This window comes from Lygodium microphyllum, chromosome 25, assembly GCF_053477565.2.
Source record: "Lygodium microphyllum isolate KBCC chromosome 25, Lygodium_microphyllum_v1.1.10, whole genome shotgun sequence".
NCBI classification, from domain to species: domain Eukaryota; kingdom Viridiplantae; phylum Streptophyta; class Polypodiopsida; order Schizaeales; family Lygodiaceae; genus Lygodium; species Lygodium microphyllum.
The window spans coordinates 64,849,220-65,137,577 of NC_141159.1; the positions used below are offsets into that span (position 1 = coordinate 64,849,220).

At 40.7% G+C, this 288,358-nt stretch overlaps 2 protein-coding genes across 6 annotated transcripts; one reads left to right on the forward strand and one right to left on the reverse strand.

Annotated features, from left to right (window-relative positions):
- The first annotated feature begins 27,657 nt into the window (after positions 1-27,657).
- On the forward strand, positions 27,658-148,104 carry LOC148014313 (5'-3' exonuclease family protein). Of its 3 annotated transcripts, none has more exons than XR_015688581.1 (14): positions 27,658-28,109; positions 28,398-28,563; positions 28,657-28,736; positions 44,983-45,021; positions 49,306-49,324; positions 50,286-50,413; positions 50,487-50,555; positions 87,795-87,880; positions 88,807-88,916; positions 98,344-98,394; positions 98,628-98,686; positions 108,084-108,179; positions 108,433-108,477; positions 147,280-147,354. XR_015688581.1 is itself a non-coding variant. In XM_087666215.1 (14 exons), the coding sequence occupies exons 1-14, from the start codon at positions 27,831-27,833 to the stop codon at positions 147,496-147,498; spliced, it is 1,254 nt and encodes a 417-aa protein (XP_087522341.1). In that variant the 5' UTR covers positions 27,658-27,830; the 3' UTR covers positions 147,499-148,104. The 3 variants fall into 3 exon arrangements, 2 of the variants coding, with proteins under 2 accessions (XP_087522341.1, XP_087522340.1); XM_087666215.1 differs by lacking the exon at positions 108,084-108,179 and adding an exon at positions 147,468-148,104 and having other exon boundaries at positions 147,263-147,354; XM_087666214.1 differs by lacking the exon at positions 108,084-108,179 and adding an exon at positions 147,468-148,102 and having other exon boundaries at positions 27,659-28,109.
- A 41,196-nt stretch (positions 148,105-189,300) lies between these two features.
- Positions 189,301-248,946, reverse strand: ORC2 (origin recognition complex second largest subunit 2). 3 transcript variants are annotated; one of them, XR_015688714.1, is made up of 8 exons: positions 248,785-248,946; positions 248,436-248,594; positions 248,210-248,316; positions 247,768-247,900; positions 247,086-247,359; positions 224,406-224,633; positions 189,612-189,965; positions 189,306-189,570 (listed from the first exon to the last, which is right to left on the reverse strand). XR_015688714.1 is itself a non-coding variant. In XM_087667158.1 (7 exons), exons 1-7 carry the CDS (start codon positions 248,926-248,928, stop codon positions 189,766-189,768), a joined length of 1,161 nt encoding a protein of 386 aa, XP_087523284.1. In that variant the 5' UTR covers positions 248,929-248,946; the 3' UTR covers positions 189,301-189,765. The 3 variants fall into 3 exon arrangements, 2 of the variants coding, with proteins under 2 accessions (XP_087523284.1, XP_087523283.1); XM_087667158.1 differs by having other exon boundaries at positions 189,301-189,881; XM_087667157.1 differs by having other exon boundaries at positions 189,305-189,965.
- Between the last annotated feature and the right edge of the window lie 39,412 nt (positions 248,947-288,358).

Consider the following 288,358-nt stretch of genomic DNA (forward strand, 5'->3'; position numbering starts at 1 on the left):
GGGAAAACTCAAGTTTGATGGAGTAGGCCTTTTTGGGATCACCGTTGATGTTATAATAATGCTTTATATCTTGTTGAGTTGCAAGGATGTCATTGAGTGCTCGCATTACTAGGTTTTGGCTTTATGGCCATGACATGCAGATCGGGTTTATTCTTGCAAGTTAAGGGCTAAGCCATGTGCACATGCAATTTGTGTGGACAAAGTGGACCATCCCTATCCATGCCCACTTGACCTATGAACATAGCTAATGCATGTGGGTCTATTGATTGAAATAGAAGGAGGAAGCCTTCATTTGAGGAGAGAGAATATCAAGAAAAAGGAGTGAAGGAGAAGAGAGGCAAATGTGAAAATTGCATTCATGTCAACTTCAGAGAGTTAACAAAGTACACCATTTTTAGAGAGTGCTTTAAGTTTTGAAATGCTTGAAGTATAAGTTAAGTTGAAGTTCCATAGGTATCATATTTGAAGTTTATGGACTCACGTAGATCGAATTGACTAACATGTGTCCTAGCTCTTATACCCTTTTGTTTAGAGAAGGGCAGTCTTTAAGGTTGCCATTCTTTGGGAAACACACATTTCTTTCAATATGTTTAAAGAGCTAGATTGCAATGAAAGCACCTTCCTTAAAATATAATTTTAATATAAATTTTAAATTTTAAATATACATATTTAAAAACATACTTCAAAACTAATACTGTCTATTAAACCAAAAGGACAATACACTCCAAAGTTTTGGAAAAATTTCATGCCAATAAGACATTCTTTATTATGAAGAAAAGAAAAGCTCTTGTGATCATCACATGTTGTCAAAAAGAAAAGTCCTCTAACTATCACATGTTGTCAAAATCAGTAAGAAAAAGTCATTTTAAAATGTTGTCATCAAATTGGAGTTGTGATGCTCTTTCAAATCACCCCACACAAGATCCATGGCATTCCAATCCATTGCACAATGATTCTTCTCACCATTCTACAATACGAACATCAACATATCCAATGTCTCTAAATGTAGGTGCTTTCTTTCAAGAGACTTGATTCTTTTTGTTTAAGAAAATCCTCTCTCACAATCCACTATACTTGCTACAATCACACTAGACATGCATGCCCAAGCTTCTTCAACTTGTAGTCTCTTTCAACAGTGCTTGGTATGGAAAGAGAAGATAAAGCAAAGATAGTCGATGCTTGGTATGCAATGAGGAGATCAACTAAAGACTCTCGATGGCACCTTTGGGAATAAACTACAAAAGTTCATTCACAATCATTGGGTAAGGAGTGTAGATTTATCCTTGCTCTTCCCCATGTCATCAGTAGCACAAAAGTAGGGATTCTTGCATGCATAATAATCTTGTCATGGCTTTGATATTTCCTATTTCAAAACCTCCCTTAAGCCACAAATTGGATGGGTCCAAGGTCACCACATAAAAATCTAGTGAATTTAACCATATCTTCCTTTTTAATAATTGTATCATTATTGGACATAATAATTCCTATCTTATCGTTCTCATTTTGATCTTAGAACCAAAAATGCATTCCATTACTTTCATCTTAATTAGTTTTTTCCTATTTCCTCCTACATACTTGCATGGGTAAGGGATGGAGAACCTTATATCCATATGCTTATTATCCATGTTTGCAATATGGTAGATCCCTCCTCCTCCTAGAGTCAGGTTTCGATATTCCAAAGGCAGTAGTTTTGATTTCGGGATTGAGGGCCATTCATTGTGAAAAGATTGATAACGTCAAGTACGCATGGCCTTTAGCGATGCTGTAGCTCAAGGGAGGACCCCTTCGATGTGTTTCCAGGGGAACAGTGATGGAACTGCATTAAATGCACAAAGATTAGACAACCAGAATCACCAACACACTTTATATATGAGATTATGAAACCAATTTACTCGGTTGAGATGGAGAACAACGATATTTTGTGCATGGGGAAGGTAATAGTTTGAAATTTCTTGGATGAAAGCCTGATGGAGCTATTCATGCTCCCTAGCTAGAATATCAATGTCAACTTGAGCATACACCCAAGCAAGTAATGATATCATACATCAATTTTCTTAAGGTACTTAGTTTTTTAGCAATTCTCCTTTCGTGCCACTATTTCTACCATCTCCTCAAGAGATCTCATGCTTAGTTTAGGTTTCCAGCTTGTTATAGGGTGCAGTTTTTGAGAACAACACATCTTGATAATTGATGTGTTAGTTGCACTCTATGACTTAGAGTTCATGTCCCTTTCTATTCAAGCACTAGGGGCTTGTTCCTTGATTTAGTTTATAAGTTTCCCAAAGTTGTAACTATTTGGACTCCCACTCTAAGCTTGGAAGTGGTAGCTATAGGTTCAATGGATTTTATGGCATTAGCAATCTCACAAGGATGACTACTTGGTCGAGTCGCATTGGATGGATTAGAGATAGAAATATGCATAACAATCTTGAACATGGATAAGAGCAATCTTGGATTCTTGCTATTAGATTTATCATATCTCAATTTCTGTTCTTTTAGGATTTGGCTTCTTTCTTGGACCAATTGCACAAGATTGATGACATTGCTTTTTAGTTTTTGTTTTAGCAATGTAGGATCTATAGACATTTTTTGATGTTTAGATGAACTTAGAATTGTTGTTTGATGTTTCTTCTCTACATTGGATACTTTTGTCATTCTCCCATTGGAATCTAATCTTTTGAATTGTTATTGTTTACTTTCATCCTTTCAAGGCAATGGTAGCGGTTTCTTGATCATCATCAATTCCTCATATGTAATTATACGATTGCATTAGGATGTCGCAATTTGATAGGGGTTAGTTCTGGTATCATCTTTTGATAGACAAGCACTATTTTTTTAACAATTGCTTTGTTTTATTTTGACAATTTTGACTATTGACTTAACTTGTCAATAGTGCCAGTTTACATTTAGGTCTAGCTCTATCATTTCTCATTTTTATGGAGCTTTTGCCATGGTCATAGAAGGTGTCTTTGTGTATGGTTTAGGTAACCAACTCCATTGATTAACAACATTGTATTCTTGAGTGCATGATAAAGCCTTGGGAAGCTATTATACCTTTGAGAGCTAGCTATGTGTTGATGCATGTAGTGAAAAGCTCTTGGTCTCTTGAATGTCTTAGATGGGGTCATTTGGTGTCTAATCTTGAAATGCTTGGGAGCCATCATGTGACATATCAACCCTTAGTTGAGCTAGGTGAGAGGACATTTGGTAGTCACTTTGATGCCTTTCTTGAGCAGCATCATCTGGGCTCCTTAGGACTCATGGACTCGACCCACTAGGATCAACTTGAGGGACCTACGACCTATCAGTCTCTATTAGCAACCTAGAATCAAACTAGGAAGGATCACTTTGCAATCGGTCAATCAATTAATCAAGATTGAGAGTAGACTACCACCACGCTTGGTTCAAAGAGAGTGAGAGATGAAGGAGAGTAGTTGGTATTTAGCCCTATTCCTATGACTTTCCATTGGAAAAGCACTTGACTTATCAGGTCCACTCATTCATAGGATAGTGTCTTCATGATGCTATCCACTTGCTTTTCACCCATGCACCAAGTATTTTAGTTTTTAAATTAAAGTCCTAACATGTTGTAACAACACATAAAAATAGTTTCTCATTTATCTTGTTACAGATATTTGTTGAATGCCTTTATCCACAACACAAAAACATATGAAAAAATCTTTTCAAAATAGATGCTGAAGGCAAATTTTAATTGAATATTTTAGCTAATCTTGAGTTTGAGATTTATCTCCTACCATTAGATATTCTGGCCACCTCCTGGGTCCTTCTTCACCCTTACCCCTTTCTAGATGTTGGTTCTTTTCGGTACACCATGCCTATGGAGGATTTTCTCTCTCATTGTAGGCAAGCAAGGTTTAACATTAACATGAATAGAGCCTCCATCTAGCCCCACATGTAGGAGGGAATCTTTCCCATAAAGTTTGACATCATCGTCTAAGTGGTGATCTTACTCAAGATGATAATGTCTGATAGAGTGATATGCCAGATCTTGGTAGGACAAGGGGGAAGTAAAATACCAGTCCTACTTTCCTTCAATTCCTCTTTGCTACATCACATCCATAAATTCTTCAATTATATCCATGATTAGCCATACCAAAACCACTTTAGAGCATCCACTTGCATCGTTCAACATTTTTAATTTGATACCATTTCATGATGCGTATCTTAGATAACTACATACCCAATCAAGCATAATGTACAATTCAAGTAAACATTATATCTCTTAAACACCATTACATGACAATTGCTATCTACATAATAACATGCCTAACAGGTGCAATGTTTAATTCAAGAGAGATGTTGGATTTTTTTGTCTCAACCTACCTTGGCGATATTATTGCATGATCCCTGTCTTCACTAACAATGCTTCCGCATACTCGCAGGGTATGGTTCACGAAATCACTGTATCTTCCTATTGCAACTATCATATTGATACTACCTCTTAACCCCTATCCTTGCGTAGGATTCCATCAAGTAAGTGCTACATGCGAAATAAGAACTCTACCCATTATTTGAAGGGTTCTTCATTGCTAGTAACTAATAAGTTCATCAAAATTTCCTAACATACCCAATTGGAAACTCTTTCCCTAATTTTTGTCCTATTGTTGATTAGTAGGCTATAACATAGAGGGTTATTTAGCAACAATCATTTATTTGTAGAAATATACAGGTGTAACTCTATAAACTTTCGTTGATATCTTATAGGAGCCTTATTGTAATTACTTAGAAGAGACCTTACTTCTATCTATCGGTTATTGTTTCCTAATGTTTCACTTATTTTACCATTCCTATAACATTTTAATCCCCTATCCTACCACATCCATGTTATCATGAGATACTATCCAAGGAAACCTCATATTATATGCATGCTTCCACCTCAACCAATCCTATCATTTTGGATTTAAAATGCATCTCTAACAAAATGGTATTTCTTATGAATGGAAATAATGTCATATAATCTAGCTTTATACCCTACACACCATCCTAGTCCCCTTTTAACTCATCCTTCAATTAATCTCAATTTTACAACAATGGTTCCATAAATTTTTTAAAGGAGATTCTAAATGAAATCAAACAGGAGAAAACATGTATCTCATGGATGATATGCATGCATTTGAGTTCATTGATGCATCCAAGGATGGTCCCATGTTGATTTTGCATCCCTGCGGCATCATAATAGCATGGGAATGAAAGCTAGAAAGAAGGGAAGGGATAGGAAGTCAACTCCATGTGCTAGATGATCACATATGTGCCTTGCTTGCATCATCATTTTGGCCTCTATGACCTTTGTTGTCCTAATATATATATATATATATATATATATATATATATATATATATATATATATATATATATATATATATATATATATATATATATATATATATTCTTTCTCTTCTCTCTTCTCTTCCATGTGTGTGTGCGTTTTTTTCGACTTACCCCCCAAGTTGGTGAGTAGAAGAAGGCAGGGGTTTAAGTATATTTATACTTTTAAAAATTTATCAAGGGGAAGGGGTGTTGTTTGCACCATGCATGGTAGGGGCTAGGGGGATGTGTGTTGGCTTTGTTGAGATGGAGGGGGATGATAAGTCAGAGAAGAAGGAGAGGGATGGATCTCACACATAGGGGAAGAGGATGGAAGATGGGCCAATGTGATTAAGGGCCCCCCATTAATGCCACATGATGAAAAATATTGGTGGAGGAGAGACAAGGCAGTGTTGATGTGGGGGGATTGATGATCAGGGGGGGGGGGGGGGGGGGCATCTAAAGAAACTAAAAGATAACCTACTAACTTATTCTTACTAACCCTTTTTTCCCATATGTATATCTCGAGACATTCACTTGTGCACTTAACAAAAGGGTCAATGAACATTGGGTATTCAAGTGTTTGTGCATGTACTTGAGGATCAACAAACATTGGGTGTCCCCATCGATATATTAGACACCATGTTGTTTACATGAGAGATTTGTTTTAAGTCGTTCCCTTTTCTCCTTTTGAGCTTTGAGTAACTCTTCAAGCACTTTCTTGCTTGCCTCATGGGGGTCGTGGTTGATCTCAATGTAATTTTCTTGCCTTTCCCTTTATATGAATTTCATGAATTAGCTGTTAATTATTGTGCCCAAAGTGCTCCAATTAGAGGTCAATGCATTGTGTAAAATATGCATGGATTATTGTGCCCCAAATGCTTCAATTAGAGATTCCTTTGTTGGAGATAGGAGGTTGTGGGCTGATTAAAGGCTTTTATAGGCTTGCCCTTGTCAACACATGTTTTGCATGCCACATGGCTACTAATTGTGGGAGGTTCTTGCTTTGTTTGGAGTCATGGAATCAAGAGAAGCATCATGTACTACTTGTTGAGCTCTAGATCAATTGAATCATAGGCTAGTCAATTTGTTGTTGGGTGTAGGCTAGTTAATTTAAGCCAATTGTGGCTTACGAAACAATTGAATCATATGTTAGTTGATTTATTGTTGGGCATAGGCTGGTTAATTTAAACCAACTGTGGTGTGTAACATCTTAGTGTTGAATTCCTTCATGATAGTTGTGGTTGAGCATATTCATTGAGTCATGTGTTAGATGTGTCAGCTTACTTGTAGATTGGCTTGTGAGCTAGATTCATGTCATTATAGGAAAGCTTCATGGCATCATAGATAGGCTTGGTAGCAAAAAGTATCATTATTTAATGCATACCTTGGTGGTCCAATAATAGTAGCCTATTTTAAAGTAGCCCCAATCATCCTAACAATAGTATAGGTTGTTTTAAAGCATCTCCAATCGTTTTCATAGCAATAGTATGTTGTTTATACCAATAATAGGCTATTTTAAAGCAGCCCCAATCATTCTAACAACAATAGTAGACTATTTGGGACCTTTCAAGCCATCATGAATGCTCCTAGATTAGCCATAAGCTATTAGGTAGCACTCCTACTAATTATTTCATCAATCATGCCTTGTTTCTAGCAATTTCTAGCAATTGTGGGTTATCCTAATGAAAGGTGAAGGAGGAGTGGAAGCAAGAGGAAAGCAAGAGATATGGAGGTTCAAGCAAAGAAGAGAGACCATTGTGTAAAGAATAAAGTGACAGTGATGGGTAGTTGCCATCTACAGTGTACAAATGTGTGAGAAGTAAGTACAAGTAATGTAGATGGCTAGGCACATGTGACCTTTAACCCCCAACAACCTCCCACTTAAAGGTGAATATGGTTAAGCGTGAAGAAAATAAGAAAAAAGTGACAAAGCACAAATTGTACATGAAAGTACGATCTAGACCTCCTTGACGCTTCCTTGTTTTTAGTGAAGATAGTAATCCCATGGTATGCAGGCATTGCCAACCTGTTGGTCACACAACAATATGCCCCTTGGTATCTCTAGTAGAGAGAAGAAAAAGCTTATGTTGGAATTAGCCCCCTACACTTTGCTATGTGTACTTTGTATAAGAGAGGCAAAGTTGAAGTGCTACGGAGATGTGTTGCAGTAGATGAGATTGGGATAGTGCTAAGAGCATGCCATGATGAGCCTTGTGGAAAACGCTTTGTAAGAGAAGCGACAGCCAAAAAAACCTTACTCGCAAGTTATTGGTGGCCCACACTACATAAAGATGCCTATGACTACTACAAACACTGTGATCCATCCTTCCCTTGAAACTGTTCAAGAAGTAGGGTATCAATTTTGTGGGAGCTATCGATCCTCCAACTAGAAGAAAGTAGAACTGGTACATCTTGGTATGTATAGACTACATGACAAGCGTTCCCCTCGCCGAGCTTGCTCCTTGGATAAGTGGGAGTTCACCGTCATGCATGGGAGAGGTGGGAAGGCTCGTGGTAAAGGCAATATTGAGATTGACATTGAGGAAAACGCAATTGTGCAATGGCCAATACAATAGATGGTAACGAGTCCCTCTCTTGATTTTTGTTACGATTGCTTTATCTCCCCCTCTTATCCTATTTTGGATCATTGTTTGCAAGAAAAAGAGTGACAATTGGACGAGTCTCCCAAGGACTTTGAATTGCCTCCACAACCTACATTAGGATAGGCTATTGTCACCAGCAGCATGCAATTGCAAGGGGAGTCGCCCTCCAAGGATGAGGGGGAGAGAAACACAAACGCGACCATTGAGGTACAGGTAGCCATTGCACTTGCATGTAGGGAAGGAGTGATGTCAGGATAAGGTGGGCATGCTTTGATGACGTAGATGAGGAAGGGCAAGAGAAAGCTCATAGTATCGGAGAGTGATACTGACGAGAAGAGCAACGACCATCAAAGCATTGAGTCCTTTAGTGCATGCCATTAATATGTGTACTCAAACTACATTGGTCTCCAACGTAACAATGTTTTTGTCAATGTGGAATTGTCTCATGCTTTGGAGTGGGGCTCCAAGATGGGGAGTGTATTGAACAAGGAGACACTATACACATTGGCATCCTCAAAGCTAAATGAGGCAGATCATTGCATAAGGATATTGAAGGCCATGGAGAGCTGATAGAAAAATTTGAACGTTGATGGGCATGCACGAATGTAGGTTATTCTTGTTCATCTATATTATGTGCATTGTGAGTCTAACGAATTGGTATTAAATGACATAACTTTGATTCAAGTAGATGGAAATGCACAGTTTTGAAGTTGGGTAAGACTAGAGACCTTGTAGCCATGTTGCAATATGGAAGAAGAAGATTGCTCTTGAGTTGGGAGGACTATTATAACATTCGAGTAGAACACGATTTGTTCTTCCAATACATATAGGTGATAAAGAGAAAATATAGAAAGCAAATGTTTCACACTATCTTCCATGATTTCAAGCCAGATAAAGATATAAAGTCATAGAAGTCAATGAATTTGGTAGCATGGAGGCCTCTATATAGGTAGTTCACAATATCCTTCTTTTATAGCATGTTTGCGGTGTTAGCTTGCAAGCCCATTCCATAAATGTAATGGTGACTTTGCAAGTCAGGTTCATGTACGAGCAAAAGAGGAGGGCTATACAAACTTTGTGCCAAGAGAATGTGAGGACTGGGCCAAACCTGCAGGATGATCAGTGCATGTATGAGGATTACTAGATAGAGCAAGAGTGGGATGAGGAGGTATATCGAAGATGCCCTATTTTCATCAACTATCCAGAATGTGGATACCCTCCAATGAGAAATGTTTGTACCAAAAATGCTCAAGGAACAAACAAACACAAGAGACACAATGAGTTGTATTCTTAAGAGTATATTGCACTTTGTTGTCTTCTAATAAGGAGACTATGATGTGTGAAGCCAAAGCTCTCAAATGAGATGATGGGAACAACATGGCCCTATTTCTATATGTGAATATTATCGCTTACTTTGGTGGTCCTTTAGAGCTTGTCAGTTGCGATAGCAGCACTCACTTTCTAAACAAGATTATGGAAGAGCTAACAAAGCTTGATAAGATATGCCATCGCAAGTCCACACCCTACTACCCCAAAGCCAACAGCCAAGTTGAAGTTACCAATCATATACTTTGCTCAATTTTGACAAGGACAATTGCTGCACATCACCGTGATTGGGACAATCAAATTACAGAGGCCCTTTGGGCATACAAATCTTTCCATAAGGCTACTATAGGGAAAGATACCTTTCTAGCTGATGTATGGCACAAAAGCCATCTTCCTTGTCAAGTTAGAACTCTCTCTTTGCAAGTAGCTATCATCAAGCAGTTGGGAGATAATGAGTCCCTATAGCAGTGCCTTTTACAATTGGAATGTTTGGGTGAAATACGACGAATGGCTTTACAATGTATGGAAGCCACATAGGCTCGACGAAAGGCTTACCATGACAGCTTCATCAAGCACTAAGAATTTAAGGAAGGTGACCTAGTCCTCGCCTATGATTCACACTTTGGCAAGTTTCCAAGAAAACTCCAGCAACGTTAGATGGGCCTTATAAGATACTTGCTATCAACCCTAATGGCTCTGTCCATGTGCAAACTATCCATGTGTAAGTCATTGATGTTTGATGTCTCTGATGATCACTTCTTGATCAACGGTTACCACCTGAAAAAGTATTGCCCTCCTTGAGGATCTTGATAATCACAACCAACATTCTCTCTCCCTCTGAGGCATCGCTCCTCCCTACTTCTTATGCTTCTATTAATATCCATTATTCTCATCCTGATAGGGTGGCACCATTCTGTTAGCCCCTCACTTCCACCTCTTGCCTTTTTGTTTGTTATCCTCCTATTCCATACAATTGACATGGTGAGGTTGGTCCTGATCTATGGTGTTTTGCCATTTACCTGCAAAAAAGAAAAAAAATACCAAAAAAGAGAAAAATCGATCGAGAGAAAATGACTTTGGTCCTTGTCATGTAGATCTACTCTTAGAGAAAAGGTGGAAACACCCCCAAGAGTAGGATACAAGAAAAAAAAAGAAAAAATATAAAAAATTATTGTGGGAGAAAAGAAAGAAATTCCCTGTCTAACATGCCTCATTCTAAAAAAAGGTGACAAACACCCTTAGATGGAAAGCTGGCTGTGGAAAAGGTGGCAACACCATGTAGTCTAGAACAACTGACTTCTTAATGGAAATCCCCAAGATGCAGTTTTGAAGCCATCTCCCTTGGTGCCCTATGTTCTGCTCTTCTATCATTGCATTTGATCCCTACAACAAATGATTTCTTCTACATGCAAATCTAGTTTCTAATCCATTGGCTACCTCCCTAGATATGCCTCTTCATCAATTAGCATTATTTGACATTATCAACATGGTGAAGTTGCTCTTCATCAACAAATGCTTAGTGATGTGAGCTTTCATCCTAATCGGATGGGGATGTGAGTATGGATTGCCCTCCTATATTCATCAACAAAGCATGAGACAAATGGGGGATTGCATGTGATTGATTTTTCCTTCAACCAACTCTAAGAGGTGAGGATTGAGGGATGTTTTGACTAGGTACGTTTTTGTTTCCCTATGTGCACATGGGATGGACCTCTACCATCACCATAGGACACATCACTCTATTTTGTGCACTGCATTGCAAGGCTCCTTGGCCTACCTTCTCAGCCTATATTAGATGGGTTGTTGTTAGAATGTAATGGTACACCATCAATTATACACGTTGGCATACTTTGCATCATTTCCCTTGTTAATTTCTCAATCGGGTATGAGATATGAGTTTTCCTTTCTTCCCCTTTGAGTGATGTGAGCCCTGGGGAGAGCGACTAATCTATCGCTCTCACATGAGTGCCTGTTGAGTTGAGTATTATATTCTTCATCAACGATACTTATTAGTTATTCATCAACAATGCTATCTCCCTAGGTGCTATTGCATGGCCTTGCCATGCTAGGACATGTGTTGTGGCAAGCCATGGTACCTCTTGCGAATGACCTCGACTCCCAACGCGTTGACGATGGTCCACATCAACCATTTAACTGGCCAAGTATTTCTAACCATTTCGCTCTGATTTCAAGTTCATTTGTATTCTAACACTAAATCACAAGGTCATGCTACCACGTAGAAAGAATAAACTACAAAACGAGCAAATCCTATATCACATGCGCATGTTGTCTCTCGTTGCTCATTTTTTCTTCTCTCTTTCTATTTATTTTTTCCTCTCTCTCTCTCCCTCCTTCCCTCCTTCGTCCTTTTTCTTTTCTTTTCTCGTTTCTCTCTCTCTCTCTCTCCTCCCCTTCTCTCTATCTCTCTGTCTCTCTGTGTCTCTTCTCTCTCCCCCCTTTTTTCTTTTCTTCCCTGTCTCTTCTTCTCTCTCATTCTTATTTTTCTCCTCTTCCTCTTCCTCTCCCTCTCCCTCCCCCTCTCTCCCCATCTCCCTTACTTCCTCATTGATATTTTCTTTTCTCGTTTTGTTCTCTCTCTCTCTCTCTCATTATTGCACCCCCTAACTACTAATGCCTTGCGCTTAGGAATGCCTCTCGCCCATTGTTGCTCTAACTGCCACCACCACTCCCGCTATTGTTGCTACTATAATAGTAGTTGCTATCACTATTGCTCAAGTTGCTATTCTACTGGCTTTGAGAACAACACACACACACACACACACACACACACACACACACAGTCCTAGTATTTCTCTTGTTGCAATCCTTCCCTCTCCCTCTCTACACAGATATATATCATCTGTGTGTGTGTGTGTGTGTGTGTGTGTGTGTGTGCGTGTGTGTGTGTGTTCTATTGGGTTTGATTTTTTCTCAATTTCAAAACAATTAAGAATATTTTTTAGTGCTTACCACAAGAATATTTTTTAATACTTAAGATGAGGTATCCTAACACAAGAGAGAGAGAGAGAGAGAGAGAGAGAGAGAGAGAGAGAGAGAGAGAGAGAGAGAGAGAGAGAGAGAGAGAGAGAGAGAGAGAGAGAGAGAGATGAGTGTGTGTGTGTGTGTGTGTGTGTGTGTGTGTGTGTGTGTGTGTGTGTGTGTTATAGGTAGGTAAAAAAAGAAGGGACTATTTTTTACAGGTATAAAGAGAGATAGATAGAGAGGGTGGGAGAGAATGAAAAAGTGGTATTGAAGAGGCCAAGAAGGAAAAACTGCAACACTATTATGTCCCTTGTTTGCATGATGCATTTACATATTTACTTTGGTAATGGTGTGAATAAGCATATCACTTTCTAGTAGCAAGAAATGTCATTACTTACCACATGCAAATAACTCCTCTTACCCTATCAAGGAAGTTGGAAAGATCGTTCTTGTTATTGCTAATAATTGTTTATTCTCACTTTCATACTTGTGATATGTGCCACAAATCAAGGATAGCTTATTGTCATATTTTGCACTCAAGGAGATTAGCTTAATGATGAAGTTTGTAGATAACATGTGTTCTATTCATGATGTTGCATATTCAATTCTATACATGTAAGTCATGTCTCATGCAAAGCTTTGACATCCATACTTTGGTCATCTAAATTTCAACAATTTTAATGTGCCTACATAAACATGATATGGCATTTGAGTTGCAAACCTTAGAGTGTCTACAAACCATATATGTGAAGGATGCATATTAGGGAAAATGCTATGAGCAACATTCTTAAAGAATGGTTGAATGAGATCTAATTACAAATTGCAACTTCCTATGATGACATCATCATTTGAAATTATCTTTATTTTATAGATTTTGTTCTTATTGATTATTACAAATATACATATTGTATCATTGATGCAAAGTTGGATGTTTTTGTGAATTTTTGACATGATGTTGGTATGGCTAAAAATGTACCAGGATGTAAGACAAGATACCTTTATTTTAATAGAGGGAAAGTCTGTGTTGAAGGGTTTTATTTCATTTTTGGTTGAACATGGATAAACCACTCATGTACAATGTTATAGATACCTTAATAAAAGGATGTAGTTGACATGAAAAACATGTCTCTCATGGATATGGCATGATGTATAATCAAGAGTTACGCCTTAGCACATGCATTTAGGGCTGAGGCCTTATGAGTCTTTGTAAGGCAAGAATCCCTCTCTATAGCTTAATGCTCAGCTGCATGGTTTTCAATTGTATGCTTTATACTCCTATACCTTGGTAACAACATGGCGAGTTGATCATAAGAATAAAAACAATGCATCTTTATTAAGTAAAATGTTGAAAGTAAAAGTTTCAGACTTTATTAGTCATAAACTAAAACAATTCTAATTAGTAAAGATGGTTTTTTTGTGGACAGTTCATTAAAACCATTGCATCCATATACCAAATGAACAAATGTAAGATCATAAGACATGACACTTTGTTGCATTTGTTTAATTGTGAACACCCATATGTAGAGACTCATGATGATCATTTGGAGGCAAATACTCAGCCTACATAGGCTCAAAATCAGCCCACAAATTAGCCTATTGATGATATCATGTGCATGATGAGGAGAGAGTAGCTATTAAAGAGTTAAGAAATTTACCAAAATGACAAGTGCAAAATTTATATGATATCAAATTTGGCAACTCTTTTGTTTAATTGCACTCATTCAAGCTTTCAACACGCATCTTACACTTGCGATTATTACACAATTGCTCGTTTTAGTATTCATGATGATGATGATGATGAACATGTCTACTCGTATGAAGTATTTGTGCATTGACAAGTTTTGATGCATGGAATATCCATTAGTTGAACACAATGATTGCATTTTGGAATGGTGATCCATACGAGAAGATGTATGTATTGTATTCTCATGGTTGTATTCAAAGATGGAAGGAAAAGCAACGTGTCTTAGTTAAAGAAAGCATTTAGGGCTTGAAGCAACTCATCATGCTTAGGATGAGAATATACATGCACACTTTGACAACATGTGGTTTTGCCCAAAGTCCAATTGAGAGCACCCTTTATGTGAGGATACATGCATGCTTGATGGTAGGTGGTTTTCTCCAACCAAGAGCGCCTCTATATGAGCATACATGAACACTCGATGGCAAGCGGTTTTGCCAATGTCCATTTGAGAGTACCTCTATGCGAAGAGGTATATTGATGTATCCTTTGTAAACATATTGTGCATTGATGACATTCTCATTAACTTGTACATTATCTTGTACATTACCATTATCTTGTACACTGATGACATCTTGCTTATTAGGCCAAACTAGAGATGGTCCCGTGCATATGGAGATATGTACATTGTTGTTGTAACTATACTACCAGATATGATTTTTCAAGTTTACTCAAATGCCCACCTCTAAATTGTCCATCTATGATCCAATTACCCAATATTGTAAGACTCTTAACATGAGAAGATGGCATGATGGGCATTGGACATTGGTAGGATCCTTGTTTGGACACTAGAAGGGGGTCTTATCTTCTAGACCAAATAGATGTGAGATGACCAATTGGATTTAACCTTTGGGTCAAGTGGGAAAGAGTTGATGAAGGTAGTAGAGTACGCACTTGAGGAACTTTAGCACCAAATGGCAAGTTTTTATGTCCATTTATCCATGGAGTCCAAGGCACTTCAATTGTGTTTGTGGGGGGGGGGGGCACGCTCAAGGGAGGCTAATGGTTTGTCCCCTTGATCTTCATGCCATTTTCCTAAATTACCATGTGTCAAAATATGTTGGTGGTGGTTAGTGGGTTGATCAAAACTATATTGGTAGAATTTATGGTGAACATCCAACCCACATCAAAACTATGTTGGTAGAAATTACAATGAATAACCTACCTGCATCTATGATTACGCTATTTATACACGTGCAATGCTACCCTCTAGTTGATAATGGCTATTGAGTGCATACATACTTTATAATCATTTTCTTCCCTCTTAACATTTGCCTAGATTGCTCATAAGAGTGTACAACTAAACATCTTTTAATCAATTGTTGTATCATAGATGATAGTGATTGGGCAAGTGTATCAAGGACAGCCCATTAAAGGATATTAGGCGTAGTGTTAAAGATGAGTACACGGTCTAAATGTGAAGAAAGAAGAGTACAACGTGATTAGGCCACAATGTACACATGTAAGTGTGACACGGGGAAGGGAAAGGAAGAGGAATGGGCCTTGGACACTCGGCCTTTGGGCCTTTGAGAGTGGTGTTCCCATCCCCTTCACAAATAAACGAGTAGAGGATAAGAGAGAGCCTAAGTTGCCTATACTGCCTACATATGCTACATCTAAAGCAACACAAAACCAACCTACCACCCACACTCCACTTTGATTTTCCCCACTTGAAATGTTAAAAGTACACATCGAACAGCTTGATTGAAGTCGGTAAGAGATTCAACCTAGATTTGCTTCTTTTGCACCAATATTGCAATTTTGGGTCTTCTAGTAATTGAAGTTGGTGCCATCCAAGTTATCTATATTAAACATGGCACTATCCTAAGTACAAGATACAATAATAATTGTAAAGCAAAAAGTAAACAAGGTAGCATAATAACAGGTAAAACAGGCCCAAAATTAGCCCAAAACCAATTGCAAGAGGCTAGATATAATGCAAGAGATAGTTGTCCACAAAAAATGAATGCCATAGAGTGCTTGTAACAAGTGCTTGCTCTCAAATGGTTGCTCTAAACTAAAATTCTAGTGTTATTGGCAACACAATTGCAATAAATGAGTGTATAACTGTGAGAAAAATACCAAAATACGAAACCCCACTTTCAAGAATATTCTCATAACAACCGGGATATGTAATGCAACTAACAATGCAAGATAGGCCACCAAGGTACCAAATGCTAGAGACCCAAAAATATCAAAGATGTAGATGCAATCTTAAACAAATGAGTAGCATGTATATAAGCTAACTATAGATAGGAGATCTCCCAAAAGCAACATAGATTCTCCAATTTGCCACTAACTCACCACATATGAATAGTGAAGCTCAATGTGAGGTGTTCACTAGTCTCAATCCACGGCACACCTTTGAGGAGTCCATCAGTAGGTTTTCCCATAAATGATGTCGCCCGGTGCTCCCTTGGAACGTCACGGGGTTTGTCACTTAGGCATTGGATGGGTCTCCTAGCAGCTAGCTAGCGTTAGTAATTTCGAGTCCCACTTTTTGGAGGATTACTCAATCTGAAGCGGACTTGCCATTGCACTTGGTTCAAAGAGAATGGGAGACGGAGGGGAGTGCGGTACGTCAACCCTCCTGCCCATAAGGCAAAATCCCATTTCAGCCCCCTAAAACAATGCAAGTTGGTTCTACCTAATGACTAGTTGGTCAATTTACCGTCTTCCTATTTCTATTTCCGATTTAGAAAAGCTCCCAGCTAACCGAGACTACCCTACCATTGGACGGACCTGTCGGAGGTTACGCCCACCCGCTTTCCTCTGATGATGGGTCATCTTTAGTTTTTTAATTACCTACAACACATTTATTGGAACATATACAGCCAGCTTCCTTAATTAGTTCATAAAGTCACAGGTTTCTTCACATAATTTATCTCACTAACATGCATACAATTCGAACAGTAAAACAAACTTCTTTATTATATTAGAAGTTTATTACAGTTTCCATCATTCCATCCTAGCGGAAGATACACAAAATTCCATAAGGATATTCTGTCCACCAAGATTTCACCCTCATAACTTGTATTTAGGGTTCCAGGATCCCATCCTGGGTCACGAAGGGGCTCGTCAGATTCTTGGAACAATGCAGGATTTACAACCAAAGCCCCCTCTAGCACCTACAATTCCTACTGTCCGAGACTATTCCTACTGACAAACCTTTCGCCTACGGAGCCGGTCCAAGCCTCTTGTAGCGATAATCATGACCCCCTTGGAGTAGGGTCTCGCCGCTAGCTTGGGGTAAGCCTAGCGCGATCCTTCCTTTTATTCTGTTTGACAATAATTTCAATCAAAAATCTAGATTCTAGCAAACACAAATAGTCCTTTCAAATGTGTATCAAATGATGCAATGACAATTATCCCAACATGTAATTCACAGCTTCACATAGCCAAGGTAGACCTTATCCTAAGGTAACCTTACATTCTAATGAGGAATCTCCTCCCCATAAAGAAGTGTTGAGTACACCTCTTATAACATGTTAAGCAAGGCATGAATTTTCCATTTGGGTTCACTTATCCAACATAAGCAAAATCCCTTAAGGAAATATATTGTTTCAATAACTCAACGAGATGACCTATAGGATTCCTAAATAGACAATCAGTTTCTATAACCATCACTAATCAACTCTTAACCTTGTCGCATTTGACCATAACTATATCCAATGCACATAAAGACATATGTACAATAACCTTTGGCAATTAATTCTATCATGATTCCATGACTTAGAATCTCAATTATTCTAGCTACAAATCATAGTGACTAATGGTTTTATGCTTGTACTAATATATTTTCTAGATAGGTTATCAATTTGTGTAAGTGAAGAATATGGAATCTAATATCTTATTTAATTATCTTATATAGCAAAATAATAATCTAGTAATGAATAACCTGGTTTGGCAGCATGACGACATTAGGAACTTCGTCTTTACTCGCGCTCGCATTAGCCACACTCGATGTTCCATTGGTAGTGGCAACTCCCACAATCTCGGGCACTCCCATATCATTGGCAATACCCGTTGCTTGACCGATTGGGTTGGTCCCTATGGTTTTTCCACTTCGTCACTTTGGAGCCATCGTCCACGAGTGGTTCGAGAGATAGGGAAGGTGGAATAGATTTGAGATGAGAGAGCGTAAGAGAATCTGGCTTAGTTAAAGATCGAGATAAGGGATTTGAGCTAACTCTCTTCCCCCCCCTCTCTCTCTCTCTCTCTCTCTCTCTCTCTCTCTCTCTCTCTCTCTCTAGCTTCTTCTCGCGGCCTCTTGAAGGAGTATCCTTCTTTCTCTCTTCTTCTCTCTCGCAGCCTCTCGGGGTCTTCGTATGTCTCCCTAAGTGCCCCCCATGCCTCTTATTTATAGTGAATTGGAGAAGAAGGGTTGTGATGGCTGAGAGGAGGAGCTCTTTGTGGAGGGGGATCTTGGAAAGATCAGTGATCTGATGCTCAGATCATAAATTTGATGGTTCCATTGGCTTCGAAAGGGGGGTAAAACATCAAGACATTTGGTTAGAAAGCTCTTAGTTCACTCCTTCTTCTTTTCTCTGTTCGAAGTGCTGTCTATTGCCTGTAGACTGCGATCGCAGCGCGTGCGATTTTGCTAATCACTTTTCTTTATTTTTCTTTTTATAAAATCTTCAAACTAACTAACACATCACTTGTTTTTTTCTTTTAAATGACTTCTAGTTCTAGAAATCTCCATATCTCTCTCTTTTTTTTCTTGAAAGGATAATATCTAAAATATCTAAATTATTTTAGTCTTGTCCAAAAGTCTAATATTCTTAGACCATCCTTACTGCGCACATTAACATTAGTGATTAATATAGCTTATATCGCTTGTTCACGTTATAGCTTCCATGAAGGGTGGCTACGGTCCTTGTTAATTCATAAGAAATATCGAGTTACGACTCTCGGTTTTATTTATTTATTTATTTATTTATAGTTAGTTATTAATGTTAGTTAAAAAATTTTAAGTTAGTAACCTTACTAACTTATTAATTAACTAACTAACTTTTGAACTAACCAACTAACTTTTATTGCCTGGGAATATTACATCCTTCTCCCCTTAGAAAAATCGAGATGTCCTTGTCTCGAGAGAAACTGTGGGTACTATTGATGAAGAGCATGCTCATCTATCCATGAAGCATCTTCTTCAGGATAATCCTTCCATTGGACAAGGTATTCTCTAAGGGTTCTACTCCTCAATTTTCTCTCCCTCTTACATCAATTACTCTGTCAGGTTGTAGCTCAAGGACTCCTTAGCTAGGTATTATAACTTGTTCATTATCAAGGATATGGTTAGGTTTAGCTACATATGCTTTCAATAAGCTAACATGAAATACATTGTGGATTTTTATATTCTCAAGGAGTTGTATCTTGTAAGCGCTTGGTCCTAAGCACTTGAGAATCTTATAGGGTCCACAATATCTTGGACTTAGCTTCTTAAATTCTCCTAAAGACAGATAACTCTTCTTTGGATGGACACAGATGAAGACCATGTCTCCCTCTTTGAAGATTCGTTCTTGCCTTTTTAGATCAGTATACGCCTTTTGTCGATCCTTGGCAGCTTGAATATCCTGTCTGATGATCTTGATTTGATCATCCATTTCTTCTAACATTTTTCTCGAGGCTTCTACCCTTAGAGTAGGATCGGAAAAATTAAGTGGCATACGGCAATCTTGACCATATAGTGCTTGAAATGGAATCATCTAAATACTTCGATGATATGAGGCATTATAGGCAAATTCCACTAAGGATAGATACTGAATCCACCTTTTAGGTTCCTTGCTGCAATATGCACGCAAAATATCCTCAATTACTTGATTAACTCGTTCTGTTTGCCCATCAGTTTGTGGATGATAAGCAGTACTGAAACAAAGTTGGGTTCCAATGGCTTCAAATAAACTCTTCCAAAAGTATAATGTGAAAAGAGAATCACAATCACTGATTATCCTTTTAGCACGTGCAGTATCTAGCAAAATCTCTTTTATAAAAATTCTAGCAATATCTAAAGCTTTGTAATTGGTTTTTGTTGGGAGAAGATGAGCGATCTTTGTTAGCATGTCTACTATCACCATTATTGAGTTATATCCTCCTTATACAGAAGGTAACCCAACTACAAAGTCCATGCTAATAAATTCCCATTTCATCTGGGGAATGTCAAGTGGCTGGAGCTTTCTTGGTAACTTGACACGTTCAGATTTTACCCTTTGGCAATTTAGACATTCAGTGACATACTTAAGTACATCACACTTAAGTTTTTGCCAGTAATAACTTTTCCTGACAGCATTAAGAGTTTTTGCATACCCTGGGTGTCCTGAAAAAGGAGAATCATGTGCTTCCCAAAGTATCCTTCTCTTGAGAGTTTGACTTGAAGGAATGCATAGTCTCATTCTGAAATAAACAAGTCCTTCGTCTTCATCTATAGAGAATTCCTGATACTTAATCTTGAGTTTGGGATCTTGTTCCTTATTCTGAACTTTCCAAAATAATTGTTGATAGTCTGGGTCCTTATTTGCCTCATCCTTGGTCAACTCGATGATAGGATTAGTTGGCATTGATACCATTGTAGCCAGAGTTTCTAACCTAGATGGTTCTTCAGTGATAAGAGCATTAAGGAAGGCTTTACGGCTAAGGGCATCTGCTACTACATTTTCTTTACCGGGTCTGAACTTAATCTCAAAGTCATATTCCTGTAGAACCTTGATCCAACGTCGTTGCCTCATATTAAGATCAGGCTAAGTAAAAATCCACTTAAGACTTTTATGATCTGTGACTAAGAAAAACTTATTTCCAAGCAAGTAATGTCTCCATAATTTGAGAGCATGAATCACAGCTAATAACTCCAGGTCGTGAATAGAATATTTCTGCTCATGGGTTTTCAATTTTCTTGAAGAGTAAGCCACAGGATGTCCTTCTTGCATTAGTATACATCCCAATGCAAGAGAGCTGGCATCTGTGACAACTTCAAATTCCTTGCTTAAGTCAGGTAGCCTTAAGATAGGAGCAGTTACCAAACTATGCTTTAGTTGCTCAAAGCCAGACTGTTTGATTGGCGTCCAATTAATGGCAACTTGCTTCTTAAGTAAAATTGTAAGAGGTGCTGCAATTTGAGCATAGTTTCTGATGAATACCCTATATCATCCTGCTAGACCTAGAAAACTTCTCACTTCCTTGATAGTGGTTGGGGGTGGCCAATCTTGAACATCCTTGACCTTGGCACGATCTACTGATATACCCTCAACAGACACTATGAATCCCAAGTATTCAATCTTCCTTTTGAAGAACACGCACTTCTTCTTCTTGGCATACAACTTGTGTGTTCTCATTGTCTCTAGGACAATGCGAAGATGTGGTTCATGATCTTCTTCCTCCTTAGAATAAGTTAGGACATCATCAAAGAATACAAGAACAAAATCATCAAGATGAGGTCTAAAAATGTCCTGCATTAACCTGTTGAAGGTAGTTGGAGCATTGGTCAACCCAAATGACATCACAATGAATTCGAAATGACCGTATCTTGTGTTGAAGGCGGTCTTTGGAATATCTTCATTCTTGACTCTAATCTGATAATATCCTGACTAAAGATCAATCTTAGAAAAGATATTTGCTCCTTGTAGACGATCAAGAAGCTCATCTATCCTTGGGATTGGGTACTTATTCTTTATTGTTACCTGGTTTAGCCCTTGCTAGTCAATAGAAAGACGGAGAGTTCCATCTTTCTTCTTTTGGAATAATACTGGGGCTCCCCATGGTGAACTACTTGGCCAGATATACCCTTGTTCTAACAGTTGCTTAAGTTGCTCTTTTAGTTTGATGGCTTCATGAATAGACATTTTGTAAGGTCTCTTTGCCACTGGAACGGCTTTTGGAACAAGTTTGATCTCATGATCAACTTCTCTTTCCGGAGGTAACTCAGTTAGCTCACAATCTCTCCTGAAATGTCCTGTCTCATTACAGTGGAAGCACCTAAGACCATCCCTGTTTCCCTAGGTAGGAACAAAATTTCCAACTGCGTTGGATTTTGCCTTTTTCTGTTGTCCTTGGAAAAATTGTCCTTGGGTTCTTTTTGCTTGATCTTTGAATCCTCCTTTGTTCTGGTTATTGTAGCTCCAGAACTTATTGTTGTTAGGCTTTGATTGTACTTCCCACACAGTAGGAGCAGCTCGAATCAAAGCATCCTGGAGGTTTATGGGGCGCATTGATTCCAAACGAGTGTTCAGAGGATAATTTAGCCCATTGCAAATTTTGGACACTTGTTGAACAGTATCCATGGGGAGTGCATATTTAAGAAGAGAAACAAACTTGGAGTAGTATGCTTCCAAGGTCAGTCCCATTTGCTTCAAATTGAAGAACTCATTCATCTTTTGGGTGCGATAAGCTGGAGGTAAATACCTTTCAGCAAATCCCAAGTAATGGTATTTTCAGGGACACCTTGATCTCGGCACCACTGTTTCCACCAAAGTCGAGCTTCGCCAATTAATTTTAGCTTAGCTATCATGGCTTGGTTGACTGGGATAGTTCCAGCAGCAGTAAAATAATCTTCCATAGATTCGATCCAAATCTCTGCATCAGCTTCCACATTTTTGCCTTTCTCGTCAAACTTTGGAGGTTTGACTTGCTTCAAAAGATTCATTTTCTCTTGAGCTTCATTGGGAATTATTGTGGGTGCGAGATTCTTGCAAATTTTCAGCAATTCGTAAGTTAATTTTTACAAATCTATATAGCATCAATAATAGAGTTCAGTACTCAAATTATCTCTCGCTTAGTTTATTGAAACAACTTTCAAATAAACTCTCTTCCCATGCTAAAGTTAAATTGCAATTTCAGAGGTTTCAAGAAAAAAAAATAAGGTTGCATTATTTCTCTGATTGATAAAGTATCAATCAATCTTTTATGACAACAGATGTACAAGGTAATCAGATGGAAGGAAATACATTATTTAGATGGCTCGCAGGCTCATCTTATTTTCTCTCAGGAAAAGATTCCCTACTATAATCTAAGTATAACACTTTGATACATCCTTTATGAAGTAACTTGGATTCCGAGAGTAAATAATCTATATTTTTTAGGGAGTTCAGGAAATCCGTCTTTTTTGTAGTTGTGATGGCTAGAGCGACCTATGACTTTTATTCTGTCAACCGGAAGGATCTTCGTAACATGAGGCCAGTGTAAACTCAACCCTGTTTACTTTGATATTCTTGCCTCTAGTATACAGGGTTGAGTTTACACTGGCCTCATGAAATAGATAGATCTTGACAACTTTAAGATCTTCCATCCATTTTACCCTTTTTAGATTATTTTGAAGATAAGCTAGATGGCTTGCATCGATATAGTAATATCCTCCACTAATCATCCACCATCTTTCACGATATAGAGGCGAGGGGTTGCACAACTGATCTAGTACCCGCATCATCTAAATTCTCCAGGCAAAAATGGATGAATGCATAACTGACATAAACATTACTTGAAAGATCAAGAATCGCTTTCAAGATTCGTTACTCTGCCATAATTCAAAAATATACATTAATAAAGAGAAGAAAACATGTCCTAGGCTATGCTTAGAAAAAATATTTTTCTTAAGCTTACATTGTAATCTATACTAACGTGCGCTCTGATACCAACTGTGAGGTGTCTGCTAGTCTCAATCCATGGCACACTTTTTAGTAGTCTATCAATAGGTTTTCCCGTAAATGATGCCACCCGGTGCTCCCTTGGAACGTCACTGGGTTTGTCACTTAGGCCCTACTGAGTCTACTTCGCAACGGGAGAGTTCCGGCCGAACTCGCTAGGATCGACCTGAAGATTTGGGTTCCTAAAATCGGATGGGTCTCCTAACAGCCAGCTAGCGTTAGTAATTTCGAGTCCCACTTTTTAGAGGATTACTCGATCTGAAGCGGACTTGCCATTGCACTTGGTTCAAAGAGAATGGGAGATGGAGGGGAGTGCGGTATGTCAACCCTCCTGCCCATAAGGCAAAATCCCATTCCGGCCCCCTAAAAGAATACAAGTTGGTTCTACCTAATGACTAGTTGGCCGTCTTCCTATTTCTATTTCCGATTTAGAAAAGCTCCCAGCTAACCGGGACCACCCTACCATTGGATGGACCCGTCGGGGATTACACCCACCCGCTTTCCTCTGATGATGGGTCATCTTTAGTTTTTTAATTACCTACAACATATTTATTGGCACATATACATCCAGCTTCCTTAATTAGTCCATTAAGTCACAGGTTCTTTCACATAATTTATCTCACCAACATGCATACAATTCAAATAGTAAAGCAAACTTCTTTATTATATTGGAAGTTTATTATAGTTTCCATCATTCCGTCCCAACGAAAAATACACAAATTCCATAAGGATATTTTGTCCACCAAGATTCCACCCTCATAACTAGTATTTAGGGTTCCAGGATCCTGTCCTGGTTCACGAAGGGGCTTGTCAGATTCTTGGAACAATGCAGGATTTACAGCCAGAGCCCCCTCTGGCACCTATAATTCCTACTGTCCGAGACTATCCCTATTGACAGACCTTTCACCTACTACGGAGCTAGTCTAAGCCTCTCGTAGCGATAATCATGGCCCCCTTGGAGTAGAGTCTCGCCGCTAGCTTGGGGGTAGCCTAGCGCGATCCTTCCTTTTATTCTGTTTGACAATAATTTCAATCAAAAATCTAGATTCTAGCAAACACAAATAGTCCTTTCAAATGTGTATCAAATGACGCAATGACAATCATCCCAACATGTAATTCACAGCTTCACATAGCCAAGGTAGACCTTATCCTAAGGTAACCTTACATTCTAATGAGGAATCTCCTCCCCATAAAGAAGTGTTGAGTATATCTCTTATAACATGTTAAGCAAGGCATGAATTTTCCATTTGGGTTCACTTATCCAACATAAGCAAAATCCCTTAAGGAAATATATTGTGTCAATAACTCAACGAGATGACCTATAGGATTCCTAAATAGACAATCAGTTTCTATAACCATCACTAATCAACTCTTAACCTTGTCGCATTTGACCATAACTATATCGAATGCGCATAAAGACATATGTACAATAACCTTTGGCAATTAATTCTATCATGATTCCATGACTTGGAATCTCAATTATTCTAGCTACAAATCATAGTGACTAATGGTTTTATGCTTGTACTAATATATTTTCTAGATAGGTTATCAATTTGTGTAAGTGAAGAATATGGAATCTAATATCTTATTTAATTATCTTATATAGCAAAATAATAATCTAGTAATGAATAACCTGGTTTGGCAGCATGACGACATTAGGAACTTCGTCTTTACTCGCGCTCGCATTAGCCACACTCAATGTTCCATTGGTAGTGGCAACTCCCGCAATCTCGGGCACTCCCATATCATTGGCAATACCCATCGCTTGACCGATTGGGTTGGTCCCTATGGTTTTTCCACTTCGTCGCTTTGGAGCCATCGTCCACGAGTGGTTCGAGAGATAGGGAAGGTGGAATAGATTTGAGATGAGAGAGCGTAAGAGAATCTAGCTTAGTTAAAGATCGAGATAAGGGATTTGAGCTAACTCTCTTCCCCTCTCTCTCTCTCTCTCTCTCTCTCTCTCTCTCTCTCTCTCTCTCTCTAGCTTCTTCTGTCGCAGCCTCTTGAAGGAGTATCCTTCTTTCTCTCTTCTTCTCTCTCGCAGCCTCTCGGGGTCTTCGTATGTCTCCCTAAGTGCCCCCCATGCCTCTTATTTATAGTGAATTGGAGAAGAAGGGTTGTGGTAGCTGAGAGGAGGAGCTCTTTGTGGAGGGGGGTCTTGGAAAGATCAGTGATCTGATGCTCAGATCATAAATTTGATGGTTCCATTGGCTTCGAAAGGGGGGTAAAACATCAAGACACTTGATTAGAAATCTCTCAGTTCACTCCTTCTTCTTTTCTCTGTTCGAAGTGCTGTCTACTGCCTGTAGACTGCGATCGCGGCGTGCGCGATTTTGCCAGTCACTTTTCTTTATTTTTTATTTTTATAAAATCTTCAAACTAACTAACACATCACTTGTTTTTTTCTTTTAAATGACATTTAGTTTTAGAAATCTCCATATCTCTCCTTTTTTAAAATAAAAAGGATAATATCTAAAATATCTAAATTATTTTAGTATTGTCCAAAAGTCTAATATTCTTAGACCATCCTTACTGCACACATTAACATTAGTGATTAATATAGCTCATATCTCTTGTTCACGTTATAGCTTCCATGAAGGGTGGCTACGGTTCTTGTTAATTCATAAAAAATATCGAGTTACGACTCTCGATTTTATTTATTTATTTATTTTCAGTTAGTTATTAATGTTAGTTAATTTTTTCCTTTAGTTAGTAACCTTACTAACTTATTAATTGACTAACTAACTTTTAAACTAACCAACTAACTTTTATTGCCTGGGAATATTACACTCAAGTACATAACCAACAATGCATCCAAGCTTACAAACTTGTCTAATAGGAGAAAGTATAGAGTGTACAAACCAAACCTATATTAGCATGGCCACAATCATGAGTATTTGCATGAATAATGTAGACCATAATTGGTTGAGCATATATACATATGCAAGTAAGAGTCTCCCCATCGACTTAGGAGTCCAAGCAATGCAATAAATTATCAAAATGCTCCCATGGAAGCAAACCAAAATGTCTAAGAGCAAGGCAAAGCTCAATACATGTGCCTCATAGCATCGGGGTGCCCAATGACATAATGCAATACATATGAGAATATGTATCCACAATAAGTTTCCAAGCACGTTAATGGAAAACCAATGAAGCAAATAGCCATGGTAAGTATGCAACCATTATAAATCAAATCCAAAGCCTAGAGCTCAACATAAATATATTTGGGCATAATAACCAATACCAAGCATCAATACATCAATGTAGCATCCTTAAAGCATCTGTATGCATTTAATACGTAAGCCTTTACAATGAAAGCTTGTTGCCCATAGGGTGTTGGAATAGAGAAACCCTCAAGAACTAAGCTAAACAAGCTCTAATTGATCCTAAAACCTTTCCCAAGCATCAACACATCGTTAGAGCAAAGCAAACTTGCCCCATGAGCATTAATAGAGCATAAAGCAAGCAAATACTTGCCGTCCAAACAATGAACAATAGACCTATCATGAACCATAGAGTTGATCCAAAACCTTGCAAATAGTGCTCTAGATGAGGTGGAGAAGCCGAGAAGAACACTCAAATGCTGAGCAACTATGAAGAACCATTGGGGAGCAATGGTTGATGAATGCAAGGTAGAAGCAACCCCAAAAAATGTGTTGCAAATTGTGGAGATGAGCCTTTTTTTTTTTGTGGGGGGGTTCCTTACTGTGGTTGGCCTTCAGGGTCATTTGGCAATGGGAAAGGTACTCCAAATCTCAAGAAACAAGCCAAGAAGGAAGGGGAGTGGTTGTGTATCTCAAATAGACTAAAGTGCGATTGCCATGGACCCTCAGTTGAAGCTCTCTTTCTAAGCTAAAGTAAATGTTGATGAAGCTCCTCGAATGCTCGGTCTATAGTCTCCCCTCTAGACAAGTGCATTATTTTTTTCACTATGTAGTTAAACTATGTCAATTACCGTGTGTAACTCATGTGCAAAGGGTACGAATTGCTAATTGCATTACCACCGAAATTGCTAAGCAAACTACGATGGCTCATAAAGAAGTTCTAGTGCAACCATAGTTAGTTGGTCATGTGCGTGGGCTTGAACTGGCCTACGATGAAGTTCTTCTACGGCAGCCTTCCGCCATAGTTGGTCATGTGCGCGGGCTCTCAGTGTGTCACTGGGGCTGCCGGCAACTGACGTGCTTCGTCGCAGGCGCATGGACATCTCCTGCGATGGCCGGCTGGATGACTCTCTGCCGCTACTGCCCGAGGCAATACTGTCGTCTTCCTGCTCATCCTCTTCCAACTCCACTTCCTCTTCCTCTTCGGCCTCCTCCTGGCTATAATCATCATCATCATCGAGCGGGCCAACGCGCAGCAAGAATCGCTGTAGCGCTGCTTCCTCGTCACAAGGCCGCCTTATCGACGGTTGCTTCTCCAAATTGCTCCCCGCTTCCCCCGTCCAATCTTATACGTCTCGCGGACACGATCGCTCCTAGTGCTCGCTTTGAGGTAAGGCCGTCTAATGCCGCAAAGAATCAGCAAAAAGATTGCCACCTTCTTAGTGATCAGAGGAAAAATTTCCCTCCATGTTAGTGATAATCTGATTTCCGTTTTCTACATAAGCACCTAGCTTCATTATACCAGTACGATCCTCTGAAGTTATGCAAGTATCCGTATTTTCCAGTAGTTGGATGCTTGCCAGAAGAATGCCTCGAGATGCAAATAGTCCTATCTGCCCCCCCTTTTCCCTCTTTTTTTGACGGTTTACTTATCACGCTCGCCTTTCTGTCCTGCCAGAAAAAGCTCCCTGCTGCCCTGCCGGACGATGAGCCCCTTATTCAACCATCGATCCTAGGCACTGCTCAGCTGTCTGCAGGTAACGACTCACCTAGCGAGAACCAGGATCGGCTCATCCTCATTGATGGGAAGGCTGTCGTCTACAGAGCATACTACAAACTCATGAGTACGGTTCCGATGCATATCCCGTGTCCATACTTGTGCTTGTTTTATTTGATTGCCAGAACTTATGATGTGATATATTTCTTCTAATTTGTAGCCAAAATGCAGTACGGAACACTGCCGGACACAACTGGGGAAGGAGATTGGGTTCTTACAGTTTTTACAGCACTCTCAACGGTTTGTTCTTTGAGTTTTGCTTCTGTAGAAAAATGCAAGTTTTAGAATCCTACTTGTCAACGGGAATTCATCTCTGTAGAAGTATTTCAATCCATGGAGCCTACTTTTGTCAAAAGCAATTTATTTCTGGAGGAGCATTGCAATCCATGCTAGTGAAAGCTTGCTTATTCACGCACAATTTGATGCATACTCTTTAAGCAATTGCCTTGCAGTATGTCTTTTCTGGCCAACTAGCTTGCAAGCTAAGTATTATTAGCTGTACAGTGAAAGTCCTCCATAGAATGCAATGCTTACAAGCTCCGAAGGCGAATTTGTATTTTGTTTGAGGATATTGCCACTCTCATGTGAAAGATGCTTCCATTCCCCTTATGTCCTATCGTTCTCACGTCTTGCTTGATCCACCACTGCTCAACTTACCACCGTTTCTCTGCCCAAGAGCCCAACTGCCACCAATCTTTCACTCTCCTTGATGATGACGGTGGTGATGATGTCGCGTCAGTAACCATCGTGAAGGTTATAATGTCAAACTTCTTGGACCATTCTGTATCACTTTTTTAATGAGCTTTGTGTATTTGACCAATTGCCAATATTTAGACAGACAGCTTCAGCCTCTTGTATACAAGCACTACGCCTTGACTTTAATCGAAGGCAGTGACCAGTCTAATAACTGGCCAACCTTTAGGAACTGCCCAAGGCCAATCCAGGTGTCCTTATGCAGGATCTTTTCAACACCAAGTGTGCATTGACTTGTACATCCAAAGACATAGGTAATGAGCCTCTCTTGGTGTGAGAGTACACAAGGGTTTGCAAACAAAACACAATGTGTATAAACAACCACAAGTGTAACAACCAAACTCCAAAAATGAAAAATGGATGAATGGAATGAAGCTCAATGAACAAATTGAGCATATAGAGATAGTAAGGGATGGAAAGTGTTGAAAGCCTATGTGTCCCTTTTATAGAACTGGTGATGAAAGTGATGGCTTAAGAGATAGTAAGGGATGGAAAGTGTTGAAAGCCTATGTGTCCCTTTTATAGAACTTTTTGAGTCAATTGTCCCACCAAAATTGTTAATTGTGGTCTTTTAAATAGATTGCCTAGAATTTCAGTTTGAGGCTGCGCAAGAGCTGAAGAAGTTAGCCAATCATTGTAGTTTAGCTTTACGGTAAGATCTTAGGAAGCTTAATACTAAGTGTAATAAGAGTTTTTGAAGAGATCAATGGTGAGTTGTGTTCGGTGCTCTTATTGAAAACTTGGGTTGGATAGTTGTAAATTGAAACTCTACGATAGATCTTTGAATATGTGTTTGTAAAGAAATGCCCTAACACAGAAAACCCAAATACAATTGTATGACAAAGCACAAACTGATAACAAAATATAGTTAGGGTTAGGGTAACTTAGAGACAATGAAAACAACGAATAATCTGGAATGAATAAATCTGAATAGCACTATGCTCAGCAGTAAACACACTATCCAGTGAACGAATACTATACCTTGAACTCTCATGTCTCAAGGATCGAGGCAAGGTAATGAACTAGAGAGTGTGTCGTACTCGGACAGATCTCAAAACATAGCAAGGTAGCCTCTAAAGATGTTTGGCAACAATAAATGCAATGATGTTGATGCCGGAGCAATGTTAGACAATAAACGCACCAATGTTGATGTTTTGTTTTTCAAAAGATTTAGCATTAAGCGATGGTTTTCAAAAAGTTTTTTGTCAATGGAGTAACAGTGCCCCAAGGGGAGATAGGGATGGTTAGCCTTGACCTTTACAAAAACAAACCTATCCCAACCACTGCTAGATGTCGATGACAAAGGAAATAGGCTAAGTGTGGGAAGTATCTATGGTGGGTATATGGAGAGGCAAGAAAGCAAGCTGGACAAGCTAAGCAAGCAAGAGAGATCGCCTCAGAGACTTTTACGTGCAATGGTATGAATATGGTGGATCCAGAGGTCTTTTTCAATCATGGCCACCCCGAGGATACGGAATATGATACAAAAGTACAATATACATAATATCTGAAACAAAAGTTGTAATCTACACCCTATCACCATCAAGAGAAGGAGGTTGCTCCATCTCAAACTTGAGGGGAAAGCTAGAGGGAAACACTCTCTCACCGTCAATTGGAAGAAGTAGGGGAGGGTGTACTTAACTTGATCTTGGATAGTAAATACTAAAGCACCTATTGATTGACCGCCTTGGTCAATATGTTTGCAAAATTATTTCATGGAGACACAAACTATAGGGGAATAGTACCTAGCTCAACTTGCTCTCTAGTGAAATGGAAATGTATGCCAGCATGTCGTGTTTGAGGTGTGATGATCAACTTCCTAGCTAGTGCAATTGCACTTTGGTTGTCGGAGTAGATGATAGTTGGCTTAGTACATGGGAATTAAAGTGTTGCCAACAAGCTCCTTAGTTAGATGGCCTCGGTGGTGTCATCAAAGAGAGCCCTATACTTGGTCTCCGCTATGGATATTGCCACTGTCTCCTACTTATGGTTGGCCCAAGAAATGGGAGACATATCCCAAGTAGAGATCTAATTGGCAATGAATATTTGAGCTTTTAAATGACTCTATTTGATTGGAGATCTAATTAGCAATGAATATTTGAGCTTTTAAATGACTCTATTTTACCATAGCATATGCTTAGCTTGAACTTGTACATGGTAGCAAGATCTAGGGGACCTTGAACCTATAGCTTGATATTTTGAAGTCGTAACAAGCCCTACATTATTCATATATAGCAGTAATATTGATGAGATTTATGAATTTGTTTAGGATAAACATTGGCAGTATTTGGCTATCCACAGACATTTCCTCCAAGATTTTATATTTTATTTAGGATAGGAAAATTTAAACATTTTCATTCCTTGAACGCTTACAAATTTTTATCTTCCATTCATGTGATATGTTTAGGGATGCCATGAGAATGCCGGGTGTCAAGATCTCTTGTCCAATTAGAATCAGTGTAACCTTGCAGACATAAGCCAGAACCATACATCAGTCCATAAGAACAGGTACATCTCAAATATTTCAAAACACAAAGACATGCAATCCAATGTGACATTCTAGGTGTTGTGAAATACTGACTAAGCAAACTAATTGAGTATGCTAAATTCGGCCTAGTATGAATCAATTGAAGAAGTTTCCCTACAATAGATCTATAGGTGTGCTTGTTGAACGGTTGACCTAGGGTCCTTCAATAAGTGGATAGTTGGATTGAGAGGCTTGGCCATAGGCCTCATCATATCCTGGCAATATTGATCTACTAGTTGAAGAGCGTACTTTTGTTGTGACACAAAAATACATCCCCTAGATTGAATTGCCTCAATCCCTAAAAACAACAAATTGAGGTGTGCCATCTTAAATGTAGCACAAAGCTTGGCCTTAATTTCCACTATGGCAACATAAATTGAATGAGTGATGAGTGAATCGTCTATGTATAACAAGAGATAGTAGACCCCCTTTGAAGTAATATAGATATATAAATTTGGGTCGTAAAGGGTAAAATAGTATCCATGAGTTTGAAGGAACTCATCTATCCTTTGGAACCAAGACCGTAGCACTTGCTTCAGCCCATAAAGAGTTTTCCATAAGTGAAAGACCTCATCTTTCTAGTTAGCACAAGAAAAGCAGGGTGGTTGCTCCACATAGTTTTCCTTCTCTAGATAACCATTCAGAGAGGCACTTTTGACGTCCATTTGATAGAACAATCAACTGTGGTGAGCGGCTAGTGCAACCAACAGATGGGATGATGTCAATTTTGTAGTAGGAGTAAAGGTCTCTTCATAACCAATGCCTTGCTTCTGTCGGGTAGATCTTCTAGGGCCCTCAGGAGTGGAATTTGATGTCGTTGATGTCGATTGTATCAGCTCCTGAAAATAGAGAAGAGGCATAACGGATCTTTGTGTTCGTCAACAATTCTCACAGTAGTATACATAACCATCTTGTCAAAAATACCTCTTATGTGAGCTTGGATGAAGCCCTTTCTATGATGTGAGGAAGCCAATTCCTTTCACGCCTTGAACGTTGCATTGGTCGGAGGATTTGAGTTGGTGTTTGAGCAAGAGAATGACTTATTGGAGGAGTCCACATCCCGCCTTTTCTTCTTTTTTTTCCTCTGTGAGGTTGCTAATTCCTGATAGTCCTTCCACAAGTGGCCCTTCTTACCACAGCGATAACATTGGGCCTTCGACTTCTTCTTTTTGTTACCCCTCTGAAGGTGTAAAGGCCTCATTGGAATCTCCACAATGAGAGGGAAGCCTCTCCTGTAAACGCAAAGAGGCCTCATGCTCAAGGAGCTTCGAGGATTACGTGTACAGCTCATAGGTATAGATGATGTCTGTGCCTGCAAAGCATTGGCCACTCCCTCTTACTCTGGGGGGGAGCTTGTAGAGTACCGTTCCCACGAGATGTGCCTTTGGATTCACAGGGTGGTTTCGTATGTTTAGTATGACACGATTGGTATGTGAACTAGTGCAATACAGAACGCACACAAAAACTTTAATAATAAAAACTTCAATTAAAAAATACATGTAAAATTTTGTGTGTATATATATGTATGTGTGCGTATGTGCATCTTAAAGATAGATCAATCATTGCAAAGTTTCATAAATTAGAGATTAGAGTTTAGAAAACAATTGCAAGTCCATATAGGTCCAAAGAGTCGAAACTAGAGTCATGTATTGAGTGCTCCAAAAAGATACATCAATGGCAAATGCTCACGAAAGGAATCAAAATGTATAATGACAAATGGACTAAGTACAAAATGTCTAGACTCTAGATTCATGAGGACTCCTCATCATCAGACTTAGACACTTTGGAAGGTGGAGAGCAGCCCTCACTAGAAGAGGCCTTAGATGGCTCACCAAAGTTGCCATCACTTACAACATTCCCATCATCATCATACTTGGGCTCCCTAATTGGAGCGTCACCTATAACAACTATACATGCAGTAGAGGAACTCCCAGAGCCTTGTCTCACATAGGTCTTGATGGCTAGTGTAGGGTTGGTCCTAGTGTTCGCAACTTGAGCAACAACTCGATGGCCCCTATGTGTGCATGAGACTCGATGGTCGATCTCCTCCAACTCCATGTAGAGATCCCTAAAGACGATCTCATGCTCCTCATTTTGCTCCTTGTTGACACTCTTCAAGGTAACACCACTTAACTTAATCTCATCAACATTTACCTAATTAAAATAAAATGATAATTTGCATATTTAGAATCTAACTCATTATTTAGATTAAGTGATAAGTGAAATACAACTTGTTACTTTTAACTTATTTATCTAGCCGAACAATCCTACAGTAGGCAAAAAATTCAAATTGTTTCAAAATACAAATTCAATGATCACACAACAATTCAGCTTTAGGTGATAACTTACAATGGGTACTTACAACTTACTTGTGCAAGCACTCTAAGGGCAATCTTTTGGATAGTGGATACTTGATATCCAAAAGATTCCCACCAAAAAAGAGGCTTGATCAAAGAGACCCTCTTCCGGCATAGAGATATGGCAAAAGCAGTTTCTCTTTGGTTACTATAATTGATGATTTCTTGTAAGAATTCTATGTGCTAGTCTTTATCCAATGTCTTTGGGAGGTAGGCATCTTTGTTGGCTGTCAATTCTTGATCCATGAGAAGGGATGGAGCTTTATAAGTAGGATGCAAGAGAGTAACCAATCCGTGGATGGGTCTTCTCATCCACTTCCATCTTTTCTCTACTAAGTAAAGGATGCCATCACACCTCGGCGTGTGGCATCCATTTTGTCAACACTACTTAAACAAAAGAACATTTACTTTAGTCATTTGAATTTAAAATTTGAAACTCTTTACTTTATACTTAATTAACTTATGCAAAAACAAGTGTAGTTACCTTGGGTCCTTCGCATCAAGTACCTTGCATGCTTCGATCTTCTCAATGGCCTTCCTCATGAAGTGCATGAGAAGCCCCAAGGTGGCACCCTCCATGTCCTTCATGCATGGAACCCTATATAAGGGGGTAATAGCAATGACTAGCGTACATCATTCCAAGGTCAAGAGAGGTTAGGGACCACTCCAAGTTGCAAATGGCTTAGCCAATTTAATTATGGATGGGCACATTTAATTTTGGGTAGGGTCAAAAGGGCTGAAATTAATTTTCAGGATTGTTTAATTCTGAAAATTAATTAAATGGCTAGATAATGCTGAAAAATGGGTTTAGAAGGCTGCCACTCAGCAAAATTGCCCATGCAAACTGGGAAACGTTTTTGGGGGTTGGATCTCAGCCATTCAATCAATTTACAACCTGGGGGAGAGAGAGAAAGAGGGAGTTGTTGGTTCATTTTCTAATTAAAGAATAGCAATTTGCTGCAAAAGACAGCCATCTAGGGGCCTTAGCAAGCGGGAGATAGTAGGGAGATACCTTCCAAGGGCTGGCAATAGCATTGCTAGGCAGTTGAGCATTTTGGAGGTGCTTGGCAGTAGTAGGTGACTACATTAAATGTAGGCTGGAGCAGGTAGCAAGCCGATTTTAGGGTTTTCTCGTGAAGAAAATCAGTTTTCTCTCTCATTGTGGCTTTCTCTCACCTTCTCCAACCCATTCTTAGGAGATCTTAGCATTTCTCAACCATTTTGAGCAGATCTCAGCAAAATTTGGTGGATAGTACAGGGATCTCTATTGTAGACCCTAAATTTGTGGAGAAATTAGGGTTTAGCAGCCACCTCGGGACCCTTCCAACAAGATAAGGTATTGTACACTGAAATTAGTACGTGCAATTTGTTGTATTGTTAGGGATTTCAAATGCCCAACCATCCATTGTAAATTTAGGGTAGCATTTGGCCAGTTGGGGTCTAGTTAGAGCAAGTCCTAGGTGAAAATCAAGGGGCGAATTGCTCAATTTATTTGTTGAATGTTGGATCAACAAGGTGTGAAGATATGCTAGGGTTTGCACTGAGAAAACACAGCATGTACCAAGATTGAAACATAAAGACTCAAACAGAGACAAACAAAACTTAAACCCTAAACGCAAAACGCAAAACGCAAAAACTCAAAACTTAAATAGTAAGACAAACACAGAGAAAAGAAACTTTGAAGTGAATGAATGTTGTAAATGAATGTAAGAGTATATAGAATGCCCAAGGACAGAGCAATGCAGTGTCGGAGAGTGACACCCATCAGAGATGAATCCCAAGTGCAGTAACCGCTAGAGTTAGAGCGTGGAAGTCCAGGAAAAATGAAGGGCAGCAGGCTGGTCACTAGAACACAACAGTGGGAGGCTGGAATTTAGTAAACATAGCAGCGTACCACTAGAGGAAGACTGAAAACTAATCACACGAGGTAGAATTGTTAGGCAACAATAGGAGAGGTTTGTTGATGTAGAGGGCTTGTTGGATAGCAAAAACGTAGGTATTGCAGGAGCCATCAGGTGGTAGAGATGGCAGCACCCGTCGCCCGGCACCAGATGCTAAAAACGTAGGTTGATCAAGTGGTATGATGACATAGTAGATGGAGACCTCCAAACAACAGGGCGATGGCTGAAAGTAGGTTGTCTAGGGCTGGATAGAGATGGGTTGTAGTTAGTGATGGTTGGACAACAGATGGTAGGTGATTGATGGTTGAAATTTGCACAATAGAGTGAGAAACCTGCACAAAAGGATGTGGTTGAATGGTGGGTAGCTTGTCTATTTATAGATGTTGAAGGGTGTCCCAAAAATTAGGGTTTTAGGGGACTGTTGAAACTCCCTTGAATCGCACATCAAATTTGCATTTTTCATCAATTAAGCTTGTTTTGGGACTGTTTAAAAATGCTAATCAGCTATAGAGTGTGTTTTAGCTCAACACACCCTCTTAGGCCCAAACTTGAGCTTAAAAGAGAAGGCCAACAATGTTTATCCCAAGGCGTCTCACCCCAAAGCAGCTAGGGCATCAGACAAAGAGTACACGTTGGTTGCCCAGTGGCCTACCAAGACTACAGAGGGGATGGTTATCTTACCAAGGGAGTCCAAGTAGTCACCCTAGAGAGGATAGGGCATCGGACAAAGGGTGCTCGTCGGTTGCCCAATGACCTACCAAGCCCTACAATGGTAGATAGAACCACATTGAACTTATGTTTTGTTTTGTTTTTTTTTGGAACGTTAATTTTGGGGGTGGCGACCGATTAAGTAATAGTGACTTAGAAGACAGGAGTAGGGATGGTACACCCAACACATCAGAAAACAGTACAAGGTTACCCAACTACTCGAGGATGTCGATGACGAGGGAACGGTAATAAAGTATCATATGAAAAAGGATGGTGGTGTAATCCGCTAGTGGAAACAACTTAGGATCTGTCTTGCGGTGCTCTGGACAATGGGATGCATGGTATGCTACATGTTGAAGAATGCTCATGTAGTAGGTGACACTTGGATAGTGTTCCTCATGTGGAAATTGTTCACTTGTTCAAGTGTCCTAGTGCAATGATGATGAAGTCATGCAATGCATAGGGGAAGGTGCAACAAGGGGGGGGGGGGAAAGGCCAATGTTGAAGACAAGTGCCGAAACGTATAGAATACCAAGAAGGGTAGGAACCCCCTCTTAACCTGGATGTTGATGCCGAAGAAGGAAGAGGAGTCTTAGGATATCAGACTTCATGTGGTGCTGAGAACCATATGGATGAAGATGATGATGGCTGTGATTAGGGTGAGCTAATCAATGGTATGAGGCTTGGTACCAATGAGGAGGTCCCAAAGTCTGTAAGATTCAAGCACTTGCTGCATGAAATTCGACCAAGTGGTGAAATTCGACCCGTTAAAATGAGTCTTATCCGTGAAAGCTTTCTTTGGCTGTTGCAACATGAGTGGTAGTGCGAGGAGATGGAGGTGTATAATGGGGGTAGGGTGAATAGGGGAGATAGGGTGGGGGAGTAGAGTACACTTGGGAAGGAATCCTAGAGTACCCACCATGCATACGAGAAGTGTGCATAGCGGATCCAAATGTGGGCAGGGCAGATTGGGTGTAGGCATGGTAACTGTATATGGAGTCCATAATGGAGGGATAGAGACAGGGGAGCAAAGGATGGAAATTTCTGCGTAGGAGTGACCCAAGGGATGTGGGATGACAGTCCATAAGCAAAGGATAAATATTCCTATGTCTGAAAGGTTGTGTGGGGGGTTGGTAAGTGTTCGCGGGTAGTGAGGGGAATTTCCATCACAATTATCCCAGAGTGGAAGGATGTGGCAAAGTGGGGATATGTGGAAGGTATATGTTAAAGGGTGGCATTCCCCCTAATGATGCACCAAGAGGTGGAGTGATTGGAGGGTAGATAGATGGTCGCGTGGGGGTTGGTGAGTGTTTGCGAGTAGTGAGGGGGATTCCCATCACAACCGTCCTAGAGTGGAAGGATGTGGTAAAGTGGGGGTATGTGGAAGGTATATGTTAAAGGGTGGCATTCCCCCTAATGATGCACCAAGAGGTGGAGTGATTGGAGGGTAGGTAGATGGTGCAATGGAGAAAGAGAAAATGTTTGGAGTGGAGATGGAAGATCCAGCCCTAGTGTGATTTGAGTGGAAGTGGAATGTAATCCAAGATTTTGGAATGAGAATGTGAGTAGATTAGAATATGGAGAAGATAGTGGTGGAATGGGAGTGAGTCGAGAAGTGTGGTTTACGTGCTTAAGTGAAACAGATGCTAGGGATATATTGATGAAGGGTGTTTGTTTCAAGAGCTTCCTCTAGTAAAGTTAACATATCGGAAACCATCCAAATCTTGCACACCAAAAGGAGAATTAGAAGAGGGTTTTGGCTCATATGACTCAAAAGGGCTATATGAACTTGACCCAAGGCTTGGCTATGATGAAGGAGATGGATTGCCAAATGTGTTGAATGTTGTGGTCCCTCCAAGATCAACTGGTCTCACCAATCGGTCCAAATGGAATAGTAGCACTCGTTGGAGGAGTGTAAACCGAACTATACGTGATGCGCAAGTACTCCTCAAACTCTTCATGTGTAAGATGACCAAAATGAGAAGAAGAAGATGGTAATGGTGAAGGTGTGTCTACCTCTTCCTTGAGACCATAATGCCTTTTCAGAGCCTCCAATGATGGAGAAACCTGATAGGGTATCATAGGATCCGAAGAAGAAGGTGGTCGAGACATTATGAGTTAGAATTGAGTAGCGTGTGAGTTCTCACAAAGACTAGCCTCCACAATCATCATAAGATACTCTTTAGAAGAGCAATGGCTTTGATACCATGTGAAGATATGCTAGGGTCTACATTGAGTAAACATAGCATGTACAACCAAGGTTGAAACACAAAGACTTAGATAGAGACAAGCAAAACTCAAACCCTAAATGCCTTGGACAGACATAAGCAAAACTCAAACCCTAAATGCAAAACGCAAAATACAAAACTCAAAAACCCAAAACTCAAAGACAAAGACAAACACAAAGAGAAGAAACTTGAAGTGAAGAATGCTATAAATGAATGTAAGAGTGTACAGAATGCCCAAGGGCAGAGCAGCACAGTATTGGAGAGTGACATCCATAGGAGACGGATCCCAAGTGTAGTAACCACCAGTCAAAGTGTAGAAGTTGAGAAAAAATGAAGGGCAGTAGGCCAGTCACCTCTCTTGAATTGCACAACAAATTTGTGTTTTTCATTAACTAAGCATGTTTTGGAGCTATTGAAAAATACTAATAAGCTATAAAACATGTTTTAGCTTAATACAAGGGGCTTTTGGATCAGCCAAGGAGAGCATGGAATCTTGGCTTGTAATATATCGATTGGCAATTGAAGTTAAAGAAATACCGAAAGGGATGTCAGTTTGGGGGTCGATAGGGTGTCTATTGTTCAAGATTATTAAGGTAAATTGTGCATTTCTGGTTACATGAATTTTATGCTTGTTGTGATTAGTGCTTTATTAGGTTATTTACCACCCTATCCGAGGAGGAAGGCTGGTTTTAGGCTTCTCTTGTAGCCATGCCTTGAACTCCTCTAAGACCATGGCTTGCAGAATTTTGTTTTGCACGTCATGTAGTTGTTCTAAAAGCAACCACATGGTGGCAAAAGGGGTCTTGGAGGGCTTCTTTAACTCTACATCACTATAGGGGCGGTAGATAGCCAAGACCTTTACCTTCTTGGTGATGAAATCTACTATGAGACAAGCATCCCCAACAATCTTCCTCACCCATTCCAATGATCCTATGTCTTACATGAGGAGATCAATGCAATGTGTAGCACATGGAGTCCATACAATGGACGGGAACTCCACTTCAAACAAGTGGCCCATTCTTCGACAATTGAAAGCATCGTTGATGACCACTTGCACTATGTTGGTCACATCAACCTACCTGGAATAAGTAAAAGAGAGGATAGATTTGAGTTATGATGGAATCATGGATCACAGAGATAAGGATTTATGAATCATGATGGAGAATGAAGAGAGAGAGGTTTATGAAGAGGTAAAATGAACTATCATTTATGAATATTGAAACATAAAACGAGTAATGAATTATTGAGTCATAAACGAAAAAAAGATTACCTCAATGATAGCTTGGTGAATATGTGAGTATATGAATAGTTCTTTGTTCTCTTTGCTCTGCATCCACGGTCTGCAAGAAAAATGTACCAAGAGGTGAAGAAACAAGGATGTTGATGATGCCTCGTTTCGTGTGATCGCTCCATCCATCAAAAAGTATGGTGTAACCATACTCTGCCCATTTGGCATGCAAGGGCTTGAGAGATTATTGAGTCTCTTTTTCTCTCTCTCCTCATCGAGCTTCTTGGTTTGCATGTCATTATAGGTGATACCATGCCACCCTTCGTATGGACCAAGTGTAACAATGGCTTTAACCATTCTCTTCCACCTATCCACTCGAAACAAGTGGAATGGGAGATTGTAGTCAATGATACTGTGTGCAATCTCTATATCTGCATTCCTTTGCTTCTCTTTGAGGAAAGACAAGGCACTAGAAACACCATGGGTGGCTTCTTGTAGTGAGGCTTGCCTACATGGCCTTTTTCTGAGGCCTTTTGAGGCACATGGGCTAGGAGAAGGTGTAGGAGGAGGTGTTTCGGAAGCATCCACTTCCATGTTGGGGGGAACCACCTCCTCTCAAGCTTTTGCCATGCTTGATGACACATGGCCACTTTGATAGGAGAGGGGAGAGTACTTCATGATCTCATTTGCTACGGATTGAGGGATGGAAGGACATGGGCCGCATGGACCATCCACCCTAGTCAAGTGGACGATGAACCTCATCATGCTACTAGTCATCGTCTTTCCACAAAACTTGCAAGTCCAACGGTACCAATTTGCATTACTTGATGCCTTCGTAAGATTAATGGTGTAGAGACCAAAAGCTTCATGAGCATTGTGGATAGGGAGAGGGAGATGGATGAGATGAAGAGAGAGGAAGAGAGGGAAAGAGATAGGGAGAGGAGAGGAAGAGGAGGTGACGGAAAGGGATGGGGAAAGGGAGAGCAAGAGGAAGAGGGATAGGGATAGAAGAGGGGGAGAAGCGGAGGAGAGGGAGAGGGAGAGGAGAGGAAGAGAAGGTGAGGGAAAGGGAGAGTAGGAGGAAGAGGGATAGGGATAGGAGAGGGAGAGAAGACTCAAGAGGAGGAGAAGGTATTGGAGGTGCTTCAAGGTTGAGCTCAAGAGGGGAAGATTGAAGGAGGCGGCTGATTTTTGGGTGAAGAGGTGAGAAGGGGGGACTGCCCTTTATAGTGAGTTGAGGTGAGGGAGAGGAGAGGAGAAGTTAGAACTTTAGCCAATGTTCATGTGCAACAGCCACAAAAAATGGGCAGAAAATCGAATTTGCATGCTGTTTGGACTTTGCAATGGTCGGATCAGTTGGGCGCTGCAAGAACACACGTATCACTACACGGAACATTCGTACGATATGGCACTGTACAGAACGTTCTGTGTACGCATGGAATGCAACATGGAGCTGGTTTTGTACCCATGTAACATGGGGCAAAAATAACTAAATGGTGTCCTTCGGCTCAAACTTCATCTACTGAAGTTGTCCATAAAGGGTCATTGCATGTATGGTGGAAGATGCCTCGTACAACATGTGAAGCTTCGACCATATCTTTGGGGATGTCTTGTTGGAGGTAACCGCCAATAGAACTTATTTAGAAATACATCGAAGTAGTGCAAAATACGCATGTGCATTGTTTGAATCCCATGTAAGCACAACTTCCTCATGGTTGTCCTCATCAAAATCTTTAGGAAGGGGAAAAGGATGTTGAGGCCGAGGAATAGATCCACAGACAATGTACCAAATCTGCTTTTGCACAAACTAGGCTTTCATCATAGCACTCCATGTAAGAAAGTCAGGTTCATGTAACTTATCATCTGTAGAAGTGCACGGAGGAGCCGTCTGGAGAGGATAAGAAGAGAAGATAGAGAATAGAAGGTAGACAGAGAGAGAAAACAACCAAACCAACGGCAAAGACGTTACAAAATGAGAGTTCACATGCAATGTAACAAAAAATCTTATTAGAATTGGAGGGTAATTGCTACAAAATGAAGAAAAACCAGTCAAAAACAGCAAAAATGGCATGTGCAAACAGTCACCTAGCCACGGTTAGGGTAGTAAATGAAAAATGCAGGCTGGTTGAGCATATAATGCAGCAAACTAACGATTGCAGGTTGGAATCCAAGCATAGGCTGAAAACACAGGTTGCTGGTCTGAAAATGCGCAGCAGCTGAGTTCACACAGGCTGAAAACCACCAGTAGTAGATTGCCTAATCAGGGGAAGAAAGACCTGTAATTCAGCAAAAAAATCATAGTAGGAACCTAGATTGTGCAATTTGATACCATGTTAGAAGTGGTGGAGTAATGGAAGCAAAGGTAAGTGCTGAAATAGCAAAAAAATCATAGTAGGAACCTAGATTGTGCAATTTGATACCATGTTAGAAGTGGTGGAGTAATGGAAGCAAAGGTAAGTGCTGAAATAAATTGTTGAACACAAGACAAAAGAGAAAGAAAACAGAAGAACATTGCAAAAGAAGAGAACTCAAAGATGTGCTCGGGAAATGGAATCCATATACCATTGCAAAAGAAGAGAACTCAAAGATGTGCTCGGGAAATGGAATCCATATACCAAACATGAGAATAATGTGTACAACAGTGAGTTTCTGGCTCCTAGGCACAGGCACTGGCACTGGCTCCCTCTCTCCACAAAACCAATAGGTGATGATGTGACTGAATGAGGAGGGAGCCGGGTATATAAAGAAGAAAATAATACCAAAATAGAGGTAGGTCAGCCAACATAAGATGCCCCAAAAGCATCGTAATAACCATCATCAAATGCCTAAATAACATAACCATGCGTGTTGGCATAGGTAAGACTCACATATGAGCTGTTTGAACTGCTAACAAAGCTCTGCTATGCTTAGCATAGAGGGTGCTATGTTCATGATGGTGAGGTTCCTATGCTTTCTGACTCCATTCTAAGAGGGGGAGTGTGAAGAAAACTGCTAGGGTTTGCACTGAGGACGCACAGAGTGTACGACCACTACAGAAACATAAAGAGATAGACATAGACACAGAGAGCAAAATTCAAACCCTAAACGCAAAACTCAAAACTCAAACCCTAAACGCAAAACTCAAAACTCAAACACAGAAACTCAAACACAAACTGAAGAAGGGAGAGAGAACACAACTCTGAAGTGAATGAATGCTGTAAATGAATGTAAGAGTGTATTGTGTGCTCAAGGCTAGAGCAATGTCGGAGAGTGATGTCCACCGGAGATGGATCCCGAGTTTGTGACTACTAGTCGGAGTGTGAAGAGAGAGGAAACTGCAAAATGCTGACACCAGGGGTTGCTAGAGATAGAGGCAACAACTGCAGAGGGGCAAGATGACACCAAGCAGCTCCAGAAGGATGCAAACGCAGGCTGTAGGATGTCGCTTGATATTGGAGATGTTGGCGATGGCAGCTGGAGGCCAAACGCAGCCTGGGATATGGCGCCAGACAGTAGGCGACAGTTAGAAGAAGGCGCCAGGCAGTAGGCGACAGCTAGAAGAAGGCGCTAGGGCATTGTGAGGCTCGAGGGAGAGGTGGCAGCAGTCGCGAAGATTGGACAGCCACGTGGAGGTAGATTGATGGTTGAAATCTGCATTGGAGAGTGTGAAACTTGCATAGACGGAATGATGCTGAATGGGGGCAACCTATCTATTTATAGATGTAGAAGGGTGTCCCAAAAATTAGGGTTTTTGGGAGACCACTGAAACTCTCTCGGACCGCTCCCCTTTTTAGGGTTTTTCATCAATTAAGTGAGTTTTGGGGCTGTTTAAGAATGCTAATCAGCTGAAAAGCGTGTTTTAGCTCAACAGGGAGCTGGTAGAGGTAAGTTGGTGATAGATGCCATGCTCTTGTAGAAGCTCAGAAAGATCGTGGTAGGTAAACTCGCCATAGCTATTACTCACATATCCTACACGACGACCAATTTGGTCATGAAGTAAGATAGTGACATATAAATAGAACATCAATAACATAAAAATGCCATTCTTAAGAACAGAAATTCAGTATGTTTTATCTCAACTCAACAAGAAGAATAGAATAATTTACTTCTCTTCCTTTATCCTAAAAGATTCGAATACATCCTAATTGAAATCAATAATATCCTTCCTCTTGCCTATATCACCAAGTAGAAATCAATGCACATTGTACTCTTGTGGATCAACACCTTCAAGTAGGTCAAAGAGCTCATCTTCTAACGATCCTAGCTGCTTTGCTTCTTTTTCTTCTAGTTTCTTCCTCTTGCCCCGCCATTTCTCTGCTTGTTCTTTTGTAGCTACATTTTGATAGCAAAGCAACCCTGAGTTGAATCTTTCTAGGTGTTATTATAAACTTGTGGTGATTTTGCTATAGAATCTCATATTTCTATGGGGGTGCCAAAGGATACTATTGGTAACATCAGAAATGTGTCTAATTCAATGTGATAACCTTGGCTTCTTAATTTGGTGAGACTTTGGTGGTGGTTTTCTTATGTCTTCACTTTTAAGTTAATGAAAGAAGCAGTTGTCAAAGCAGGTGTGATTATCACGGCATGAGACTAATAGCCAAGAAAGTTAAACCTGATGAGAGCTTTTTCTGAGAACTAGTCTTAAGCATGTCCAACTGAATACATTCATTTTGGTTAATGTTTCCCAAGTTTCCCTGTTCTGTGTGATATAGCTAATTGCTTTAAATTTGCTGGCTAAGTTATTTTTGGCTTTTGATGTTTGCTTTGTTGGAATTTGACACAATCTGTATTGCTAATTGCAGATATTGAAAATCTTTGAGCTGACACCTTCGCACATAGTGGTAAATATGATTCACCCATCTCTGTGTAATATTTGTAGTCTTTACAAGGTTGCATGCTTGCACTGCTAGAATCAATTGTTTTCAAGGTCACAAGCTTGGCTTATGTATTCAATATTCGCTTTCCTAGCTATGTTTGCGTATAAGCTCATATTCATGACTTGTTTTTCTGCTGCAAAATGAAGAGCAAAGTGTATGCTATTCTCGACAGCTTTGAATTCATTTGCGAAGGTAATGGAAGTCAATTTGGTCAAATTAAAGTTCCTTTGAGTAACAAAGGAAAGGTGGAATGGGTTAACATGACCGGGTCAGATAATAAATGCAGATAAACTTCTTCATATACGGGGTTACCCCATTTGCTATCACTGATATGCTGCAATCATTTTAGATGGTTCCTCCTTTTGTTTCAGATCTTTAGTTGTTGGGTTGGAAGTTGTATCACTGGCTACCTACTTAGTCATCTTTTTCTTTAGTGAATATATTTCTGCTAAAAGTGCATATTCTCTTATTTTTCTATAGGCATGGATAGAGGAGCATGGTAATGAACTATGGCATTTGCATAAGCCTCTGACATGGTGGAAGCAACGGCTTTAGGTGATTTTTAAAAGTAAGCTTCCTCTCTAGCAAAGGGTTTTCCTATGGTGGTGTTTGGTTGGAGCACTCCATGTGTCTTTCCTTTTACATGGAAGGTGTATTGCTTCATCTATTTTTCCTATGGGGGCGTTTGGTTGGAGCACTCTATGTGTCTTCCATTGCTTCGTTGATTTTTCCTGTTTGTTCTCATCCACCTAAGACGGTGGTAGAGCATGTCGTACTGGTCGAGATTTCCTTATTCGCCTCTCTAGCTTTCTTCATTCCAAATTTCCAGCTATTGCATTTGGATGGTGTTTTGGATATTTGGATGCTATGCAGTACATGTTGGGTATGCTCAATTCTTCTCTTGGTGCTGATATTGGGCTTTTTGGACTGTTTATCATGCCTGCAACACTCAGCTCTTTAATTGGCATTCCATTGATTTGTATGCCCTTTCTGGTCTTTGATGTTCTGGTCTCTTTGGGTTGCCCTGGCCCTTGGAGATGTTCTATAGGTTTGCTTTGAAGCATAGTCACAAGTGATGCAAAACAGGACGGGGAGGAACTCCTGTTACTTGTGACTACATGGTCACATGGAATGGGACATGGGATGCAAAGAAGCTCCTACGATCCCTGCAATCCTCAAGCCCAAAATCGACTCATTTGTGACTGGTTCAAAGTGTTTTTCCTTGTTTTTTGGCCTTTGATCTTAGTTGCTCTGCATCAGGGCAACCAAGGATTAACATTTAGATCAATGAAATAATGCATTCCACAAAACCCTCCTCCCCCCACCTCCACCCAACCAAAAAGAAAAAAGAGAGAGACCACATTTCTCATCAGCTGCTCTCATAGGGAGACGGTCAGGATGGGGGGGCAGCTCTGAGGGATGGGACAGGGATGGTCAGGATGGGGGGCAGCTGTGAGGGATGGGACAGGGGGCGTTATCCTGTTTTGGGACACATCCCCCCAACATATAAGGCATTTGATACTATGCCATATGCTAGACTCATGAGGAGGCTACATGTGCATGTGTTCCTCTCCTTGCAGATAGTTAGGACTGGTTTTCTCCCCCCTTTCTTGTGGTGGATATGGCAGATTACACAATTGATCAAACTGATGCAACTCTACCTTTCACATGTCAGACTGCTGCTGCATCTCCAGCTGCACACCTGCTCAGAGCCTTCAGTAGTAAAGAGAGACGGCAAGAAGGTACTGTCGATGATTGCAGAAGAAAGCTAGAAGCAGAGTTCTCATGGTCTATAATTGTCTTTACTTTTGCTTGATTTCATGAAGACTATTTGTGTTGCTTCAGAGCAAGAAGTTTCCACTGTCAAACTGTGTTGGCATCAAGAAGTAAGAATGAACTCATATTGAAAAGTTTGAAGGAAGCTCCTGGCTAGCCATTGGGGCCATGTGTGATGCCTATGATGTGGCGGTTGGTCGCTTTAGCTTCTGATGTTCATATGGCTTCTATGAAGCAATAAAAAAGCTACTTGACAGTTAATAAATATTTAGTGATTCTATTTGTTGATCTATACTACAATGAGGCTTTGCGATGAAGACTACAACAAGTCCTTTTTTGATGATAGATTTACCTTGCATAATGGGAAGGTGCTGATACATCTGCAGTGAGGATTTCTATGTTATTGACAACTGCTTGGTTCTTCTTGCCAAGTAATCAGTAGCCATACTGAAAGTTATTTCTAGGAAACTGCTACTTGCCTAACCCATTGCTTAGGTGTGCAATTGTCATCGACAGAATCCACTTGGCCCGTGCATCCACATCTTGTGTAGGGGCTTATTATTTCCCTTAGACTCTATCATCTATGTAGTTCTCTTTCAATGTCTACCCATTGTCATCTTGTTTCTATTTTGGTGAAATAATGCTTTTCTCCTTGCATTGTGACAATTCTAGAGCGTGGTGCAATTGTCCTTCGCATCATGTTCTCATTTCTTTTTTGGTGAAATAATACTTTTCTGCTTGTATTCTGACAATTCTAGAGTGTGATGCAATAGTTCCATGTAGGGGTATTAAATAGGTTAGAATGTGTCTTCACATGATACAACAGATTGGATGCTTCAAAAGTTGAAAACTAAGATTGGAATAAACAACTGTGTATGGTCTTCGTGTGTGAGGTTATACAGCCTTTACCACTGCTCAGATATAGTTTTACTTGGCCTTATTCACATCTTCTGGAATGTGATTAGGTCATAACCTCCTCAATGCCTTAGCCTATAATAGTTTTATAGAGAATCACTCAATAGGTTAGAGTGTGTCTTCTTATGATGCAATGGATTGGATGCTTCAAAGGTTGAAAACTAAGATGGAAATAGAAAATTGCTACATGGCCTTTATATGTGAGGCTATACTGTCTTTACTACTGCTCGGATGTAGTTTTACTTAACCTTTTTCACATATCCTGGAATTTGACTAGCTCATAACCTCCTCAATGCCTTAGCCTATAATAATTTTATAGAGGATCAATGATAACAGAAAGAACTTTATTTTGAGATGTGAACGAGACCTTTCTCCAAAATTGCATGGAAGAGATATGATAGGAGCAAGTTGTGACCTGTATGGTTTTCAAGCAGAACCATATGGTAAACAGTGATTTGGACGTGTTAAGACATATTGTTTGGTAAAGTAGAAGGTAAAATCCGTGGCTGTTATTCTCAGAAGTCTGCAATATCCCTATTGCAAAAGAAGTTACCCTCTTAACTGATGGATGGGTGATTGTCCCTAATTGCAGACGGTTTGAGTCAGGGATGCCTTTGGACCCTTAAATCAAACTTTATAAAGAAATAAGTAATTGCAGATTTTAAATGCTCATCATACCTCAGCCATTGATCAAATATAAAGCCAATAAGCTTTGCAATTATCACAGGGAGAAAGATGGTAGAAACTGGAAATGCAGGTTGCTGATTGGAAGAAAGAAATTTTCCCTAGGTATATCTCTTACGAGACAGTATGGACCTAATAGCAGTGGTTTGAAATAATGCTTCCTCCAGATCCAAAGATAACAGATGCTTAAATTGGACTTCACAAAACAATAAGTGATTGCAGATTCTATATACTCATCATACTTCAGTCAAGGACCAAAGTATAAAGCAAATTAGCTTTGGAATATCTCTCAGGGAGAAAGATGGTTGCCAATTGGAATGCCAAACTTTTCTAGGTGTATCCCTTACTCCCTGCTGGAGAGGGATTAGCTAAAAAAAGATTTCCCGTTTCATGCCCTTGTTGAACTTCCTATAATAACACTGTATGCCATTTACTAATGGGGGGTTCAATTTCTACAAACTCCAGGTTTTCTAGAACTTGTTTCAGTAAGAGCTTTTGGAATTCGGAAGATACGACAGAAACTTGGCTGAGCATGTCTGTTGACAGAAACGGACATGTCATTGAGATTCTGTACTCTGGTCTTAAATGGCATGAAGTGTCTTGATCTTGAAACCACAGAAAATTTGTTTGCCAGTCAATGGTAAAGAACTCAGAAATTTGTGGCAATTCGATGGAGTTTTATAGAGATGCACATGTTTTCATGCAGTCCAGGTTCCCCTATTTTTAATGCAAGAACTACTGTTGTGTAACCTTCTAGTTCTGTAACACCTATCTTGTTCTAGTGTTTCATTTCTCTGGAGTGCAGTCTGTTTGTAGTCCTTCTTGAGGGATGGGACGTTTGATATTCTTGATGCTTTTCTTATGGTTTTCCAGGTCGTCTTTGATCATGAAGGTCAGTTCAAGGCTTCCTTGTGCGTTTAATGCACTTTGCAACAAGATTCCCACCTGACTGCAAGGTGTCTTTGACCAATTCATTTTACTTCTCTGGAATATGTAATTATATGTCTGCATTGTGTGCATGTATGCCTGTGTATAACTATGGCTGGATTGATTTGTTTTTGCACTGTTTTCAAAGAGTTGTTCTGACAAATGGGTCTTTTTCCTTTACATCAAAGGGTTGGAACAGTGGTTTTACATACAATATATCTGCATGCATGCATGTGGTCAATATGGTACATGTAGTGTACAGTGCCCTGTGTTTTGCAATTGGTGAAACAAACACGTATTTAGGTCAATTGTCAACATTATCAATCGAAAATCAGAAAGTGTTCCGCTGAGCACGATCTATATCCTTGTCGCTTCTTGTAGGAATCTTGTATGATTGTCTTTAGCTGGATCAGTTGAGACCAAAGCAGGTTCCCTCTTACATCTGCAAATTGATGAATAAACAAAATTGTTTTCAAAATAAAAAAGTGGGGTTTGTGCGATGGACCAATTATAAAGCAGCTTGAAGCATCTAGTATTGCCAATCATATTCCCATTTGCTTCCCTCTTCGATGATGTTATCTTATTGTACAAATTAATAGAATCTCTATCAGCTGGTTGTCTTGTTTGTCTGAATAAGTAAAGCATACAGTAGGGCTTATTCCGTGAATGATCAGATAGTCTGGTCAAGCATTTGTGGGAGCTTAATTTGAATTGCAAATTACTTTGTACAATCTTTTTACAGTTTCCTTGTTCATGAGTTCAACTAGGTTGTGAGTGTATAAGACATGCATTACTTTTCTAGTTTCCCTGTTTGGGCTAGGCATCATTTCTCCAATGACATTTGAAGTTGTATGATTTTTCCTGTTACATCAATTGAGTTTGATGAGACTGAGAACACATTATCCGTTTCTGCATCATATGGGCAGGGTTAACATTTCGTCATACGTTGTTTTCCAATTACAAGATGAATCGCAGTCCTACACCTGATACAGTTGTTCAATCTATCAAATATGTTAAGCCAGCCCTGATTGCCCTGGGAATCAAAACTATTGAGGTACAAAAGCTGCAATTGAACTTCTATTCTGTTAGTGTCCAGTTTCTGCAAAACAATTCTATTACTTGAACAGGTTCCTGGTGTTGAAGCTGATGATGTAATAGGGACAATAGCATTGAATGCTGTCAGCACTGGAACTAAGGTATGCTCAATCCATTAATGGGCTGCCCATTAAAAGGATAGCTTTTAACTAAATCTGCACAACACATAGATGCAGAATCAGACACAGTTCGATGAAGCTTCTATCAAACTAGCATAACTAATGTCTAGGCTATCTCTACATTGATGTTTATGTCTTTTCTAAAGTTATGAATACTTGACAGGACCCTCGCAGAAATTAAATGGCACACCAAACTAAAGAAGAGATGCAAAAAGATTTGGATGCACAACTCGGAGATAAATTAATTGGGAAATTAAGAATTGATTGCATGCAAGGAGAAACTTGAGCATCTTGAAAAACAAGACAAAGAACAAAATGCAGCTATAAACCTGAATTGCACAATGAAATCTTGGAACTAAAGACACATGCTGAAAATGAAATAAAAATCTTTGCTGAAGTAACCAAAAGGACATTACTGGAGGTAGAAGAGAATGCTAACTGGATCGATGTAGTGAAAAAAAAGGAATTTACCAACAAGCAATATAGAAGTAGTGAATGCTGTTAGCCTGCCTTATTTAGTCATGTCAGTCTGTCATTTCGTGGTTGTGAGTTCCTGTCAGAGTCTGACAGAGACATTGGAGCTCTGACAGTTTAGTGTGCATTTCCTCTATTTTAGGCACGTTTTTTGTGCATTTCCTCTGTCTGTCAGTTGGATTCCACCCCCTGACATTGCCTACCTGCTCCACAACTTCTTGGGATATATTGTTGTTATTTTCCCATTTTTTATGTGCAGTCGGACTGCATTTATTGTAGTCATATCCTATTTTAGCAGATCGGCCAGATTTAGAGGCCTTTTTAGCAGTCGGCCAGTTTTAGAGGTCTTTGGATATTTATAGCTACAACCGACACTTGGCTGATCACTTCTTCTTGCAGATTTCAGCACACTTTGGCTCCCAGACACTCTCTGACTTGGTGTTGCCATCATTTCAGTCTGATTTGGTGCCCTTGCCGATGCCTTGGGCTGCGTGCAGGGACTGATGAGTCCACATCATTGTATTCAGTATTCATCTTCATTCAGTGTAGTATTTCTTCCTTCATTTTCTGCTTTCTCTCTTTGTGTTCGTGTTCCTTCTTCCATTGTGCACTCTCACATGGTATCATTGCCTTAGTGAGCACAAATTGAGATCTATTGATGAGGAGCAACCCAGCCATCAAATGCAGCAATCCAGCCTTGAGTTTGCTGCAAACGCAGCCATTTGTGAGGCGGCGGCAGTATTTGGTCGGTCTACATTTGCGTTTACAGCTTGGCAACCCTTGGTGGCAGCATTTATTGCTCAGCGATAGCCTTCTTCAGCCATAGTCGTCATCACCTATAGGTGGTGGCATCCTTTGTGGCTGAAGGCGACAATATTTCCTTTGTGCAGGCGGCATATCTACACCTTTTGCAGCTGATTGCCTTCTGACATTCGCATTGTTTCCATCAAAATGTAGCATTTTTAGATGATTGTAGATTTGGAAGATATCTTACTAGTTTACAGGCTCTGATGACTCAGAGAAGGAGCTTTTGTCTCAACATTCTTCTGTCATTAGAGGAGGGGCTTTTTGTCTCACCATTCTTTTGGGGAGAGATGTGATTATCGGAAGTTTCAATAGGTGGAGTCTCCTAGAACCCATCCTCCTTTTGCTTATCTTTCATAGCAGGCCTCATTTGAAATGAAGGTTGCATCTGATGCGAAGATGCCTTCTTTGATACCCTCTATTCAGGTTCCTTTTCTTTCTTCCTTACCCAAAGAAGATAAACTTGACGGTGCCAACTACTCATTGTGGTCCTGCAAGGTGGAGCACCTCATGACACCTTTGATCTTTCAACTCATGAGCATGATCCTTTTTGTTTGTGAGTGTTTAGGACTCTATCCTAGTTCATGCTCGCAGGTTGAAGACCACAGTGGAGGTGGGGTACAAGCTTTCATCTTTGTATCAACACAAGACCTTTGCTCCCCAGATTTCCCTTGAGAAGAAGTTTGCGGATGCTTAGTCTGGATGACTTTCTTTGTATGAAGGAGCACATCATGAAGATGGAGGACATGAGAGGTGAGCTTGCCTCTCTTGGATAGAAGATATCCTCTGAGGATATGGCTATGATCCTGTTGACACAGTTGCCATCTCCTAGGTTTGATGTTTTAAAACTACACCAGTCTCATCACATTGAGGACTTGCGAGCGACTCTTATGGGAGAAGCTTTCTCCGCTTGTCTTGGAGCATGATGAGCGACTTAGATAATGCAGGTACTAGTGGCGGGAAGAAGAAGAAGAAGGGGAAGGCAAAGGACAAGAAGGATGAGAAGAAGCTCAAGTGTCCACACTGTAGGAAGGGTACTCACCCCAAGGAGAAGTGTTGGCAGAAGTATTCCCATTTGAAGCCAAAGGAGAAGGATTTGAAGGATTCGACAGAGTTTGTCTTCGTGCATGTCTTTGTCGAGCAGGATACAACCCTTGCTTCTTACACTTAGGAGAAGCTGTGGCTCGTGGATAGTGGAGCTTATTCTCACATGACCTTTTGGCAGGAATGGCTTTAGGACTTGAGTTCAAGAAGGGGCACCGTCACCATTGGTGATAGCTCTACGGTTCGAGTTTGTGGAGTGGGGACCATTTCCCTATTACCAGATAGGCAGCCTTTCTCTGCCAAAGTTCTTTATGTACCTAAGTTGGGCTTTAACCTTTTGTCTATCTATGGTCTTACCTAGCTAGGTACACGTGTGGTCTTCACCAGAGATGTAGTTACAGTGAAGGATGAGTCTACAGGTGCAGCTCTTTGGATAGGCATGCAGGAGGGTGGGCTTTATATGCTCACAGCCTTAGCTATGATGTCTTCCCATGAGCTTTGACTACTTTCCATGCTCAATAAGGTCATTTGAACATGGATGCGATTCGATGGGCTTCTCGAAGGAAGATGGTGGTGGAACATGAAACGATTAGAACGGCCCTTGGCATGTTGAAACATTGCCCCTAGCACAAATCCACCGCAAATTCCGTCCCTAAATTGCGAAACGTTTCTTGTACTGTTTCGGACAGGAAATGCCATGTGGCATGCCTGTGCATTTCCCAGGGCAGTTTCTGCATTCTTCAGCCTGCCTCACTTGCCAGACATTGTCCACCCTTTCCAATATTTTTTTGAGCATTTTTGGCATTTTTACCAGCATTAAATGCTGGTCGGACATATTTTTGGCCTCAAATTTCAGGTCGGCCAGTTTTGGTTTTTTTGGCTATTTATAGCCATTTCCCACTTGGTAGTCAGTTCCTCCCTCCTTCCTTGGCAGGTGCACACTCTAACTCTGTCATCTTCCTTCGTCTTCAGTGTCGCCATCATCATCAGCCTGATCTGGTGCCCTCATTGACGCTCTGGGCTGCGTGCAAGGACTGATCGGTTCACATCTTTGTATTCAGCATTCATTTCAGTCAGTGCAATATTTCTTCCTTCATTTTCTGGATGACATCCTATTGGCTGCGTTTGATGCAAATGCAGGCTGCAAACACCTAGAAAACTGTCACCTACTCCTCATGATGGTGCTAAACAGCAAAACACAGGTATGGAAGGCTGCATTTCAGCCTGGACAGCACCGTCACGAGCTGGAAAGGATGGAGCCTACTCCTCCTCATGCTGCAAAACAGCAAAACGCAGGCATGGAAGGCTGCATTTCAGCCCAGACAGCACCGCCAGGGGCTGGAAAGGATGGAAGAAGGGCTGCACTTGATGGTGTCCTCCTCTGCAATGGAAGCTCTCCTCCGTGCTCTCAGTTAGGCTTTGATACCATGTGATGAGTTAGTGTTCCTTCATATTGTTGACTTGGAGGAGCCTTCTTCAGTGGTTGCCTCATCTTCTGAGAGGCCTTGGCTGGTTGATAGTAGAGCTTGTAGTCATATGACTCCCCGAGGTGATTTTTTGCAGGATCTATGCCCTTCTGAGGGTTCAATCACTGTTGGTGACATCGTTTCGGTGACTATTTGTGGTGTTGGCACTTTGCCTTTATTTCCCGACCACGGGTCGAGCTCCTTTTCATAAGCTGTTTATGTTCTGGACTTGGGCTTTCTACTCATCTTAGTCTATGGCCTTACTAGGATTGGTACCCAGGTTGTCTTCATCGAGCAGGCCGTTTGTATTGAGGATTCTTCTACAGGGATTGTTATTGCGACAGGTTGGTAGGAGAGCGGGCTTTACAGGCTCCATTTCCCTTCTCTTATGCAGGGTCCTCTGACGCAGTCGTCTATTGCCACACCCGTTCTTGCTTGTGCACCCTCTTTTCCACAGGTTCCTTCCCATCCCCCACCCTCTCCTTCAGTGGTTCCCTTATACCTCCCATCCCTTTCAGAGGAGGATGATCTTGGTGATGCGGCTATGGATTTCTAGGTTCCTAGTGTTTTAGAGGAGGTTTTCTAAGCTCGTGAGGAGTTTCTTCATCAACAATCTTCATCGACGGACTTCATCGACATTGGCATGCCCTTTGCCACCCCAGGATTCGTTTCTCCCTTGGCCTTCTGCCACATCCAAGATCTGAGAGGGGGTGTTAGCAATCATGTTTGCCATGCCTTGTCATCTCCTGCCTATGAGCCTCAGTCTGAGTCAAATGAGGACTTTGGGAGCTCTAACTTGTCTATCACTTGTTTTGATGGAGGAGGTAGCTCATTCTAGAGCACTCAGTTTATTGCATTTCAGTGCATTGTCTCCTCTAGTAGGGATTTTATGTGCGTTTCCTAGGGTAGTTTGTGCATTCTTCAGCCTGCCTCTCCTGCCAAACATTGTCCACTCTTTTTGGGATTTTTCTGAGCATTTCTGGCAATTTTACCAGAATTAAATGTTGATCAGACTTGCTAGTCGACATTTTGTTGGCCTCAAATTTTAGGTCAACTAGTTTTTGGGTTTTTTGGCTGTTTATAGCCATTTTTGACTTGGCAGGCAGTTAGATTATCATCTTCCCTCCTTCCTTGGCAAGTGCACACTCCGACTCCGTCATCTTCCTTCGTCTTCGGTGCTGCTGTCATCATCAATTTGATCTAGTACCCTCACTGACACTCTGGGCTGTGTGCAGGGACTGATCGGTCCACAACTTTGTATTCAGCATTCATTTCAGTCAGTGCAGTATTTCTTCCTTCATTTTCTGCTTTCTTTCTTTCTCTTCTCTCTCTCTCTCTCTCTCTCTCTTTGTGTTCGTGTTCCTTCTTCTGTTGTGCACAGTCACAAATTTGGACCATCTGGAGATGGTCCAATCGATGCTAGAGCCTCAGTTGATGAGGCTCTTGCACTGGATGTTTGGAGGGAGGCTATGCAGGATAAGCTTGATTCTATTGAGTAAAATCAAATTGGGGATTTGGTTTCGTGTCCTCGGCAACAAAAGGTGATTGGTGTGAAGTGGGTCTATGAGACCAAGTATATTGCAGATGGTTCCTTGGACAATCATAAGGCTAGGCTTGTTGCCATTGATTATTTTGAGACCTTCGCACCTATGGCTCGTATATCTACCATTCGAGCTATTTTGGCTCTTGTAGCCCATCACATTGGTTTGTTTATTAGATGGATGTCAAGTCTGGAATGGCATTCTTGATGAGGAGATTTATGTTTCCTAGCCTCTAGGTTTTCTTGCGCGGGGGAAGGAGGACCATGTCTACCGATTGTGAAAGGCCCTCTATGGCTTCAAACAAGCTCCTAGAGCTTGGTACCAGAGGATTGATCGCTTCTTTCGTGACAATGGCTTCCAAAGATCAGGTCATGACCCTAACCTTTTGGAGGTTTATCAGATGGCACAAGGCATCTTTATCTTGCAGCATAGCCTATAGGTATATCTTCGAGTTACTTTTGGAGTTTGGTATGGCCGAATGTTGGACTATTTCTTGCCCTAAGGACCTTGAGTCCAAGCTTGTGGTAGCAGACAGGTGATCCCTTTTCAGATGCTATCTGCTATCGGTGCCTTGTTGGCTCACTTATCTAGCTCATCGACACTCCGCCATATATTTCTTTTGTGGTGGCTCTATTGTCTTATTTTATGAAGACTCCTACACATGCTCACTGGAGGGCCTTTTAAAAAATTTGGGGCTTTTTGGAAATTCATTTAAAAAAAAAGAGCTCCCCTTTATATTTTTGAGGGGATTAGTGTTTTTTATTCCTTCAAACAAGGGATTTCCAATCTTGGTTTTAAAAAAATTTACACCTCCCCTCTACAAAATCAAGGCTCAATTAAGCTTGACACACAGTACTCCATGATAATTGAGTAATAATTTTATCCAATTTCTTCAAATTCTCTTAAAATTTTGGGTAAAATTTGGAACTTTTGCCCCAATTTCACTTTCAAGGCACTTAAAATTTGGGGCTTTTGCCTCAATTCCCTTTCTTACTCTATTTGTAAAGAGAGCCATCATTCAACACATTTGATCATGCAAGACAGCCAAGGATGCATGGGATAAGCTTGTGTCATTGTATCAAGTGTGCAATGAGGCGTACGTTGCTTACCTACATAAGCAACTGAAAGATGTTCGTATGGAAGGAGGTAACATGGATGCCTATTTCATGGGCATCAAAGATCTTATTGAGAGAATATAACATATTGATGAAGTTGTCCCAAACAATTAGTTTCTTTCTATCACTTGTAATGGTCTCTCAGAATCATATCAAGGTTTTGCTACCACTTTGCAGTTGGTAACTGTGGGCAACCAAGTTACCAACAGTTTTGACCAGCTTGTGTCTCTTTTGTTGCAAGAAGAACAGAGCTGTCTTAACCTCAATGCTACCATGGCGAGCGAACAAGCCTTTTCTACCCACCGTGGTTCAAAAGGTGAAAATCAAGTGAAGTACAAGCACATTGGTAAAAAACCAGCAAATACCCATGCTGGTCATTTATCTTCTTCTTTACACAAATCCTCCAAGATGCCTTTCCATGCTAGTCCATTCTCTTCCAACCCTTCAAAAGGTACATCCAACAAACCAAAGAGGTGCAATTATTGTCGAAAGATAGGGCACGACATCACAGAATGTCTTAAGCGCATTGGATCATAGAAGAAAAAAGAAATCCGGTCTTGTCACAAATGAGATTGCCAACCTCGCCAAGCACAAGCAATATACGTTTTTTATTGAATGTCAATATAATCCTTCTATTCATGATACTTGTTTTTCTTTCATTGATGCGGATTCTACTTGGTATTTTGACAATGGTGCATCTAAGTACATCACCTCTTGCTGAGGATTATTTTTCTCTTTCTTATGTACCTAAGAGAGATATAGTCATGTGTGCTAACAATGCTTCTTATGCAATTAAAGGCATTGGTCATGTGCATGTTGCCTTTGTTTTGGGTACTCCTTTGACATTGCACTATGTCCTTTATGTGCTCGGCATAAAGAAGAATCTTATTTCCATTTCAGCCATCGCAACTTCAGTGTTTCACATCATTTTTGATGACCCCCGATGTGCGATATATGATGATTAAGTTTCTTCTTCCATTGTCTTGATAGGCACCCTCACTAAAGGTCTCTATCATCTTAATACATATGATCAACAACTTGCTGAAAATTCTATTGATCGTGCCTTATTAACAAAGGAATCCTTTCATGATATACATTCGTGGCATTAGAGGCTTGGCCACATTAACTATCGAGCATTGATGAAGCTCTAGTAAAAGGATATGGTCAAAGATCTTCCACAAATTCACTTGCCATCGAATCACATTTGTGAAGGTTGTTTACTTAGTAAGATGCATAAATTCTCCTTCCCTAAGGATTCTCATGTTCATTCTCCATCTATTTTGCATCTCCTTCATAGTGAATGTTTGTGGTCCTATGTGGACCAAATCTCTTGGTGGATTTTTATATTTTGTCACCTTTATTGATGTCAAATCCCGATTCACCTAGGTATATGGGTTGAAGTATAAGTTTGAAGTCTTCTCTTACTTCAAGATTTTCATGCCATGGTGGAGAATTAAAGTGGCTTTCGCATATGGACCCTTGGCATCGGGGGTTGGGGGGGTTTTGAATATTTTTCCAAACAATTTTAAGAGCATCTTACATCTTGAGACATTTATAATCAATGCATCGTCCTTTACTCCCCACAACAAAATGGAGTGGTGGAACGGAAGAATATGTCACCCATGGAGATGGCAAGACACATGCTGAAGAGTAAGAATTTACCTAATTCTTTATGATTCGATGCTATTTTATGTGCCGCTTATGTTTTGAACAGGTGTCCCACAAGGGCTTTATGCACCATCACTCCTCATGAGGCATGGATGTGCTCCAAGCCTTCCCTCTCTTATATGAGGACTTTTAGTTCATTGGTGTATCCTCATGTGCCTTCTTAGAAAAGGCACAAGTTGGATGATAAGGTTGTTCGCTACATATTTATTGGATATAGTGCTGAAAGCAAAGGGTATTATCTTTATCAACCCTCTACAAGTAAGATTATTATCAATTGAGATATTATCTTCACTAAAAGTGCTTCTCACCCCTTGCTAGACTGTCAACCTATTATTAATGCTTCAGACATCTTTGACAACCCACAATCACTTTCCCATAATGGTTCAATGGTTGATCCTTCTTTTCAACCTTCATTTCCATCATCTATAGGTATATTACAACAGCCTATTCAGCCTGATTTACAGCCACAACAACATCATGATACCTTGTCTGATGAGCAATCCCCCTATTCATTATCACTTGGAGTGTACGAATGCTGAAATTAAGTAGCCTAAAAGAGTCTCTCATTGGTTGCTAGGCACTCTTTGGGACAGCAAGCAGCCTCTTCCTTTGGTTGCCCCCACGCGAGCCTCCACTTGTAAGGAACAAGGTAATCTTCTTGCATATGCATTGGTGGCTATAGTATGCAATGAAAGAATCTCTATGTTATAAAGATGCCTTTTCAGATGATGGTTGGGTGGAAGCAATGAAGGCAAAGATTGATTCCATCCATTAGAATGACACTTGGGAGCTATGTGAATTTTCTCATGTTAAGTGTGGAGTGGGTACCAAATGGGTATATAAAATTAAAAGAAGTCAGATGGTTCTATTGATAGGTACAAAGCCCACCTTGTCGCTAAGGGCTATGCCTAGCAACAAGTAATCCACTTTGAGGAGACCTTTACCTCTACCTTTGGCATTACTATCATTAGGAGTATTATATCTGTTTGCTGTCCACTTTCATTGGGAGGTGCATCGGTTGGATTTCTCCATGGATATCTTGTCGAAGAGGTATATGTTTCTTAGCCTCGAGGATTTGCAGCTAAAGGCTTTGAGCCCAAAGTTTGTTGTCTCAAGAAGACTTTGTATGATTTAAAGCAAGCTCCGTAGGCTGGGTATGCCTGCATACATTCTCATTTATTGCATCTTGGATTTCAAAATAGTCCTACTGAGGCTACTTTTTACATTTGACATAAGGAATGTGATTTTATTATTCTTGTGCTTTATATTGATGAGATGCTTGTAAGAGCGGGAAAGAACATGAGAATGATAATACTTTGAACTTAACCAGCTTGATCAATTATCACCATGAAAATTAGAAGATAGAGGGAGAGAGAGAGAGAGAGAGAGAAAGAAGAGTGTTAACACCATGTTGAGAGTGGCCCCCTTCCTCTTTACAAGAATTTATTGAAATAAACCAAGGGCATCCAAGTGGTTGAACCATATACAAAAATGTCAATTTGTTGAAATTCTGAAAATTAGAAGTTTGAAACCCTAATTTCTACATACTCTAAGTAGCAAGTTGATTTTCTTGTTTAGTGCTCAGATTAGATCAAGCTAAGAAAAAAGTGCTTCTATGATGAGTGATACATAAGAGAGTACAAGGTATGTGACTGAAATTTCAGCATGGGAGATTATTGGAAATGAAGAGAGAGAGCTCCAATATATAGGTGTGGGCCTTGGGTGCTTAAGCAAAAAGTAGAGGCTGCAAATGACAAGTGTAGGGACACTTGTCTCTTCAAAATGACGTACATTTTAGATGCCACATGTGACTTTTCTAGGGTGAAGAAGCTTCTAAACATTCTATTCTAAAAATCTCTCAAATGGTTAAGAATTTGAGGTAGTTGCTAAAGACAAAATTGTTTCTTTTGTTCCTTGTGAAATCTCTCAAATGATTAAGAGTTTCAGATAGCAGTAGAATATAAAATAGAAGGGCAATGCTTGTCTTGTTCCTTGCAAAATTTCGAAGGCTTTGATTAACAGAATTTCCATTTGAGTAAAATTTAAAAATAGTAATCTCCTATATTTTAGGAGTCGCCAAATTTAGATTTTGGAGAGCTTCATTATATAGGTTAAGCGGTTTATGGTTTGTTTCTTTGATCATGAGTATCTGGTTTGACTTTCTAAAATCACTCATTATATGGGATTCTAGTCAATGTGACTACTCGAGTATAAAAGTCTTAGTCATTTGAGCTTTCTGGTCAAATTGACCGCCTAATTAAACTTTTAATTTCAATTAGCCATCTCGTTAATGGTGAACCAAGTATAATTATAGGTGTTCTGACTAATTGCCTTTCAAAGGACATGAGCATCAAATTAATTTGAATCATTGAGCCGATATGACTTGCTAACAATTGATATGCAAAAGGTTGGTTACATGCTTGTCACTGATACTAATGGTGGTCGAATTGCAATATTTAAGGCTGATTCACAAGAAACCTTTGCCATGATAGAACTTAGTCTACTTACTATTATTTGGTTATCCAATTTGCCACCATTGAGTGGGGCATTGTCATGACACAGTCCAAGTATATTAGATAGCTTCTTCAGCACTTTTAGCTTGAGGATTATAAGCACGTGTCTACTTTTTTGAAGCTTGGTTTCACATTCACTTCTGATGATGGTAGCAGATCCTTTGATACTACTTTATACTGGATACTTGATTTATCTATGTCACACGAGTCCCGATCTTCAGTTTGCTGCCTACCAGTTGAGCAAATTTATGCATAGACCTCCAATACTTCATTGACAGACAATGAAGTGTGTCTTTTGGTATCTTAAAGGCACCTAAGATCTTGACCTTTTCTACAAGGTTGATTCTTCACTCTCTTTGCATGGATATATTGATAGCAATTGGGCTCGATGTTCAGATTCTCATGTCTCTCATAGTGGCAATTGCTTCTTCTTGGGTACATCTTTTGTTTCTTGATTCAACAAGAAACTCACTATAGTCACTACTTCCAGTTGTGAAGCTAAGTATAGAGTAGCGTTCACAGCCACGGCGGAGTGTGTTTGGCTCCGCAAGTTACTTGTAGATCTTTATGTCCACTAGGCAGCTTCAACACATCTACACTAATAGTGATGGTGCTTTGGCCATTGCGTGGATCTCATTGTTTCATGCCCGCACAAAGCATATAGAAGTTCATTGCCGTTATGTTCATGAGCATATGTCAGCTGGAGAAATAGAGTTGTCTTACATATCCATTGAAGACAACTTGGTAGATCTTTTCATGAAGGCTCTTTCTGGACCAAAGTCCCAAGCTTTTTGGCAAGCCTTGAGCTCGTTTCCATTTGTTCCATGATTTGTCATACTTTGTATTGTCGTAGGTTGCTATATCCACTTGGATCAACTTGTGCAATCATGACCTTATATTTTCTTTTACTTTCTAGGATTTTGTCATTGTTCCTAGATCATTCTGCCCATTTCATGGAGAGGGCTTTGTAGGCCATCTCATGGGCTATGCGTTGATGCCCTTTGATCCATGATCTGGGCTTCCTAGGCATTTAAACTGTCATGGAATGCAATTGTTTCCTCTAGTGTTCTAAGCATTGCTGTTAGGTTTTATTTTATTATAAAGACACATTGTGCCTCATTAGCACATAAGTGTGGCATTATTCATTGTGATCACTTTGGGTATTGTATTCTCTCTTAGTCATTAATACATCACCTCTCATTTTGTGATTGAGTTATTGTGCATTGATTAATTCATTCATTATCTTTCATTCTCTATCAATTAATTGCGCAATTACTGCATGTTTGGGCCAACACTTTCCAGGGTGACTTGTAAACCCTAATTTCTGTTGTAAATTAGGGTTTAGGAGCAGAAATTCTTTAATGGCACCCTTGAGGGACTGAATTTGGCTGAGATCTCTTTAGAAAAGGTGTGAACTGGCTGAAATAATAGAGAGGGAGCCAGAGTGAGAAATTTTAGAGTTTCCTCGCCAAAATTGGATAAAATGTAATGCTACCTTGCTATGAATGGCTGATTGACTGTAGCCCTCCATTAGTAGGAGCCCCACATGTAGTCACTTGTCCTTGTGGGCCCCAAACTTGCTGTCACCTGCTTGTGGACAGCCTAAAGGTGTGGTCATGTGCCTCCAATGGCCTTGTGATCAGCTAGGCGTAGCTCTTTAACAATGTGCAATGGTTGGGCTGATCTCGAATGCTTCGAAAATTGCAACAGTAGCTCTTTGTCCTCCTCTCCCAAACTCCACAATGTTAGAATTAGGCTCCACCAGTCTGGGAGTCTTTCAAATGCATTTTTCAGCAATTTTCAGCCCAGTTAAATTAAATTTCAGAATATTAGATTTGAAAAATAATTTAGTATTGATTCTTACTCAAAAATCAACAATACCAACCAATAGTTAAATTGGCTAGTCTATTTGTCATCCAAGGAATGCTAAACATTTATTAGCCTCTGAAGTAGCATTAATTAATTAATGAATGCCAGTTTCAAATGTCACCATTGGCATTAATTGCTAATAAAATATTAAGGTCAAAATTTGTCACTAAGCACAACCTAATACCTGTAATATAACTTATTACAACTTTTGTCATTGACACGCACGGACATCTCAAGGTCTTGTAATATAATGTATTGCAACTTTTGTCTTTGACACCCATAGACATCTTGGGGTCTTTGGCCTCTCATTGTGAAATGTCTAACTTGCATATCACATGTGTATCTTGCATTTATACACTTGATTAACACTTAATTAAATGATAAGCAAAGCACCAAAATTTCATGAATTGTAGCAATGTGAAAGTACAAAGGATCTCCATGTTCCAGAGAGACAAAGGTCTAGAATCTAGTGGAGGTTTTGAGGGAAGTAAAGTTAGAGGTAAAGTTTCCATGTGTTTCTTGGTGAAGCTTCAACATTGTTTCACCTATGAAAGAATGTAACTAGATGTGGAAGAGTGGCTTGGCAAATCATTCTCAATGTTGCACTTTACTTGGATGTGTTTTAGTTAGAGCCGACCTTGGATTGGGCTCTTTCAGGCTCATCAAAGTATAGAAGGTATAGAGTATTACCTGATTCTCAATGAGGAGGTTACATCTCCACTTTCCTAGTGATGGAGAACTCGGTTATATAATGGATCTTGGATGTACTTGGTTTGCATCCATGGTATTATATGCTAACAATATTTCTACCATAGGGATCACTATTTAGTGTACTAGTCATTGTGAATTGGTATGCAAACGTGTATGGTTTGCAATGTAGGCTTTGAAACTACACGTTTGTAAGGTTGCTAGCATGTATGGAATATATGGAATGTACATTTGCAAGGTCTATATGTGATGTACATTTGCAAGGTCTATATGGGATACATGGATGGTATGCAATGTATATTTGCCATGTGATGCAAAAGAAATACAATTGTATAAGTTACATGTCGTTTGCAACTAATGTATGCCTTACATGATCATCATGTGGTACACCATGGCTATGAGGTGTTGTTTATGCTCACTTTATGTATTACAACGCCTTAGTGGTCAGAATAGTATTCGGTTTCGGCATTTGGATGCATCCTTTATGGTTCTAATAGTAGTTATGACTCATGTGTGGATTATAACTGGTTTAAGTGATTGGAATTTCATGTGCAGAGAGCATGAGCATGGTTAAATAGTAGGTCTACATGTTTGACTATAATATCAACATGTATTTTGAGTAGTACAATTGAGACGATTGGAAGGATTTCAAGGGGGTGCTCTATCACGAGGATGTGAATTTTTTTTACTTTGCTTAGCATTTGATTAGAAGTTAATCAAATGTGCAAATGTGACTTGCACGTGTGATGTGCAAGTTAATTATTTCACAATGTGGACCCATAACCACAAGATATTAGTTGGTCCCAAAGGCAAAAGTTGTAATAAGTTAGGTTATGCATTAATTAATTAATTAATTAATGATGGTCTAAGGGCTAATAATTGATTAGGGATACTTGGAAGATAAATTGGCCTATCCAATTTAATTATTACTAGTGAAATTATTTTTTTGATATTAAAATAATTATTAAATTAATTTTCGGAATTAATATTCTAAAATTTAATTTAATAAGTTGAACAATGTTGAAAAATAGGATTATAGGCTGTCACTTGGCAAAACTTGTCCATGCAAGTGAAAAAACGTTTTTGGGGTTGGTGGAAGTCTATTCCAACCATTGTGAGAGAGGATGTTGTTAGAGAGCAAGGAAATGCTATTGATGTGATTTATAGTCACCAAGGAGTAGTGTTACAGAAGGGAATAGTAGTTAGGAGCCCTCTAGGTGTAAGTGACAACAACTTAAGATCCTTCTGGTGTAAGTGACAACATACAAGAGGGGGGCAATAGTCTTTTTAGTGGTCGTAAGTTGCAGGTGATAGCTTCCATGGTTGTTTGAGCAAAGGGAAGTAGCTTTAAGTCTTTCTTGCAATGAAACTTTGAAAATTCTCTCTCCGTTGAAGAGTAAGAATTTACCTAATTCTTTTTGGTTCGATGCTATTCTATGTGCCGCTTATGTTTTGAACAAGTGTCCCAGAAGAGCTTTACGCACCATCACTCCTTATGAGGCATGGATTGGCTCCAAGCCTTCTCTCTCTCATATGCGGATTTTCGGATCGTTGCCGTATGCTCATGTGCCTCCTCATAAAAGGCATAATTGGATGATTAGGCTGTTTGCTGTATCTTTATTGAATATAGTGCTGAAAGTAAAGGGCACCACCTTTATCAAGCTTCTACAAGCAAGGTTATTGTCAACCAAGATGTAATCTTCACTGAAAATGCTTCTCACCCCTTCTAGACTGTCAAAAACAGCCTATTATTGATGCTTCAGACATCTTTGACAGCTTACTGCCACTTTTCCATAATGGTTCCATGGCTGATTCTTCTTCTTAGTCTTCACTTCCACACCCTACAGATACATTACAACAGTTTATTCATCATAATTTACAGCCACAACAGCATCATGATACTTTGTGTGGTCACTTGGATCACACAAGAACTGAGATTCAGCAGCCTAAAAGAGCCCCTTGCGCTAGTTGCTAGACACTCTTTGGGACAATAAGTAGCCTCTTTATTTGGTTGTGTGCAACGAGCCTCCGCTCGTAAGGAAGAAGGTAATCTTATTGCATGTGCATTGGTGGCTATAACATGTAATAAAGAACCTCTATGTAATAAATATGCTTTTTCAGATGATCGTTGGGTGGAAGCAATGAAGGAAGAAATTGATTCCATCCATGAGAATGACACTTGGGAGCTATGTGACTTGCTTCATGGCAAGCAGGCAATCGGTACCAAATGGGTTTTTAAAATTAAAAGAAAGTCAAATGGTTCTATTGAGAGGTACAAAGCCCGCCTTGTTGCCAAGGGCGCCCAACAACAAGGAATTGACTTTGAGGAGACTTTCGCCCCTACCTCTTGCATTACTACCATTAGGAGTATTATTGCCCTTGCTGTCGACTTTCATTGGGAGGTGTATCAATTGGACATGAAGATCGCATTTCTCCATCGATATCTCATTCAAGAGGTTTTTGTTTCTTGGCCTCCAGGTTTTTAGTTAAAGGCTATGAGCACAAAGTCTGTGTTGTCAAGAAGGCTTTGTATGGTCTAAAGTAAGCTCCATAGGCTTGGTGTGCCAACATACATTTCATTGATTGCATCTTGGATTTCAGAGTAGCCCTATTGAGGCTACTCTTTACATTCAATATCAAGGATTTGATTTTATTATTCTTATGCTTTATGTTGATGACATTCTTGTCGTTGGGACCAATGTTGGTCAAATTGAATTCACAGCAAACCTCTACCATGATAAATCTTGGTCTACTTCACTATTATTTAGGTAACAAATTGGTCACCATTGAGGGGGGCATCATCATGACAAAGTCCAAGTATATTGGACAACTTTCTCAACGCTTTAGTTTGAGGATTGCAAGCCTGTGTTTACTCCCTTGGAGCCTGGTTTTAGTTTCACTTTTGATGATGGTAGTGGAGCCTTTGATACTACTTTATATCGGCAAGTTATTGGATGCTTGATTTATTTATGTCACATGAGGCCCGATCTTCAGTTTGTTGTCTCCCAGTTGAGTAAATTTATGCACAGACCTTTAGTACTTCATTGACAGGTAGTGAATTGTGTCTTTCAATATCTTAAAGGCACCCAGGATCTTGGCCTTTTCTACAAGGTTGATTTTTCACTTTCATTGCTTGGATATTCTGACAGTGATTGGGTTGGATGTTTAGATTCTTATATCTCTCATAGTGGCAACTGTGAAGAAATACTCTAATACAAAAACATAAATGAAAGTGTACGACAAAGCATAAACTGAATATTGAATATACAATGCTCATGCAGTAAATAAACCGTGCAAGAATGAAAACTGTACCTCGAACTCTCGTGTCTCAAGGACGGAGGCAAAGGTATTGAGTGGGAGAGTGTGTCATACTCTTGACAAATCTTGAAATGCAACAAAGACAGTCTTTGAGAGTCGAACACCACCAAACATAGTTGTGGAAGGTGGATTTGATGCAGACAGGCAGTGAGGATGGAGAAAGACTAAAAAGCAAGGGGAAGCTCTGATTGCGATGTCCTCTATGAATGGGGTGTGGATAATAGAGATACAACTCTTGAAGCTTGCAAAAATGAGATTAAGCTTGAATGGAGGGCAGCTTGCCTATTTATAAAAGGTTTCGAGACCTCGTACCACACAATGTTTTAAAACTCTCTTAGACCATGCACTAATTTAGGTTTGGGGTTGTTTGAGTGACTAATTCATCATGTAATGCTTATGTGAGCTCAATATGTTCTCTTGGGCCCAAAAACTGAGCTAGAAAGGAAGGCCAACCCAAAATTTTGAGTGTTTTTGATTTTTATATATTTTACCCCAAGGCGTCCTACCCCAAAGTAGTAAGGGCATCGGACAAAGGGTGCACGGTGGCTGCCCAGAGCCCTACCAAGACTATAAATGTGATGGTTATCTTAGCAATGGAGTCCAAGTGGTCACCCCAGAGAGGCTAGTGCATTTGACAAAGGGTACACGTTGGTTGCCTGATGGCCTACTAAGTCCTATAAAGGTAGATGGAACCACAGTGAATTGTATTTTTTTGTATTTTTTGTTTTTTCTTTTGGTTTTTGTGTGTGTATTGGTATGATAATGATTGTTTCAAAATAGGAGAGGTGACGGCTGATTAAGTAACGGACAGGAGATAAGTAGCTAGTTCCAAAGGCTTTCATCAAATAAACAAGCTATCCCTACCACTATTGGATGATGACGAGGAAGGAATAGGCTAATGGAAGATATAGCAAATATGGCTGATTGATTGTCTTGGTCAATATGTTTGCGTAGTTCTCGAAAAAAGGCATAAACTCTAGGCCTATGGTGCCTTGCTCAACTTGCTCTCTAGTGAAGTGTAAGTGGACCCCCACATGTTCTATCCTTGGTATAATGATTGGATTGCCTGCAAGGGCAATGTCACTTTGGTTGTTGTAGTAGACAATGGTGGGAGAGTCGCAAGCATTGAGTGAGGGTTTCAAATCAGGTTTCGTCCTATTGAGTATGCATGCCCCAAACGGGAGAGTGACAAGGGATGGTTAGACCTAAGACCTTTACAAAACAAGCATACTATCCCTACCATTACTGGGTGGCGGTGACAAAGAAAATGGCTAAGGTGTGTGTATAGCAAATATGTCAAGCAAGCAAGCTTGGAAAGACTGCCTTGGAGACTGTCATGTGCAATTCCATGAATATGGTGGATCCTAGAGTCAAGCACTTCAAACGACCGAAAAGGGATAAATGCGCACAGATGCATGTTTACATGAACAGAATGCCAATACGTGGGTTAATGCAAAGGGAGATGCAAGATATCATGCTCATGCAATATGCTATGCAACGGTGCCACTGGGACAGTGGCCTCACAGGGGAATTGTTCACTTGTCCGAGTGTCCTTTTACAATCATGGCATCTTGACAAGGCGGATGAAGTTACAAATGTTCGTAATACAATACAAAAGAATAAATGAATGTAATGTCTATAAAAAACTATAAGCATAATCACTGTCAGTATCAAGAGTAGAAGCCGCCTTCTCTCAAATTGGAAGGAAAAGCAAGAGGAAAGTACCCTCTCCCTGTCAAGCTGAAGAAGTAGGGGAGGGTGTATCCAAGCCGATCCTGGGTAGCAAGCACTGAAGAACCGGTCGGTTGATCGCTTTGGTCAAGATATTTGCAAAATTACTTGATGATAGTACAAACTCTAGGCGAATAGTGCCTAGCTCAACTTGCTCTCTGGAAAAGTGGAAGTGAACTCCCACATACCGTGCCCGTGATGTGATGATCGTATTGTTTGCAAGGGCAATGGCACTCTAGTTGTCATAGTAGACAAATATGGGAGAGTCACATGGAAAGTGAAGCATTGCAAGTAAACTCCTTAGATAGATGGCCTCGGTGGTGCCATCGAAGAGAGTCCGATACTCCGCCTCGGTCGTGGAAGCTGCCACTGTCCTTGCTTACAGCTGGACCAAGAAATGGGAGCCGTGCCCAAGGTAAAGAGGTAGCCGCCATGGGAATGCCGGGTGTCAGGATCTCTTGCCCAATCAGAATTAGTGTATCCCTGCAAATATAAACCAGAACCATATGTCAGGCCATAAGAATAAGTACACCGCAAATAACGCAACACACGAAGACATGCAATCCAATGTGACATCCTAGGTGTTGTGAAATACTGATTGAGTAAGCTAAATCTGGCCTAGTGTGAATTAACCAAAGAAGTTTTCCTACAACAGAACGACAGGTATGTTCATTGAAGGGCTATCTTAGGGTATCCTTTGACAAGTGGACAGTAGGATCTAGAGGCGTGGCCATTGGCCGTGTTTGATCCGGAATGTATGTTCCACGAGCTGAAGTGCGTACTTCAGCTGTGACACAAAAATACAGCCCGCAAAATGAACTACCTCCATCCCCAAGAAATAGGACAACAAACCAAGGTCTGCCATCTCAAATGGAGCTTTAAGCTTAGCCTTGATTTCCGCTAGCCTGTGATGAGTAAGTCATCATGTATAGCAGGACATAGCTAATCCCCTCTGTAGTAGATCGGGTCATAAGGGGTAGAGTGGTATCTGTGAGTCTGCAGGAACTCATCCATCCTATGGAACCAAGACCGCAGCGCTTGCTTCAGCCCATAAAGAGCTTTATGCAAACGGAATACCGTATCCCTAGGGTTTCCTGAGGGAAAGCCGGGTGGCTGCTCCACATAGACTTCCTCCTTCAAGAAACCATTTAGGATGGCACTCTTCACATCCATCTGATGTATCGGCCAACCGTGGTGAGCGGCTAGCGCGAGTAGCAACCGAAAGGAAGTCAACTGCATAGTAGGGGCGAAGGTCTCTTCAAAATCAATGCCATGGTTGTCGAAAGCTTTGCACGACAAGGCGAGCCTTGTACTTGTCTAAAGTTCCATCATCTTTTAGCTTGGTTCTAAAAATCCACTTTGACCCGATGACTTTCTTGTGGCTCGGACGATCCACCAATGTCCAAGTCTCATTTGAGTCAATACTCTCTAGCTCCATCTCCATGGCCTCTCGCCATTGAGGGTGCTAAAGAGCCTCCTGCCATATATCCATCTTAGAATGCGCTATATAATCAGCTGTAAACAACGACGCAAATGATGTTTGAGGAGCAAGCCGGGTAGATCTTCTAGGTCTCTCTAGAGTGAAATCCAGTGGTAGGATCTCCGAATCCCGCACGGTCTGCTAGTGTGAGCGAGGTAACGGGTCTTGAGGAGGGGGCCTGGGAGCGAAAGAATTTGCGGAAATGTTGGGGACGGGAAGTAGACTAGGCTCAGTAGGCACGATCTTTGATGATCTGGAAGAAGGAATCGGATCGAAATCCGGTGCAGAGGATTGCACGATATCCCTCTCGTCAAAGATGACATCATGTCTAACGATCACCTTGTTTGTTTGAGGATCAAACAAACGATAGGCTTTTGTTTCAGAGGAATATCCCACAAAAATAAGGAGATCAACTGGGGGAGTGAGCTTGCCTATCTTGTCATTAGGTGTGTGTGTGTATGTACGACATCTGAAGATTTTGAAGTGGAAAATGACAGACCGAGAGCCAAAAAATGCCTTATACGGGGTCTTCTGAGGAAGAGTTGCAATCAGACATTGGTTGAAAATGTACACTGAAGTGTTAACAGTCTCGACCCAAAGGCACTCAGGTAGGTCTGTTTGCGAACATCATAGAGCGTGCCATTTCCATGATTGTCCAGTTCCTACGCTCTACGACTCCATTCTGAGAAGGGGAGTTGGTAGAGGTGAGCTAGTGGGAGATGCCATGCTGTTGTAGAAATTCAGAAAACTTGTGGGAGATGAACTCACCACCGCTATCACTCCTCATGCAATCGACATGACGACTACTCTGGTTATAAACTAGCAGCACCCAAGCAGAAAAATATGTGAAAGCATTTGACTTATGCTTGAGAAAATACACGTACATGTATCTGGAATGATTATTTACTATAAAAAAGAAGTACAATGCGCCGTTCAAGGCAACAGTGGATGTGTGTGAAGTAGATGAAACACCACCCAGGCTACAATGATCCCGAAAATGTGTGTGAAGTAGGTGGAACACCACGCGGCTAAGAGAAGGATGAGATTCTAAAGGATGTGCCTATGTTTCCATAACCCCCCGGTGTGATGTGCGGTGCGACATGAGGTGTCTGAAATGGTAATGTAAATGGTGTGAATGGAAGTGAAGAAGTAGCGGAAGAATGTGGTGGGATGGGTGGGTTTTGAAAATGTGGTGTGTGAGGTGCAGATGCACTTTGTTCATTTTTATAATTTAATGATTAGAAATGAAAATGTGAAGATGATGATGCACCATGCAATGAAGAAAAAGGAACACCAAATTCATTCTGATTTTGTGAAGTAGACAGAAAATGAAAGTTAGAAGAAGAGGTACCTGGCTTTTTCTTATAATTCCCACGACGTGTGTTAACATACAAGAATTGGTCCTCAAGAGAACCTTTTCTGTAGTCAATAGACTAGACTCTTTCTTCCACATGATCTCTACTAGAATATTGCAAAGTAGAAGAGATAAAAGAAGAAGGAACAAAAGACGAATCTAAAGTATCTTGCACCGGAGTGGACAGAAGAGGATGAAAGAAAGGAACATACTCCAGGTCTTGTTCTCCAAGAGGGGGGGCCATCCTTGATAGAGGTCTCAACGGCCCTGCAACATCATCAGATTTACGTGCAACATCTGAAGAGAGAAATTCATGCATACCTTCATTTAGAAGCTTTTCTTGGAGGGCAATCCTTCGTTCGAGCTCCTCAATCTTCTTTCTCTATAAGCTATGATCGGTTTGTATTCTTCAGAGGTCAACTTCCTTAGCTTTTCTTCTATGTAATCAGAAGTGTCTTCCACCATATCAGAACTTTGTGGAGCAAGCTGATCGGCCCACTCTTGCTCGGTTCTTGGCATAGTTGGTTTTGGAGACTAAATTGATGTTGTTGTGTTCGAAGTCATTTGAACCTACTGTTGTTCTTGCTTCTTATGTAGAGCTTTCAGATTAAAGGCCCAGGTTTCTCAGAGAGTACCAGGTTCTGATATCATATAAAGAAATACCCTAACACAGAAACATAAACAGAAATCGTACAACAAAGCACAGACTGATAAAAGAATACAATTAGGGTTAGGGTAAGTCAGAGACAATGAACACAGTGAATAAATGAAGTGATATGACTACTGGATATACGATGCTCATGCAGCAAACACACTATGCAGTGAATGAATACTGTACCTCGAACTCTTGTATCTCAAGGATTAGGGCAGGGGTAATGAGTTGGAGAGTGTGTCGTACTTTGAACGGATCTCGAATCGCAGCAAGGCAACCTCTGGATGTCGAACACTAGCAAATGCAGCAATGAGAAGCTGGATCTGATGCAGACAACAGTGAGGAGAGAGAAAGACTAAAAACGTAGGCAAGACAGCTTGTAGGTGAGAGAAAGACAAAAAACGCAGACTGCAGAATTCTGATGACGTGGCAAGCTGTACGGTAGCAAGTCTGCATATAGGAACAGTAGTCGCCTGGTTGGAATCAGCTCCAAACTGTGTAAAGAGGGCTGAAAATCAGGCGACAAGTGATGGAGATAGTAATGGACAGCTTCAACTGAGATGTCCTCCGCAAACGGGGTGTGGGCAGCAAGCTGAAAAACCTGAAATCTGCAAAAACGAGATTGTCAGCTGAATGGAGGGTAGCATACGTATTTATAGAAAGTTTGGGCCCTCCCAAGTAGGTTTGTGCTTATGGGACATAGAAACTCTCTAGGATCACATTTCTTTTAAATAAACAAGGTTTCTTCATTAGTTAAGTATGTTTTGGGGGTGTCTAAGTAAAGCTAATGCATTTTTAGCTCAACACAAGGTAGAGGTTGGCTATGGTTGCCAAACAGTGGATATGAGATTTAGGTGAAGAATGGGAGTCGTACACTCAAACTGAGCTGGACTGAGATGAAGAGAAGCTGAGAAGAGTGAAAGGAGAGCCAGGCCATGCTTAGCTGAGCTTTGATACCATGTTGGAATGTCGGATCTAGAGCATGGTAGAAGCTATGGTGGATAGAAGATGAATGCTAGACTCATGTTGACATAGACAATAAGTAAATTGTTCCACAAGTAAATTAGGTTCCAAGATGGAAGCTTGGACTCATAAAAACAATCTTGTGTATTGGATTGACAATGACAATGACACTAACCGAAAGAGGAAAGCATCATGATCTTGCATTAAAAAAGCGAGCAAGTACAATGCTTTATAGGAATAGACTAGGCTGTACTTTCCACCACTATGCATTTGGGATTTTGTATCCTAAGCCCACACTGCTCCATACAAAGAGGTTAAGCTGGGTGTGATTGCCAATATCTCAATAGCTGAGTGCTCGTAGGCTCTCATGTAGTAGCTAAAGTTTGGAAGTGGTGGAACTTAGAGCCCTTGATCGTTGGTTCGGAAAGAAACTGTCATGTGGTATAGACCACTAGGATGTGCCTTATTGTGAGCAATCACTAAACCAATCTGAGAGTCAAGAACCTCAACTATGATCGCTGTGAAGAAGACTTCTTGACCCAACTGCCCAAACTGCTGAATGGATAACAAGTTCACCCCTAGCTAGGGGACATAGTAGACATCATTCAGCGTAGCGTGATTTGGGCCTTGAGTAGTGGGAAAACTAATGTAATTGTGAGCTTGAATTGTGACCAAGGAGTTGTTCCCAACTTGGATGTGTGTGGTTGCAGGGACTCCGGAAATGCAAATGTCCACGATGGGGGTCATGTGATAGGTAGCTCCATTGTCCACAATCCAATGAGTAGTTGAAGTACTTGGCTGTGATGAGTGGTTAGGAGGCAACTCACAGATGCGAATGAGACTTGCATCCTCAAATATCTCTACAAAGATGATGTGGGCCTCTGCAGACCAGTCAAACAAGCCCTTTGGCGTTGAGAACGTTGTCAACTGTAATGGCCGATTGATGATAGTGTGGATTTAGCCTCACCATTGCCCTTGTTGAGGGTTGCCACCAGCCTGCCTCCCTTGTTGGGGGTTGCCGGACTGAGGGGCGGGGGTTTCAGTCTTAGCTTTTGGTGATGTGCCTCTTGTCTTTGATCGACAATGGTCATCAAAATGGCTAAGCTTTTGACAATGCTGACAATATTGATTTTTCTTCAGTACATTTTGTCATCCGGGTTTTAGAGATGACTAGGAGTTTCCTTGGGTCTCACTAGTTTGGTTTTGAATTTGATTTTGAGAATATTTTTGATCTTGATTGGAATTTTGATTTTGTTTACCCTTTCCTTGTTGCCCTTTCTGAGAAGAAGCAACGAGAGTCCCCTCTGAAGAGGTCAAACTATGAAATTGGTCAAACAATCGAGCGTAACGAAGTAGATGACAATCAAATTCATAGAATGTGGCCATGGTGGGTTGTAAAATCAGTTGTCGCACAAAATGGAAGTATTTCCTCTGCAGCTTGTTTAGAAACAACGTGACTTGGTCGTTCGAGGACTTGGGAATCCCCGTGGTAGAGAACTTGGGGAGAAGGCACTAATACACAACCAACTTGACTTTCAAGTCATTCCGGTCAATGATTTTAAAAATTTGGAGCTCATTATCTAGATTGATGTGGTGGGTTGTATCTCGAGTTGCATAGCGGTCTGTCAAGTGTGCCCAACGCTTTGATGCTAAGACAAAATGCTCAAGTTGTGAATAAAATTCAAGTAATAGCTTAACAATAGTGGAGGCATTTCTAGCCTTGCATGAGTGGACAACCTAGCATGGAACAAGTGCAGAATGAGGTTGAGGTTCCAACCCATACACAAGATCCCATAGATTCTGGCAGTCAAGGATGTGTCTCATCAGATTTGACCAAGTAGTGAAGTTCGACCTATTAAAACGAGCCTTATCATTAAAGGCATGTTTGGTTGATGAGAATGAGGAATCATGAGTGTCGGATAAGCGGAATAAGGAGGTGGTGGAGGAGGATAAGGAGGAGGGGGAGGTGGATACGCAAAAATAGGCTCATTATGACCAATGGGTGCTGATTGATGTGGAGGCATTGGAATATAAATGTTTTCATAAAGTGTAGGTGGTGGAGGGGGAGGCACGGGGATAGGTAAGCCCTGTCCAATAGAGGGCTAGGGCATAGCAAAATGACCAAAAGACCCATTAGGTAATGCCAATGGAGGCAAACTATGATATCAATTGATCAGCCAATGGTGGTTGGGTGGCATTCCCAAGCCGTGAAAAACTTGAAAGTGTGGGAATGGAAGGATGAACCTCCATCCTGGAGATACCACCCAATTGATGAAGAGATGAGATTCTAAAAGGCGTGTCTTTGGGTGAAGGACCCCCCGGTATGATGTGAGAAGACATATATGGTGCACTTAATGGAGGTTGAAAGGAAGGTGTAGTGGAACTAGTGGGTTGGATGGGTGGGAGATTAAATGGACTTGTCATTTGAGTTGTGGAAAAAGTGTTAGGTTCCTTTTATCCATTAAATACATAGTTTTCTGAGCCGAGAGTGAATGTGCAGAGAGTTGAGAGCAGTAGAGTGGAAGAGTGAGTACGACACTTGATGTTCGGTACAAAGACTAGTGTACTACTTTTAGGTTTTGAATATATATATGAAGTACAACAAGCGAAGGGCATGTTCACACCCGAACGCAGTAAAAAAAGGCACAGTGAGCCTTTATTTCCAACAATTTACCACCCAAAGGCAACATGCGTGAAGGTAGAGGAAAGAATTAGCTAAGTTTGTGTATGTAGAAAGTTGGAAGACACATATACTATCCAACCCCCATCATCTGGCGGCAATGAGCAAACCACTCGGTTGGCAGACCCTTCGTAAGAAGGTCTGCAGGGTTATCATCTGTATGTATCTTGACAAGCTTAATGCCTTTGCTGCCAAGTACATCCGTGATAAAGTGGTACTTCCCTTGTATGTGCTTGTCTTTGCGTGAAAGACAAGATTCCGTGCTAGCATGATAGCACTTTGACTATCACAATAGAGGATAGGAACCACTGTAATCCCAAGCTCTCTCATCAGACGTGAAAGCCATAAAGCCTTTTTGCATGCCTTTGTGGCAGCCACATATTCTGCCTCTGTAGTAGACAATGCAACACACTTTTATAGCCTAGATATTCAAGAGTCAGCGCCTCTTGTGAACATGAACACATATCCTAAAGTAGACTTCATGTAGTTAGGATGGCCAGCATAGTCTGCATCGGTGAAATCGACAATAGATGACTCCTGTTTACCAAAGCAGATACACAAATCCTTTGTGTCCTTAAGGTATCTCATGATATCTTTCACTGCTTTCCAATACTTTTTGCCAAGATATGCCATGTATCTGCAAACTACTCCCACCGCAAATGCAATGTTAGGACGTGTAGCAACCATAGCATACATGAAGCTACCAAGAGCGGAAGCATAGGGTATCTTGGCCATTTCAGCCTTTCCATCATCTGATGTAGGGATGTCATCTGCACTAAGTTTCACATATAGAGGCAATGGTACACTAATAGCTTTACCTCCCTCCATATTGAAATGCTGCAGAACTTTCGTAATATACTCTTGCTGTGACAGATAAGGAAGATTCTTTGATCTGTTTCTGAGTATACAAATGCCAAGAATGCGATTTGCCTCACCAAGATCTTTCATATCAAGTCTATTGTGTAGACTCTGCTTCAAGGAGTCCAAGGCATGAACATCCTTGCCTGCAATTAGCATGTCATCCACATACAAAACCAAGAGAATAAGGCTGCCATCTACTGCCTTCTTGGTGTATAAGCAGTGATCAACTTGAGAACGATGAAATCCCCGAGATTGCATGAATGTATCAAATTTGTGATACCATTCTCATGGTGCCTGCTTCAGCCCATACAAACTCTTGTGGAGTTTACATACCATGTGCTCTTTTCCCTTTGCAACAAAATTGTCAAGCCGTTGCATGTAGATTTCCTCATGTAGATCACCATGTAAGAAGGCGGTTTTTTACATCCATCTGTATGAGTTCCATATCCTCAGATGCAACGAAGCCCAAGATGGTTCACAAAGTAGTCATTTTGACTACAGGAGAAAAGATTTCATCAAAATCAATTTCATGTTCTTGCTTGTACCCTTTAGCAACCAAGCGTGCCTTGTACTTTAGCAAAGAACCATAAGTGACTTTCATTTTGTAAACCCATTTGTAGGGTAGCACTTTTTGTCCTTTTGGTAAATGTACCAAATCCCAAGTGCCATTCTTCATGAGAGATTCCATTTTTGATAGCATTGCTTTTTGCCATTTCTTACTATCCCGTCTGTCCATTGCTTCTTGGAAGCATGACGGTTCACCACAATCTATTAACATGACATAATCAGCCACATAGTTTACACCACGAACAAATCTATTTGGTTGTTTTTGCACTTTGGTTGACCGAAAAACCCTGTGGTCAAAATTGGCTGGCTATTCAGCCTACAAATCTGCATTAACAGCTTGCTGTTCTGCAGGTTCAGCATGCTGTATAGGTGGTTCAAGTTGTTCCAGATGCACATGTTTTTACTGAATTTGTGGGATATCATGGGCAAGATCTTACTGATCATTTTCAGCATCATTCCTTGCATTTTTAGGGGCGTTTACAGCAGGTATTTGTTGCTGTCTAACATGCATTCTTTGCTGTCCTATTGGTACATCCTCTTGGAATACAACCCTTTTGACCTCCTCTGTTCTTTCGGGCTATTTGTGCATGCGATCTTCTTGGAAGATGACATCATTGCTGTGTACTACTTTTCTTTTCTCGAGATCCCATAATCTGTACCCATCTCACCTTCATCGCCATATCCTAGAAAAATACATTTACAGGACTTTGGCTCAAGTTTGCTGCGTTCTTTCTCGCGTATGTGCACAAATGCCTCGCAGCCAAACACATTCAAGTGAGGATACAAAGGTGGCTTGCCCGACCATGCTTCTTGAGGGACTTTCTTTCTCTCCTCCCACCGAAAGACTTGTTTGGTGACTGATTAATCAAGTGTACGGCTGCTATAACAGCCTTTGCCCAAAAACCATGGGATAAAGCAACATGTAATAGCATCGTACAGACCTTGTCTTGAATGGTCCTATTCATGCACTCTGCAACACCAATTTGGGGCTGATTATGAGGGGCAGTAAGCTCCCTTTTAATCCCTTTGCTGTCACAAAAGTCTTGAAAGGCTTTGGACACATATTCCCCACCATTGTCAGAGGGAAGGCATTTTAATGTCTTGTTGGTGTGCTTTTCGGCAAGTGCCAGGAAATTTTTTAATTTATCCAAGGCCTCGTCTTTGCGACGGATTGGATAAACCCATACTTTGTGTGTGGTATCATCAACAAAGGTAATGAAATACTTCTTCCCCCCTAAAGATAATCTTGGCATTTGACATACATCTGAATGTGCCAACTCTAAGAGTGAAGACTTTAGAGAGTTTTTTTGTGTGACGTTTGAGCATGTTTACCATAAATACAATGATCACATTGTTCAAAATCAGCATACCTCAAAGATGGTAAATAACCCAAACGAGAGAGCACTTTCATTCTAGATTGACTCATGTGTCCCAAGTGATTGTGGCACAAAGAAACACTTGGCTGCTCAGTTGTGGCGACAACATGGTCATGCACACTAGATACATGTGAAGGATACAATGCATCACTTTTGGACCCCTTGGTAACAATGCGGGAGCCCTTACAGATTTTCCATTTGCTATTCCCAAAGGTGGTGCGCCAGCCTTCATCATCTAGTTGCCCTGTGCTTATCAAGCTCTTCTTGAGCTGAGGTACATGTCTCACATTATGCAAAATAAACACGGAGCCATGCTGAAATTCCAGTTTCACACTGCCAATGCTTGCAATACATGCATAGTTATCCCCCAAGTGAACAACACCATGTACACTACCATTGTAGTCAGAGAACCACTCATGATGTGGTGTGACATGAAAGGATGCACCTAAATTAAGTAGCCAAGTGTGCATATCATCGTGAGAATCTGCAATCAATGCATGTGCATCCAAAGAAGTAGTAAGAAGTACATCACCATCACTGTCATTATCATGAATGACTACATTGACCTCTTCAATTTTCACATTGCTTTTTTTGGCAGGTTGGCTGTCCTTATTTTCAGCCTTGTTGGCTTCATTGTTTTTGTTTTTGCCCTTCTCTTTCTTTAGTTGAAAGCAATCTCGTTTGTAGTGCCCTTTTTTGTCACAATGAAGGCACTCCACATTTTTTCCATGAGATTTGCTCTGCTGTGTTTTTAGAACTGCTCTTATGCTGAAATCTGCCTCTAGTGTGTAATGCATTTGAAGACTTATTTGCTGAGTTATTTTGCCTATTGAGTTCTTCCATCAGCAAAGAACTCTCCACATCAGAGTATAACAGCTGAGCATTCAAATTCTTCAAAGCTGTCCTGAAAGTATCCCAACTTTCAAGTAGAGTGCATAGTAAGAAGGTAGCTTTGAACTCTTCATCAATATGGAAATCCAAAGCAATCAGTTGACTGAAAATTGGGTTAAACTCATTCAAATGTATAGACATGGCTGTACTTTCTTTCATGCGAAAGTCCATTAGTTTTTTCAACCAATAAACCTTGCTGTTTGCACTTTTTTGGGCATACAATTCTTCAAGCCTTTGCCACATTGCATATGCTGAATTCAACTTCTCAATGTTAACGAGCAAGTTGTCTGACACTGAGAGCTCAATGGTAGAGCAAGCAAGCTCATCCAAGTCATCCCACTTGTCTTGTTCCATGTCTGCTGGTTTGATTCCCTTTGATTTGATGGGCTTTACATGTTTCTTTTGCATCAAGACGTTTTAGCATTGTTTTTGCCAAATTGCAAAATTATGTGCACCCTCAAGTCTCTTAATGTGCAAAAGATTACTGCTGTCACTGTTTCCAGCCATAATTTGTAGTCCCAAATTGACTAACTGGTCACCAAAGGCAAGCCCAAATGTGACACAAGTGACCATAGTACACAAGAGTACCAACCAACAATGAAAATCCCAAGATTGCAGAAATTTCAGATCTGCAAATAGATTTTCAGAATTAAAAAATGTCATTTGCTGCACTCCTCATGCAATTTCTAACACATTTGGAAACCAAGCCACCAATTACATGTGAAATCCCCGAAATTTCACTGCAATTTTTGCTCCAAAGGCATTCCCGAGCACAAATTTGAGAATTTGGATCAAAAGCCCCAAAATTTTAGAGGATAATCCATTCAGATTGCATCAACACAAGTACCCAAGTGCATATACCAGGCAATTCTTGCACAAATTGATGAAATTCTGCAAAAGCCTCAAATTTCTCGGGTTTGGTGTGTACAAATTTCAGTGAAATTGAAGAAATTTTCTTGAAATGTGAAAAGCCCCAAAATTTCATGGGTAAGTGTGCATTGATTTTACTATTTCTGAGTTGGATTGTCCATTTGTGCATTTAAGTTCCCAAATCTAGGAAAAGCCCCAAATTTCATGGGCAAAATTTGACTTTGTGCCTTTGCCTGTGAACGCCCAGTAAAGTAATTGCAGAATTTAAAGAGGATTTTTTTTTGACGATTGTGAAGTTAGGTTCATGACCCGCCTGGTAACGGGTGACATGTCGAACATGTCACCGCCTGTCATCGTCTGCAGTGGTTGCCTGCTAGTCCGAGTCACCGGCAGCGTGTCCATCTATCGCCTGTCCACTTGGTGCTTGCAGCACTTGTGACCTGCTGATTGATGCGACTGCTACCTACTAATTGCCTGCTACTCGCTGGTCGCCTATCACCTACTAGCTTCGGGAAGCATGCACAACCTGTGCTCTGATACTAGTTTGTTGGATAGTTTTTTGAGCTGAGAGTGAATGTGCAGAGAGTTGAGAATAGTAGAGTGGAAGAGTGAGCACGACACTTGATGTTCGGTACAAAGACTAGTGTATCACTTTTAGGCTTTGAATATATATATATATATATATATAAAGTACAACAAGTGAAGGGTGTGCTCGCAGTTGAACGTGGTAAAAAAGGCACGGTGAGCCTTTATTCCCAACACCAGTAGACGGGTGGGGCATAGTAAAATGACCAAAAGACCCATTGGGTAATGCGAATGGAGACAAACTATGATATCAATTGATCAGTCAATGGTGGCTGGGTGGCATTCCCAAGCCGTAAAAAACTCGAAAGTGTGGGAATGGAAGGATGAACCTTCATCATAAAGATACCACCCAGTTGAGGAAGAGATGAGATCCTAAAAGGCGTGCCTATGGGTGAAGGACCCCCCTGTGTGATGTGAGAAGACATATATGGTGCACTTAATGGAGGTTGAAAGGAAGGTACAGTGGAACTAGTGGATTGGATGGGTGGGAGATTAAATGGACTTGTCATTTGAGTTGTGGGAAAAGTTTGGTTCGTTTTATCCATTAAATACAAATGAAGAAATAGATGAATCACCAAAATCATATTGACCATGAGATGTAAAAGTAGAAGGAAAATACGAAGAAAAGAAGCACTCACCATAGATTCTTGCAATTTTTGTTTACCTTTTCTTGAGTTCAAAAAGATAAATCTGTCCAGTTCACGGCTTATGGACCAATACTTGGTATGAAGAGTGCCTTCGTCTTGTCCTCAACACCAATATCTTGAGGAAAAGAGGAAGTAAAATCACAAGATTGAGAAGTGGTAGCATACATACTTGACATGTGAGTGAATGAAGGTGGAGAAGAAAATGGTTTGTACTCCATGCCAGTTTCCAAGTAAGAGTGATCAATCCTTTGTGGAGCTTCTGTTCTTCCTACAAAATCATTAGACCAGTGTACCAAATCTAAAGGGAAAAATTCAAATTTACCTTCGCTGAGCTCGATACATGAGAATGAGATCGTATTTGGCTTGTGAAATCTTGTATGGCTGTTGTAATGGGCCATAGGAACCCTCTCCTAAAATTTTAAAAGAAAAGGGAATTTTTTTAAAAAGGAATTATTTCTTGTGGAAGGGATGAAAAGATTGATGTCGTGCATAGGGTTTTGTTTACTCTAAGAACTAAGTTGCATGCGCGAAACGGTAGAGGTTGGAATTCGCATAAGATTTTATGCATAAAATGATAAGGTTATCGCCTTACTTCACATGAAATGATAGCTTTTACCCACATAAAATGATCAAGTTATCGCCTTACCTCACATGAAATGATAGCTTTTACTCACATAAAATGATAAAATTATCGCCTTACCTCACATAAAATGATAGCTTTTTAACCAGTTCAGTGCATGAACAGCCATTTAGAATTCACGTTTCGCAATCATGGTTAAAAGAAACACATGAAATGTTATTTTTTGTCCATGAGATATACTTGCATCGTTAGACAAAACCCTAAACTTTCAAATCACACGTGATCCGGTGCATTAAAACTAAGTACTCGTTGCCAGGAATAAAGAAAGATAAAAGTCTTTTAGGAGGTACAACTATACTAAACGCACAATGTCCATGATGGATAAGGTTGATTGGGAAATCCTGCATAGAACCGCACCAAGAGAATTGAAAGGATCGCATGAATCTAGGCTACATCTTGGAAGTCTAAATGAAGAATCATGTGTTGCCGTATGTGTTAACTGAGCTTGGTTGGAATTAGAGATAAAAAGACCCTTGGTTGGGTTGCGAATAAGGCATGTCTGTTGCCTTGACTGACCAGCTAATGCGTGAGTTAGGGATTAAGATACCCTAAGGTAAAACCCAAGGGAAAAGGACAAGTCAAAATTAAGTTATCCTACCAAGGCCATTTGCTTATGAAATCTTGTTTTGGAATTATTGGGATCTCGCCAAGACGTGGAAAAGACTCAAGATCGGATGCTGGGAGCATCCGGAAAAAAAAAGAGTCACACCTTAGCAGTCGGTCGTACAAACGACCTCCGAAATGTTCGTGCTTGTACTTAGGTACATTACTTGATCTCTCTGCTCAAGGAACTAATTCGAGGAAAACACTTAATGCTTCAGGTTGAAAGAGAGGTAGGAACAGTTACCTCCGACTGTTTGCTTGGCCCTATCCAAGGGGGTTGTTAACCGCGCCGGATATATGGACCTAACGCGCCGCGAGAGGTCTCTCCGTGGATACTGCTTGGAGCGGGAGGACGCTTGGGTGCCAGGGGAGGCTCTGGCTGTAAATCCATTGCCTCCGGATTTCGCGCAAGAGGCCGACGTGACTCGAGATGGGATCTCGAGGCCCGTGTTCTAGTCCATGGGCGGAACTTGGAGCAGCAATCTTGTAGATTGCCAAGATAACCTTCGGGCATGATATTGGATGTACTCCGGAATTATGATAAGTAAATAACAGATACTTGAGAAAAAGGAACTTGCTTGACATTGTTTTTGTGTCAGTGCCTAAGTTACGTGAAGGAATCCGTGATTAATTTGTTTAATTAAGGAAGCTGATTTTGCATGTCAAAACGTAATGTGTTAGGTAATTAGATAACTAAAGCAAATTGAGAAAAGTGCGGTGGAGTGACTTAGGTCCGTCCTACGGAAGGGTGGTCTTGGTTAGCTGGGAACTTTTCTCAAATGATGAGATAATAAGACAATGAAGACCTAATGTCAGTAGATGTAGAATTTTCGGATTATTTTGTTTTAGGGGAAAGGAATGGGGCTATGCCGTACGGCAGAGAGGTTGAGCTTCGCATCCCTCTCGTTTCCCATTCTCCATAAACCAAGTGCAGCTTGAAACCGCTTCGTCTCTGTTGTCCCTACGAAACGTGGTACAACTAGAGCTCGACGCTAGCTCCTTTCTAGAGACTTTGCTGATAGGAAAGGAACCTTGACCTCAGGTCGATCCCAAGTGGGAACGGCTGGACACTTCCACTCGGGGCAGACTCGGGGAGACCTAGATTGCAAACCCTGTATCATTCCCTGTGAGTGCTAGGCGGAGCCTTCTAGACCCTCCTCCCGATGGGCTGCTAAGACGTGTCCCGCAAGCGGACAAGTGGGCACGTTACACCTGTGGACTCCATGGTTATCCAAAGTTTCTTCAGCCATGTCAAATGAAGGAGCAAGCTATGAAGCCTAGTCTGTTGAATGTCTTGATGTGCTAGGCTCGAGAGCAACATGATGATGTGGTGAAGATGTGTTCGAAGTCATGTTGCCCTTCTATTGTTGTTGCTTCTTTTGGAGGGCTTTCAGATTAAAGGTCGAGGTTTCGTGGAAGAGAACCTTGCTCTAATACCATGTGAAGAAATATCCTATTGCAGATACATAAATGAAAGCGTATGGCAAAGTATGAACTCAAAAGAACACAGTTAGGGATAGGGGTAACTCATAGACAATGAACACAATGGAATTTGAATGAATGACTAAATATTGAATTTACAATGCTCATGCAGCAAGGAATTTGTGTAGGAATGAAAATTATACCCCGAACTCTCATGTTTGGAGGACCAAGGCAAAGGTGTTGAGTGGGAGAGTGTGTTGTATTCCTAACGGATCTTGAAACACAGTAAATGTAACCTTTGAGAGTTTAACACCAGCAAACACGGTTGTGAAAGATGGATCTGATGCATACAGGCAGTGAGGAGAGGAAAAGATTGAAAATGCAGATACTTGAGGAGAGAGAAAAACTAGGCGACAACTGGAGATTGAAGGCGATTGTGTAGGAAGTATAGACGATAGTTGGAGGAGAGAGACACAAAGCAAATGCAAATGTCTAACAAATAGCGACAACTCGAGTAAGTGACGACAGCAGTAAACACAAGATCTAAAGGACCAAATGAAACTCCTGATGATGGCAAGAGCTAGAAGATGGAGGAGGTTGGAATCAAGCGCTAGATGACAGTAGACAGCAAGGGGAAGCTTTGACCACGATGTCCTTCGGGAACGGGGTGTGGGTAATAGAGATATAGCTCTTGAAACTTGCAAAAACGAGATTAAGACTGAATGTAGGGCAACTTGCTTGTTTATAGAAAGTTTGGGGACCTCATACGGTGCACCGTTTTAAAACTCTCTCGAACCGTGCACTGATTTAGGGTTTTGAGATTAACCATTTTTGAGGCTGTTTAAGTGACAAATTCAATATATAATGCTTATGTTAGCTTAGTAGCTACTAGTTCTTCTTGATTACATCTCTTGTTTCTTAGTTTAGTAAGAAACAAACTACGGTTGCTACTTCAAGTTGTGAAGCTAAGTACAGAGTAGCATTCATAGCCATGGTGGAGTGTGTTTGGCTCTACAAGCTACTTGTAGATCTTCATGTGCACCAGATGACTCTGATACTTATCTACACTAATAGTCAAAGTGCTTTTAGCTATTGTGCGGAACCCAATGTTCCATGCTGGCACAAAGCATATAGAAGTTCATTATGTTCATGAGTGGATGTCAGCTGGAGAAATAGAGTTGTCTTATGTATCCATTGAAGAGAACTTGATAGATCATTTCACAAAGGCGCTTCCTTGACCAAAGTTCTAGGCTTTTCAGCAAGCCTTGAACTTGATTCCATTTGTTCCATGATTTGTCATACTTTGCAGTTTCATAGGTTGGTATATCCACTTGGATGAACTTGTGCAGCTATGACCTTATATTTCTTTTTATTTTCTAGGATTTTGTCAGTTTTTCCTAGATCAGTCCGCCCATTTCATGGAGGGGTTTTTGTAGGCCATGTCATGGGCTACACATTGATGTCCTTTGATCCATGATCCGGGCTCCCTAGGCATTTAAGTCGTCATTAAATGTAGTTGTTGCCCCTAGTGTCCTAGGCATGGAGTGACACTAGGGTTAGGGTTTTCCATGACGGTTAAGCTGTTAGGGTTTTATTTTCTTATAGAGAGACACTTTGTGCCTCATTAGCACACAAGTGTGGCATTTCATTATGATTGCCTTGAGCAATGTACTCTCTCTCACTCGTTAATACATTGCCTCTCTTTTATGATCGAGCATTGTTGTGCATTGATTACTTCTTTCATTCTCCTTCATTTTTCATTAAGTTAATTGTGCAATTACTTCACACGTGGGCCAAAAATTTCAAGTACCAAGGCTCTGAATTTTGAGCACTCTTCCCAGGGTGGTCAGTAAACCCTAATTCTTGCTGTAGATTAGGGTTCAGCAGCAAAAATTCTTCAATTGCATCATTGTGGGACTGAATTTGTCTGAGATCTTTTATGGGAAGTTATAAATTGGCTGAGACAATGGAGAGGAAGCTAGAGGGAGAGAAATTTCAGAGTTTCATCACCAAAACTAGCTGCAATTTAAACCTGCCCTTTTGTGAGTGGCTGATTGATGGCAGCCCACCATCAAGAGGAGCCCCACATGCAGTTACCTGCCCTTTTGGGCCCCAAGCTTGCTGTCACCTGCCTGTAGACAGCTTTTAGGGGCTGTCTCCTGCCTCCAATGGTCTCTTGATCAGCTAGGCAGCTCTTTAACAGCTGCCAATGGCTGGGCTGATCTCCAACGAGTGCGAAATTGCAGCAGTCGTTGTCTTCTCCCCTCCCAACCTCCACAATGTTCGAATGAGGCTCCACCGGCTTCTAGTAGCCTTTCCCTCACATGGGTAAGTTTTGCCAAGTGACAGCCTTCTAAATGCATTTTCAGCAATTTTCAGCCCGATTTAATATTCAAGATATTAATTCTTAAAATTTATTTAATTATTATTCCTTGCTCAACAAATTAACAACACCAACCAACAATTAAATTGGCTAGGCCATTTGTCATCCAAGCAATCCTAAGTATTTATTAGGTCGTGAACTAGCGTTAATTAATTAATTTATTAATGCCTAGTTCCTAGTGTCACCACTAATATTAATAGTTAATAAAATATTCTAGGCCAAAATCATTCACCAAGCACCACCTAGTACCTAACTAATATAACTCATTACAACTTTTGCCTTTGATACCCACTAATATTTGGGGGTCTTTGGCCAATCATTGTGAGATGACTAACTTGCACATCGCATGTGCACGTCACATCCACACATTTGATTAACCCTTAATCAAGTGCTATGTAAAGCATCAAAATTTCACATCCTTGTGACACAAGCTCATCCAAGTTGCCATATGTGAGTAGCGATATTCCCTCTTACTCGCTATTTCTAGCTGTTTGGAGGAGACCAATGCCAATCGGGATATCTTTGGTGCTGGAGCTACCATCACAAGTGTAAGGTCATTGGTCTAAAGAGTGCCTCTACAACCATAGGTGCTACTCCCAACTTTGCTCTGATGATAGGGTGTGGGGTTGAGGGCTTACTATTGATTGTGCATGATATCATTATCGTCAATGGCCTCTCTATGCAATCTCAGCCATCGTAGTAGTCTCTCTTTGGGCTAGTCGGATGAGTGAGCAGGCTCAATTGTCTGTTCTATAGGTTGCCATGGAGGTGTTTTGTGGTATGGGCTTCATATGAAGGTGTGTTCTGTTGCAACGGATCGTTATTACTACTTAGCTTTTGTATATCTTAATGTTCTAGACACAACAACATTCAAGCAAATGAACGTTATAGTTTTGCAACTGCAAGCAGATTGTTGTGGAAAAACACATTCTTTAATGTTGAGGATAGTGATGGCTCTTGCTAGAGCTTGCTTATGGTCCGTTTATGTACTTGCAGGTTCGTATCCTTTCACCTGATAAAGATTTCTTCCAGATTATTTCCCCTTCACTGCGACTCTTAAGATTCGTTCCACATGGTTCAGGGTGAGTATCTTCTCAAGTATATGTGACAATCTTGAGACTTGTTTGGGTTTGTCAGTTGTATCCTTCTCTTATCATGAATCAGTCGGTGGTCTCATTGTGTCTTTACAGAGGTAATCTATTCCTCCTGAAACCATCAGCCTTATGAGTGCGTGTGCTTGGTTGTCAGAAACAATGTATTAAGGCAAATAGTGAGTCCAGAAAGTTGGATTTGACACCAATCTGGTGTTTAATGCCAAGTTTTTAAAGGTTTTCACCGGTTCTGCTCCATACTCGGTTGGATTGTTTAAATAAATTTCAAATGCATTGGTTTTGGCATTGTTCTTTCCTTCAGAAATCTGCCTTCTGTATAATCTTTTCATTAATCAGTTCTGCATTGTGAATTGGAAGGTTTTAACATATATTCTACTCTTGTATTTTCTCATAAATCATGATTGCTTGCTTTGTCTTATAATTATCCTTATTTTAGTATCAATCAGTTCTCTTTGGGTTATTTATATGCCAGCACAGACTATATGAATGTCACCTCCTGAAGCCATCAGCTTTATGAGTGCATTCACTGGGCTCTATACCAAGGTAATATCAGGTTCATGTCAAGATGTGCTGCTAAGAACAAATGACTGCTATCTCTTGAGGCAACCTTTTGCAAGATTCAATGTAAACAACTGGATATAACACTAATCTTGTGCTTGATGCTAGGTCTCTGAAGTTTTTCATGTGTCCTGCCCTTGCATTATTACCATTATAGTTTTCAATGCCTTGGTTTTGACATTGTTCATCCTCAAGACATCTCCCTCCTCTAATGATTGGCTTGCATTGTTTTGTCATATCTTTGAAAGCATTGTGCTTGATATTGTGTAACAAATAGAAGAAGTTGTTTGTATGAGAGACTTTGAGATTCGACATTCAAAGTGACTTTTTACATATAGGATTGTATCATTTGGCCTGGAGGAGTTTCATGAAAGGTTTGGAGATTTGCAGCCATCTCAATATGTGGATGTCCTTGCTCTTATGGGAGATAAGGTTGACAATATTCCAGGTGCATAGATTTGTTGTTCTTTTCTTTCTGACTGATGGATTTAGCATAGAATAAGTATATTTGCAGCTACAAAGGCTACTTGTAAAATTGATGGACAAAGAAATGTGATTTTTGAAAGCTAATCCTTTTTGAATCACGAGAAGGAAGCCATGCCCTCCTTATGCACAATGAGCACTTCCCACTACTATATTATTCTCTTCTGTCAACTGCTAATAATGGAGCTTGTATTGTTCTTTCAAGCTCCAAGAGATCATGCAAGCTAGGAATGGAGCTGATGGCATGCTCCACCAAAGGCATATAACCCTTCCACTTTTATAGAAAGTAGCTAGCAGACTCTTATTCCAAGATTCTATTTTTCCCATTGCTTTCCTGGTGGAACATTGTAAAGAACTTTAGCTTGGTGGTGTGCCATAAAAGATATTGTACTTTGTGTCTTTTACCTCAGGGGAAATTTCTATGAGGTGTCATTAGTAGAATTTTCTTTAAAAAAAAACCTTTAAGTTGGTGCACAGTTTTTAAAGAAGTGTTTTCTAGCAAACGTGGCATCCCCATCCAAGAATTAGGTAAGCCATATTCTTTGAGAACAGCTTGGATGAAGAGTTGTGACATTTATCCTATTACGTTTTGAACTTGCAAGGAAGTAGTAAATAGCTTGTTTTCTTTTTCTGTGAAAAGAAAATTATAGGAGCTCAACATTATCTGAATAGGTAAGAAAAACACAGTGCACTCCCTTAAGTTGGAAGAATGCTTGTTGCTTACCCTACTGAAGATGAACCTGTCATACCCCACTTGCTGACTTTGAGAGCCTTGCTGCATGTTTCCTCTGTGTGTGTGTATGTGTGTGTTTTTCAAGAGCAGTATCGTTTCGATGCAAGATAGCAGATTAATGATAACGTTGCAAATGCTCTTCTTGCTGTTGAGTATGCTAAATGCCCTCAATGTGCTGATCATGCAAGTGGATGTGGCAAAAGCCTTTGATACCACGTAGTGGGATTTCATTTCACATATGGTGAGACTGGGATTTGGTGATAAGTAAGTCAATGTTATTTAAATTGGTTGTATTCAGATTCAGATGCAATTGCTCAATGCATCATTGGGAAGGATTTGTCGATGCTTTAGAAAATGGGTAAATCTGTGAGATGGGGCTACCTTCCGAGCACATTGTTGTATGCTATTGTCACTCATCCATTGTTGCTATGTATGGACAGGCTTACAAATTGAGGAATATTGCATGGGTTGCATTTACTAGGTGGCAAACCATTCATGGCCCAAGCCTATACTGATGATGTTGTTTTAATGTCTATAGATGATCCTCAAGATGTTAAATATTGATGGACACGTTCTCTGTTTTTGGTTGAGCAGCAGGATTACACATTACTCTTGCAAATCCAAGTTTTCCCTGTTGAAACAATGCGATTGGGATCTTCTACTTTGGACAGGGCAGATTTTGCAGCCACATTAGATTGTGAGGCATCTCGGCTATCCGATTGGATGGAATGTAACAATCAAGCAGCAAATTGCTCTTATGCCACAATAATCAAAGAAAGTATTGGAATCTGAAGTTGGCCATTGTATGCGAGGCTTAGGATAGTTCCATTCATTATTGTTATGGCTTATGTACAATTTTATTTGCCACTCTTCACTTGGACATGGAAGGATATTGATGACTTTATGTTGCAGGGAATGGAGGTTATTCGGAAGACTTGCATAGATTGCAAGGCTTTACAAGTGTTGAATATACTTAATATTCACTTTCAAGTGTCGGCCAGGAAAGCTAAATTGCTGCCTGCTTTCTTTCAGTAAAACAGTTGTGGGCTATTATGTTGGAACTCGGCAGCCATGTGTGTGAAAATAAAAACCGAGGCATCTGTCATTGGACTACTGACCACCAGGAAGTGATATTGGGTCATTTCAAGGGGAAAATTCTAGGCTGTCCTTATTCCACTTGTTTTATAAAAGATTGGAATCAAGTGTTGTGGGTAGGCCTTCTTTACAGGGGAATTCTCTGAGAAAAGAGAGCATACTTTGGGATGCTGTGTTTGAAGAACCATTGGTGATTGAAGTGCTAGTCAAAGCCTAAATCTTCTAAAATTGGGAATCTGATACATTGATGACATGGTTGATGAAGAGGGTCGACTATTATGTTTCCTGGCTATTTGTCAAGCTCAAGCATTTGCTATGCATCATTTACTCATTTGGAAAAAGGTCAGCCTCATATTGCTGCCTTTTGTGACTGTGCCTATTGTGGTTGAAGAATACAGAATCGTGGATTGGAAATTAGAAGATGATTCCTTTGGATGTTGTCCAATCTCTTTGAAACAAATGTCCTCTGTAAAACTGCATTGGAGTATCTTGCCTCCACATTGGATTCATAGGCACAGGAATGAATTGTGGCACCTGGATAAATCATTGGGCTTGTTGAAATCCAGTACCAATAAAATTTGGAAAAACATATTTCCTTTGAAGCAAAGGCATATCCATTGCAGGAGTGTTCCTTGTGGGACAAAAGTTGGTGAAGCATGATATTCCTTCCTCCGGCTGCCATAGATATTCACATGCAAATGAGACAGTTCTTCATCTGCTTTGGTTTTGCCTGGAAACTAGAGCATTTTTGGATGGTCTTTCTTGACAATTGCATGCTCCATGTGTGGCTTAACAATTTGGAAAGTTCTTTTGGCTGTTTTGTATATTTTTCTAGAGGGATATCTCATTGCTCCCTCTTCTTTAAGGGATTGGATATTGGGCTCTATGGACTATTTGTACTCATAGGAACCATGTTTTTATGATTGGTCATTTTAGCCTTATGTCTACTTTAGACTTTCAGTGTGGCAATCATCCTATGATTGTTACCATGTTGGTGATCTGGATGCTTCACCTATGGATGTGTTTATCACTGCTCCTAAAAATTTGTTGAATAGACTTTATAATGCAGTCTATTCACCTTGTATCAATCTATAGTTTTGGCTTCTTGAGTTAATGAGCAGTGGTTTCAGAAAAGAAAAGGTGTGGTTTTTGAACATTTGATTAATTTAAAAGAATGAAGTGTCGATAAGGCTGTTTGCAACATGCAGATATTCCTCTTTCGTTGTGAGAGTATATAATTTCAATCCAAATAGATACAATTATCTGGCTGCTCTCTCCTAAGACTCTTTAACACGTTCTGTATACAAATGTGATGATGTTGGATAGAAAAACATAGGCTGCACCTTTTGTCTTGCTCTCTAAGCTGTTCCCTTGTGCCTCCAATTATCTTAACTACCAAGATGAGCCTATCTAGTGGACTGGGGTGTCTTCTTAAAGCTGTCATGAAGTAGGAGCTAAGCAAAGTTAAACCTTGCAAATTGGCTCCCAAATATTTGCAGCTGAGAGTGATGCTAACATATGAATGAATTCAATGCCACTTGCCAAATGAACTCACCTGATCTCTCCATTTATGTAAGTCTACATCTTGACAACTATGACAGCTACCATCCTTTCCCATCTAAAGTGGCCAACTGCTGACAATCCAACCATTATGAATTGAGAGCTGAAAGGATATAAGGGAGGGGTGCCAATTACCCCATTAAGCCACTTGTTATTGGAAACATCTCCCCTTGGTGCTCTCTGAAAGGCATTTATTGGTAAGCATGTCTGTTGAATTCATGGGTCAATCCTAGCAGAATAGTGCAAGAGTGGGAGTGGGATTCATAAACCCTATGCACACCTCTTGCAGCCCAAGATTGATACTTGTCAATGAGCACTTTGAAATTCTTCTTGCCAAATCAAGTGGCGCACCCCAAGGCTGATGCTATACCTCTTGCCAGTTCAATTTGGTTCATACTCAATCAACAATATCGGCCAGTCTCTTAACTCTTAACAGCTGTGATAATGACGATCCTTCTCCATCCAAGCTAGCTGCCAACTGCTCATGATTAAAGACATATGAGAGGGGTGCCAACTACTTTGCTGCTACAAAAGTCTCTGCAAAACCTGTTATCAATCTGAAATTCTCCCATTGATGCTCCCTCAAAGGATTTTATCTCTAAACCTGGTGCCACTGCATCCACCAATCATTCCTAGCAGAATTATTGAATAGAGAGAGAGCAGAGTGACAACTTGGTTCTGTGAGGGAAGACCCTCTTAGAAGTTGAGTGTAACCTACTTAGTGATACTGACCAGGGTGTAGGACCAACGACCCCCATTCCCTTTCTTGAACTTGCTTTTGCAACATTAGAAGATTAAAGAACATAATGGTATCCTTTGTGGGAAAGATTTTGCAAAAGACAAGTATGTTGCAGTTGTCTTGACATTAGAGATTCTTGATTAATCGATCACCAAACAAGTCTTTGGGAGGGGGGAGTTCCCTAAGAAGTGTGGTCAGGCAGGCCACCTTTGTATGCAGACTTGAAAGTATTTGGCTGCGAAGTATTTGTGCACATATGCAAGGAAGAATGCAACAAACTTGAGCCAAAGTCTTGTAAATGTATTTTCCTAGGATATGGTGATGAAGGTGAAATGGGGTATAGATTTTGGGATCTCGAGAAAAGAAAAGTAGCACGTAGCAATGATGTCATCTTTCAGGAAGATCACATGCACAATAGCCCGAAAGAACAAAGGAGGTCCGAAGGGTTGTATTCCAGGAGGATGTATCAATAGGACAGCAAAGAATGCTCGTTAGACAGTAGCAAATATCTGCTGAAAATTTCCTTGAAAATGCAGGGAATGATGCTGTAAATGATCAGCAAGATCTTGCCCATGATGTCCCACAAATTCAACAAGAACATGTGCACCTGGAACAATATGAACCAGTTATACAACAAGTTGTATCTGTAGAACAGCAAGTTGTTAATGCAGATTTACAAGCTGAACAACAAGCAAATATTGACCATTGGGTTCGTAGGTCGACTAGAGTGCAAAAACAGCCAAATAGATTCGTTCCTGGAGGAAACTATGCGACTGATTATGTCATGTTAACGGATTGGGGTGAACCGTCATGCTTCCAGGAAGCAATGGACAAACGGGATAGTAAGAAATGGCAAAAAGCAATGCTATCAGAAATGGAATCTCTCACGAAGAATGACACTTGGGATTTGGTACATTTACCAAAAGGACAAAAAGTGCAACCCAACAAATGGGTTTACAAAACGAAAGGTCACTTCTGGTTCTTTGCTAAAGTACAAGGCACGCTCGTGGAATTGATTTTGATGAAATCTTTTCTCCTGTAGTCAAAATGACTACTTTGTGAATCATCTTGGGCTTGGTTGCATCTGAGGACATGAAACTCATACAGATGGATGTAAAAAATCGCCTTCTTACATGGTGATTTGCATGAGGAAATCTATATGCAGTAGCCTGACGGTTTTGTTGCAAAGGGAAAAGAGCACATGGTATGTAAACTCAACAAAAGTCTGTATGGGTTGAAGCAGGCACCATGTGAATGGTATCACAAATTTGATACATTCATGCAATCTCAGGGCTGATCATTGATTATACACCAAAAAGGCAGCAGATGACAGCCTTATTCTCTTGGTTTTGTATGTGGATGACATGCTAATTGCAGCCAAAGATGTTCATGCCTTGGACTCCTTAAAATAGAGTCTATACAATAGCTTTGATATGAAAGATCTTGGTGAGGCAAATCACATTCTTGGCATGCATATACTCAGAGAGAGATCAAAAAGTATTTTTTATCTGTCACAACAGGAGTATATTACGAAAGTTCTGCAACGTTTCTATATGGAGGGAGGAAAAGCTATTAGTGTACCATTGCCTTCATATGTGAAACTTAGTGCAGACGATAGCCCTACATCAGATGATGGTAAGGCTGAAATGGCCAAGATACCCTATGCTTCAGCTGTTGGTAGCTTGATGTATGCTATGGTTGCTACACGTCATGACATTGCATTTGCAGTGGGAGTGGTTAGCAGATACATGGTATATTGTGGAAAAAAGCATTGGGAAGCAATGAAGGGTTTCATGAGATATCTTAAGGGCACAAAGGATTTGTGTATCTGCTGTGGCAAGCAGAAGTCATCTGTTGTTGGTTTCATGGGTGTAGACTATGCTGGCCATTTTGATTGTAGGAAGTCTACTTCAGGATATGTGTTTATGTTCACAGGAGGAGCAAATTCTTGGATATCTAGGCTACAAAAGTGTGTTGCACTGTTTACTATAGAGGCAGAATATGTGGTTGCCACAGAGGCATGCAAAGACGCTTTATGGCTTTCACGTCTGGTGAGAGAGCTTGGAACTATCCTCCTCTATGGCAGTCAGAGTGCTATCATGCTAGCATGGAATCTTGTCTTTCACGCAAAGATAAAGCACATACATGTGAAGTATCACTTTATCAGGGATGATATACTTGACAACAAAGGCATTAAGCTTGTCAAGGCACATACAGATGACAATCCTGCAGACCTTCTCACGAAAGATCTTCCAGCCAAGTGGTTTGCTCATTGCCGCCAGATGATGGGAGTTGGATAGTATATATGTCTTTCAGCTTTGTACATACATACACTTAGCTGATTTTTTCCTCTACCTTGCGGCACGTTGCGGTTAGGTGGGAGGTTGTTGGGAATAAAGGCTCACTGTGCCTTTTATCGTGTTTGGGTTTGAATGCACCCTTACACTTTGTACTTTATATATATTCAAAACCTAAAATGTGGAACATTCGTCATTGTATTGAATACCCATTGTGTCGTGCTCATCCACTTACTCTACTGCTCTCTCAACTCTCTGCACCTTCACTCTTAGCTCAGCTTACGCACAGACTCCACAACTACATATGAGATTTCATGTCAAGTTTGGTTCTGCTATCAACAGGTACATGTACATAGCACTCGTAGCCAAAGGCCCTTAAGTAGGTCATATGAAGCAGTTTTGCCAGACCAAACCTCTTCAAGATTGCCACTTTCAAGTGTATAATGTGGAGATTGGTTGCAAATATGCATCGCGGTTTTAAGTGATTCTCCCCAAAACGATTGTGGGAGATTAGTTGTGGATAGTATGCATCGAATCTTCTCACATAAAGTTTGATTTATTCGCTCAGCCACACCATTAGATGACGGATTATAAGGAGCTATAAGCTCTCGTTTAATCCTGTTGATATCACAAAACATTGAACTTTTTAGACACATACTCTCTCCCATTGTCTGCTCTTATGTATTTTAGTTTTAAGCCTTTTGGGTACTAACAAATGCATAAAACTTTTTAAAGATGTCCAATGCCTCGCTTTTTAGCTTAAGCAAGTAAACCCATAGCTTTCTAGAATGGTCATAAATAAAAGACACTAAATAACGAAAACCACTATGAGTTTTTATTGGCTTTACACATACACCAAAATGGACTGAATCCAAGATACATGTCTTCCTAGAGGCTCCATGAGAATATGAACTCTTTATATGTTTTCGTCCACACTAATAGCAAGTGACATCTTGCTGTTTTTCCTTGCTTTTGCTGCGATTTTTGTTCTTATTTGCAGCATTTGACCTCTTTTCAGTTTGTCCTTTTACATTGTAGGCTAATACACTGTTTTCCCCACTTGCCTTGTGTTTAATCTCCTCATTGAGAATAGAACCACGCACATCATCGAATGTCAAGTTAGGGTTATTGCTCAATGACAAAACCAATGCATCCCATGAATTGGGCAAAGTCATGAGCAAGAAGATAGCCCTCAGCTTAGGATGAAAAGTTGGCAAGCCTATATCTTGTAACTGACTCAAAATACGAGCGAAAGCATTTAAATACTCTGAGGCAGGCTTAGACTCATCAAGCTTCAAGTTGACTAACTTTTGCATGAGATGTACCTGATTGATAGGAGTTGTATTCTTATACTTAGCCATGAGTTTCTCCCAAACTGCATAAGCAGTGGTAGGACCCTTGATATCAACCAAGATATCATCTGTGATAACCATTTTAATGTAAGTAATGGCTTTCTTATTCATTTTAGCCCAATCCTCATCTGACAAAGTAACATGCTTACGTTGCCAAAGCATCATCACAATCCTTCAAAAAAAGTATATCTTGCATATGATCTTTCCAGAGATCAAAGCCATTGCCATCAAGTTTACGAATCTCAAAAATATTCTGTGTCAGATGTAGTTACACTCGCAGCCATCGTCAGCAATAAAAGACTGCAATAAAATGCTGAATACTTTCAGCCAATAGCAAGGTTGCTCAATATAACAGCAAATACATACACTTGTACTTCCAAAGGTGTCCAAGAAGCAGATGTTGTGCTGCAATTTCAGTCTCAAGTATTGATTATAGCATGTACATGAATCCAATCTGATATATTTGCATAAATGACAGCTCCCACTTCAATAATATATCACCATATTGCCCAAATGCAATAACCCAAGTGCTGTATATACCACTATTTCACTACATGATGAGCATTTAGCAATACATGTACCAAGAGAAGCTGCCCTTTTATAACATTTGATACATCCCAAGTCCAAAATTTTTCCCACTCAGCAGTGAATCTGCTGTAATTTCACTATCAAGGCACAAATGGGTTCAAAATGCACCATTGATGTGAAAAGCCCCCAAATTTTTGCAGTAAATCTGCCCCAATTGCATTAATTCATCATTTTGAGTATCAAATGTGGGCAAATGTTGCAGAAATTTCACAAATTCTGCAAAACCCCCAATTTTCGTGGTCCAATTGTGCACAAATTACAGTGAAATTGTCTTAGCTGAGCAAAATTTCAATTGTGTAAGAAAAGCCCCAAATTTTGAGGCAAATGCACAAGCACAAGCTGCCTGCAGAAAACACAAGCTGCCTGTCACGATTGCGCCTGGCCTGAAACGTTGTCGCCTGACCGGTCACACCTGCTGCAGACTGTCCACCTTGCTGTTGCCTCATTCGTGTTGGTCAAACTGACCAGTGATTGACAATGATTGCCTGTCTTGGTCCTCAAGAACGCAGACACATTTGTGAATGCTCTGGTACCAGTTTGATGAGTGCGAGAGGAAGCACTTAGGAAATGCGCACATCAATTGAGGTGTGTGCAGCTGTTCAGTGTAGTGAGAGAGTGAGAGTTGAGGGATGGGTGTGTACGAGTGTGGTACACACAAAGAATAAAAGAATGTATTTATACTTAAGGTACGGTACACTTACACCTGCAAGACTGTGTTCACATGTGTAAATTAATATATACACGGGAGTAGTGTAAGGGCCTTTACACCCAACAAAAGACTCTATATATCTGTCTTTGTGCATAATATGCTGGTATGCTGCACATATAATATGTCTTGCTGATCTTTTTTTTCTTTTCATGTTCGATATTCACACATGCACAAAAACCACGGAGAATTCATGCCAATATAGATGGAGAGTTCATGTTCACACTACAAATGTACATAAACCACATGCGCATGGAGAATTGATGTGCACATGTATGCCATATGCCATGTGACACTGAACTGTTTTTGATTGGATGTGCAGGTGTAGCAGGAATCGGTGAAAAGACTGCTGTCAGTCTTATCAAAACTTATGGTGTGTCTTTTTCAAGTATTTCATGTTTAATTCTCAAGGATAGCAAGTGTAGCTCAGCTCCTATGGAATGCACTTCATTTTACTTCACATTTATTATTTTAGGATGCCTAATTTAGTCATTACAAGAAGAGTTGTTGCATTTTCAAAATTGTAAAGATTAGGCTTAACAAAACTGTTATACTGATTATCTTTTTGGTCACTGGTTGTCTGAATTTGTATCAAACTACTGTTAGGTTCATTGGAGAAACTTCTCGAAGATAAAGAGAATGTGAAAGAAAAACGAGCTCTAAAGGTATATCTTTTTTGATAGATGTATGGAACAAATCTTGTCTGTGTTCTCTCTCTCTCTTTCTCTCTCATTGTTCTAGAGTTGTTCTTTATATTGCGATTTCTTTTGGTTCTGTATGGCTGCACGCATGCATGTGGTTTGTACGACAAAGACAATCAAAGTCTGTCACGTTTGGAAGCTATGGAGATCTTGTCGAAGATGCTACTCACTGAAAGCCATGGGCCATTGAAAAAACCAGCAGGTTGATGACAAATGATGATGCTCCTGCTCTCTCGATCATGGAATACTCTTGTACCGATGAACTTCACTCAATTTTCCCCTCCTATCCTCTTTCTTAAGAAGGATCTCAATTGAAGGCTCCTCTTGCTTACTGTGGCACAGTTCTGGTTGTGTCCATGTCTTGATGGCCCATTGGGCTAGCAGCAGGGTTAGCATTAGACCATGCTTATTAGGCCTTTGCTATGGCTTGCAGTTACAGAAGGGGTTTTGTACCTGCTCCCTGCTCCCTCTCTCTCTGTCTCTCTCTCTCTCTCAGTACCCAGCATAGCACTTCTCTAGCAAGACTTCTAGAATCTGTGGCTGTACAGTAACAATGGGCCGTCCATCCTTGACCCAGATGTATCACTTGAGGAGTTTAGAGGAGGCTTAGCAGATGTTTCAGATAATGCAGCAGCATATGCCTGTCCACACATGAGAGCCATCCAGAGACAAATAGCTCGTACAATGATGAGTGTGGTAACATGCGAATCAGATTACAGGAGGAGATCATGCTTGGTTACACCACAACAATATAGGAAAGATTCTCTTCTGGTGTCTAGGGCAGAGGAAGAAGTGTGACCATCTTGTCTAGTGCAGAGGAAGCAGTGTAACTATCTTGCTGGACAATATGGCATGGAAGTTGCTTCAAGGGAAAGGGTCACCCACCTAGATTGCAGGCCTAAAGTTCTGAGTCATTTCTTTTTCAATGCTCATCTGCATAGACCTAAAGTTTTTTACAATCAGATTTTGGTGTACAGAATGGTTAGCACTCTTCTGGAATTTGGATAATGAATCTTTGAACGCATGTGTCTTACCTTTCCTCAAGGTAAAAAGCAAAAAGGATTCTTCTTTTGCAATATCAGAGATTTTTTACTCCCCAGGCATTGTTGGCAATTGCGGCTCCCTGAGTCTACCAATTTCAGAATCGGCAAAATGTGAAAGGAATTGATTAAACTCTATCTCTATTTCACAATAAATTGAAAGCAGGAAAACCTGTGGGAATCCAAGGCAGTACAGAGGATCAAACATTTATTGTGGCATGGCCATTGCCTAGAAGAATTAGCCCACATCAACTGGCCAAGATTTGGCATGCATATGTGAGAGACCTATATGAGGTTTTGGGATAGCCATCTATATCTCATCTTGTAACAGTCAAGCTAGCTACATACACATTTTTATGTGGAGTATAGTTTTGGATACACATAAGAAGGGTTGAGGATTAGGATGATTAGTGGCTGAACACTTTTCACTTGCTTATGATGAAGTGGCTAGGTTGCAGATGGACTACTGAGAGGATGCACATTGCTGGATAAGGAAGCAAGATCAGAGTATAGGTTTCACATGAGAGCTTTCTTCTGGACTATGTCTAGTGACAGGGTTAACAGAGACATTTTCCACACCATAGGGCCAAAACACTCTAGATAGGGCTTTCTTCTGGACTAAGTCTAGTGACAGGGTTAACAAGAGACTTTTTCCACACCATGTGGCCAAAACACTCTAGATAGGGCATTTGGAGTCTTAGGAGAGCAGATGAATCCATTGCATAGGCACTTTGGAGGCGAGACAGGTGGCTACACAGTACTACACAGCTTTGCTAGTCTCCACAACTAGGCCCCGGAGCTATGAAAGGAGAAGAGAGACAGTATGGCAGAGCACCAGGAGGGTGGTTACAAACAGGATGAGTAGGCCCATTTTATAGAGGGGGAGCTGGAGAAGGCAGTTTTGGCACTGCCCTCAGGCAAGTATCTAGGAGAAGATAAGACTGAATTAAGTCCTTTTCAAGCTACTGGGGTCCTATCAGTGTAGGCCTCATCTCAGCTTTTCAGAAGAGACTTTTCAAGGGGGTGATTCCCAAAAGAAGTGGACACAAATTGGAGATCACACAATTTAGACCGATCACTTTGCGTGGAATTGCCTAAGATCCTTGCTTGTTAGAGAGTGTAGCATCTTGGACAACATCTTCACTTTTTGAGAGTCCATTGCTCTGGCTTGATCCAGGAACCAGGGCCTTATTGTGCTCCTTCTCAATGTTGAGAAGGCATACGACCGAGTGAATTGGGGGTTCGTAGAAGGAATGATGCTGAGGATGGGACTTCCAGAGCAGTGGGTCAAGGGAATAGTGGTGTTTTACTTGTTAGCACATAGGCAAGTTATGATCCCCAGATAGATTCAGCATTTAAAGATTAGTTAGACAAGGTTGTGCACTAGCCCACTTCTTGTTCTTATTTGTAGCAGAGGCCATGAGCACCTCCTTGAGAGATAGATCTATAGGTAGGAGAGGTATCAGGTTAACCATCCTTAAGTTTGAGGAGTTCTGGATGTGGAGTTTGTTGATGACACAGTAGTCTATCTAGACAAGGATAAAGGTAACTTTAGGGCCTTTGTAACTGCCATGGAGCTATTTTGTAGAGTAGCAGCTACCTTGATTAATTGGCACAAGTCCAATTGATTTTGGGTATGCAACGTTAGGTAGTTGGAGTGGCAATTGCATTTGTATTTCACATGGGTTCCTTATGCGACCATGGTGAGAGATCTTGAATGTCATATGGGGATTGACATTACCTTAGAGTATTAGCTGGCACCTCTCCTCTCGAGCATCAGACAAAGCTTCTTTATTGGAGCTCAATGAGACACTTACTAGTAGGGAAAGTAGTGGTCCCCAACGGTTCTTCTTGTGACTATGAGGTACATCACTTCTTGTTGGGTATTCTCAGGTCATGCATCGACTAGGTGAAGTGGCTTGTTAGGAAATTTATTTGGTCAAGAGGAGATAAGAGCGTGACTAGAGTGAAGTTGGCTTGGGATATTGTTGTATAATCTAGATGTAGAGGAGGATTGGGAATCATAGACCGAGATAATCCGAGCAAAGCCTTATTGGGTAAGCTCATTTTCAGGGGTCTACTTATAGGGAAGGAGCTGTGGAAGAAACTTCTGATAAGGAGGCTTTTAGCTATGACACCTACCTTTGGAGGACCATGGCAGCCTATCATAGAGATCTATATTATTGAGGTGTCACCAAGTGGCTCGGATTATAGTTGAAAAGAAGAGGAGGCAATCTGTTCTCTTCAATCACTACTTGACATTAGAGTCGTGTCACGCTCTTGGATAGAGGACATACTTATCATGGAGGAGATTCTCTCTATAGGTTGCTAGGTCAGTGGGAGATTGGTTTGATTCTAGGAGCTATTTCATGAGACTGAGAGATAGAGACTATAGAGTCTTAGGGGAGCCGGAGTCACGACCGAGGAGTTCCACCAGATTGGTGGACCGATATAGGCACTTTTTAGACTTGGATCAATCTCTTCTATACTATCTAGATGGGACATTGTTCTAGCAGTCATTGTGACTAATAGAGACAAGGCATTCACTTTTATGGTTGAGGAGGGTGGCTGCCTCTAGTGAGAGGACCTTTGATGAGATGGTGTTCGTTGGATGCTCTAGACAAGTAGAGACAAGGCATTCACTTTTATGGTTGAGGAGGATGGCTTCCTCTAGCAAGAGGACCTTGACGAGATGGCGTCCGTTGGATGCCCTAGACAAAGGGTTAAAGGATGCCCTAGATAGAGGATTAGAGTAGTGTCACACTTTGAGAGCAAATGGCACAATGACCTATTTGGTAGATGGATGGAGATATTTGGCTTATTAAGGAGGCCCTTATAGAGATTACAGTTGGATCTAGGAGAGTGGATGTGGAGGGATCTATTTGTTGATAGACCATGTGATGTGGCCTTCTTTGGCTACACTACTTGGCTAGGGAGGACATAGATGAGTAGGTTTAGAGCACAACTAACAGCCTCTCCCCATTGGCATAGAGAGGGAATTTTAGATGAGTTGTTATATGATTTTGGAGGAGGCTACATGATGGCTTTAAGCCTAGGAAGATTAACTTTTTTACTATGGCTTGTAGCTTAAAAGAGCATGGTGGTTGGCACATTGCTTCAATATGGCAGGGACCAAATGGTATGTGTGAGATGTAGTGAGTGAGTGGAGACAAAGAGATATTGCCTATGGGATTACCCTAGAGACCAAGGGGTATGGAGAAGAGCCCTCAAGTCAATATTCCATAGCATAGAAGAGACAATGGTGGTGACTTGGGGGACTTGTAGCATGGGTTGCAACATAGAAACAGGAAACGACCAGAATGGCCCCCTGGTACACCGAATCGCCGTCCTTGGCATCATGGCACATGTTCCAAAACTGTGGAACGTTCCCTGTCCTGTTGCAGGTAGGGAATGCCACGTGGCATCCCACTTACCTTCGGCCCGCTTGCTGCTCTCACCCGCTCGTCGATCCTGGGACCTGTGCGCTTCTGCCTGCCTGTCAATGCACGCTCCCGCCCGCCTCTTGTCTGCACGTCCCGCCTGCCTCCTGTCTGCTGCAGCGGCCAGCAGTCCCCCTTGTTGCTCCAGCGGCCAGTCCCCCCGTCTCCTCCAACCTCCAATCTCTCTTCCTTCTCCCTTCTCCCTTCTCTTCCTTGTCCCTTCTCTTCTTCCTTCTTTCTTCTCTTCCTTCTTCCTTCTCCCTTCTCTCCTTTTACCTTCTCTCTTGACTCTTGACTCTTAAGCCTTCTCCCTTCTCTTGAGACTTGACTTCTCACTTCTCTCGAGCCATTTTTATTTCAATTTTCAGCCTGAAATGGCTTCATCTTCCCGCCCCGCTCGTTGGGTTGGTGGTTGAGGAAGAAGGTTTGATAATTGGTCATGGTGGGAAGAAGTAAATGCTGACCGCCAATTGAGTGGTGGAGAATCTCGACCATGGGCTTGCAAGCTTTGTCCATACAAGCGAACTAGTGGAGCAAACAAGGTAATCCAATGAGGCGAGCATTTCTATTTCGAATTTTTATTGAATTTAATTTTTCAAAGTCACTTAAATATTAGAATATGGAATACCAATTGTCACTTGTTCCGTTTTATGCTTAATCAGGTCTGAGCTCATCTCCTACATGAGCCAAATTTAGAGGTACGATTTTGTTTGAATGTGACCTTGGAGAAGCAAAGGGAGCTTCGTGACCGTGTAGCAAGTCAAAAAACTTATCTTGCATCTAGACCACGACGTGTTGGAGTTAACCCTACGTGAGCTAAATTTAGAGGTACAATTTTGTTTGAATGTGACCGTGTAGCAAGTAAAAAAGCTTATTTTGCATCTAGAGCACGATGTGTTGGAGTTAACCCTGCAACTTTTGTGACACCATCCCCATCAGATGTGTTTAGAGCAGGGTCAGTATCAGGAAGTTCTACCTCCACACCTACTACAGGCATTGCATCCACCATGGCATCAACAACGCCACATGTTGCACGTAGATAGAGCACACTTGATGCTAGTTGGGATCCCAAGAAGAAGGAAGAGATGGATACATGAGCGGCACGTTTTTTTTTATTGTGACCACATTCAATTTCGTGTAGTAAGGTCAGAGTATTTTAAATTGATGTGCAAGAAGATTGGTGAGCATGGCCCTCCGTATGTATCTCCATCATCAGAGACCTTACGCACCACTTTACTTGACAAGGAAAAGCTCCTTGTTGAGCAAGCAATAGTGACTAGAAAGAACCCGTGGGCTAGAAATGGAGTTTCCTTGATTGCTGATGGTTGGAGTGATACATGCAAGCGATCCATTCACGGTATGGCTGCTTATTCTCGTGGGGAAATGTATTTCATATCTTTACATGATGTATCGGGGACAGGAAAGTCAAGAGATGTACTTGCAAAAGCGTGGGTTATAGGTATTGAGCTTATTGGCCCAGAGCATATTGTGGGATTTGTTGGAGATGGAGAGCCCGCAAATAGTGCAGCAAGTGCTATTATCCAGGGATATTATCCGCATATCACAGTTTCATATTGTATGGCTCATTGCTTGAACAACCTACTAAAATATATTGTTAACCTGTTATGGATTGCACTTGCCATAGAGTAAGGAGCTCAAATGGTTAGCTTTGTTTTGAATCATCAGTTTCTTTGCCATCAATTCTCTTTGCAGTCAAAGAATACACTTTTAAAATACTTTGATACCAGATTTACCTTTAACTTCTTGATGCTAGGCAGATTAAGAGAATGCAGTGGTGCCTTGAGGTAGTTATTTCTTAGTGATGAGTTCACCTCATCAACATTGGCAAATACTCCTACAAGTATCTTATGCTTGGAGAAAGTAAATAACTCTTCTTTTTGGGATAATGTAAAGCGGATAGATGTTATGGTATTACCTATTGTGCATTTATTAAGAGTTGGCACCAAATGATGAGGCACATGAGGAGATACGCCATTTAGTTGTGATGAAGTGGAATTCCTGTAGCTCACTCATGCATGCAGTTGCATTTGTTGTGAATTCTGAGTTCCAGGGCAAGGGTTAGGAGAATGACACTGAGGTTATGGATGCATGGAGACTTATATTGTCTCGTCTAGTGCTTGATCATGGTACTAGACTAAAGATCACAGACCAGCTTTCATGTTATAGGACATTTCGGGGTTCTTTTGGTTGTGGGGATGCACAGGAGGATCGCTGTAAGATTGGGGCAGCTTTGTAGTGGGAGGACTATGGTTCGGATGGTCTTGAGTTGCAGCAACTAGCCATGGGTATTTTGAGTCAGTCAGTTAGCTCCTCTTGTTTGGAGCAATTGTGGAGTACATACGCTCACATTGCTTCAAAGAAGAGGAACCGTCTTGGTGTGGAGATGGCAAATGATCTAGTATTCATTAGTGCTAATTTGAGGATGTTATGTAACAATATGACAACAAAGCCGGCTTCATTCACAAAGTGGGAGATGCAGCAAGAAGATGAGACACATGGTGATGTTGAGGCATGATGATGATCTTTGATTTAGTTTACTTATCATGAGTCTCATGATACATGACACATGTACATTGTATATGATATTATGATCATTGATGACAGTGTGACAGTTGGGTTGTTGTGCCATGCCGACATTATATTTGTACTTGCAGTCTTGTAGTTGCCCTTTGGGCTATTTTGACATGCCGCATTTTGCTTTAATCTAGAGATTAGACTTTATATTTGTAGTCTTTTTTGGGGCAATGAGCATGTTCTTTCAAAGATTAGACTTCATATTTGTAATCTTTTAAGTTTTTTGGCAATGGACCATGGGCATGTTCTTTCAGCTTAGACTTTAAAGTTTAGTTCATTGTTCATTGTTTTATCATTTATGGAATATGTATTATGCATTTTATAATTGAATAGCTTACCTCTTGAGCCTTGTAAGTTGTAATTCAATTTCTAATGAGTAGTTTTAGAATGATGCATGATATCTTAAAGTTAAAACTTAAAATGATTTATCCTTGTGGATTATATACCTTGGTTTTAACACTCCAGAGTCCACATGGATTATGAGTGAAATGTTAAAATTTTTTCATGAATTTTAATTTTTTAAATGCCGTTCCTGTTCCCACGTCCCTGTTCCCTAGGTTTGGCGTCCCTGTCCCCGTCCTCGTCCCCGTTCCCGTTCCCCGTTTCATGTTTCTATGGGTTGCAAATAGAGGCCCAGCATGTGGCTATGAGGATGTATAGGGGAGTTTCTCTTCTCTCATTATTGGACAACATCTAGGCAAGATTTTGACTCTAGATTACTCATAGGTGCACTAGACCTAGGGACACGGTCACAGATGGAAGCTGATTGCTGCCATCGTAGCTTGGTATATCTAGACAGCAAAATGCAGCCATGTTATTGACCTTGAGGACTCTAGCCTTTCTTCCATACTGTTCCTTAGATGGTTTGGCATTATAGCTCACTTGATTAGTTGTTGACACAACCATTTTATTTGTGATGTAATTAGTTACTCTTTACAGAGTTCCTTGGACTTCGATTTTTCCTCATGTTCTTCTCTGAGGTGTTATTAATAGAATTTCCTTTTCTTGTGAAAAAAAAGGCATTGTGATTGACACAACTTTGCTTTTCCTGCAATAAGAGATAAACAAGCGGTCACTAACCTTAGTGTGGTAGCAAAACCTTGATAAGATTCAGGCAAACCAGTTAATGTGCTAGATACAAGGTGATTGCCAGAAACAACCTCATCCCTTTGGTGGATAAACAAGAATGGAAGCCATGCAATAGTTGCAAAGAGGGAATCTTCACCGCAACAATGGTCTAGCTCTATTAATAGTTCTGTTGTCCCAGAAGGGATGAAAGGAGAATATTTTATGGAATTCCTTCTCCTTTCATCCCTTCTGTTGTTCCAGAAGGGATGAAAGGAGAATATTTTATGGAATTCTACAGCTGGAAACTGCTTGCAATTAGTAGTGCACTAGCAGCCAAAGCACCTTGTAAATCAAGGAGCATCATTGGTGCATGTATTACTGAAAGTACATGCTCAAATCAAGTGACTCTGAATGCAGAGCATCTTGTTAAGTAGCCTTGATTGATGGAGGAGCAGGACTAGAGTTCATTAGAAAATAACCACCTCTAGTTAAGTTATTGTTTCGATAAACAGCTTCATGTCATAGGTCTTTATAAGCAAAGATTGTGTGAGGCATGTAGTGGGAAGACCCATCAAAGATGATGATTTATCATGGGGCAGAAAAAATAGCATATTTCTTATGTGGAACCCAACAGATTTTGCATGAGATTTACTTCCTACTCAAGCAAGGACAACAAATTCTCCAACTTTGTCATGTAGCTGAATCCTTGTGTAACTTTACAACTATCAAAAATCTCATCTCAATTTCTTTCTGTCCTTCATCAATGTACGTACCTTGTAATGTCTGTGCAGTTGGTCAGACTAGGCAAATGTGACAAAATCTGCCTAACTTTGCCATTGAAGCAATCTCATCATTATATATTCCAAAATTCATAGAGCATTTGTTTAGAGAACAACTGCAATAAAACAAATACTATGCCACTATAGCCTCTAGGCACAAGGAACCTTTCATGTGAAGATAAGACTGTCGAAAGTATAAATAGCCACCTTGAATTGTAGGAAACCACATGCAAAGGAGCCTGCAAATACTCCATATGCTTTTCTGTAACAAAGAAAAAGTAGCATTAAAAGGCTCCAATATTTTACTCGTATCTATACATTTATGGGGATATTAATTTCTTGAAATAACAAACTATAGTTTAGAAATCCTCTAGACCAGATAGTAGTACTTACTCACTTTGTAAAGGACCCAAGTAATGACAACTATGACCCATTTCAGGGAAAAGATGACCATGGCTTATTTAGCAACTAAAACTATATACGGACCTTGTACAATCGATGGCATTTGAATGTAGTCTCCATCTTTTCATGGCAGGTGCTTGTCATAACCTCACTTTTTTGAGTTGTCAAATACAGTCTTACATATGCCCTAGTTTGGAAGTACAATTCCACACCCATGTTAAAAAGTGAATGAAGGTGCATCTATAGTATTTTAGAAAACAACTTTTAACTTGAAATTGAGGGTTTGCACTTCTGTATTAAACCTGAACTTTAGAATAAAATGCTCTACCAGGAGTTTGTTTTGGACAACCATTGTTTGGAAACCAAAAAGATTCATCTTCATGCAGGGTTTATTGTCTGATAACGGTGAAGTAATCCTCAGCAAACGCCTGGTACATTGGACTCTCTATTGCAGCCATTTTATAATTTTCATTCAAAATGATCTATGAAACTGGCTTCTTCTTTTGTTATGTGTTTCTATTTCAGGGTTGCTTGTTTGACAAATTAAATATCTAGGTCCTTAAATATTAAGGGCCTTTGGTGCTGTTTTTCCTTTAGTGGAAATCTCTTTTTGATGGTGAAGGAAAGATTCTCTGTTAATTGGCAAAAAAGGAAAAAACTGGATGTAATAGAGAGACTGGTTCTGAAATTCTGTGTTCAAAATATTCGGAACTGGAGAAGCCTTGTGTGTATATACGGAGTCTAAGGAAGGCACAATCCACAATGGTTGAAATGTTCCACTATTGGAGGTAAAGCATCATCAAACCCTTGCTGTTTTGGAGCATGTGGTGCAGCAACAACTTGCTGTAATAAATCTGTCCAGCCACTTTCAGCATACTCGAACCCCAAAAAGTGGTAGGAGGCCTTCTAATATATCTCCCAAGTTATAGATGGCTGGCATTTCGAACCGATCATGTGAAAAGGCTACATTTTTGGCAAAGATCACATCTCTATTGACAAACACTTTCTTCGTGCGTGGATCGTGTAAACGATAGCCTTTACTTTCCAAACTACAGCCAATAATAATGCATCTTATGGCCTTGTCATTGAGCTTGGCACAAACCTCCTTTGGTACATGGGCATAAGCTATGTATCCAAACACACGAAAGTAATCAACCTTCGGTTTCTTGCCATGCCAAGCCTCAAACGGTGTGATAGTCTTTAGTGCGTTTGTAGGTGTATGATTCAAAACATGATTTGTGCACTAAAGTCCCTCTAACCAATACTTATGTGTCAATACTTTACTCTTAAGCATGCATTTGGTCATCTCCATGAGCGTGCGATTCTTTTTTTCAGCCACTCCATTTTGTTGACATGTTATCCTCACAGTGGCTTGATGTGTAATGCCATGTTCAAGCAAAAATATCCCAAATGTATGAGACATCAATATTAAACCAATGCCACATACATCATAGCTATTGTTATTTGCACATGTAACACTCCTTGTAGGAGATGAATGCAAAGATATGAATAAACACTTTTGTGAAGTGATGTGCCCACTGTCAAAATACCAAGTATGTTGCGTTTCAACAACATTAAATGCATTATTAGCCATGCATGTGTCATAACTGCATGCCAAGAATGCGTACTCTTCCTCTACAAAGTTAGATGTAGCATCCCCATTCGAAGACAGAGTGGTGGATGTCTCCTTGACAACCAAACTGGAGTCCTTTTTCTTCTCCTTGGCTATTCTCTTTTTGTATTCATCAATGTAATATCCTAGTTTTTTGCAGTAGTGGCATTTTCCCCTTTTTTGCCTTCTCTGTCTCTTGGGTAGCGTTGTTTGATTGTCGTCTAGAATCAACCTTTTGCTGATTGTTTACAAAGTGCTTTGGGTTGCCTTTGCCCTTATATTTAGAGAGCATGGCAACATCCCCTGACCTCATAGCAACATTCTGTTGAGTTTGTTTCTCTTGTAACAAGAGGCCTTCCAAACACAACCCCCCTTCCTCTGCCTCTCCCTGTGATGCACCTACACTCGTTACGCACTCAACACAGCAGAGAAAGGTAACATGATATGTGAGCTCAAGGTATACTCTTGTATTATTCAATCCAAAAAGCGGGACAACATAGACACATCCCAGGACTACACCCTCGTGACACCGCACATAAGAGGATTCACCACTGGGTATAGGGAATCACACGTAGAGTGGAAACAAGACAGGGCTTTGAGTCACTACTACTCTCTATATAGGTGTTTTTGGTGATAATGGCATGGTATAGCTACAAAGCCCTTACACTCACCTCCGCTTACTGGATTGCTGTTCTCAGCAATCTAAGGGTAGCGCTTTATTTGACTCATCCGGGATCTTAACGTAGCTTTTTCTATCAAGCTGGTCAGTGTCTGCCGGTCTATGTGACCGCGGGGCCTTAACATAGTCTATACTATTAGATTGGTCAGTGTCTGCTACCCTAGGACTTGGGGGTCTTAACATAGCCTTTTGTAGCAAGCTGGTCAGTGTCTGCCCATCTAGACTTGCTTGAGGGCTTTGTTGGATTTATTGATGTTGGGATTACCATGCGGATCCGCCCTCGACTCAATTACATTTTGAGGAGTGGAGGCATATTTGGGTCTATGATTGAGAACCGCTTGTTTGTTGGAGAGGCTCAAGGGTCATTGGAAGGAGTAGTGGGGTTCTCCTTGAGCCAAAGGGTGAAGGCGTCTTTGCCACGTTCACAAGCCTCCGCTTCTGAGATCCAAGTGGCTTCCTTGAGTGGATGCCCGCGCCACTTGGTGAGGTATTCGGGGAATACTCTTTATTCCTGGAGTCGGAGGAATGCTTCTACTTCGAAGGGACCGTTGGAATGGAGCATTGGTACGTGCCGTCCCCATTGGTTGTCGAGATAGAACCTGCGCAGAAGATGAGCATGAAAAGCATTATGAACACACACACTGTTTGGCAGGTTGAGTTTGTAGGTAACTTCATTCAACACTTGAGTGATTCGATAGGGTCCATAGTAGCGGTGGTTGAATTTGGGAGTCATGTTCTTGGAAAGTGACATATTCTTAGAGTTGACTAGGACCATATCTCCTTTGGTGAATAGTACAGCCTTCCTCTTTTTGTTGGCTTGCTCAATCATAGTGATTTTGGTTTGTTTTAGGCTCTGCTTGGCCACTGCATTTCGATCTCTCCATTTCTTCAGGAACTCCTCTGCATCTTGATCTTCCGCTTTGGCCGCTCCGAATGCTAAGGCTAGTGGGGTAATGACTTCTTTGCTTGTGGCTAATTCAAAGGGCGTGTACCCCGTTGCCGAGTGGATGGAGTTGTTGTAGTGGAATTCCAAGACATCAAGGTACAAGGCCCAATCTTTCTGATCCACTCGGGCATAGCTTCGAAGATAGTCTTCAATGCCTTGGTTGACTCGTTCTGTTTGTCCATCTGTTTCAGGGTGGAAGGATGAGGAGAATCTCAACTGTGTTTCTAGGGACTTGAGAGTTCCTTCCACATATCGCTCATGAATCTTCTATCTCTATCTAATACTATCGCCAATGGTATGCCATGGAGTTTGAATACATGTGTGAAGAAGAGGCGTGCTACCTCCTTAGCATTCAGTGGTGGTTTGGCCGGGATGAAGTGGGCTTGCTTGGAGAAATAGTCCACCACTACAAAGATGATTGTGTACCCATGGGACTCAGGCAGTTCCACAATGAAGTCCATGCTGATGACATCCCACGGGCGGTTGGGTACGGGTAATGATTGTAGTAATCTTGCTAGCTTTGAGCGTGGTGCTTTGATCAGTTGGCAAGTGGAACAGGTTTTGATGTAGTCGATGACTTCTTCCTTCACATTGGGCCAAAAGAACTGCTTCCTAAGGGCCTCCAAGGTTTTGCTTTGCCCTTTGTGTCGTCCAAGTTTGCCATCATGTATCTCATGGAGAATGAGTTTCTTCAACTCCAAATTGTTGGGGATATACAATCTCTTGCCTACAAATAGGATACCCTCCTCAAGGGTATACATTCCATGCGGGGTCTTCTTTGCTTTCACATCTTGGATTATTTTATGCATCTCTTGGTCCTGTTCTAAGGCCTCCTTTACTAACTCCATGAAATTGCTGTTGACCACACTGACAGCTTTCAGGTTAGCTTTCTGGCTCAAGGCATTTGCTATTTTGTTGGTGGAGCCGGGTTTGTGTTTAATCTCTAGGTCGAATTTTGCTAGGAAGTCTAGCCAGCGGGCTTGCTTTGCCGATAACTTGGGTTGTGATTGGAAGTATTTGAGGGAGATATTGTCGGTGAAGACTTTTGTGTGCTTGTCTTGAACATAGTGCTTCCATTTCCTGAGGTAGTGGATGACTGCCAACATTTCTTTCTCATGTGTACTCCACCTTGTTTCAGCATCTGTAAATTTCTTGGACTCATAAGCTATGGGGTGGCCTTCTTGCACCAGTACATCTCCTATGCCATAATCGGATGCATTTGTAGATATCTCAAAGGGTTTGGTAAAATTCGGCACCTTCAAGACGGGAGTTTGACTCATGCATTTCTTCATCTGCTCAAAAGCTTCCTATTGCGCGTTTCCCCATGTAAAAGAGTGATCTTCTTTGGTGAGGTGGGAGAGGGGGGCTGTGATGAGGTTGTAATCCTTGATGAACCTTCGGCAAAATACTGTGAAGCCGAGGAACTCCCGCACTTCTCTTACAGTTTTCAATACAGGCCATCTTTGGACAGCTTCCACTTTCTTAGGATTCACTTTGATACCAACTGCTCCTACAATAAAGCCTAAGAATTCCAACTCTTTCACTGCAAACTCACATTTTTCAGGTTTGACATATAACTTTGACATATAACTGATGTTGCCGCAGTTTCTAAAAAACCCGGCGTAAATGTTGCTTGTGTTCCTCTAAGGTTTTGCTATAGACTAGGAGATCATCAATGTAGATAATGACAAAGACATCTACCTCGGGAGTCCGGCCTAAAGACTCCATCCATGAGGCCGCAAAATATACCTGGCCCATTACTTAGGCCCGAATCCTAATACTAACCACTCAAAACTACCATAGCAGGTGCGAACGACTGTTTTAGGGATATCCTCTTCTGCTATGCGGATTTGATGGTAACCTTATCTAAGGTCTATGCGGCTAAAGTAATTGGCTCCGTGTAATCTATCTAAGAGGTCCTCCACTAGGGGCATTGGGTATTTGTTTTTGATGGTGATTTTGTTAAGAGCCCTATAATCTACACAGAGTCTAAGTCTCCCATCCTTCTTCTTGACAAATAACACTCGGGCACCAAAGGGGGATTTGCTGGGGCGGATGAAACCTTGTTCCTCTAATTCATGTAGCTGCTTCTTCAATTCCATGAGTTCGGTGTGGTTCATGCGGTAGGGTGCTCGGGCCGGTGGGGCGGATCCTGGAATCAATTCAATCTTATGATCCACATCCCGTCTGGGTGGTAGACCCTTGGGTAGCTCCGCTAGCATTACATCTTTGAACTTTTCAAGTATCTTAGCCACTTCTGTGTTGTTGCTTTGGTGCTTGGGCTTTTTGCCATCTTCTTGCCCAATTGGTCGGATCATACATAAGTAGACCATATCTCCTTGCTTGATTGATTTCTCTACTTGCTTGGCACTACACGTCATGATGCGTGGCCTAATAACGGTCCCTTGGACCGGTGTTGCTTGGGTTGGGCCTCTTGGTTGGGTTGCATTTGGCTTCACTATTTGGCATGAAACTCTTGGCTTATTCTCCTTCATTTGCACTTTGATTGGGGTCCTGCCAGGTAATTGCATTCTTCGTAGGGTACTCTGACGCCTTCTCCTTGCATATCTAGCATTGTCTCATTAACTCCTTTCCCAAACATCGCAATGACATATTTGTCATAGAATTTCAAGCCTAGGATCACTTCAAAATCATCCATGGGGATTACTAAGAAGTTGAATTTTGCTTTTCATTTTCCAGCTTCTACTTATACTGCAAAGACTTGTTTCACTTCCTTGGCTTCTCCTTGTGCGAATGTTACTGTTAATCCTTCTAGGGCCTTAGATAGTTTCAATCCATGTTTTGCTGTGCACTCTGGTGTAATGAAGTTATGCGTGGCTCCTGTGTCCACCATGATGGCTTGATTTCCTTCGCTCACTTTGCCTTTGATGTATAGGTGGTGGACTATTGCTACCCTGGCCGCCATGCATTGGGGTCGAGCGCTGACTGTCCCCACCCTTGGGTGGTCCATGCTTTCATCACTTCCGCTTGGGATTTCTTGGATACGTGGGGGTTGTGGTTCTCCTCCATATGCGCTAGTGGCATTTACCCTCGACCCGCTTGATGAGGTTGTATCTTCTACAGGGTATCTGTTTTGGTACTATGGACCCTTGCATCTGAAGCATTTGATCTCGATGGAAGGGCTTGGGGGTCTCCACCATGTTGTATTTGATCCTGCGGGTCCATATGATGCACTGGGAATTGGCCTGTAATGGTTGTTTCCCCATCTTCCGGCTGCTCCTCTTGGTACCAATGCGGATTGCGACACGGCCGCTGTGGTGTTGGGGGTTTGGCTCCTCGTGTCCGTGAATGGCCCTCTAGGGGCATTGGGCCTCTGGTTCCATGAGTTGTTGTTGAGGTTGGTGTTGAACCTGTTTTGGCTCCCCTGGGCCGTTCTCTTGCTTCTAGGTCCACTAGTCTTTTGGCCATTCTCATGGCTTTTGCTAAGCTTATTGGCTCCTGTCTCTCCACATCTCTTCTAGCCCATTCTTGCATCCCAAACAAAAATCCATGCAATTTGGTGTCCGTATCCATGTTTGGTAGCTGCAGCATAATCTGCCTATATTTGCTTACGTATTCTTTCATCTTTCCTTGTGTTTGTTTGAGGTTCCTCCATTCGTCTCTCACTTTGAATTTCTCCATCTTTGGAATGAAGTAGTCTTTCAGTTCTTTCTGGAGTTCTTCCCATGAAAAGATGGTGTGGCCTTGCTCTTGCTCTAGCAGGTACCAACTGGCAGCGTCCTTCTCCAAGTAAATGGTTGTTACTTTCGCCTTCGTGTCTTCGGTTATTCGGGAATACTTCAAATATCTGTCCACCTCTGCGATCCACTTTCTTAGTACCAGCCCGTCTCTCTCTCCTTTGTACTTGGCTGGTTGGGGCATCTTGAATTTTCCATAGTCATCTTCTGAGCTTTCATGATCTTCCTCTTCCCTTCGGTTGTGCTTCTTGTCCTTCTTCTTGTCCTTCTTCTTGTTTCTTGTTTCTACTACCTTCTCCTTCTCTTTCCTTGTATCTTGCGCCCTCCTAGATGTCTCCTCTCTAGCCATTCTATCCATCTCCTCTTGCATTTTGTGTCTTTTCTCCTCTTCTTGTTGTTGTAACACCCATTCTCTATAGCCCTACTCTACTTCTAGTTTCCTCTTTTTTTCCTCTTCCTCTTCCTTCATCTGCTTGTTCCTCTATATTGACTCCAGCATGCCTAACATTCCCTCCAACTGCCTTTCCAATCTGGCTACCTTCTCCTCTTGGGCTACTCTCCATTATTGCCCTCTACTCTTCTTCCTCTCCATTGTTGAGAGGGTGACATTTTTCCTTTTGTCCTCCATGTGGTTGTGGTGTTGTCGGTGCGGGGAAGCTGCGATTTGGTCGGTGGTGATGTCGGCGCGGGGAAGCTGCGTCTCGCCTGTGGTGGTAGTGGTCCTGCCACAGGGAAGCCAGGTCACGTCTTCAGACGGTGGATTGTGTTGGGGTCAGGACGTCAGGCCGGGGCCAACGCGATGGGGGCGTTGCGACGGGGGTCGATGCGATGCGGGGCATCATGACGCAGGGCGTCGCGACACGGGACGCCACGACGTGGGTCGTTACGACTTCGTTCTCGTCGGGTCACTGGATGTTCTCTCTTGCTTTCATGAGCACTTTTTCACTCCAAGCAAGAGTTGCTTTGATACCAAGTGTGATGCACCTGCACTCGTTACGCACTCAACACGGCACAGAAAGGTAATATGATATGTGAGCTCAAGGTATACTCTTGTATTATTCAATCCAAAAAGCGGGACAACATAGACACATCCCAGGACTACACCCTCATGATGCTGCACATAAGAGGGTTCACCACTGGGTATAGGGAATCACACGTAGAGTGGAAACAAGGCAGGACTTTGAGTGACTACTACTCCCTATATAGGTGTTTCCGGTGATAACGGTATGGTATAGCTACAAAGCCCTTATACCTCCCCCTCCCCTTGACCCCTTGCCAAAAAAGAAAAAGAAAAAAAAAGAGATAAATTTAGCAAGTGGTGGAAACCAAGATAAAACTCAGGGAGTGAGTTCAAAGGTGACATTTACCATTTTTGCATCCAAAATAACCTCATCAATGTTCAATAGCTACTCACGGATATCTTGCAAGTGTACGAAGTGATCAATCATGGTGTCACCCTCATCCATATGTGCATTAGCTAGTTCTCTCCATAAATACGAGAGTGGCCTCGTTATGAGCTACAAACATGTGCTCCAAAATATACCACGTTGCTTTAGGGGTCTTGTATAACCGTATGTGAGGTATGATGGCTCTGTTAACTAACAAGGCAATCAATGACAAAGCGTGTGGATCTCTGGAGTCTCATCTGTTCTGATTTGCTATAGGAGTAAGGGTAGCAACAAAGCAACAATAGGAGCAGCTAGTTGTCCTCTAGTACCATGCTTAGGTGTCTGAGAAGCAAGCTCACTTGGTCTCAGTAAATCACATGTAACATAATCCTAGAGATCCTTTGCAACAATAAGATTGCACACCATAAAACTCCATAAAGGATAGGTGGTGCCATCTAGCTTGTCCTCTTGAGTGAGGAATCCCAAAATGCTCCTATGATCTTGGGTTTTGTGATTTGACATTGCTGCAATTTATGCATAAATTGAGCAGCCAAACACTAACCAAAGTGTGAAATGTACTCGGTTGAGTACAAAGATCTCGACATGGGATACTAAAGCACTTTGTCTCTCTTCTTGAAGAATGTGCCCAAACTGTGTAAACAGCACCCAAACTGCAATTTACAGCAATTCAGTGCCAGCAAAATAATGTGGTTCTAGCACTTGTCCATTGCTTTGGGATGTGTGCCGTGCAAAAGCCTCAAACCTTGGTGAAGAAATTCTGAGAAAATTTAGAGATTAATACTTACGACCTGAAAATCTGATGGAATGTTGCCTTGGGATGTGCATGGATAACAACTAGCAACTCTAGGGCACCTTGTGATGCATGTTAGATGCGGGAATCACAAAAGCCTTGAATTTCTTGACATAATTTCAAGAAATAGAATGAATTTTATATTTACAACCTTAGAATTTGGTGTAATGTTGCCTTAGGATGCATGCAAACAACAACTAGCATCAACTGGACTTTACCTTGGGATTTACATTGGACCCAAAAATTAGAATAACCCCAAATTTCTTGCACCAATGTCGAAGAAATTGTGCAATCTTAACAATTTTGGTGGAAATTCATGCACAGGAGCTCGAATGGGGCAAAAGCTCCAAATTTTCTCGAAGAAATTTTAGAAATGGGGAAAGTTGGTCCAAAACCCCTAAATTCTTGGGTACCAAGTGTGAGAAATAAAACATTTCTTTGGTTTTGAGGATGAGACGAGCAAGATAGATGAGGAATTGCGAAATTTTCAAAAGCCCCCAAATTTTGAAATTAGGGTTTTTGTGTGTTTTTTTAAAGATTTGCAGAAAACAGTGGGCGGGGCTGAGGAGATCATGAGCAGGCATAGTTGCATGGAAATGTGTTTCCTAAGGTAGAAAATGTACACAAAAATTAAGAAAAGTTTCTTGCATTTTTTGAGGCGTTTCTTATACATTTAAGAAAAGATCAATGGTTGGAAAATGACGTTTTGGTCCAAAAAAGTGTGCCCTATCATGAAAGCACCATTTTCCCTTGTGAAAACGCTTGAGAGTGGTGTTTTTCCCCTTGCAATCATGTCTTCTATATAAAACCTTGGGATTCATGAATTACAATCCTTCTAGTCAGTCCATGAGAGTTTGCACTCTATGAACTTATGAGGAGCTTATGATGCATCTTTGGGCTGCAAGACACAACAGCTCATGCTTGAAATGCGGCAAGCACAAGCACCACTATAGCTATGGATGAGGATCTACTTGAGAGCTCCAACTCTAACAACAAGAGTGATGAGGAGGAGGATGAGGAGATTGAGGACAATGAGGAGGACATTTAGCATGAGTCATGACTCATCTAACATTCTTTGGGGCTTAGGATTGAATTTTAGTAGTTTCCATAATTGATTTATGTATTGTATATTTGACAAGGTTCATGAGACTTGGGACTTGTTTGACACTTTGTTACTTCTAAGATTCTATTTATGTTTGCTACTTTTGTCCTCACTTTTAAATTGTATTTAATGTTTCCTTTTAAATATTATGCAAACAATCATTGATAATTATGTTAATAATTGTAAACTAAAATATGATTTAGAAATGGTCAATAACGCTTGTTTTCTTGAAGATTTGACATTGTTCGTATGCTCATAGTGTACAATTTGATCATTGATCATGTAGCTAATGGATAGTAGGAGTATTCCTTTGAGTAATTCATGTATATGAATCTTATAAGGCATTTTTTCACTATGTAGGTAAGAAGTGTTTATCAAACGTTTCCTAAAAAATAATATTGTAGGAAACTTGTTTGAAACCCATTTCCTACCTTTCTGTTTCTGAAACTCGTGGCTACTATGTGAGCAATGCTGAGAGAGCTTGTGTGTAGGGCTGCATGCAAGATTGTGTACGAAACTACGTGCAGCTTGAAAACATGAGTAGCACCTCCCCTCTGACTCTCATTTCATTAATTAGGCTTAACTATGTGCAAGAATTTAAAAAGCAGAGTGATGTGTTGTGTCCACGTCATAGGGGCGTGCAAGCTAGAGCACATTGGGGTAAACTTAAAATGTCCACCCTTGAAACATTTCATCTATGGACAAGTTCCAAGTGAAATGCTAGTTGAAACGAGTGAATAATATACTTAAGATAGTTTTTATGAATAGCAAGGTATACTATGCAATTCCTTTCATGCCACCAAATGTTATCTTCTTTGTGTGCATGCGTTTATGTTGCACATGTGCACATTAAATCGAGTAGAGACCAAGTATAGACATTAGGCATTAGTGTACAAGCTTCTTGAAGTTCAAACATAAGAGGATGTTTAAGATAGTTTTTATGAATAGCAAGGTATACTATGAAAATCCTTTCATGCCAACAAATGTTATCTTCTTTGTGTGCATGCATTTGTGTTGCACTACTGTGCACATTAGATCAAGTAGAGGCCAAGTATAGACATTAGGCATTTGTGTACAAGCTTCTTGAAGTTCAAATATAAGAGGATGTTTTTGATTGACTCTTTTGGTGGCAATGTATCTACCAAGGTGAGTTTGGTCTTTTATTTTTAACTTATCTCAAACCTTCGAAGTTTGGCTGATAGCTTATTAACACAAAGGATGGTTTCACTGGTTTCCATGCAAGGCAATAGTGCACCCCAAAAATTTGGAAAGATGAATAAGCATGGTATCATGCGTATACGTTATCTGCAAAAACCATAAAGAAGGTAATTTTTTTTGCTAATAAAGTGTCGCTAATTATATTACTTTAGAAAAACCTGAATACAAGGAAAGCGCTCATGCTCAACAGAGTAGCTGGAGTTGATGCAAAGTCACAGATATATCAAGTGTACAAGCCTCTTAGGGCGGTCTAGGGGGGATGGGGGCAAGAAGCCATGGAGAGGGGGTGTATTGCCATCTGGGGCTGTTTGCCTGCATCATGAAAAATAGGTCCTGGCCACCCCAAGTGTGCATGAAATGAAAATGGAGCTCTTGACGAGTTCGAGGCTCGCCTTGCACCTGGTCCTATCGGCCGTGGAGGGAGTGGATGATGGAGGTCCAAAGCTCTGCTAAAGTCGCCTGTACTGAAAGTCTCTCTCCGCCAAAAACCTCTTGACACCGCGCCTTTTAGATATGCCATCCAGTAAGACTCCCTATGATCTCCCATACCTCAGAGTGGTTTGCTGTGGGCTCGAGTAGCTGGTGGATGGATAGAGCCTCCAAACCGACCACTATGCATGACCCTGCCCCAATAATGAATATTGTGTCCTGCATCCCAGCCTCATATAAAAGGTGATGGCCCTGGCTGACTGCCTACTAGTAGAAAGCTCCCCATGAGATACATCCAAGGCTGGGTGCTATACGGCGGAGGATGCGGCATGCTCCTCTCCACACGAGTTTCTAGAGGCTGCTGTGTGCAACGTTTGTAACCACCCTCCTGCATCTAGGCTAACCAACTTCCCACCACGAGGCCTCCATATGCTACCAGCCATAAGAAATACGATACCCTCCTCGCCCTCCAGCTATCCCATAGGCGGCACGAGAAGGTCCGTCAAAAAGCCTCCGTGATGCTGTGCTCCGCCCAGTACCTGCTATGCAATGACGCCCAATCCATGTTCTCTTGTATCAGTACGTGTCTGCCAATCCTGGTTGTGTACACCAGGATCCTCGGTGACTTCTTTGCGACCGCAGTGGCTAGCCATAGCCACTCTCCCAGATCCCACTCTAACTTATCAAGTGTCCTGTCCTTCCAAATCCAGAGGTGCCACTCCCTGAGCTCCTCCTAGAAGACATAGAGATTGAGCCGCCATGTCTTCCCCTAAAGGCCAACCACCCGAATCCTCCTCCATGATGAGAGGACAACTATCCCCTCATCTTGCTGCCCTCTGTGAAGGGCCAGACGCCCCCCCTCCTGCACAGTGAAGAACATCCCATGTGGTGCACCGCCCACTCTACCTACCACCTGTAGAGAGATACCTGTTGGTGAAAACCTAGCGGCCCGTACCTCCCCGACCTCTACAGGCTCTTGTATCGGAGGGGCAAGCTACTCCTGAGGTGTTGCTGCATCAATCTCCCTTCTCCTCAACTCAACTCCTCTCTGGCAGCCTGATGCTTGCTTTAGCACCTCCTCGTTCACCATCCTGTACACCTCCCTCCATGTCTTGATGGTACGGACTAGGCCGGTCTTCCAACCACGCCCACTGGATGTGGGGGCGCCTCGCCACACACGAAGCACGCTGCATAGGAAGGCGGATCGGGGGGGGGGGGGGGGGCGAGGAGATCTGGGCCATCATGAAGATCCATCTCATGGACGGCCTCCAACCACCGCCAAGCCTCGGTCTACAATCCTAGAGACCCTCCTGCAATAGGACCTTCCAGGTCTGCCCTCTTGGTGTGAGGCCGTGGACTACTAACTTGCCCAAGAGGGCCATACTTTGATACTGTAGGTCTATGATCCGAAGCCCTCCCTCTGACCGATGCCGGATGATGGTCGCCCATGCCACCTTGGCCTGAGAATCCCTGGAATCGTTTGACCTGGCCCAAAGGAAGTTTCTCACTAGACGACGAAGCTGAACTACACAGGACGAGGAGAAACACCAACACGAGGCGATGTACCAAGCCGTTGCTAGGAGGACTTGGTTAACCACCAGGGCTCGACCTGCTGTTGAGAAATGACAAATGATGTATGCTCCAGGAAGAGTTGTCCTGAATTCTATATGCACATTGAGGAGAGTGAAACAACTCAACTTCTATAAAGCATTATACTTGACTATGACTTTCACAATGGTGAATACAATATCATGATGCTTGGTACTTTCACTTAATATCTTTGTCATTGTCAATGTCCTACACAAGATTGTGTTTATGAGTCGAAGCTAATCTATCTTGGAACCTAATTCACTTGTGTAATAGTTTCTCTACATTGTTTATGTTAACATGAATCTAGCCTTCATCTTCCATCCTCCATAACTCCTGCCATGCTCTAGATCCGCATTCTTAACATGGTGTCAAAGCCCAATTGGGCATGTCTTAGCTTCTCTCCATCTCTTCTCAGCTCAGTTTGAGTGCTGGACCCCATTTCCAACCTCATTTGCATCTCTACCTTCAATGAAGCTTCCATGGCAGCCATAGTCAGTAGCACCTTGCTAGCTTGAAGCTCTCATATCTCTCTCCACAAGCCAAATCTCTCTGAACTTCCCTCTGGAGAAGTGATTATCTGCTTCCAGAGCTCCTCCCTGGCACATCAATCATTGACATTGGGCAACTATAGCTCTAGCATTGCACAAACTACTACTTGCTGTTCTGATTGTGTCTGCAGATTGTCATACCTACGGACCTTGGAGGAAGTAGTGTGAGCAAACTAAGGCATCTCAGCCCTTGCTCTCTTCAAGAGAGTTTTTCTTTGACTTAAGGCGCTTCTCCTCGTCATGTCAGAGGGTGACGTTGTAACCTTTGCAGGACCCAACATTACAAGAAAACGTGAAACTGGCGCAAAATTTGCAAGCAGAATCGATTTGATCCAGCACTCAGCACGACACGCAATTCTCCAGATCTTTGTGGGGCATTTGAAGCCCACCAAGTGGGCAATCTCAGGCTGAAAGGGCTTCCCAAAATTCTCAATCTGTCATAATCTATGAAACCCTAACTATCATCTCTATGGGCGGCCATAGCCAAAGCTTTAAAGTTTGACAATTTTCAGTGTTTCTTGTCATTGAAGCTATCAACAATGATTTTACACTCTCTAAAGTTCATTACAGTTCTGGAAGTGCCAGAGGAAGCTCAAAAGTTATCCACAAAGTTCGTGAGAGAAAGCAAATTAAGTACCGACTAGTATCCATTAATACTCAACTAGTATCAATTTGACACAGATCTTCTTGTGTCTTTTGACACATTACAATACAACCTTTTTGATGGTTAATTGAAGCTTACCAACATGGTAGAGCTTGAGCAAATAGCTAAATTCAATAGTGAAGGTTTTCATGCCTGGAAGAAGAAGACCATGTATCACCTTATGCGAAAGGACTTGTGGGACCTGTTTGAAGATGATGCAAATAGCAAGAAGGAAGATGATGGAGACGGGTTCATTGAAGAAGACCAACTCAAAACCAAAGAATGGAAGAAGATGAATAACAAGGCACTAGGCATCATTGCTTGGGGACTAAGTGATGATGTGCTACATCATATCTTTGGCATTAGAGATGCTAGAACTGCCTGGGAGGAACTTGACAGGATGTTTGGTACCCAAGCAAAGAATTCAAAGATAAAATTACTCATGCAGTTTAATAAACTAGATATCAAAGTTAGTGCTTCCATGACCACACACATTAACAAGTTCAAGAGCCTAAAAATCCATCTTGTAACTCTTAAGAAGAATATTGATGAAGATGAAGCAATAGCCGTACTGCTTGCAAGTGTAAACAAGGATCCATATGAGAATCTTGTCCACCCTAAGTAATGTTCCTAGTCTCTCACTCAAAGACATTGAGCATTCACTGCTTGATGGAGAAAGCAAATTTAAAAGCAAAGATGTAAAAGAGACCAGCTCAAGGGAAAATCTCCTATATACCAAAGGAGCTATTGGACCCAAAGGAAGAGGTCGAGGATTCAACACCGACAACAAAAGTCGGAGGGCATGCCATTATTTTGGTAAGACTGGCCTTATTGCCAGTGAATGCTTTCACAAGAAAAGAGCACAATAAATGCAGAATGACCACCATCAAAGTCAATTCATGAATGAAGAAGAAGAATATGCTTTCGCTACCATCAACAACTCTGACAGATTGTTCTAAGGAATTTGTTCCCATAGTGGATTCCTATGTTTTTCTTAGTGGATTTGATTTGTAAAAACCCTTGCCATAGATATAAAGTCTCAAGCTTTAACTTGACTAGACTACCTATGAGCTAGTCTCCCGGGCCATGTTATCATGTAGGGGGGGCAAAAGCCAGCAAGTGTAGGGACTCATCATTTGAGGGGGGGTGTTGAGAAATGACAAATGATGTATGCTCCAGGAAGAGCTGTCCTGAATCCCATATGCACAGTGAGGAGAGTGGAATAACTCAACTTCTATAAAGCATTGTACTTGACTATGACTTTCACAATGGTGAATACAATATCATGATGCTTGGTACTTTCACTTAGTATCTTTGTCATTGTCAGTGTCCTACGCAAGGTTTTGTTTATGAGTCCAAGCTAATGTATCTTGGAACCTAATTCACTTGTGTAACAGTTGCTCTACATTGTTTATGTTAACATGAATCTAGCCTTCATTTTCCATCCTCCATAACTTTTGCCATGCTCTAGATCCCCATTCTTAACACCTGCTAGGGCAAGGGGAGCAATACTCCTGTAGATCAGCTTCCTCTGAATAGAGTCAAGGACTGGAAGAAATTGCTGGGCGGGAGTGATGTCAAGTCCCACCTGGAACCCTAGGTAACGGACGATCTGCCCTCTGCACACCCATCTAAATCTCAAGTGGACGCCCCACTCCGTGCTAGAGTCCGGGTTTGTAAGGAAACCAACCGACTTTCTCTAGTTGATTTTGGCTCTCGCTACAGTATAGAATACCTCAAGAGCCAGTCTCACTCTCTCCAGTATCAACTCATCGTCCTCTATGTAGAGTGTTGTATCATCTGCATACTCTGAGTCTAACAACTCCGTCTCCTCTCTCATTGGTAGTCGGAGGCCACGTAACCCGCTCACACGTGACCTGAGGAAGTGAGATATTGCCTCTGCAAAGAGTAAGAACAGGTATGGGGCCAGGGGGACAACCCTGTCAGACCGATCTCTCTAGCCGAAACTCCTCCCCTCGCCTGCCACCTATGAGAACTGCGCTGGTCACCGATCTGTAAGGTGTGGAGACCGCGCAGATCCATACTTGGGGGAAGCCCAACCTCACCATGGTGCCCTCTAAGAAGTCCCAGTCCACCCTGTCATAGGCTTTCTCAAAGTCGAGAAGTACAACCAGTCCCTGACCACTGTGTTGAGCCCACTCTGTCGCCTCAAAGAAGGTGAAGACATTGTCTAGGATGCTACTATCCTAGACAAAGCCTGTCTGAGTGTCATGAATGATGTCTGGAAGCACAGTGTGGAGTCGCCAACCAATCATCTTTGCCAGTGCCTTGCAAGCCATTGACAGTAAGGTGATCGGTCTCCACTGGGATAGCTCTAATTGGTCTCCCCCTTTTGGGAGAAGACTGATAAGACTTGCTGAAAGACTCCCTGGCATTTGTCCTGAAGTGAAAATTTCTTGGAAGGCTAGCAGTAAGGGGTCCATCACCTCCCAGTAGGTAGTGAAAAAGGCCTTAGAGAGGCCATTCTCTCGTGGGCATTTCTGTCGGTCATGTGTATGGAAAGCCTTCACTAGTTTCTTCTCTGTGAAGGGGGCTAGGAGGGAGCATCCTATCTCCTTTGTGAGGAGGGACAAGGTGTAATCCCACACCTGCTATCTACATCGCTGTTCTCTAGCTGAGGATGTCTCCTGCTGGAAAAAGCGTCTATAGTAGTTGGTGGCAATCTCCATCACCTCGTTTGGGCTAGAACGAGTCCTCCCATACTGATCTCGAAGGCTGCGTATTTGCTCTCTTGAGGTACGGGGTTGGTGTACGTGGAAAAACTCCCTGCACATCTTGTCTCCCTTCCGCACCCAAAAGGTTGCGGAATGAGAACTCCGAGCGCTTGGCCTCTAGGCCGGGGATGGTAGCTCTCGCGCGCACCTCCTGTGTGTGGAGGATGGAATCCCTTGGTGCCTCCTGTAGTAATCTCTGCGTGGCTACTAGGTCCCATCGGAGTGCTCTCTCCTCCTCCTAGCTCTACTGCTTGGCCTGTAGGATTGCCTCCTGGCAGATATTGCTTGACTTGGCTAGGACTTCTGCCACCTCCTCTGCGATCCGGTCCCTCCTGCCCCACTCCCTAGTCCAAATTTACTCAATCTGTCTCTTCACCTCCTTCCTCCTATAGGTCGAGTCAGGGATTCGACAGAATCGTGTGTCTAAGGCAGATGATGGGGGATCAAGTGTTAGGAGAATTGGGTAGTGATCGGAGAAAGTGGTGCCCGCCAACTACCCTACCTGGCCTCCGCAAGAGCATCCCCACTGTCCCACATAGAACCTGTCCAACCGCTCCAGTAGGACTCCACCTAGCCGCCTATATCCCCAAGAGAAGTCCAGCGATCTCTCCCTTCTGTGGAAAGCTGGGTCTCTCCAAGCATCGCATGCTCCTATTGCCAATAGAAAGACCTCCCATGCCTCTTGCTCCTCCCTAGCCATGCCCTGGTAGTTTCTGCCTCTACCCTGTTGGTCCTCTAAGGCCTCCAGGTTGTTGAAGTCTCCTCTGACAAATCGAGGAGTCCACCTCTGGGAGTCCTGCTACAATCTCCACCCAGAACCTGCTGCGTGCCCTAACCTTAGTAGAGGCATAGACATTGAGAGACTCCAAGGCATGAGTCCCCAATATTCAATCTGATCCATAGAACCCTCCTTGCTACTATCGTCCCGTGGTCTCGTACATAGGCAGTGAGACTCGGGCCAATAGAGGTGCATACGCCTCCACTCTTGCCGTAGGCACGGATGGCGTGCTCCCAGTAGCTGTGTGAACTGCCCGGGAGTATCTTTTCTATCCGTTGGGCCTGGGCAGGAGTGAGCTTGTGCTCTTGTAGAAGTAAGATGTCGATCGGTCCGGCAAGGGTAAGCTGCAGCTCTCCTGCCGAACAATCAACTTCCAGTTTGAAGGAAGAAGGCGTAGTTTGGTCCATCGAGTGGTGCTAGTAGATGGACCTTGCTGCTCCTTGATTTGCGTACCGCAAAGATTCCCACCTCCAGGAGTAGTGGGAACTCTCTGTGTTCCGCAACTTTCAGGTAAGACCACAACCCATTGCGAAAAAACTCTTGTGGTAGCATTTGCGTCTGTCTTGGGAAAGTGTGACGGGTGGCATGGATGGATGAGCTGGTGGCTCTGTGGGGGGGGGAGGGGTGCTCGCGACTGTTGGTGAGTGGAGGATGTTGGTGTATGGGGCTCCTCCCCACCTGTGGGGGGATGGGTCGAGGGGGGTTCACTTGTATTGGGTGGGCATCAGGGGGGTGGTCGGCGGGGGTGATGATGGGGAGGGGAAGGATGGAGGGATGGGGGGGTGGTCGGGTGCACAAGGCGGGTGTGGGGGGGGCTGGTAGCTCTAGAGGGGGGGACTGTGGGGTAGGGTCAGGGGGGGAGGGAGGGTGGGGGGTGTGGGCACATTGGTGAGGTGGCCTGTGATGCCTCTATGGGGAGGGGGGGGGGGGGGGGTGTGGGCTTGTGGTGGGGTTGATTGCGGCCCCCCCTGTTGTCTCCCTCTCTGTCGTCTCTAGACCCGTGTAAAGCCATCTGCATCTACCTATGGACCTATCGGCGATGCCGCCTTCACTCCGAAGCGCGTGCACTCTACTACTTGATGCCCAAAGTCATGGCAACGCAGGCATTGCCATGGCTGCCTAGTCACAATAGCATCTGCTTGAAAGAGTGACCTCCTGCCTCGATCCCTAGGAACTGTGGTATATTCTTTGTCTCCTTTACTACCACCCGTACCTTTGGGACTCCTGCGACTGTCACTGCATTTGCAAAAGAGGCGGGAAGGACAGTGCCGAAGAGCCGTCCAAAGTCTTTCACTAACTGGCAATAGTCTATCGCTAGTCCAGGGAAGAGTAGGGCGACCGGATGTCTAAGGAACCTGTTGTGGAGCGCGAATGCCTCCATTGTGAAACCATTGTACCAGGGAACCATGTAGATGGCCCCCTTCGTGAAAGCATAGGGTGAACTGACCAGTAGCTCACGGGCTGTGTCTGCTGAGGTGAGTCGTACCATGAAGATCCCTTGACCCATTAGGATTGCCTCCACGATCTGTGCTGTGCCGATGTGCAACGTGGAATGAAGCCAATCTTGAAGATGGGCCCCTTGGAAGGGGAGTGCCCAACTGCCTGACCAAACCAAATATTGATGTTTCTTTAAGCTCCAAATTTGTGGCCTGAGCGGCTAAGAGATGTTCCTTAGAGAGGACGACGTGCAAGGTGTTTGACTGGGGGACACACGCAGATAGTGCCGGCGTCTGACCGAAGATTTCCATTTCATGTCCCTGTTGAGAACCTACCTATCACGTTGCTGTGCTATCGGAGGGGGGAGTTGCTGCAAAGGGAGGCAGCAATTGGAGGGGGGGGGTCGATGTCGAGCAAGGGGGGGGGGGGGGGGGAGTTGCTGTTTTCGATGCAGGTGGTGTGTTTGCCCGACGAGGGACCGGGCCTCAAGGCAAAGGAGGTGGGGCAGCGCATGGGGGGGAGGGGGTGAGGGCAGGGGTGGATGGCAGAGCCTTGCCTAGCAGGGGGGGGGGGGGGGGGGGGGGATAAGAGGCAGGGGATTGGTAAGGGGACATGCGGGGTGGGCGGCCAGGGGTAAAGAAAGGGGAGCTGGGGCAAGCGGGACAGGCGCATGAGCAACAAGCGGGGCAGGCTGGGGCGGGGGCAGGTGGGGCAGCAGGCGGGCGTAGGTCGGGGGGAGGTCGAGGGTAGGTCAGGCGTAGGCAGGGCAGTAGGCGGCGGGCGTAGGGCGGGGGCAAGTTGGGCGTAGGTGAGGGCAGCTGGCGGTGTAGGTGGGGCGGCGGGTCAGGCTTAGGTGAAGTAGGCGGAGGGACAAGTCCGGCATAGGCGGTCAGCGGCGGCCCAAGCGGGGACGTGGTGCGATGCTACAAGCGGGGGGCGGGGGCAGCATTCGCGACACAATGACAGGAAGCGACGTTTTTTCGGAAGTAGGAGTATTTACTAAAGAAGGTGATAAAAGCCGAAATTTTTTATTTAAAATTCTTTTGAGGACTTACTTTGTGCTTGACAAAGGATACATAAGATTAGCTCTGATTTTAAAGGATAATGTGGGGACCACTTGTGATTGAGTCATCCATTATGTAAGTCCAAAGATATCTCTATATAAGGCTAGCCTGAATTGGCAAAGGGATAATGTAAGGATCATTGGTGGTCGAGTCTTCACTTATGCGAATTAAAAGATAACTCCAAGAACTTTAAATATTGGACAATGGGTCTATCTAAAGAAGATACCCAAATATTTTCATACAATGTCACTAGTAAGCACAATAAAATTTCTTCTAGATATTTTGGTCTTTTTAGAATCGCAAAGAAGATAGGATTTTCTGCATACAAAAGCTAGCTCTTCCATCCCGTGTGTTTGTCAATTGCCTTGTTATGTGCCTAAAAAAGAAATTAGGCCAAAATCAATGAAGTTCCTCTTGAGAAAGATGTTTGTAAGGATATCCAAATAGATTTTTCTCAACAAGAGCCCATAGTTCCACTAAGTTTCGGAAATAGGGGAAATAGAAAGGGCCAAAAATGGAGTTTTAGAGTTTGGCCACTTTTGGAAATGGGTAGAGGAGTTTTCAATTTTAGCATTTAAACCATAGATACTTTAATAAATATATCAATGCACAATGCCATTTACTTAAAAAATTATAGAAAACTTCAAGCCTTCATGTCTCATGAACATCATATTATGATCATTATAAGATTGAGGAAGAAATAGAATGAACAATGAGCAGTGAGTGAGTAACAAGGTTGTGATTTGCATAGAGAAGACATACTAGCATAGACAGATTGTAAAAGGGAGGAGGAGGAGGAGGAGGAGATGATGATGATGATGAAGAAGAAGAAGAAGAAGAAGAAGAAGAAGAAGAAGACGAAGGTGAAGAGGAAGGAGAAGATGGAGGTGACAGCACACATATGTGCACATATATTTTTTTCCCATCTTGAAAATGGTAATTATTTCCCACTATTCTGAAAACTCTTAAGTACTATCCCCCCGGCTCCAAAATATTAATTGTCTCTCTAAATCTAAATTTCAGTCTTAAATCCTAACCGCCCACTCCAAAAATCTAACCCCAATTCAAATCCAAATGTAAACCTGAATGTGAAACCCTAAGCCTGTAAAGAAATACCTGAATGTAGAAACATAAATACAATCATACGACAAAGGATAAATTGAATAGAATAGAGTTAAGGTTAGGGTAACTCAGAGACAATGAACACAATGAAGAGTTTGAAATGAATGAATTTGAATAATACTCATGTAGCAAACACACTATGCAGTGAATGAATATTGTATCCTGAACTCTTGTGTCTCAAGGATTGAGGCAGAGGCAATGAGCTAGAGAGTGTGTCGTTCTTTGTGGAGCCTCCATCCTTCCTGCAAAATCACTAGATTGGTGCACCAAATCTAAAGGGAAAAACTCAAGTTGACTTTCAATTTGTTGTTGAGCCCGATACATGAGAATAAGATCAGACTAGGCTCTAGAAATCTCGTATGATATTTAGACCCATGGTAGTCCCATGTCTCTCCGGCCATGTTGGATGTTGGAGGAGTAAGCTGTGTGGCCCACTTCTACTCGTTTCTTGATAGGTTTGGCTTGGGAGAATGAAGCGGTGATATTGTGTTTGAAGTCATCTTGCCCTCCTATTGTTCTTGGGAAGGGCTTTTAGATCAAAGGCCTAGGTTTCTTTGGAGAGATCTTAGCTTTGATACCATGTAAAGATGAAGCCTAATAGAGAAACACAAATACAATCATATGACAAAGCACAAACTGAACAGAACACAATTAAGGTTAGGGTAACTTAGAGGCAATTAACATAGGGAAGAGTTTGAAATGAATGAATTTGAATAATACAATGCTCATGCAGCAAACACACTATGTAGTGAATGAATATGAAAGGACCCTCTTCATGTGGTGTGTGATGACATATGAGGTACACTTATTAGAGATAGAAAGGAAGGTGTAGCAAAAGTAGAGGGTGGGATGGGTGGGAGATTAAATGGACTGGTTGATGCAGTTATTGGAAATGATATTGGTTCCTTCTGTCCATCAAATGCAATAAATGAAAATGAAGATGGTTCACCTACTTCCAAAAGAACTTGAGAAGAAAAAATTGAAGGAAAAGAAGGGAGAGAACTTTTAGGTATTTGAATGAATCTTTTGTACTCATCATCTTTCTTAGATTTCATGAATAAAAGTCTTTCTTCTCATGGACTTATGAACCAATATCACGATTGCATAGTCCCTTCTTCATGAGAATCACCTTTATCTTATTGAAAAGAGGAAGTAGTCTCAAAAGATGGAGAAGTTTAGTGTTGCGTACGTGACATAGGAGTCAATGAACTTGGAGATGTAAATGGCATAGATGAAAGTGGTAGAGATGGAGATGAAAGTGGTAAAGAGATGAAGCTTTTGTACTCATGCTACTTTCCACATCAGGATGGCTAGTCCTTTGTGGAGCTTCCATCCTTCTTGCAAATCATTAGATTGGTGCACTGAATCTAAAGGGAAAAACTCAGATTGACCTTCAATTTGTCTTGAGCTAGATACATGAGAATGAGGTTATAGACGGCTCTAGAAATCTCATATGGTCCTTGGACTCCATGGTAGTCCGGCCATGTCGGATGTTGGAGGAGCAAGCTATGTGGCCCACTTCCTCTTGTTTCTTGATAGGTTTGGCTTGGGAGAATGAATCGGTGATGTTGTGCTTGAAGTCATCTTGCCCTCCTATTGTTCCTGCTTCTTCTGAAGGGCTTTCAAATTAGAGGTCTAGGTTTCTTTGGAGAGATCCAAGCTATTATACCACGTAAAGATATAGCCTAATAGACAAAGACAAGTACAATTGTATTACAAAGCACAAACTGAACAGGACACAATTAGGATTAGAGTAACTTAGAGGCAATTAACACAGTGAAAAGTTTGAAATGAATGAATTTGAATAATACAATGCTCATGCAGCAAACAGTGAATGAATACTTAACCCTGAACTCTTGTGTCTTGAGGATCGAGTAGAGGTAATTGTACATCTTCTACCTACATTAGTCCCTTGGATGTTTTAACCATGACTTGATGGCTATACCTTCACATTCTTACTAGACATGAAGCTAGTGGCTTTTGTGCCGAGGTCGAGTTTTAGGCACCATCAACACACCCTATCTAGTGTTCTTCCTTCTAGGTGGAAGACTTGGATTACAGGTTAGAGAATGTCTCTTCCACTCCTCCTAGGGCACCTTTTTGGGCCTTAGATGGGTGTTGACCTACTGTCTCCACTTCCCTTCGGCCTGTTTTGGACGACAGATTTACTGCTGATCTGCGTTTACAGCAGCTAAGGTTATCAGGAGGATTTCTCATTATCATCTGCATCCACTCCAAGATCTCCAAGGATTGTGTTTTGCTCCCTCCAATGTCATGCTTCATCTCTTGGTGCATACTTCGGTATTCCATTACCTAGAGGACTCCAATTTTCCTTCCTCCATAGAGCAGCTTGTTTCCTTGTCATTGACACCTCTATGTGAAGGATTGCATTTCACTCCCTTCACAGTACAGATCCCTCCTAGGTGCTGCTGGATAATGCAGCTACCTCCAAGCTCCACTCCATTGTATTATCATGATTCATTTGGCATGATTCAGTGTTCGCCATTCTTCATTCATCTTCTTCTTCTTCAATCTGCATGAGTTTCTTTCTCTAACATTGTGTTTCTTCCCACAAACCCTATTGTTTCTTGATAGGCACTGCTAAGCAATCACCTGGAGGATGAGAACTGCAAATGCAGGTAGAGGTGTTATCGCTAGATGCCAAGAACTGTTTCCTAATGGAAAACACAGTCGACTATGATGTTGGATGGGCTCTCAAGGGCAGCGAATGCTTCAGACTGATCATAACTGGCTGCAAACTGATGACATCAGCTGAGAAAATGATGTCTGATTCTAGAACAATAAAAAACAGTGGTTTAGCTACAAAATTTATCCACCTATTGACTTTTGGATAGGTTTTGGGGGCTGTGAGGGCTGGACAGCAATGACGATGTAGAAAATCAGTTGAAAGTTGCATTAAAACAGGGAGGAAAGGATGTCACTTGCTGCTGCAAGAATAATGCAGCAGTATGCCTGCTTGAATTGTGTGTACACCACCGTGATTGCATTGGGATGGTCATTTGTCGCAGTGGGGAAGATACCATGATGAGGGCAGGTCTAAAATCTGCTGCAAATGCTGCTCCTGTTGCCATGCACGGCTAGGTATGACACAAGTAATTAACTGATAGAAGACTATTACAGCTTGCTGGTCTGATCTGATATTACGGTTTAGTAGATAACAAAAGAAAAGAAAACGTGGGATTGAAGCTGTTAGAATGACAATAGATAAAGCGTTCTAATTGCTTGGTACTAAGTTTGTTTTGGATCTTGGTGTATATAAGAAAATAACCTTAACTAATTTCTCTCGCACACACAAGATGAACAATCCTATTCAAGTCAACAAAACCACTTCAACTTGTTAAAAGTGAAAATTAATAAGAAAAGTAGAAATCTTTACTAGAAACATAATGATAAGATTTACATTTTAATTACGTGAGCCAACATTTTGAACACCAACTTTTGCACATTGGGTAATTGATACCAAACGACACCCACCAGAATAGTGGCTTGACCAAAGATGTACTTTTCTAGCAAACAATGCTAGGAAAGCGCCTTTGGTCTCCATACTTTATCAGCTCCTAGAGAAATGGACCTTGCAAAGCCTTTGAGAGATAAGCATTTGTATTTGAGGCTAGCTCTTGGTCCATGAACAGAAAGGGGCTCTTGTAAGCAAAATGCAAGAGAGCAGCTAGGCCATTAACATGCCTTTTCATTTATTTCCACCTCTTTTCAATGAGGTAGATTATTATATTATTACGGGATATTGTCACGGGGACGTGAAATTTTAAGATACTTTAATCTTACCAATAACATTTGAAAATTTAATTAAGTCATTAATCAAATGTGCAAAGTTGTTTAGCACATGTGATATACAGGGCAGTTATTTCATGATAATAGGCCTTCATGATAATAGGCCAAGGACCTCGAGGATGCAGTGGGTGTTAAAGGCAAAAGTTTGAATAAGCTATGCCAGTTGGGCTTTGGGAGTCAGTTGGTGTTAATTTTGACCCTAGGACAGTTATTTGGCTAATAAGTGTTGGTGGTGACACTAGGGACTAGCATTAATTAATTAATTAATTAATTCATGTCAATCTAAGGGTCAATAAAGGTTGGGTACCACTCCACGTTGCAAATGGCCTTGCCAATTTCATTATGGATGGGTACATTTAATTTTGGGTAGAGTTAGAAGAGCTGAATTAACTTTTAGGATTACTCAATTCTAAAAATTAATTAAATGGTTGATGATGCTGAAAAATGGGTTAAAAAAGTTGCCAATTGGGAAAATTGCCCATGCAAACTAAGAAAACGTTTTTGGGGGTTGGATCTCAACTATTGAGTGAGTTTACAGCTTGGACGAGAGAGAGAGAGGGAGCTGTTGGTCCATTTTCTGATTAGGGTATAGCAATTTACTGCAAATGATAGCCATCTAAGGGCCTCAGTAAGCAAGGGACAACAGGGAGACATTTCCATGGGTTAGGAACAACATTGTTGATTAGGTGATAGCATTTTGGAGATGCTTAGAAATATGTGACATCATTAAATGCAGGCTGGAGCAGGCAGCTAGCAAATTTCAGGGAAACTAGATTTCTCTCTCATCTTGGCTTTCTCTCACATTCCCTAGTAATTTCTCAAAAGATCTCAGCCTTTCTCAACCATTTGGAGTAGATCTCAGCCATATTTGGTGAATAGCAGGAGGATTTTTGTTGTAAATCTTAAATTTCTACGAAGTTAGGGTTTGACAGCCACCTCGGGACTCATGCCAATAGGAGAAGGCATTGCACACTGAATTCAGCACTTGAAATTTGTGTAATTGTCGAGGAATTCAAATGCGACCCATTCCTTGTAAATTGGAGCAGCATTTGGCTAATTTGTGTTTCAAATTATGCAAGTCTTAGGTGAAAAGTCAAGGGGCAAATGGTCCGAATTGCTTGCTGATTGTTATTACAATAAGGGGCTTTTGGAACAGCAAAGTAGATTCTGGTAGGGATCAATAGGGTGTCCAATGTCCAAGATTATCAAGGTAAATTGTGCATTTCCCTTTATGTTTATTTGTTGATTGCTGTAATTAAGTATTTAATTAGGGAATTACCACCCTCTCCAAGAAGGAAGGCTGGTTTCATGGTTCCATTACTGGGAGACCACTCAATCCCTTGATTTGGTTGCTGACCTCTTTTGAAGTGGTACGGACATATAAATTCGAGGCCGAAGGGGCAGAATAATATCCATGAGTCCAAGGAACTCAATTCATCCTCTAGAATTGAGACCATGGTGCTTGCTCAGGTAACTCAGAAGCAATTAACACAGTGAAGAGTCTAAAATGAATGAATCTGAATAATACAATGATCATGCAAGAAACACATTATATAGTGAATGAATCCTATACCTTGAAGTCTTTGTTTGGAGGACCGAGACAAAGATAATGAGTTGGAGAGTGTGTCGAACTTTGATGAATCCCAAAAGGTAGCAAGGCAGTCTCCAAAGATGTTTGGCAGCAGCAAATGGAGCACTAGATGCCAGATCTCAGGCAAACGTAGCAATGAGAGAAAGAACCAGCAAATGCAGCCTTGAGGAGCAAGGCACAAGTAGAAAAACATCGAAATGATGTAAATGAGGTAGTTTGGTGTCAAATGCAGCAGCCAGATGATATATACAACTTACAAGTGTGGTCACCAACTAATGGGGATGAGTGCGAGGAACAAACGCAGATAATGCAAGCCTTGAGATTGAAACACCACCACTTGGAGGGTAGGCGATAGCTGGTGATAGCTCCTGGGGGAGAGAATCATGAAGAGAAGGCTGGAAACGTGCAACAACTCTAGGGGGAGAGAATCACAAAGGGGAGGTTGGAAATAGGTGCTAGATGGGTGAAGGCAATGTAGAGCAACTTCAATTGAAACGTCGTCGGCAAACGGGGTGTGGAAAATAAAGATAGATCACATAAAACTTGCAAAAACAAGATTAGGATGAATGAGAGGGCAAGCTGTCTATTTATAGAAAGTTTGTGGCCTCCCAAATGAGGGTTTACATGTGGGATATTGAAGCCCTCGAATTACTCCTAGTTTAAAGAATGGTTAAAATTCATTAATTAACTTGAGTTTTGGGGGGGTTTAATGAAAGCTAATGGTAATTTAGCTCAACACGCCATACACTAATTGCCACTTGCCCTCCTACAAATCTACGGGGCCAGAGAGAGAGAGAGAGAGAGAGAGAGAGAGAGAGAGAGAGAGAGAGAGAGCGGCCATGGCGGGAACGGGACGAAACCCCTGCTGTCGGCACGTTCTCTCAGTGCCTGCCAGGTCCGTCGCCGCCATCATCTAACACGCGCGCTACCGTCTCCTCCGTCGCCTGGGCCCCCGTCGCCTAAGCCCCCGTCGTCTGCGCCCCCGTCAGGCCCCGTCGTCTGCCTGAGCCCCCGTCGTCTGCGCCCCCGTCGCCTGAGCCCCCGTCGTCTGCCTGAGCCGCGTCAGTCGCCGTCGACCTCTGCTCGTCTGCGTCCGCAGGTACGCATCTTCGCCTGGTTGCCTCTGCTCGTGCCCGTGAGCGAGAGAGAGCGCGACAGAGAGGAGTCGCCTGCGCCCTGGAGCCATAGCCTGTAGCCCCGTTGCCTGTTCTGCTCGCCGTCATCTGCAGTCCCGTCGCCTTCTCCTGCAGGCCCGTTGCCTGCATCTCAGAGGCCTGCCAGTTGCGTGCTTTGCCCTCCTGTCGCCCGTCAGATCTGCGGGCTCCGCTAAGACAGCAGTATGGCTGGCCTGGATATGGATTTTCTCGACCGGACGGTGGCAGCCCTTGGTCCTGATTCCGATGCAGAGGAGCCGGAGGATATGGTGCCATGCACGGAGGAGCTGTCTCCGGGTTCTGAACTGCCGGGTTCTGAACTGCCGCCTGCCGGCAAACGCTCCAAGCATACTTCTAATGAGCCAATGGGTCCTCAGGACCATTCCTATGCGCAAGTGGCCTTTGATCTTGTGGATTCGCAGGACATTGATTGGGAACATTTGCTAGACTTTGCCAATACTCTGCTTGGCGATTATGTACAGCATAATAATGAATCTTTTTCTGAAGCAGGAACGGATGATGTGTTGGAAGCCACGGTGGACCCCAAATCAGTCTTGCGATCCTTCTCGGTATTTTATGAGCGTGCAGTTATACTTTTCTTCACTGGCAGGATCCCAGTGCTGTCGCATATTCGCCAGTGGATGCACCATGTATTGCAAGGGGAGTGTGTTGAGGAGATCTTCCTTGGACCTCGCGGCTTTTATGAGGTGCTGTTGAAATCGGAAACGCATAGAGCTGAGCTCCTGTCCAAGTTGTCACTATTCTTTGATCGCCGCTTGGTCCATGCTGTACCATGGCGCCCCATGGCCGACTTCCAGCGTCTGCTTCAGAGAGAATGCCCGGTGTGGGTGGAAGTCGAAAATTGTCCGGCGGTCTATTGGCCAATGTTGAAGGATGCGATGGCGGTTGTGGGAACAGTGCTGGTTCCCCCAAGCCTCAGGGCAATGAACCGCAACCGTTTATGCATGTTATGGGACACGGCCAGGAAAAGGCCCGCCTGGCTTCGCCTCAATTGTTCAGGCATGCATCCTTTGCATTTCCGCTTGAAATGGGGCAACTTTGCGGGACATTGTTTTTCATGTGGTAAATTGAGGCATTTCATGGCTGAATGCCCTGAAAGGCAACCGTCTTCGGAGGATGCGCAGGTTGTGCTGCCCAAGGATGACATGGTGCTTGATGCCCCGCCCCAGCAAGACCTTCAGTCACCTCATGTCATGGATAAAGGCAAACAACAGGTCCTGGGTTCCGACTCCCGGCACACTGACTGGATTGAGGCACGTCCCAAAAAAGGTAAACAGTTGGATGCAGGCCTGGCGGATCCTGGGCCTACTGCTTCCCCGGATTTCGTGCGCACGTATACGCGTAGAAAAGAAATGGTCACTTCACAGCAGGCTGCACGTACTACGGCCCCGTCTGCCCCCCGTAATCAGTCTCCAAGGCAAGTCTTTACCGGCGGCCCCAAAGGCCCTCCTGCTAAGCTGGCGTTTGATGCCAAAGGTAATGTGATTACACCCTGGGATCGGCGTTATCCCCGCCCCACTCCCAAGGCAGTGGATTTCCCTTCTACCTCTAAAGCAGGCCGCCAGAATTCGTTTGCAGTATTGGCTGATTTTCTGGATGAGGGCGTCCTGGATGCTCTCGAAGAAAAGGTGAAATCGAGGTAGCAGGCGCCTCGTTCCTGACTTCCTTCTTTGAAGATATATGAAGATAGCCACGTGGAATGTGCGAGGCATTTGCTCTCGCCATAAGCAACATGCCATGTGGACCGTCTTGCATGAGAACCAGTGGGATGTATTGGATACTGGGGATTTTATGAAAAAAACAGAGATATACTGGGGATGCTGGCACACTTGGACCACTCGGAATGCCTTTCTTTTGGATTCAGCCTCTAAAGTCCCGGCACATATTGTGAGGGTTAAAGGTCTCTTGCATTGGCAGATAGATCTCATTCGGCACTCGGGTGTACTCCCTCGGGAGAACTTACTTCCCTGGCATATTTTGTAACTCTTTTGTAGTTTAGTACTGGAGCCTTTACACATGATGGCTTAGTGTCATCATGTATCTTGTAATCAAGTAAACTTGTATTTTTTTTCGTAATTAATACAATTATCTTTTACGAAAAAAAAAGAAGAGAGAGAGATATTAACGTCTACATAAGGCCAATGTGGCCTATGAGACAAAATCCAGATTACATCCATGTCTAATGTCATCTCATCAGTAATGTAAAGATAACATTACAAGTAAGTGGGTGGCCTATGAAACAATACTGAAAATAACTATATGATGGGGCTATACCAGGGTTGAACCATGTGTAGTGTTGTTCCATTGATAGAAAAGAAAAGGAAAGGAAAGGAGAACCAGATCTGATTTAGCCATGTACAAAAGTGTGGTGGAGACTATGGGCTGTAGCTGGTCTCAAGATCTGCACATGATCTCAACTATGATGCGGTCCCTAGTTGCTTCACTGATATGCCTGGTGGTGAGTCTGTGGTGTCTCATGATAATGGCTCTAATTCGACTATGGTGTGGCCTCCTCGGACGTGGTCTTGGTAGAGGGGAACGTTGTGCTCGACGAAGGGAAATGGCTCTATCCAATGTGACACCACGGTGTGGCCTGTAAGGTGTCTAGCGGGGTGGCTCTGTCTTTGCAAGGCTGGTAGTGTCAGTAGGGTCGGCTCTGTAGAAGAAGTCTGTCATTACTCTTTGTGTGTGTCCCTCTGGGTGAGCTGGCCTCCTATTTCGCAGTAGTGCAATTCGGGGCCTCTCGAGCTCTAGGAGGAAGAGACCTAGGCATTTCTGGTCTTGTACTCCATGATGCGATGAAGGGATCCAAATCCATCCCGGAAGAGGTAGTGGTACCATCCTCGTATGTCATAGTATATTGTGCATCTGCATATGTAGTGCTCCTCCATCTCAGGCTCTCGACCATAAAGCTGGCAAGTCCTGTCCTCTGCTAGGGTATTTGTCCATCTGCTTGTCTCCATCTGGAGCCTATGTGAGGAGGTGCGAATCTGTCCGATAGCAACCCGTACGCTATGGGAGAGATGGGTGTCCATATATGCTGGCCGAATAGTGAAACCATCATCAGAGAGGCACAAGAAATGACTCTTGTAGAACTCCATCCTCGATCCTAGAGGGAATGGTGGGTGGTTCCATGTCCTTGCCGTCTCAATCCTCAAGATATCAGCTCTGATCACCTGGTTCAACTCTGATCGGCTGAGAGAAAGTGTAGGGCAGTCAAGGCTATAATCCAAAGGTGGAAGACGGTCAATATCCAAACCATGTAGGCCCATCCAAATAGCCATCTGTGAAAACCAAGAGTTCTTCTCGCCTCCTATTGCTAGTTGTCTAGATGAGGTTAGTGCCAAACTAGAGTATCTATGGCGTGGAAGTTCCCATAGTCTGTGTCAAAAGGTCACTGCCTTGAAGAGTGCCTCCATGACTATGGGTGTTGCCCCTAGCTCTACTCTGACAATGGGGTGTGGGGTAAAGGCTTACTCCTAATCATGCGTGCTATCATCATGATCAATGGCCTTTCCATCCTATCCCAGCCATCATAATAATCCCTCTCTACTCCAATCTGATCAGTGAGTGGGCTAAGGTGCCTATGGTACAAGCTGCAACCCCATACCTTTGCTCCATATAGTAATGTAGGTGTGGCTAGGGTGTCAAACAACCAAAGTTTGGTGCGGGGCTCCTAGAATTGTATGTGAGCACATTGACTCTCAAGTGCCCCTAGTGCTGCGTATCCACGTGCCAGACGTGCCTCTGATGCCCCTCTCAACGAAAAACGTGGGCCAAAGAAAGTGACTCCCAAATAGACACATTCCCTCACATGCTCCAGTATGTCTCTCTCAAATGTGAATTGGTACATAGATCTAGTCACCCATGCTGTTGAAGTATTGAAAACCATGGTTTTGGTCTTCCCAAGGTTCACTATGAGGTCTTTATCTCTACAAAAGATGTGCAAAGCATCTAGATGGCACTGCAAACCCTCATGTGAATGTGATATGAGAACAATATCATCTGCACACAGCAATATCGGTATCAGCACCCCTGCTAGGTTGGCTCCAGCTCCTCCTCCTCGGTCTATGTAATCAGACACTTCATCTATGTATAGACCAAACAATGTGGGTGAAAGTGGACATCCTTGTTTCACTCCTATAGTACTGTCAATCCTCTCTGATAGCCCCCCAGGTGCTCGTACATGACCTGTCATTGCCTCATATAATGCATAGACACCCCATCGTATACCCTCTGATACTCCAATGTCATGCAATCTCTGCATGATGCGTGTACGAAGCACTGTATCAAAAGCTTTGCGAAAGTCTACAAAGCAACAATAGATCCTCTTGGCTCGGGCTCGACCCTCCTCAATAATGGTTCTAAGTGTGAGAATATGTCCCCAATGCTAGCATATCTCATGATATCCTCATAGAGTACATCAAAGGGAGATCCATCTCATGTGGTATAGGTAGAATTTGCAGGAGGAAAGTAGCATATTGCGATGAATATATCCCGTGGTCTTCCTGCATGTATCCTAATCCATAAATATCGTGCATTGTCATCTCTTTTCATTACTTGCACTATCCCTTTGAGGTCTTCCCAGTATAGTATGGCCACACCTCCAGAACCCCTAGTGCTTCCTGGTTTTCTAGCTGCTCGACGAAATGCACTTTCCCACTTGTATCCCCGCACGTCTGGTAGTCGGCTACCTTTACATTGGTGTGTTTTTGTGTACATTGCTATATCTATGTTTCGGAAGCTATCTTCAAAGTAACCAGCATCCAAGCACAAGACTCCATTACAATTCCATATTGACATCCGAAGTGTCTCATAGGCCTCGTACCGTCATGAAGTCCTTTTGTCAGTGATGACGACTCGTCCATCCCTATAAACAGCCCATTTTCCCTCTTTGCGAGCCTCCAATACCTTGGGTATGTGTTCTCTGCGATGCACTATCTGTGCTGGGGTAAGGTCCTCATCCAAATAAATCTTCTCACCCTTGGAGAGGAAGGCCTTTTTTTTCTCTATGTCTCAAAAGTGAAGAATTAGAGCCTTGGACTTAAGAGTCCTCTTTTCCCACTCTCCAAGCACTAACGATAGGTACGTCTAAAGCCTCAATTTTGTCAATAAGTGTCTTAGCATCTTCTTGTGGGCTGCTCTTCTCCTCCCATCCTACTGCCCGTACAACCCTAGTCCGTCTCCTAGCCTCTTCTTCCAAGGTAGCATTCATTACTCCAGTCTTGTTCACTGATGTTCCCTTATTCTTTTTTATTGCCTCAATCCATGGGTTGGCTTCTTCTATCTGCTTCTGTGTTGTCTTTGCCACTTCTGTCCATGAGTGAACCTCCCTTTCACATGCCTGCGTGTGAGTGTGTGTGTGTGCGCGTGCGTGCGTGCGCGCATGCTTGTGTGATATTAATGTCCATGGGAGGCCGAACTTGACCCATGGGACATAGACACTTCCATTTACATTCCACTTCAGGTCATCGCCATATAGGCAAAAGTAAAACAAAAAGAAAAAGAAAAATTTGAGATCCTAAAGAACTTTTATGACTCATAAGAGTTGCCATTATATTACAAATGATCGATTAGCCAAGAGAGCTAAAAACTAAAGACTTGTCCCTTTGTTAGGGGCTTTCTTGCTTGGTATTGTCATTGCCTTGTTCTAGTGTGCGTGTACACACACGCACACACACACAATCACTCAGTGAACAACGAGCAACAAAAGAGAAGCAAAGATTGTTGGAATGTCACATCCACTAATGTGAGAATAGGGAATGAAAGTAAGGTACTATAGTATCACACCCAAAGTGGGTGTTCACAAGGGGCAAAAATCCTTCTCTAGCTAGAAGGTAAAAAGTGCTTGTGGATAAGGGAGCATTCACGCCAAAACAGTGGAGGAACATGATAAGAGTAACAACCCCCCTTGGAGTGAATGTATATAGGGAATGGTGGATCAATCCCCAAATGGTAGTAAGCCTAAAGTTGCGAACGACTTCAAATGGTTCTCTCAAAAGCACTTAGTAAATACATTTGCTAAATTGTTCAATGCAGGGGCATAAACCAAGTCAATCTCTAGCATAATGGAGCCTCTCTCAAGCATAATGATAATGCACCTCAATGTTCTTAATGCAGGCAAGAAACACTAGCTTTCTGAATGACACTCTGATTGTTAGTGTAGATAAAAGTGGGAGATTTCTATCTCACACTCAGATCTACCAATAGGCGTATGAGCCATACACATTCTAATGTAGTTGTAAATGTTGCCATGTATTGAGCTTCATGCCTGAATGTGGCCACTATAGATTGTTTCTTGCTTAGCCAAGAGATGCACGAATCACCAAACATAAAACAAGTACGACTAGTGGACACTTGGGCATCATAACAATGAGCCTAATCATTGTTTCTATATGCATGCAAGCAAAGAGAATCGCCGGGAGGGTAGAAGAGGCCCAATGATTGAGATATCGAAAGAGATCTTTGACTGGTTGCCAATGGTTAGTGCCATGGCTATGCACATGGTAACCACAAAACACCCAGAGTGAAATGACTAACAGAAACAAGATTTGTTAAATGAAAAACAATTGTTTTTTTTGTGTTTTTTTGAGTGTCTTTAGACATTGCATATATGATAGACATCATTTATTGACATGAAAGGGTTTGCATGGTATGTGTAATTTGCAACTCATTATTTATAAAGAAAACTATATTACATTATTTATAAAGAAAACTATATTACATATATTGTTCAACCGTTTCACTTGGCGTTTCGCTTGGGACTTGCCTAAAGGTGAAACACAATGTTTTAAGGCTGAAACGTTTTGTGGTTACCTTGGAGCCTAAACATGAAGTATGCTGATAGAGAGAGATATCAAAGGGATCTCCTACATCCTCAAGTGTAGACTTGTGGCCTACCTCGATTGGAGTAAAGGTAGGCTTGTAGTCTTGCATTTTGAGCTATAATGCCAAGATAGTAGTGCAGATGGCCATAATTTGTAACATCAAATTACCATTGTAATTCAGTCTTCAAGCTGCAATGTGTGTCTCGTGGAGCTTGGTCAATAGCATATCATCCACATAAAGAATGAGAATCAAGAGATCATCTTGATTCTTGTGGACATAAGAGCGTGCTCTTAGTGAGTGAGTTACAAAATCTAAGACTAATCAAATGAGCATGTATCTTTTTGTTCCATGCGTTAGGTGCTTCTTTCAAACCAAGCAAGGCCTTATTCAACTGACACACCTGGCCCTTTGAGCCTTTTTAACAAAGCCAAGAGGTTGTGTGACATAGACCTCCTCATGTAGATCATTCAAAAAAGCAGTTTTTACATCCGATTGATGCACATGCTTGTTAGAGTGAGCAACCGGTGCAATAACATGGCAAATGGTCATCATAGGTGAAGTGGGGCCAAAGGTCTCATCATCGTCAATCCCATGTTGTTGTGCATACCCTTTGGCAACAAGCCTTGCCTTATGGTGATCAATGCTACCATCAAATTTGTGTGTAATCTTGTAAACCCACTTTGTGCATATAGCACACTTGCCAAGAGGCAAGCCTTTGTGTGACATAGACCTCCTCATGTGGATCACCATTCAAAAAAGCAGTTTTTACATCCGATTGATGCACATGCTTGTTAGAGTGAGCAACCGGTGCAATAACATGGCAAATGGTCATCATAGGTAAAGTGGGGGCAAAGGTCTCATCATCGTCAATTCCATGTTGTTGTGCATACCCTTTGGCAACAAGCCTTGCCTTATGGTGATCAATGCTACCATCAAATTTGTGTGTAATCTTGTAAACCCACTTTGTGCATATAGCACGCTTGCCAAGAGGCAAGCCACATGACTTCCATGCCTCATCATTTGTGTGTAATCTTGTAAACCCACTTTGTGCATATAGCACGCTTGCCAAGAGGCAAGCCACATGACTTCCATGCCTCATTATTGTCAATAGAATCCAATTTAGATTGCATAGCTGCCATCCAATGCTCATCCTCTAGAGCATCTTTAATTGAAACAAGTTCATTGTTGCTTGCAATGGCTACAAGTTTCTATGCGATCAAGTTAGCTTTTGCATGGCTAGTGGTTGCTCCAATTCTACTGGGAAGTGGAACTGTATATTTGCTACTCCACAATCTATCCAATAGCTATCTAGGGACTGCTTTAGCTTTCCTAATAGCAACCCTCTCATATGCCACTACATCGTCTCAGCAATACCTTGATTAATGGGCTGAAAATCAGGCTGCTATTCAGCTTGTGTTTGTTGTTGATTTTGCTGTTGTATGCCCTCACTAGGTTGCTGAAGTCGACAAAAATCCAGTGCACCTTGCTGAAGTTGAGCAAAATGTGCTGCATCTTGACTAAAATGGATCTAGGTGTGCTGGTCCAAAAACATAACTTGTGAATAGTGATTTTGGTCAACTTCAGTGGATTGGATGTGTTGCTCAATCTCCAATTGCTTCCATAATAAGTAATGCATCATTCCGCACCTACTTAAGAAAAGCAAACTTCTCCCGTGCTTGTTTGGCTATAGTGTACAACCATATATGCAGAATAATTTGTTTGTTGCAGGACAATACAACCAAGGCATATGCTTGAACATCACTTCTGTCCCATCTTAGGTGATGAGCCATGGGAGGAGTGAGGAGCTGATGCTGATGATGCACTAACGATAGTAGATGAACTGTATGCATTTGTAGCTCTTTGAACCACTGGGCCTGCTGGTGTAACCTTTGAGCTTGAGACAAAGCTTGAGACAAACCCACAACTACTTTGCAACTAGTACATGCTTCATCATATATGCCCACATTGGGTAATTGATCCCATCCAATTTATGCAAATCTCCAAACATGTTTATCAGGTCATTTGAAGCTGCCATTGCTTGACGTATATCACAGGTATTTTTAACCACCTGCTGTCCATAATACAATTGTAGGTGCAACACAGAAGAAAAGCAAGGACCAAACTGAAACCGGTTCCAATGTCTCTGATTGTTGTGTAAAATGACAAATTGGGCCAATATTGATGAATTTGGGTGAATTTCACAACAGCCCCAAATTTTTGTGGTGAAAATTTTTGACGGGCTCAAAAGTGAAAAACACCAAATCTAAAGAAATTTCACACAACTAGAAATCTCTAAATATTTCAGTGAAATTTAGGGGTCTTGATAAGAAGGCTCTAATTACTGGAGAAAATTGGGTTAAACTTGATGTCTGTGTGGAAATATTTTGAAAAGTGTGCTTAGGAGGGGGACTGTGGAGCTGACCTTTTGCAGTTTGGCGTGGCAGCAGTTAGTCGACTGAGTCCTGAAATCAGGTGGCATTGTGTCCCGAGTCAGGTAGCATTGTGATCCAGAAGACACATGTCATGTGGTAGGCAGACTTGGCAGGCAGTGTTGTGTTGAGTGCTGCTTCAGGCTTGGTCGCGACACGCGACATGACAGGCTGCATGTTCAACGGGACAGGCTCTATGTCACATAGGCAGGGAGAAATGACATGCTAGAACAGACTCTGAAGCTAGAACAGGCAACATGACTGGAACAGCGTCTGTTTGCTAGGTAAGATTTGCCACACAGGTAGTGCAGCCATGCAGGTATTGCAGGATAGGCCACATAGATGGTGCTGTTGCAGCACGTGTGCAGCCTGACTGGTGACAAGACTAGAGCATGTGTGCAGACTGGCAAACCTGGAACACGTGTCGTGAGTGGAGCAGCAGAGGCAAGTAACTGCTGATTAATGGATTGGTGGATGTCAATCAGCAGCAAGTAAAGAAGTATGGAGCCGAGCTTGAAGCTCAATGGTGTCAGTTGAGGCAGCAGCTATGAGTGGAGAGGAAGCTCTCATACCATGATTGGGTCAATGCTCAACTGCATGTGCACATGGGCGTGCACACAAAGAGATTGCTGAAATGTCACATCCACTGATGTGAGAATGATGGAATGAAAGTACAATCCCTAAGGTACTAAGTACCACACCCAAAGTGGGTGTTCACATAGGGAAAAAACCCTTCTCCAGCTGGAAGGTAAAAAGTGCCCAGCGATAAGGGAGTATACACACTAGAAGAAAAGATGAACATGATAAGTGTAACATATAAATGATCTCTATCCAAGTTCTATAAAAAGTCTTTTAGGTTGAAACATCCTTGGAATCTAGTATGGCTACACATAGCAGTTCAAATGTACCAAGCAATGATACTAAAAAACAAGTCCCGTCTATGACAATGTCCCCAAGTCCAATGTGCTTGCAAGTTGTCTGAAGTGGGGATCTTGCTCAAATGTTGGCCCACAGTAGCTCTCCTAAACTCCTCATATCTGCATTTTGGGCCTTTGTTTGTGGCCCAAGCTGCTACCTCCCAAGGTGCTACTAGTCTCTGCTGTAGCCTGTGCCATGAAAAGTCTTCTTGAGGGCTCTCCTCCACACCTCTTGCGCTCTGGGAGAATCCCATGGACAATGCCTCCAACTCTCTTCCAACTCACCACATCTCATACCTGCCATTGAGTCCTTACCATAACCGACATAACCGAGCCTTGCACCCAACTGCCAAACTCATGTGAGCTACTAGCCAGAGCCATGCATCCAATTGCCACACTATACTAGTCGGTCATCCTTTGGCATGATACCATCTACTCTCTCCAAAACTCCGTGATGTACAAAATGTGTGTACATCTCCAGCCCAATAATGGCCATCCCATTGTCTTTATAATTCAAGCTTGTTTCTAATAGCTACTCTAATACTTGAACTTTAGCAAGTCAATGGAGTACTGACACACCTGTGATTTTGATCCTTCTAGCTCTGATGTTTCAGAAACAAGGATGTTCTCTTAATAATGCCAAATCCAAACATTCTAATAATACAGGGTTTCTTGGGTGCCAGGCAACTCTCAGGACCGACTTACCATATTACATGGTGCCCTTCAGCTTTACTGATTTCTGCTACAGGAAGCCCAAGGTCAGCACTGTACATTTTCAAATGAGCTGCATATCGAGGACCTACTCTTCATAAATGATCTGAGTAAGATGAATTTTGCGTTTTGACTGTGCTTTGGCTCTCGTTGGAGTTAGGATGGAGGAGATCGGTATGTCAACTTGCTGAAAGCCATGGGATCCTTTGTGGAAGGGACTTTTGCCTCTGATCTTCAAAGACGTACAGAAAAAGTGTGGTCCAAATACTCATGAGAATCTTTGTGTGTATCCTGACTGTATGGGTGATTTTGTTGGGCAGATGTGAACCATGATGATGTAAATATAGTTGGAAGGGTCCGATAACCAGATCTTCCTTTTTGCCGGACCGACATGATGTCCTCTTACCTTTGTCGACATCATGCCTCTGCCCTCCCCACTTATATCTGGTCCCATACCATGTCCTTCGCCACCTTTGAGACACAGACACACACACACACAGAGAGAGAGAGAGAGAGAGAGAGAGAGAGAGAGCATGTCCACGTCCACATTCCTACCCTGCACCTTCTAATTCACCATGTAATTGAGAGACCAATGACTACTTAGCTCACATTGAAGTCTTATAAATTGGCATGTACCTAAAGAAGAGTGTATAAACTATCTTTTATGATGTTGATCATAGACATGTGCACTCAATATGCCCTGTATATGATGTGCAAATGCTTTCACTTGCACATTATCAATAATTCCACTACTAAATAAACGCAAATAATGATAGCAAAACTCATTATCATAGGTGCTCTTCTTTGTTCCCTTCTATCATATTTTCTTTCGTAAAATAATTCTTGAACCCCTACAAATAAGCAACATGTCAAAACTTGTGTATTATGGTCGTCATAGAGTTTGTACACTCAATAGGCCCCTCCATTTGATGTGCACATACTTTTACATGCACATTATCAAATAATTTCATTACTATATCAACACCAAATAATGTGAGGTATGAATTGTACATATGGATACCAAAACTCACAGTCATAGGTTGAAATGACAGAGTAATGAAAATCCCTAGACATCTATGTTTCTAAGACCTTCAAACGTCTAAGATGTTTAACGTGCTATTAAAGGAAGTGGATCCATCATCACATGTTACCCAAAAAAAAAAGGGGTTGACAATTAGCGGTACAAAGGACACAACTTGGCAACTCAAGAGGTGGCTTAAAGTCAAATGATACAAAGAAAGAAAAATTGAAATCTTATGGATTTTGATTTTTTATTTGCATGTAAAAGAGGCTAGAAATGGCTACAATGTATAATGTCTCTTTTAATCACAAAGCATTCAAAAGCAATGTCTTTTTGAAGCATATGGTAAGTTCTACATCCTTAAACAAAAATACACATCTTGTTTTGTATTCTAGAATTGGGAAAACATATCTATTAATCCAATTCCATTTTCGACCAAATGTTTTTGATTCCATCACATCCATGGAAAATGAAGCCTAGTGTTTAGACATAGGCTTTCAAATGCATTATTTATCTAGGGGCAAGGCATGAGGGAGAGGGAAAGTTGTATGACATTGTGAAAATAGTCTCCATAGAAGTGTTGCGTATTGTGTTGTTTTTCTTTCACCTCTTGGTCCCTACAAATTTATATAGCCTTGCTTATATGCATGTGTATGTATAGGTGTATAGATATTGTGATTTCACATTGTTTGATTTCTTCGCTGGGTTATGACAGGTGCATATGGGTTATTTTAAGTTATATGTCTAGAGAAAAACTGGGTGTAAAAGCATGGACTTGGTGTGTTTGAGTGTGAAAAAGAGACTTGGATGTGAGGAACACACACACACACTCACTCACTCACACTCACTCACTCACTCACACACGCACACACACACACACACACACACTCTCTCTCTCTCTCTCTCTCTCTCAAGTTAGGAGATAGGGTAGAGTTTTTGGAGTGGAGGAAAGAGTTAGGGATTTTGGTATGTGGAGAAAGGTGGAGTTTTCAAGGGTGTGAAACACGACACATGCAGCCTCTTCCTTAGGTCATTCATTTGTGCCCTAGTAATGATTCGATAGTCAAGACTACTTGAAGGCTAGTTCCTAATTCCACACCACACGTGCGGGCCTGCACACACACACACACGCACACGAACGCACATACACACAAACACATACACCCTCTACCTTAGGTGATTCATTTGTGCCCTAGCAATGATTTGATAGGCAAGACTAATTGAAGGCTAGTTCCTAATTCCACACCACACGCTCACATGCACACACATGAACATGTATGTGTGTACGTGCATGTGTGCGTGCGCGTGTGTGTGCATACCATTTGTTTTAAAAAGAAAAGTAAAAATTGTACCGATGTTGGTAAAAGGACTATGAGTTGTAAATTGCATTAATTCAAGACAAAGTTATGAGGATATTTTATATAAGAAAAGAGTATATCAAACTAAAAACAAATAACCATACTTTTGGAGGAAAGGCATTGCTAATTACCTACAAGTTGAATAGGAAAAATCATTAGTGAGGACTAATAATTGAACCCACATTGCAACTGCCAATAGCACCTCCTAGTTGCTATCCCTTTTACTTGCCAAAAAGAGAATTACCTTACTTGTATCCATGTCAAAGTGAGAGAGTGCATTGAAATTAGAATTGTCAATGGTTTTCAAGAGAATGCTTCCTTCATGTACTTGAAGGTCAAGTGGATACTATTGGTATAAAGGAAGAAGCTAGTCAAAAGGGTTTTTTGAGTGTGAAGGTCCAATTCTTAATAGTGTGTGTCACTACTCAATGTCAGTTAGTACAAATGGTGTTTTTAAACCTATAGGGTTGAAGAAGGGTACAAGGAGAGTGTAGGCCAATACATCTTAGATAAGAGGGGAGAGAAAAATGCAAGCAAATGTCAAGATTTTAAGGAATGGCAATAGAGAGACACCAAAAATGTGTAAGTCCATTCTCCACAGTACTAGATTAAAGGCAAGTTATTTTTTATTATATATCGGTAACATCATTTTAAGTTGATATTAGACTTTAGAATATTGTAAGAGTATGCAACATGCTTTTAACTTGTATTCATGCAACAATAAGAGTTAGAACAAGTTTACAAGGAAGTGGAGATTATATTATTTGAGCACTAAATTAACCAATAAATTTGAGAGAATAATAGTTATTAAAGAAAGTAAATAGATGAAAAACAACAATCTTAAACATTATTAACTTGACTCTCATGTTGGCATTGATAAGTATCCACCTATAGTCCTCGGCACTAAAATTGCATAGTCACGTCTACAATTTGCTACCATAGTAGGTAGCGTCGTGTAGGGAAATCATAGCAGGAATAAAAGATGTGGTGAGCAATAATAAAGCACATTAGAACTAATTTTATTAGTAGAATATTGTGCTTGCATGATGAGATCATCATGGAAGAAAAGCCATGAGCTTTGTAGCCTCATGAAGGTATGAGGGGCAACGTATGGCCATAGAACTAGAAAAATGATGGAAGAGATAGCAAATGAAAGAACTAGTTAAAGGAAGGGAAGGTTAAAGCTACAAGTAGCATAGCAGTGCATAGATATGTGCATACCTCCAATTTCTCAATTGCTTAGGAGGACCACACTAGAAAAATGACAAGTAAACATGAGCAAGGAGGAGAGTGGGGTTTTACATAGAAAAGAAAATCATCATGGACATCGAGATATTAAACTTCTAGAAGATTCAAGTCAGTTCTAGAAGACGCCTTTAAAGAATATAGAAGAGTGATTGCATTAGCATTTACAATAACATTTCTTGTGTCACCACTTATGTCAACACCACATGTACAATTGATGGATGATGTCACCATGCTTATTTTGAGTGTCACTTATGTTATCCCATATCTAGAAGCTTCCCCTTACTCTTCAACTCTAGTATACATATGACTCTTGGGCTACAAGCACTTTAGTCTTGCCAACATCAGTTGTAAGGCTCCAACAAGGTAAGTCCTCTCCCCAGTTCTAGCTCAAGCCATGTATCTCCAATTCTTGTCTTGTCTTGTATTGAATCCAATCTTGTATCAAGATCTTGTCTTGTCTTATCGTGTCTTGTATTTAGTCCAGTCTTAGACAAAGATCTTTCCTTATCGTGCATCGTGAGCTTAGTCTTATTGGTAAATATCATTGTATTGAATCTTGTATCAAGAATTGTATTGTTATTTTATTGTAAGTTGTGAGGTGACAACCTATGTCCTTGCCAAGGTTTTGTTGCCCTCATAAAAGTTTGGCAAGACTTCATAATTTGATCTTGCCTAGTTATGATGGATATAATGATAAAAAGTATCATTGCCACCTTACAAAATATTCAAGAATGGATTTACAAACTTCCTGAGACTAATGTGTGATTACAAGCAAAGAAGCTCCTACGCTTTGGTGTTAGTTATCTAAGATATTTAACATCAACTCAAATAGCTCAAAGAGGCAAGTCTACATCAAGAATGCCCTTCAACATCTTATTGCTAACCTCCTACCTACATAAAGGAGCTGAAGGTTAGTCTACTTGAAAAGTTCATTGGGGCCATATCAAAGTTAAGAGGCTTTTTTCAACACCTACAATTGTTTATTCACATATAGTCGAAGTATTATCCTAATGATGCTTTTTGAATGGGACATATTGGCACCTCTCAAGTACAACCCTCTCTTGGTTTGCACTGCTATTTGAGAAGGAATCTTCTCTATTTGAGAGTTGCTAAGTCCTATACTCCCCTCACAAACAACGCTCTCTTGGTTTGCATCCCTACTTGAGAAGAAATCTCCTCTATTTTATGATTTCAAATCTTTTGTTCAAGAACTCTTAACCACCTTTATAGATACTAATAGAACTAGAGTTGGTGAGAACAAAATAAGATTTGTGGTTCACTTGCGAATTGACTCAACATGAGGATTCATTTATTAGCCAATTTCATTGGGTATTGAATAATGATGTGAAGGACCTCCTATACTACTAACAATACCAAAGGTTCACAGATTAAGTGATTTCATTTCTTAAGAATTAGAATGTGACAATTGGCTACTTGAGAGACACTAAGAAAGATGCCATGGGGCTTCATTGTCTAGATATCATGATAACACTCCCAAAGGAAACAAGCTGATGCAGGCTTATTCAACTCAATTTAAGCCATTTTTAACTCAAGAGAAGCAATCTTGAAGGTTAGGCACAATAGAGGCTATGCAACTTGATGGAAATCAAAAGCACTTATAGGGCCCCTCCTTCTTTGTTGAGGTTTTTTCAACTTTTATGTTATAAGTAAGAGTTTATGCACCACATCAACAACTAGATATTAAAGAACTTTTGAACTCTGGAGCCTTTGCATATTGAATGGATGAGAATTTTACAAGGTGGCATAGTATAACAATCATGGAGGAATCTAGTGTAGTTCTTGCAAAAGCCATAGATAATTGCCCTCTTGCTTCAAAAGATATCGAGTATGAAACTCATCCTATAAAAGTAACATTAAGAGACTTTGTAACAAGTATATTATTCACTAACATATGTTGCCTAAGAAAGCCAATCATCATTTCTCTACCTTAGATTAAGCTACATAATCTTGATATCAATTGAAAAACTCAAAAATTTAACCCAACAAGGAAGAAATTGTTTTATAAAAAGAGAATGCAAGACCAATTTACATTGGTGGAGCAATGATATTCATGAGAGAAGCTAAGAAAAATCTTGTTTTTCTAATATATCATTGCACAACAACCAAGTCGTTCCCTACTAACAAAGATCTGTAAGCTCTTCCACTCCAATATTGTGATTGTCAAGATAAATGTGTACATGCTACCTGAGTACCAACCTTATGATTGTGTTGTTGAGTTGTAAGAGGGAGCTGAACTACCCTTTGGCCCAATCTCTAAGATATCTCAAAATGAACTAATTGAGTTACAAAAACATACTGATGAGAATCTAGCTACGGGTCTTATACAACACCCAATGTCACTTGCAGGAGCTCTTGATATTATTTGTTGAAAAGAAGGATGGTTCTCTTTGTATGCTTGTGGACTAAAGAGGACTCAACTAGATGATCATGAAGAATCATAATCCACTTACCTTAATCTCAAAACTTTTGAGTCAACTTGGAAGAGTAGTTACATAGATTGATCTTCGTGGTGCTTATAATCATCAATCTTCATGGTGTTGATAATCTTATTATAATAATGGAAGGTGATTAGTGGAAGACATATTTTCACACAAGGTATGGCCACTTTGAGTATGTTATCATGTAGTTTGGCCTCACAAATAGTCCAACAATATCTAATTAATGGCACGTTCCATGATGCTTGGGTGACTATGGTTCTATATTTAGATGACATTCTAATATTTTCCAAGAATTACATAAGAGCACAAGCATCATGTGTGGACAGTTGTTTATGAGTTACATTGAAAAGAGATAATGTACTAAATTAGAAAAGTGATCATTTCATCAATGAAAGGTAGAATTCCTTGGATATATTGTCTCTCACAATGGAATCTCGATGGACAAGAAGAAGGTGAAGACTATTCTTGAATGGAAACCACCAAGATCAATTTGAGGTATGCAATGCCTAGACTTTGGGTTCACAACCTTTTATCAAATCTTCATCAAAGCTTATTCCAATTTCACTGTGCCACTCATGTGATAAAGTGGAACTTAATCTCCTTTGTAGGATTCTTTCCTCCCATCTTATCTTCCATATGAATGCACAAGTCTTTAATTGGCAAGATATGAGTTAAGACACCAATATGAATATTCAAAAGGCATTGAGTAGGGGAAAGAGCTAATCATGTAGGTGTATTCTTGATCAGAAAAAGAGTTGTTTTGGTATCCAAATTAAGCACCATTGAAGTAAGTTCAATTGGGCCTTGTTGATGCTTAGATTGAGGAATCATGTCAAGGTCTTTATCTGGGAGGTTGAGGCTTAAAATCTTCTAACTCCACAACATCCAGTGTCATCAAGTTGTTTACATTGAGACAACAAGAGCTTGGCATGAAGTTTTTCTACATAAAAATAAGTTGGACCAATCCCATCATTCAATTAATAGAAAATCTACTTGTACTACACCACCTCTTGTATCCGCTTCTACTCTAATTGTATTGTGGCCTCAACTTGGGTGAATTGAACTCATAGTTTCTTAAGTATCTTTTTTTGGCAAGCTTTCTCAACCGAGCTTTCCAGCCATAGGACTAGGTAGGTGAGCTTTTAGGCCATATGACTTGAAGGTAAACTAAGTTTAGAGCATCCACATTGGGATACCTATGCCCCCAAACCCGAGCAAATCTCTTCTCACCTACGTAGATCTATGAGCCCTAGCAAACCAAGGCCCACTCCAAACATATAGATGCATCCAAGTCCTTTTTCTTACATATTGATACATCAAATTTTTCTCTTGGTGCTATCCTTTCTCACATTGACAATGTTGTTCAAGTATATATAGTAGCTTTTCATTCCATAAAATTCTCGGTAGGTGAAATAAATTATGAAATTCATGATAAGGAACTTTTAGCTATTATTGGATCTTTTGAAACATAGACATCTTCTAGAATGATTACCCTATAAATTCACAATCTTTACAAGCCATAAAAATCTAGAGTACTTTATAAATTATCATGTTCTGAATTGATGGCAAGCAAGATGGAGCATCCTCCTTTCTAGATTTGATTTTGTCATATCATATTGACCTAACAATCAACGAGTCAAATTGGATACATTTTCTTAATGCTCCTATCTTACATTAGAAGATGTAGTTCATGACAAATAGAATTTTCTTCTCTCAAAACCTAAATAACTCCAACTTTATGCAACGATAAGCAAATCTTCCTTATATAGTAAGAAATAACTTTTCAAGAATCACTTTGCCTAGAATATTGAGCAAAAATTTTAAGAAGGGAGAATCAATGTTGAAGACCCCCAAGAAATTGAAGTCTGCTCTATTATATCAAGGGCTACTCTATACCACCTAGATCACTTCAATTACACATACTTTGGAACAAGGCATGACCTTCCAACTCTAAGGCACTTTGGTGTCCAAGAAAATAGGAGAGCTCATCTCTCAAGACTTTTGGCCACCTCAAATGTGGAAAATTAGTTGAAGAATTTGTATGCACATGTGATATATGCAATCGAGCCAAAGTCCCTCAACATCAACCTCATGGGTTGCTCTATCCCTTACATGTTCCTAATTACCCTTGATCACCTATGTCAATGGAGTTTATCATTGATCTATCTTCTTCAAAGGAGTTCAATTCCATTCTTGTGAGGGTCAACAAATTTACCAAGATGGTACACTTTATCCCAACCTATAAGGCAATAACTAGCAAGAGTAATGTATCTACTATTATCATGGGTTACTAGAGGATGACAATGTTTCAAATCAAGGACCATCTTTATATCATTTTTTTTGAGAAATCTCCTCAAGCTAATAGGCATCCAAACCAACCTCTCTTTCACCTCAAAGTAATACCGAGAGTAAATCGAGTCTTGAAACAATATCTCGAATGTGCCATGAACTATCATCAAGATAATTGAATGAGTTTACTTATGTTGGCTGAATTTGCATATAATGATGCTAGTCACACCTCTACTAGGAAAACTCCATTCTTTGCCAATTATGGAAGATATCCTAATTTGGAAATTTATATAAGTCACCTAGTGAATAATCCAATAGCTATGTAGTTAAATATTTGTCAATGATGTATAAGGAGTCGAAGTCATGTGTTCAACAAGTCCAAGAAAGATAATCATTTATCGTCTCTAGTTACCATAGTCCATGAGAATTCACCCAATATCCTTAGTCTTGAAGCCTTCCCATACATCTTCAATAAGGGGGAAGAACCTACAATCACCACCACCTATTGAGATTGAAGGATACCTAGAGTATCAAGTCGAGAGTATCTTTGATTCTAGAACCTCTTGTGGAAGGCTTGAACACATTTCTCATTGGAAGGGCTACAATTATAATGAGAAAATATGGGAGCTAGCATCCAACCTTTGTGGAGCACGTGGTAAAGTAAAAGAGTTTCATAAATGACATCCATTGAATCCAAGAGTCTTACCAAGAAACCCCATTGCTCCACGTGAAACTTGTTGCTAAAGGAGGGGCTAATGTCATGGACCTCAAGAAATCTAGTATCTTTAATAAACTTTTAGAATATTTAAGAAAGTTTTATAAGATTCTAAGAAGGTTCTATAAGATTCCTCACATGATTCTTGAAGGATGCTTACATAATACTTACATCAACATTACTTATGTCACTACTTATATTGTAGTACTTATGTTGAAGATCATATCATTATGTTTATGTTAGCGCCTATGCCATCTCATATCTAGAAGCTTCATGTTGACATCCTACCTTAACCTCATCCACTCTAGTATAAATAGGGTTCTTTGGGCTACATGGCCACGAGGTAAGTTCCCTATAGTTCTACTTTAAACCATGAATCTCTACCTCTTGTCTTGTCTTATATTTAGTTTAGTCTCACATCAAGATCTTGCCTTGTTGTAAACATCATTGTATTGAATTTTGTATCCAAAAAAATATTGTTGTACTCTATCTTCTTGCACAAAAGAATTAAGTTATTTATCTTCAAGTCATTCCTATGTAAGTTGTGAGGCGACTCTCATTTTCCTTGCCAAGTTCTTGTTGCCCTCGTGATAGGGTGGATATCAAATGAAATCTCCCATAGGGGTTATTTTTAAATGATGCCTTTATTTTCAACGAAAACAATAATGCATGTATAGCAACCAATGCAAAGCCTCTCAAAATATGTAGATAAACTATTTTCATCACAACATTTAGAGCAAGAATGAAATGGCCATCAAAATAGTAGTAGTTTCTCAACTATGAGACATAAGGAAATAAAAGAAATTCACAACATGAAGTAATTCATCGTATATTAAGAGTAAAAATGAGAGAAAACAAGGAGTATATGATCTTTTCCCACCACATCTCCCACACAATTGGGAATTAGAATGGGTGGTGATAACCTAAGGGATCACCATCCATCATGGTATGTGCTCCCTTGGTACTCACTAATCTACATCTTAGCAACAACCAACTCTTGCAAATTAAGATTGAGTAGAGAACAATTTTTCAAAAAGGGTGAAGGTGACAAGTTGCCATAAAGCTCTTTATAAAAGCCATATTTGATGAAACAATTTATTAACAATCTAATTGAATTGGTAAGATGATTTCTTAACAATTTGTTTGAGCTGGAAAAATAGTTAATTAGCAATCTAATTGAATTGGCAAAATGATTTGTTAGCAATTTGATTTATTGGTGAAGTGGTTGATTAGCAATTTCCATATAAGTAGTTTATCAAAACCACTTTTGGCGAAATGGTTGATTAGCAATTTAGTTGAATTGCTTGCAAGAATGCATGATTATTAGAATATAAAACATGCATGATTTGTGAAATGATGATTTCATGCACCCAAATTTTTGGGGGATTGATGTCCCTATGAATAAAGCAAATGTAGTTAAAAGGACGCCCTTATGGAATTCCCTAATGAGGAGTCTGTTGGCTTTGCATACAATGTCCACGTTGAGGAAATGAGTGGCTTGAGAAATCAAGTGTTTGGTATTTAAGTAGTGGAATAGGTTACTAGAGATATCAAAGCTTAGGGGTGCTTTATTGTAGATGAAAAATAAAGCAAAATTAGCCCCAAGGAATAGTGTGGGATTGGACTTATTAACCAATAACAAATCATCATGATATTTGTATATTGGTCATAGTAAGCCTCTTATAGAGATTTTATTCAAAGAAGAAGAGGTATAGATTATACTAGATAGGGGAGCATGCAAATACCATTGAAATGTTAGAATGATTCCTTTTTGTATTGAAAGCTCTCAATCAGAATGTTCAACCCACCTCCAAACTCAAGCTGCCATCACCATGCACATCAGGGGAGTTGTGCACTAAACTAATGAGAGTAAAGCCTCTGTAATGGAAAATCTTATTTTTGAAAAGGTAAAAAATAATTTTATAAATAGACATGGCTACAATATTACTACAAATTTTTATTATGAATATCTATTTTTATCATATTGCAATTGTGATTATGACATCTTTTGCATCAATGACATTCGACCACTTTGCACTAATGACATATTTTACATTAATGACATAGAGTCTCGACCACTTTGCACTAATCACATATTTGGGATTGTATGATAATCACAATCAAAACTAAATTCAATTTACCAAAAAGCTTAGTGTTCATCTTTTTTCCCTCCCTTGTTTTTCTATTCTCATCTCTTTCCTTCCTTGGTGGTTCCTTGTTTTTCTCTCCCCTCTCTTTGCCATGTATACTAGAATTCAACCTTCAACGAGGTGCCCAAGCTCTAAAATCGCATCCATATTTGTGTTTAATTAATTCCAAACATATGGAAGATGGATTACTACCATTCTTAGCAAAGGTAGTTGGTTTACCATGCAACAAGCAAAACGTAGGAAAAAAAAAAGATATGAGAGCTCCTTCATCTTTACTTGGAAGGGTAGGATAAAATATTTTAGACTTGTAGCAAAAAAGAAAAGTATAAAAGAGATTTTAGTACAATATGTATTTATACATAGAGAGTTGTTTTTGGAACCTAGAGCATCAAGTCTTCCATTGCATAGACCGAATTGTAAGTATTTTATTCTCAATGTTTTTTAATATTAAACTTGGTATTATGTTTTATTGTGACAAGTTTTATTTTCTTTGTAAATGTCTCTCCTTCTAAACTAGAGGAATGGTAGCTCGTTAAGTCTACTATTGATGTTATGCATAGTTTCATTGAAGAAAAAATGTACAAATGCCAAAAAAAACTAAAAACAAAGCTAGCAAAGAATGTAATATTTTTAAATGACCATTCTTATATTATCCCTATGCATAATGGCTAATGGGGAGCAATCCCCTTGCTTCCTTTACCTGTTTTTACAAGCTTTGAGTAGTATTTACCAAGTCCAGCTAATAGAGAAAACTATAAATGTAAAATCTTTTTTAAGATACAAAAAACATTGAAATCTAATATCTTTGGTAGGCTAAGCAAAATTGCTTTGTTTATGCATATTAATGTGTCCATTGATTTATTTTTCAATACTGAGATAAGAATATCAAGAGCCATGTTGTTAGTCAAGAGGTTTGCATATGATCATGTCCTACAATTTTTTTATGAGAGGTGGGATACAAGGATAGAAGGCAAGGTAACTTGTAAGATAGATCAAGACTCTATTTCTTACAAATAGATGCTTGCTACTCAAAATTTCATCCTTATCTTTTATTATAATAGATGGCATTATGTTGGTAGTAGTCCAATTGCTTTGGATCAAAATCTTGAGGATTCTAGCAAAGATCCTTTAGTGGATCTTGATGTTTGGCTCAATGAGGACATATCTTTTGCCTACTTTTGCAACTATTTTGGGCTTTGAGTTTAGACCTTCATCTCTTCTAGTTCTTTGCTTTATTCTCCTTCTCTTTGTCTTTACTTCTAACTAGTTATGGAGGTCAAGTAGTCTTAGTAAATCTCCATCACTTTTTCCAGCCTATTTTATAATCTCTTCATAATTTTGTCATGTCAATGAGACTACTCGAGCCTCCTCTCTCTTAAGCTATTCACACACTTGTTCTAGTCCTAGTAGGTTTTCTCATAGGTACATCAATCGATTGCCTTGCTCATGTAAGCTAGCTATGAAATCATATGATTGATTTCCATCTCCTTTAGAGGTGGCTTTCTCCACCAATCTCCTTTTCTTCATCTCTAACAACTTTACTTATATGATTTGGAGGGTAGCTACTAGCACTTGTTGTAGTTTCATGTGCCGTTCATTATTGAGATGTCGAGCTCTACATGAACCGGCATCCACTACGTGCCTTGGTGATGTGGCATAATATTATTCACTAGCATGTTAGGTAATCGATATGAGGGTACGTCAATGATTCTACAACTGGACTGCATCCATGTAGTCCATCCTTCATTATGGCATATTTATTGTGCCACCTCTTCTTTTCGAATGAGTTCACACTTAGTGAACATGTGTGCATATATTTTGGTACTTTCATATTAGTCTTTTAACATGTTGTAGACTTAGTTTTTTTGTGTGGAAGAAGAAGACCCCTATCCCTCTATTTCTTAAGTTTGTATTACTTTTGTGTATATGTGTGCTCTTGAGTGCTTCACCTTTCTCCCCTCTTATCTATTTTCATGGTATCAAAGCCATCTCATGGCTGCACGGAGCCCAATTAAAGGCTAAGGTAAAGGCATTGGAGCACAAAATAAAGAAAGAACGTAATGGGTAAAGAGCTCTTCCACCTTACTTGATTTGCCTTAGGTTCTAGTCACAAGAAGCTCCCAAGACTAGCAAGGTTGTAGTCTCCGATTGCAGTGAAACTTAGTGAGCAGAAAGAATAGTGTATATACTACGTATAAGCCCTCTAGGGCAATCCCACTGTGATTTTTGGCATTTGAGGTCATTTCATCCTCTATTCTAGACCTATAAGTGGTCCCAACAATAATTTTTGGATATATACTACAATTTTGACTGTGTCTACCATTTACAAGTGCACAAGTTACAGATTTTGAATCTGTAAGGTTATATATTTGTTGGGTTGTAGACAAAAAAGACATTTGCATAAAGATTCCATATTATAGTTATTGTTATGCAGTCAGTGCAAAAGGCTGTGTGTTTGGTTGTGGTGTAGATGGTATCAGCTTGCTTGTAGATTACGGATTTTTGCAAGGTTTTCTATTTTATCAAAATGTTTAAAAACTTCAACTAGATTATCAAAGAGAAGCTTAATAAGAACAATTGTCTTGCATGGAAGATTAGGATGATAAATTTCTTGAAGAGTAAAGGTATTTGAAATTATATTAAAGGAAACATGGCAATAGTACCACTTGAAGTTCCTGCACGAAAAGCTACTGCAAAACAGTTAAAGGCTAAGAAAGTTTGAAGGCTGACATAGAGTAAAGTCATGTATTGGTTGTCTATCAGTGTTACGGATAGCATGATGGGCTATTTCCAAGAATTTGAAATTCTTGCTATTGCATGGAAGAATTTGGCAAAGCTGTCCAAAGTAAATACAAAGGCTAGAAAGCTATAGCTCAAGTCACTGAATCAAGTGAAAAGAGAAAACTTGTCCATTAATGATTATGCCTTGAAGATCAAGAGTATTGTGGAAGCTCTTTGATCTATCATTGTGGTAGTTGATGATGATGATATTGTGTGTGCATGCTTGGATGGACTTGGAGATGAATATAAGAGCTTCAAGTCATCGATAAATATAAGGGATGATATCCCTAATTTTGCAAACTTGATTTCTATGCTGATACTTAAGGAGAAGAACCTTGGCTTGGATTTCTCTTCTTCTCAATGTAAAAACAAGTTTGAGTATGTATTTTACTCTACTAGGAGAAGAACCTTGGCTTGGTCATGGTCAAAGTTATGATGCGCAGTAAAATAGAGGAGGACAATCATGAAAAGAAGGGGGAGCCAAAGAGGACAATTTGCAAATTCTAATGGGCCATAGAATTCTGATGATGACAGAGAATGTTAGCATTATGGTCAGAAGGGCCCCATCTCTAAAAATTTCTTCAAGAAGAATGCTACAATAAAATTGGCAAAAAGCAACAAGGTAACTATGCATCCAATAGTTAAAACAATGATGAAAAAAGTGAACAGTTGTTTGTTATGTAGCACTTTATGAATACTATGATTGTTAGTGGTTCATCAAAGAATAATGTATGGTTTGTAGATTCAAGTGTCTCTAACCACATGACTTCTCATGGAGACCGGTTTAGAGAGATGCATAGTCCAAAGTCTCCAAGCTATGTGAAGACAGGGGATGATACAACTCACCCCATTACTCATGTTGGAAATGTTTCTTTGAGTATACAAGATGGCAAAACTAAGTACTTGGCTGATGTGTTGAATGTATCAAATATTACAAAAATCTTGGTTTTTGTTGGTCAGATGGTAGAACAATAGGGATTGCAAGTTCGGTTCACATCTAATGGTTGTTATGTAGAAGATGTAAAAAATGATTGCAAGTTTATTGCAAAAGGAAAATGTGTTGGTAGATTTTTTACTCTTAATGTGAGTCTAGCTGAAATGGATATTGCCATATTAGTACAACTTTCAAGTATTATGGCTGATATTGAAATTTTAAGAGAATTGGTCATGTGAATATGCATCGCCTAAAAGGTTGGATCATGCATCAAATGGATGTTAAGAATGCCTTCTTGCAGGGAAAATTACAATAGTAAGTTTACGTGCACTAGCAACCACTTGGTTATGTGAATGAAAATCATCCAAATTATGTATGCAAGCTTCATAAGGGCTTGTATAGGTTGAAGTAAGCACCTAGGGCATCACATGATAGGATTGTAGAATATCTTGTCAACATTGGATTTCATAGAGCATGGCTAATCGCTCTATCTATGTGAGAGTGATGCAAGTATTGTGGTCATTACTATGTATGTGAATGATCTGATCATTGTAGGTGATATTGAGATAGGGAGTGATAATGTGAAGAGTTTTCTCAAGACTGAATTCAAGATAAAGGATTTGGGAGAGCTAGGGTATTTTCTTGGCATTGAGATAATCAAAACTCCAGAGAGTATATTGTTGTCATAGAGATAGTATGCATTTGATATGTTAAAGAAGTAATTAGGCCTATTTCTATTCCTTTTGGATGTTAATGCTATGCTTAGTGCACATGAGGGTGACTTGATTAAGAATGTCACTATGTATCGAAAGATTGTGGGTAGCCTTAACTATTTGACAATCGTTAGGCTATATCTAAATTACAGGATTGATTTGGAAAATCAATTTATGCAACTTCTACTGAAGCCACATTTGGATGCAATGTGGCGCGCATTACACTATGTCAAGTCCGCATTAGACTATGCCTTACTCCACAATACATGTGAACCATTGGAGTTGCATGGTTACACAGATGTACGTTGGGCTAGTAGCAGTTCAAACATGAGATCTACCTGTGGTTTCGTGTTTTTCTTTGATACTGATACTATTACTTAGAGTAATAAGAAACAATCGGTTGTTGCCTTGTCTAGTACAAAGGAAAAGTACAAAAATGTTGTAATTACAACATGTGAGGTAGCTTGGTTACACAAGCTACTTGGTGATTTCAAGATACATGTGGATAAGAAGGTTATCATCTATTGTGATAATCTTAGTAGCATTCAATTGGCTAAGAACCCAGTGTATCATGCGCAGACCAAACACATAGAGGTCCATTACCATTTCATTTGGGAGAAGGTTCTAGTAGGTGATATTGACTTGGTTTATGTCAATACATAGAGGATCAAGATGCTAATATTTTCACCAAGGTCTTGGGAGTTGAGAAGCTTCAATGCTTCAAGACTATGCTTGGAGCTCACGAGCTCATGTTGAGCTCAAAGGGGAGTGTTGAGATATCAAGCTCTACATAAGTTGGCATCCACTGCGTGCCTTGGTGATGTGATAGGATATTATTCACTAGGGTGTTAGGTAACTAACATGAGAATATGGCAGTGATTCTACAACTTGACTACATCTAGGTAGTCCTATGGCACATTTATTGTGCACCTCTTCTTTCCTAGCAAGTTCACACTTAGTGACCACATGTATATATGTTATGGTACTTTCATATTAGCCTTTTATCATGTTGTCGGCTTAATTCTTTTGTGCGAATGAAGAAGAAAGAGGGAGAAGAAGATTTCAGCGCTATCTCTTTGTGTTCTCAAGTCTCCATTGCTTTTGTGTGTGTGTGTGTGTGTGTGTGTGTGTGTGTGTGTGTGTGTGTGTGTGTGTGTGTGTGTGTGTGTGTGTGTGTGTGCACTCTTGACTGCTTCACTTCTCTCTCCTCTTGTCTATTTTCATTCACTTTGTTATTCCCATGCTAGAACTTTCGTCTTTCCCTACCTATTGTGCATCATCTTTTCTTATTAGCTCCTCTCTTTTGTGTAGGTCTTCATTCCTTTTAAGTAGCTTCTTTGGTGCAAGTCTTCCTAGTAATATAAATGCATGCTTGTGTGAACACATCTTCATGCTCCTTCAACAGTGCCACTTATTCTTGCTATAGATTTCTTAGAGCCTCTTTTAACATGCTATGCCAGGTTCTTTGAAATGGTGGGAGCAGGAGAGAAATTGTTCTATGAGAGAATCAACAAGCCCCAATTGCCATTCATAAAAGAAGATGAGGTCAAATACAAGTTGAAGATGGAAATCTAACAATATCATTACTTGCAATACTATGAGATTCACAATCTTATTAAAGTAGCGAGCAAAGATCTAGAAACAAAGGAGCTCATGGATAGATGTGGATTGAAGAAATACATGGAATTTTTTAAAGATGAATGTGACTACAATAAGCACATAAAGTTTCTCACATCCCTAACAAGCACATCGAAGTGATACCACTCTGATAGATGTGATACATAGAGCCTTGAACTTACCAGAGAAAGAAGAAAAGATATCAAAAAGTGAGATAGATGTCTACACAAGTCTGGGTATGAATCAAATAGAGGGTCTTGACCAATGATGGTGTGAGCATACAGGACATCTTGTATCCTACCTTAAGGATCCAAGTAAAGTTGACACATGCACTATTTTCTAGCACCAAGTACAACTCTATAATGAATAGATTCATGCAAGAATGTTAGAAAGCATATAAGAAGGAATCGTGGATAAGAGAAGAGAGAAGGAAAATATTTCAAGATACATAGTATGCCGAAGTTGAAACCATGTAACAACAACAAATAGCACAACTAGAGCAGCCAAGCTTAGTAACTCTAATAAGGAAGGAAGAAGAAAGATCATTGTTAAGCTAGCAACTAAAAAAGAAAAGCATGCATCCAAGGAGGCGAAGGTTATAGAAAAAGCTAAGGAGGAATCTCAAAGGGAGGAGAAGAAATGAAAGAAAAGGTAATAGGAGGAAGAGGATGACCTCAAGAGAAAAAAAGTGGAGGATTTAGCCTTGGCTATTAGGAGGTTAGTAGAGAAACCAAGGAGGGTCGAAGGAGTAGCACTCATGGGTCCTAATTTAGGGACTCATAGAAGCAAGTACTAGTAACTGAACCCTATCCACTAAGCACCCCACCAAGGGAGAGTACTACTTAGGAGCAAGACCAAAATTACTCAATGTGACTACTAAGAATGCGCTTTGTGCAAACCTAGCCCTAGGGCTAACAAGAGCACTCATAATTCCTAGTTGTAGCTCATGCATTAGATTCCTTCTTGGAACTTATCTTATGGGAACACCTAAACGACAACTATTTTGATTGAGGCTTGCACCTTCATAAGGGGCTAAACTAAATAATCACCATTATGATCTTAGTGAATGAGTGTGAATGAAAGCTTGGTTATGTACCCCACAAATTGTTTGGAAAGCAAATAGCCTACCTAGGCACAACTAGCACAAGTAAATTGCATTGCATTGAGACACATTGATTGTGAAAAAGGAAAGCCTAGTTGTGCACATCTCACTTGCATCAATTGCACAATTCAATTAATAAGAAGAGTACTTGCAAAAGGGGAAAAAAACATAAAGTGATAAAGTATAAGAAGAAACCCACTAAACAAACAACTCAACCAAACCACAAACCAAAAGAGACGAAAAAAAAAAAAACAAGAAGATCTGAGAATCGAATAAATGTTCAAGAGACTTAGGCTATGAATTAAAGAATGAACATCACTACCTAGAAACCCTGGCCCACCACAATTTAGCAACCATTGCCAAAGGAAATGAAGCATAGAGACCACAACATTTAATGCATCTTTTTGGTTGATGAGGGAAAACTAGGTGGTGATCTCCTAATGCCTATTGCATAAAACACTAAGAACACTCTATACAACCCAAGGTAAGACGAGTCTTCCTTGGGATCTTCCTTTCCCCTAATCGAACCATCAACATTATGAAAACCCTAGTCAATGACAAGAAGAGTTAGGAACAATATCTACCTCATGCTCAAATATGGGAGACTTGGCCGACTAAATTTCCAATAGTAATTCAACAATTGATTATGCAATATAATCAACAAATTAGAATAGTTGTTAACCCCAATACGAAGAAAGCAAAAGGAAATTAAAAAAGACGCAGGGCAAAGGCGAAAAAAAGGTAGCCCGACTGAAGAAAGAATAGGAGAAAAGGCCAAAAGCGCAAGGGCAACCTTAAAAGTCCAAGGCAAATACAAAAGGGGAAAGGCGCATTTTAAAATAAAAAGGCGCACCCTGAAATCTTGTAAAAGAGCGCCGGGCTCTCACCCGTGCAAATGTAGACGGGCGGTGGAAAGGAAGCTAGGAAGATAGAAGGACAATGGGAAAAAGGGCCTAGGCTACGGCCGGCCATGTAAAAAGGGAAAAAGGGGATGACCGCCCAAAAGGGATTTAGGGTTTTGTATATAAAGTTGAAAAGTGAATGAGAAGCTCATTCTTGTGTGTGGCCAAAAGTAGCCCTCTTCTTCTTCTTCTTCTTGCTTGCTTGAGCTTGTGCTTGAGAGAGGGAGTGTGAGAGTGTGAGGGAGTGAGTGTGTGAGGGTGAGGGACCGTGGGGTGGAGAAGCTCTCCATCTTCTCCTCTCTTCTTCTCTTCTCTTCTCTTCTCTTGTCTTGCTCGCGGCAATGGAGCTTGGAGCTTGGAGCGGGAGGATCGAGCTTGCTTGAAGCTTGCACTTGGATCGTGGAGCTACCGGAGTGCGCGGGAGAGGAGGTAACTTGAACGGCTCGGAGGTAAGCTCACTACACCTGTAGATATGGATGGCGCGTCGGTTATGTGGCAGGTAGCCATTAGTGCTCGGCTTGGAACGCTTGAAACAATAAGCGGTCCGTGGGTCTTGGCGGTTGAGGGAAAGCTTCCCACAATAGTGCATGTAGGCAAGACAACATAGCATGTACTAGCAAATGTAGAAGAAGAGAGAAAACTCAAAAAAAAATTATTGAAACAACTCATTAGATTCACACAAGCACAATGAGTAAATAAGCAAAGAGAGGCTGAGCTAGATCAGGTCTAGTGAATCCAAGCCCTTGTAGGAAGGACAAGACCAAGAGTGAATGCCAACAACGAGAGAGCTCTCAAAGAAAATCTCACCTTTTCCAAGCTTTGATGAAATGATTGTTGGGAGAGGAGTGGAACGACACCAATAACCTCAATTCTAACTATACTCATAGTAACACACAATGCTAGAAGATAGATAAAAATTCCTAAAGTCATGAAGCAAATCAAAAGGTACAAGTCAAGAGATGATCCTATAGTTCTATGGAATAGTTTGAACAATTCCATGAGACCAATAGCTTTTGGGCTTTGCTTAGGAGAAAAGGACAGAACTTGGCTCATCAGCTTGTATGATGCCAACCACAACAAGTTTGATGTGCTCAAGGACCTCTTTATCAAGAGATTCATAGAGGAGGGATATGTGGAAAACCTCACAATCAACTCATGAACGTAAGCCAAAAATGAAATGAGAACAATCATGATTATATCATGCATGTGTAGAGTCTCTACAAGAGGATTCCTTCAATTGAGTGACCCATGCAATAATTTGGAATGAAGAGCTTTACAATACCCTAGCCAAATATTTGAGTCTACAAACATACATGTTAGCTAACGTCTTCAAAGAAGCTATATGAGTCAATGACCTATTGAAGGAGGAAATGCTAAAGATATGCATCATCACTATACACCATGACAAGAGATCCACTACTCCTAATGAGTAGTCAATATTCAATACTCAAGATGAGGGAAAGGGGATAGACCTCACCCAATAGATATGGCAAGCCTCAACTTGAGACTGAGAAGCTCCAAGATGCTTTGAAACAACCTGCAAAGTCACATCTACAATGTACCCATTATAGTAGCAACCACCTTGCCCCAATCCTAGACCACACAATTGCACAAATTGCAAAAGGTTTGAGCATGAAGGATGTCATAATCTTAGTGCTACTTGCAAAAATTTTATCAAAATGCCCCAATCCTTGACCACACAATTGCACAAATTGCAAAAGGTTTGGGCATGAAGGCTGTCATACTCAACTAACTAACTTTCGAACTAACCAACTAAATTTTAATTGCGTGAAAGTATTACATCTTGAACTAACCAACTAAATTTTAATTGCGTGGAAGTATTACATTTTGCTTGAATTTGAGTTCTTAGTCGTTGTAAAAAAGAAAAAGCAATACTACATGGATGATCATCTATCATGAATATCAAATGGAGAACCAACAAAAAATGGTATGATAGATTATTTTCTTGATACATATTTATTTAAGATTTCATAAGATTAGGATCTATATAAACTAAATCTTACTGTTATTGGGCCCACAAAATCATAGAGGTGCTAGAAAAAGAAATACATGATCAGCCAATCAAGAAGGCATGGCTTCATTGCCTCATTCTCAAAGTGCAACCCTATTAATTAATCATTTGACAATTATATCACCTAGGCCAACATGGCTTGAGAAGGTGCATCCGTGAGAATGAGTTGCATGAGGTCTTCACAAAAGAGCATCTAATAAATACAAGAGGACACTTTTGTGAAGATTCAACTACATGAAAGGTCCTATAGTCTTAGTTATGGTGGCTTATCCTCATTTGTGATGTGGTAAAATTTGTGAAACATTGTGATGAATAACATATCATAAAAGTGCATGTGAGTAAAGATAATATGAAACTCACACAAATTATAGGTTGCCAACCCTTTGAGAGATGGGGGATCAAATTTTTTAGTCCTACAAGTCTTGCAACTTTGTACTCACAAGCTAAGTATATCATTGTCAAAAATGACTAGTTAACAAAATGGATTGAGGCAAGCCAACTCAGAAGAATGATGCTACAATAATGGCAAAGTTCTTATGGGAGCAAATAATCTCTAGATTTAGCCTCCTCTGTGAGATTATGCATGGCACACACTTTATCAAAGAAGTGATTGGCTGGGGAGTGCCCTTTATGTATGTAATTCAAGCTGAGATAGTCATCTACATGTGGGAAATTTATTTTCTTAGAGTCGGGAGGGGTAACTAGTTGGGACTACAATCCAAATTTTCATTTACAAATGAAGCAGTTAGAAGAGCCTATGGCATGCCCGTTTTAGATCCCAATAGCCTTGAGGCAAAAAACTAACTCCCATATGTAGGATTATTTTCCAAAGAATCCATATTTGATTGTAACTCTCAACCACAAATGATTGTCCTCCCTATTCATAGCATCAACATACCAAGAAGGCTCGCCACAATCCATGACCATGACAAGGAAAGATTGGTGGCCAAGGATTTAAACAAGATAAGGGGTTGACTTCAATGAGATCTTCTCATCAAACTCAAGATGATCACCTTCATACGATCCTCACTTTGGTTGCTAGAGAGGATATGGAATTGGTTCAAATGGGACCACTTTTTTACATATGGACTTGCATAAGGATATTTATCCATCAACCTAACAAATTTATTGTGGAAGGCAACAAGTAATTGATGTGTAAGTTATATAAGAGCTTATATAGTTTGAAACAAGCACCTATGGAATGGTATCATAAGTTTGAGACCTTTATGCAATCTCAAGGCTACACTAGAAGTGAGACTTATTATTGCCTATACATGAGAAAGGCTAGAAATGTTAACCTTATGATCTTGATTCTTTGTGTGGATGACATGATGATTGATAGGAATTCAATCATAGATATGCATGCTTTAAAGAAAAGCTTGCATGAAACCCTTGACATAAAGAACCCAAGAAATATATTGCTAACATTATTGGTATGCACATTATGTGAGATTGAGAATGATAAGTTGGATTCTTCATAGGCTATTCCTACTCATTCAAACTCTCATAGTGCCTCTTATGCATCAAATCATTATGCATTGGTTGTTTCTAGTCCGTGTGATGAGTATGCAATCTAAGTATGATACTATTGTCAAAATGATACTTGGTTAGGCTTATGTGATTTTCCTCTTGGCAAGAAGTCCATTGGTGGTAAGTGAGTTTACAAGTTCAAATGCAAGCCAAATGGTAGTGTTTATCACTACAAAGCTAGACTTGCCTGCAAATGGTTATCCTCAATAAAAGCATATTGATTTTGATGAGACCTTTGATCCCACTTATTATATAACAACTATTCATAGAATCTCTGCATTAATAATGCATAATGGTTGGAGCATACATTAGTTAGACATCAAAATTATATTTATGAGTGGATTTAAAGCACATGTTTTTCAACCTCCTAGTTTTATCTATTAAGGACAAGAAAACAATGTGTGGAAACTAAAAAAGACTTTTTGTGGTTTGAAGAAAGCACCTCAGGCTTGGCATGAGAAGATACATACATTCTTGACTAGATGTGGGATAGTCCAACTAAATGCACCTTGTATGCCAAATATGAGGTCCATGTGCCTCCAATCATTGTAGTTTATGTCAATGGCATACAAATCATTGGTCCTAATGAGACACATATTGTTGATTTTAAAACTAACTTGAATTCAGCTTTTGGCATGTCTAATTTGGGCCTATTGCATCATAATTTGGGCATTCAGTTCAAGCAATGTGATGGAGCTATTGCCATATCTCATCAAAGTATGTTGAGACCTTAGTGTTGCAAAGATTTTCTCTTGAGGACTATAACCCTATTAGTACTCCTATGGAGATCGATTAAGACTTCATGATGTTGGAGACAACTTTGATGTTTTTTTCTATCAATAGGTTTTTGGGTGCTTGATTTATATGTATGTTATAAGGCTTGACATTGAGCTTATAGTTTCAGAAATGAGTAGCTTATGCATAGCCGCATGAAGCATTGGCAAGTAATGAAGCGGCAAATTCTAACCGGGTTTGTTGTTACGACACTCATATATCCATAAGTGTTCTTTGCTTCATGCTTGACAACTCATGCATATCATGCCTGAGCAAGAAGTGGATTCACAACTTTGATTGCGTATATTTGGCTTAGATGTCCCTTTGTTGATTATGGTGTGAAATAGACATTTGGCACTACCATCTTCACTGACAATAACTAAAGTGTATTAGTAGTTGCAAAATCTAGCATTCCATACACGTATTATGCACATTGAGGTGCACTACCATTATGTCCAAGCGAGACTCTCTGTAGGAGAGATCGAGTTGGCCTATGTGCCAATGTAGGATAACCTTGTAGATGTTTTCACAAAGGCCTTGTCTCCTCGTAAGTTAGGATCTTTTCACAAATGTTTGGGCTTACTCCTCTTCATGGATTGATCTAATCCACCAAGTGTGACACTTCTCTACACACAAGTGCCAACTATTGTTCACCAAATCACTCTCATGGAAAATTTATTACATATTTTGATAGCGATGTATGTAAACACACTTAGGATCGCAATGACACTTTTTTCCTTCTTTAGGAGGTTTTTTTTCCCCAAGTTTTGTATATATTCCGAGTCAATTTTAGGGCATACTAAGTCTTGTAAGTCTTATCTAATAATACTATTCATTAATATACTTGAGTTGTGCTTTCTCAAGCTTCTTCTTTTGAAAGCTATGCACTTGATTTCTTGTAACCCTAAACCTAGCAATTTGTAAAAGGCATCATGAAGACTAGTTTCTATGGCCCCAAAGTGATGTAGAGAGGTTGTGCATGAAATATCACCAATCAACCTTTGCTAAAGCTAATGTATAATTGAAGCTAAAGTGCAACCCAATGAAGTGTGGAAGCCTCGCGATCCAAACTGTGGTTGTCGTGTATCAACCTAAGATTATGGTAATTCCATATATTGATGGTTGGCCAAATTATCATAATAATTTCCCATTGAATTCCACTTTTAAATCCTTGGTTCTCTCACTTACATCCATGTAAGTATCCATGTGCACATTAAAACAAGTGGAAAAGTGAACCCAAGAGTGTTAGAAAAGCATGTTCGAAATAGATTTTACCTTTAAAAATTATATTGACTAAAAAATAAATTAAATTAAACCTAAGAGATCTTAAACAACTTTAAATTTCACTCTAATTTTTATGAATGAAAAAAATTAATTAAAAAAGGGTAAATTCAAGCACAACATGGTCACTTAATAATTAAATTATGTTTCTATTTATGGTATGACTACTTTTGGTTTTGATTGTGGTTGAAGTTATTGTACCCTAAATTCATGTTTATGATAGTGGAGAACAAAAGAGGATATATTAGTAAAGATGGTTGAGATCCCCACATGAATGAATCTTGAGCACCTTGTAAATTATTGAAAAAACTCATCTCATAGGATGAGGCTCCTACACTCTTATAGGAGTAGTAGGTGTATTTTGCCTTGTTTAATCACTCAAGTACCTAATACGGTTCCCCCATAATGTCAAATAGCTTTGGAGACATGAACCTTATGGGATTAGAAGGTGTCATCTTAGGTGACACACTTTTTCCCACCCTTGTAAGAGTGATGGTTTTGTGATAAACTGTTTGGTTAATATATTATTATTTTTTGAAGTGTTTGTTTATATACTTAGAGGTTGCCTTAATAAACCCTATGCAACACATTAATGAAATAAAACTTATTTTATATGTTCCCATAGTTAGGTGGTATGCCTTACTATTTTGGTTTTATAATTACATCAAACCTTTTTTATGGAAAGTGGGATACCTTAATCCAATGATTGACATTTTTTGGCTAGATGGACTTGATAAGCCAATTAGCTTTCCTAAAGACTAGATAGAGCTACTAGAACATGACCCTCTAAATTTGATTGATTAAAAATGGCTTAATATAATTTTAGGGGACTAGAGTGTGGTTGAGTATCTAATGGTTATGGAATTCTAAAAGACTACTCTCTTTGAATCAGCTATGGTGTTAGTCAACTCTCATGTTTGATTAGTTGCAAAGTGATCATTTTTAGGTGGGTGTTGGACTGTCATTAGGGTGACCATCCCATTTTTTTCCTATCAAGGAGAACTAGAAATCCTTTGTCCAACTAAGCCACCATTTCCTAACAAGAGACTGAACAGTGTTGCATATGGACTTGCAATTTTGTTTGACTACAAGGACTCCTCTGGGTTTTAGAGGGGGAACCTCATCAACATGCATATTCTTTAGTATAGACCTTTCTTTACAACTCCCTTTTGCTACACTAATATTGACTTTGAAATTTGTTGAATTTAAATGCTAACTCAATATTAACATATTTTTAATTTTTTGTTTGAAATCGTTGCATCATGTGTAAACATGTAGAAAAGACAATCATTTCGACTTTGTAATGTGCGTGGCATGATTTAGTAGTCCATCAAGAGACTTTTTCTAAGTGACACTACCCATTCCTCCTTAGAATAACATGCGGTTTGTCACTCTCCTGAGTCCACTCCGCAATGGAAGGTTCCAATTGTAACTTATAAAGAAAGAGCTAAATTTAGGTTCCTAATTCAATATTAAGGTTATTTATCAATATAGAATTATCAAAATCATTTTTACTATTAAAGCACAAAGCCATTCTATTTGTCCCTCACCATGGCCCCAAGCATGCAAGTCCATTTTTGAATCTCCAAAAAAATTCTCACAATGCTAGGTCTTGACAGGTAGAGCATGAGTGGAAGTATACAAGCAAAAGCAAGAGCTATGGTGGATGGAGAGAGAGAGAGAGGGGCAACATGTGTGGGAACCCCAATAGTCACAATGTGCAACCGGCCTTCCCTTATTCAATGGTCACTAAAAGAATAGAGAATAAAGTGACAGTGATGGGTGTCCACCACCTACAGTATACATGTGTGCAATCACAATATGTAAAGTAAATACATGGTGGCATAGGAACCAATGCCTTTAAAGGCGAAACTGCCTCTAGTGAGGAGAAAACAAGAAAAAAGTGACAATATACAAATGTACATCGAGTACAATATAATAAGAAATAGATATTATCTCATCCTATACCCATCATCTTCCTAAGAAAGGCAAAACATTCCACTTAGAGACTTTTGTAAGCTCATATGTAGGATTCTTATCAATCAAAATCTTGACAAGCTCAATAGACTTGTCCTCTACCACCTCCTTGATGAAGTGATAGCACACCTCAATGTGCTTTATTTTCACATGGAAGACCAGAATCTTAGCCAACTAAATAACACTCATAGAATCTGAATGCAGTGTGTGGGAGTAACAATAATACCAAGATCTATCACCAGACGACCACCATAGGGCCCCCCTGCAAGCATCAATGGTGGCTACAACATACTCTACCTCAATAGTGGATAAGGTTGTACATGTCTGCATCCTGGACATCCAAGAGATAGCACCTCCAACAAAAGTGAAGACATATCCAAAGGTGGACTTCTTACTATTTATATATCTTGTGTAGTTAGAGTCAGTGTAGCCCATGACTGTAGTATCCTAACCACCATAGCAAATGTGCATATCTGCAATGCCTTTCAAGTATCTCATGATACCCTTCACGGTATCACAATGTCACCAACCAAGTGTAGCCAAATAGTGTGCCACAACTCCCACTACAAATTCTATGTTTGGTTGAGTTGCTATCATGGCATACATCAAACTGCCCACTACAAATACATAAGGAATCTTGACCATCTCAGCCTTCTTTTCATCTAACTGTGAATAATTTGTCTAATTGACCTTCACATGGGAAGGTAAAGGATAGCCAATATGCTTAACATCCTACATATAGAAGCGATCAATGACCTTGTGTATATAATCCTATGACAAGTAAAGGAGCCCCTAAGAGCAATCATGCTACATGATGCAATTTCCAAGAATATGTGAGGCCTACCCCATGTCCTTCATCTCAAAGCTCTTTTTGAGTTGATTTTTCAAAGCATCTAGGTCATCATAAGCTCTTCCAATAATCAACATATCATCCACATAAAGTACTAAGATAATAAGGTTGACATCACAAGCCTTCTTCATGTAGAGACGCAAATCCATATCACTATGGAAGTAAGACTATGATCCCATAAATGTATTAAAATCATGATACTATTTCCTAGGTGCCTACTTAAGATCGTAAGGGCTCTTTCTCAACTTACACATTATGTGTTCCTACCCTTTTCTTGAAAACCTGTAGACTGCTACATATAAATCTCATTATGCAAGTCCACGTGTAAGAAAGTCATCTTAACATCCATCTAATAGAAATCCAGATCTAACTAAGCAACCAAGGCTAATACTAAGTGTAGGATAGTCCTCTTGACTACAATAGAAAAGACCTCATCAAAGACAACACCATACTCTTGCTTAAAATCCTTTAGCAATCAATCTAGCCTTATATGTTTGCTTGGAATGTCCAAGGTTACTTTTCAACTTGTATACCTACTTGCACAATAATGTATGTTTTCCATTGGGCAAAGGAACCAAATCCTATTCAATAAGTCATACTCTAACTGCATGGCCCTCTCCCAAGAGTGATTATAACCTCTACGCATGGCCTCCTCACAAGTAAGAGGCTCACTAGAATCTGTCACCACAACATAGTCCATAGAGGGCACAAATCGATCAAGCTGACATTTATCTCTAATAGACCGTCTTAAAATAGGCTATAGGGCTAATACACCCTATCCAACACCATGATCATGGGCCATTGGAACATCAATTGCAAGCTATCTAGCCAACTATACAGTAATCGAAGGCTGCTCTTGAAATATCACCCTACGTACCTCAACTATCTGCTCATGATACTTATGCATCTTCTTCTCCCATGGAAAACAATATCATGGTTATAGGACCTTCCTAGCCTATGTATCCTATAGGCAACAGCTCACATGTATCCCTATAACCAAGAAAGATACACTTCATTGATTTAGGATCCAACTTATTGCACTTGTCCTTGGGAAAATGACAAAGAGACTCACATGCAAAGATACACAAATGAGCATATGACAAAGGTTTTCTAGGCTATATCTCCTCTATGACCTTACAACCAATAGCATTGCATGGGGATCTCTTTATCAAGTGTATGGTAATAGTAACTGTCTCAATCCAAAAATGTTATGGAAAGCCTACTTGGCTAAGCATACTAAAGACTCTCTCATAAATCATCCTATTCATGTGCTCTGCAATATCATTCTAGGGTGGGATGTAAGGACCAATCAACTAACGCTTAATACTCCGCTCATCATAAAACTGCTCTCAAATGCTTTAGAAGAAACATATTCACTCCCATTATATGACATTAGGCATTTCAACCTATACCCAAACGGGTTCTCAATAAGAGCAAGTCAATATTGAAATATAACAAATACATCAACTTCTACTTTATGGGATATACCCAAACCTTATGTGGATAATCATCAATTAAAGTCACAAAATACTTCGTATCACACCTAGTGATTGACAAGGCATGGGACCACATACATTAGAATAAACAAGAGTCAGAGGCTCACTCATGCACGTAATGCAAACTTCTTGTGAGAACTGTTTGTCTGCCTGCAATCAAGACAATGATCACATGAATCAAAATATTTGTAGTCAAGGGGTGAAAGATACTGCAAACGAGAAAGCATTTCCGTTCCTTTTAAGGACATGTGTCCAAAGTAATGATGCCATAAAGCTACATGTGGTATGTAAGCCATAGCCAAAACATGGTCGAGATCGAGATACAAGCAAGGGATAGAGGTTGCCATCCTTGGCACCTTGAGCAAAGATAAGATTCCCACGAGTAATCCTCCACACAAAATCACCAAAAGATACATGGTATCCTACATCATCCAACTGTCCAATAGAGAGTATGCTTTTGATCAAAGCTAGAACATGGCATATATCATGTAAAATAAAAGTGCTACCTAAAGAAAATTGTAATCTAATTTCACCAATGCCAATAATATCCCATGCCAAGTCATTTCCTAGTCTCACAAAACCTATCATATTGTGCTAGGAATGAAACTAATCCCTATGTATGGTAACATGAAAAGAAGCCCCTCAATCAAGTAACTAGTACTAAGAAAAAATAAATGAGGCACAATCCAATTAACTAACATCAAGATAAGAAGCTACCAATATGTAATTATCATCAAACTTAGACTCCAATGCATTTATCTCCCTAATTTTCACATTGTGGACTTACAAGGAATAATTATGTGATCATCAGACTTTTCTTGCACTTTATCCTTACCTTTCTCCTTACGCTTATCATCATGCATCTTATGGCACTATGGCCTAATATGACCCTACTTCCCACAATAATGACATGTAAGAGAGGCCTTACGATCACAGGACTTATTACAAGATTGCTCACGAGACTGAGACCTATGTGAGTTTCTAGCATGGCGATCATTATTATTCTTACCATTACGGGACTTACTACAAGATTGCCTACGAGACTGACCTCTATGAGTCTCTAGCACGATGATCATTACTGCTCTTGCCGTCATGTTTGCCCCCTAATGATCAATGCATGAGAAGTACATGTTGTATCCATATTTTTTCTATTTATCTCCTTTTTTACTAAGTCTTCCTCACCATCCTAGAGTTTCAAACCATTCGTAGACATACTAGCACACGTGGTAGTACATAAAGTGTCCCATGACTCGAACAGTGTTACGTGCAAGAATAAGAAAGGAAGATTATCCTTTAACTCAATGCCCTATGAAGTCAACTGGCTAAAAATCGAGTGAAACGCATTCAAATGCAAAGACACAGTAGTCTCTTCCTTCATACTACAAAGGACCATGAGTTGTTTCAACCAATACATCTAGGAAGCACGACTTTGCTTGTCATAAAGATTGCATTTCTTTTCCCATAATTCCTAAGCATTATCCTTAGGTGTCACAACATTGAAATAAACCTATTTAGACAATGATAATATAAAAGTGGATTTACATAGCTCACCCAACTCATCCCAAGTATCCTAATCAATGCCTTCAAGCTTTACATTCTTGGTTTTCAAAGGCCTAACATGCTTCTTTTAAACCAATACATACCATATTTTTGTCTTCCAATAAGTGAAATTTGTGCCATCAAGCTTTTTTATATGAAAATAGAATTATCATTCAAAGAACTAGACATAATGACAATATACCAATGCAAAATCCAAGAGAATGGGCTGTTGTAAATGACTCCAAATCAACCCCCAAAACTCAAACAAAACAAGGGCAAAATAGAAGTGAATACTAAAGTATAGAGCTGTCCACCAATTGCAAGCTATAGACTGTCAAGGTGCAATGTCTACTCTTTAAGACAATGTTGAAAACTATAATTATAGCAATGCTGACATGAAGATAGTAGTATATGTCTATATCCAACTGTGAGAAAATAGCGAATAAAGAAAGCTCCCACTGCAAGGGATATCTAAGTAACAACCGAGATATAAATAATACAATTTGCATTGACTAAGCATAGGCCACCGATTCCAAAGACTATCACAAACTCAAATTATAAGTAAGTCATACATCCCATAAGCATATACATCATTGACAAACTACTAAGAGAGGTAAATACTGGTGTCCAAAGCATACGGAATCAAATCAGCCCACAAGCAAACGTAACTGTGTCCCAATAGCATACAAGAGAGCATACACATGAACAAAGAGTCCCAATGTCTCAAATAACCAAGACCTATAAAGAAAATATAAGTGTCTTCCACTAGAAGCAAATCCAAAATGCAAAGTGAGGAAGCAAAGCTCAAGACATATACATCAAAGCATCCGAGAAGCCTAAGTGAACCACAAATACATCCGGGAGTATAAGCGTCCAATGAAGCTTCAATACCTGTAATAAGTGAGTGAGTATAAAAGCTCAATGAAACTAACCAAAGCACAAGTACATCAAATGTAGCTCAAATCTTAGTGCCAAAGCATGTCATAACCATATTCGAGCTCATACATCAATGTTAGATATCACTGTAGACATATAGCATACCTGAAATACCATGTAGGTACCATAGGCATTCAAAGCATGAAGTTCATTATTGTATACTTGTTTTCAAACTATTATGAGTGTAATAAACCTTTGCAAAGTTGAGCTAATTAAGCTCAAAGCATAATATACCACAACGGCACCAAAATAACATCCTTGAAGCTTCAAACATACATTATAGAATTACTATTTGTTGCCCAAACCAAAATTGTTTTGTTCTGTGTGAAATAGAGAACTAAGATTACATACGATCAACTTTATAAAAGCTCACATCTGTAACTCTTTCCGCACTCCTCATTTCTAGCTATAGAACACCTGAATCTGATGTCGTATGCAAAAGTTATGGCCAAAATATGAAAGTGTTATCAAGCTACCATAGCTCTCCATGACTTTTGTAGCATGCTCTCTATCCACTCCAAATGGATAGAATGGTTGCTCCTTAGCTCAATAGGCACTTAATAAGGATCAACTAAGCCCTAGGAAGCTCCTCAACAAGTCGGGAGCAAGTTGGAACAAGCTGGGAGATGGAAAGACTCAATGCATACCTCGGGAGGAAGAAACAATGGTTGCCATGGAACCTTGAGCTAAAGCTTTGAATCGAGGTTGAAGCAAAGGACAAAGAAGATCCTTAAATGGTTGGCTTTGATATTAGTTGAAAGATAGAGCCTGAGTTAAAGTGCAAAAGCGGAAGGAAGAACAAAGCAAGAGCTATGGCAGATAGAATAAGAGAGCAAGAGAGAGACACACCGTTTGTGGAAACTCCAATAGTCATAACGTGTGGCAGGCCTTCCCTTATTCAATACTCATTGAAAGAATAAGGAATAAAGAATAAAGTGACATTGATGAACACCCATCACCTATAGTGCACATGTGTGTGGTCATGGTGTGTGAAGTAAATATAGGGTGGCATAGGCACCAATGCCTTTACCACCAACAAGTCTTTCTTATAAAAATTATTTCTTTGCATTGCCATAGGAGATTTCCTATTGCAACCATGAGGTAATCCACTCATGTTCCTTTCACACGTGTTTTCATTGGAGTAGATAAATCATGCCTCATCTTGATGAGCACTTGTTGCAAGTAGTCAGATTCCCTATCCAACAAATGAAATTGAGCTTTAGTCCTATCCAACCATAGAAACTCCGAAGTAGTTGGCTCCCAAATGTGCCTCCATTGAAGCACTCCTTTGGCTATCATGTCCTTCAATATCTTAAGATTATCATGAGTTGGCCTAAAAGGGGGGTCAAAAGCAAATGACTTTCATGAAAGACAAATATTGCCAATCTATCTAGATGGCTCCTTCTAAAACATCTTGCCAGTTAGCCTCTATGCAACTTGCAACTCTTGAAATCTTGGGTTTTTGCCCTAATAGAAGCATGTGCTTGGATGCCTTTTATTTTGACCTTCGCAAGCAGCGTAGGATATTCCCACAAGTCTAAGGCCCACCTCTCTCTCTACTAGAAGTTACCAAAGGCCATGCTATATATCTATAGCCCTTCTTACTAATGGATTGATTCCACAATAGTGCTACAAACTCGTTTTCAACTCTAGACCAAGTGCTCCCACTAAAATTCATCAATGATGACAAGGAAGATCACCATTAAAAAGTAAATTTACCTTGATAATCAATAGTCTCTCTTAGAAACTAAAGGGCAAGCTCTTCCAACTGACAATTTTTTAGTAGACCTTCTTCTCCATCTAATCCAACATCTACTTCACTATTACACCCACCCCTAAGGTGCATTCTAAGTATCTAAACTATTGCCTAGGATGCACCACTTTGTATCCTAAGTCTTTGATCTAATTGACTAACTCATTTAGCCCAAGTGCACAAGTTCTGCCTTACTCAAACTTATCACTAATCCAGAAAGCTTTGAAAATCTTTCATAAACATCAATTTATAGCTTTAACTGATGGCTTCTCACCTAGTACCATGTTCGATTTATCAACCATAAAAGTTTGCAAGATAAAATGGTAGCCAAAAGAGATCAATAACCCTTTAATCACCCCTTGTTGGACCTTCAAATATAGGTTGCAAAGGAGTGGATTTGTAATAATTAAAAAGAGTAAGGGGGAAATGGCCACCCTTGTCTCATGGACCTTTTGAGCTCAAAGGGTGCAAAACAATTGGCATTCACAAAGACAACTATTGAGGTATTTGAGAACAATCATTGTGTCATCTTGAGGAAACTTTTGCCAAAACTCATTGCTTGCATAGCTTCTACAATTGAACTCAACTTATCTTTCAAAATATTTCTCCAAATCCATATTGATGAAAAGAAAAATTATTATAAAGAGAGAGTGCATGGTCTATAGAGACATTGAGGTTAACGCTTACATAATTCATCCTTCTCGCGTGCATAAAAGCATGTTGTTGAGGACAAATTATTCTACACAACACAAATCAAATTATCTTTGCCATGAATTAAGGTGGTAATAGGTTGCCAACATTTTGAAGATGCCCAATGAAAGCTCTTGATATTTCTACATCATCCTTCAAAATGTTTCCATCACCATCATACTCCTTAGCTAACTTTGTGCTAGCATTAGTGCACTACATTGCATTGCTCACCAAGTTGATGGCTTAGTTGCTTGTCTCTTTCTAGACACTCTTCACTTGCATGTAGAAACTTTTCCTTTGTCCTAAATGAGGAGGTGAAGCTAAATAGTGGAGAACCCCCATATCTTGGCCTTCCTACTCCTCGCTACGTACACAATACAAGCACATGATAAAAGGATGTGATGTTTGATAACATCATTAGGTGAAATCAAATATCACCCACAAAGCCCCATAATTGAGGAGATTCTATCCAATCTAGCAACTCTCCAAGAGTCACCAAATTTGTTTATTGTGCCACATAGTTCAACTTCAAAGATTTCCCAAATGTAATAGCAAGATAAATCAACCCGTTGGATACTTCCAAATCATGCCAACTCTCCCTTTCTCACAGAATCATGCATCCTCCCCTATGCAATCGGTCATCATCCGACACGCTCATGTTTCAACCGCCAAGAACAATATTGTCATCCTCTTTGATCCTTCCATTTAGATATTCCCAAATTATTGCCCTACTTATACATGAATTAGGGCCATACAAGAAGACAATTGTGATCCATTTGCCTCATGCCACTACAATATTAGCAATAGCACTCATGTTCCCTCTACACCAAACTCCAAAATGTCATGTACCAACAACATAGTACCTCTACTCCCCTAGTAGCAATAATCTCCAAACATTTTGTATCCCTTTTGCACTTTCTTTTGAGCTAAGCTTGACTTATTAGAGAGCCACAATGTCCAGCTTCTTCCTCTTAATCATGGAATAAGCAAACATATTTTCTAGATGGCCTACCACCCAAGACCCTTTACTTTCAAAATTATCAAGGTGAGCTAATACATGATGCAATCTTTATTTGCAGATAAAAGCCTGCTCATTGTTGCCATCATCCTCATCACAAAGTAGTTTGTGCAACAAGAGGTTTATGTGCCAACTTTTTAAGTGAGTTTTTTTCTTCTTACATCCTCAATGGTCTTAGATAGACGATTCTCCTTCTTTATGGAGTCTCTTGGTCTTTTTATTTCTCTAGCCCCTTGATGATGCGTAGACTTTCCCTTTGGATCCTCCTTTCTAGCTTAGTTAGCCTCCTTTTCCTTAACTTTACTAGACTCAATGAGCTCGATCTCATCCCTTCTCTTAGGTAGAGTGATTGGTGGCTATCTCTTCTCTTTCTGTCTTTTCTCCTTGTGTTGAGGATCTAGTCAGGTTGCTTGTTGTCCTTTGCTTCATCTCTACACAATTGGTCTTTAGCATAGTGCCCTGCTTTGCAAATGAAGCATGTATCAAGAAACGCAAAAAATCTAACATCACCCAAAAGCTCGATCCCACTGGGGTCAAAAAGCTCAAGGATCTCAAATATCTCTTTCCTTCTATCCTAAAGGATGCACACCTTTCTTTTATCCTTAAGTGCACCATCTTTTGCAACCATGGCAAGGATGTATAGGGTCTTGCCTAGTGCTTCAACCAATACATTAGCCTCACCATCCAACTATACATGAAGACCAAGAAAGCTAATGCATACTAGGCATTTTGACTAAAGCACTTCCTTGGGTTGAAGTCAACACACCAAAAGAATAGGTCAAGTTACCCTTGAAATTGACAGTCAAACCCGATAGCACAAAATTTGTTCTAATCCAGAGGAAACCAAAACCAAGAACCCTTTCCCAACATGGTGAAACTATGATACGGTAGCCTTGGAGCAAAATGTGAGCTGAAACCATTGTGAGAACCTTAGGGGGTTCATTGTATATAAACCCTTACTATCACGTGCATTCAAGGGCTAATTTAAATGCCCTTATCTATACATTTGTTAGTAAATAAATCACACCCCTTATCTATCATGTGCATTCAAGGCCTAATTTAAATGTCCTTATCTATATATTTGTCCATAAATAAATCACACCCTTTTCCTATTCAACCTATGAATTTTTATGACCTTTCTATATGTAAAAAAAGGTCTAAAATAGGGATTTTAAAATCCATTCTTTTCAACTCACTTAATAGACTTACATATTTATGAGTGACCCCCTAAGGGGATAACTCGGCCTCCAAGGTTGATCTCCCCATGAAATACATGTCAAGGCCAAAAAAGGAGCATCCTATATAGGTTTGGCAAATGAAAGAGAAAATGACACTAAAGCATGGAGAACTTTCTTGCTAACCTCCATTACTATTGAAGGCCTTTTGGTCTCATGCATCTTCTTCTCCATCTCCTCCATATCCTCACCAACAAGACATAGTGCCAACATAATCCATGACCATAGTCTCATCTAATTTCTATTACTTCATGCTTATCCTCTAAGCATAACCTTCATCATTGGTCATCCTTTTCCCCCCTACATGCATACAAGATGGCACACCACCACATGTTAGAAGGAAGACCTTCAAAACCCCTACTAATGACAATAGATTGCTTTAATGGGCATGCCACATAGTCAAATGTGAGATCAAAATTTCTTCTCACTTGTCTTCTCATCTTAGAGCAACATGAATGTGCCTTCACATCAATGCTCGATGTCTGACTGTTCATCTAAGGAATCGTTCAAGTGTATATAATCATAAAACCATCTAGAAAATTACACATGAAAAAAAATTTGAGCATCGTCAAACATCACCACACAAATCGAGGGAGCAACCTTGAGATTTCACCTTGAAAAGCATGTGAAGACATCCCCCACTTTCCCCTTTCTTGCTAGAAGCTCCCCTCACCTTCCTCTGATTTGCCAATTTGCCACTTCCATTAACATACCACCTTGTGTGAAGAGACTTAACATGCTTCCCCTTTTATCCATCCCAATCTTATCGAGAGGCAATTCCTACATTGGGCTTAGTGGAGATAAGATTAGGCCAAAAAAAGTCCAAATAAAATCTGAGTTTCACATTCTTTGTTGTAGGTGTTTTTCAAAGTAAATGAGGAATTTTCAAAATTCATCATGCCACCATGTCATCACAATTATAATGCTTGAAAAAGTGTGCCAAATGAGACCTCAACTACAACAATAGTAGTTACACCTCTAATCTATGCAACAAGGGCCCAAGTTGGCTACACTTATATAGATTAAATTTATATATAACTTGGCCAACATTGTAGAATGCATGTGTAACACATTTACTTTGAACACAAATTGACATTTCATTTAAACTATAACCTTCAAATACCCCAAACAAAGAGTTAAGGAGAAGGATCAGACCCAAAGCATTTTAATCCTAGTTACCTCCCTCAAGTTTAGTTTCCCTAGCTTATCAACCATACTATTTGACCACTTTTATCAAGTTCATTTCCCCGACTTACTAGCTATTCGATAGTACCAAGAGACTTTGGATTTTCTCTCTCCTAACTCATTACTATTTTAGCATTCTCAAAAGCTTATTCCTAGCTTTCCAAATGTTCTATATATGGTAAATTCTAACTATTTGAAACCCATGATTATTGAGAGCCAATTCCAAGCATGCAAGCCTTGAAGGTCACTTGTTAGTGCCAACAAACAAATTCTAGGTGTCCCAAAATATCTTAGATATGTCTCTCGCTATGCATCCATTCCAAACAATACACAACAATTTCACACTTGTAGTTCCCATCACTGATTCTTGTGCTCTTAAGCTTGTCATATGACAAAAAGGCACCCATGGTTACCAAATTAAGAAATGGTTTCCATTATAGGCCGAAGTACATGTATTGCAAGGGTAAAATAGCCCCAAATCATGTATGCCTTTCAAGTATCGAAAAACATGATTAAATGCTTGACAATGCCATAAGCCTAGGCTATGCATATATATGTTGAACTAGGATACATCATATTGAATGTCTAGCCATGTATTACACAAGCAGATGAAGCATCTAATTGTATGCTAATAAAGAGAAGCATCAAAAGGATCACCAGTATCCTCAAGAGAGACAATTGCCTAACTCAACTGGAATATAGACAAGTTTGCAATTCTCATATTGAAAACATTGCCATAACAATCTAATGTACTTGGACTACCTCAAAACGACACCCCCCTCAATAGCATCAAATTGAATACCAAGATAGTAGTGCAAGTGGCCAAGATTTGTCATAGCAAATGCTTGTTATAAATCAACCTTAAACACTAAAAGATTCTACTCATCACCCTCAGTCAAGAGCATATCATCAACATAAAGATCAAAATGAGAAGATCATGCCCCTCTTATCTAATGTAAAGGGTGCCTTAGGTTATTATGAAAACCTCAGCCAATCAAGTAAGAATGGATCTTCTTGTACCATGCTTGTGCTGCCTACTTCAGCCCATATAAAGCTTTTCGAAAATCACAAACTTTCTTTTCCATATCCTCATGTGCAAACCTTAGTGGTTGGCTAACATAGACTTCCTCATTCAAGTCACCATGTAAGAAAGCAATCTTAATGTTATGCTAATGTATGTTCCAAACCATGATATGCAAACAAAGCAATGATTGCACAAATAGTTGTCATATGCGATGTGGGTACCAAGGTCTCCTAGTAATCAATTCTCTAAGCATCACTCTTTGCCTCAAGTCTAGCCTTGTAGATCAATGCTAGTGTGTATAAGATTAAAGATCCACTTAATGTCAATGCAAAGTTTCCTATAGGCAAATCACATAGCTCCCAAGTATGTTTTCATTCATGCCTTGCGACTCTAATCCCATAGCATCCAACCAATGTGTATCCTCCAAACAATCCTAAACATAGAGAGGCTCTTCACCATATGCAGTGGCCAATAAAACACAATTTGAGAAGTTTCATGATGTTAAATAGGAAGTTGCTCTAATACGTCCAAGAAGAGGAGTAGTGTGTCTACTATCCTCCTGTAAGGTATCCTAGTTGGTATCATTCAACTTATGATCAAGGAAAGGCATCCCACACAACTCATTCTAATTACGTGCCACCTTTGCACATACTGAACACATAAATACAACTAAGAATACTGCTTACATTTGTCTAAAAATGGACAAGGGAGCTATTGCCCCAATATGTATGTATAAAAAGTTTGGCTAAAAACCAAAATGAGGTAAGAAAGAGCTTACAACCGATAGTAATGGCAATGTAGATGTTGTTTGAGCATCAATGTCAATGTAGATGGTGAGAGAGCTTTACAATCGATGTGAATGTTGATGTACATGTTTAGGCATTTACATGCGAAAATGTTGGGACAACAAGCCAAAATGCTTCAAAATCGAAGTCAAATCAAACGATTTGGATTTGGACCCGAATCCCTAGATTTTACATGTGAATGTAGGAAAAATTAATCGATTTGTAAAAATTTGATCAAGATCCATGCAATGGAAGGTAAATCTAGGAAAAGCTCCAATTTTGTTGATGAAAATTTCAATAAATTTCTAGAAATTGGGTGGGACAATGGAAAACACTTGAATCTTTAGGCATTGGGTAGTAGCAAAAAATGATAAAGATTGGTAAGGCCAACCAAATTTCACACAAATTTCTAAGAGCCGTTGGGCAAAGTTTTGTATGTGGCTCCTCTCTTAAAATCCTTAAGGGGAGAGGGGAGCTTGCATTCTTGAGGTTAGAAAGGTTGAATCCCTAGAAGTGTTGGACATTCATGATAAGAGGGGGGCCTTGATTTTGTGTGTTAAGTGCGATTCCCTAATTTGGATGTTGAGCAACCAAAATAATGAAGGGTTGGCCTCTTATGTAGGATGGATTTCTTCTTAGACATGAAATTTCATGTTCTTAGGATTTGTGAAAATTTCTTGATCATTTTTGTGCCTTTCGCACTTGCATGCATCCAATGTATTTTTGTGCCTTTCGCACTTGCATGCATCCAATGTAGGTGTTGCGAAGCTTATTCTTGAAGTAGTAGTAAAGAGGTTTCCCAATCAATGTTGATTATTGACAATGCTCAACACTCTTTATTAGTAATGGCTAAAGCTATGTCTCTTAGGATCAAACGGATTATTGCTTGATTAGTTCACAAGAATCAATCGGTTTTGTTCAAGGGAGAAATATAAATGATGCAATTTAGAATAGTGTTTGGGATAGATTATGCTATGGCTACCAAGGAAGATTTCTTGATCATTTTTGTGCCTTTCGCACTTGCATGCATTCAATGTAGGTGTTGCGAAGCTTATTCTTGAAGTAGTAAATCTCAACTAGAGGTGAGTCAAAAGCCCACATCTGAAAAAGAGGTTCTTTACTTGGACTCTAAACCTTTTTTCACCTTCTACCACTTCACAACCTTTAGAACTAGTACCTAAGCATTAATAAACTCCAACACAAAATCAAACTCCTTGCATTTGGTATAGCTAAATAGTCATTGGATCTAGCTTACATAGCCTTCATAGATCACAAAAAGCCTTGTTTACTCGATAAAGAATATTTAAAAGAATTTAGGACCATGGTGTCTCACATGGTTGACACATACTCAAGTTCTAAATTGACTATGCCCTCTCCGCTCTATTTGAAGAACACAATAAAGCAATAGCAAGCTCAAAGTTGGGTGTAATGGGCTCACGGAAAGTTAACTCCTTGCCATGAGACAAAGCAATACACTTTTTGACTACAAAACAAAATTATTCGGGCAGGATAATTTCTTCATAGTTTTCATTCCAAGTTTGAAAGATACAGTCCTTCCAATAGTCTACACCTTTTTCAAGAATTCCATTGAGATCAAAGTTGGACATATGGTTTTATTATGCTCCCCCCAAAAGAAACAACTCAATTAGAGAATCCACTGTGTGATGATGCTTGAATTCCAACTTAGTAGTGGAAAGCAAAAGATAATATTAAGACAAACAATCAAATTCCATGCATCGAACTCTTTCCTAATCCTTTCCAACACCCATCTAGTTTTCTCTGTCTCTCCAACCTCTATGACAAAAAGAAAACCCAAATATTTGAAATTTCTACCTCTGCACTACCCTTTCCAACCAAGATTTAGCAAGTCATTTTGTATACTCGCCAATGTAGGTTTTTGGCCAATAATTCTAAATACTACTATTCCATACACTTCCAAAATATCTAAGACCTTGCTTGTTATGCCTACTCAACTTTCAAGGTCCCAATGAATGACATACCTCTATATTTAACACCCTCAAGTCACCTCTATCTACAAGATTTTCCATTACACAAAATGGAGAGGTGGCTACTGTGGATAGCAAGTGTAAGGAGCAACTTTGTCTAACCCTTGTTTATATTTCAAAAGGTAGTAGTAAAGTTTCATTTTAGGACATTCGCACCTAGGAATTCTATGAATTCAAAGGTAAAGAAAGGCTCATGATTCACTCATCAAATACCAACTTGAACATGTTCTTTCCTACGAGGGATTACTCAAATCAAAATCTCACTCCATATGTAGCTAAAGAAGTATTTTTTGACCCATAATCTTAGCCCAATTCATTATCTGGTAACATTTAGAACATTATTCAACAAAGTCCTCCCTTCAATGAATCCATACTGAATGTTTAAATCACCTTTGTAAGATGGGTAAGAGCCGTCATACAAGTACTTAAGTAATATCATTTACTTTGAGAGTGCTCCATCAAATATTTAGGAAGAAAGGTGAGATGGCTCAACACTGTAGGTCATAACATACTCTCACAAAGCATTAGGCTTTATTAGATGAAAGGGATGAACGAGCTTCACACTATGGCATATGTATTATTATTACAATGGACAAAACCATGTATCTTAAGGATTGGGTGATTGTAACCTCGTGAACAAGGGGGAGAATGTCGTAAAACTATGATTAAATACCATGTCATTTGCATGCGTACGTACACAGGTTGTATACACGTTGCAAATCCTACATTTATTAAAAATCTCGAATTAAAATTGTTGATGGCGGAGTAAAGTGTGTGTTATATGTCCATCTTAAGGTTCCCTTTTGGAAATAACAACATCATTACTGGTCTAAATCCAAAATTCCAACACGATCAGAATACACCTAATCTCTTTCATCTTTTGTTCAAGCCTAGAGTTAGGCACCTAATCTCCTTCATGCAAAACCAAATGGTGAAGATCCATCCTTGTTGTCCAACACCAACATGTCATGCTAGGAAGTATGCAGACTCTGTATTCCTCTATTCAATCAAAGCATACATGTTCACATACTAGTTAAGATGATTGATATCAGACAGAATTACCACCCAATCTGTTCGAGTAGCTTAGTCAATGCATCAGACGGCAAAGGAACAAAGAGACAATCCTGACCATCAAGGCCCCGTCTGGAACGAACAAGCTCATGATCTTTGAACTCTGTCAGATGAGAACGTAATGTCAGCTCGCTGCTCACCAAGAACCGCTCTCTACAATGGGTGTACAGCTTGTGCACAGAGAGCCCTGTCAAATCAGAATGACTTGTCAAAGCAAACTGCATCTATACTTCAGGCAACAAAACCACCACAAGTGCTCCCTTCGCAATCAGCCTACATCAAGCGCATCATTCGGATTTATTACACCAATAGATGATTCCACATTCATAATGATTACTTGGACAATATCATTCTTAGGCTAAAATGTCCAGGATTAGCCTCCCCACGGAATAAATATATATGAACAGCCTCAGTATTTGCCCTGTTCAGTTTGGTCCGTTAGCCAACCACTTTTTAGAACTCTGCTGGTACAAGGATGATATAAGGCACCAACAGTGTATGATTGACCTAGAAATTTTGGACTTAAACTTAATAAAGTGACCAAACAACTGGTGGAAATTATTGTGACAATGATTGTGTTTGAAAATGGTACCTTGTGTTCTTGAAGACCTGGGTACATTATTTTCTCTCTCCCTTAAAGAGAAAATCAAGACTTCCTCATCTAGAGAGAAAGTCAAGGTGATCTTTAAGGAGTGCAGATTCCTTAACCCCCATTGTATCCTCCTTTGGAAAATCATTCCATTGACCTAGACGGTTCTAGTTCTAAGAGGCTTTTTCCTAACATTAAGAATCCTTTCAAGTACTATTTCAAGGATATCTTGTGTGAGCATTACAATTTGGTTCTCATCAAGTACATGTTTTGGGTTTGCACCATAGGATCTGAGTGGGCTAACATCAAATACATCGTAAATTATGAACTATCAAGTATAAACATCGCTAGGTTTATGAGTGAGGGTCCTTCATAAAAGTTACAAAAATAACTACCTCGAGCACCAATGAAGTGGAAATTTCCCTCCATCACAATCCTACCAATGCTCTACACCCAGCTTTAACTTTCCCGGTAAGTTGGCTCTTTGGTGCCAATGGAAACATTGAATGTCATAGAAACAAGGATACATCCTTGGCCCAAGAAGTTGGGTAACACACGCAAAGATAACAAAGGAAGTCCCCAATCATGTCCCCTTGAAGGGCACCTAACAAGGGATGTTTTTGTTTTTTGGATATAAAATTTTCCAAGACTCCTTTTCAAGAAGTAGAATGTTGTTTATCTTTGCTTCTTTAACTTTTCACACACACACACACCAAAAATGTACCCACGTCTCAAACTCATGTATCAAATCAGCCCACACACTTCTTTTGTGGAATGAACATGGACATATGTGTGTACAAGCAAACACACCCGTGGTCTATGATGATGCAATGGTTCATAGCAAATACACAATGTACACAAGCATGCACAAACATGCGCGTGCGCACATACACACACACGCACAAAGAAGTTAAATTTTTGCTATTTAAGAGTGCACATAATACATGGTGCATGCACCTGCAGTCACCCATCCATCCACATCACTGACCACATGGCATGCACACGTCATCTACAAGAGCTCTTTATAGATATATATGTGACTGAAGAAAAGAGTATACTGTCAATCCATCATATCAATCTGTGCGCGAGCCGAGCTGAGAGTGCAAATGCGGAGACTAGAGAGCAGTAGAGAATGAGAGAGTGAGCACAACACAATGGGTATTCGGTACAATGACTAGTGTACCACATTTTAGCTTTTGAATATATATAAAATACAAAATGTCAAGGTGCGTTCACACAATAAAAGGCAGGGTGACCCTTCACACCTGAACACAATAAAAGGCACGGTGACCCTTTATTCCCAACAACCTCCCACCTGAAGGCAATGTGCCTAAAGGTAGAGGAAAGAATAAGCTAAGTCTATGTATGTACAAAGCTGAAAGACACATATACTATCCAACCCCCATCATCTGAAGGCAATGAGCAAACCACTCGGCTAGGAGACCTTTCATGAGAAAGTCTGTAGGATTATCATCTGTATGTACCTTGACAAGCTCAATGCCTTTACTATCAAGTACATCCCTGATGAAGTGATACTTCACCTGAATGTGCTTTGTCTTTGCATGAAAGACGGGATTCCGTGCTAGTATGATAACACTTTGACTGTCATAGTGGCGGATAGGAACCTCTCAAATCCCAAGCTCTCTCACCAAACGTGAAAGCCATAAAGCCTCTTTGCATGTCCCTGTGACAGCCACGTATTTTGCCTCTATAGTAGACAGTGCAAGTGCAGCACACTTTTGCAACCTAGATATCCAAGAGATTGCTCCTCCTGTGAACATAAACACATATCCTAAAGTAGAGTTCCTGCAGTCAGGATGGCCAGCATAGTCTACATCCATAAAACCAACAACAGATGACTTATGCTTACCAAAGCAGATACACAAATCTTTTGTGCCCTTAGGGTATCTCATGATACCCTTCACTGCTTTCCAATGCTTTTTACCAAGATATGCCATGTATCTGCTAACTACTCCCACCGCAAATGCAATATCACGACGTGTAGCAACCATAGCATACATCAAGCTACCAACAGCTAAAGCATAAGGTATATTGGCCATTTCAACCTTACCATCATCTGATGTAGGGCTTTCATCTGCACTAGGTTTCACATATGGAGGCAATGGTACACTAAGAGCTTTTCCCCCCGCCATATTGAAACGTTGCAGAACTTTGGCAATATACTCCTGTTGTGACAGATAAAGAAGACCCTTTGATCTGTCTCTACGTATACACATGCCAAGAATGTGATTTGCCTCACTGAGATCTTTCATATTAAAGCTATTGTGTAGACTCTGCTTGAAGGAGTCCAAGGCATGAACATCCTTGATTGCAATTAGCATGTCATCCACATAGAATACCAAGAGAATAAGGCTGTCATATGTTGCCTTCTTGGTATATAAGCAGTGATCAACTTGAGAACGATGAAATCCCTCAGATTGCATGAATGTATCAAATTTGTGATACCATTCATGTTGTGTCTGCTTCAGCTCATATAAACTTTTGTTGAGTTTACATACCATGTGCTTTTTTCCCTTTGCAACAAAACCATGAGGCTGCTGCATATAGATTTCCTCATGCAAATCACCATGTAAAAAGACGGTTTTTACATCCATCTGTATAAGTTTCATATCCTCAGATGCAACCAAGTTCGCAAAGTAGTCATTTTGACTACAAGAGAAAAGATTTCATCAAAATCAATTCCATGTTCTTGCTTGTACCCTTTAGCAAACAAGCGTGCCTTGTACTTGGGAAAAGAACCAGAAGTGACTTTCATTTTGTAAAACCATTTGCAAGGTAGCACTTTTTGTCGTTTTGACAAAAGTATCAAATCCCAAATGCCATTCTTCATGAGAGATTCCATCTCTAATAGCATTGCTTTTTGCCATTTCTTACTATCTTATCTGTCCATTGCTTCCTGCAAGCATGACGGTTCACCACAATTTGTTAACATGACATAATCAGCCACATAGTTTACTCCAAGAAAAAATCTACCTAGCTGTTTTTGCACTCTGATCGACCTAAGGACCCGTGGTCAATATTTGCTGGCTGTTCAGCCTATAAATCTGCATTAACAGCTTGCTGTTCTGCGCGTACAGCTTGCTGTATAACTGGTTCAAGTTGTTTCAGGTACACATGTTCTTGCTGAAATTGTGGGACATCATGGGCAAGATCTTGCTGATCATTTACAGCATCATTCCCTGCATTTCCAAAGACATTTTCAGCAGGTATTTCCTGCTGTCTAACGAGCATTCTTTGCTGTCCTATTGGTACATCTTCACCGAATACAACCCTTCTGACTTCCTTTGTTCTTTCGGGCTGTTTGTGCATGCGATCTTCCCAAAAGATGAAATGATTGCTACGTACTGCTTTTCTTTTCTTGTGATCCCATAATCTATACCCCATCTCACCTCACCTTCATCACCATATCCTAGAAAAATACATTTACAGGGCTTTGGCTCAAGTTTGTTGCGTTCTTCCTTGTGAATGTGCACAAATGCCTCGCAGAGCCAAACACTTTCAAGTGTGCATACGAAGGTGGCTTGCCCGACCACGCTTCTTGGGGAACTCCCTCCTTCCCCCCCAAAGACCTGTTTGGTGACCGATTAATCAAGTGTACAACTGTCATAACAACCTCTGCCCAAAGACCATGGGATAAAGCAACATGTGACAGCATTGTACGGATCTTATCTTGAATGGTCGGATTCATACGCTCTGCAACACCATTTTGGGGCGGATTATGAGGAGCAGTAAGCTCCCTCTTAATCCCTTTGCTGTCACAAAAGTCTTGAAAGGCTTTGGATACATATTCCCCACCATTGACAGAGCGAAGGCATTTTAATGTCTTGTTGGTCTGATTTTCAGCAAGTGCCAGGAATTTTTCAAATTTATCTAAGGCCTCATCTTTGCAACAGATTGGATAAACCCAAACTTTGCGTATAGCATCATCAACAAAGGTAATAAAATACTCCTTCCCCCCTAAAGATAACCCTAGCATTTGACATACATCCAAATGTATTAACTCTAAGGGTGAAGACTTTAGAGAAAGAGATTTTTTGTGTGACGTTCAAGCATGTTTACCATAAATGCAATGATCACACTATTTAAAATTAGCATAACTCAAACACGGTAAATAACCCAAAGGAGAGAGCACTTTCATTTCAGATTGACTCGTGTTCCAACCGGCTATGCCACAAAGAAACACTTGGCTACTCAGTTATGGCGACAACATGGTCACGCACACTAGATACATGCAAAGAATACAAAGTATCGCCCCCAAGTGAACAACACCACGTACAACACCATTGTAGTTAGAAAACCACTCATGATGTGGTGTGACATGAAAGGACGCACCTGAATCAAGTATCCAAGTGTGAATATCATTCTCAAAACTGCAATCAATGCATATGCATCCAAAGAAGAAGCTAGAAGTACATCACCGTCACTGTCATTATCATGAGTGACTACATTCATCTCTTCTATTTTCACATTGCTCTTTTTGGCATGCTGGCTGTCCTTGTTTTCAGCCTTGTTGGCTTCGTTGTTTTTGTTTTTACACTTCTCTTTCTCAGCTGAAAGCAATCCCTTTTGTAGTGCCCCTTTTTGCCACAATGATGGCACTCCACATTCTTACCACGAGATTTGTTGTGTGCTCAGTTTTTAGAACTGCTCTCATGCTGAAATCTGCCTCTAGTGTGTAATGCATATGAAGACTTGTTTGCTGAGTTGTTCTGCCTATTGAGTTCTTCCATAAGCAAAGAATTCTCTACATCAAAGTATAATAGCTAAGCATTCGAATTACTCAAAGCTGTCCTGAAAGTATCCCAACTTTCAGGTAGGATACATAGCAAGACGGTAGCTTTGAACTCTTCATCAATAGGAAAATCCAAAGCAATCAGCTGACTAAAAATTGAGTTGAACTCATTCAAATATACAAATATGGCTGTACCCTCTTTCATGCGAAAGTCCATCAGTTTTTCCAGCCAACAAACCTTGCTAGTTGCACTTTTCTAAGGGTACAATTCTTCAAGCCTTTGCCACATTGCATATGCTGAATTCAGCTTCTCGATGTTAAAGAGCAAGTTGTCTAACACTAAGAGCTCAATGGTAGAGCGAGCAAGTTCATCCAAGTCATCCCACTTGTCTTGTTCCATGTCTGCTGGTTTGATTCCCTTTGTTTTGATTGGCTTTACATGTTTCTTCTGCACCAAGACATTTTAGCATTGTTTCTGCCAAATTGCAAAATTATGGGCACCCTCAAACTTCTTAATGTGCAAAAGATTACTACTGTCACTATTTCCAGCCATAATTTGCAGCCCCAAATTGACTAACCAATCACCAAAGGCAAGCCCAAATATGACACAAGTGACCACAATGCACAAGAGAACCAACCAGCAATTAAAATCCCAAAATTGCAGAAATTTTCAGATCTGCGAATGAATTTTCAGAATTAAAAAATGTTGTTTACTGCACTCCTCAAGCAATTTCTGACACAATTAGAGACCAAGCCACCAATTACATGTGAAATCCCCAAAATTTCACTGCAATTTCTTCTCCAAAAGCATTCCCGAGCACAAATTTGACAATTTGGGTCAAAAGCCCCAAATTTTTAGAGGATAATCTGTTCAGATTGCATCAATTCAAGCACCCAAGTGCATGTACCAAGCAACTCTTGCACAAATTGATGAAATTCTGCAAAAGCCCCAAATTTCTCGGGTCCGGTATGTACAAATTTCACTGAAATTGAAGAAATTTCTTTGAAATGTGAAAAGCCCCAAAATTTCACGGGCAAATGTGCACTGATTTTGCAATTTCTAAGCCATATTGTCCACTTCTACATTAAAGTCCCCAAATCTAGGAAAAGCCCCAGTTTTCTTGGGGAAATTTGGCTTTGTGCCTTTGCGTGTGAATGCCCAATGAAAAAGAGAAAAAAAAAGGATATTTCCAAAAAAAAAGAACATTGACATGTGCCTATCATCGCCTAGCCTCGCATGCCACATTCGTAGCGACTGGTCTTGGTCGCCGGTCCATGTCAACATTGCCGTCATCTTGTCAATTGTTGTCTTATCGACAGCCTGAACCAGGTTGCGTATCGCCTAGCTGGCCGCGTGGTCTCGTTTGGCCTGGTCAACCTTGCGCGCCGCCTAGTTGGTCACCTCAAACACGTCTCCTATAACCTACAACCTAGCAACTGCCATTCCACATCTGGGACTTGAAGCTCTTGCTCGCCTGCACCTTCTACTCACCGTCACTAGCTTTGGGAAGAGTGCACAACCTGTGTGCTCTGATACCACTTTGTTGTAGACACTATCTGTGTGTGAGCTAAGCTCAGAGTGCAAATGCGGAGAGTTGAGAGCAGTAGAGAGTGAGAGAGTGAGCACAACACAATGGGTATTCAATACAATGACTAGTGTACCACATTTAGGTTTTGAATATATATAAAGTACAAAGTGTAAGGATGCGTTCACACCCGAACACAATAAAAGGCACGGTGACCCTTTATTCCCAACAATATCATCTACAGGAGCTCTCTATAAATATATATGTGTCACCTAGAAAAAGGCTTCAACTACCATGGGAATATGACTTTGTGAAATAGACAGTTTACTACATACAATGATGGCAAACAACACAAGAAGTGGGCTCCTGTAACACCGTTCCCACGGCATTCGTCACAGCCTTGTGTCCCCCTAGTGATTGGGTTCGAACAGACCTTAGGAGGAACAGTTAATGATTGTGCCATATGAAGTATGATAACCACAGTTGGACTCACTGCCCAATGGCCATCGTGACTCCTGTTTATGCTAGGGGAATCAGGATGGTGTGGATTAGTGGAATGGAACACCAGCTCTTATGGCACGAATGTGACCCATTATGTTGTTGGACCTAAATTTGAGGTGGAGCTCATTGGGTCCTTACCTACGAGGTGAGTCTAATGTCTATACACTCGTATGACTTGTGTTGTCTCGTGCGCAAGTTGGTATCAAAGCTCTCCCATTGTCAATATAAGTGGGAAACACTATATTCCACAATTTGAGTTTGCTTACAATAGTACTAAGCATTCAGCAATTAAATATACCTCATTTGTGCTGCTGATGTAGAATTATGAGGTCAAACAACCAATTGCCAACGAGTTCAAAGCAATAAAACATTAGATTCATTGTTGACTTTTTGCATGATATGCACGAGATGTTAATGATTGCAAAGGAAAGCATTGGAATTGCCCAAGATTGAGCTACTTTTTATGCTAACCAAAACCATATTCCTCAAGAGCTTCAAGAAGACATGTGAATGCACATAAAATTACCAAGAGACTTTGATCTAGTGAGCATCGGAAAATGTTACAAACTATGTTTGAGGTACTCAAGACAATTCCAAATTACCAAGAGGATAAGGAGCATATCTTTTCAATTTTACTCTCGACCATCTAAGTTTGGGGTACTTTGAACTATTCCAAATTACCAAGAGGATAAGAAACATATCTCTTCAATTGTACTCCAAACCATCCAAGTTCATCCCATGTTGCATGCAACTCATTGAAAGAGTGTTTGGGACAAGGTGAATAGATTGTTCCAATTGAGGAAGCCCTACAAGACTAAAAGACGCAGGCAGCTAACACGTTCCACTGCAACCCAAAAGGACAAAACAATCTTCTTAGATCATTTATCCAAAATATTATCAAGTGAAAAACCCCTCAAAAAGAGCAACATGGGGTTTATACATGTTAGATATGCTCAATACCCCACCGTTATAAGGTGCCACCAATAATCCATGGTGCTCTAAGTTGTAAGGCCCCATTACTAGGAGAAGCTATGTGTGACCTCGATCGAACAATGGTAGGCTCTTGACTTACATGTCAAATGAGGTCTATGTGACCAGATGGCAAAAATATACCCTTTGTGGATCAAGCCTTTGGGTTAGATAAAGTAGTTGAGTTGATACCAAACCAAGCACACAACATCGAGTTGTAGGATGTGGGGGTTATCAAGGACCCCTATTTTGGGGTCCGGAGGCCATGGAAGCAACCCTTGGTTGGGGGGTCTCAAAGGAGCCAACGATCCCCTTGACGAAGATCTGACGACAATGCCCATAGTTCAACGATAAAGAACATATCCCCCAAGTATTCCTTGGCTAACAAGAAAAGATTCATGATATGGTTGTATAGGCTGACCAATTTAACTTCCAAGCTATAAACGAAAAACCCCTCCAAAGCCATCATCAATCTATCCTTCACCCAATCAAAGTTCTTCCAACTAGCCTTAAGGTTTTAACCTATCATCTTTCTACATCACCATCTAAGCTTCACAATGGAAGAGCACAGGTGGATAGGGCCATCTTTGTATTAGTTTGTTTGAAATTAAAGAAGCTTATATTCTTCTCATATTTGTTTTGTATTCTCAATCCCTTGTTCAAATTTTATTCGCTATATTGCTTAATTTTTACATGGTATTAGTACCCAAGGGACTCTAGGAAGTGAAGAGTACGCGAGAGGCAAGGACTTCAATAGTAAAGAGAAGCAATGCCATCTGGCGCATCAAGCAACAATTCTGTTGTACCAACAAAATTCAAACATTGAGGATTTATCCACCAACCTTCAATGAAAGCAAGTTACATATTATAACCTATACTTTATGGAAGTTTAAAGGTATAACTATGATTTATCCATCAAGCTCTAGAGACGATGCCGGGGACTAACCAAGAACCACAATCCACCCTCAACCCATCAAAGTCGAGTGTTATGATTTCTTTATATGCAAATCTTCTATGGGCTTGCAAACAAAGAAACGCAAATGTGTTACGTGTCTTAGTTACAAGTTGTTCTGACAATGTTTTGGCCTTGATTCAACATACAACCAAGGCCTCAAAGGCTTGGAGCATATTGAGAAGTTAGTGCAAAACGTGAAACCAAACAAGGATTCAAAACCTAGAGAATCAACTAGCAGCGAAGAAGTTTGCTAAAGGAGAGGCAATTAAAGCATTCATCACTTGGATCAAGAATCTATGCGACCAAATGGTTGGCCCTAGGATACAAAAGACTAGTGATGAGCTAGCTTCAAGGTGTCTTCGAATTTGTCCACCAAAGTTTGATGGATTGGTAACTGCTCTAGACACTCAAGTGAGACCCTAAGCTTTGATGTTTGAGAAATTTCGTACACTATTAATGAAGGAGTTGTAACTTAAAGACCGAGAACGTACAAGCACTGAAGATGTTGCGTTCTCTGCAAATGCAAAAGGGCAAGTTGGTTCCTCTACCAACGCTGACAAAAAGAAGAAGAGAGTTAAGAAAAAAGTTTTAAGGAGAGTACTTCTATTGCAAGAAAAAATGATGTGTAATTGCAAATTATCGTGTCAAGAAGACATATGAAAAAAATGGTACCTTGAGAAGTTAAAAAAAGGAGACAACCAATACAGCTAAAATAGAGTTGGAGTTATTCATGGAGACCATTAAGAAAGTGTAGTTCTCGACACAATAAGTATCTACCATTGACTCATGAGTATTGAATAATAGCACCTCACATCACATGACCAAGAAGTTTTGTGCAAACTCTACAAGAATCCATCACTCTAACAATTGGGAATGATACAAGATGCCCTATTGAGAGCATAGTACTATTTCCTTTGTTGCTACAAATGATAAAGTCAAAAAGCTTTCAAATGTATTGTATGTTCCACACAAAGAGAGAAATTTGTTATCAATTGCTTTCATAATTGATCTTACTCATGAAGTAAGGTTCGCCAAGAAAGATGCAAAATTTTTTTACTATGCTAACAAAGTTGTCGACAAAGAAGATAAAAGAAACAATATGTATGAGCTAATTACTCTTACAGCCACCGCTGATGTGGACACAAGTAAACTTTGGCATGAAAGATTTGGTCACATTGAATTTATAGTGTGAAAGGAGATGCATAAGCAAGATATGGTTACTCACCTACCTATGATAACTAAAATGAAGAAACCATGTGAAGCCTGTATGATGGGCAAGCAACCAAGAAAGGCATTTCCATAACAAAGCTAGAATAGAGCAAATGCTCCTCTAGAGTTAGTGCATGCTAACTTGTGCGATAAAATGACTACACAAGCCTTGGGGAGATAATGACCAAAACTTAGACTATGAAACAAAACAATGTGTGAAGAACTTTAAAACAGATGGCAGTGATAAGTTCAACTCAAAGGAGTTTGAAGACTTTTGTAAGAGCTAAGGAATTAAGTATCAATTGATGACGCCTCGTACAAGTTAATACAATTGCAATGTTGAATGCCTACATCACACCAGTTTTGGGCCAAACCTATTAATACTGCAATTTGCATTCTCAATCTAAAGAAAAAAAACTCCTCACAAGACCTATACTAGTAAAAAACCATCTATCTTGCACTTCAAAACTTTTTTATATGAATATTATACACATATTTCCAAAGTATAACAAAGACAAGTTAATGCCAAAAAGCATCAAAAATATCTACTTGGTTTATGTGAGCAAAAGGCTTACAAATTATATGACCAAGAGGCAAAGAAGATCGTAGCGAGCCATGATGTGGTATTCAAGAAGTAGCCATATACAATGGAGAAGAAAAATACAAGTTATTCCACTTTATTATCAAAGCAAAGAAGCAATCTACTATGAACCTATCCTAAAAGCTATTCCTATCCTCAAGGAAAAGAAAGCATCATCTTCAAATAACGAGGAGAAAGTTCACCAACCTATAATCACACCCTTGGAAAAGCCATTGCCATGATAGGTGAAGCAACTCTATGACTGCAATAATCCTATACCTACAACTATCGAGGAAAAGGCAAATGGACCAAGGAAGTTCCAAAGAACAGAGGAACAAAGAAAGACTTCTCCTCGCATAGCCAATATGGCCTTGATTGTTGAGATAAGAGTAAAAAAGCCAACACACTGAAAGAAGCACTTACTGATTTAATGTGGAGAGTAGCTATACAAGATGAGTATGAGAGCGTAATGAAGAATGACACTTGCGAGCTAGTGAATCGACTAAAAAAGAGGACAATTATTGACACCAAGTGGACTTGAAAGGTTAAGTACACGGCTGATGAAAGCTAGAAAAGTACAAAGCCAAATTAGTTGCTTAGGGATTTTCATAGACTAAAGCATTTGATTTTCAAGAATCATTCACTCCAGCTGCCAAAATGACAACTATTCGCACAATAATTGCAATGGATGCTCACATTAAGTGGCCAATTTGTCAAATGGATGTTAAATCAATATTTTTTAATGGTGACCTCAAAAAGGAGACGTACGTGGCTCAACCGCCGAGGTTTGAGAACCCCCATTATGAGAACAAAGTTTGTGAGCTAAAAAAGGCACTGTATGGGCTGAAACAAGCCCCTAGAGAATGGTACCAACAAATAGACAAATTATTTTCTAAGCTTAAACTTCAGTAGATATGCCTCAGATGCTAACTTATATATTCACAAGGATAGTGAAAAGTCTATAGTGATTGCCCTATATGTGAACGTCCTTAGTGTGAAAATTTCATTTGCTTTATTAAATTTGAGAGTAGGCTAAAGTCTCACACTAGAAATTAGTAACCAATTAATATAATTTCACAAGTAGATTTAATTATTTTACTGAAAAACAAGCAAAACAAAAGATAAGCAAGAAAAATGAAAGAAATACAAAAAAAAATGCTAGTTTTAGACCACAAGTAGGCTCTTTTAAGAGGTTATGCCCATTTCAATGTAGATTTGGTGTCTCCATGAATCTCACATCTAAATTTTGAACATGTTGATGACCATCTTCAACATGATAATGTAATTATGGACATGATTATACTAACTTGAGCATCTTAATGTGAACGAAAAGCTGGTCTAAGCATTTACAAGGCCTATTGATGGCTTATGTCTTCTTCCTAACCATATTTTTTGGCATCTAGGATAGATCTCTTGTGATAAATGTTGCTAAAGAGATTCTTCTCCATTGATTTACGAGGATTTGGATAAAATTGTGATCTCCAATATGAAATCCTTGAGTATTGCGTGGGTGGCAGTGAAGATCTTGTCTAGCTCAAGCTATCCTGGCAACTGGGCAAGGCAAAAGAAGAATCTAACAAAGTTCAAAGTACACGCTCATTTATCTTCTTAACAATTGTGCTTTTTGAGGATTTATCAATGGATCTAACAAATGTATCCACATCTCAAGCTCCTTGTCTTGGTTGTTGAGAGCAACTAGAGATAGGTTCAAAAGCACAACAAAGCTATTGAGCAAAAATATTGAATTGGTTGTTGAAGGCTATGATTGGAGATCCCAAAAGCGAGACTTTCCAAATAGCTACGCCAACAATTCAGCATTCATAAAGAAATATTGCTAGGGGCGCCATACTTTGGGGGCTTCTACCTATTCTACATACAAAGGATCATATCTTTGAGGCAAACAAACATATTGAGGGATCTATCAAACACAAAAGAGGGTAAGAAATCTCTTCAAACACCATGGGAAAAGCATAAGAGAGTTGTAGATCATTCGAGCATGCTTGGGTCCGATGCTTTTGAAAGACAAGACTTAAGAAGATAAAGGGAAAAGAGTGTTTGTCCCTAAGTTAAGCATGAGATACTATGGATTGTTTCACATAACAAAAAAGATAAGTAATGTGGCTTATAGGTTGAAGCTACTAGATCACTTCTTCAAGCTTCAAAGGCAACATATTAGAGGATATGGCTGATGGGATTCAGCCAAAGGTTGAGACTTAATGAGATCTTGGTTATTGAACACATATTGGTATATATAGAAAGAAAGTTTAGAGGTACCGTTCCACATTGTTATCGAGTGAAATTTCCACATTATTTATCAATGTATGCAAAGTAATTCACCTCAATCATTGCAGCTTTACCTAAAGACATTCTAACTAGAGACAACTTTGTTGGACCCTAGACAATTGCAGCAAATTGCAGATCTTGAGCATTGTTTGGTGCTCAAGAGGGGTTATGGCACCTTCACTCCTTCATAAATTAGTAGGTTCTCATATCTAAAAGTTGATTGGCAATATATACTCATCGAGGTATTGTTGGCTAGCAATATATCTACTTTGAACTTCTACGAAGAGTGGTCATGAATCATGATGCTCAGTTTTAATAGTTCATATGGATACTTACAGCAACCATGAGTACAATGGTAAAAAGTATATGCAACAGAGAAACTTTGGAATGCATGGAGGGTTCTACTTGCAATAACAGTCACAAACATGTACGGATCACTAGGTTGCATGTATTGCCAGAGTACGGCTGCCATGTTTCGCTCACACTTGGCTGCAAATCCACAATACTTGCAATATTGAAAGACAAAGATATATTGCAAGGACATGATCGTTGGGTGGTTCCAAGACATTGCACGAGTTGAAGAAACAAGGAATTAATTCATGTGTAAGTTTGTATGCCCATTTAACCAATTCAATTTGATTAACCTTATTGTTGAAGTTTCCCTTAATTGATTAAATTTTGACATGGCCAAAGTTACAACAATTAATGAATAAGCAATCTGATTTCACTATTAAATATAATTATTTCATAGAAAAGCAACCAAAACGCACAAAAAGTAAGAAAATGCAAGAAATGCAAAGAAACACAATTTTGAACCACACATGAGCTTTTTTGGGCAAGTCATATCAAGGCAAATTGTGGCTAACTCCAGGAGTCTTGCACCTCGCAGTTTCACCCCATGTTGGATTTAGGGTTGGCGACCTAATATGGAGGCAAGGCAAAGTCATTCTAGCATAACAATGACTATCTTGATTTGACTAATTCTAGATATGGCCATGTCCTTAGCATAATCGTGTACCATGTGGTCCAAAAGCTTGTGTGCTTTGTGGGAACTATAATGGCTCTCTTGTTCCTCTTGACTGTGTTTTGGTTCTTCTTGGTTGTGTTTTATAGTATTCTACAAAGATCTTGTTGGAGGGTTCCTTTTATCCTAATTATAAAGGATCTCAGCAAGATTGTAATATCCTATGCTAAGGCCTTAGAGTGTTGGATTCATGGCAGTAAAAATCTTGTCTAGTTTGAGCTTCATTGGCATATTGGGAGGAGAATCCAACAAGATCCAAAGTCCAAACAAATTAGTTTTCCTGTGCTTTTCAAGACTCATTAGTCAATATGGTGAATATGTTCAAATTTGGTGCTCTATGTCTTGGCTAGTGAGAGCAACTAGAGATAGGTTCTAGAGCATGATAGATCTTTGACCAAAAGTACTAAATCGACATGTTGAAGCTTGAGATTGAATATCCAAAAAGTAGCAATTCAATAATGATAAGGAAATATTGCAAGTAGTTCTAGGCTTGGAGCCAATCATTTTGTGTATCATGGTGCAAGATATTCTAGCTTCACTACTTTACTCGTTTTTTTATTGTCAAATTTTAATCTTTAAGACTAAGTACTTGTAAGTTTAAGCCTATGACTCTTTGGTCTACTAAAGGATGATTTCAATGATTCCCATTTGGAAAGTGTTACATCCTTGGATAACTACAATAAGTGCAAGAAACAATGTGTCATGAGGACATGTATTTTTGAAACCTCACTTAACATGTGGATTAATTTTTAATCACATGATTAAGTAAATGTTGCACATATGAGATGCAACTGGGGTTAGAGTAAATTTACGAGCCTGGGACCCGAGAAAATCATGGGATGTCAAAGGTAAAAGTTGCTATAAGTTATGTTGCACAAGTATTTGGTGGTATCTGGTGTCAATCGTTGGCCTAGGTCATTCATTTGGCCATAAGTGTCTGTTGGTGACACTAGAGATGTGGCGTTTAATGGTACCTAACGCCGATCTAATGGTCAAAGATGGCATAGAGAGACTCAAGAGTAGAAGTGCCTAATCAATTCAATTATTGGCCAGCCTCATTATTTTTTGGGGCACCGAAATAATTATTAGATTAATTTTCAGTAATTAAAGGCTGAAAATTAATATTTAATAATAGATAATGTTGAAAAAACTATTTGGGAAGGCTGCCACTTGGTCAACTTGCCCATACAGGAGGCTGGTAAAAGACTGAAGAGGAAAAACGAGAGGATTCTTGTTGTAGCAAATGTGGGAGAGCTGTGAGCAGCCATGGCCAGCCTATTTTCAGCCATTACAACCAACCACAAGTGAGTTTTGAGGAGGAGATTGTAAATTCAAACCCTCCACAGCTAGACGATTGCATCCAAGTACAAGGTGACAACTAATTTGGATGTCTTAGCTATATGCGACAACATTTAATGCTATTGTGACAGGGCAACAACTACATTTGACTTTACTTAGGATTTCACTTGTATTGAGCTAAAACATGCTTTATAGTTGATTAGTATTTTTAAACAACCCCAAAACACACTTAATTAATGAAAAACACAGATTTGGCGTGTGGTTTAAGAGAGTTTCAGTGGTCCTCGAAAACCTTAATTTTTGGGGCACCCTTCAATATCTATAAATAGGCGGGCTGCCCACCATTAAGCCTCATCCTTTGGTGCATGTTTCTCACTCTATTGTGTAGATTTCAGCCATCAACTATGTACCATCTGCCATTCAGCCATCACCAATTGCAACCCATCACTATCCAACCCTAGGCAACCTGTTTTCAGCCATTGCCTTGATGTTTGGAGGTCTCCATCTATTGCATCATCACAACACTTGATCAGCTTGCGTTTTTAGCATCGGGTGCTAGGCGACAAGCTGTTGTCATCTTTCCCATTAGGCGATTGTTGTAGTACTTGCGTTTTTGCTGTCGAGCAAGCCGTCTACATCAACAAACACCTCTCTCGTTGTCGCTTGATAGTTCTTTGCCTTGGGTGATCAGTTTTCAGCCTTTCTTTGGTGGTATATTGCTGCATTTACTAGATTTTAGCCTCCAATTGTTATGTTTTGGTGACCAACCTGTTGCCCTTCATTATTCAGCACTCTCATCTTCGATTGGTGGTTACTATACGTGGGATCCGTCTCCGATCGATGCTACTCACCGACATTGCATTGCTCTTCCCTTGGGCATTCTGTACACTCCTACATTTATTTGTAGCATTCATTCACTTCAGAGTATCTTCTCTTTGTGTCATCTGTGTGTTTGAGTTTTGAGTTTTTGCGTTTTGCGTTTAGGGTTTGAGTTTTGCTTGTCTCTGTCTGAATCTTTGTGTTTCACTCTTGGTCATACATATTGTGTTTCCTCAGTGCAAAGACTAGCATATCTTTGCATGGTATTAGAGCCAATGCTCTTCTAAAGAGTATCCTATGGTGACTGTGGCGGCTAGTCTTTGTATGAGACTCATATGCGACTCGATTCCAACTCAGTCTTAGACACCTTCTTTTAAAGATCCATCATCCTATGACACCCTATCAAGGTCCTCCATCATTGGAGCCTTTGAGAAGGCATTTTGATTTTGAGGAGGTAGACACACCTTCACCTTTACCATCTTCTTCTTCTTGTTTTTGTCATCTTAAAGGTGAAGAGTTTGAGGAGTACTTGCGCATCACATAGAGTCAGGTTTATACCTCTCTAATGAGTACTACTATTCTATTTGGATTCATTGGTGAGACTGGCCATCTCTCTGATCTTGGAGAGACTACAGCATTTGTCCAACGATCCATCTCCAATGAGTGCTACTACTCTATTTGGACTAATTGGTGAGACTAGCCATCTCTCTGATCTTGGAGAGATCACAACATTCAGCACGTCTAGCGATCCATCTCCTTCATCACAGCCATGCCTTGTGTCAAGTTCGTATAACCCTTTTGAGTTGTATGAGCCAAAAGCCTCTTTTGTTGCTTCCTTTGATGTGCAGGATCCAAATGGTTTCTAGTATGTTAATTGTAATTGAGGAGGCTCTCGGAGCAATACCCTTCATCGAGTATATCTTTGTCATTTGTTTCATTTGAGCAAGTAAACCACACCTTTCAACTCCCTCCCATCCCACCACTATGTTCTCCACATTTTGATGTACTCACATCTTCATTTCAAAATCTTGGATTTTATTCCATTTCCACTCAAAGCACACTAAGGGTTGGATATTCCATCTCAACTCCTAGCACCTTCTCATTCAACATCCCACCATTTACCTACCCTCCATTCACTCGACCTCTTGGTGCGTCGTTAGGGGGAATACCGCCCTTTAACACTATACCTTCCACCTACCCCTAGTTTACCATATCCTTTCACCCTAGAATGGTTGTGATCGGCATCTTTCTCACCACCCCCGGACACTCACAAATCCCTCGCATAGCCTTTCAAATGCAAGGATATGCATCCTCTGCTTATCAATTGTCGTCACACATCCCTTGGGACACTCTTATGCAGGGATTTCCATCGTTAGCTCCTCATGTCCCTTTCCCTCCACCTTGGGCTCCATAGGGAGTTACCATGTCCATATCCAATTTGCCCTTGTCCACATTTGGATCCCCTATACATACTTTTGTACGCACGGTGGGCACTCTGGGATTCCTTTCCAAGTGTACTCCCCTCTCCCACCCTATCTCCTCTATTCACCCCATCTCCATTACACACTTTCTCCATCTCCTAGCAGTATCACTCATATTGCAACAGCCAAGAATGTCTTCATAGCTAATACACTCTTTAATGGGTCGAATTTCACGACTTGGTCAAACTTCATGCAACAAGTGCTTGAATCTTAGGGGCTTTGGGATATCGTCGTTGGTAGCGGCCTATGTTGGATGCTTGGTTAGCTCACCTTGATTACATCCGTCAATGGAGATACCCGTGGGACGCAGTGCCATAGCCAATGTTGAGTTAATGCAAGGGTTGCTTCTTGCTTTGCTTTCTTTTATTTTCAGTTTTGTTTTTGGAAGCATCTCACTACTCACTTGTGTGCTTATAGATTTTGATCTATTTTGTAGGTTTTGTATTTCAATATAGGACTCATTTGTAGGTTTGCACTAGTCCTTTCTAAGCTAGAGACAAGAGTTGTGCGCCGTTTCTCTCACGGTTCCCATCTACTTGGAGTTTTGCTCTTCTATCACCATGGAGGCTTCCCCTCTTGCGGGGGATCGTGCAGCATCTCTCTTGATGCTATCATGGAAGTGACTTCTATCCTTGCTCTTTCAGTAGGGTTGGTTCATCATTTTCATCTACGTGGTTCTTGTCACCACACGAAGATTCACATCCTCATGCTCCTCTTCCTTTAGCATCAACATCCAAGTTGAGAGGGGGATTCCTAACCTTCTGAGTATTCTATAGGTTTTGGCACTTCTCTTTGACATTGGCCTTCCCCTCCCATTGTATCTTTCCCTATGCATTGCATGATTTCATCATCTTTGTAGTAGGGCGCTTGGGCAAGTGAACAATTTTTCTAGGAGAGACATTGTCCAAGTGGCACTTGATGTATGAGCATTCTTCAACATGTAGCATTCTATGTATCCCATTGTTTAGAGCGCCACTAGATGGATCCTAAGGTGTTTTCAACAGTGGATTACACTACCATTCTTCGTCCCATGATACTTCATCACCTTTCCCTTGTCATTGACATCCTCAAGTGGCTAGGTAAGCTTGTATTTTTTTGTGATGTGTTGGGTGTACCATCCCTACTCGTCTTCTGGATCACTGTTACCTAATCGGTTGCCACCCCTTAAATTAAATTTCCACAAAACAAAAAACAAAACAAAAAGTTCAATGTGGTTTCATCTGCCTTTGTTGTAGGGCTTGGTAGGCCATTGGGTAGCCAACGAGCACCCTTTGTCCGATACCTTGTTCTCTCTGGGATGAGACTTGGACTCCCTTGGTAAAATAACCATTGCCTTTGTAGTCTTGGTAGGGCACTGGCAACCGACGTGTACTCTTTGTTCAATGTCATGGTTGCTTTGGGATGGGACGCCTTAGGGTAAACATTATCGGCCTTTCCTTTTAGGCTTAGTTTTGAGCCTAAGAGGGGTGTTGAGCTAAAGCAAGCTTTATAGCTGATTAGCATTTTTAAATAGCCCCAAAACACGCTTCATTAATGAAAAACACAAATTTGGTACGTCGCTCGAGAGAGTTTCAGTGGTCTCCCAAAACCCTAATTTTTCGAGCATCCTTCAACATTTATAAATAGATGGGCTACCCACCATTTAGCCTTATCCTTTGGTGTAGGTTTCTCGCTCTACCGTGCAAATTTCAACCATCAACCACCTACCATTTGTTGTCCATCCATCATTGACTACAACCCATTTCTATCAGGCGGCCTATTTTCAACCATCGCCCTATTGTTTGGAGGTCTCCATCTATTGCATCATCATAGCACTTGACTAGCTTTCATTTTCAACATCTAGCGCCAAGCGATAGATTGTTGCCATCTCTCCCATGGGGCTACTATTTTAGTATCCACGTTTTTGCTGTCAAGCAAGCCGTCTACATCAAGAAACACCTCTCCTGTTGCCTCCTGATAGTTCTTTGCCTCAGGCAATCAGTTTTCAACCTTCCTTTGGTGGTACTTTATTGCATTTACTAGACCTCAGTCTCCAATTTCTGTGTTTTGGTGACCAGCCTGTTGCCCTTTATCATTCAACACTCTCTCATCTCTGACTAGTGATTATTGCACTTGGGCCATTGCCGGTGGACGTTACTATCCAACATTGCATTGCTCTGCCCTTGGGCATTCTGTACACTCTACATTCACTTCACAGTTTCTTCTCTCTGTGTTTATCTCTATATTTTGAGTTTTGAGTTTTTGCGCTTTGCATTATACTAGCGTATCTTCACAACTTGTACTTGAGATACAACACAAGCCATACTCAAGTGGAAAGAACAAGGGAACGTATATGAGACTTGCAAACCATTGAGCTAAATGTGCTAATGCTCTAGTCAAGGATCAACAACATGATGAGCCACATGAACGTCATAAAAGTTAGTGTTTTAGACTATTAAAGTATAACTTACACTATCTCAATGTACAAACACGATGTCCATTGGGTCTAGAGTGGAGTGGAGATTTCACTCGATGTGGCTCAAATGAGCTGCAAAGTACTCCTTATAGAACTCCTTAATCACCTTGGCTAAGGGCACATTCACACCTAGTCACCAAGTGATCGAACATTGTGGCCATTTGAAACTAGCCTTCCTTCCGTGGATGGGTGGTAAATCCCTGATTACAACTTAATTACAACAGGAAACAATAAATGCAAATCTGAAAATACAAATTTACCTACTGATCTTGGACAATGCACACCCGATTGGCCCCTAAATTGGCGCCCCTTTCGGTATTTCTTTAGCTTTATTGAAGAAGAAGTTATTTACGATGGGATTCTCCCAATCCCCTTCGCAATCCAAACTCCCCTTGCTGTCCAAAGTGACCAAAAAGTCTTCAATCTATTTTGCCCCTTGATTCAAGCACTTAATTGGCCTTCACCCACTTCATAGATGATGGAAATGCCCCAAATTCAATGGCTGGCTAGTCCTCCACTTGAATTTAGCTGAAATTCACCTTCAGCCCTGAAAAATCCAAGTCTTGGAGCTTCCAATTTTTGGCACGCTTCCGAAGGCAAACCCTAATTTTTTCTGTAAATTAGGATTTACATCAGAGAAATTAGGATTTACATCTTCAGAGCAAGGTTGTGAAATGATTGGGATATGAGATAGAAAGCTGTAGAGAGAGAAAATGCATATAGCTGAGACATCCAAATCAGTTGTCACCTTGTACCTGGATGCAATCGTCTAGCTATGGAGGGTCCGAATCTGCAATCTCCTCCTCAAAACTCACTTATAGCTGGCTGCAATGGTCAAAGCTCTCCCACATTTGCTACAGCAAGAATCTTCTCGTTTTTCCTCTTCTTCAACCTTTTACCAGCCTGTATGGGCAAGTTTACCAAGTGGCAACCTTCCCAAATAATTTTTCCAACATTATCCATTATTAAATATTAATTGTCAGCCTTTAATTACTGAAAATTAATCTAATAATTATTTCGGTGCCCAAAAAAATAATGAGACTGGCCAATAATTAAATTGGTTAGGCATCTTCCATTGTCGAGTCTCTCTATGCCATCTTTGACCATTAGATCGGTGTTAGGTACCATTAAACGCCCCATATCTAGTGTCACCAATAGACACTTATGGCCAAATGAATAACCTAGACCAACGATTGACACCAGATACCACCAAGTACTTGTGCAACATTACTTATAGAAACTTTTGCCTTTGATATCCCGTGATTTTCTCGTGTCTCGAGCTCGTAAATTTACTCTAGCCCAATTACACCTCACATGTGCAACATTTACTTAATCATGTGATTAAAATTAAAAATTAATCCACATGTTAAGTGAGGTTTCAAAAATGCATGTCCTTATAAGCATCAGGTAACATCTAAACCTTTGCTCTGATGAACCTGATTGAGCCTGAAGGCTCTAACTGGAAAGCATCAAGGTAAAGCTACAACAATTGAGGATGGCCTGCCAAGTCATCCTCCTCCATCCATTTGGCATCCATTGGTGAATGATTCTGAAACTTTACCAAGTACCTTCTAGAACCCTTAACCTTAATCTTCCTCTCTTTGTGTGCCAAAATCTGCTCTAGTACCAGTATTTCATCGAGCTCTTCAACCTCCGACTGAATTTCAGCAAATACATCCTCTAGCATATCTCCATGAAAAGATCTAAGCAAGTTCAAATGAAAGGCATTGTGTATCCGCCCGTGTGGAGGCAATTTCAACCTATAGCATGCATCACCAATCCTCTTCAACACTTGAAATGGCCCATAGTATCCCATAGACAGCTTTGGGTACAATTGCTCCTTGCCCTTCATCTTTTTTTTCAATCGTACCTTTTTAAATCGCAACAATACATAATTGCCCTCTGCAAAGTGCAAAGTGCAAAGCACACCTATGATGATCAGCTACTCTCTTTTGCTTATCTTGTGATCTTTGAAGGGCATACTTAACCTTCTAATAAGTTACATCCATGCTTTCTACATAGCAATCAACCTCAAAGATCTTATCTTTTGTGTGCAAAATAGGGGGTACTTTCTTACCACTCTCTACCACCTCAAGAGGAGCCTTACCAATGGAACTATGCACTGTGTTGTTGTATGGAAACTCAACTGACAGCAAATATTGTTCCCTATGCTTTGTGGTCTGATACATAGCACTTCAAAAGATCTAACACTATGGAATCTTCCTTCTCAGATTGACTATCCGTTTGTGGATGGAAGGATGAAGAGGATTTCAGCGTTGTGCCCATGTTCTCAAACAATCCTTTCCAAATCAAACTTGTCATCCGTGGGAGACGATCACTAATGATCGACTTTGGCATACCATGATACTTAAACACATGTTGCATAAAAAGTCGTGCCATATGATCAGTCTTTATCTTTTTTCTCACTCGAATGAAGTGGGTCTGCTTACCGAACCTAATATAATAGTCCATATCCCATCATTCCTTGTAGGTGTGTGTGGAAGCTTTAAGATAAAATCCATAGCAATGATGTACCAAGGCCTATCGGGAATAGCCAAGGACTGCAATAAACCCAACATCTTTTGTCTATCATACTTTAACTTTCTGACATACTATGCATGTCCTGACAAATTGCTCAACATCATGCCTCAAAGCTGGCCAATAAAAGAAATGCTCAACTGCCTTAACTGTGGCATCAATACGCCTACGACCCGCATAAGGAGGAGCATGACTGTCAATTATCACCTTGGCCCTCAACTACTTTGTGACACACAGTTGTCCATCCATCATCAAAAAGCCCTCTCGAAGTACGAAATGATCATGCCTCTGGCCATTGCAAAGCTGATCGTAGACATATCCAAAGTCAGAATCAGCAACATATTGATCCATCGTGGCATCCAACTCAGTGTGATAAACCATACTGATAGCCGACAATTAAGATTTACGTGACAGTGCATCAGCCACGACATTCTTTTTGCCGTCTATATACACAATTTGAAAGTGAAACATAGACAAAAAGTTTACCCACAGTGTGTGCTTCTCAGATAGCTTCGTCTGAGTCAAAAAGTAGTGCAAAGTTTGGTGGTCTGTTTGCACTGTGAAATCAGCCCCTAAGAGAGAGTGTTTCCATATGGAAAGTGCATGAATTACAGCCAAGAGCTCTTTCTAATAGACCTGCAAATTCCTCTCTGCACCATGGAGAATACGACTCTCATAAGCAACCACACGGCCATCTTGCATTAAAACAACCCCAATGCTATTTCCACATGCATCACATTGCACAACAAATGACTTCCTGAGATCGGGCAATACAAGCACAGGATCCGAAGTCGTCTTTTCTTTTAATGCATCAAATGCTGAGACTTCCATTGCTGTCCATCTGAATGGCACATTCTTCTTCTACAATGCATGCAATGAATATTCTGAGCAAAAAAAAAGGTAAGAAAAGAATGGTCGTAAATTATAAACCCCTAAATAAATACTTAATTGGCCATGGACATCCTATCCCCCTAAAAGACTTGTGACTTAAGAAACTAAAAAAAGCAAACATCTTCAACAAGTTTGACCTTAAGTCAGATTTTTGGCAACTTCCACCCAAAACTGAAGATCGCTACAAGACTGGTTTTTGTGTCCCTCAAGGACATTATCAGTGGACTGTTCTAGCTTTTGGCATAAAGACTACTCCTACCAAATTCCAAGAATGGACAGATTCTATTTTTGCCAAATTCCCCTTCTATCTGGTGTATATAGATAACATCCTTGTCTTCTCAGAGACAGTTTGCAGAGCATATTGAGCATCTTACTCAATTTGCCAAGGCAATTGAAGATGTTGGCATGGTCTTATCTCCAACTAAATCTGTGATGTTCCAGACCACTGTTGAATTTTTGGGTTTGGAAATCCACCAAGGCACAATCACACTACAGGACCATGTTCTTACTAAAATTCTTGATATGCCCGATACCTTTATCATTGTGAAGCAACTACAGCAGTTTTTAGGATGTCTAAATTGGATAAATTCTTCGACACCCAATATTGCTACCTATCCTAAAGATCTTTATCCTCTACTCCGAAAAGATCATATTCATTGGAAACCAATCCACACATTTATAAAAAATCTCATTAAGCATCTTCCTCCACTTCGTCTTTCCATTGGTCTACCATTAATCCTTTATACTGATGCCTCTGATTTCGGCTAGGGAGCCTATTTATGTGAAGAAGATTCTTTCACTTTTCACCCATACAGATATGCCTCAGGAATCTTTACCAGTACTCAACAAAATTATCCCTCTTACCAACGAGAGATACTAGCTATGATTAAAGCTATAAAATCTTTTAGATTTTTTATTGAGTTTGTCTCTTTTACTATTCGGACAGATCTCAAGCATGTACCAAGCTATTTGACAAAGAAGGCCCCTAATGAGATCGGAAATAAACGCCTTTTGAGGTGGTCCCTTTTCTTTAATGCCCTTGATGTAACATTCCAATATATTACAGGCATCCAAAACACTGTAGCTGATCTTTTGTCCTGACAACCACCTTGACAATTATAAAGGTCATGCATAATATTCCCCATAAAGAAAAATACAAATGCAAGACAGAGAAACATGAGCAAGAGCAAAGGAAAGAAAAGAGTGACATTACTTGCTATCACTGTGATCGGAAGGGCCACAAGAAACCTGATTGCAGGTATTACAAAAAGGAACAAGAAAGAAAGAAAAAGGAGAAAGATAAGACAGATGTATCTACGATAGTCAAAGGCAAGGAAAAGGCCAATGTGATCTCTAGTGTGGTCATAGAGGAGCTTTCATATACAAAGGCTGATGTATTATGTGCAATTGATTATGATATCCTTGTATGCCACATACAGGATATACAGATTACCAAGGCTGATGTGATTGATGCACTTTTATCAGTTGATGATAGTGTCACTCAAACTTGGATTATAGACTCTGGTGCCTCTTTCCATGTAACTCCTTGCTTGGAGTATTTGCTATATTCAATGCAGGCAGTTATGGAAAGGTGTATCTCGGAAATAACCATGCTTGCAGCATTGATGGGATTGGCACTATACACTTGTCTTTAGACAATGGGCAAGAGCTTGTGTTGAAAGATGTCAGATATGTGCTTGGCATTAAAAAGAGCTTACTATTTGTAGGTCAGCTTGACTTGCATGGCTACACTACACTGTTTGGTGGTGGTTTGTGGAAAGTGAAAAAGGGTTCCATGTTGATTGCAAAAGGAACCAAGAAGGACACTTTGTATTGTTTGCTCTGTAAAGCCTTGAATGGCAAGTTTCTTGTAGTCACTTGGAGTTATGGCATAAGAGATTAGGCCATATGAGCCAGAAAGGACTTGATGTCCTTCTCTCTCTGAAAAGGGTTGATGGAAAAGGCTCTAAACTTGACTTTTGTAATGAGTGTCAATTTGGAAAGCAAATAAAAAAATCATTTTTACTACAATGTCTCTTGTAAGTCCAATATCTTGGACTCAGTGCATTCTGATGTATGTAGTATGCTTGTGAAATCCTTAGGTGGTATTGCATACTGTCTCCTTTATTGATGATTATTCCAAGAAGATTTGGGTATACTTGTTGAAAAAGAAAAGTGAAGTGTTTGCTGTTTTTAGAACTTTTCATGCATTTGTGACCACTCAAACAAGTAGAAAGCTAAAATGCTTGAGAACTGATAATGGAGGTGAGTTCACATCTACTGAATTCAAGTCCTTTTGTGACTTGCATGAAATTAAGAGGGAGCTTACAACCCCTTACAACCCTTTTTCAAATGGGGTGGTTGAAAGATATAATAGGACTTTATGTAAAAGAGTACGGTGCATGCTGTCCACTGCTAATCTCCCTCATGAATTTTGGGGAGAGACACTCAAAACCGTGGTTCACATTTGTAACCGCTCTCCAAACAAGTCCTTAAATAATAGCCTCCCTGAGGAGGTTTGGTTTGACAAATCTGCCTCATATGACCATTTACGCATATTTGGTTGTGATGCTTTGGTGCATGTTAGAGATGAGCTGAGGAACAAACTTGACCTAAAATCCACCAAAGGCATTTTCATGGGCTATGGTGATTGGGGTGAATTTGGCTACAGAGTGTGGTTACCTCAATCTAAGAAAATTATTCGCAACCATAATGTTGTGCTTAATGAGGCAAAATTGCTGAAAGGTACTTTAGCCTCTAATGAATATATGAAAAATGTCAAATTTCAGAGTTTGCAGCCACCTATTACTGCAGAAAATAAGTCTCATGGTGTTGTACCATAGGTTGAAACTGATGATCAGCCGGTTATTTCTGAGCCAGATGATGATGGACAACAAATAGGAGCATAAGGAGGTCATGGACAGCAAAATGAACTTGTTGATTATGAAAATGCAGGTGCTGGTAATGAAAATGAAGGTGTTGTACAGCATGAACGGTATGCTGAAAATGGCTTACAACAACTAATAAATGCTGAAAATAATATACCTCCAGATGTAGACCCAAATGTTGATCATTGGGTACACAGGTCTACATGCATGAGAAGACAACCATATAGGTTTGACCCCTCCTTGCATTATGTGATGCTAACATATGAGGGTGAGCCTCCCACATACAAAGAGACCAAGTCATGCGAATTTAGCAGTAAGTGGGAGCTAGCTATGCAAGAAGAGATTAAATCCCTATATGCAAATGATACTTGGAATCTTGTGTCATTGCTCAAAGAAAGGAAGCCTCTTCAAACAAATAGGTATACAAAGTAAAGACAATTGATGGGAAACCCAAGTACAAGGCAAGACTGGTTGCCAAAGGATATGCACAGAAGGAAGGGATTGACTTCCAAGAGGTCTTCTCACTTGTTGTGAAGATGACCACTCTATGTGTGCTTTTTGCTCTTACTGTTGTATTGGACTTAGAGTTGTACCAAATGGATGTAAAAACAGCTTTTTTACATGGTCACATTGATGAGGAAATTTACATGAAACAGCTTGAGGGCTTTGTAATTCTTGAAAAAGAACAAATGATATGTAAACTAAAACGCAGCATGTATGGGCTGAAGCAAGCACAATGACAGTGGTATAAAAAGTTTGACACTTGTATGCTATCTCATGGGTTTACATGTAGCCATGCAGATCATTGCTTGTACATGAAAAAGGATACAGATGGTAGCCCCATTATACTTGTTTTGTATGTGGATGATATGTTGCTAGCTAGGGGAAAAAAGACTAGCTTGGATGCTCTCAAAAATCAACTGAAATCAGCCTTCTCCACGAAATATTTGAGGAATGTAGAGCATATTTTGGGCATGAGGATTCGTAGAGATAGAATGCAGAAATTATTGTTTTTATCTCAAGAAAAGTACATTCAAAAGGTACTAGACAAATTTAACATGACTGAAGCGAAGCCTTTTGGGGTACCCTTACCTCCTTATCTTAAGCTCAGTAAAGCCAACAGCCCAAAAGATGACGTGGAAGCAAATGCTATGAAGGGAGTCCCTTATGCATCAGCTTGTGGCTCTCTTACGTATGCTATGGTTGCTACTCGTCCAGACATTGCTCATGAAGTGGGAGTTGTTAGCACGTTTATGTCAAATCCTGGCAAAACACATTGGGAGGTTGTTAAGTGTATTCTTCGATACCTCAAGGGTACACAAAGAAAGTGTATTCGCTATGGGCAGGGTGCACTTAGTTTGCAAGGTTATTGTGATGCAGATATGGCGGGTGAGTTGGACACTCGTAGGTCTACTAGTGGATACGTCTTTACAGTTGTTGGTGGGGCTGTTTCTTGGTGTTCCAGATTGCAACACATTGTCGCACTGAGTACTACAGAAGCTGAATACATATCAGCTACTGAAGCTTCCAAGGAAGCTATATGGTTGAGCAAACTTGCAGAGGATCTCAGCATATCTATGGGTACTATAGTTTTCGATGTGATAGCCAAAGTGGTGTGTATCTAACTAAGAATGCCATGTATCATTCATGCACAAAGCATACAGATGTGCGATATCACTTTATCAAACAGATTCTCGAAGATGGTCCAATCACATTGACCAAGATCAAAACACAGGACAACCTTGCAGATGTTCTTACTAAAAGTCTAAGCAAAGCTCAGCATGAGCATTGCATACCACTAGTGGGAGTTGGTTAGAGGTTCACTTCAAACCTTTAAGTGGGAGATTGTTGGGATAAAGGCTCATTTGACCTTTGTGTAAAGTATACACACATTATTTAGTTGTACATGTGAATGCACCCTTACGTGCCCTAAGTATAAATACATTTTATTCTTTGTGTACCAACACATTGTTGATACACTCATATCCAATCGTACTTTCACTCTTTCGGTCTATCTCACCAACCGATACACTCTCATGCTCAACTCCTCGAACTTCTGCACATCCAAAGCTGAGCTCCAACAGCCCTTGGATCAAAAAAAATCAATGCATGCTGATCTTTGATTTTGCCCCAAGTCTTGCAAAGTTCAGTACTATCTTGATTAGGTTGATCTACCACTACATCAAGCACTAAACCAACAGTGGTTTTGCCTTTCTTTCCCTTATCATCATCCTTTTCAGCTTGTTGTTTATTAGGACAACTACGTGTCGTATGCCCTTCTTGTTCACAAATATAGCTTTAATTTACAGCCATCAGCTCCCTACGTCATGCATCACTTTTCGCACTCTTTCTTTGTGACCTGTTCCTCCTTTCAACCTCTTTTCAAATCTGCCCTGATTTTCAGCTTTATTTTCAGATTTACCCTTTTTCATGGAGGAACAAATATACTTCTCCACCTGCTCATGGAGGGGTACTGCTCAGGTACCAAAATCTCATCCAACTCCTCAACCTCAAGCTGAATTTCAACAGACATATCCTCTAGCACATCACCATGAAAAGGCCTCAACAAACCGACATGAAAGGTATTGTGTATCCGCCAATGTGGAGGTAAATTCAATTAATATGCCACATCACTGATCTTCTCGAACACCTGTAAGGGCCCATAGTATCTCATAGACAGCTTTGGATACTATCGCTCTTTGCCCTTCACCTTTTTCAGCCATGCCTTTTCAAATCGCAACAATACATAATCACCCTCTGCAAAGTGCAAAGCACACCTATGACGATCATTATGCATCACTTTTCCCACTTTTTCTTTGCGATCTGTTTCTCTTTCCAGCCCTATTTTCAAATCTATCCTGATTTTCAGCTTATTTACAGATTTACCCTTTTTCTCAGCCTTTGCCTCTTTGACATGTGACTTGGCATCATCATCGTGGAATCCTGCATTCTTTCCACACAGCAATGTGTCGACTGTAGTAGTAGTTTCTATAAGCTGAAACATGCTGGAAACAGTGGACTTAATGCAAAAATCTTGAATACCCTTTGGCCAACCACAAATATACTTCTCCACTTGCTCATGGAGGGGTACTATGCGATAAGAAGCAACTGGCAACAATGCATCCCAAAACTTCTTATTATACTGATCCAAGTTCTTACAATCTTTGGAATTCAACTCATTCCAAGATGTCATAATGTCTACTTCAAAGGTACTTGTCAACCAATTTGAAGCAAATATTTGCTTGAACTGGACCCAAGTGGTAGGTGACTTCCCTTGAATAAGAAGTGTAGTCCACCAGTGCAATGCATTTCCCTTCAAAATTGTGGTTGCCTTGCGTATCTTAGATGCCTCTATGAATTGCCTCCAAAATAGACTGCATCAAACTGCTGAATAAAAACAAGTGCTTTCAACCTATCTTGTGCACCACTGAAAGGCTCAAACTTCATGCTTTTGCCACCTTCATCATAGTCCTTCGACGGACCTATGGGAGTCAAGTTATCATAAATGAGCTGCTGTAAAAAGAGTGCATTGGTTGTATTTGCATAAAAACCAACACTATCTGAAAGCACCTACATGACCAGCACCAAATCCTTGCGCTTCAACAATCCTCGGGGGTGCCGATACATATCCATATGGCCCGCTTTGTGCCCCAGGCATCATGCTTATGCTGCCATACATGGGATTAGGCATTCCACTTGCATTACCCGGATATATTGGGCATTGTGAGCCATGCATTGGCTGCTACATACCGTAGGGATTTGTGCCATACATTCTTGCATGCGGTGCCTGTCCAATCATAGCATGAAAAATGGTACCACCACCAAAGTATCCTTGTTGTCCCATGCTTGCATGTGTATAATTGCCTTAATGCCCATGTTCCCATGGATTGGCACTACCAAGTTGACAATGCATTTGCACTTGCTAGCTCACAGATACCAACTATTTGTGCTCATCAAGCATTCTGGGCTCTTCTAAAGAAGGCTTAGGCATTTTCCTCGATTCTTGTGGCTGTCCCGAAGGTGGACGTCTATCTCTAGTAGACCGTCTCATGGTAGGCTCTGTTGTCTGCCCAACTGCCTATCCAACACCCTGACCATGAGCTTCTGCTGCAGCTATAGGCTGTCCAACTCGCTGTGCGAGAGCTCTCGACTCCTCCTGAAACATGACCTGCGGATCTCAACAACTCTCTCAGGCTGCCAATGCATCTTGTCTTCATGGAAGACTACATCATGACTGTGGATGACTTTTCACACCTGCGGATCCCAGAGACGGTAACCCATCTCGCCTGCATCCCCATAACCAAGGAAAATGCATTTGACACTTTTAGAATCCAGCTTACTTCTCTTGTCCCTGGGCACATGGCAAAATGCCTTACATCCAAAGACACGAAGATGCGCATAAGAGGGAGGTTTTTCAGTCCATACCTCCTTTGCAACCTGGAAATCCAAACCACTAGAAGGTGATCTGTTTATGACATGCACAGATGTACTAATTGCCTCAGCCCAAAAGCTCTGTGGTAGGCCTGCATGGCTAAGCATACTATGTACAAGCTCCTGGATGGTTTGATTCATCCACTCAGTCAAACCATTCTGGGGGGGGGGATGTAGGGGGCGGTCAACTGATGCTTAATACCCCTCTCATCACATAACTGCTCAAAATGCCTTGAAAAATCCAAGTCTTGGAGCTTCCAATTTTTGGCACGCTTCCGGAGGCTACTGCTAAACCCTAATTTCTGCTGTAAATTAGGGTTTACAGCAAAGAAATTTGCAACTTCTCAGCCTCCAAGGGTCCAAACATTGAGATCTTCGAAGCAAGGTTGTGAAATGATTGGGATATGAGATGGAAAGCTGTAGAGAGAGAAACTTTAGAGTTTTGTCATCGCAAAGAATGACTGAAAATCAAGCGTTTCAGATCTCCATCCTAAAAATAGTCATAATCAATGGGCTCTCCCTTCACCATTCAATGTGAGAGTCTCCTAGAAAGACGCTCATTAATCAAGGCTAGGGTGACTAGTGCATCAAAAGGCCATAGCTAGATCCTTAGCCCCAAGAACTAGATTTGAGTACACTCTCTCTCTAGGGCAGCAAATACGACAAGCCCTTGTGTGAGTTTAGCATTTGTGGCTCTACCAATAAAGACTTGGATCAAATAAAGACATCATAAAGTAGACATAAGAGGATCCTTACTTTACTATTCGCTCACGTGAAGTGTGGTGTCATGCGGCACAATTAATAGAGATATTGAAGATAATGACCTTTCTCTTTCCTAGAATCACACTAAGGTCTCTCTCTATAAAAAGCATGCATGGTATCAAAATGATGTTGCAATCCATCCATATAATCAAAAAGCAACATAAAGCAAGATTGAGATGACTTTTACAAGTTGTGCTCATGGCCACACGATCCTATATACAAAAGCAATAATGTCCTCAATGCTAAGTCAAAAAATTTGGTGAGGGGTAGATTGTGAGAGGGGTTGATTGCCTCTTTGTACATGTAGACTATGGTTTGCTACTCCTCCTTTGACATCAAAATTATGGAGAGAAAAGTTCATGGTGAGAGGGAGTGATTGCCTCTTTGTACATGTGGACTATGGTTTGTTTTTGTCTTTAGCAACCTTAGAAATGCCATTTACTAAGGAGTTGGAGTATCAATCTGCCCATGTACGCTCTGACCATGGACGCATGAGTCAAAAAGAAACACTAGATATTTTAGCTCTTATCCTCGAACCTTCCACTTTACTGCCTCTCTTCATGATGGCTCTTGAACCAATACCCACCACATTCTAGGGCTATCCCGCCCCATAGCCCCAACAAATAGGCTTGTGTTGCATAAAATCCTTAGCAGTTCAAAGAACTCTTTGAACATGGCAATGGACAAGTTTGCACCAAGTCCTATTTGATTTCTATAATAACCTCTTTGTCTCGCTGATGCAAGAGCAAGTCTTCGATGCTGAGGAGATAAGTGACTCTAAGAGTTAACTCCCTTTTACGTAGATTTTTCCCTACATTTTTGTGAATGAGCATATGAGTGAAACTTGGTGTAAGGGAGCTACTCACATGAAACCAATTGCATTGTATACCCTAATTTGAGTCTCCCTTGCATAGCATTGTATGTATAATAGGGCACTTTGCTCATTGAAAATCCAGTAGGGCAACATTCCAAGTAAAAGCCCTTGCATTGTGTAGCAAACTTTCCTCCTCATGGACTGTATTGATGCGGTCTCTTGCCCTTCCCTTCAACATGATCCTTAAGTAACTTCCTCACTCATGACAACTTTCCCTCATCATCAAGGCCCTTGAGGGTGGTTGTTTACTCCTTGGCTCCCTTTCTTTTAACCACGAAGGGGAAGAGGCTTGTGAAGTTTTCCTATTGGGCTCCCTTTTTATGCCTAAAAGGGGATGTTAAGCAATCAAAAACCAAGACAAAACTATTTCCTCAAGTATTGGCCAATTTTATTAGCATTCCTATAGCCCAAAAAAAGAGGATTCAACTTATTCCTTTCTTTTAGAGTTTGGTAGGACAAAATAGGGCAGCAAAAGGGGACAAACACTTTTCATCCCCTTCAATCATCATGGTGCCACCAGCACCATCATTCCCTTCAGTGCTAGCTTACCATCACCAGCCTTCTCAGCTCTCCACCTGCTCCACCACCCGGCACCACTTGCTATCATGTCATTGTTCTGCCTCCAAACTCAGGTTTCGGCACTGCCTTTCTGTTGCAGGTTTCTGTCCAGCTGCTCCAACCATCTCCCATAGCTGCCACTTCATTGATTGCTACTGTCAGATATGATCACCAAAACATAGCCAAGTAACACCTCCATGCTCCAGAGCTAAAACCTGCTGCATCAGAGACTCACACTGCTGTTGGCTGCCACAAACACAGGTTTCCAGCCTGCCATGTCATCATCAATCCCCAAACTGCTGCACTTTAAGCCCCCTACTGGAAGGCTTCCATCAAACATCCAAAACACTTACATCCTAATGGTGCCTGACATCAAGCATTGGCTGTCTGTTCAGACTTGGCATCTGTTCAAGTGATGTCACACTCAGCCTTGTTTTGGTGGCATCTAATACATTGTAAAATCTTCCTACCACAAGTCAGATCTACACATCCCTGCAAAGCATCAGCTTCTCATCCATCCTTTCAGCTGAAACTGCAAACTTTTTATACTTAAGAGGTGACAAAGGAGAGCTGACTCAAAGTAGGGTCTCTTTGTTGAGAACAGTACAAGAACTGGAAGCTAGTCTTCAGGTCGCTTCAGACATGCGCATTATTACAGATACGCATGCACTGCACTCAGCCAAAACCTTAAGATTCTGCCAAATAGGACACTGAATATACAAACTACTGTTCACAAGGCTGATGTATTTCACTGAGGGTTAAGAGCGTGCAAAAATATAGATTCCGAATTGTCCCTAGTCAAGTTTCTAAATGATCAAACTTCCCTGTGCTGATTGCTTATGGGGCCAGCAGCATGTCAAGGCCATATATACGATGCTGATTGTGTACAGTTTGTCAGTGTACACTTGAAACTATTTGAGTATAATACACTATGGAAACACTTGCTATATAAGAGGTTTCACCCAACACTTTCCCTCCCTGATCTGACAGTTGACTCTTTACTGATATCCACATCATTTGGTTTTTGAATGCTTGCTTACACTATCACTAGGAAGCAGCAAGCAGTGCAGCACATTAGAACCCTTGCTTGAAACCAACATAGAACTAAAACACTTTCAATTTCTCCTCTCTTAATTGAAAAAAAAAAAATCAGAGACTGACACCACACTTGCATGAGCAAAAAGGCAATAATGTAATCACAAACATGACCATTAATAAATGTTGACATCTTAGCACACTTACCTAGTTCCTCCGGATGACTCAACTGATACTCTGCCAAAGTATGGAACACACTTTGTGCATTAGGTGTCAAACTTTGAAGAACCAGTAACGCACTCCTTGCACTCTTTGCTGCTCCAGCTGACACCAATATTAGAGGCATGTGCATAGTCTCAACCGTGTAAGGGACATAAGTTGGAGTGTTGTGCCAGCACCAATTGAACTTAGTGTTGGACGTGCTTTTGTCCCACACTGTCAATGCAAAGAAATGCAATTATTAGGGGAGCTCTTCTACTTAATCAACCAATTTCTAGGACTGCGGTACTCTCATTGTCAAAGACTATGTATGTCTTTATGAATCAATATCTATACCTTTGCTTTTTTATTTCCTTATTCCTGCATTATGCATCCATCCACTCATTTATTCAACCATTTTTTGACTGCCTAGTTGCTCATTTACATGTAAACTTTAGTACTTTGAAATGTCTTACAGTCTTTTTAAGTAACAGAACGTCTCCTTTTGAAGATTCTAACAACTTGTCCTTTTTGTGAATATATGCTAGGGTTTGCAATGAGGAAACACAAAAAGTACAACCACAACTAAAACACAAAGACTCAGATAGTGACATGCAAAACTCCGACCCTAAATGCAAAACGCAAAACTTAAAACACAAAACGAGAAACTAAATATTCAAACCCCAAAACACACAAACACAAACATAAAAGATAGAGAACTCTAAAGTGAATGAATGAATGCTGTAAATGAATCAGAGAATGTACAAAATACTCAAGGGCAAAGCTGTCCAATGAAGAAGCTTAACAAGACATCATGGGATCCCAAGTAAAAGGTGTCTAAGACATTACGAATCAATTACGTGTTGTTCGTGTATCTCGCACAAAACCAAGCTTCCACAATATCTACAAGATACTCTTTACAATAGCACTAGCTCTGATACCATGTGAAGTTATGCTAGGGTTTGCAATGAGAAAACACAAAAAGTACAACCAACACCATTGAAACACAAAGACTCAGATAGTGACATGCAAAACTCAAACCCTAAACACAAAATGCAAAACGCAAATCGCAAAACTCAAAACACATAAGCACAAACAAAGAAGAGAGAGAAGTCTAACGTGAATAAATGAATGTTATAAATGAATGAGAGAATGTACAGAATGCTCAAGGACAAAGCTATCCAACAACCTTGGTGGCTCTTGTGGAAGCACGCTAAGGGAGGTGTCAATGTGTGTCGTCCACTTAAGATGGATCCTATCACGAGGACGTGAAATTTTGTTTGCTTTACTTAACATTTGGATTAAATTTTAATTAAATGTTTATGTGTTGCACATGTGAAGTGCAACTAAGATTATTTCATATTTACAAGCCAAGGACCCAAGAAAATCAATGGATGTCAAAGGCAAAAGTTATCTTAAGTAATGTTGCACAAATACTAGGTGGTATCTGGTGCCAAAAACTAGCCTAAGACATTTTATTAACCATAAGTTTGAATTGGTGACACTAAGGATTTGGCATTCAATGATACTTAATGCAAATCCGAGGGTTAAAGAAGACTCAAGGACACTTGGGAGATGAATTGGCCTAGCCAATTTAATTGTTGGCTGGTCAGATTAATTTTATAGGCACTAAAATAAATATTAAATTAATTTTCAAATTTTTAGCACTACAAGTTAATTCAATCATGCACATAATGTTGAAAATTTGAGTTTGGGAGGCTACCAGTTGGCAAACTTGCCAATCTAAGCTAGTGGAGGCTATTGGGAGGTTGAGGGAGAGAGAGAGAGAGAGAGAGAGAGAGAGAGAGAGAGAGAGAGATCATTCATTGCTGCATTGACTCGTGGAGAAGCTGTAGCAAAAAGTTCCCATCAAATTTTGGCCATTTCCAACCGATTGTGAGCAATTCTAGAGCATGTGACAACAGCCAAGGTTCCTCTCATTTGGGCGATATCCCAGGACAGCAATAGGCGATAGCCATTCTCGGCTTCTCTAATTGCTGGTGACAATTCTTGTGGTTGTCAAAACAAATAGCTGTTGTTTTTGGCTGAAATCAAGCAACTTCTCATGAAGAATTTCTTATTGTTCTCTCTCCTCAACATTCTCTCTCATTTTCCAGCCATTTCCCAACCTTGCTCCAAAGATCTTAGCATTCTAATCCCTTGAGGCTGAGAAATTGTATTCTCCGCTGTAAACCCTAATTTACAGCAAATATTAGATTTGACAATCTCAAGAAGCATGCCAAGAGATTGAAGCCTCAAGACTTGAATTTTCAAGGCTGAGAATTAATTCTCAGCAAGATTCAAGTGAGGGTCCAGCTAACATTCAAATTTGGGGCACATTACATTTCCCAAGGAGTTGGTGAAGGCCAATTGCCAGAACAAAGCAAGGAGCAAATCAATTTAAAGACTTGCTGGTCATTATTGACAGCAAGGGGCTTTCAGATTGCGAAGGGGATTGAAGGAATCCCATTGTATTTGAATTCGATTGCAACTATACCGAAAGGTGCCCCGCCAATTTTGGGACCAACAAGGTGTCCAATGTCCAAGATTGATTAATAAATGTTTGTGTTTCAGCATTTCATTAATTATTGCTAGCTGTAATTAAGTTATAATCAGATTATTACCACCCCTCCATGGAAGGAAAGCTAGTTTCATGACTCCCTTGATGGGATTACATCAAATCCTTTGAATTGGTGGGCCCGCGGCGCCTGATTGCAAGTCAAAAGCTTTGCATTATTGCTGAAATTGTGCTCAGCTCTACTGATTATAGCAAGATTGTCTTCACGCGGTGATACAAGATCAAGTGGTGATGAAGCATTTCAATTAGGTCAATCACGTCGTGAAAATGTGAGAAATGACCCAAATGCAAGGACTTCCATACCTCAAGATGTTGATGACCAGCAAGAGGGTGAAGAATTTGATGATAGGTTCAAAGATCGGAAGAGGAAAGCAGCAAATCTTTTTGCTGACTTAGCAAAGGATCCTCAATTTTCTCAATTCTTGAATACCCCAAAGAAGGACAGTAAAGGCAAAGAGAAGAAGACACCTTCCAGTGCTTTGGAACAGCCAAAACCACAGAACGAAGTGCCCAAGCCTCCAATGGAAGAGCCTAAAAATGTTGATGAGCACAAACAGTTGGTACCTGTGGGACAACAAGTACAAATTCATGGCCAACTTGATAGTGCCAATCCATGGGAATATGTGCAAAAGGGTATTCATGCAAATGCAAACATAGGACAGTAAGGATACTTTGGTGGTGGGACCATTTTTCATGCAATGGTTAGTCAAGGACCACATACAGGAATGTATAGCACAAATCCCTATGGTATGCAACAGCCAAATACATGGTTCTTAACACCAAACGTATCCGGGTATGTCAAGTAGAAATACACAATCTCATGTATGGCAACATAGGCATGATGCCTAGGGCACAAAGTGGGCCATATGGAAATGTATCTACACCCCTTGGGGCTATTGGAGCACAAGGATTTAGTATTGGCCATGTAAATGCATCTAATAGTACTCATGCAGCAAGTGCACCCTTTCTGCAGCAACTTACTTTATGACAATTTGACTCCCATAGGTCTAGCAAAGGACTATGTTGAGGCCCGAGGGTGGCAAAAGTGTGAAGTTTGAACTTTTCAATGGTGTATAAGATAGGCTGAAAGCTCTCACTTTCATACAACAATTTGATGCAACCTATTCAAGAGGCAACTTCACAAAGGCATTTAAAATTCATAAGGCAACCACATGTTTGAAGGGAAATGCATTGCAATGGTGGTCTACACTTCTTATTTAGGGAAGAGCACCTACCACTTGGGTTTAAGTTCAAGCGGATATTTGCTTCAAACTGGTTGACATGCACATTTGAATTGGACATGATGACGGCATGGAACCAATTAGATGCAAAAGATTGCAAAAACTTAAACCAATACAATAAGAAGTTCTAGGATGCTTTGCTGCATGTTACTTCTTCTCGGTCAATTCCCCTTCATGAGCAAGTGGAGAACTATGCATGTGGTTTGCCAAAGGAAAATCGAGATTTTTGCATTAAGTCCACTATTTCTAGCATGTCACAGCTTATAGGAACTGTTACTACAATTGATACATTGCTGCATGGAAAGGATGCAAGATTCAAAGACAATGATGCCAAGTCAAATGCCAAAGAGATAAAGGCTAAGAAAAAGAGAAGATCTAATAATAAAGCTGAAAATCAAGGCAAACCTGAAAATAGGACTGGACAGAGGAGTAAATGGCAAAGAAAGTTCGAGAAAAATGATGCATGTCGTAAGGAACTCATGGCTGCAAATAAACGCTTTATTTGTGAACAAGAGAGGCATATGGCAAGGAGCTGTCCTAATAAACAACGAGCTGATAAGATGCTAGAGCCTGACGGATCTGGTCTGAGCGAGCTAAGGGTGAGCACGTCAAATATTGCACAGAGAGCAGAGAGCAGTAGAGAAGAGTGTGAGCATGACACACTGGATGATCGGTACAAAGACGATTGTACTACCTTTTAGGTTTTGATAATATATAAAGTACAAGAGTGTAAGGGTACGTTCACACCTGAACACTGTAAAAGGCATAGTGAGCCTTTATTCCCAACAACCTCCCACCTAAAGGTAACGTGACTGAAGCTAGAGAAAAGAATCAACTAAGTCTATGTATGTACAAAGCTGAAAGACACATATACTATCCAACCCCCATCATCTAAAGGCAATGAGCAAACTACTAAGCTAGGAGACCTTTCGTGAGAAGGTATGTAGGATTATCATATGTATGTACCTTGACAAGCTCAATGCCTTTACGATCAAATACATCCCTGATGAAGTGATACTTCACCTATATGTGTTGTCTTTGCATGAAAGACAGGATTCCGTGCTAGCATGATAGCACTCTGACTGTCATAGTGGCAGATAGGAACCTCTCAAATCCCAAGCTCTCTCACCAGACGTGAAAGCCATAAAGCCTCTTTGCATGCCTCTCTGGCAGCCATATATTTTACCTCTGTAGTAGACAGTGCAAGTGCAGCACACTTTTGCAACCTAGATATCCAAAAGATTGCTTCTCCTGTGAACATAAACACATAACCTAAAGTTGACTTCTTGCAGTCAAGATGGCCACCATAGTCTACATCCATGAAACCAACAACAGATGACTTATGCTTACCAAAGCAGATACACAAATCTTTTGTCCCCTTAAGGTATCTCATGATACCCTTCACTGCTTTGCAATGCTTTTTGCCAAGATATACCATGTATCTGCTAACTACTCCCACCGCAAATGCAATATCAAGATGTGTAGCAACCATAGCATACATCAAGCTACCAACAGCTAAAGCATAAGATATATTGGCCATTTCAGCCTTACCATCATCTGATGTAGGGCTGTCATCTGCACTAGGTTTCACATATGGAGGCAACGGTACACTAAGAGCTTTCCCCCCCTCCATATTGAAACGTTGCAGAACTTTAGCAATATACTCCTGCTGTGACAATGATAGCACTCTATGTATGTGCAAAGCTGAAAGACACATATACTATCCAACCCCCATCATCTGGCAACAATGAGAAAACTGCTCGACCGGAAGACCTTCGTGAGAAGATCTGCATGGCTATCATCTGTATGCACCTTAACAAGCTCAATGCCCTTGCAGTCAAGTACATCCCTGATAAAGTAATACTTCACCTGCATGTGCTTTGTCTTTGCATAAAAGACAGGATTCCATGCTAGCATGATAGCACTCTGACTGTCACAGTGGAGGAAGAACCTCTATAATACCAAGCTCTCTCACCAAATGTGAAAGCCATAAAGCCTCTTTGCATGCCTCAGTGGCAACCACATATTTTGCCTTTGTAGTAGACAATGCGACACACTTTTCCAACCTAGCTATCGAAGAGACTACTCCACTTATGAACATGAACGCATATCCTGAAGTAGACTTCTTGTAGTCAGGATGGCTAGCATAGTCTGCATCCATGAACCCAACAACAGATGACTTCTGTTTACCAAAACAGATACACAAATCCTTTGTACCCATAAGGTATCTCATGATACCCTTCACCGCTTCCCAATGCTTTTTACCAAGATATGCCATGTATCTGCCAACCACTCCCATCACAAATGCAATGTCAAGACGTGTAGCAACCATAGCATACATCAAGCTACCAACAACTGAAGCATAGAATATCTTGGCTATTTTAACATTTCCATCATTTGATGTAGGGCTATCATCTACACTAAGTTTCACATATGGAGGCAATGGTACACTAATGGCTTTCCCCCCACCCATATTGAAATGCTACAGAACTTTAGTGGCATACTCTTACTGTGACAAATAAAGAAGACCCTTCGATCAATCTCTGAGTATACGCATACCAAGAATGTGATTGGCCTCACCAAGATCCTTCATATCAAAGCTATTGTGTAAACTCTACTTCAAGAAGTCCAAGGCATGAACATCCTTGCCTGCAATCAACATGTCATCCACATACAAAACCAAGAGAATAAAGCTGCCATCTACTACCTACTTTGTGTATAAGCAATGATCAACTTGAGAACGATGAAATCCATGAGATTGCATGAATATATCAAATTTGTGATACCATTCTTGTGGTACCTGCTTCATCCCACACAAACTCTTGTTGAGTTTACATACCGTATGCTCTTTTCCCTCTGTAGCAAAACCTTCAAGCTGCTGCATATAGATCTCCTCATGCAGATCACCATGTAACAAAGTGGTTTTTACATCCATCTGTATGAGTTCCATGTCTTCAGATGCAACCAAGCCCAAGATGGTTCGCAAAGTAGTCATTTTGACTACAAGAGAAAAGATTTCATCAAAATCAATTCCATGTTCTTGCTTGTATCCCTTAGCAACCAGGCATGCCTTATACTTTGGCAAAGAACCAGAAGTGACTTTCATTTTGTAAACCCATTTGCAAGGTAGCACTTTTTATTCTTTTAGCAAATGCACCGAATCCCAAGTGCCAGTCTTCATGAGGGATTCCATCTCTGATAGCATTGATTTGTGCCATTTCTTACTATCCTCTCTGTCCATTGCTTCCTGGAAGCATAATGGTTCATCACAATCTATTAACATAAGCCACATAGATTACACCAAGAACGAACCTATCTGCCTGTTTTTGCACTCTGGTTGACCTACGAACCCAATGGTGAAGATTTGCTGGCTGTTTAGCTTGCAAGTATGCATCGACAACTTGCTGTTCTGCAGATTTAGCATGTTGTACAGCCGGTTCAAGTTGTTCCAGAGGCACGTGTTCTTGCTGAATTTGTGGGACATCATGGGCAAGATCCTGCTGATCATTTTCAATATCATTTCCTGCATTTTCAAGGACATTTATAATAGGTATTTGCTGCTGTCTAACAAGCATTCTTTGTTGTCCTATTGGTACATCCTCCCGAAATACAACCCTTCTGACCTTTGTTCTTTCGGGCTATTTGTGCATGCGATCTTCCCATAAGATAACATCATTGTTGCGTACTACTTTTCTTTTCTCGAATCCCATAATCAATACCCCATCTCATCTTCATCACCATATCCTAGGAAAATATATTTACAAGACTTTGGCTCAAGTTTATTGCGTTCTTCCTTGCGAATGTGCACAAATGCCTCGCAGCCAAACACTCTCAAGTGAACATATGACGGTGGCTTTCCCGACCACTCTTCTTAAGGGACTTTCCCTCCCCCCCCCCCCGCCAAGACCTATTTGGTGACTGATTAATCAAGTGTACGGCTGTCATAACAACCTCTACCCGAAATCCATGGGATAAAGAAGCATGTGATAGCATTGTACGGACCTTGTCTTGAATGGTCTTGTTCATATGCTTTGCAATACCATTTTGGGGTGGATTATGAGGGGGAGCTTATTTAATCCCTTTGCTGTCACAAAAGTCTTGAAAGGCTTTGGACACATATAAGCAAAGGCATTTTAATGTCTTGCTAGTCTGATTTTCAGCAAATGCCAGGAATTTTTTAAATTTATCCAAGGCCTCGTTTTTGCGACAAATTGGATAAACCCATACGTTGGGTATAGCATCATCAACAAAGGTAATAAAATACTTCTTTCCCCCTAAAGATAATCCTGGCATTTGACATACATCTAAATGTATCAACTCTAAGGGTGAAGATCTTAGAGAAAAAGATATTTTATGTGACGTTTGAGCATGTTTACCATAAATACAATGATCGCACTGTTCAAAATCAGCATACCTCAAAGACGGTAAATAATCCAAACGAGAGAGCACTTTCATTCCAGATTGACTCATGTATCCCAATCGGCTATGCCACAAAGAAACACTTGGCTGCTCAGTTATGGCGACTACATGGTCATGCACACTAGATACATGCAAGGGATACAAGGTATCACTTTTAGACCTCTTGGCAACAATGTGAAAGCCCTTACAAATTTTCCATTTGCTATCCCCAAAGGTGGTGTGATAGCCTTCATCATCTAGTTGCCCTGTGCTTATCAAGCTCTTCTTGAGTTGAGGTACATGTCTCACATTATGCAAAACAAACACGGAGCCATGCTGAAATTCCAGTTTCACACTACCAATGCTTGCAATTTTACATGCATAGTTATCCCCCAAGTGAACAACACCACGTACACCACCATTGTGGTCAGAGAACCACTCATGATGTCATGTGACGTGAAAGGACACACCTGAATCAAATATCCAAGTATACATATCATCATCAAAATCTACAATCAATGCATATGCACTCAAAGAAAGAACCAATAAGTACATCACCATCACTGTCAGTGTCATGAGTGACTACATTAACCTCTTCTATTTTCACATTGCTCTTCTTTGTAGGTTGACTATCCTTGTTTTCAACCTTGTTGACTTCAATGTTTTTTGTTTTTGCCCTTCTCTTTCTTCAATTGAAAACAATCCCATTTGTAGTGCCCTTTTTTGCCACAATGATGGCACTCCACATTTTTTCCACGAGACTTGCTACATGCTCTATTTTCAGAGCTGCCCTTGTGCTGAAATCTGCCTCTAGTGTGTAATGCATTAGAAAACTTGTTTGCTGAGTTATTCTACCTATTGAGTTTTTCCATCAACAAAGAACTCTCCACATCAGAGTATAACAGCTAAGCATTTGAATTACTCAAAGCTGTCATGAAAGTATCCCAACTTTCAAGCAAAGTACATAGCAAGAAAGTAGCCTTGAACTCTTCATCAATATGGAAATCCAAAGCAATCAGTTGACTGAAACTTCAGTTAAACTCATTCAAATGTACAGACATGGCTGTACCTTCTTTCATGTTGGGAAACTCAACTGCAGAGTGACAAAAGTTCGAGGAGTGAGTGTGAGAGTGTGATGACTAGAGAGAGAGAGAGAGAGAGCAAAGTTAAGTACGATTCGATATGCGTGTACCAACCAATGTGTGTTGGTACACACAGAATAAAATGTGTTTATACTTAGGGCACGTAAGGGTGCATTCACATGTACAATGTGCGTGTACTATACACGGAGGTTAAACCGAGCCTTTATCCCAACACTTTCATGCAAAAGTCCATTAATTTTTTCAGCCAATAAACCTTGCCGGCTACACTTTTCTAAGCATACAATTCTTCAAGCCTTTGCCACATTGCATATGCCGAATTCAGCTTCTCAATGTTAAAGAGCAAGTTGTCTGACACTGAGAGCTCAATGGTAGAGCGAGCAAGCTCGTCCAAGTCATCCCACTCGTCTTGTTCCATGTTAGCTCGTTTGATTCCCTTTGTTTTGATGGGCTTTACATGTTTCTTCTACACCAAGACATTGTAGCATTGTTTTTGCCAAATTGCATAATTATGTGCACCCTCAAGCTTCTTAATGTGCAAGAGATTACTGCTATCATTGTTTCCAGCCATAATTTGCAGCCCCAAATTGACTAACTAATCACCAAAGGTAAGCCCAAATGTGACACAAGTAACCATAGTACACAAAAGTACCAACCAACAATGAAAAAATCCCGAGATTGCAGAAATTTTAGATCTGCAAATAGATTTTGAGAGTTAAAAGGGTGTCTATTGCGGCACTCCTTCAATTACTGACACATTTAGGGACCAAGTCACTAGTTGCATGTGAAATCCCCAAAATTTCACTACAATTTCTACTCTAAAGGCATTCCTGAGCACCAATTTGACAATTTTGATCAAAAGCCCCAAATTTTTAGAGGATAATCTGTCTAGATTGCATCAATACATGTACCCAAGTACATGTACCAAATATTTGTTGCAAATTCAAGGGATTTTACAAAAGCCCCAAATTTTTGGATTCAAAGCGCACAAATTTTAGTAAAATTGAAAAAATTCCACTAAAATGTGAGAATCCCCAAAATTTCTCGAGCAGATGTGCACCAAATGTGCAATTTCTGAGTCGGATTGTATTGTCCCGCACTGAAGTTCCCAAATCAGAGAAAAGCCCCAATTTGCTTGGGCAAAATTTCACTTTGTGTCTTTGCCTGTGAACGCCTGGTAGAGAAGGGAGAGAGAACAAAAATTTCAGATTTTTTTAAAAAGAACATTGGTTGCTGTCCCATTTGTCGCCTAGCCACCCAGAACCGGTCGCCGCGTGCAAGTCTCGTGGCACACTGGTCCTGCTCGCATGTGCCAGTCCTGTCTGCCTAGTTGCATTTTGTCAGCTACCTAATGACCTCCTGTCGACTCACCACCTAACCTATCATGTGCCTTGCAGCGTCTACAAACTACCGCCTGCTACTCGTCGAGCCCGCCTACAACTCTTGCAACACCTGCCCACCTGCAACACCTGTGACACCTGCGACAGCAGGAGTCTGCGTGTCAGTGTGGAGATGCTTCCCTATCCCGTGGTCTAACGCTCGTCACTAGAGTACCAGTTTGTTAGAGCCTAACGGATCTTGACTGAGTGAGTTGATGGTAAGCACATCAAATATTTCACAAAGAGCAAAGAGCAATGTTTGGTACAAAGACGAGTGTACCACTTTTTAGGTTTTGATAATATATAAAGTACAAGAGTGTAAGGTTGTGTTCACACCCGAACACTATAAAAAGCATAATAAGCCTTTATTCCCAGCATAAGGATGATAGCAAGGGAAAGAAGGGCAAAACCTCAACTACTTTAGTGTGTGATGTAGTGGCAGATCAGCCCAATGATGATAGCACTAAGCTTTCCAAAGCATGGGGCAAAATTAGAGATAGGATCCATGGGTGAGATTGGTATGGCATGTAAGGCACACGCAAAGCCAACCACTCCTATCCTTGGAAAGCTTCATTTGCACATTCAAAGTTGAGGACAGAAAAGAGTTCTTTATTGTACCTTTGGAAGAATGTGATGTCTTGCTTGGGATGCCTTGGTGCCATCCTCGGCATGCACTTATTGGATACTCATGATAAAATTGTGACCCTTTATCATAGAGGCAAAGTTCATACTTTGAATGTGAAGTTGAAAGGGGAATCTATCCCTCATGTATCTACTTTTGCCATTTCCGAAGTAATGAAAATCATCTTTCAGCCTACTTGATTTTCACTAAAGATAAAAGTGATGATGAAAATGTTGGGAATGTGACTCAAATGGATAAAGATCACGTGTCATTTCTGAAAATATATGCTGATTGTTTTTCTCAAGCACTTCCGAGGCAGCTATTGCTTGAAAGGCGCAAGAATCATAGCATAGACTTGCTCCCCAACACTAGCCCTCCTAACAAGCTACCGTATAGAGTTGGTGCAACCTAGCAAGAGGAGATTATGAGTCAGCTGAATGAGCTATTAGAGAAAGGGCTAATTCAGCCCAACTCATCTCCATTTTGTTCACCAATGCTTCCATTGCAAAAAAAGAATGGGTCATGGCACATGTGCATTGATTATTGTGCGTTGAATAAAATCACAATAAAGAACAAATTTTGGATCTCTAGGATTGATGGCATCTTGAATAGATTGCAAGGGAACTTTCTTGTCATGCCAATTGGGCTGACTAATGCTCCTACCATGTTCAATAGAATGATGAATCGCACTTTTCAACAACATAGGGCATTTGTGGATACTTTCTTTGATGACATGATTGTCTTTTCAAAGAGACCGAGCATCGGAAACACTTGGCAGTAGTACTTAATGAGTTGTATAAGCTTCGATTGTTGATAAATGACAATAAAAGGGAATTATTCTTGTATGAAATCCACTTTTTGGGATGAATTGTATCAACAAATGGCATAAGTAGAGATCCTGCAAAAGTTGAGGCAATTCATTCATGGCCACATCTCAAGAATACTCATGAGATTTGTAGCTTGATGGGACGTTGTTCGTACTACAAAAAGTATGTACAAAACTTTGTTGAAATTGTTTCTTCATTGCATGCTTTGCAAAAGAAGAATGTGCCTTTCAAATGGACCGCAATGAAAATTTCAGCATTTGATATGTTGAAAGATAAAATGACTTTAAATCTTATGCTTGTGTTGCCCAATTTCATGAGGTCATTTGTTGTGTAGTGTGATGCATGTGGAAATAGCATTGAGGCTATTCTAATGCAAGATGGCCATGTAGTTGCTTATGAAAGTTGTGTTCTCGAGCTCTTGGCAATAATTCATGTACTATCTACGTGAAGACACTATTTGTTAGGGGCCGATTTCACAATGCAAACACATCATCAGATGTTAGGGTACTTTCTAACGCAAATGAAGTTTTCAAAGAAGCATATGGGATGGGTAAACTTTTCTTTACGTTTCATTTCCAGATTGTACACATTGATAGGAGAAAGAATATAGTGGTTAATGCACTGTCGGTTGATTCAAACTTTGCAAAATAAAAAGGCATGAGCACTTTATGCTTAGAGAGGGCTTGTTGATGATGCATGGACAATTGTGTCACGAAGTAATTGAGAGCCAAGGTGATGACTGAGAGTCATGCTCCTCCTTATGCAAGGGATAGAGGTATCAATACCACAATTAAGACAATAGAGCACTTCTTTTATTGACCAACTTTGAGGCATCATGTTGAGCAATTTGTCAAGACATGCATTGTATGCCAGAAAGTAAAGTATAATATGCAAAAGATACCAGGTTTATTGCAACCCATGCCTATTCCAAACAAGCCTTCGCAAAACATTGCTATGGAGTTTATCTTTGGCTTTCTCGTACATCTACAAGGAATGATAGAATATAGACTATAATTTGTAGGTTCAATATAAACAAACCCATTTTATTCCAATGAGAAATAAGATAAAGACCGATCATATCATAGGTCTTTTTGTGTAGCATTTGTTTAAGTACCATGGCATGCCAGGTCATCATTGATTGAGACTCATAGATAACTAGTTTGGTTTGGAAGCATAACACCAACCTTCCTCCTCGGATAGAGTAGTAAATAACTTGATTAAGCACTAATTACACCAAGCATAAAATTCAAATAAACTAAAAATACATACTTTACCACTTTATTTTTGGACATTGGACACTCTATTGGCACCCATTTCAGCATTTCTTTATCTTGTATTACAAATGGAAGAAGTACATCTAAGATCCTCTCGTCTCCTCCGCTAATCCAAGTGCCTATTGCTATCTAAACTAACCAACAAGCCTCCAAACCAATTTGCCCCTTGGTTTGCTTGGGGATTGGCCTTCAAACTACCTTGAAAGACAAATTTAGCCCCAAATTTAATATTGCCTAACTCGCCTTTTAAATCTCACTGAACTTCTCAATTTCAACTATTGGAATTCAAGTCCTAGGCTCTCAATTCTAAGCATGCATCCCAAGTTGGCTGTCAAACCCTAATTTCTATTGTAAATTAGGGTTCACAACAGAGATCGACGGAAATCTCTTCCTCTAATGGCTCAAATTATTAAAAAATGTTGAGATAACTTGGGAGATGACTAGGGGATGAGAGAGAATGCTATAGAGAGAAATTTCAAAGTTTCATCACGAGAAACATTGAAAAGCTATTACTACTCTATTGAGCTAAAACACGCTTTACAACTGATTAACATCTTTAAATAGCCCCACAACATGCTTTGTTAATGAAAAACACAAATTTGGTCCACCGTTTGAGAGAGTTTCAATGGTCCCCCAAAACCATAATTTTTAAGGACACCCTTCAATATTTATAAATAGACAAGCTACCCACCATTCAATCTCATTCTTTGGTGCATGTTTCTCACTCTACTATTCAAATTTCAACTATCAACCACCTACCATCTATTGTCCAATCATCACAATTACAATCCATCACTATTCAATCCTAGGTTGCTTATTTTTAGCTATCGCCCTGCTATTTGAAGGTCTCCATCTGCTACATCATCTACACCTGCTCGAACTGCGTTTTCAGCATCTAATGCTAAGCAACAAGTTGTTGCCATCTCTCCCATCGAGCAATAGCATCTAAATGATCCCTGGTGGGGCTACAAATCACATTAGCAACCTCTTTTTGCTCTCTAACAACCTCATTTTCTCTCATAATCATTGGAATAAACTTCTGTCAACCCCTAAAAACGTTTTTTTCACTTGCATGGACAAGTTTTGCCAAGTGGCAACCTTCTAATTCTATTTTTCAACATTATCTAGCTTATTAAATTAATTTTCAAGACATTAATTTTGAAAATTAATATAACAATTATTCTAGTGCTCAAAAAATTAATTTTACCGGCCAATAATTAAATTGGCTAGACCAACTTGTCTTTCAAATATCCTTGAGCAATCATTGACCTTTAGATTGGCAATTAATTAATGTCAAGTCTCTGATGTCACCACTAACATTAATGGTCAATAAATTGGTCTACGCCAAAATTTGATACCAAGTATCACCTAGTACATATCAAACATAACTTATTACAACTTTTGCCCTTGGTACTAACTGATACCTCAAGGTCTTGGGTCCCAAACTGTCAAATAATTAACTTGCAACTCACATGTGCAAGTCACATTAGCACATTTCATTAACTTTTAATCAAATACTAATCAAAGCAATAAAATTTCATATCCTTATGACGATGGGTTTGTTTGAGAACATATGCACTACGTTGAAATTCTCTTCATCCTTCCATTCACAAATTGATGATCAATCTGAGAAGGCTAACTCCACAATTTTGGATCTTTTAAAGTGCTATCACAAAGGGCAATGGGAACAATATTTGCCGAGTTTACATACAATAATATAGTGTATAGTTCCATTGGTAAGGCTCCTTTTGAGGTAGCGAAGGGTGGTAAGAAAGTACCCCCTATTTTGCACACAAAAGATAAAATATTTGAGGTTGATCACTATGTGGAGAGCATGGGTGCAACTTATAAGAAGATTAAGTATACACTTCAAAGATCACAAGAAAAGCAAAAGGAGATAGCTTTATCGTCATAGATATGCTTTGTAGTTTGCAAAGGGTGATTATGTATTGCTACATTTTAAAAAGGCAAGGCTGAAAAAGATGAAGATTAAAGAGATATTGTACCCAATGCTGAGTATGAGATACTATGGGCCATTCCAAGCGTTGAAGAAGATTAGTGATGTATGTTACAAGTTGAAATTGACCCTACATAGGGGGATACATAATGCCTTTCATGTGAGCTTACTAAGGCCTTTACATGGTGATGTGCCAAAGGATGTATTTGCTGAAATTCAACCCAAGGTTAAGGACCTAGATGAGATATTGATACCTGAGCAAATACTCCCACACAAAGAGCAAAAGATCAAGGGTAAGATTTCTAGAAGGTATTTAGTGAAGTTTCAAAACTATTCACCAATGGATACCAAATGGATGGAGGAGTAGGACTAGGCAAACCATCCTCAATTGTTGCAACTTTACCTTGATGCTTTCCAATTAGAGTCGACTTTGGATCAGGCTGAAAGTATTACCTGATGTTCATGAGAGAGCAAAAACCTCTGCTCCTCAATGATGGACAACTCTAGATGTAATGGATCTCAAATATATTCAACATACATTCAAGGTATTGTAGTTGATAGTATGCTTGCCAAGGAATCACTATTCAACGTACTAGTCACTATGTTTAGTATGCATATGGTATGGTTTATTATCTATAGCTTTAGAACTACATTTCCATCACTTTATGCTCGATCTAGCATCAATCATGATCAACATTGGATTATTGGTTTTTTATCATTACAGACCATTTATCTTATATTGATTTGTAGTAAATGGTCATTAGTTTTCAGTGGTGTTCAGCTACTTCTATGGACAGCTACATGTATTATTATACCATTAATGTTTCAAACATGGTTTATGTAATACTATGGTTTGGTTGTGCCAAATAAGTCGAGCTCATAAGTAATGGATGCATCCCATGATATTTTGGCAATGCTTTTAAGATACTTGATGAGTTTTATATGCTATGTTATGCTCGCTAGCAATTTTCAGCATGTGTTTGACAATAGCATGGTTTAGCAGTAGTCGCCAATGTTGTCTTTACTATGATGCCTTGTGAAAATTCCAATGCACTACTTTGCTTTTATGTATTCGACAGGAAAAGCAAGGACGATTGTAAGAATTTTAAGGGAAAGGGCTATCACAAGGACGTGAAAATTTGTTTACTTTACTTAACATTTGGATTAATTTTTGAATCAAATGATTAAGTATGTGTTGCACATGTGAAGTGCCACCAATAGGATTTCATATTTACAAGTCAGAGACCCGAGAAAACCAATGGATATCAAAGGCAAAAGTTATCTTAAGTAATGTTGCACAAATACTAGGTGGTACCTAGTGCTTGAAATTGGCCTAAGACATTTTATTAGCCATAAGTATGGGTTGGTAACACTAGGGATATGACATTTAATGGTACTTAATGCAAATTCAAGGGCTAAAGAAGACTCAAGAACACTTAGGAGATGAATTGGCCTAGCCAATTCAATTGTTGGCTAGTCAAATTACTTTTTTGGGCACTAAAATAATAATTAAATTATTTAAAATTTTAAGCTGAAAACTAATTTAGTAATGCAAATAATGCTGAAAATTTTAGTTTGGAACACTACCACTTGGCACACTTGCCAATCTAAGATAGTGGAGGCTATTGGAAGGCTCAAAGATAGAGAGAGAGAGAGAGAGAGAGAGAAAGAGAGAGATCATTCTTTGCTAAATCCAATTGTGGAGAAGCTATAGCAATAAGTTGCCATCAAATTTTGGCCATTTCCAACAAGTCATGAGCAATTCTAGAGCAAGCGATAGCAACCAAGGGGTCCTCTCAACTAGGCAACAGCCAAGGACGGCAAGCAACAGCCATTCTAGGCTTCTCTAATTGCTAGTGACAATTCTTGTGGCTGTCAGGATAGGATAGCAGCTGTTTTTGGCTGAAGTCATGCTACTTCTTGCGAGGAGTTTCTAAATGTTCACTCTCCTCAGCATTCTCTCTCATTCTCCGACCATTTTCCAACCTTGCTCCGAAGATCTTAGCATTCTAATCCTTGGAGGCTAAGAAATTACATTTTTCTCTACCATAAACCCTGATTTACAACAAAATTTAGGGTATGATAGCAACCTCGAGACGCATGCCAAGAGATTAACCCTCAAGACTTGAACTTTCAAGGATGAGAATTAATTCTCAGAAAAATTCAAGTGACGGACCAACCAACATTCAAATTTGGGGCAAATTTCATTTCCCAAGGAGTCGGTGAATGAAATTGCCTAAGCAAATCAAGGGGCCAATCGATTTAAGACTTGCTAGTCATTATTGACAGCAAGCAGCTTTTGGATTGCGAAGGGGATTGAAGGAATCCCATTATATTTGAATTCAATTGCAACTAAAGATAAAGAAATACTAAAAGGGGCACCACTTTTGGAGCCAACAAGGTGTCCAAAGTCCAAGATTGATTGGTAAATGTTTGTGTTTCAACATTTCATTAACTATTGCTTGTTGTAATTAAGTTATAATTAAGTTGTAATCAAGTTATTACCACCCCTCCATGGGAGGAAGACTAGTTTCAAATCCCGAGTGCAATAACCACCAATCACGGAGCAAAGGCTGATGTAAAAAAAGTGCTGAAAACCCAAAAACGACCTAATACAGATGATGGAAGTTTATCACCCATAGTAGTGTGAGGCTAGGCGACAGATGTAGACCATGTAGCAATAGTTGTTGGGGGCTAGACATCTAGTGAAAGAGGGCTGATGGCTGAAACCTACAAGACAAGGATGGGGCTGAATGGGAAGCCTGTCTATTTATAGACATCGAAGGATCCTCCCAAATTACAGTTTTGAATCAAGATGTAATGAATTTTTAGCTCAACACTTTTTAATTTTCTTTGCTAGCAACATAGGTCTTTAAACAACAAAAGACGTTAGTATCTCCCTTCCTCCCCTTCCACAATCCCCATCTCTTCCCACCTCTCCCTCCCTCTTCCTCACAACCACAAAAATGGAGATAGGATGTGACACAACTATATTAACCCTATTCATCCCTTCATATCACACATTTCCAAACCTTTGGCATGCACAATCTTCAAAACTGGACAACACTTATGCCAAAACTTCATAACAAAAGGATTGAAAGAACCTTAAGAATAACGTGGGACTTTTAGCACCTTCCCTTAGTGCACTCACTTTGTAAGGAATCCCCCTTTCAAAAGTGAGTCTAGAGAGCTCCTAGACCCAAGAATCATATGATGGAGATGATAGGACACACCTTGATGGCCATATAGACATTCTTGAAGATTCTTGTTCTACATCTTTTTATGCGGCTATATGAATACAGCATTCTGAATTCCTTTTCTTAAGCTTGAAAGCAACTCACCTAGAAGGAGAAGCAAGAGAACAAAGGGATATCATTGTATTGTTGAATTATACACAAACCCTAAGTCACACCCACATGAGATCCAACCATCTTTCACTAACCAATGGTGGAGTACACATAACAAGTGGGTTGTATAAGAACTTGCAACACTGTTGAAGCACAACAAGAATAGCCTCTCTCTCTCTCTCTCTCCTTCACTCTAATTGGATGTACATTGATGAGTCCTCTGCCTATTACAAGACCAAGTCCCAAAAATAAGCCACTAGTAATTGAGGCTTCGTACCCAAACATGAGGGTTTACAAGTAAAAACATGGCTGAAGTAAAATCCTCATTTCAGACCCTAAAGACTATAAGCTAATATGGATTGTGTGCTAATGAAACAATGCTTAAGTGTTTATTGAAATTACACAAGCAAATGTAGATTTTTACGCAAAAGCAAACTAAAACGCCTATAATGCATTGCTTGGGCACTCCAATACACACCTAAAAGGTCATGGTAAAATTGAATCCAAACACTAGTTTTTAGACAAGTACTTGTACTAGTTTAGACATTTTAATGGTAGATATAAGATTGCTGCATTACTACATCTTTTTTTCTTTGTCCAAATTGCAAACACTCAAAACCAAAACCTTCAGCCTCTAGACTCTGAGGTCATATCTATGTAGGCCTAGATGGCCACTTTTTTTTTCTCTATTATGTTCACTTTTCAGCTATGCTTATGAATTCTATGGATGTTATAAGTATGGAAGGGTTTAAATTAAGCCACAAAATCAGCAATAAACATGCTCTATATTGCCAGATACGTGAAAAGGTACAGAATGGCCCACTAGGCATTAACATAGCAAACTTTGTGTCCACTTGGGAGATGGAACTAGGGCTTGAGATGCATGAGTGGGATACCCGTACGTATAGATCCCCATGGATGGTTGGATTGGGGGATAAACCCCCACCACCAATGTACCTCCACTACCTAGATGTGCAAAGCAAAGAATTTGAAGGTATAGGATGTGCCTATGTTTGAAGATCCCCCCAATGTGGTGTATGATTAGACAAGTGGAACAGTGAATGGTGAGGTGAATAATGGTGTAAATGTAGATATAGGTGCAACAGAAGAAAAGGGTGGGATGGGTAGAATTGGAAATTCACTTTTAGGAAATTGAAAATTAGAGGATGATGGTTGAAATGATGATGCACCAACTTCATTTTAACTTTGAGAAACAAAACTTGAAGAAGGAAAATTTTTGTTTTTCTTATACACATCTCTTCTTGTGTTTACAAAAAGTATCTATCCTCTCAAGACTTAGACTAATATGAATTAAGTGAAGAGTACCTTTCTCTTGAATATTACCAACATCTTGCATTAAAGTTGAAACATTAAAAGCAAAAACAAAAACAAACACTTTGTGTGTATCTAACAATAGAGTAAAAGAAGGAGAACAACATGAAAGTTTCTAACCATGTTTGCTTCTCCAAGAGGATGGTCAATCCCATAGGGATGTTCCATTCCATCCTACAAAATCATTAGACCTATGTGCAAAATCTAAGGGTGAATAAACAATGTTATCTTCTAGTTATTGTTGGGCTCAATGAGATCTCATAAGGTCTATAAACACCATGATAGTTAGAGCTTAGATGTCTTTCCACCAATGTCAAAACCTCACAAGATAAGTTATGAAGCCCACTCCTCCTCAATTCTTGACATAGGACATTTTGAAGACTAAATTGGTATGGATGTATTAAACGTCATCTTCTCTCTAATATTCATATTACTAATGACAAGCTCTTTAGTCAAGGGCCTAGGTTTCTTCAGTGGGCACCTAGCTCTAATACCATATAAAGAAATGCTTATCTGTGGATAACAAACACAATCGTATAACAAAGCACACATTGATATAGATTCTACGATTGTGTTTGTTATCCACAGATAAGCATTTCTTTATATGGTATTAGAGCTAGGTGCCCACTAAAGAAACCTAGGCCAATCTATATCAATGTGTGCTTTGTTATACGATTGTGTTTGTTATCCATAGATAAGCATTTCTTTCTATGGTATTAGAGCTAGGTGCCCACTGAAGAAACCTAGGCCTTTAATTGGAGAGCTTGTCATTAGTAATATTACTAGTAACGAGCTCTCCAATCAAGGGCCTAGGTATTACTAATGGCAAGCTCTTCAATTAAGGTTTCTTCAATGGGCACCTAGCTCTAATACCATATAAAGAAATGCTTATCTATGGATAACAAACACAATCGTATAACAAAGCACACATTAATATAGAATGTGTTAGTGTTAGGGTAACTCAAAGACAATTAACACTGATGACGAAGATAATGAATGAATAATAAATGTTCAATGTGTACCATGCTCAATGCAACAAACATACTAAGCAAAGGTGAAATATTGACCCCCGAACTCCTATGTCTCTGGAAGTTAGAGAGTGTATTATACTCTAACAAGTCCCAAACACAACAACAGTCTCCATGAATGTCTACCAACAACACATATAGCTCAAGTATGGTCGAATCAATGATGACAAACACACAACTAGAATGCAGAATCAAGAACCCCAAGCTGAAATGATGCATGGGAGCAAGTGTTAGGCTAGAGAATACAAAATGCAACTTCAAATGACACGTGGAAAGTTGGGCAATGGCTAGTTGGAGCAGTCAAAAGTAGATCTTTAGCTAACAATTTTAGCAAGTGACAGCAAATCTATGCAAAGTATGGTGTGGCACAACAAACCAGCAATTAAAATCAGGGTGAAACAATCGCCAATTGATGGAAAAGGCTGGACAAAAGGCGCCAATTGATGGACGTGTGTGGGCGGCAGCTCAAATTGAAATATCATCCTACGAATGAGGTGTGGACAACAAAGATATGACACTTGCAAATTGCAAAAACAAGATTGAGCCAATGGTGGGCAGCCTATCTATTTATGAATGGATGGATCCAAAGGTTTGGCTTATGTGACACATACATTCTCTAGGATCGCATTTTTTTAAATAAAAGTATGGTAATTTTGAGTTTTGGGGCTGTAATACAAGGGAATTAAGTTCAGAATGTATTTTTAGCTTAACAAGAGAAACATTGCATAGTTCTTCCTACCATAAGTGAAGCATTAGGTAGCTTCATCTAACAAACAAGATGGAAATTTTGGCCCTTAGATGGATCATGGTAACCTCTTGTAAGCATTAATTTGGATATGCAGCCTTGCATCTCACCTTTCCAATTTCACATTCCAAATCCCACTCTTTCACAAGATTTGAACATTCTCTTTTGAATTTCAAATTGTAGATTTAACTTGGTAGTTTTCTTGCACAATAGCTTTTCATTATAAGCAAGGCCCAAACAATGTTTAAAATCTTGAAGGAACAAGTCTCTTGGGCTGTAATTAAATGATCCAATAACAAAACACTTCCAAACATTCTATCAACTAACTGCAAAAAAGACTCTAATGTGGTCACCTACTACAAGGGGAGGCTGCCCTTAACAACGCAAGAGATGTAAGCATACACTATTACTACTAAGATGCAAGTGGTGATGATAACAGTGGCTAAAATAATGCATGATGATAATGATAATGATACGCGTTAGATGGTAATGATGGCTAAATTGATGCCTAACTTTAGGATCCTCTGGTCATAATGATCATGCAACTTGTGCATAAGTACATACTTTGCGCATGCTTGTCAAAGGTGAATGAGGAGAATATGAACACACATCCTAAGTGCAATTTAAGATATCTAGGCATTGGTCAAACTCAAAAGTATTGTATGTGATGTGCCTATTGTGTAATAAGGATATGATGTTCTTTCCTTCTACAAATGATGCTCGTACATCAACATTCCTTCAAAGTGAATATATGCATAAAAGTATATCAATGGTTATTTCTCTAAAAAGCAAAGAGAAATTTGTCAACAATCTATCAACAATGATGACTTGTTTACCAAAACTAAAAGAATGTAAACTTACGAAGTGACGCATTGATGTGGTCGACAGAAGCTACAAATCGAATTTGATGACAAGCTGCTAGATTTGCAAACATCTGTTGTGCATCATTGTCACGTAAACTGGGTCCATCAATGTTATGCACCACCACATAGACATATATATTATCCTCTTTTTCATTGAGGAACATAAACAGCTCATCTAAACTGTGTGTGCTGGCTAATCTCTCTCCTGATTTAGAACCAGTTTTCTTGCAGCTCCTTTGCTCCCATAATGCCTCAACTACCATAAAGACCACCTAAATGTGAACAGCAACAACAATCAATTTTCCTCTCTAGCTCTGCAATACCTATAAAGGAACTATGCTTTCAGGTAGAAAACTAGAATTATCCAATCATTCGATAACAAGGCATTGCATGAACAATTAGAGTTATGAGACAATAAAAGGATTTCAAACTACTAAACTATTCAATGACAAAAGACACGTTAAGCAATTAATGCAAGCTATTTTATCGATGAAACCAATAAAAGAACGCCAAAGAAGGTGTTTTGGGGCTGGATTCTGCTCTCTTCCTTTACCATCAAGCACCTATCATTCAATGTCTGTAAACGTTTTTAATGAATCTTATATCACACCAGTAACATTGGCTGCAACGATTACACTCATCAAAGAGTTACTACAAAGAAACAGACTTTGGCAACTCACAGATTTTACATTCACGGTGGGAAGGTAGCCATTGACAACAATCACAGCACCATCTGAGAGAGTAGATGCTGCAAAATCCTCCAAAAGGGCTTTCTTTGATCCAAAACCATACATCAACAGCCCAAATCCACACCTGCACCAGGTTTGTATCAACAAATGGCCCTTATGCTTGTCCAATAAATTCACTGACAAAGAAATGTCAGACTAATATAGAAGCATGTTTTGAAAGGCATTTCCACTCAGAATCCAACTCAGAGCCGCAATTGACCCAACACTTATCTCCACAGAATTCCATAATCATGGTTATGTCAGAAATGCAATTTTCTCCCAGAACTTGAATCGACACCAACTGAGCATGCTAGATTGTATATAGAGAGGGCCAAAAAGAACTCTTGCAAGATAGAGTTTATTCCACTGAATTCAGGAGATAATGCTGACAGACCTGAGCTGAAAATGCCACTTTGGATACAGCAACTTGTACTTGTCCATCAAGGCTGCCTGTTCCTTTTCATGTTTCACCAGCACTTTTGATAGTGCAGCCCTCAATTCCTGGTGGTATGCATCTGAAAGCAGTAAGCAAGACTGCTTCAAAAGAGCTCTATCTTGTTTCTTTATGATGAAAATGTCTCTCAAACCATCCAACGGCCTAGTTGAAAGGGAAGCCTTACATGCTCTTCCACCAAGTCCAAGTCTGAGATCTTCTTCCCACGATTCTTCCCTCCATCCGTCGTGTCTCGAGCCCTTGCGTAGCTTTGCGAGAATGGGACCTCTCCGGTTCCGTCATCCACATTTTGCATCTCCACAACGTCAACATCGGCAGGTGCATTCTGCAATCATCGAACTTGAAAACGTTTAGAAGGATGATAATATCATCATTAGCCTCCGGCCGTTGAGTAAACCGCACGATTCGTGGTTCGGCAGCCATTATAGGCGACGATTGCCAAATGCACAAACAGCAAAACGTTCCTTGTCGAATGGGCTCGTCTTATTGGAAAGCATTTCAGAGGCATGGCGTACCTGGTCACAATCTTCATCTAGATAGACGGAGCTGCGCTTTCTGGGCCGATCGTTCTGTTTCTTCATCGAAGGCGTCGTCTGCTTCTTCTTCATCTTCAGGTCCTCGTCGTTTCCAGAGGCAGCCTGTCCCTTCTTCTTCGCCATCGCTACAAGCAGCGCACAGACTAATGGCGGGAAAGTCTTTAATTGTTATAACTATAGTATATTTATTTTTTATTATTACCAATAATCATCATTGTTATTATTGTATTATTATTACCATTTCTAATTGTTATTGTTAATATGATTATGATGATCATGATGATGATGATTATTATTATTTTGGCCAGCCACTCAAGAATGGGAGGCCATAGCACTTGATTGTTGTAGGGGTTGAAGAATTTTCTTTGAGGATGTTATTTTAGAAATTGTAGAATGATTGTTTGATTGACTTCTGTTCTTCTTGCAATTTGCAATTTGCAAAAGGTTTCCTTTTCGCTTGCCTCCCTAGTTGTTTTTGCTAAGTGATAATAAATATAGTTGCTAAATTTGATTTTACTTTTTACTTGTTACTTTATTAATGCAATTTTAATGTTCTCTCAACATTTTATCAGTATTATCTTAATGTTTCCTCAAAAGTGTAATTAATATTAGTAGCATCATTGTAAGGGGATTTGCTATGGTACTCTCACGAATTTAGATACATTCCAAAATTTTGTGGTATAGGAAATGACTTATATTATGTTTGATTAAACTTCCCATACAAGGTCTTTGTTAGTGATAGAGGCATATTATCTATTTATGTTTGTGTTGTCTTCTTATTCTAATAGTTATCAAGCCCAAATTGGACTACCAAGCTTGTAGGAAGTCATAGCATGATGATAATCCTTAAAAAATAAAATTTTCACTTTCAAGCAAAAATATAGTTAGGCTATCTCCTCTGTTTGTGTGTGTGTGTGTGTGTGTGTGTGTGCGCGTGTGCGCATGCACTATGAGAGGGAAACCCACTACACAAAGGAGCACATACCACACGCGTGCGTGCACTATGAGAGGGAAACCCACTACACAAAGGAGCACATACCACCTATCTTTTGTCATGGTATTAAAGCAAGTCAAGCAAAAGGAGACTTCATAAATTGTAGAAGTTTGAGAAGGCAAGTAGGCACATGTACAGTAGCTTGCTCCATTTCTTTGAGGTTTCTTATCTAAGCACGGCTACATGTAAATGCTTAGTCAGTATGTCAAATTGAGACAATATTTGGTAAGCACAAAGAAGATCGTGAGTTTTGCATATAAGCATGTAACACATCTCAACCAATTCTACAAATTATGCAAGTTTTGCACGTTGTTGGTTATTATGGACAATGTGATTACAATATGCGTTGTATACTTACTGAGGTTTGCTAATTTTAGGTATGATTGAATGTTCAATGTATATGTGTAGAACTTGGATTCAATTAGAGCAACTATTGATGGGTAAAGCCTTGCGGTGATGTGTAAGTGAAGATGAGAACTAGCCAATTCTCCTCAAAGATCTAACAAAAGATTAGCAAAAGGCATGGAACAAAGAGAATGAAAAGGATAGAAAGGCCATATTCTTCATTTATGCAAATGTGTCTAATGGGATGATTGGAGACAAACAAGACCTACCTATTGTGAAGTAAATCTAGGACACATTAGAGAACTTCCATAGTATCAATTCAAGAATGAGTTGTATAACATAAAGAAAAATAGTCTACCAGTAAATGACTAATGAGTTGAAAATCAAGGAGATTGGTAGACACATTAGATTGTATTGATGCATCTATTTTCATGTTGATGATTTGGTTCTTGTAGAATTGGCAAATTCCAAAACATGATATTATAGGTTGTTGGAATCTAGAAAAGCCGGTCATTTTTCATATGAGTGTTATCACTAGCCAAGAGATGGAAATCATGGATTTATGTAGCATGGTAATCATGCATCTACTTCTAAACGAGATTATGAACACCTTTCGTTATGTAGCACACAAGGAGTGCTATGTTACAAAATCCAAAAAATGTATGCTATGTGGATTCAAGTGCATCAAATCAACCCATCACAAAAATCGATTCAATGAGATGCATGCGCCCAAAGAATATGTAAAATATTACACGGCGCAGCGAACAGAATCTGAGAAAGAGATAGAGAGTACACAACGGATAAGAGGAGAATCAGTAAATTCTTTAACTCCAAACAACTGATACAAAGATGGCTCTCTCCACCCGTGCACTTCCACTGTGTGAAGCTTAGATGGCGATCTAGACAGAAGATAGGTGAAGAGCTTAAGGCTAGCTGGAACAACAACTCTGACTGGGTGAAAGATGAGTGATCGATGGCTGTGAAGGGGTTTAGCTTTTATAGCCTACGAAGGCCGTGAGGTTGGCCTGACCGACCTACCATATAAGCCTCCACTAGTCGGCCAGGGAATATTCCAGGGAATATTCCCTTTACCATCGGGCCGGGGGTGTTGCCCCTGGACCCCCGCCGCTTCCACGGCCCCCGAACCCCACAATAGGGGCCCCTTTTAACTCCCTTACCCTGCAACTCGATGCAATGCACCTCGAATTGCTACCAGCTTAACCACTTCGTCTAACCCAAAGATTAGACCCACAACGGTTACTTTTTTGCCATCTGGTCACATAGACCTCATCTGATATACAAGTCAGGACTCAACCAATGTCTGGCCAGGCTCACATTTGGCTTCTCCTCATAATGGGGGCCTTACAACTTTGAGCACCATGGATCATTGGTAGCACCTAATGAGGGTGGGGCATTGATCATATCTAACAGAATAAGGTTGTATGGAAATAGGGGATGATTTAATCCATCCTATTGCACAAGTTGGAAAATTTCCATTGTCTATGCTTGTTCGAAAGACAAAGTATGTAGCAGATAAATTGCATGTGCCAAAAATTACAAAGGATCTTATTTATGTGGTCAAATGGTTTAGAGGTTGCGAGTTAAGCTCTAACAACATGATTGTTTTGTTGAGAACCTTCAAAAGAATGCCAGATTGATTGCAAAAGACAAAAGAGTTTGAAGAATGTTTATAATGAATGTGCACGCATGCAAAAAGTTATGTAGTTTTATTGGCAATGAAGTGATTGTGGACATGGATATTTAACATAAATGCATTGGTCATATAAATGCTAAAAAAGGCGCAATCACATAATATTGTTATAGGTCTACCAAATGTCAAAGTTCATGAAATGCAAGAAATGCATGATGCATGTCAATCTTGATAATAATCAACGCATGAATTTTCACTGAAGCAAGCTATGTCTAATAGGTAGGTTGATTTATGCATTTTGATGTATATCTTTCAAAACTTTAAGCACTTCAAGAGGCTCGTGGAGGCTTATGGAGAACAAAATACGTTTGGTAAATAAATATTTGAGGTCAAATGGTGAGGCTAAATATTTCTCTAATGACATTAGCAAATTATTGAACGACAATGGTACAAGGAGGTGATTCACGTGTAGATGTGTCCCAACAAAATGGAGTTGCAAAAAGAAACAAGATGCATAGTGTTGAATTTGCTCATACATTGATGAGTGGGAAGGAGATGCCAAAGTACTATTGGGTTGAGGCTATACATATAGTTGCGTATATTATAAATAAGACCCCCAACTACACCCATTTATATCATGACATTTGAGAAAGTTGTGTATATTATAAACAAGACCCCCAACTACACCCATTTATGACATTTGAGAAAGTTGTGTATATTATAAACAAGACCCCCAACTACACCCATTTATATCATGACATTTGAGAAAGGTTTATAAGGAGAAAACCATATTTTCATATTTAGAATATTTGGATGTATTGCATGTGTGCGCATTGGTATGACCTAAGGAACTAAAGTGGATCCAAAAGTCGAAAAGCATGTTCTCATTGGCGACTCCTTACATGAGGTCAAAGTGAGTTGTGACGTTGTTTTTTATGAGATGAGTAGCTCATATGGCAAAAAGAAAAAAAGTATGGCTCGATGTAGAAAAAGGAGATGTTGTTGCAAATGAAGTGTAACATAATTCATGTATATTAAGCGAGCACAATAAAAGTTCTCATGTCCTATAAAAGTAAACTCATGGTTAAGTAGATTGAGCTCAAACAATGGTTAAGGAGGTAATTGGCAAAGATGATGCAACTATGGATGGAAAAATGGATGCTTTGGATGAAGGTAAGCAATCGATTGGATGTAAGTTGATGTATAAGGTAAAGCATAATGTAGATGGTTCAATGAGTAGGTGCAAGAGGCAATACTAGTTGCCAAGGGGCATGCTCAGATGTCAGGAATAGACTATGAAGAGACTTTCAAGCTTGTTGCAAAGACAATAACAACAAGAGCAATGATTGCTATGGCTACATAAAAAGTTGGGAATTATAGCAAATGGGTGTAAAGAATGCATTCTTGCATGATAAATTGCAAGAGGAGGTATACATGAACCCATCTACTCTCACAACGAAAGGGTTATGTGCATTCCAATTTTCCAAACAATGTATGTAAACTTGAAAAAAGGCTTTATATGGGTAGAAGCAAGCGCCTTACTCATTGACATATAGGATTAGTCATTTTGAAAAAAGGTATTGGGTTTGAATTTAACAAGGCCACTCGCTCAATATATATGAACAAGATAAGTGTTGGCAATGTCACGATTATGATCTATAGAGATTATGTTATCATCATGGAAAGCAAGATGTAAGAAAGTAAGGTAGAATTTGATCTGATGTGGGGTATGTGTTAGAGGACACAACAGGGTACATGAATTTTTTTGGAAGCTTGATTTATGCCTCTCACAAGATTGGATATGTGTCACCATGTTGGATTGTTGAGTCTATTTGGGAAAGTGCCACAAAAGCCATGCTTGGATTCAACAAGGAGAGTCATACAACATGCAATAGATACATGAATTATTATCTATTTCACGTATAGTGAGCTGGAGCTAAAATGTTTGGACACATAGACATGGATTGGGCAAGATCTTTGTACGACAAGATATCTACTAATGGCTATGTTTTTAGCCTTGGAAGTGGTCCCATGAGTTGGAATAGCAAGAAGCAACCAGCAAGTGTGTTTTCTAACATTGAGGTGGAGTATATTAAAGGGAGTGGCAACAGCTACATGTCATGTAGTTTAGCTTCGTAAGCTTCTTTGTGATTCGGGCACAATGTGCACGAGACTGTCACATTTTATTACGACAAAACAAGCAACATATAATTGACAAGCAATCGTGTGTTCCATGCAACAACTAACCACATGGAGGTGAGTATCATTTCACATTGTAGAGATTCCTCATAGGTAAGATAAACTTAATATATATTGGCATCATTGATAGCTCCCTAGAAAGCCCCCAGATAACTAGGCAAGATGACTATATGTGAAGTCATTGTATTAATTAAGGTTTTGGGGTGGATATTGATGTATTCTTTATCCTTAATTTAAAGCTCAAAAGTCACATTATCATTTCTCTCAGTAATCCAACCATCAACTATTTAATAACCTTCTTTACTTACTTGCAATTTCTTAAACATTGCAATTTAACCTCCCCAATTTGAACTACAACCCATAGTACACAAACTCCAATATTCTCAAAACTTTAACCAAAGAAAGAAATCACTTATTCATTTATTCTTAATATTTGCTAGTTATTCCTCAAAAACACCTAAAAACTACTATTTTCACCCTTGAAATAACTTTAACTTCAAAGGTCCATTTGAACTAAAATATGATGAATCCATCTTAACCTAGTTCAACTTTGTTTTTAGGTCTTGACTGTAATCTCCAAGTCATATCCTTAATTTTTACTAATTACAGTAAGAAACTACCATTTCTAGTACTAAAATGCATAAATCTTTTATTAGATCCATCTCCAAGTTATAAAACTTCGTTTCTAGATTCATTTCCATGTATTCTAGCTTTCTTTTGATTCATTTCTTATTAATATCATGCAAAACTCTTAATTTTCCTTAATTATGGCTTAAAAATGCAATTTTTAGCCTATTTTCAACCATTTCAATGCAATCAATGCAAGACCTCAGATTCTTTCCATTGATTTAACAATGATAAATCAAAAACTTCGACATATTCAATCACAAATCTTTCATTCTATCCATTTTTCATTCAAATTTTAATGAAAACGAACATACCCGATTAAGAAGATAATCGAAGATGTTCCACCACATTTCGGGGTGCTGGTGCTTTCTCCTCCTCTCCCTTCACTTCCAAAAATCTTAAAATTCATTAGTCTTCTGCTTCTTCCACTAATATGTACTAATCTTCTCTTAATCTAACAAAAAATTCCTCTCACTACACTCAAGAATGGCATGAGAATGGAGGAGATGGAAGAGAGGATCAAATGCAGCCAAATGATACTGATTTTATGGCCAAAGTCTGCAACAATCTAATCAACATCCTCTTGCAACATGGAACCCATTTCTTGCTCTCTTTCTCGCTTCTTGCTAAAACCCCCACTTCCCATAGTATCCTTCTCCAACGTCTTAAATAACCCCTTTTCAAAGGTTAAGGTTTTCCCACTTGAACTTGATTTTTTTGACACCTTTCCACATCTTTGGATCTATATTGTCCCCGGCCATGGCTTCTCGACCCGAATTCCATGTATACATACTAAATTATACCCATATTTCTATCGATTCTCTAAAATGTCTACACCATTCACTAAAAAATTTCTCGCATCCATTTTTTAGTACTATTATTTTTCTCACTCCCTAAATTCTTCGTCTAAAATATCCTAACTCTTTACTTCTAATTTCACCTCAACACGAGCTAAATACGGCTTTATGATCTTGTTTTTTAATTAAATTTTATGAAAAATAGTGTATAATACAGAGCCAAAGCCCTTCAATTTGCATGAAAAATAGTGTAAAAATAGTTCAATATAAACAGTTATCAATCACGAATAGGTAATTGACATCTCCACAAATCGTTGGATACAGAAACAGTACACATTTTTAGGAACGAATCAAGAGTACGTGACATTGGTTGAGCTTGAGGGGTAGTGTTGAGATGACAAGCTCAACATTAGTTGTGATGGATTGTCTATATTCACTAACATGTGTTGGCATGATTAAGGGGATGTGCTAGTGATCGTTGTTATGCATGCAACAAGCAGCTACACCTATTATAGCTAGTTTAGTTATGCATCCAATCCATCATATTTGTATTATATTAGTACATTATGTCTACACTTGTGTGTATATCCTAACTCTTGTATCTTAAAAGACAAAGTAGAACAAGAAGTAGTAGTCATAGTAGTAGCAATTTGTTTGCATTTGAGAGAGAGAGAGAGAGAGAGAGAGAGAGAGAGAGAGAGAGAGAGAGAGAGAGAGAGAGAGAGAGAGAGAGAGAGAGAGAGAGAGAGAGAGAGAGAGAGAGAGAGAGCTTCTTTTGTGCGTGTGTGTGTGCAGGAACACATATCGAGAGAGAAAGTTGTAGTATAAAGAAGCCCATATCCCTCTATCTTTCCTCACTCCCACTCCCTCTCTCCCTCCCCCCCACCTATCTATGTGTGTGTGTGTGTGTGTCAAGGAGAGGGATGGCAGAGAGAAAGAAGAGAGAGAATAAGAAGAAGAAGAGCAGAAGAGAGAGAAAGGCATGTACGAGGAGAGAGAAAGACTAGAAATGGAGAGAGAAAGATAGGAAGAGAGAGAGAGAGAGAAGACATGGAAGCTTGGAGAGCAAGGTGAAGGAGAAAGAAGACTTGTATTAATTATCTGATAATGAAAAATTAAGTCTCTCACCTTATATACCAGCCACCAGTGTAGCTAGTATTTCCCGGTTATTAAGTCCCCCTCTCTTACATTTCATCCCCACCCGAAGGTTTTTGCCCTAAAAAACAATTTGGGTACGTGTGGTAACTAGGAGGGGCCGATCAGAGTACTACTCTGCTGGATTATTACAAGGGTATACTGATGAATGAAGAGGTATTATTGTGTATGATAGGTCACGGGGTATGTATGATACATGTGCCTTAGTAGGAAGTTATAAACATGAGTTTTGACCCAAATATCTGGAGTAAATGCGGGCTGCAGACAGTGGACAGCAAGCTGTTTACTACAGGACCCTGATGTAGTGAATCTGTCATAACTTTCTGTGGGAGGCTCTGAACGAGGTGTGCTATATATCAAAACGGAGCTCTCGAGAAGTACTTTCAGCCCATGTATGGTGTGCATTGTTGTCCATAGTACAGAATAAAATCAGCTTTAAAACAAAGTGTTGTCTGTAGTCAGTCTGGGAGAAAACAAGGCCATAGCTAGCTAGAGTTCAGCCAAATCAGCTTCTAAAAGGTATGGGAACTCTTCCAAAACTGAAGCTGGCCTCCAAGTAGCTTCCTTAAGTGGTAAACCTTGCCACTTAATCAAGTATTCCATGATCGAGCGAGAGCAAAGCCTCTTTTCCCTTTGTCCTACGACTTTTTCGGGTATGTATTGAATGATGCCTTCTTCATCTATCGGTGGGAGTTCCTCAACATAGTCCATTGCTAAGCCAATGAAGGGCTTCAACAGACTCACATGGAAGACATTATGGATCTTCGTAGATGGGGGTAATGACAATGGATATGCCAAGTCTCCCACTCTCTTGATAATCCGGTATGGTCCATAGAACCTGTGTGCCAACTTATTGCTGGATCCATCTTTAAAGGAGGCATATCTAGACTTAGGCACTTTCAAGAGCACCAAATCCCCTTCTTGGAACTCCACATCCTGTCTTTTGTTATCAGCATAAAGCTTCATTTGATCTTGAGCTCTCTTCAAGTTAGCTTTACACTGTTGAAGTAAGACATGCATTCTATCCAATTCTTCCTTGATTTGTGGATTTATTTTATCATTGAAGAAAACCACAAGAAGGGGCACCTTGTGGCCATACAGGGCCTCAAAAGGTGAAACTCCAATGCTAGCATGTGTGGAGTTATTATATGCAAACTTAGCCAAATGCAACTACGAGTCCCAAGCATGCTGCACATCATGACTGAAATGCCTCAAGTAAGTTTCTAGCCATTTGTTAACCCTTTTTGTCTGACCATCTGTATGTGGATGGTAAGCAATGGAAGGGGCTAACTGAGTGACCATAGAGCTGAAAATTGCCCGCCAAAAGCTACTCATAAACTTAGCATCTCGGTCATGCACAATGACCTGTGGTAAGCCATGTAATTTGAAAACATATTCCATGAATTGGCTGGCTACTTGAGAAGCATTATACTGAGTCTTTGTGGAAATGAAATGGGCTATCTTTATGAGTCTGTCCACAACTACATAGATGCTATCCCAACCTTTCTTGGTCACCAATAGGCCGGTAATGAAGTCCATAGTGATGTGTGTCCACTTGCCTTCAGGCATAGGCAATGGCTGAAGTAAACCAGCTGGTTTTAAGGTGTTGTCCTTGTTTTGCTAACAAGGCATGCAGCCCAAGACAAAGTCTTTCACATCTCTTCAAAGGCCCTTCCAGTAAAAGCTTTTAGCAAATTTGTCATAGGTCTTAAAGACTCGCAAATGACCAGCTATAGGGGTGGAATGCATCTCTTGCATGATTTTCTGCTTGAATGGGGAAGCATGAGGGATGACAATTTGGCCATTATACCATAAAAGCCCATTTTTTAGCAGATACGAATTGTTGTAATTTCTGAAATACATTGCTGAAATCAGCGTCTAATAGGTAAGCCTCCTGAAGCTCATGTATCCAATCACTGTGTAACTCCATGATAGCGGAGACTTTACATACCCACATCCTAGACAGGGAATCAACCACTACATTGTCCTTTCCACGAGTTTGGGTGATGTCAAAGTCATAGTTATATAAGGTGGCTACCCATCTCCTCTGCTTCGGAGTCAGATTTGACTGAGACAAGTACTTGCAGCAAGACTGCAACGATTCCTCTCCCACTGGCATCACACTGAATGGTAAATTCCCTAGAAAAATCAGGGCATACCAAGATAGGGACTGAAGTAAGCAAACATTTTAGCTGATTAAAGCTTCTCTTTGCCAATGCATCCCAGAAAAATGCTTCTTTCTTCAGTCTATCAGTGAGAGGGGCTGCAATAGTGGCATAGTGCCGAATGAATTTGCGGTAAAATGAGGAGAGACCCAAGAATCCTCTCAAAGAGGTAGTATTTGCAGGTGTGGGCCAATCTTTGACACACTGCACTTTCTTTGGGTTAGCTCTAATACCTGCCTCACTAACAATGTGTCCCAAGTACTCAACCTCAGTCTGCATGAACGAACAGTTTGTCTCCTTAGCAAAGTGTTAACCTCAACACAAAGAAAGCAAAAGGAAATAAAAAAGACGCAGGGCAAAGGCGGAAAAAAGGTAGCTCGACTGAAGAAAGAAGAGGAGAAAAGGCCAAAAGCGCAAGGGAAACCTTAAAAAGTCCAAGGCAACTGCAAAAGGGGAAATGTGCATTTTAAAATACAAAGGCGCACCCTGAAATCTTGTAAAAGAGTGCTAGGCGGTGGAAAATCCGAAAAGCTAAAACAGAAGACAAAGACAAAGGCCAAGGCAAAGAGAAACAGAAGACAAAGGAGCACAAGGAAAAGTGCAAGTCAAAACTATTGTAAAATAGCGCAAGCGCATCATGGTTTAATTCAAGGAGCGTCGGGCTCTCACCCTACAATTTGTAAATGTAGACGGGCGGTGGAAAGGAAGCTAGGGAGAGAGAAGGACAATGGGAAAAAGGGCTTAGGCTATGGTCGGCCATGTAAAAAAAAGGAAAAGGGGATGGCTGCCCAAAAGGGATTTAGGGTTTTGTATATAAAGTTGAAAAGTGAATGAGAAACTCATTCTTGTGTGTGGCTAAAGCTTATTCTTCTTCTTCTCTTGTTTCTTGCCTTCTTGCTTGTGCTTGAGAAAGGGAGTGTGAGAGGGTGAGGGAGTGAGTGTGTGAGAGTGAGGAATCGTGGAGAAGAAGCTCTCCATCTCCTCTCTCCATCTTCTTCTCTTCTCTTCTCTTCCCTTGTCTCGCGCGTGGCTATGGAGGATGGAGCTCACGGGAGAGGGATTGAGGTTGCTTGAGCTTGCCACAAGGATCGTGGAGCTACCGGTGTGCAAGAGAGAGGAGGGTACTCGATCGAGCATCAAGGTAAGCTCACTACACTCGTAAGGTAGGTATGGTGAGTCGGCTATGTGAGAGATAGCCATGGCCGCTCGGCTTGAAACACTTGATCAATAAGCGGTCCGTAGGTCTCGGGGTAGAGCTTGTACCTCCCCTTCATTTTAGTTCCGTTGCCGGGACCAACGGATTCAAGCCTTGAGTGCCTGCGCGCTTCGAATCGAGCATCCAAGCAAGGGTTTCCTCGAACCAGTGCTTGAGATAGGTAGGTAGTGAGGGGGTTGAAGATGGTATTCGATATCCTTGGGAAGTAGGTTTTTTGCTTTTTGAGAGTTATGTAGTGAGATGGAGTAGAGTAGGTATTTACTTTGTGAGTTGTATGCATTAGAGTAGGAGAAAACGAAGAAAAACAAAGAAAATAAGCATTAGGGTTACTGTTGCAAAACATGGCAGAAATAGGGCAAGAAGCGTGCAAAAGTGGTAAAAACTTACTTGTGATGTCTAAGGTCAGTAAATGAGTTATTGGGGGTGCCAATACCATACCCGGAAGAGGGTATAAGGGCCAAAAGTGGCAAGAAAGGCACATTGTGCATTGCAGGGTTTCAGGAGAGCAGGAGAGAAGAGGAAGGCTTGGCAAGGAAATCCGCTTCAATCTTGGCGTTAGAGAGATCTTCAGCTAGCCCAGGTAATTCTACACCTGCCCCTATAGTAGTAGGACCAATCTGGAGTTGCTCGTTAAGGGGGAAGGCCTCCAGCGCCCTGCACAACGAATTTTGCGAGCTTCGGTGAAAACACGCGTGACGTTTGGCGCATCCGAGTCACGTCGACTCTGGTCCGAGGCCCAGACTCGGTCCTCGGACCACCCGGCCCACTTGGCCAAGCGGTCCTCGGACTCATCCGAGGCAAACCGTTCGAGTCAACCCATTCGGCCATCCGAGTCAAAACTTTCTGCCACGTGGAACATTTGGCCTCAGCCCGTTCGAACAACCCGTCCCAGCCTCAAATTCGGCCCTGGGACTCGGCCATTCGGGCTTCGACCCTCGGACTTGGGCATTCGACCTTTGGCCCCTTCGACCCGGCCAAACGAGATATTCGGACTTCGACGGTTCGGACGTCGATTCTGGGATTCGGACCCTGCCATTCGGGCCAAATTTTGGTCGAATGCATTTTTGACATTATTTTAATAATTTAAGCCCAGACCCCCGTTGCCGACACTAGTGCGACCCTGTAGGTGCGAGAAAATCATAGAAAACTTGGCCGTGTGGCTAGGAAACCTAATAGAGTGTGTTGTCGCAGCCTAGGCGCACTGTAGACCCACGACTGGGCTGAACCCTCGAGTAAGTGGTTCAAGATTTGACGGAACTATCCTCCAAGTTGTGCATGCTGCCTACTGTAACGGGGCCCTACCCCCTCCTTTTCCACCCCAAGTAGGTTGGAGAGAGAACGTGCGCTGTGATGGGCCCTCCAACTTAGACCCTCGGGTAGTAATGGCCCTACGCGAGCATGGAGGCTCCCTTGTAAAGGAGCAACCAAAAGCCCGCACTCGAATAGAGGCAAACAGAGACCCTAGAACCTTAACGGGCCGATCTAGCCATCAAGGGCAAAAAGGCCGCACTACAAGGACACACGTGCATTGTGTTCAAACTATGTTTAGTCAAAGCGGAATGCAACATCGTCAAGCTACCAATGCAGAGATGACTAGATATAACAGTCCTGACAATAGATGCTCCTTGAATAGCTCTGCACTGGTGAGCCAAGACATCAGTGGAGAATCCACATCTGGTCGTGCAGTTGGGGACTCAAGGGCATTTGTCAGAAGGCTTAAATTTACAAGCCAAGACCCGGAAGATGAAGACATAGTACCACTTGCTTATCTTAGGGTCAAGCTCACTGCGAAAAGAGAGCATACTATCGATGCTCTGATTGATGAAGGAGCAGATTTTAATGTCTTGACCTATGAGGCATGGACCCTACTAGGCCAACCAGAGCTGACACCGACTAATGCAACTCTTAGCCCTTATGGGGGACCTTCACAAGCACTCATAGGGAAGTGCAATATCCTTGCAACAATTGAAATTGAAAGCTTGCCTATCCTATTTCATGTTCCTCCAAATGGTGCTGAATATGGTAAGGAAACCCTCCTGGGAAGACCCTTCAAAAGGGCGACCAAATGTGAGGCTGACTATGTAGAACAGAGGATACACCTGACACTACCGGGTGTGAGGATAGTCACAACTTTTAGCAAGGGTGACCTTAGTGAACCTCAAGGGAAAGGCAAGGAAGGTACTGACGTAATAGTCAAGCCTATTAACAAGAGCAAGGACTTGTTGGAAGAGTTGATACAAGCACAGGTCGAACAACGAGAACCAGTGAGTGAGGCCATGCTTGAAACAAAAAGGTCAGGAGACAAGGCCAAGGATAGGGTTTGGACTTACAAATATCGTAGAAGACCACGAAAGAAGCCCAAGCCTTATAGATGAAGGCATCGATGGAGAGCTAGCACAATGCCACGATGGATATCCAAGGCATTGCTTCGTGCTCAAGGGTATTATGCAGGCAATCAATGGATTTGGGTACCAAAATCCCCTGCTAAACCACCTTTGTCAGAAGCCCAAATTATGTCCAAAGCAAAGAGGCGTAGGAGGAAACCTAAACGAAAATCCAAGTCTCGAACCAAAAATATTGGAGTGATTGAGCCCCTCACTATTGAAATCAAGAAACCAAACATGGCCTATCAAAAAGTAGATCCCCTGCCTGGCGTGCATAGCAAGCACATATCAGAGGTAACTGTCGAGCATGCACAAGGTCTACTAGTGCCCAAGGAGCCTTTGCCTTCCCAAGAGGATAACGAGCACCACAAGCACAACATTGCTCAAGATAAGGATGATTGCTCAACAAAGCTAGCGACAGAATCGTCTAACAATCACGAGCAAATTCTCCAGTCAGTGCCAAGCCCACGTAGGAGTCCCAAATTTCCTACATCCTCTTTTTTCAAATGGACATAGGAAGCACAACATCGGTCATCAATGGCGGCTGCTCACTCCCAATCTCTATCTCCATCAAGGCTTCCAACTATCTAAGAGGGGGGACATGACACTAGTCGTGTCTCTCGGCCCAAGGATATGCATGTGCAACCCAATTTGATCAGATCAACTCATGCTCGATCTACACAGATGAACGCTCAAAGGGCAACAAAAGACGCAACCACCTCCAATCACCCTAAGGACCGGATACTGCAATCCACCAATATTAGCAAGTCCACCGAACTAGTCGCTTGTACTTCAAATCAGGGATCACAGCCGTCACAGCCTTTGGCCGTGACAATGCCCCTTGCGGAACGTGTCCTTAGTAGTTTACCTGTGAAGGAGGTGTCACAACCAACTTCATTAATAACTCCAGCACTTCTAAAGAGCCTAAAGCCTGGGATGGAGGAGTCAAACACATGGGAATTGGCTTAAGAGCTAGACTCCCCCAAAAGGAAGACAGTTGTACCCACGCAACCTAGCAAGGCTATTCCGTAGGCCACGATTAGGTCCCATGAGGACACACTAGAGAAGGGAAGTGCTGAGACCCAACCAAGCACATCAGTGGTCGACCGAGCCCAAGGTCCTGAGCCGTTAGATGCACCTGCTGACCACGAAAAAGAGGAGAAAGCTGCGAAAACAACAACAGGTGGTTGTGGACCCCAAGAACATTGGGACGAACAGTGCTGGAGAGCTGATGAATAAAGCATCAAGTCCATCCACCAATGAGCCCACTGATGCCTCTCCTAATAGCGGTGAAACCTCAGACACATCCGTGTGCTCCGACAAATCAAAGCACCCATTACCATCAATGGCTGCTTGCAACACTCTATCCACTGATAATAGAACTCGCATTGACAAATCAAGAGTGGATACAACACTGTCACGACGAGGTGACGAATTCACACCAGTCACACCCAAGGAGAACCATGACGCAATAACGAAGCCTCAAGAGAAACATGGAAACCCTAAGAGCACGAGCAATCCTAGTGTTGACCAATCTTGCTCATATAGGCTTGAACCCCCAGCTACGCTAAAGCCTAGGCAAACTCCTAGAACCTTGCATGAGATAGCAACCGAGCAAGCCCTCGTTGAACATAGAAGTGTTGCAAAATGCTTAACTGAGTTGGATGCTAAGCTCAAGGAGTTCGCACGAGTTTACGTCCTTGTGGACATGGGCACAATCTTCAAGGATTAGCTTGGAGATTACTTGCTCTTCCCTTTATCTTGGGAAGAGCATGAACACCTTGATGAGCACTATAGCAAGATCCTACACGAACGCTTGCGACTCATCTCGGGCAAGGAAGTTGACGAACTGCGCTTAACCATCACATTCAATGAAGTGCTCTGCCAATCGAATCTCGTAGACATAGAGCAACTAAAGCAACTATCAGCAGGCCAAAGTCGATTTGAGCAGCATTGGTGCGAGGGTTCTCCTTGCTCAAAGCTAATATTGGGAATGCCCGTTCTTCCCAAAATACCTTGGGTACTTGCATAGGCTGCATTCACGAATAAGATGGTTCCTCTTTCAGCTTGCATGCTTGGTCTATCCTCCTTTTCCTTGCCTTTCATTTGGGAATCCATCCACATTGAGAACTTGGCTGCAAGTGCTTCCATGGTAGAGGTCATTTGGCGTATCTTCGTCACCATTTGCGCTTGACCTTCCATTACTTCCCTATGCCTCTCCGCATGTCTAGTCTCGTGTGAACTAAGGGTATGATTGAGTGTACTAAGACTTCCCATGGATTGATAGAGGTCTTCCTCTTCAACCTTAAAGTTGGTGTCATCCCTCGGGATGCGCACATCCCTTATGTGTTGCTGAACATCTTCATTTCCTTTGTTTTTCCCCTTGTTACCCGCCATGTCTAGGTGCAGTCCCGTGAGACCACATGTCACTGTTTTGGCTATAACTAGAGCTAGACAACTTCGATTGACCTACTTTTTAGTTCAAAATGGAGGCAACGATGCGCTCTTCAAGATGAGCATAGGGATGCATCCCCAATTTTTATAGAAAAAATTCTGTAATCAGAAATGTGGGACTGTTTTGTGCAGTCTAGCACCCTGTCTACACCTAAGAAAGGCCTGTTTTGGGCTGTAGGTATTTGGTATGCTCCAAGTGGGTATCCAAAACCGAGTGGGGTTCTTGGCAAGGCCTGAGGGTACTCTCCAAGGTCAGCATCTCAATTCTTGGGAGTAGCAACACCTTTGCAAATGCAAGCAATTTCTCTACAGCACCCTGAAACAGTCACAAGAGGGCTGAAATTGGATTCCCCTTCTATTGCACTGTGGGATTCACTATTTGCTTGGCATCATACATTACTTTAGCATCCCTTAGCATGTTTGGCATCACTCCATCATTACTGAGCATAAGAGTAAGCATTCTCATGACCATATCCACCAACAAGATAGGCTCTCATACATGCATAACCACTGCCCTTACTGCATATATGACTGCATAGGTGTATCCCATGATACATATATCCATCTTCAATCCAAGTGAAGCAATACATTCCCATAAATCACTACATACATAGCTGCATGTGTATCTAAAGATACATTTGCTGATACATGTGCTGAAGTACAATCATACATCCCATGCACACAAGAGTGTGTCATGCCATAGTCATCAAAATTTCCATCATGCCAAGTCAATTTCTTAATTTCCCAAGAAATACATGCATCTACAAATAATTTATGGGCTCTGGATCACTGGGAGGTGGGAAAAGTTCCCCCGCGGGTTGTGCACCCCTTGAGGGTCTTTGATGGCAGGGGGGGGTTTTCACCCCTCTTTTGTCTTACCACCTCGCTTGGCATCGGGCTTTTCCTAACCCGGAATATACATGGCAGACATTTATTAATTAAACACCCAGCATGAGATGCATTTTAGGAATGGAAATGTTGGCTTTTCATGAAGTGCATGGAATTGGAATTGGGAATAAGAATAGAGAGCTTACTGATAGTGACTCACTGCCAACTCACCCTTATACAATGGATTTATTAATCAATTCTTGGCTCAGCCGATTCACAAGAAGCCAAACGGGTTATGGGTAAGCAAAAGTATAATCTCAATGAAGCTTTAGTTTGAATAAAATCCATTCCAATGTCATAGGATCAAATGAGAATGACTGAGATTAATATTTAGCATGCATACAATGTTTGGGACTCCTATTACCTACTTGGACTCATGCATCCTCTCAAACAAGTGGATAGGATTCAACAAGAGGCTTAATGGGAGAGAATGAGAGCCAAGAATCGGTTACCTTGTGTTGTTTGATGAAGATTGCAGCCACTAATGCCACTTCAGTCCTTCATGAGAGCTCCAATTTGATCCCGCATGCTCCATAGATCCACAATGGTTGTGCTTCGTCAAGAAGAGATGAATTCAAGCTGGGGAAGAAGGATTCTTCAATGGGGGAAGGGCATTGCTTGCATAGACTGATCAAGAGAAGTATTCCTTCCAAATGAGCACTCCATAGTGCCTTCTTGCTTCTAAGAAGCCTTCAAATCTTGAGAATGAGCTCCAATGTGGCTGTATCTTGGAGATAGGATGGCTCAGGACCTTCCCATGAAGAGCTCTTGCCGAAATTGAAGCTCTACTGCCACTACCCATCCACAATATAGAATGCTAGGCCAAGTGGACTTGAAAATGTTCATACTTCCATTAGCCTTAGTCCTTGGCATGAATGTTTAATTTTTCTAACTCCCATGACACCACAAGTCATTTCATTTAATGCTTAGAGCTAGGACTTGTCAGTAGACACGCCTTGGCACCTGTCCAGCACAACCTATCACAACTTTTGCCAATGCCCTTGATTGCCCAAGCTAGGGTTTGATTGTCATCATGCCCCAATTTACCTTGCACTTCACATTTGCATCTCACATGTTCACAACTTAATTATGCTAAAGCAACAAGTTAAAAATTCATGTCCACATGACACTCACATCTTCATCTTTGGGTCCTATTCTCTCCCTTTCCAGTAACTTAGATTTAGGATCTTCCATCTTTTAGTCTACCCTCCTTTTCCTTCCCTTAGGTTAGCTTTGATTCCTCTTTTCTAGGTAGTAGGCCTTCTTTAGGCTTACCAATGTATGCTCAAGTAAGTGCCTCTACGTCATGGTGCTCCAATTGCTAGAAATGTTGTGTGCACCATGCACTTCCAATCTACTCACCAGTGAGCACACCTATCTATCTTAGCATGGCTGTGTTAGGTATTCTTAGACCATAGCCATGGCTGCCCACAAATGCATGTCTTCAAATCTTGCTTTCTAATCTTCTTCCCGTGCTTCTTGATGGCCAAATCTTGAGCTAGGCTTGAAGAGTGAACCCTCGGGACCAAGAAGAGACCAAAATCTTCAAGATTCTTGAGCTTGATGCCAAGCTTTCATGGCTGCCATGGATTGCATATGATTAGGGTTTCTGAGATGGAAGGGAAGTCCAAGAAGATGAGAAAGGAGGCTTCAATCTTGCCCAAATGACCTACAAGAAGCTGGGGATGAGAGCCAAGAAGGAGAGGAGGCTTGTGGTGCTGTCATTCTGGCCTGGAATCAACCCACATTTTGCACCGTGAAATGCGGGGGGATGCCTGGAGGGGAGAGGAGGTCTCACACAACACTTCCACCACTTGTTCTGTAGCTCAAAGGCTTAAGGAGCCCCTAGGAAGGAAGGCAAACTCCATGGAAGAGGAAGAGTAGAATTTTGGGCCTGATTACCTCCATGGGAGCTTGCAAGAAGCTTGAGAAAGGGGAAGAGAGAAGAGTCTCCCTGAAAAGTAACCCCAACTAGACTTTCTTCTAACTCCAATGACCACGTTTACTAAGAGTTTACCTTCAAAATGGGCCAAAAATGACCAACGAGCTGCCAAAGTCGGTCTTCCTTCCTCCAAACTTGGTCCATTAATGCTCCTGCCTGCAGTCCTTGTGGTCCAGAAATCTTTGGGAACTCCCCTACTGCTCCATGTACCTGTGTACCTGTGACTCAAAATTCCATGTGACTAGAAGGTTGTAACTGGGTAAAATGAAGGACTAACTGGGACCAAGAACCTAAGCTCTGATACCAATTGTCAAGGAGAGGGACTGGGAGAGAGAAAGAAGAGAGAGAAGACTGCAGAGAAGAAGAAGAAGAAGAGTAGAAGAGAGAGAAAGACAGGTACGAGGAGAGAGAAAAACTAGAAATGGAGAGAGAAAGACAGGAAGAGAGAGAGAGAAGACATGGAAGCTTGGAGAGCAAGGTGAAGGAGAAAGAAGACTTGTATTACTTATCTGATAATGAAAAATTAAGTCTCTTTCACCTTATATACCAACCAGTGTAGCTAGTATTTCCCAGTTATTAAGTCCCCCTCTCTTACTCTGTGTGTGTGTGTGTGTGTGTGTGTGTGTGTGTGTGTGTGTGTGTGTGTGTGTGTGTGTGATATTCAATAACCCAAGTGTGAAAATACAACTTGTTGAGGATATATCTAGTCATTTGATGAAGATGTGCAAAGTGGATGGCATTCAATATGGTATATGGAGCACCTCTCTATCATAAGCTAGTTAAATGGGTAAGTAGTTCAATATATTTCTAAATAGCTATGTGAAATGGAAAATACCTATAGATAAATATCAAGCAAAAAGGAACTCTATAAGCACACAATCTAAACAAAGAGCACATTAGACCATATATTGAATAAACCATTTACATTACAAGATTCATAAATTAAAACGTACTTTTTCTACACAATCATAAATAGATCGTTTAGTCCCCAACCAAGGGAGCTCTTGGAAATTTACACTTCATTTATACCAAGCACGCTTCATTGTTGCTAATTCATCACTAGTTCATGATGATGAAAGTGCACTAACTACTTTAAAAGATATCCATGATAATCATGAGTAAAAACGGGAAAAACGTTCCTTGGGTAGGGTTTTTTTTTCTAAATGTTAAAAATCCAAAATATTACCTCCCCCTACTAAACTTAAGAGATTTCTACCCAATTTTCTAAAGCTACTTGGATGCTACAGGGGAGAAAATGTAGTAGTGAGTGCAAGGTGTCCACCTGAGACTATTTGTAGATATTCTAATGTATTTTTTTTAAAAAGGCATTAAGTGCATCATCGTTTTTAAATTAATGGATTTTTTCATTTGATAGTGACAGGGTACTCCCAACTAATGCAATTTTTGCCACCACCAACTTTTGTTTCAGTTTTTTGAGCAAAAACCAAAGCGAGGCACTTTTGCAAGCTTATAATCCTAGGACTTGTGGGTTATGTGCCCACACACATTTGCTAAGCCTCTCGTTCCATTTTCTTGAATGCATGTACATTCCTTGATGCCTCAACTATCCTGTCCTTGGGATAGTGTTATTCCATAATCTCACCATCCTCTCAATTTTTAAGGGTTTCTCCTTATACATACTGACCTAGATTAAGGATGTTGATCTTGATGGTGAGGCATCCATGATGATTTTTGAGGATAATTACAATAAGGTGGCAATGAGAAGGCTTCAATTTCTTTTATGGTGAAAGACTCCACACACAAGAACTACAAATTTTGTATAGGTTAGTATTGCAATGTGATGGTCAAGTGATAAGGGGATGAGGTGATAATGATGGTGATGCTAATGATGTGATCAAGGATGATAGTGTCACATCACAATACTTATCATCAGCATAGGCTTTCATGATGTCTTGAGCCCTCTTCATACTGGTTTTGCACTGTTCTAGCAAGGCTCTTATTATTCTGTTAAGGCCTCCATTTTGACCAATTCCTCCCTTGCTTGTGAGCATCACCTTGGAACAAGGCAGAGTGAATGTGAGCTTTATAGCCATATAAGTCCTCCAAGGGTGTCATTCCAATGCTCGAATGCACGATGTTCTTTTACTAAAATTCAAATAGGTGTAACAATTAATTTGATACTCATTGTGCGTCATGGCAATATTGGCACATACATGCTTTCAACCATGGGATTTGACCAATTTCTTGGGCATAATGTACTGTAGAGGGAACCAACTTTGTACCCATAGAGATAAGAATGTTATGCCAAAGAGTTCCCATAAACTTGGGGCAACATCCATGGGTGATAATATGTGACAAGCCATGTAAGTCACTTGCAATGACTTTGTTTCCCTTGTTCTCCCTCTTGAACCTAAACTCATTGTAGAGGGCTTTGTGTTGAGTTACCACATTGGATTATTGCCTCTTCTAGGAGAGAAGATTCAACTTCAACCAAGTTAAGAGAATATATGTTGATGAGAGTAGTAACCATGTGGTCATACTCTTTGAGCAAATGGGTACCACACCAATAGGTATGCCCTCTTTCACTTTCAATCGTATACTTGCAAGCATTGCTAAAAAACTTTTCATGCCATTCAATTGAGGGGCTCAAGGCATCCTATCATTATTGAACTTGCAATACCTTCATGCATGGAGCAACACTAGTGTAATAGCCTTATAGTTCAAGTTTTGTAGCATATGCCAAAATGGGATCAAGTAGGGCCATAATATTATTGATTTATATATTTTAGATTACTCAAAAATCATATTTTATTATGGCACCAATTGTCACATTGGGCACTCATGACGAGGCAAAAATGACCATGCAATAGATTGATGCTGGCTATAACATGATCCTCATGTGCCTTGACAACTATGATTTCTTCAAAACTAAATGCATGCCCAAAATGGAGTGTTGACTAATATTAGTCTGACATGCAATGTGACAAAATACTTATCAAAGTGCTTCATTACTTCTCCCTCATGTAGTTGAGTCAATACATATTTAGATGAAAGAACCTAGCAACCCTTGTTTCATGCACCCCAAAAATCATACCTTTGATGGTGTGCTACATTTCCCCAATGGATTGCTAGATGTGGAAACATTTGAGGACGAGTGGCTTGACTTTGGAAATGAGCCCCAACATTTGAGGCTGAGACTTGTAAAATGGATGGGATCATGGTGGCAAATGAGCAAACATGCACAAGGTTTAACTATAACATTTCTCCACGTTTCACAACCGGGAACAACATGTCATTCTCAATCTATTAATTCCTAGCTTGTGTACTGTGAAAAATACAGATGTGTATCTCTAACCTCTAGTTGAGGAGCTCCAAGTATAATGGTCAAGTGTTCCAATAAAAATAAAGAGCTAGTGTATTGACAAAATATGCAGATCCAAGGGATCTTAATGTGGATCATGCGTGAATTTCTTAGGTATAAAAATGCTTATATATATATATATATATATATATATATATATATATATATATATATATAAACACACACATTCTCTCTCTCTCTCTCTCTCTCTCTACCATCATTGCTTAATGTTAATTGTGACTTCTTATATATCGTGTATCAAGCTTGAAGCCTTGCAGGTAGCAATTACGATGGCTACCTACATGGAGCTAGTGTTGAATGCATGATGTTGAGTCATTGAATAAGATGATATATGAAAGTCACGGAGTATTTCTTTTGGAAGAGTGTGAGCTTTGATTGGATTTTCTTAAAAGACCACCCATGTACACAACAAGAATGCTTTGTAGAGGCAAGGTGGCAAAACATTGCATGCTAGAATGAATATGTTTTTTCATATTATACACCTTCCATACTGGGATGCCTTGCTAGCAAACCATATCTTGATCTAATGGATATCTTCATGAATGTAGTTCCTCCCCACAAGAGCACAAAAATGGTTGCATTCATCTCCCAAAGATCCTATAGGTTATGCTAAGGGCCAATGAATGAAAGGCCAAGGGCATCATCTTAAAGATTTGCACACCAATCCCAATCTTATGCAAGTGCCAAAAAATTCTAGAAGCAGGACAATGTTTCATATTTGCTAGCTATAGGAAAAGGCCTCACTTTTCTAGTCACATAATCACTAAATGTGATAAAATAAGATGTTGCTCTTAAAGACCTTATAGGCATAGGCTCATACACATCATTGTGTACTAAGTCAAGTGGCTCACACTTTTTCTTATGTAAGTGTTTTTTATGGGCTAAAAGACCATGTTTACCATATCTGAAATGCTCACATATACAAAAATAGACAAAATAAAAAAACTGGCAAGTAAGTCAAATGAGAAAGCATTTCCATTCCTTTCTTAGATACGTGACCTAACCGACAATGGCACAAAGATGCACTTAACTACTTGGTTACTGCAATAAAACATGATCAGTTACAATGGATACATGAAGAGGATACAAGGTTCCACATTTGGCTCCTCTAGCTACAATAAGTGAGCCCTTGGGAACTTTCGTAAACTTACTACCAAAGGTAGTGGAATACCCCAAGTAGTTGAGTTGATTAATAGAAATCAAGCTCTTTGTGGGCTTTAGTGCATGTCACACGTTCTTTAGAGTGAAGGTAAAGCCATTATGACATGAAAACTACACCTCTTACACCAACTATGTCACATACGTAGTCATTTCCAAGGTGGAGAGATCCATGCCTATTGCTGTCAAATAAACAAAACCACTCCCTATGAGGAGTTACATAAAAAGGAGTGCCAAAATCAAGTATCCAATCTTGGTTAGTGTTGATTAGATGCATCCAACACATTTACAAGAACACTAAAGGTAAACAGCACTTCGGCATCATCTCATGCACAATTATTGCATTCACTTCCTCAATCTTCACTTTGTCTTTGCCCTCTTTCTTGTTAGTATCCTTTTCATCCTTCTTTGTGTCCTTTTGCTCTCACTTCCATTTCCATTGGTAGTTATTGATATGATTAGTTTTACCACAATATAAGAATTCAATATCTTCCTTGGACTTTGATTTGTTGTGTGATTGCTCACAATCCTAGCTCTTTCCTTTATACTATTTTTAGCCTCTTTTTTCGTGAATTGCCAATCACCATCTAGATTTGAATTCTAATGGTTGTCTTAAAGGTATCCCATGATGCAAGCAAGGAATATAACATAGAGATTGCTATAAGATCATGTTCAAATTTCAATTATTGTGCTTGCATTTGGCTAAATGTTATGTTGAACTCATCAAGGTGGAAGGCAATATTAGTGCCCTCCTTCATTTGCAACTCAAGCAGTTGCTTTGTTAGGTACACTTTGTTTGAGGCAGTCTCCTTCTCATATGTTTCATACAACTTTTTCTATAAGTCATGTGCAATGGTTTCATTCACAATAGTAAAATAAACTAATTTTTCTAGGCGCAATCTAATAGTAGGCTTAGCTAATGCATCGAACTCCATCTAATCATCTTGAGACATATTGATAGGTTTTGCATCTATGCCTCTTATTGACCTCAACTATTTCTTTTGTATTAAGGCATTTTGGATTTGCTATTTTCAAAAACTAAAGTTTGTGATATCAAATTTCCGGATGTTATAGAGTTCCTTGTCCATATAGAGAGAGAATGATGAAGCCATTTTCACAAATTGCAAGTAGTTGTCAAGGAGAAACACATATAAGTCAAAAAACAACACCAATAAATTAGTAGAGTTTCTACAACAATTGCTAAGTATAATCAAAACCAAGAATAAGCCAAATGAATCATGATGAGCAATGAGATATATGATACTATCCAAATGTTGTGAAATCATAGACTATATGTCATAGCTAGTAGTATATGCAATTGTATACTACAATAGAACTAATTGTTGGGGGTAAAGATGCCTCCGCCTAGCCGCCCGTGTATTACTACACTAACAGTCACCACCATTGCACACTGCAGATGGTGGGTACCTGTCATCGTCGCTTTATTCTTTATTCTTTTAGTGACAGTTTGAATAAAGGAAGGCTTGATCACACATTGTGACTGTTGGAGTTCCCATTTCTTGTCTCTCTCTTTCTTGCTTTTGCTCTCCCGCCATAGCTCTCGCGTGGAAGCTTTGATCCTTCTCACCTTTCAAATGGTATTAGAGCTCAGCTTCCCAACTCTTGAGCTTGGTTCATGGCATTCTCAGCTTCCGATCGACTCCCCACTCGCATTGGGTTCCTTCCTGGCAGCCATATCCGACTCCTTCGAGCTCCCATCACTCCTCGGCTTCCCGAGCACCTTCCTGGCCCCTTTGGGCACCCTCAAGGCATTCACATAGAGGTATTGCTTCACTCTTTACAGGGTCTACCTTAGTTTTCAGCCCTCTTGAAGCAGGGCAGCCATTAAACTCCCAGTTCTCATTTCATATGCGGGCTGCTCTCCCCTTGCTGGAGCTTGTTTTTTGAGGCCTTCCTTGGCTTTAACTGGACCCCTCCAAAGCTTGGCCACCATTTTTTTGCAGCCCCAGGACTAGCATTTATAGTTGGCGCAATCACACTGCCCTCCCATATGTGTCTTCAGCATTGACAGTCACAACAACAGCTCTCCCCCTCCATTGGCACTTGGATTGGCTCCATTTCAAGCATATGAACATGCTTTGATGCTTGGTTTTGATGGTTGATGTGTTGGCATAGCATTTGGATTGATTTAACACTATTTTGGGACTATCATAATAGTCCATAGGCAGTTTATGACAGTGTTACAATGACATTTGATGCTATAGCTTGTTTGGCATTGTCATTTGATGCCCGGTTGGTCTCGTTTGATGCCCGGATGTTAGGGGAATATATGCCTATTGTTTAGCAACCATTTGGAGCTGATTTTGGTGCTGAAATTCTCAAATTTGAATAGTAAATCACTTCTGTACACAGTTGGACTGAAGTGATTTTACTCATGTATGCTTATGCATATGCTTTTCGGGCTATGTTTCGGGCATATATGGTGATGTATTGACACTTGGGACTCGACATAGAGCTTGGTTTTGATTCGGGATCATTGGTTGAGCTTGAGCTTGCTTTGCAAACCATTTGGATGCTCCATCTTGGATGTACTTATGGCATGTATGTTGCTTATGTCTAACCAGTCTTAACATGCTTAGCCTATGCCATTACTACATGCTAGTTACATTGTTTGGAGCCTATTGCTACTGGAGCTCAGTCTTGGCTTGACCTTGGATTCCTGGAGCTTACTTAAGCTATTTATTGGCTTGCCAGAGTTGTATCTTGGGATGTACTTGATGTCTTACATGCTTATGGATGCTACATACGGATGCTCTACCGCCTACATGTCCGGGATGTACCATTGATGCTTGATCTTGGACACTTGTCAGTGGTGCTTGTACATGCTTTGTTCGAGATTTGTTGCTTGATGTTTATGGCTTTTGTGCCAGTGGGAGCGTCTTTGAATGCTTGACAGCCATTGAGCAAGCGGTCTATGCTCTTTGAGCTTTTGAGACTATTTGGGATCTTTTACCCTTCAAGATGATGCATGGTTCATATGTCTTGGTTCCTCTGATGCTTATGAGCTAACTCTTTGCTTTGGGTCCCTCTCTTTGAGAGCTGACACCTACTTGTGTCAAGTCTTGGTAGTGGCAGGAACACTTTGCCCCCTTGACTGGGGGGTGTGCCTACTCATTGCACATGTTTGTATGACATGTTTGGGTGTTGGATTCATGCTTATTGACTGTCATATGCCTATGTTATGCCCACATGATGCTAGCTTTGGTCTTGGTAGTATATGATTGACCTGGGATCCGATTTTAGCACTGTTAGCTCTCATTTACTGAAATCTGTAATTTATTACAGCAAGCATATATGTATGGATTGACATGGATTTTTCATGCTGGAATATTCTGAAATGATGTACTTTCACTTGTACTTGGTGGGCAGCAGCTTTGGTTACACTTTTCTCGCCATTTTCTCTTGATTTTGGTGATTTTTTGGTCATTTTTTGCAGTAAACAGCAAGCAGTTTTGAACTGTTTACAGTCTTCTAGCCTGCATTATGGTAAGTTCATCCACTGAATATGCTATTTTCAACATCACTAAGCTTGATGGTACGAATTACTCTTATTGGAAGAGCCAGATTTGGCAGGTGTTGGTGCAAAAACCGCAGATCAAACCTTTGAGGTTGAGCGGGCATCTGCTTGCAACTATGCCAAATGAGGAATGGCTTGAGCTTGATGAGTTATGCAAGTCCACTATTGTATTATCTCTCATAGAATAAGTTCATTACAATATCTTTGAGGAAGAACAGAGTGCATGGCACTTGTGGGATAAAATCAAGAATCTCTATGACAAGAAAAGTCCAGCGAGTTAGATGTATTGGCTGAAGTAGCTTATGGATCTGCACATGAAGGAGAATGTGACTATTCTGCTCACTTGAGCCAATTCCATGCTATACCCAAGAACTTGACTTTGCAGGACATCACTTTTGCAAAGGATGTCACTCCTCTTTTCTTGCTTGGTACTCTTAATGAGCCATGGGATGTATTCCGCACTGCATTATGTGGCTCTACTGCTACCTTGAAATTATCTAATGTTGAGAGTGCTCTTCCGCATGAAGAGGTTAACTGTAAGAATTTGGATGCCTCTCATGTGTCGCATGCTATGACAGTTAGAGGCATGAATGATGGATATGGAAAGCATGGCAGTGGTAGTGGCCGTGGACGGGATTCTCAGAAATCTCGGTCCAAGTCTCGTGGGAAGTCGTGTAGCAAATCTCGTGGCAGAAATGCAGATGTTACTTGTCACCATTGTGGAAAAAAGGGCCATATTAGGCCACAATGCCATGAAGTGCACAATGAAAGGCGCAAAGATAAGGGAAAAGACAAAGTGCAGGATAAGTCTTCTGATCGTAGTATAGTGCCTGCAAAGTCTAGTGTTAAAATTGAAGAGATCAATGTTATATATACAGCCTGAGGATGTTGATAATGATGATTATATCCTTGCAGCTTCTTCTAGTGCTTCACAGATGACAGAGATACACTCGATGTATGCACAGTGTTGGCTCTTGGACTCAGGTGTGTCCTTTCATGTGACACCTTGCTGAGAGAGGTTTCATTCATACCGTACTGTTTCGGGTTCTGTGCGCTTGGGTGATGACAACTCTCTTGATATTGTGGGCATTGGTGATATTAGGCTGCAATTTTCTTCTGGCAGCAGTTTTGTTATGCAGGATGTATGTCATGTACCTGCTTTGACACACAGACTCATGTCGGCTGGATAGCTTGATGACGCAGGTTATCATGTATCTTTTGGAGACTCTGCATGCAAGATCACTCATGGCAGACTTGTGATTGCGAGAGGTGCCAAGGCTGGAAGCCTCTATCCCTTGATTGTATCAGCTTTTTCCCTTGATCATGTTTTGTCTGTGGGTTCTATCCCACATATATCTCTTTGGCATGCCCGTTTGGGCCATATATCTTTGAAGGGAATGAAAATGTTTTCTGGTTTGCAGTACTTACCGCCCCTTGATTATGCATATTTTGATTCATGTCAGCATTGTCTTTATGGCAGGTAGACTAGGTCTACACATAAAAAGTTTGGTAGGCCACGCATGAGTGAGCCCTTGGCATTGGTACATTCGGATGTCTGTGGGCCCATGCCTTGTCAGTCTATGGGTGGTGCCAAGTATTTTGTTACCTTCATAGATGATTTTTCACGGAAAGTTTGGGCTTATCCCATTAAGCTGAAATCCGATGTCTTGGCTGTGTTTCAGAGATGGCTTGCATTGGTTGAGAAACAGTCTGGGTATAGGCTAAAATACCTAAGGACAGATAATGGGGGTGAGTATGTCTCATGTGCTTTTGAGCAGTTATGTAATGAGAGGGGTATTAAGCGTCAATTGACTGCCCCCTACACCCCCCCAGAATGGTTTGGCTGAGTGGATGAATAGAACCATCCAGGAGCGTGTACGTAGTATGCTTAGCCACGCAGACCTACCACAGAGCTTTTGTGTTGAGGCAGTTAGTACAGTTGTGCATATCATAAACAGATCACCTTCTAGTGGTTTGGATTTCTAGGTTGCCGAGGAGGTATGGATTGGAAAACCTCCCTCTTATGCACATCTCCGTGTCTTTGGATGCGAGGCATTTTGCCATGTGCCCAGGGACAAGAGAAGTAAGTTGGATCCTAAGAGTGTCAAATGCATTTTCCTTGGTTATGGGGATGTAGGTGAGATGGGTTACCATCTTTGGGATCCGCAGGTGCGAAAAGTCATCCGCAGTCATGATGTAGTTTTCCATGAAGATAAGATGCATAGGCAGCCTGAGAGAGTTATTGAGATCCGCAGGGTCATATTTCAGGAGGAGTCGAGAGCTCCCGCATAGCCAGTTGGACAACCTAGAGCTGCAGCAAATGCTCATGGTCAGGGTGTTGGATAGGCAGCTGGGCAGGCAGCAGAGCCTGTTGTGAGACGCATTCACTTGTGGAGACATAGACATTGGATTTAGTGCTAGGCTTGGTATGTGTGTCACAGTATCATGGGCTGGGGAGTATTGTAGTCTATGTTCATTACTGCATTCTACCCCCATCACTTTAAATATTTCTAAAATGCGGAGTGTTACCCAAGCAATTCTCCCAACAACAATATCGTAGGAGTTGTTATTAGTGTGGTTAGCAATTTTCTATTTGTGTTTTCCTCCTCAGCTTCATGGACCCCTTGCCAATTCTTTTGAGTCCTTTGCGTAGTTTTGGCCCTCTCATTCCATCCATGCAGTTGTTCATGTGGTAGTGTTGCCTCTTCTGCTGGCAAGTATGTAGGAGAGACTGGTGGGCTCATGGTTGAGAGTCTGTTAATCTCATTCTCAATAGGTTTGGCATCTTGAAGGTGAACTTGCATTTCTTTTATCCATTCCTTAACTTTATCCATAGCCTTTAGTTGTTGGTTGGGATCAAGGTACTCTCCAATCTTAGTGCTTTCCTTTTCTCTCATCTTAGGAGTAGAAGTTTCTACTTCACAATTAATGACCTATTTCCCCTTGGATAACATTGGTCTCACTCTCAATCTTGAGCATTATTTTCACCTTGGTTCTCTTTTTCCTCTATCATCAACTCTTCTTCTCTATAGAGGATGCATCCAGGTTGCTAGATCCAAGTAATGAGATACCGGCTGGCTTTGTTTGAGCTCGTATCATGACATTTATGGGGATAGGTGTGGCATCACTGTCCAATGACTTGACACAAAAGAGTACGAGTGGCATAGATGGTACGATTACTGAGCTAGTGGGGGGTTTTTGCCTAGGGCAATTGGTGAATAGGTGCGTGACTCTGCATTTGGGGCATCTCAACATGCTATGGGTTCTTGGTTCTGAGCTCCTCCCAGGCCTCTACCTCTTCCTCTACCTAAGGCCATGACTGGTACAAGTTTATAGTCCATCAATATGGGATTACCCTCTTCGTCATAAGAGACGTAAGGGTTCAAGTAAGGATTTCCCTCTAGTGGTTCCTCCACAAAGTGTAGTGGAGCATCACTTGGTAGATGGGTCATGATAGGTCTTGGAAGTGTAGGGATTCCCATTGGGTTGATGTCTATCCTCAGGGTGATTGGCTTTGAATCATTAGGTGGTGTAGGGAGAGCCAAAGGGGCTTCCCTTCCGAAGTATGGTTGCCTAACTCCTAGGTAATATGGTTGAGTGTAAGGTTGCTAGTAAGGCGACCGTCTTGGCAACTGATAGTGCAATGTATCATGCTTGAATATTCCGCAAGTGGCACAAGGCCTTGATCTGGGATTGGGACATTCAAAAGGCAAGTGGTTCCCTCCACAGCACACACACTGCATGTGAGGTCATATTGGCCTTTGTATTGACTCTTATAGTTTGGCTGGCTCCGATTTTAGGTTGGGTATAGCTTGGGTTTGGTGAACACTCTTTCCTTTATCTTATTCATTGGGGGCTGCCCGATCATTAGTTGTTGTGGCTCTCTTGGTGTTCCTAAATGCATTGCTACCTTGCTGCATAGCCCGAGAGCTTATTTCCCTGAGCAAGTCATTTACTTGTATGGCCTCCTCAAAAACTTTTGCAAGCACATTCCTTTGTATGTTTGAGTTGCTTGTAAGGGCCTTACAAAGTTCTTCGTTTTGTAGATCCAGTTAATGAATATGATAGAGATAGCTCTCTTATTAGGTTGCTTTGTTGTTGTAGGTATCCTCTTGTAGAGTTTCCTCACATGTGTGACCTAGTCTCATATGTCCTCTTTGTCTTTTTGTGACTAACATTCATTAGCTTAACGACGAGGTAATAAGAGTATCCTACCTCTGAGTATCTCTTGATGAAGAAATCCTTCAAGTAAGTGAAGTTATTACATTCAACATTGTCTAGACTAGTAAATCAAGTCTGTCCCTTGTTTCCCAAGCAAAGATCGAAAGCTTGCGCTTGTTGAGCAAAGTTCATGAGGTTGTTAGCCTCGCACACTTGCCAAACTTCTTGACAAAGCTATAGAGGTCATTTCTTGCTTGGTATTTAGAGGTCATTTCTTGCTTGGTATTTATCGAGTTTCTTTGCAACTATGGGTATTTTTGTTTGGCTCCTAGTGTTTGGTTAACTCCCAACCTTGGCTAGCAATGATGCCACCAAGGTTGCCCCACTTTGCTCAGTGCTGGTATTGTCTAGCAATCTTTTTGTGAGTAGCTCACTTACTGTAAGGTCAACTTCCAGGGCTCTCTCCCTATTGACATTGCCTTCCATTCTATTCCTACCTAAGAGGGTTAGGATCCATTGAATCTTGTTGAGCTCTCTCTCCTAACACAATCTCCGAGCCCTTTGCTCCTAGCTATAATTTGCAATGTGTTGCAATACTATTCTTGCCAATCTCCTCTCCTTCTCAAGGTTGGCTATGACATTAGCTACTAGTCTTCCATGGTGTGTTATTCTTGTTTATTGATTGTATTGTGTAACAAGTTGTCAGATGTCATCCAGGTACTCTGCCATATTAAGGTCAATGTCGAGGTCGAGATTTTGTTATCATCTGAGCTGGTGCCTACAATAGTAGTTGCCTTCTCATCCACTAGTGCATTTTTTAGGTCAACTGAGTCGACTAAAGTTGTATTCCTAATCTTGCAAGTCTATCCTTTCTTTAGTGGCTTGATGAATGTGTCTCCTCTAGGTCTTTGTTCTTGCTGTCTTGGGTCACTCATCTAACTCTCAGGGTAGTACTCCTACTGGTGGAATATTAGTCACCCTTAGTGCGTTCATGGTTAATCCAACCATTTGCAAATGTACAACACTTATACACTAGCAGTGTGACTCAATGTGCATTGTGCGATGTAATGCTTTCTAGCTTTCACATGTGCTTAAATGCCTAAAGTTCCTAGTGCAACCTTTGATGAAGTCAACTGCATCAAATTAGTTTCATGTTCTTGCTGCTTTTGGAGGGGGTTTTGATTACTCCTAACAGTTGAAATTGTGTTCTCTATGGGTCATGCTAGGTGGTCTGATGGCTATTTAGTTGGGTGGGTCAACTTGGGTCTCTATTCACAGTAGTAACTAATGGTTAGTCCTTTCAGTCCCCCCTCTTCTAGGCCAAGGTTTTTGAGTATAAATTGTTCTATGGTTTCACCTACTAGTTTGGACTTCACCCTGCTTTTGTAGGCTAGTTGGCAACAAGCTATGATAGGTCCCAACATGGTAAAAAATAAGTCAAAATAGGGTTCTTGACAACTTGTTCAAGTCCCAAACTCGACCATTTGAGTCACAGATTTGGTTGTTCAAGTGGACTCCTCAAGGTATCTGTCCATCCGAGTGGCCATTTGGCCACCCATCCAAGCATCAGAGTGGTCATCTAAGGCTCTAAGTTTGGTAGTGGTCAGACCCTCATTCGAATCGAACATCCAAATGGGTCTACCTTAAGTGACTTAGACATCCCAACCAGGGTCACGATTCAACCATTTGAGGCCTGCAATCATTGTTCAAGTGGCACCTGAAAACCCACTGAATGGTATGAAAATCCTTTTTTATGGCTTTGTAGTGGGGGCTCACGCTCAACCGCCAAGACCCACAAACCGCTTATTGCTTCAAGCGTTTCAAGCGAGCTCTAATGGCTATCTCTCACCTAGCTGACGCGCCATCGATCCTATGAGTGTAGTGAGCTTACCTTGATGCCGATACAAGTTGCCTCCTCTCTCGCACACCCTGGTAGCTCCATGATCCTAGATGCGAGCTCAAGCATCCTCAAGTCTCCTCCATCTCCAAGCTCCATCCTCCATAGCCGCGCGCACGAGAAAAGAGAAGAGAAGAGAAGAAGAGAAGATGAGATGGTGAAGAGCTTCACCCTCTTGATCCCTCACTCTCACATGCTCACTCCCTCACACTCTCACACTCCCTCTCTCAAGAGCACACACAAGCAAGAAGATGAGGAGAAGAGAATAAGAAGAGAGCTCTTGTTAGCCACACACTAAAGAACGAGCTTCCATTCATTTTTTGAACTTTATATACAAAACCCTAAATCCCATGGGCACCCATTCCTTTTTTACATGACCGGCCACAAGGCAAGGTCATTTTTCCATTTCCCTCTTCTAGCCTTATGCCTCTAGCCTACACCCGTCTTATATTTTACAATTGGCACAGGAGGGAGCCTGGAACTCTTTTACAAGAGTTTTCTTTCATTTAAAATTGCTCTTTTTGCCCCGGCTTAGCTTTGGAGGTTGCATGCATGACTTTGCTCTTTTTCTGTTTTTTCTGCTTTTTCCTTCCTTTTTCCGCCATCTCGACTTGGGGTTAACATTATCCCCCTCCTAGACAGGTACCAGTCCCATGGCACTTCTGTGTTGTTGTAGGTTGGCAAGTAATTGGCCTAGTGGTGTAAAGGTGAGGGCCACTTGGAGACTCAGGTGCTTGTGGAAGCTGTGAAATGATTTTTGTTGAAGAAGCCAAATGGATATTGCGGGGTTGACGGGGGCCTCTGAAGTTGGTGGTTTGTTGCTTTTTGTGATGCCTAAAAGGAGAAGGTGCGGTGCTGTTCCTAAGGGGAGTGCCTACCTCATTGTGTTAGTGCATTGTGCTCGTGCTAGTGGAATGGGGAGGTGGGTCTAACCGCAGGCAAGCCTGGGTGATGTCCCACACTTGAGGATCCCATTTGTACCAAGGGAGGTGCGGTGCAAGTGGCTTAGGGTGACAGGTCTAACCATAGGTGAGTGTTACCTCCCTTGGTATGTCCTGCCCTTGATGTGCCCTAAGCATGAAGTGGGGGAGCAAACGGGCTAGGGGGTTAGGAGTGGAGCCGGCCGACCGAAGCCACCAGGCACACCTAACTTGAGAACCCCTAGGTGCAGTGATCGTGCTTTATGTGGTGGTAAGTGCTTCTGCAAGTGGGCTATGTTGTCCAGTCAGTGGAGAGTATTTTTCGTGCTTTTCCTTTCATGCTGTTCTTTTCTTCGCTTTTACTTTACTTTTCTTTACTTTTATTTGTTTTTTATTTTTTTTAAAAGTTACAGTAGTGGAATGACAGCCAGGGCCTAATTCTCTTCATCTGAATGAGGAGGGGAAGGGAGTCGGATGGATTTGCTAAAAAATTGGTAGCTTTGCATGTATCCTTTCAGATTCATGCGGATGTGGAGAGAGGTGGTGGAGAGGAAAGGGTGATTGTATCTAGTAAATTGGCTATCATTCATGTCTTCTAGGAGGGCTAGGCAAAAAGAGGGGAGGAGACTAGCCCTCATCATTAGATGAGCCATGGCACAACTGTCAATGGCGTTAGGGTCGAAGAAGAGGGGAGGCAGGCTGTGCTCTTGTGGAGTCGGGTCCTGCTAAAGTAATAGCTTAAGTAATCTAAGGTAGTTACATGTAGTTACAAAAGCTGGATCGGGGCATGAAGAGAAATCTGCGAGGAAGCACGTCATAGAGCCATCTAGGCTTTCTGAGTTAAAGAGGAGGGCATGTTCGAAGGATACTACATCAGAGTTATAGATAATGGGAAAGTCGTAATGCCCATGGAGGGTGGCATCAAAATCCACACCTGCCCTTCGAGGGTATGCCATGTATGTGGGGTTGTTCCTCTCGAAGGGCAGCACGTTACAAAACGCCATCCAGGCAAGCATACTAATGTCGCATACTCACCTCCTCCACAAGGGTTGGCTTTTATAGCCCTGTACTATATGTGGAACTTCAAAAACTTTGTTTTGCCAGTAGTCGGCCTCTTCAATTCCCCAAGAGGTGGGGGTCTTCTCTCTCTCTTCTAGCCACTTTTGTCCTAGTCGGCCACCAATTGAGATCACCTCCTCCATCACCTTAAGCGGCAAGACCCTCCGTAGGTTGTTGGGCAAGAGAAAGCTAAAGGTGAATGGATCCTTTTCTTTTTCTTGCCTCTCCCAAACCACTAGCTCTGCGTGGAATCCAGCTGGGATGTCATTAGGGCAAGGTGGGAGGGGTGCGGACGGCTGCACGACTGGCTTGGCCCTTAACTGCTTCCTTGCTTCTTCGACTAACTTCTTGCGTCTCTCTTTAAGTGTGGCTTGTCTCTCTGCAGATGGGTCCTCCTGTTGTTGCTCTTGAGACTGCGGCGAGGGGGGTTGTGGGATCACATCCTCTCCGAATCTGCCCATGTCGAATTCGAGTTCTACTTCCTCCCCCTACCGGTTTCCTTGTTGTGCTCCCTCTTCAAATCCCATGGCATCTATTTCCTAGGGGGTTAGGCTGGCCAGCAGTAGGTATTTCCTTTGCTCTTCCAAGCTCAGTCTAACCTCCGCAGGTTGGGGTGGCATCTACAGTCCTACGTGCAGGGCTCTGCGTGCAATGTTAAGCTTCTTTTGTGCTACCTCCAATGATTCTCCCTCCTCTGGGTGGGTGATGTCCATGATTGTGTTGAGGAAGGCCTTTTTTTGGGCACCGAAGGCCACCTGGGTGGCTTCTGCCTTGTTCTATGCTATGATCTTCTCTTTTTCCACCAGAGTAAGGCACCGTGCTAGTGTCTTCACCCTTCTTTCATTCTGTGTGGCCTTAGAGCCAGGGTCATGAGCCTTTGTTCATCTCTTCTAGGCTCTCTGCTTGCCTTAGAGCCAGGGTCATGAGCCTTTGTTCTTGGTTTTCTCATTCTCTAACCAGTTTCTCATGTTCTTCTTTTTTGGAGTTCAGTTGATCGGTCAGGGACTCTATCTTGTTCTGCTGCTCCATGTTTTGTTTTTTTTCCTCGTCCTTGGCATTGAGCTCAGCCATAAGCACTTCGACTTTGGCAGTTTTTGCAATGAGCTCCTCATACTACATGATTCGGAGCTTGTGTTCTCTCTGCATTTTCATAAGTTTCTATGTTTCATTATGTAGTAGCTGCCTCTAGTGCTCTTCCCTATCGTCCTTAGCCTTCACTTCTTGCTTGAGATCCGAGATCTCCCTTTGCCGCATGGCTATCATTCTACTTTTGTCGAGTTGGAAGGCAGCTACTGACTCCTTTTCAGCTGCCAACTTAGCCACATCTATCTTTTGTTCCTCCTTAGTTTTCTCCAATTGGGAGAGTAGCTCGGCAATGTACTCGTCGTAGTTAGCTGATGGCATCATCGTTGTGAGAATTGGTGATGTTGAGGCTTCCACCTTCTACCGTTTAGGGTCTTGCCTTGATTCTGCATCAGTGGCTGGCCTCTTTTGCCCTGTGGCCGTAGTTTCAGTGCTTTGTCCCTGGGCCATTTCTTTGTTGATGAAGTATTACATCCATGCCACGAAATTCGAAACATCGGCACTCGTCAGGATGCTGGGGGTGATGGTGGTTGGTTCGGTGGGAGGCACCATGAGGGGAGGAATCGGGTGAATTGGGGCTTTGCCTTTGCCCTCAATGACAGCGGGCGGCACGATTCTGTCGGCGCCTGTGTGCTAGAACCAGGCCCTTCTTCTCTTTGCGGGCTCAGATTCCCCAATTCATCGACCCTGCTTTGTTGTTTGATAGACCGGCATGTAGCCTTAGCCAGGTCTTCTTGCTCCTTTCTTCTTAGTTCCTCTTCTTCCTCAGCGGCTTTTCTTTGCCTTTCCGCTTCTGTTTTTCGTCGTTCTCCCTCCTTTTTGTCTTTTTCTTACTTTTCCTTTTTTTTTCTCTCCTCAGCCTCCTGTTTTGACTCCTTCTTTGCCGTCAGTAATTTCTCCTTTTCCTTTTCTTCTTCCTGTTTCTTCTTCTTCTCCCTCTCATTGGCCTCCTTAAGGGATTCTTTTTTGGCCCTTTCCAAGTCCTCTTTCTCCTTCTTGCGGCCTTCATCACCCTTTTTCTTCCTTTGGGTTGTTTTCTTCTTGGGTTTCTTGGTCGTCTTCTTGCTTTTCTGTTCTTCCACTTCTTCCTCGGTCTCGGTCCTGTTGATGGACCCTTCTTTGTCCTAGTGAGGGGGTGACCTATTCGGTGTTTCTCCTTCTCCTTCTTCTGCATTCTGTGTCTCTTTTACTGCCTCTTGGATGAGCGCAGTCAAAATGCTTCCGTAGCTGATAACTGAGGCCTTGGACGAGGCCTTCTTCCTTTCTGTGGCCTTGGAAGCTGGAGACTCTCCACCTGCTGGCGTACTTCCCAAAGCCAGTGCTTTAGCCACCTGGTCGATGGTTTTGCGGACATACCCATTCCAGTCGACTTCATCTAAGGTGTGGGCTACTACATTCTCCAGCATAGGCACGCTGATTCGATGCATTAAGACGTTGTAGCACTGGTTGGAGAAGAGCGCGTGCACTAGCTTTGCCTGTAGCCTGGCTTCAGCATCAGGGATGTCATGGATGGTGATACCGTCATTGGTTAGCACCTCCTCTCTTTTCATTTTCAGCATGGTGTAGACATCCCTTTTCTGTTTTTTCTCTATCTTCGGTTCCAATCCCAACGCCTTCTCCACCAAGGCTGGGTTCAAGTGCACTTGTACCTGTTTAGCATTTTCACCCCTTCCCACCGTCACGGTGCTGCACTCCTGGTCGGGGTCATATGTCCTGAGAAACTCCACACACTCCATGTGGTCAGGCTCTTGCGCAAATTTCTCTAGGTACTTGGTGAGGTTGCACTGCTCGACAACTCTCTTGGCTGCTTCCTCCTTTGACACTACTTTTTCGATGTTCCGGATGGTCTGAAACTTTAGTTGATTGTAGGCGCGGTTTTCTAGGGATATACCATACTATGCTCTTTCCTCCTCCGTGAACGGGAGTCGGTGGGCATGGTCTTGTTGGGACATTTTATGTTCTTGTCATAAACCGTAATTTTCATTAGTGCTTTCCACATAGTAATTTGCTTGTTGAAAAAGAAAAACTCTATGCTTTTTGAATGAATTCATTAAGAACCATTGTAGATTTTCCTTTTCAGAGTTTGACTTTTTGCCCTTTACTTCAAAGTTTCCATGCCCTTTTTCCTACCCCATCCGTTTTTCATAATATATGTTTATGTGTTTCACTAATTTTGATTTGTTTAGCCTGATTTGATTCACCTTACCCCCTCCCCTTCCAGCTTGAGAAGAATCCTTCCTAGGATTTAGGGTCAGAAGGGAAAGGGCGTTCGGCATGGTGGTGTAGGAGTTACTTGTGAAGGAGCTAATCATAGAACTAGGGGTTGTATTCTAAGTGAGCTTCGCAGTCCATATCAAAGGGTTGAATCCCCACTTGCGTGATGTATGTGAGAACATCTGTTTTAGGAAGTCACCAGAGTTGACACGGCTAGCAGTGTGTAACTCTTCCTCAGTCAACAAACGATCGAGGTAGGGGTGTCCTTTGATGTGTTCTTCCATGGGTCATCCCCGAAGAGTGGTTAACACTCTATACAAGGTTGGCGCGACATATGTGGGGTCGTATTTTGTTGTTTTGATAGCGCGGTGCTGCTCAGCGTTGGTCATTATGCGGCACCCTTCAATTTTCCATTGCAGCCTAAGAGTGTACCAACGCCTTAAGAATGGGGAGTGAGTATCAACGAGCTTTGATAATGCTGTGATTTCTTGATTAGTGATAGCAAAAGTGGTTTGCTGATCATATGATGTGATGAGGTGCTATTTGATGGCTTGCTCCTTGGAGATCTCACTGTTGAGCAATTCAGTAGCGGAGCGAGAAGCTTTTGCAAATGCGAATTCAAAGGTCTCCTAGGAGCATGGTATCATTTTAACTTCAGTTGCAAAGGGTTCCTCCAATAGTCCTAAGTCCAAGCGGTCATAGCTTAGTGTTAGAGACATGAAGGTGGTGTCTAGTCATTTAATGCATTCCACCACGTCATCCCTGGTGTCCTCAGTGAGGTCGGCGGCCAGCGCTAAAAAGGATTTGCATTCATAGGAGGGCGTAAGGCCGATGGCGGGTGGTCGAGGTTTGCTAGAACTAGAGCCTGTGACAACGAAGAGTTGCGGTTGGGAGTGTTCTTGAGTCTGCGGTTGGGCTGCTTGGATTATGGGTGGATTAGGAGCAGCCACGACGGACGGACTGCTGCATTCACATTGGATTTGGGGGGTTAGATTGACTTGGTCGGGTGATGACTCTTGTGACGGAGTCTGTTGTTTGGGTCGATAGGCTTGTGCGACTCTCTTGGATTTAGGCGTGGATAAGCCGGATGGCTGTGGTTTTGGAGAGCACTATGGCTTATGGATTGGAGGGTTTATGGGACTTGGGTTGATCAAGCTTGAGGGCGACATATGAGTAGTGCCTTTGGCCGTGTAGACCTTAGGGATCCACAGCCAGGTGTTGCCCATGTAGTAGCCTTGCGCATGCAAGAGGGCTTTAGGAACCCATCTTTGCTTGATCATGCGGCATTTTCTATGATTGCATCTTGGCCTCCTAGGTTTAGAGTTTTTGGTTTTATGAGGATAGGAGCGTTGACTCCTAGGCG

Excerpts from the sequence above, each read along its gene's own strand:
- LOC148014313 (XM_087666214.1), top strand. The coding sequence starts at position 27,831 with ATGGCCGGCTGGATGACTCTCTGCCGCTACTGCCCGAGGCAATACTGT. Across the intron at positions 50,414-50,486 it reads TGGGAATCAAAACTATTGAG|GTTCCTGGTGTTGAAGCTGA; the intron begins GTACAAAAGCTG and ends TTACTTGAACAG. Across the intron at positions 87,881-88,806 it reads TTCGTTCCACATGGTTCAGG|GATTGTATCATTTGGCCTGG; the intron begins GTGAGTATCTTC and ends TTTTACATATAG.
- ORC2 (XM_087667157.1), bottom strand. The coding sequence starts at position 248,928 with ATGGCGAAGAAGAAGGGACAGGCTGCCTCTGGAAACGACGAGGACCTG. Across the intron at positions 247,360-247,767 it reads CCACCGTGAATGTAAAATCT|GTGGTCTTTATGGTAGTTGA; the intron begins GTGAGTTGCCAA and ends GTTCACATTTAG. Across the intron at positions 189,966-224,405 it reads GAGTCATCCGGAGGAACTAG|GGCTCTCTGTGCACAAGCTG; the intron begins GTAAGTGTGCTA and ends CTGATTTGACAG.